Raw genomic sequence first — 288,358 nt, 5'->3', positions numbered from 1 at the left:
TTTATTTGATCTGCACCATGCTCTTTTTCTTGCTGTACCTGTTAAAGATTGGCGTTGGCTTTTTCAGTTTGCTGTGCTCTGTAGTGATTAGTGATGTTTTGCCTGGGAGATTCGTTTTTAAAACACTGACCTTGAGCTTAATCTGGTATTTGGTCTCTGTACTGAAGCCATTACTGTACTTTGGGTACCATCTCATGGACAATTAACAATTATACTGCTTACTCTGAGCGAATTAGCCATGTTGGAGGTGATCTATAATGACCAGGCATCCAAAGACCCAGATGAAATCCGGTGCACACGGTCCATGTGGCGAAAGTTTGTACGAAACGCAGCTACGTCATTCACCCACACCCTGGCGATAATGAGCTGGACAGATGCTGAGGCACCAACTATAGATGAACTGGCCAGACAGCTCCAACAATACAAAGATAATCTTGCTCCCTCCATGTGTGCCTGTGTCTCGGCCGTGGACAGACACAGACTGACCCAAAACATGTTCGAGCAAGCTGAGGAGGGTAGGTTTTCCTCATGCACTCCAACCGAGGCCTCAGCTATTAAGAGTCAGCCTTTTCCTGTTCAAGAGAAAGGGTACCAGTGGCGCACATCACATGCAACCCTGTGGTTCTTTCTGCGTGACCAGGGGGAGGACATGAGGAAGTGGGATGGTCAACCTACCTGGAGACTAGAAGCTTGGGTGCAGGAACTGCAAGGAAAAAAAACAGCCAAAAGGCGTCCATCCAGGAAAATTACTGCTCCAGTGTCTGTTGGGCAGAGTAGAAGGGCTGACCATACTTTTGACCCTGATGAAGGGACTTCTGTTTTGCAGTTACAAAAATCAAGTAATGAAGACTCAGACCAGAAATAGAGGGGCCCTGCCTTCGGCCAGGCAGAGGAAAGGGACAATCGGGTTTACTGGACTGTGTGGCTTCGATGGCCTGGCACATCAGCCCCACAGGAGTACAAAGCTCTAGTGGACACCGGTGCACAGTGTACTCTAATACCATCAGATTACAAGAGGGCAGAATCCATCCATATTTCTGGAGTGATGGGGGGATCCCAAGAACTGTCTGTGTTGGAGGCTGAAGTAAGCCTAACTGGGAATGAGTGGCAAAAGCACCTTATTGTGACAGGTCCAGAGGCTCCATGTATCCTTGGCATAGACTGTCTCAGGAGAGGGTACTTCAGAGACCCAAAAGGGTACCGGTGGGCTTTTGGTATAGCTGCCTTGAGTACGGAGAAGATTAAACAGCTGTCTAGCTTGCCTGGTCTCTCAGAGGATCTGCCTGAGGGGGAGTCGCTGCAGGTTAAAGAACAGCAGGTGCCAATTGCTACCATGACAGTGCACCGGCAACAATATCGCACCAATCGAGACTCCCTGGTTCCCATCCATAAGTTGATCCGTCAACTGGAAAGTCAAGGAGTGATCAGTAAGACTCATTCACCCTTTCATGGTCCCATATGGCCCATGCAAAAATCTAACGGAGAGTGGAGGCTAACAGTGGATTATTGAGGCCTGAACAAAGTCACACCGCCGCTCAGTGCTGCTGTACCAGACATGCTAGAACTTCAATATGAACTGGAGTCAAAGGCTGCCAAATGGTATGCAACAATAGATACTGCCAACGCATTTTTCTTGATCCCTCTGGCAGCAGAGTGCAGACCACAATTTGCTTTCACATGGAGGGGTATCCAGTACACCTGGAATCGACTGCCTCAGGGGTGGAAACATAGTCCTACCATTTGTCATGGCTTGATACAGACTGCACTGGAACAAGGTGAAGCTCCTGAACACCTGCAGTATATTGATGACATCATTGTGTGGGGCAACACAGCGGAGGAAGTGTTTGAGAAGGGGAGAAGAATAATCCAAATTCTCCTGAAAGCTGGTTTTGCTATAAAACAAAGTAAGGTCAAAGAACCTGCACAGGAGATTCAGTTTTTAGAAATAAAATGGCAAGATGGGCGTCATCCTATCCCGATGGATGTGATCAATAAAATAACAGCTATATCTCCACCAACTAACAGAAAGGAAACACAAGCTTTCACAGGTGTCATGGGTTTCTGGAGAATGCATATTCCAGGTTATAGTCTGATCGTAAGCCCTCTCTATTGAGTGACCTGGAAAAAGAATGACTTTGAATGGGGCCCTGAGCAGCAGCAAACCTTTGAACAAATTAAATGGGAGATAGTTTGTGCAGTAGTGCTTGCGCCAGTCCGGACAGGACAAGATGTAAAAAATGTGCTTTACACCTCAGCCAGGGATAACGGCCCCACCTGGAGCCTCTGGCAGGAAGCACCTGGAGAGACTCGAGGTCAACCTCTAGGGTTTTGGAGCCAGGGATATGGGGGATCTGAAGCCGGTTACACTCCAACTGAAAAAGAAATATTAGCAGCATATGAAGGAATTTGAGCTGCTTCAGAAGTAGTTGGTAGTGAAGCACAGCTCCCTTTGGCCCCTCGATTGCCTGTGCTGGGCTGGATGTTCAAAGGGAAGGTCCCCTCTAAACATCATATAGCTCATCCTACATGGAGTAGGTGGGTCACACTGATAATGCAACAGGCTTGGATGGGAAACCCCGACTGCCCAGGAATCCTGGAAGTGATCATGGACTGGCCAGAGGGCCGAAACTTTGGAGTGTCGCCAGAGGAGGTGACTTGTGCTGAAGAGGCCCCTCTGTATAATAAATTACCAGAGAATGAGAAGCAATATGCCCTGTTTGCAGATGGATCCTGTCGTATTGTGGGGAAACATCGAAGGTGGAAAGCTGCTGTGTGGAGTCCTACGCAAGAAGTCACAAAATCTGCTGAAGGACAAGGTGAATTGAGTCAGTCTGCAGAGGTGAAAGCCATTCAGCTGGCTTTAGATATTGCTAAATGAGAAAAATGGCCAGTACTTTATCTCTATACTGACTCACTGATGGTGGCAAATGCTCTGTGGGGGTGGCTACAGCAATGGAAGCAAAGCAACTGGCAGCGCAGAGGTAAGCCCATCTGGGCTGCTGAATTATGGCAAGATATTGCTGCTCGGGTAGAGAACCTGGTTGTAAAAGTACGTCACGTAGATGCTCACGTACCCAAGAGTCGCGCCACTGAAGAACATTGAAACAATGAGCAGGTGGACCAGGCTGCTAGAATTGAAGTGGCTCAGGTGGATCTGGATTGGGAACATAAGGGTGAGCTATTTATAGCTCAATGGGCCCATGACACATCAGGACATTTAGGAAGGGATGCAACATACAGATGGGCTTGTGATCGAGGCGGGGACTTGACCATTGATGCCATTGCACAGGTTATCCATGAATGTCAAACATGCGCCATAATCAAACAAGCTAAGCGGCTAAAGCCTTTTTGGTATAGAGGACGATGGCTGAAATATCAATATGGGGAAGCCTGGCAGGTTGATTATATCACACCACCACGAACCCGCCACGGGAAGCAGCATGTGCTTACAATGGTGGAAGCAACTACTGGATGGTTGGAAACATACCCCGTGACCCATGACACTGCCCGGAATACTATCTTGGGCCTTGACAAGCAAGTTTTATGGCGACACGGCACCCCTGAAAGAATTGAATCAGACAACGGGACTCATTTCCGAAACAATCTCATTAACACCTGGGCCAAGGAGCATGGCATTGACTGGGTGTATCACATCCCCTATCAGGCACCAGCCTCCAGGAAAACTGAACGATACAACGCACTGTTAAAAACTACACCGAAAGCAATGGGTGCTGGGACATTCAAGCATTGGGATACACATTTAGCAGAAGCCACTTGGCTAGTTAACACCAGAGGATCTGCCAGTCAGCCTGGCCCTGCCCAGTCAAAACGCCTGTGCACTGTGGAAGGAGATAAGATCCCCGTAGTACATATAAGGAACTTGCTGGGGAAACCAGTCTGGGTTATTCCTTCGTCAGGAAAAGGTAAACCTATTCGCAGGGTGGTTTTTGCTCAAGAACCTGGGTGCACTTGGTGGGTAATGCAGAAGGATGGGGGAGTCCAGTGCGTACCTCAAGGTGATTTAATTCTGGGTGAAACTAATCCCTGATTTGAGTTATATGTTATGAGCATTACTATAGAAGGAACCACCTGAATCAATGGAGGACAAACCCTACAAGAAGCAATGCAAGCGCAGCAGTGACCTGACCTGAGCTGGCTTTGGTGCCCAATAACTCCATGCAATACAACACCTCTCCTGTCCTGACTGACCACCGTAACAGATGGAGCCCGAAGTCATGGACTAAATGAACTCAATGGACATTTTGTGGACATTTATGGACAATTTACAGACATTTCACAGGGGTGATCCATAGACCAAGGGAATGATATCTGTGTACTATATCAAAGGATGGGGAGGGTGATGGTAGGTGATGAGAACGTATTGGATAGTGTGCTACCTGAGTATGACATAAATGGTATGGAATAACGGAAGGAGCATGTTCTGGTTTTGGCTGGGATAGAGTTAATTTTCTTCACAGTAGCTAGTATGGGGCTGTGTTTTGTATTTGTGCTGAAAACAGTGTTGATAGCACAGGGATGTTTTAGTTACTGCTGAGCAGTGCTTACACAGAGTCAAGGCCTTTTCTGCTTCTCACCCCACCCCACCAGTGAGTAGGCTGGGGGTGCACAAGAAGTTGGGAGGGGACACAGCCGGGACAGCTGACCCCAACTGACCAAAGGGATATTCCATACCATATGATGTCATGCTCAACATATAAACTAGGGGGAAAGCTGGCTGGGGGACCGCTGCTTGGGCTGGGCATCAGTCGGAGGGTGGTGAGCAATTGTTTTCATTCGCACCACTTGCCTATCTTGTTTGTTGTTGTTATTTTCCTTTTCATTACAATTTTTATTATTACTATCATTATTACTATTATTTTATTGTATTTCATTTCACTTATTAAACTGTTCTTATCTCAACCCACGAGCTTTCTCACTTTTACTTTTCCGATTCTCTCCCCCATCCCGCTGAGGCAAGGGGGGAGTGAGCGAGCAGCTGTGTGGTGCTTAGTTGCCAGCTGGGCTTAAACCACGACAGACAGAACGTATTTTCACAGAAAACTGCCCATAATTCCTTCCTATGAGGATAAGAATAAAAAAGTCTGTGAAAAACTAGAAGAATAATATAGATGAAAAACAGGTTTAAAAGTCTGTTTTCACAATTTTATTAAAAATTTGTTCTAGTCACAGGCATATTGGCTGAGAGAGACTCATGGACGTCATTTAGTCCAGCCTTTCACTAAAAGCAAAGCAAGTGATGTTGGTGATAGAGTTTCTTCCTCTTTGCCAGGAGCATGATGTTGATGCTTTCTTCCTCTTCCACTTGGAACTGTGTCTCAACTTTTTCCAACATGCTTTCATATTGTGCTCTTTCTCCATTGATCTTCAACTCCTTCAACTCCTACATGCAAACTTGTGATATCCAGAGTGCCAGAGATATGCTGGGTATTTTTCTTTGTTCTCTTTTTATCCCTAAATCTGTTTTTTCCCTGCTCCCAAGGATACATTCTATTAAATGACCATTGGTTTATAGAGCTGCGATCTTCGGTATCATCTCCTGCCACATCAGGCAGTGTCTGTATTACTCTCTTCTGCATCCTGTGTTTCTCCTAGCTGATATTTATCTTCAGATCCTAGACTCTTGCTATTTCACAATAACTGCTGCTTTTATTTTTATTATTATTAAGAAAAAATTATTTTCCTCAGAGTTGAAAACAATACCTTCATGTTACTACCTAGGTTTCCTCCACAACTTAAAAGGCTAGATGAGTGTATTTATTTTCCTAGGAAACAAATGAAAAATTTCAGTATTAGCTCAGTATCCTGATCTGAGAGAAAAGGGAGGCTGACTCATGATTTCTGAATGCTGAGCTCCTTAGATTGGCCATACTGATGATTAGGAGATATGTTCCTCAGAGGCAATAGCAAAAAAGAAAATAAATTATTGTATGTGGTTAATTTACAAGTATAAGAATGAAACAAAGATGCAGATGGTGAAGAAATATAAGGGCAGGAGAAACTGGATGAACATCAATGTTTAGGGGAATGGTGATGAGGGAGAAAGAAACAAGGACGATAATGGTAAGTGAGGAACATTGTCTGTGGCAGTCAATACTCAATGCAAGCAGTGTTCAATCAATATGCAAAGAAGCAGCTAAAGTGGCTACAGCACAACACTCAGTGAGGAAGTTAAAATGGCTGCAGCACAGACAGTGCACATTTGTTAATCACCAAACAGTTGAAGTTGTGCCATCTACAGTGACAAGAAGCAGCATGAGGCAGGGAACAGGCAAACAAAGGTTAAGTGAATAAAATGTGATTGATTATTAGCAAGGCCAGCAAGCAGGTGAGAAGCAAAGGCAGTTAAGACTGAAGGATGAAAAGCACTGTTCTTTGTAATGACAACAGAAAACACCGAACACACACCGAACACGCAGCCCTGCTCTGCCCAGGGCACTTCCAGCCTCGCACGCACCCGACGAGCTGCAGAGCTGCTCAGGCAGGCTGCAAATCTCCCACAGCAATACTCCATCCTTCCGTCCATGTCTCTCTAACCGCTAAGGACATTTCCCTCATCCAACTTCTGTCTTCCTTCAGGCATATCCTCACTACTCATACAATCCCCCCGTTTTTAATTCTATATTAGAGTAGTAAATAGGAGCTATGGTTACCTGCCACCACCATATACATTCTGTACTGCTAGCAATAATGCCCACTCTGCTATTTCAGATCCTTTTGCTATACAGTACTTTGCTATTTCTTTGGCCTGTTCCCTGTCCAGATCTTTATTTCCTTTGTTGCTTCCACTCGTGGAGCTTATTTTTGTTGTAACACATGAGCAAACAAATGCAACTTGCCAATGAAATGGAGAAGGGCACCGTACAGACAGCACATTGCAGTCAACCTAGAAATGCAGAGAAGAGTGAAAATATTTAGTCAGAATTTTTAGAGAAAAAAAGGACATCCACCTTTAGACTTCCTCCAGTGATACCCTATCTGTTTTCTCTTCTGGTTTGTATTTGTTTGTTTGGGTTTTTTGGAGAGGGGGTAAGGTTGGGTTTTTTTCAGGTTATGAGTAAATTGAAATTATTCCCTAAAGGAGATATATTATGAAAGGAAGGTGAACAGGTACAATCAATTATATCAGCATTCTACAACAGGATCTATCAAGAGGTTTGTGACCATGAGTCGTATACCTTGTTTGTTTAACAAGATTGGCCAGAATGGCTGATCAGTGGTGGTTTCTCAGCACCATCAGGAATCTGAATATTACCCTTTGAATAGCTTAACAGGCCATGAAATGATCCACTCTGAGAAAAAGGATAGTTATATTTAGTCTGTGATGGACATAACACTTATGAAATTACAGTACAATTTTCTGTCTGAATGCTGAAATTCTACAACACATTACACAAAAGTACAATGCATTCAAAACCAAAATAAGGCCCTGAGCTTCTCAGCAAACCTGAATTAGTTTGTCCATAGTAATTTGAAGTGCAAGACATTAAGCATAAAAAAATACTGTACATGTGGTTAAGAAGGAATCGTGCAAAACTTGCTGTCTCTGGCTTGAAATACTTTATACTATGATATTATAGAGTTACATATTCTAGATTACATATCACTCCTATTACACTTCTGCGATAGTCAAACAGTAGCGCACACAATGCAGAAACACATATTTTTCATAGGTATGCTATCCTTGCAAACATGCTTTAGGTAGAAATAATACCAGAAAATTAATTCTCAAGTTTCTTTTTTGATTATAAAACAACTTAATTATCTTTGTTAAAAAAGAAAAAGTAGACCACACTTGTACAGCCCCCCAAAATTCATTGTTTTCTTAAAATCTTGAAAAAATCTTTTTGTTAAATCTACATGCAACCATGTTGTTCTCTAGCAACATTTATGAATTTGGCATTTTCCTAGGGAAATCTCCATGAAAGTACATATACTATGTATTACTCTGAAAAAAATCTTTCTTGTAGAGAAAGGAAAAATGAACTATTTCTGTATGCTATTTTCATACAGATATCATTATCAACTAAAATGGCTATTCCACATGATAGGTAGATTTATCTATAGACATACAGAGTTCTGCATACAACTCCATTACTACAAAAAGATATAGACATCTATATTCAGATAGATAGATACTACTCTGTCCTCTATCACCTGTAAGTGAAGAAAAAAAAAACAGAATGTATAGTTTAGAAGAATAAATATTAGTAATTATTTTCAGAATATCACAAGCTTACTATTGAATTTTATCTTTTCTATAACATAAACAGTAAGAGTAGAAACGTTTAAATAAATGAAGGGCAAAACAGCCCTTTATAACAATAAGTGCACGTCATGTAATTTTAAGGGGAAAAAAGCCTAAACAAATTTAGAATAGCTGATTTTGAAACAAAGGTGTTAACATTCATCTATATCTAAACAAGGAAATTCATACATCTTAAGGAGCTATTTAGCAGAGCTCCATACAGGTGTGTTTACATCTACAGATGTTTGGGAGCCCTCAGTAATGATTTTCAAATCTGTTTGCTAATCTCACCCATATTGGACAGAAGGTACGAGTCTCCAAGATATCTGTCAGAAGACAAAGACAGCATCGGTGCATAGCAACGGAAGAATAAGGGCTGTTTTGTTGTTCAGCTATTGCTGGTCACTAGGATTTTGTTGAGCTGAGAGCCTTTACAAGCTTCACAGCTGTAGGAAAGCTGCAGTTGCCATTTTCACCTTATTAAACAGAATCCAACTGCAAACCCCAAACCCAAAGTAAATCCAATTTGATTATTCATGCTTACAGAGCAAGTTTTCAGAGGTGATCACTGTTCTTCATTTATTAACATGATTATGGATTTTTGCAACCTAAGCAGAAGTAACTTCTTGACTATTACGGTACTAGCAGTAGTGATTTCACAATGCTGTGTGGACATGAAGAGCTTGTGGTGGTGCATCCTTCCCCCTCTTTTTTTTTCCTGGGCTGCTCTCAGGAATTCCAGCTAGGCCTGGGCCTTTGCACAATGAGTTGGGCAGTTAAGCATCCCTTGACCGTACCAGGAACTCTTGCATGGCTAAGGTGGGGAACAGCACTGACCGTACCAAGCACTCATGTTACCTAACTCAAGGTGGGTAACGAGAGCGGGAATAATCAGTCATCCCCTGACAGCCTTGGAACATCCCTGACTTGGACCGTAGCCCAAGTGCAATGGTACCAGTCTTACCAGAATTCCAGTAACTTTCTGGTAACTTGCTGATGACTAAAGCCAATCATCTTATGAACCTATAAACAGCGGTCCCAAGTGAGACCCTTTGAGCTCTCCTGGACCACAGCTGGCTGTGACCAGCATCTCCCTCTGAGCAGGACGCCTGTCAGAGTTTCACGAACTCTCCAGTTTGTGAACTTTGGAGGACAGCTGCCAAAAGCTGGCAACGGAACCTGGAATGAAACCCTCTCCTTCACGAGGCTCAACCCTCGCCTGCTGAGAAATGCTGAGACATTTGAAGTGAATATGTCATAGAACTTGAGGGGAATTTTTAGCAGGTATACCTTTATATCTTTTTCTATATCTATATCTATAACTATATCTTCATGTCCGTGTGTGTGTGTGAATCAATTTATGTACTCTATAAAAGTATAATACTATCATTCCAAATCTGTAATCAAACCACTGTAGTAAATTCTATCAACTCACTTTGCAAATGTTAAACTAATCCATGATTAAGGGTTGCTAAGATTTTATGACTTACCTTAAACTGTGAATAAACTTTAGATTGCTGCTAAAATACATATAATCCTTTAGATATAAATTGTTAACCAAGTTTGAGACTAGGATTAGACCTAGCCATACCTAGACTCCTCTCTGAGAAGGAGTTTAGAAAGCAGGGGGGTCTATTCTGAACCTTGTGACTCAACGGAAGGATTTCTTTGTCCCTTGTACCTTTCCTTTCCTTTAGACATAAACTGTTGACCAAGTCTGAGACTAAGTCTGGATTCAGCCACACCTAAACTCCTCTCCAAAAAGTTTAGAAAGCAAGGGGGTCCTTTCTGAACCTTGTGACTCAACAGGAGGGTCCACTTCACCCTTTTCTTTCTCTGGTATCTCTGTACAAACCATTCTGATTAAATCCTAATTTGATTTTCCCTTTGTATGTTTTAGTAAGTAATAGAGTGAACCTTGCCATTGAATTCTGTTAAGTTGCATTTTTATAAACTTCTATTAAAATTGGTTTTGACAATATCCCTGACTGTGATTCTTTAAGCGGCCTAAACCACTCATTCGCAGCAGAGCTCTAGATAGAGGCCAGGGTTTTTCAGGACACTGTGCTGCAAAGGGAAGCCTTCCCTAAGGGAAATGCTGGTGGAAAAGGACTTGGAGAAGGACAGATTAGCTAGTCATTGTAACTCCTATTAGGTGTCACACAAGTGAAGGAGGAATATAACATAGCCAGCCTCAGTGAGAGGCTATACTCTATACTATGAAATGTGCTGATTACTGGAGGAGCATTTACTTCTGCTTCTGAATGCCCACAAATTAATAATTGTAAACTTTAGTTTACAGTTCTATTACCCAAGAGCTATGGCATGGATTAAGATACTGGACTGTAAGGGTCTAGACTTTATTCAGTGTTAGTCCATTGTGTTTCAACAGGACAGAAGCTGCACTTTGAAAAGGGAGAGGGAAAAGGCAGTTTCATGTCAGCTGATAGGATACAGAAAGGGATGAGAGGGAGTTTCCCATGCTCATCTCCATGGGTCTGAACTCTTTATACAATGTGAGAGGGTGAGAGATTAAAAAGACATTTGTGTGAGCTGGCAAGGAAGAAAATAATGAAACCAGACAGAGGTCTTGAGATATAATGCATTGATAGATAAGCAATAAGCAGCTATGGCAATCTCGGTTCATTACAGAAGACGTAAATTAGAAAGACCTCATTCAGTCAGGACATGTGGAGATGCCATGTAGCACAGGAAAAATGCTAATATTATGACCTGTCATAATATCAGAATTATTGTAAGGTAGAAAACATGGGGCTGACCATGAAGAGTACTTGGATGCTATGCAGGCAGGTTTGGCAAATTCTCTCAAGTAGTGGGGTGTACAGAAGGAAGTCCTACCAAAGCACTCCCAGGGAGAATGCACTAATTATTGAGCCTAGGTGAACGCTACCTCTGCATCTCTGTATCGGTTTCAGAAATCTAACTTTGTCTCCCCTTCCCCACTTTCATCTTTCCCAAGATGAAAATGCTCCATAATTTCAATTCCAATTCAAAAACAGTTTTTGAACAGCTAAAATCCCAATTTTCATTTCCTGAATGATTTTTCCAACTTTGTTGTCTTGCAAGCAACTAGTATATACATGTCGACAAATGCTATAATGATGGGACAATATAATTTCCTCGAACTCTAAAGGGAATTATCGATTATCCCCATATTGGGCTTGGGAAGGTAAGTTTCCTTGCCATTTTTAATTCCCTTGGGCAGGACGCCTACATATTCCAGGTAGGATTTTCTATGAGGGACGTATTTATATGGGGTATATGGGCACCTAAGGAAGAGTAAGATTCATAGTGACATTTATAAAAGCATCCAATTTAATCATGGATTAAAATAATAAAACCTAAGCTGAAAAGCATAAAATGTGAAAATAAAACTTTCAAGGTATTGAAACACTCTAAAAAGTCAGAAATAAAAATAATTTGGAAGCACACACCACATGGAAAAATCAGTGGGCCTTCTGTTCCTATGTTATTTATGAACTTAAGAAAATTCCACCTTTAGCAACTGTCACTTTTGATTTTGACAGAAAATATAGATGGCCCAGTTCTAGAAATAATTGCAACCTCATCTGATGTTTTAAACAGTCTTAAGAGAAAAAGATCACACAGGCATTTTTGCTTGTTTCCACTTATTTTGTTGTATTAAAAAAGAAAATAATTAGACATATAACACCATTCTTCTGGTCAGCCTCGAGCAGTGGCTGTCAAACAACGTTTGATAAAGCCAGTGAGTGAACTGGACTGTTTCAGTGTTCTTTGATGGCTGCTACCCATATCACTGCCTATAGCTGCTGCAATGAATTATTAGTCCAACTAAAACAAAAATAATGTTAATGTCCCAGAGTTCTGTTGCAAAGTAAAATGAGTGAAGAGCCATCCTTATGTTTGGATCCTATTTGAAATGTAATTCATGACATTTTCCAACAAAAATTGCAATTAGTGTCGTGTAGGTTGCTGTCATTGCATTGCAAACGTTTCGTTTCTTGTCTGTCAAAATCAGAGCAGCTGTCACAATTCAACTAAATTGAAAAGAATTGTAATTAGAAATCCCTACTTTATAAAATTTCCAGTTTACTTTAGCTAAGGTCAAAGTTGTAATTATACAGATTTCAATCAGAAATGCAGGCTTCAAACTTTTTAAAGAGAAAATATTGCCTTTTACACTTTTCTGAATTCTGGGTGTGATTATGAAAAATGGAAGTTAGCTGAGATTAAAATATTACTGTATATCCCCACTATTAGAAAGTAATATTGTGTATTTTTTTTTTAAATCATGTATTTATTACATATAATTCTCTATCCCTTAAGTCTTTTCTATGTATAAAGTTGAAGCATTTACCATAGAACCAATAAAATGTAGTGGGCATGTTAAAGAGGCATTCAGAATGAGAAACTGAGTTTGCATCACAGATTTCAGGTCCTCAGAGAGACAGATTCCACCAGCAAGTTCTTGTTAGTAAAAAAACAGTGAATGATCCAGAAAACTACCTGATGCAGCTACAGCCCCCACAAAGCTACTGGGTTTGGGCAGAATAAGGAGGGAGAATTAGTTTTAAACCTTTCATCCAACCCACAGATCTCTACATGGGCTGTTGTTATAGCAATATTACACAATTTCTGAAAAGGGTTGCAGCTGCGACTGGCTTCATTCATTTGTTAAGAGGTATTTTTAATTAGTCTAAATGTCATGTAACCTGGACAACCATGAGACTTAATCCTTCAAAAGAATAGCTTTTTCAAGAAATTCCTAGACATTTTTTTGCAGAAACTTTGCAAATATTTCTGCTTCTCAAAACCTAAACTTTATTCCTTAGCAGAGACATTGCAATTTGCTTATCTCTAATCACAAGAAACTCACCAACACATTTCTTACAGAGTAACAAAGAGATACAGCAAAATGTTAACAGTTGGACCGCTGTCCCAAATTTCTGCGGAAAGGTAACAAAGCAGTTGAATAACAAGGGAGTTAGTTAAACTTATTCATGAGCAGACATAAATGTTTAAGTTTGTTGAATGAATTATTCACTGTTAATCATTCTTTTATTTCCAGGTATGTTTGATTTGCTTCCCATTTGAATGTCCATTTCATCTTTTCTAATAAATTTACTGTCTCCTTTCATACAAAAGCCCGTATTTTCAGAGCTAGACACCTGAAGTAAAAGCACACTGAGGCATCCAAATAAGTGACCTGATTTTTAGAAATGTTGAGACTCACCTCCCAGTGTGATCAATATGTATTGATTCCACATACTACATCCTCTTTATGCGGTTGAAAGCATACCAATATTGCCATCCAGTATTTCATCAGGAAGCTATTAAAAATTTCTTAGATATCTGTGTTATTGTCAAACTAAAAGTAAGCGTCAAACTACAATTCCAGTAGTGTATAGTGTTAGTAATACTCAACATTGTAGAGTTTGAATTAGAGAACTTATTTATATACTCTCTGAAATGCAACAATTGTTTTCAAACTGAATGCTATAGATAAGGGCTTAAAAACTGTCTTTGACCTCTCAGATAGTTCACTTGAAATCTTCTTTCTTAGACATGTAGTTATTAACAGTACATATTTATATCCTACATTTTGTGTAAGAAGAGTTTCCCTGTGAAGCCAAGACACTGATCCTGAAAGGTTTGTTATGTTTTGTTCATATCATTCTTATTATCCTGAAAATGCCGAAACTTCCATCACCTTAAGGCTCTTACTGGATTATAAAGTGGAAAAATCGACATCCTATCTCTGTTAACCTTTGGCAAAGCTTGAGGAACTATTCCTTGCTCATGAAAAAGCCATCTAATTGCTAATCTATAATCCTTTTAATATGTTCTACGTTTTGGATTGATCTATTGCCAGCTGACCCAGCATTGCCCATGGCTATACTAATCCTATTATTCACATGTTCCAATGGAACTCTTTAATGAAGTCTGAAAGGCTTGCATACTACTGATATTAAGGATGGTTACACTTGTATTGCACCTAATTATGGAACATTCTATTGTATCACCTAATTGTGCAAATTATGTTTTTTCCCCAGGCATAATTTATTTTGATTACAAGCTTTATCATATTGTTTTCATCTGTGTTCTTTTTTTTGGGGGGATGACTTATTTACAGTTTCAATGCTATGGTTTTAATAAACCAATAAGCATTACGTTGCTTGACCAGACTGAAAATAAAATTAGCAAGGTAAATAATGATGTTTTGAAAAATACGAGTAATAAATAATAATAGTATCTTGTGTATTTAGAATTTAACCTGAGGATTTAAAAACACTCTAAAAACAATAACAAATTGCTAGGCCTTAAAATACTCTTTCAGGAAAGCATATTTAACAACATTATAATTTTGTAGAGAAAAAAATTAATGAAGCATGTTAATAGTAAAGACATTTTACTATCATCAGTTCTTCAATCTTGACTCTTTGTCATTCTTTCTTGCAGAAAATACAGGAACAGTAAGATTTGCATTTACTTCTTCTTAAGGAGTTTGAAGCAATTCACAACTGTTGAGACTGATGTAATCACTTTTAGTGTCCCACACTAAAAAACCAAATCTATCTTTTAACTCCATGCATTGCACAGCAAGTAAAACACATCATCTGTTAAGTACTGGCACGGAAAAATGTTTCTAATCCAGCCATCTGTAATCCAGTGTACTTGGAAAACAAAGGCCACTATTCCCTATGCTGATACCCTTCACTGAGTCATATTACAGTTTGGGTCATGTATCTCCACAAAAACTGCCCTGCAGTTACAAGAGAAATCATTTATCCCTCATGATGCCATAAGAAAAATAATAGCCTGCCCTCTCAGAAAATCACTCAAACCGATTGTCACATGTGTTATTCTGTCAACCGTCCCAAGAAATAAGAGCATCAAGAACACAGTCTGTGTTTTTTAAACTGTATGTCTGCTATGTTAACATCTTATCCCAACTTGGCAGTAGCCTCCATCTGCTTTGTATTGGAAATTAACGTTATCTGGGGAACTACAGGCCTGTCAGCCTGACCTTGGTGCTGGGGAAGATTATGGAGAGGTTCATCCTGAGGGCGCTCACAGGGCATGTGCAGGACAACCAAGGGATCAGGCCCAGCCAGCACGGGGTCATGAAGGGCAGGTCCTGCTTGACCAACCTGATCTCCTTCTATGACCAGGTGACCCATCTAGTGGATGAGGGAAAGGCTATGGATGTTGTCGGCCTGGACTTTAGTAAAGCCTTCGACAGTGTCTCCCACAGGATCCTCCTGGAGAAGCTGGCGACTCATGGCTTAGACAGGTGCACTCTTCGCTGGGTGAAAAACTGGCTGGATGGCCGAGCCCAGAGAGTTGTGGTGAATGGGGTGAAATCCAGGTGGCGGCCGGTCACAAGTGGTGTCTCCCAGGGCTCAGTTTTGGGACCGGTCTTGTTTAATACATTTATCGATGATCTGGATGAGGAGATTGAGTGCTCCCTCAGCAAGTTTGCAGATGACACCAAGTTGGGGGGGAGTGTTGATCTGCTTGAGGGTAGGAAGGTTCTGCAGAGGGATCTGGACAGGCTGGATCCATGGGCCCAGGCCAATTGGATGAGGTTCAACAAGGCCAAGTGCCGGTTTCTACACTTTGGTCACAACAACCCCATGCAACGCTACAGGCTTGGGGAAGAGTGGCTGGAAAGCTGCCCTGCAGAAAAGGACCTGGGGGTGTTTGTCGACAGCCGGCTGAATATGAGCCAGCAGTGTGCCCAGGTGGCCAAGAAGGCCAACAGCATCCTGGCCTGTATCAGAAACAGTGTGGCCAGCAGGAGCAGGGAGGTGATCGTGCCCCTGTACTCAGCGCTGGTGAGGCCGCACCTCGAATCCTGTGTTCAGTTTTGGACCCCTCACTACAAGAAGGACATTGAGGTGCTGGAGCGCGTCCAGAGAAGGGCAACGAAGCTGGTGAGGGGTCTGGAGCACAAGTCTTATGAGGAGTGGCTGAGGGAACTGGGGTTGTTCAGTCTGGAGAAGAGGAGGCTGAGGGGAGACCTCATCGCTCTCTACAATTCCCTGAAAGGGGGTTGCAGAGAGGTGGGTGTTGGTCTCTTCTCCCAAGTGACTAGCGACAGGACAAGAGGAAATGGCCTCAAGTTGTGCCAGGGGAGGTTTAGACTGGATATTAGGAAAAATTTCTTTACTGAGAGAGTGGTAAAACACTGGAACAGGCTGCCCAGGGAAGTGGTGGAGTCACCCTCACTAGAGATGTTCAAGGAACATGTGGACGTGGCATTGTGGGACATAGTTCAGTAGGCATGGTGGTTTCTGGTTGATGGTTGGACTTCATAATCTTACAGGTCTTTTCCAACCTTAGTGATTCTGTGATTTTATTTATTTTATTAACCCTTAAAAATTAAAGAATGTTAAGGTCGATGTAATGTCTCAGCTGCTGAGTGATCAGCAGAATACATATGCTACTCATTGGCAGAAAAATATCAAAGCCTCAGCTGAATAGTAACCTTCAGGTACCTGAGCTTTCTCTCTTAGATCTGTTTCAAAATACTAAATCTACCCCATAAAGCATAACCTTAGATGAGTAATGTTTCAATGGAGTATTGATTGCTTTCTTAGCCTTACTAAGTCTTATGTATTTATATACAAATATAGATTCAAAACAACATATACTGACAATAGCCAGCTTGTATTACACAACATTTTGCAACTGGCTGTTTGCTTTTTCTTCCTAAACACCAGAGAAAATGAGGATGTGTGCATGTTGTCTCTGAAATACTTCATTAAAGTTGTCTAATTGGAATGCTACTTAATTATCCAATATAATGGCTACAGGTACTCTAGTCATAAGCAAGAGTCACATGTCTACTTCAGGATAACATTTTAAAATCTACTACACTGATGGCTTTGGGGGTCATAATCGTAGATAAACCAATGCAGCATCAGTTGTACATTACTCAACATGTATGTGCTTTCTTGACAAAATACTGGTCTCACAAAAATATCTAGGAAGCATAATCCCCTCTGGCAAGCAGTGGTGCTCGCTTTGATTTTGGCTTTTTTTACAAGGAAATTGCTTTCCCTGGACACTCTGCTTAATATCTCCATGGGGCTTTCCATAGAGCATCCTTCTTTCCTCTCTGCACACGCATCTGACTTTCCTTACAAAGCAAATCAGAGAGACTGAGGAATTCAGTCTCTCTCTTCAAGGCATCAGGAATTCAGGACCTACCTCAGAGGACCTGTGTCCTGCAGCATAGACACAGGCAGCATATCCGACAACTATGAGGCCAGGAGCAACTGTAAGGCAATTTCTCATGCTCTTTTGCTTCCCTTCCCTATGCTGTAGGAGATAACAATGCAACCCCCCTGAAATAGTTCCCACACTACAGGAATCATGTAGAAATGAGACGTACAGTGCTTGAAGAGACCTGATAAGCCAGAATTGGAGACTGAAAATTCACCTGGGATTGCACTGCAACCCAACTACCCATTCTGAGTAATCCTTCACCTTATCAGTAACCTTATCAGACATTCCAAAGAACAACTCTCTGAATTAGGTGCGTTTCAACATGGACAACAGCGTAACAAACTAGGACACAGAGTTGGTAAGAGATATAAGTGGGAAAATAAGTAGTTCAACTAAGGGAAATCAATAGATTATTCAACCCTTGGCAATACATGCTATTAACATAAATGTGCTCATTAGTCTGCTAATAGACTTACCAGACAAAAGCATTTTTCCCTTTAGGAGCATGAACAACACCACAGAATGTAAGAGAGTCTCATTCATTTTATCATCTTAAAAGAAGAGAACTGTGTCAATGTTGGATATATTTCCTTTGACCAGTACTAGCAAACACTCACCAAATTGAAAAAAAAACAAAAACAAAACAAAAAAAAACCAAAACAAAACAAAACAAAAAAACCCAACTAGCTATGCAGGACATCAGCATTGCTCAGTTGATACCTTAGTTGAAATTTGCTTGACTAATTGCAAACAGGAAACCACAAGGAGGATTGAGAACCAAGTTGAGACAATGTTATAAACCATGTAGGCTGAGGGGCAGGATATGAAAGACCCGTAAGATTCAAGGATTGAATGCGAAAATAAAAACCATCTGGGGAAATATATGTAGAGGTTGGTTTGTTTTTTACTGTTCCAGATTCCTGAGATCCTGACCAAATCCTTTATGTTTTCCACTATTAACATTTCAATTTTTTATCAGCTCATTTGGTTAATGTATTATCTTTGAAAGAAACAGAAAAAAGGTGGCTAAGATTTTAGTTTTGGAGAGAAGGAGGAGAATAGGGAAGAAATGATTCATGTCATGTTTGATTTTGACTTAATGATACCAATTATCACTGTCAGTCTATTTCCATATTATTTCTAAGATATTTGTGATAGTTTATAGTTAGCAGCTCTATTTGTGTATAACAGATCTCCTATTTTCTCTGGGACTTGCTGAAGTAAATTGGCACAGATTTACTTGTGTCTTAATGTCTTTTTTTTGTGTCAAATATTTTTAAAGCATTTTTAATTGCTCTTAAGAAATCATTATTTACTTCCATAAGGAGTAGTAATAGTTCCCTCATTTTTTAAAGTTAAAAATGAAATTATCTTTTCTTTCTGGGAATTAATGAATTTTTAACTGCAGGTTGCCAATTTGTTGTTTGGATGTTGCTGAACTAGGCTTTAAACATCTCAGCAAGAAGGCTTTATAACGTTTCTGTTGTTTATGGTACAGTTAGAGACTCTGAAAAGAGCGAAAGCAATTCAGTTACTTCTGTGAATATACTGATGAGCGCTCTTAAAATTATCAGATTCAGAAGTATGTTAGACATATTGTGTTACTAGGCTGACTTTAGTCCGGGAGTTGGCTAGTAGAGCTCACTGCAGCCATTAGCTCCTGACCTCCTGCCTGCAAGTCATTTTGAAATTTTGAACAAAATTTCCATTATGTGTAAGATCAGTAAATCATTTCTGTTGTTTGCTGGATTACATCTGTTATTTACTTTCCCCAGAAATATATATTAGAATTCACATGTCACTAGTTCATCACAAAGATTAATTATTAATTCATAATCATAATTTGCAAGTGTAATATCTGGTACTTCTCCATAGAAAGTATAGCACAAACTATAATTAAGTTTCCCAAAATTAAACTGACTGTCCACTGTATCATTTTCCTGGTACCATACTGTATTCCTAATTTCTACCAAAATAACATGAGGAAGTCAATATTTTGAAAATAAGTGACAGTAAATTCACAGATTAAGCACCCGTTGTAAAGAACACATCAACTATATTTAAAAGTAAAAAATAAAAGTTATTTGTAAATTGTCATAACTATCTGATTTGGGAGTTGATCGATCAAACAAACTTAAGCAGCAGTATATTTCATAAAATAGTGAGAACCTTGCGGCAAAGCTATCAAACAGAAATAGCAACATTAATGAAAAATGGCTCACTGCAATAAGTGAAGGTTTAGTTAAGTATAAACGTACTGAAGCAAAACATTTATTTAACCCCACACGCTCTGCCGAATCAGCACGCTATACCATAGGTTGTTCTAGTAAAGCGTATCTATATCATAAAGTATTTGAAGAAATCAGCTCCTGTGGTGCCAACAATTTGTTTATTTCCATTGTAAAAAAATTTTAGTACTGAAGAAGAGAGAGAAAGAGGGAGATTTATAGTTCATTTGCAGCAGATAAAAATACATATTTTGTTTTTGTTAAGTCCAAAAGAAGATAATATTACCTGAGGGATATATCCAGATTTTTTCAGGAAATTGTTATATTTTTTCTTAAAATCTGACTGAAAAGAAGGTTCTAGGTAAATGTTGCCAAAAAGGGTGAAAAACACTTCACTTTTTTTTTTTTTTTTTTTTTGCCATATTTTCATGTATTTGTTTTATATTGATGCAGACTTATAATCACTTTTTTCCCAGGAGAATTCTAGAGAACACTTCTAAACAGTCTAGTTATTTTGAAACACAGTTGATGCTCTCAGTGGGCTGTGTCTGAGTTCCACTGTGCAAAGTGTAACCAGGAGGACAAAAAGTTCACACAGGGAAGAAAAAAAATCAACCACTATAAAATAAGTCAGTTTGGAATGTATTTTACTTCAAGACATACTTCATTAATTGAGAGGGCTTTTTTTTCCCCTCCCTTTTGGTTACATTTAAACTCAATCTCAGTATAAATTATCACGAAAAAATATGGTATGATGGAAAAAAAATGTTGATATTTCCCCTCCCCCTTGTGATAGAAATGGATAATATGAATTGAACCTTAAGAATAACTCCTTCCATACATTAAGATAAACTTAAGATAAAGTCTGTATGCAGTCCAGTATGTATGCACTATGAACCAGTCAGGAGCCATTGCATACAGCAAATCCAGGCCCTGAAATCTGTGAAAGTTTTCTCAAAAAAACTATGGTTGAATAAATATAAGGGTTAAGATTATTAAAGTATCTGGAAGGACACAGAAATATGGGTAGTAAATAAAACAACCTACTGAGGCTGGACATTGGGTATGGAGGGTTGCTATTCTGTCCAAGGAAAATTGGGGAACCAAGATGTTGTGCAGAGACTGTGTGCTGAGGAGGAAAGGGACATAGTTTCTCCACCTTCTAGACTTCTGAACTAGCAACTAGATGAACTTTTAAGCATCCCAAAACAATGTATTGTGGTAAAGTGAGAATAGCTAATTCTCAGCTGAATCCTCAGTCACCTCCCACTTGCAACTATCCATCCATCCCACCAGTTGCAGGGTATCATTGTGGAGACTGCTGCTGCTGTGAGATGAAACTTCTGGCACAGGGAATAGTCACATCTCATATCTACCCATGCACTTTGAACTACTGCAATTGTATGGGGAAAAAGATATGTTGACTCAGGCAGTAATAGCACGAACAAAGAATTTGTTTCTTTCTCTTCTCCCTTCCTTTTCCACACTAGACTTATATTAAAATCTTCAATACGTTTCAAAGACAAATTATGTAAATAAAGTCAAAAGTTTACTTATTGAAAGAAACATTTGAACGCTGGGAGACCTAAGTTCAAGCCATTTCTGGATTCAGACCAGGAACTTGGATATCTTTTTTCATGTTACAAAACAGTACTCTGACAAGTTGCCTACTGATCAGTCTCTAACAGATGTTTCTTGAGATCTCTTTTTCAGTTTTGAATTGTTAGTGGTACAAAATAACTTCCAGTACTGTAAAAACTCTACATAATAAGTACATGGCAGGTAAAGATTTTTAGAAGAAAGTAGTACCATCTAGTACATCAGATGAAGTAGCTGGAAATAGCAGATAGACTTTAAAACTTAATTATTTCCCAATATTTAACAAAATAGCAGCAAACTCAAAATAAATCACAGTTTGAAAACAACAGATTTAAGTTAAACCATTATATTGAATGACCTGCAAGGACAAGCTAGTTAACAGGGAAAAAATAATGAAGTATGAACCAGAAAAGACAAGAGAAGAGACTGGAATGTGTTTGAAAACCAGTATCGCAATTAAGTCCACAAATTGCAGTATATTTCACAGTTATAATTTTAATTTACAGACTTATCATTGCAGTTTTTTGTAGTTCTCTGTTGAGCATTTGAACTAATAGGTCAGGAAATAGACATTTTGTTAAAAATTTTCTCCCACTGACTGTTAGTTGATGAAGCAAATCCATTTTGACACAAGGTGATTGCTTTGCTTCACCTGCATAGTTTCAATGTGGCATTGGGCACAGAAGTACCACTGGAAGGAAGCATATGTTGTATTCATTAATTTTTATGTTCCCTTTGGGAGAGTGGGGAAGGGGATTGAGTGTGCTGGCTTCAATGGACAGGTTTGCCAATTGTTGCTCTGATAAGGTCTGGTTCCATACGATATTAGCTTGTGATGAGTTTGGCAAGCTCAAGGTGGTGTGAAAATTAACAGAATCTTCTTTTTGAGAGGGTGGAATGGAAGAAAGTATTTTAAGATACTGCGTTCCAGTATCAGTTGCTATCACTCAATGATTTTCATACAGATAAGTTTATGTTCTACCATGTGGAAACTAGAACTATAGAGTTTGTGGTGTTTGGAACTTGTTTGGCTTCTATTTTCTGCTTTAGATTTGTATGTTATATTAAGGCATTGAGAAATTGGAAAATACATTAAAGTTGCTAGTTAGTGTGATGCTTTGTGTTTTATGATGAAGTCCTTAATTGCTTGACCTCATATTACTTTGAAAATATATGGCAATTTGGGATCTTTTTTCACCACATACCCACAAACACATGTATTCACAGAAATCTGTCTGGAGAGAGATACCAAACTGAAAACTTTTGGTTTGAATAATAGCTAGAATGAGAATTCAGTGAAAGTTTTAGTTGGGAGATGCTAGACTGGCCTATAAACAATCACTGTCTCAATGCCAGAACAAGGATTGTCTGTATAGACATGAATTATAACACTAATTTAGCTTATAGAAGACCTGGAACCAAGTTCCCAAGTATTATTCTTCCATTTTTCTATGCTATTTGTTATTGTGGCTTGAATGTCTTTAATTTTGACTGAATATCGTAATTTGATCCAAAAAATCTTTCTGCACATTTTTGAAAATATCTCCCATACTGTTACAGTCCCACAAAGCAGTTCATTTCTAAGGGAAATTTTTCTTATCATCTCTGGTCAGGGATATACTAAACAGTCATCACGGGGAAGAGTTGTCTCATCTGCTGAGGTTGGGTGGGTTTCTTAAAGTGGAGATTTTTGAAGATTCTAATGAAAAAATGTATCTTCTAGTGATATTTGCCTTCTTCAGTAGACCCAGAGAGAGGAAGATGAAAGTTCAGGGAACAGTCAATAATATTAACAGTTCTTAAAAGAACTGTTGCTTGATTTTTACTGAGTAAGGCTGCAATGATCAAGACAGAAAGTTGTATGTGTTTCTAACTGAATATTAATTTATCACTATTTGTAAACACTGTTTCATACTTTGAAGACAGTCACTTGATTTATCATGAACTTAGTCATGCATGGAAAATAAAGCCTTATGTTTCTTCCAGTTACTAGGCTAATCCTTTGCAGACTACTCAAAAAAAAAAATTAAAAAAAATATTAAAAAATCAAGACTTGCAATTTCCTGTCTTTAATTTGGTCTGTATTACAATAGGATTTTTTTCCAAAGCTGGTACAATAAAAATAAACTTAAAAAGAACCCCAAAAAACCACACACAAAACCTCAGAATACTTGAAACATAAACATTTCAAAATATCATAAATACTTTCTCCTCTGCATTTTCCTACCTCTAAAATGGCACCAACTTTATGACAGCACTTGCTAAGCCACAGTTATATGTGTAAACTTTGACAGAGAAAAATGCTTAATGGCAAGATACAAAAATTGGCTTGGAATGGAAAGCAACATTAAATATAGACAGAATATTGATTCCTCATAATGTAACATACTTTGGCAACTGAAACCAGTGTAAGACCTAGTCCACTGAAGTGAGCAAAAAAATCATTGATTTCCCTGTGCTTTTTATATTTAAAATAAATGAATAAACACATTCTTTTGTAATTGTACCACATGCTTTTAAAGAAAGCTTCTGGATTAAATTTGGAACCTCTGTTTAGAAAAAGCCAATTATTCACCTGGATATTTTCCAACATAAAAACTATTGAGAATAATGAAAACAAGCAGAAAGTATCATTTGAGCATGAAAACAATCTTAAATAGAAAAAAATAAACCTTTTCTATTTTGGAATATTTCTAATTTTCCTATTAAACATTATCCACCTTCTCGAACGCAGAATTCAATTTCCAGTAGAAAAGAGCTAAAACACTGGTAATGGTAATGGATATTAATCTGAAATGGAATGAAGAAAAAATAGAAGCATGCATTAAAATATGTTAATGTTAGTGTTTGCATAATATCCATAATATCATAATATGTTTTTAATGTATTTAGGCAAACTGGAAACAACGGACATTGACAGAAGATAATAAATCCCTTTATTTTCTACGTCTAGATATAATTTACACGCTGAGATCATTGTGTTCCTTGTCACACATTTGCAATGAAAATAACAATGAAATAAATTAGTCTGGCACTGCTGAAGTGGGCACTGCAGTACAATCTCTCAGTGGTTTTGAGTCTAAAAAATAACCAAAACATCCAGAAAACAACAAACAGGACACACAGTATCATTCTAGTGAAACACTGGAATAAGCTGCCCAGGGAAGTGATGGAGTCACCATCACTGGAGGAGTTCAAGGAATGTGTGGATGAGACATTGTGGGACATGGTTTAATGGGCATGGTGGTGTTAGTTCATGGTTGGACTTGATGATCTTACAGGTCTTTTCAACCTTAATGATGCTGTGATTCTGTGATATATACTAGCTTACACCAGAGACTTCTCTTAACACATGGAGAAATTGCCAATATGCCCTTGGAAAATATATTACATTAAACATGTCGATAACAAACATTATCAGCTTAATGAAACAGATGTTCAGGATTCCAAGTGGATTGAATGACACTGATAACTTCATTCACAAGTAATAGTCAATATAAAATATGATTTTCTTAATAGGGTAGAGCACAGTATTGATAATTAAATAAACTTTTAATAATGAATCTGTCACAGAGCAAGAAGTGCTATGAATCATTCATAGTTACATGCTTGAGGCAAAAAGTGAAAAATGGCTGATTTTTTTTCACTTTTTTCCGCCAGATTTACTCTTCCAAATCAGCTAGTCAAACCAGCTGAATAATGAGGTCAAATTTTTGACAGGGTTAAAACATCATGGGTTAGGGGTAATAAATAAATTATTTAAATAAGAAGGCAGCATGGCCTTAATGCTCAGTAAATTAGTTAAGATTCTTTAAAATAAGGAACTATGATAGAGTCTATGGAAGCTTTTCATTGCAAAGCTGGAGTAAATAATATCTGTTCTTAATATTTCACTGTATCTAGTTCCTCAGAATACACATTCTTTCCGTGGTCCAGTTTCACAGTGTCTAGTGTCACTGCTTGGGCCAAGAACTGAAACACAGCACAACTCTCCCATAATCTGTCCACAGAGTTTTCAGTCAGGGATTTAAGCATACAAGTGTGTGATGGGTGCTCCAACAAATACAGGCATTTTTGATATAACAGGAAAGCCCTGAGGTTTCTGAGAAGATGGCCCTCCAAGATCCCTCAGCGAGGCACCTCACACAACGCCATGCAAGAGACAGCCCTTTTCTGCATGAATTTACTCAAAAGAAAGAAGATTGGAGGAAGAGAAAAAACTATGCCAAGTTTGCAGATGACACTAAATTGGAGGAGACAGTCAACACTCTCGAGGGCAGGGCTGCCATCCAAAGCAACCTGTACAGGCTGGAGGAATGGGCCACAGCGGCCTAATGAAATTCAGCAAGTACAAATGCTGAGTCTCACACATGGGAAAGGAGACCACCTTGTAATGATACGGGTTGGGGAACAACTCTGCTGAAGGGCCTGGAGGGGTTGGCAGAATGTGAGCTGAGCATGAGCCCACAGTGAGCCCTTGCAGCAAAGCATGTCAGTGGAGTCCTGCACTGTATGGACAGAAGCACAGCTGGTAGCTCAAGGGGAATGATTGTTCCCCTCTACTCAGCATTCGTTACACCACATTTGGATGCTCTGTCCAGCTTTGTTCCCCCAGTACAAGACATTGATAAACTGGAGCAAGTTTACAGGACACCAAGATGGTCAAGGGCTGGAGCACTTGCCCTGTGAGGAGAAACTGAGGAAGATGCACATGTTCATCCTGGAGAAGAGACAGCTTTAGGGGGACCTAACAGTAGCCTGTCAGGGCCTACAAAGCAATAATCAAGAAGGCAGAGACATGCTTTTCACAGCAGTGCATGGTGTCTGAAAGATAATTTGAAACAGGTAAAGTTCAACCAGGATGCACTGATAAACTTTCTCACCATAAGGTCAGTCCAGGAGTGGAGCAGGTTTTTCAGAGGCTGTGCAGTCACCATCCCTGGAGGTTTTCAAGACCTGACCTGACCCTGAGCAACAGGGTCTGACCTCATAGGTGACTCCACTTTGAGCTGGAGGTTGGACTAGAGATGTCCTGAGGTCCCTTCCAAACTGAATTTTCCTATGAGGGATCAGTTAAAAAATTAAATTGAGAAGTTAATCCATCTCTTGAGTCCACTACTAGATCTTCACTCCCTCTTGAGTCCTGTTCACTGAATTCACTGTCTCTATCCTGCCTGGACTGATTACCTCCATAGATCAGTAACAGATGAGAACCGTCTGTGCTATTGGTGGGAGCATCCAGTTACACTGGATGAATGAAGAGACTACCAAACTACTTCTTGATGCTTTGAATAGCTGGGCTGTCATCCTCCACAACTACATTACACAGGCTAGTTTACATCTTAATTTGGAGAATTTTTCACTCCAACAAAGGTCATGGTTATTACGTTAGTTATTGGTACTGCAAGGTTATAAACGGACCCTAGTAATTCATTGTACTGTCTGACTCTACTGAGTTTTGTGTAGATGAAAACAGACAGGGTATGATAGAGACTACCCAGTCAAATAGCCAATGAAGGCTGGAAACAGCGCTAGAGACCTTCTCGGAGAAGGCAGTACTCCAAAGGTTCTTTAGTGCTCCAGAATCTACTTTTCCACATTATTCTGTTCCCACCTTCACCTCCTGAGGGTCAAGAAACAGCAGAAAACATTTCTATGTTGCAGTCTGTGTAGTACAGATTTATGTATCTTATCTTATTTTAAAACCAGTTAGCTTAAATTACAAAACCACATAAATTAGCTTGCATCATGCTCCATTCTGTTGTGACTAGTCTTCTTCCACTTAACTCACTGCCAGCTAACTTTACCATAGCAACACAATGCTGCAAACTGCAGGAGAGAAACAACTCAGAAGATAATTGGTGACCCCTGGTATTGGTTCATCAGTGATATTTCAAACATCATTGCTGTGCAGCACAACTTTCTGCATGTTCCTAGAGCTTGTACGCTTTGTTTTCCCTAGGACTGCAAGGCAGAGTTAATAGTTTGGCACAGATGTATTCTAGTCTGTCTCATATTCTTTCTCTGCTGTGCCATATTTCTTCAGTTTCTTTATTCAACAGGATTTACTTTCTTACAATCAGATACATATGGTGAGTAATGCAAGTATCTCTGTATTATACTCACGTTCTCAATTAGTTCCTCCCTATTGAAGAAGTAGATCCAGGACAGTTTCTCCTCTGGATTGATTTTCTACTTTCTGGATCATAAAGCTGTCTTCTCTGTATTCTAGGAACTACTTTCATGTTTTACTGTCTTCATTACCTAATGGGTTTCAGAATGGTTATTGTTAAGTCCCTCATGAATATAGCAGCTTCTGGGTTTTAACACTTCAAGAGTTGATGTAGGAATTTTCCATTCCTAGTCAGATGACCTGTAACAAATATACACAATCATTTCTTCATTGTACCCGTTTATTTTTCCAAGGCATACAGTACCACTAGCTGGTACTGTTTTGTTTTCTTATTTTTCTATATAATTATTCAAATATTTTATTTCAGGCTTTATTATAACTTTTTTCATTCCATTTTTCTACACTTTCTCACCTAGTAATATGTTGGGTTCTGTTTTCTCCTCTTTTGCTGTTTTAGTACTTTTCTTGCCCTTTCCGTTCTTTTCTTGACACACATTACATCTTACTTTTCTGCTGTTTCATCCAAATACTCTAGAGCAACTAAAAGACTTAATTCTCTTTCAACTGAAAATTGACCATTTTACTTTGTTGGCTTTTCCAGAAAAGATGAAGATCTTTGTCATCCATTTGTATTCATTCTTTTAAGAAAGCATATTCTGTATATTAACTAACAGTAAGGCAAGGTAGTTGCTAGGAGAGTTTTTCACTACAATAAGAGAACAAATAATGATTTGTCTGGATATAATTTAGAGCTACCCTGATGCTGCAGTAAATTATGCAACTTCTTTTATTCACAGAATGTTTTACAAATGTCTGCTGAAGATACCTCTTTTTCCACCTGTGTTTTTTCCTGTAATGCTTCATATATTTGATGCACAGTAGTAATGTGTTCATAAGAAAAAATAACATACTTCACTTTTTTTCTATAAGCTAACATCCACAATATGTATGATTTCCTTATAAGCACACACTGTAAAGTAGCCAGCTTCTAATCACATATAACGATTGCTATGTCTAATCATTGCCTATAGACATGGTAGAAGTGGTAGGATGTCCATACCTTCTTCCTTCTCACAAAGGTCATTAAGGACATTTTGTAGGCAACTAAAGTATTTAGAAGAATGAGTGCTAACTTTTCAGAATTTGTAGTTCTAATTTCCTTGGGTATTTCTAAAATCTGCACTGTAAGATGTTGAAAATCAAACTGGAGTAAATTTTCATTTTTTTAATTGGATTCCTTTCACAATTAATAATTCTAGTAAATTCCCTGGAAAGAGAACTTTAACTAATTTTATGTTGTTCATCTTGATCATAGAGTGGAGCATCAGAGATTGTCACTTGCTCAATCACTCTCACTTGTAGTTGTCAGAACTGAATGACTGATATCATAGACCTCTACTAAAATTTCTGGGACACTTCACATCCTTCAGGTTACAGAATGCAAAATTATTTACAGAATCGTGTTATCATGTATACATGGAATCAATTTAAGCAGGTTCCAAAGGAACTGTAAATTATCAGAATTTAAAATAAAACTCTTGCATAAATCACAGATATGGCTTCCAGTAAGTCTGGTGTTCTCAAACTAAGAAAGCATTGGAAAAACAAACTCACAAATAAAGAAATGAAAGTTTGACGTCTCTAGAGTGTCATTTGTGCAGTACCCAGGAGTAAAGAATAGTCAAGTTCTTTAGCAGGATTAATTTCAATATTTGTAATTATATTTTACTTTCATGGTATTAATTGTAGAGATTCAGGTACTTGCATCCAATGAAAATGTAATTGCATTATATACACTGAGACAATGAGGAGACTGAAGACAGTGGTATTTTTGATGGATGTAGACTGTGATGTCTAAGGCGAAGAGTGTCCAGACTGATACTCTAAAAACTGTGATAAAAGCTTATAGTAAGAAAATGCCTTACTTAAATGATCAAAGAATTTATCATTTATGGGAAAATGCACTTTTGACCTCATACTCACAAGCCTATATTGTCCTCAAACCCATGGCAAGGCATAAAAGGCTGGACAAATACAAAAGTTTATCTGAACCAAATGATTCATTTCAGTCATAGAGCAAGTCCAGTAAATTATACTAAATGGAGAACAAGACAGCAGAAGACAAAGGAGATAGCTTAGAAAACTGACTCCTATTTCAGAAGGCAAAATGGTCTTAAACTTGTTCAGCAGATCTTGGACAAAATCCATAACCATACTGTGTAGGTTGGCTAGATGATTCCAGTGTAGGATTGTGGTGGGTTGACCCTCGCTGGCCAGGTGCCCACCAAAGCCACTCTATAACTCCCTTTCCTCAGCTGGACAGGGGAGAGAAAATATAACAAAAGGCTCATGCATCAAAATAATGACAGGGAGATCACTCACCATTTACCATCACGGGTAAAACAGACTTGACTTGGGGAAATTAGTTAATTTATGACCAATCAAAATCAGAGTAGGACAATGAGAAAATAAAAACTAAATATTAAAAACACCTTCCCCCCACCCCTCCCTTCTATCCGGGCTCAACTTCACTTCCAAATTCTCTACCTCCTCCTCCCCCAGCAACGCAGGGCGACAGGGAATGGGGGTTGCGGTCAGTTCATCACACGTCGTTTCTGCTGCTCCTTCCTCCTCACACTCTTCCCCTGCTCCAGCGTGGGGTCCCTCCCACGGGAGACAGTTCTCCATGAACTTCTCCAATGTGGGTCTTTCCCACAGGCTACAGTTTTTCACAAACTGCTCCAGCGCCGGTCCTTTCCATGGGGTGCAGTCCTTCAGGAACAGACTGCTCCAGTGTGTGTCCCCCACGGGGTCACAAGTCCTGCCAGCAAACCTGCTCCAGCGTGGGCTCCTCTCTCCATGGGTCCACAAGTCCTGCCAGGAATTTGCTTCAGCATGGGCTTCCAACGGGGTCACAGCCTTCTTCGGGCATCCACCTGCTCTGGTGTGGGGTCCTCCATGTGCTGCAGGGGCACAGCCTGCCATGGTCTTCACCACGGGCTGCAGGGGAATCTCTGCTCTGGCACCTCCTCCCCCTCCTTCTTCACTGACCTTGGTGTCATAGGCACAGTTGTTTCTCTCACATTTTTTCACTCCTCTCTCATATGGCTGCTGTTGCTCTTGCACAGCAACTTTTTTTCCCCCTTCTTAAATATGTTATCCCAGAGGCGCTACCACTGTCGCTGATTAGCTCGGCCTTGGCCAGTGGTGGGTCCATCTTGGAGACGGCTGGCATTGGCTCTGTGGGACATAGGAGAAGCTTCTAGCAGCTTCTCACAGAAGCCACCCCTGTAGCCCCCCTGCTACCAAAACCTTGCCACGCAAACCCAATACAAGGATTTCCTCTTCAATCTTTTTATTTAAAGAAAGGACAGAAAACAATTCAAATTTTTCCGCTGCTGGTTTGATTTTCTTAACTGACCTTTTTTAGATTCTTCAGCAGGATCGTATGAGCATCAGTCCCAACAAGGCAGATGAGAACATGGCTACAGTAGCCATGAGCAAAGAGGGTAGAAATATGGAGCATTGTGACAGAATGGCTTAAACTTTCCTAGAGAAAACCACTTCACCTGTCTGTGTATGGAAAAACAAATCCTCATCTATGTTTTCAGGACTTGCTTAACCTCTTAGGCCTGTGGTATTGGGTCGTAAATCCAAAAATACTCCAATTGACTCTGGGAGTTTAGACTTGCTGTGAAAGTTTGTCAATATTAATTAATTTTTAAGGAAAAGTTCTGGTAAATATCACTCAAAGGCATGAGCACTGAAGAACTGGGTAGGAAATTATCATCTTAACCTGTGGTGACTCCACATCAAGCCAAGGAAGGGTTTTTATGGAAAAATAGAGAGCCTCTCCTCAGAAGAGGCAGTAGCTAAGTGCCTCTCCCCTGGCATATAAGAGTTGCAAGTTCAAGTCCTTCTTTGCAAATGAATCAGAGCAAAGAACTGAGGTCTGCTTTTTCATACTGCCAGTATATGGTTATCTGTTGGCAATGACAGGATTGCTTTTTTCTAGTTTTGACAGAAATTAAATGCTGAATAAGAGAAATCTTTCCTGATTTAAAAAAAAAAAACAACAGGTACATTCATGTGGAAAGTTCCCTTCCAGTGCCTCAGCATTTTCTACCAAAAACCTCTCATTTTCCAGTACGATTTTTATAAGCTCTGTTACTTAGTTCCTGAGGTTTTCTGATGAATAAAATTTGTAATAGTACATTATAAATGCCTTCCTTAATAAGAATATCCTTAACACAAAAAAAGCCTAGAGTTAGTGATAAAAGATACTTCAACTATAGCTTATTACATAAAAGTATAACCAGTCATGACTCCAGTTTTTTTACATCTGCAAATTAAACCATTACATGGGCTCCATGTTACCATTAACTTTAAGCTTTTACTAGGCAAACCTGGCTGGTCTCCAGTTCTTTCTGCATTTCTAGGTTATAGCCAGTCTTTCTTCATTCCTGAGTTTTGTGACAATCACAGAATCACAGAATCACTAAGGTTGGAAAAGACCTGTAAGATCATCAAGTCCAACCATCAACCAAAAAAACCCACCATCATGCCCATTAAGTCCCACAATGCCACATCCACATGTTCCTTGAATACCTCCAGGGAGGGTGACTCCACCACTTCCCTGGGCAGCTTATTCCCATGTCTCACCACTCTCTCAGTAAAGAAATTTTTCCTAATATCCAGCCTAAACCTCCCCTGGTGCAACTTGAGGCCATTTCCTCTTGTCCTGTCACTAGTCACTTGGGAGAAGAGACCAGCACCCACCTCTCTGCAACCCCCTTTCAGGTAATTGTAGAGAGCGATAAGGTCTCCCCACAGCCTCCTCTTCTCCAGACTGAACAACCCCAGTTCCCTCAGCCGCTCCTCATAAGACTTGTGCTCCAGACCCCTCACCAGCTTCGTTGCCCTTCTCTGGACACGCTCCAGCACCTCAATATCTTTCTTGTAGTGAGGGGCCCGAAACTGAACACAGCATTCGAGGTACAATGTTATACTGTGTATTGTTTGTCCTCTATTTTATCTAGAAATTAATTTTCTGCAATGTAAATTATCTCATGTTTCACACACCCAAGAAACTTAGCAGGCTTAGAGGAGCTTATAGTGGCAACTGGTTTAGAATACGTTTCTCTTGCGTTTTTTGCCGATTTGAAATATCGGACCTTATGGTACAAGGTCCAAAGTGATTCAAGGGAAAAATTTTCAGGGAGTCTCAAGTGTTTTCCAAGCTAGTGGCCAACCTGCCCCAGTATATGGGAAAGTTTTAAACATAGGCTGAGACACCCTTCATCTTGATCTCTGACACAAGAAGAAAACAGGAAACGGTTTGTCTGTCAGCTGCTGAGTAATGTAAATGAAGTTTGCTGTTTTATTATTAACTTGATTGATATATCCTAGGTAAAAGCACTCTGGAGCACTTCTGTTAGGTAGTGATATTGGGTGAAATAGCTTTTTTGCATCTCCCCAGTTATCATTATGTTAATTAAGTTAATAAAGTTACAGCTTCTAGCTATAATCATATTCCTATGTGTGTATCTTATTTGCCTGAGGTGTTTGAATCAACACACTGGTCTTATCAAGACTGACAAAATACATATTTTGTTACATAATTACCAGTTTAAGAGGAAGTTTTTGGGGTTTGGGATGTATTCTGTTACTGGTACATTGAAACTTATTCATTTTTAGGAAATACACCAAAGGGATATGTGTGTAACTTTCAAAATACAACTGCAGTCCCCACATACAAACTCACGTTACATCAATGAGGACTTTTTACTGAGCCCAGGATAGTGTAGACAATCATATTTCTTTTAAAACAGTATTTTATAGGTCATTACATCAAATGGATTCACCTCTACCTATTTAAGTTAGATTTTCTTTTTCTCTAAATTGGTGAGAGTTTGCCAAATATCCTAAAATTTCTCATCTCCACACAGTTTTTGGAACAATTTTTGACTCTATAAATAAGAGGTGGTTTTTTTCTGACCTTGCTCTGAATAATGATAGTGCAATTGGATTTGAAATTAAAATGCAAGTGAGAGGAGAAAATTCACTTAAAACTGAGCCAAAGAAACACTTCTTATAATTTCTATCATTTAACAGTTCTGAATTAGCCTATGGAATCCAAAAGGCATTATTGAAACTTAAGAATAAACCAGTTTCATCACAGTTTGAGCTGTTACAGTCTGAAAAATCGATATTGACGTAGGAACATATGTATAAAAGAAACAGAAACCTTTTTGTTTAGACATAAAACAATTTTTGAGGACATCTGAAAGAAAAGACTTGATGAGCAGGTTAATCCCAATTGTTCCTACAGTATTCCTCACCCATCCCTCTGAGGCATCCAATTCCAGACACAATCTGAGACAGGCTGTAAAGTAAATGTCCCCTTGCTTCTACCAGGGAATATCATATAGGACCAACAGGATTAAAAGCATCTTAAGCCTTCTAAGGATTACTTCCTTATTTGTTTCTTTACCTCACTGCAGACATTCAGTCTATATGCGAATTAGAAGATGGCAACTAGCAGACTAGTAAAATACACTCAATGCAGCATTAATCTATAGGCTTGCACTCCTTTGTGGAAGGCCACACAGGCCTTTTGGTGTGGAAGAGACAATGGAAAAATCAAAGTGAAGGTTTGAGGTAGAATAAGGGACTGGATGCTGGTTTGAGGGTATAGGCAGATATGGGGGTTGTATTCAGACTTACTGTGGGCTCTTTGGGTCCAGAACTGATTTGGCAGTTTTAGGAAAGAATGTGGAAAGGGGATCATTGGTGAAAGGGGAATCAAAGGGAAGTAAGTTGTGCAGAGTAAACAATGTTAAGTATTTCATACCAGGAATGGGAAGTTAAAATTCAGAAACCAAAAGGCAAACACACAAAAAAATGCATTAATTAAAAACAAATACACTCAGTATTTTGGAACTAAACTCAAAAGATAACGGACTCATGAATCTCTGGTTTGGAAATGTAGTCTGGTTTGGGAGTTTTTTTCCAAAATATCCAGTAGAATTTCCATGGTGATATTCAGTGAAGCTCTTCCATGTTCATATATGAGCTATGAACATAACAGAACAACCAGTTGATAGACTCAGTTGCAATGAGACCATGACTGTGTTATCCACACTGTTATGAATAAAAGCCTTTCTTACTATGGAAACCAGTGAAGTAAGCAGAAAGCTTACTTTCTCTGTTTAAAATACTTTGAGTTCTAACAATAAATTTCAGACCTGATCTGAGATCTGCTAAGGTCAATGGAAAAGCTCCCAACAGTTAGAGTGGACTTTTGATCAGGTTTATATGCATTTTTTTTCTGAAAGAGAAATTACTTCATCTTTTCCTCTGAAATTAGTTCACTGAAGATAATAGTTGCACTAGACTTGATGATGTACTGAAATCTTTGGCAATGGTTTTTCCCAGCTAGTGCCATTTTTATCCATTCTGCAGCTGCAGACAGTTGTGGTTTAACTATATTCTAAATTTTAAAGATTTAGCTAAACTCCTATATCATCCAAATTTTTCCCTGTAATTTCATTCTCAAAACAAATCTATCATACTCTAATGTATGATTATTTGATCAAAATGGGTCTGTTTAATTTCAATCAGCAATGCTAATGTGTCAGGAAAGATTAACCCAGTCCCTGTCACTGACTTGTAAGTTCTTTGTTGGGTTGACAGAAAGTGCATGAAGTCAGTGGGCATTTTCCCTTGAATGGCAGCTGGGCCAGACATTGCACGCATAGTGATGGTTATCAGCAGTTCCACAGTGTGCAGTCTCTTCCATTTTTACTGTAGATGCCTCTTCCTGCATCTGATTCACCTAGAAGCCTCAGATATCAGTAAACAACACAAATGTTTATGATAGCCTATTTGTGTTAATCATAATTTTAACAAACTCATCAAGGATACCAATTTACAGATGTTCTCATCCTCCTTAGATTTAGAAAACATAATTATGGTACGACTGTGATGTTTGCGTTTAGTTTTCACTTTGCTTTTTCTTTGGGTTTGAGAATTTTGATGGGAGTTCTTTTTCCAGTTCCCTCTAGTTCAGCCAAATTAGCAATGCTAGTTCTAGTACAAATCACAAAGTTTTGGTATTGATTTCACAGACACCTCAAACAAGATTTTGAAAAGGAAAACCTATTAGGAAACTTAATCATTTGTAGTAAAATTATGTTAGCTACTACTTGGCAAGATTGCTTTAGAACTAAGGCTTTGAAGCCTGTCACAGCTCTTAAAAATAAAATTGCTTGAGTAGTTGAGGAGAACTGTATTAAAATGCAAATTTCCAGCTGTTAATATTTCTCCAAAAACCAATAATCCCTCAAGGCCACCAATATGTCAAATACTTAATGGAAAAATATCCCTTAGGCAGAATGGCCTTTCTAAGTTGACTTTTGATTAAACTTAAAATACTATATAGCAAAAAAACTTAAAATCAAAAAGAGGATATAAATATAGTACTACACTAAAATGTCATAGAGAATGCAATTGGAGGGGCAAATTTAAGGTCACTAATTTTTAAGTAATTTTCTACCCTTTTTGAGGATTAGCCAAAGAAATAATTGCTAATATAAGGTATACCCTATAGTACACACGTATAAATGGGCCTTGGGGGAACAGAAACTAATACTTTTTCAAAGTAATACAGATGTAAACATAAAGTTGGGATATAGTTGGTATATGTAGCACAGAAGTCAATGTCTCCACTGCCGAACACTTCTGCTTCTATTCTGTGGAACAAAATCTGGAACTTGAGGCTCAAAATTATCATGTGAGAATAAAACAGATCTTAATTTCACTAGCTACCAAATTCCAGGACTCTTATGTGTTTCTGAGAAACACAGGAGTCAGAAAGCAGTGAAAAAACATTAATGCAAGGAGGACTGAGATCTTGGTTTGCTTAAACTGCAATACACTGTGATTGAGTACATCAAAATTTTGAGGAAATTAAATTGTCATTTAAACATCAAATCAATCCCAGAACCAATAGCTGCTAGCATCTTGAATTACATAATTCCTAAGTGTTGTCCTATAAAACAGATTTATGGAAAAGAAATCACAAAATGGCTCTTTACTTATTAGCATACTCTGTGACATCTGTGCTGCAGCAATATCACCTTTTACAATGAAAACTTTGTGGCAGCAAGGTAAAAATGCGTGATACTGTTTGTAGTGTCAATGAGTAAAGAGAATTTTTAGTAGCAAGAAAAGGCAACTCCAGGTCCTGAAGTATAATCTAGTCTCAGTTCATCTCTAATGTACTGCACATTTGGTTTTGAATAGGAAGTAGACAAGTGTTTTGGTCAGATAAGAAAATCTTATGTGATCATGAGGAAACAGCAGCTGGATTCTCAGCTGGTGCAAAGCAGAATAGTACTACTGATATATCTTGAAGATATGAAGATCTACATCAGTTAAGGACATGACATTGCATTTGATCTTCAGAAGATGTGGGATGATATTCTTAATCTGTAATATAATTCCAAAGAACATGTTTTCAGTACTAAGGCTATCTTATAGTCGTTCAAAATATAATAATCTGTATAGCTTCATTTTAACTTTTGAGGCTTCAGTCACCAACACATTACTCTAGTGAATGTGAACCATCTAACAGCAATTAAATTACCCTGGGGAAAAAAGTATGAGGCAGGAACAATATCGGCCCCTGGTTTTAAATAGGAGTGGTAAAATATGTGCAGATACAGAAAAATGTCAAACAGACATTTCTTCTGCAAAGAAATCTGAAGAGAAAATTAAAGTTACTGATGATGTTTTACCTGAACTTTTAAAAAGAATGGGTTTGTTCCAGCTCTGAAACATTCTCGATTCTATCAGTGTACGCCAGAACCACAGGACTCAGGCACCAATACACCTGGGGGAAATCTGAGTTTCACAGAAATATAGGAAGAGTTTCTCTGACATCTTTAGTTTCTGGATCTCAACTGTTGCTTATTAAGGAACTTTGGTAGATTCCAGGTTCAAAAGGAGATGTTCACACCTAAGCAGGACATATGGCGATTTACATATCCAACTCCAGCCCTATGTGCATTTGCATATTCAAAACTAGAGCTCCCTAAAATGGTTGAGGGAGAGAAGGAGAAAGGGGATGAAGGAGTTACAACAGGAATTATGAAAAGAAGGGTAAGATATAAGCACCTATCTTTAGGAGAGGGCTCCAGGGTATGTATATCAAATCAGTAAGGGCTCTAGTCCTTAGCAGCCCTGATCCATAACCTCCCTGAAGAGTTTCAGAGCTACCCTGAATTCTGTATTCCTCCCAACTAGTTCTTGGCAGCTAAGAAAGCTGATTGTCCTAGATCTCATCTGAAGGTGTCTGACCATCTTCCCATATAACCTAAGTTCCTGATACAGGATTCTGGATTTTAAACTCTGAGTTTAAAGAATACAATGAATTTTTCCCTCAGTAGCTAAAATTCTAATCCAGTTACCTTGAAAGACACTTCAAAAAAATCACACAACCTTTTGAAACCCCAAGGATTTAGTTTCTGGTGAGCACCTAGAGCAGATAAAGTATAATCAGACAAGGACACTCCATGTGATCAGCAAGTTCCCAGTTTGCTGAGTGCCAAGTTCTTTTCTATAAAAAGAAATTGAAGTGTAAAAAAACAAGAAATTATATTTTGATTTTCTGATGTCCTTTTAAAAACTACTGTTTTTTCAGTCACAAAGTGGTCACTTACTGGGTGTTGAGGACACCACATTAAAGACAACGACCAGTCTTGATTATGACCAATGATCACATTCAAATCTTGGCTATGACCAGTGGTCAAAATGTACTTGCTGACATAGTGTGCCACAGCAGCATTTCTCAGAGCATTAAAATAGCTATACAGTTTCATTTACACCAGCTGGTCGATGAATGGTAGCACTTCTACATTTTCAGTTTGACAAGTGTATGCTTAAGAAAGGGTAGAAAATGAAAACAAAAAATAGTTAGAATGATGATAAACAAAGATTACTTCACTTAGCATATTTAGTGTGAACAACTTTAAATGAAAAATATTTCAAGTGCATTTCAACCTAATTCCCTGCACTTGTCTTTCAAATTAATTTTACCAATTCATACTGAAGTCTTAGCTGTATTTCCAGCCAAAGTACACGTCATCAAAATCATATAAGTACAGCCATATTGTTATCCCAGCTTTTCATGGTATTTAACAATGCTTTGTTATAAACTCATTTTTGGTTGTTTGTGAATCAGACTTAGCAGCAATAGGTAGTTGTGATGAGCATTGTGAAGACAAAGATGGAACTAGACTGTGTTCTGTATACAATTCAGGGAACTTTATATACCTTTCTCTTCATAACTTCAGGGAAGAAGGAAAGAGAGTCTCTTTCAGTCTTCCCCAGATTCAGACTTAAATGCTGTCATACTTTCATGCATTTAACACTTTCTTAGGTTGCGTTGTTAGCAATTTCAGCTCATGAACTGGTGATCTGTGTAGTAGGGTTATAGTTTTGTTTCACCATCACAGTCATTTTGCCTTTTCTTATCTGGCAGGAAGTTCTGACAATTTTTTTAAAGTTAGAGGTCTGGCCCTTTTATTTAGTCTATTTTCTGATATGTCCCTTTATTTTATCCAGGGCCCCTTAGGAGTTGAATTTCTGTTTCAGAAAAATCCAAACACCCTTATTTCTCTGTTCTCCAAATAGTTGGGTTTTTTTAATTTAATTATTCCTAAGAGGTTTTTTTATAGTTAAATGGACAATTGAGAAGTCATTCTTTTTTCTCGTTTACGTTTCATCTTTGAAAGATGGATTTTGTCTTTTGTTTAGTTTGCTAAGGAAGTTGCTTGAACATTGCCAGATTCCTAACTAATTCCCCAAATGATAGTGTTGTTTGGGGTTCATCTTTTCATTGTTTTGGGTTTTTTACATTTAAATGGCTTTTTACTTTGTTATCCAGGTATAGCATCAGATGGCCTTGTTATATTGTAGGTGACTTTTTTAGCATTCACACAGCAATGGAATCAGAAAGGTATTATGCAGCGGTTTACATTTAAACATATAGTATTTTTAACTACAAATTTCAAAAGAGTCTTATCTTAAATAGTTGAGAAACAATTAAAGTTTCCATCAGAGGAAGAACATGAATAAGTTAGAAGCAATGAGTTTCTGTAAAACATATCCCAACAAAGAGTGTTGTCTAAAATTTAAATGCTTTGGCAGTCTTATAAAAATTGCTTAAAGAATTTTATTATGTTGTAAAATGAGCTTTTATAATCAAAGACACAAAAGTAAGAAAGAAAAAGCCTGATAACTGACTTGGATTTAGTACCCAGTAATAATACTTATTCTAAATGTCCTCCATGAATTATTGCAAGTAATGGAATTTTTCTTGTTTGGTCTGTTGAGTCACTTTCATTTTGTTGGATGGGTAATTTTATACTTATCTGTGAGATCAACTGGTATCTTAAAAGATGAATTATTTTCTTTGGTATGAGCTTATGACTTGCTTGTCTTTTGACCAAAGTGGTAAACAGATTTATAACCTGTCATTTCCAACTATGGTGGTTTGACCTTGGCCAGATGCCAGACACCTACCCACCTGCTTTCTTATTCCCCCTCCTCTCACATGCCCTCTTCTGGCGAGAAAAAAAGATGGAAAAATCTTAAGCTTGCAGGTTGAGATAAAGACAGTGACACTTACCAATTTCCTTCATGGGCAAAACAGACTTGACTTTGGGGAAATTAATTTATTGGCAATTGAAACAGATTTGGATTTGGGGAAATAAAGACAAAATTAAAACAACACCTTCCTTCCATGCCTCCTTTTTCCGAGGCTCAACTTCACTCCTTCAATTACCAGCTTCTCTACTTCCTCCCTACCCCAAGCAGCTCAGGATGGTAAGTAATGGGGGGTGTTACAGTAAGTCCATAACAGTTCCTTTCTGCTGCTCCTTCCTTTTCCCCTGCTCCAGCGTGGGGCCTCTCCGTGGGTTGCAGTCCTTTCGGTGCAAACCTGCTCCAGTATGGACCACAATTCCTTCAGGAAATATCCACATGCTCCAGTGTGAAGTCCTCCATGCAGTGTGGATATCTGCTTCAGCATGGTCCCCTCACTGGCTGCAGGAAAATACCTGCTCTTACCATGGTCTCTTCCACAGGCTGCAGAGGATTCTCTGCTCTGGCCCTGGAGCATCTCCTCCCCCTCCTTCTCTGACCCTCGTGTTCATACTTCTCATTGTTTTTCCTCACTTCTGTTTGTCTAGCATTGTTGCCCTTCCTTTAAATATGTTTTCACAGAGGCTCCACCAGCTTTGCTGGTGGGGTTGATTGTGTCCTGTGGTAGAACCATGGAGGAGTTGCCTGGAACTGGCTGTGTCCAGCATGGGGCAATTGCTGGCCTCCTCCCACAAAGGCCACCCCTGCAACTACACCACCCACCATCAGATACTTCTGATAACCATTTTATACCAAGTAAAAATCATAATAATCAAAGTTCATATGCATTTTCCTAAAACAGAGCTAAGTAATTTAGAAAAGTAAATCAGGAAAGGATTTCTAACACACGGGTTTAAAATCTGTATAAATATATGCACGTTTAGTAAAAACTTTCTCGAATAACAAAGTACTATCTTTCCTAGCATTTTCTTTTTTTCATGGATGACAGGAAGTATGAGTCTTTTAGCATTCCCTTATTTAGGCTGAAGATCTCAATAAATTGGCACTCAAAGACTGCCCAATCATACTTATAAACCATGATATTCATGTTCTTTAAGTATCGTATGTAAAACACAGTGTCCCTTCAAGTCAGTAAGCACACAAGCAAGAGTTTAATAACACAAATTCTCAAAAAATAAACTTGAATTATTTTATTGAGAAGTGTTTTTGCATCTCTTTTAAGATTTACTTCCTATAATGCTTTTGCACAAACATGCAATAGCAAGCAGCACCTTCTTGCTGTTAATGAAAATTGAGGCAATGATATTGGATGGATGAGGTGACAAAGTGTTCTATCAACCATAAACAGAAGTGTCAGAAGAAATCTGATTCATTTTCAACTTTTTGGTAAATTAATAAGGCCCCTTCATTGAATTTGCAGCCAAAACAGTGGCTGTAAAGCTGCAATGTCATAGGCAGACACTCTGTACGTGCATTTTACATAAGGATGTGGGCAATGTGACACCAAAGAGATAAAGATGTATGTGGTTGAATGTAGGAGGGGTCCAGGCAACAAGAAATTGTAAGTAAAGAACAAAATAAGCACAAGGGGCTGTAAATAAGCAGGATATAATGCCAAATATATAAGAAGGAGAGTCACGGCTAATTTATGAAACAATTGTTAAAGACTAGCAGTTGCGTAGATGCAGTGATAATAACCAATAATTTGTAAGAAATAGCCATTGTCATAAAATGTGGGGGTTTTAATGAATGAATTTGGTAATGTTTTGTTTTAAAGCCTAGAACTGTTCCATTTTGTCAGTTGCCTAAGCACTCCCATCATATCAATCTCTGATTCCCTAAATTATATCTATATTTACATGTAGGAATCTTTGCTTGTAATAAACTTCATGGAATTTCTCCATCAGCATTTTTTAACATGAAAATTTTAAAATTTTACCATCCAACCATTTCCAAAATGCCAAATAATCACCTAGGCACCACTGTACAAACTCATAACAATTCTGCTGAAATATGGGGAAAAAGGAAAACCAACATTACTTTAAAAATGTCTCCTTAACCCCCTTGCTGATAGCATCCTTCAGGCTAAGCTAATCTACCAAGTCAGCAAAGCCAGAAAAAGGAACTTAAACAGGGATGGTTTTTTGTTCTCTTTAACCTAACATGGTGCTATCACCTGCACTACCAAATCCTGGTCCCCCAGTGGGAGAGAAACTAGAGATACCCAGTCCCCTCAGTGTTCCTGCTATACTGGGAGAAGCAATGTAGCTTGGAGAGGAGAAAAGAAAATTCAGACATACAGAATTGCACATAAACCCGCCAAGTATGAAAAGTCTGAGGCATGAGGCAGGCAATAGGAAATCTTTTTTAGGAAGGATGGTGTGATAAAGGCATGGTCATCAGCATTAGTCCATTCAGATCTCTCTGCTGCTAACTGAAGGACTCATTTTCAGAGGGCTCCCTGACAAATGTCTTCAAGAGCTGGTTATGACAGAAAATTCCTCAGTTCCACCAATCCATGTTGAATTTCCATTATGACATTGGCAGTTTCTGATAATGATCAAGATTTTCTGCATCCCGTGTTCACAGCCTGGGCCAGAGAGTCAGGGTGTAGTCTCTGGTGATCAAAAAGTCTCTGCATTTGGACTTGGTAGAAAACATTTCATAGAAAATGCATACAATGCACTCCCAATGTCTTCTTGGTATAGTCAGCCCTCTCTGGGAAAAAAAAAAAAACAAACAACAGAATGAGCATTTAACTAATAGAACGAGTTTTGGTGTATGGGCAGAACAGGAATCCTGATACATCCTGGATCTTGGAATTTATCTGTAGGAGGTGTATCAGCTGTACATCACTTCATAAAGCAACCAGAATAGGAAGAGGCTGTCTCTCTTTACTACTATTCCAAAATCTGATGCGTAGGCAGTTTTGTTAATCTTATGTGTTGTGTAGCATTTGGGAAGAAATAATTCAGCAGTGTAAGAATATATTTCTACAGTATGTAACATGTTATGTAGAGAAAATTTTATGCAAGAAAATTCTGTGACCTTAATTTTCCTTTTAAATTACCTTACATTTTGATTTGTTGTTCGTTCAAGTGACTGAAAGTTTCTTCTGAGAGCAGTTTTTAATAGAAAAAGAAAAAAAAAGTGTGAAAAAAAAGAAAAAGAAAGCTAATGAATATGATGTTTAGTATGCTGTCAGCCATTTATGGCTTATGCTGCCACAACTCCAGTTAGCTGAGCACAGCAGTAGTTATAAGGAGTAATGAGTTTGACAGACATTTTGAAATTCTCTCCTGCTGTGTGCTGTCAGTTGAAAAAGAGGGAGACAGTTATGGCCAACAATTTAAACACAATGGATTGACCATAACTGGCACCTAAAGAACAATAAAACAAAGACCAAATGGCAAGATCTGGCCAACTAGATAGTAAGTTCCCTGAATATGACAAGGATCGTTGCATTTTAAGTTTTGCTTGAAAAGCAAAGTGCAGCTATAGATTCAGTAGCCAGTAAACATTTAATTAGAAATAACCATATTCTATTGGAAGAGCAAGACAATTTATGACACAATGATGGATATTAAAGATGGTTACATATTTTTTCATTCTTTTTTGCTGCCTAATTTAAAGTAGAGAGGTATTTCTTGATAATTTTGAGTAGCAGTAATAGATAAGAAAAAGACACATGCCAAATATATTTCTGCAGTTTCAGTGACACTCCTGTGAGAGACCAGAAATTACTCTCCTTCTGCATCTATTCCCTCAGAAAAATTGAAATCTGGAGTTTTAAAAAACATAGTAGATCTTCATAGCTACTACCATGCTGCCCAGTTAGGGTATTCATTATTTTCTAGTAAAAGAGGTATTGGACATCAGATTTTCCACTCCAAAAGAATAAGGCCCCACCATGTGAAGTTAATTAGATCAGCTTTATATGAAAAATTTATCCTGCTATGACTTTATTTTCAAAGTAATATTTTAGTGTTAAAAAAACAAGAAAAAAACCCCAAACTCACAACAAATGGGTTTTTTTCTTCCACCCCAATGAGTAAGATGATTAAATATAATGCTTCAGCAATATGGAATTGAACCAAATCAACTTCACTTGAGCTCAGTTTTATTATTTAGCAGGAGCAAGTGAGCCTGGAGAGGGCTATGAAGCTGTTCCTTATTCAGGGTATCAGCTAGAGGACTTATCAATGGGGGGATTTATCTCCCCCTACTAAGAAAACCAAACCTTAGAGGCTGAGCTAGTCACCCCAAGATCCTGCTGTAGCCAGTGGAGATAAAAAAGACACCTCTAGACAATCATTTATCTCCCTCAAATGGGTGTAGATGGATCAGATTAATTGTGAGTACCTTTTTTTTTTATATATTTGCTATAAAGAGAGTCTCAAGTGTTTAATTCTGACTTAAACATCCAGTTTTTAGACATCTAAACTTTGTGCAAATATTTTTTTTGCCATCAATGTAGCTCATTTGAGTATTTTTCTATAAATATTCTATTTCACTTCCTTTGAGATAAAAAGGCGAGGAGTTTTTCTCTAAAATCCAATTCTTCATGATTTCAACAGCTCCCATTTTCAAACAGCAGAACCAGGACTAAATACATACAATTTGTATCACATGTTATATCAGTTAAGTTGTGCAATACAAATAAAAGTAATATTGATCATGCTTGACAATGCACCTCTGTTTATCTGTGATATGAGAAATAACAACTTTCTAGTTTCTTTGAAGACTACAGCAATGAGTTGTTGCAAGGCATATTTGGAGAACTGGACATCTGCAGTATTATGAGTTGATCCTCTGGTAGCCCCCTGGGAGCCACTGGAATTCATCAAAACTATAATGTTAGGAGAGTTTTTAGTTCACAGATCACTAGCTTGATCAAATCGTCTCTTAAATGCCTATTTTCTTTTTATTTTTAAATATTAAAAAATAATGGGGCAGATTTATTTCAAACTAAGAGAAGAAGAATTAGGCGTGCCAAGCTCAGAGCTTCATCTGCTCTGTCTTCATCAGGCTTCCTGTCTGTAGAAAATCTGTGCAAAGAAGCCTCTGGACTACATGGATAATGTACAAAGCTGTGCCAGATTTGCTTAAGGAAGGTAGTGCTGGATCACAGGGTTCAAATATCTACGTCCAACAGAAGCACAGAGACAGTCAATGTAAGGGCTAAAACCTTCCTTTCCACATCCGTTGGATGTAACTGTATTCCCACTTTGGTCATACAAAGGGAAAACACGGTTTTGTCGCATCACTTGGCAGACATACAACTTAGTGTCACATCACATAACAGGGTGAGCTTGTAACACACAACCAGCAGTGCATGTTGTGCTTGTGTGTACAGGAAGAAGGGAACTGTAGTTGTGTATTGGCCGCATGTAAGCTCCCAGTGTTACAGCACTGAAGCAAATGCTGGCATCTGACTTTCCCAAATAATTCCCTGCCTGCTTAACACACTGTCTAAGCACCACAGAAGGACTGCAGCATTTACTGCTGGAGTCTAAGGACTAAGGAGGGCAGCTTACAGCAAGAATGGCAATAGGCTTAGGTAACATAATCCACAGCCATGGCTATAGCCTAGACAGAGTTTTGTGAACTGCATATAAACCTATCCTGGTCTCACAGAGTGTTCTTGCTATTCAAAAGCATTTCAAAAAATGCTTTTACATGTAGCACTGTCACCCACTGTAATGTCTGAACTATATAATCTTTTCTGCTACATGATTATTTTTCATCCAGGATTCCTGGTATAGTTCCTGCTCCTTGAATGGACAACAGAGGAGTTTAAGCAAGGGACTTACAAGTGAAAATCAGAAAAGACAATTGCTCCTTAGATACAAAAGGGAATATTCCTGTTGAAATATGTCTAATACATAACAAACACAATAAGGGGAAAGAGACTTACCACAATCATTCACAAAAATATTCCAAACCATTTTTTCACACAAAGGGAATGCTCTATTTCACAGCTTTCTTTTATCACTCAGAGAATAGTATCTCTTATTAAACAAGGAATCCAGGGTATTTCCAGCAGATGTATACTTTGTACTTATCACAACTGAGTCCTTGAAGAAATAATTTTCTCTTTTTGGAACAATATGAAAGAAACACTGGGTGTTGGAAGGAGGCATGACCTTAATGCTCCAGTTTTTGAAAGCAAACATTTAAGAGGTTAATCGAATTTGCAACTAGTTAAGAATTCTGTAGTTAAATAAATTTAATGTCCACATATATGTCAGTGCTAAGATAAACTCATACTAGGTGACTAAAGCTGCCAGGATCTGGTTTATTCTAGGCTGGGGACTCAGCCACTGTTCTGACATTGATTTTAATCATATTTTGAACATGGTAAAGCTTTGGGTAGCTATTGTGTTCTACAACTACCAGTGTAGGACAGATGTTTTACTCTTAGGACTGAATAGGAAAGCAGCATGATCTATGTGCTTAGGGTCTTCAAAGGGGCCTGACTTTTACCCTGGTCTTGCCCTTATTCTGTGTGATACAACTCACTCGTTGTCTGTGTTGCCATGGTCTGTCCGGATTCTAACATCTTCAGGGAAATTCGTCTAACTACATATAAATGCATAAATTAATTCTAAATTGCTACACTTTTGGTGAGTGGCTAAATCTTACAGCATATTGACTGCGTACTCAGAGGTCTAATTACATACATCTAATCAATCCTTATTCAGTTTCATCCATGAGAATTTTTTGCTATGGTACTGAAATGTCTCCACACAATAAAAAGTATTTATTAAAAATCTGTTCAAAATTCAATAGCAATAATTTTATTGTCTGGACCATGTTATCATCTTCCAGTCTAAAGCGACATAAATGCAGATTTCTGAAAGATGTACATCACTGTCACAAGATACAAGACAGAAAATCCACAAAAAGAGAATGAATGATCCATGTCTGGAGAAGCAAGCAGGAGACTTAGGAATCAATTCCTTGCTCTGCCACTGACTGTCTTTATGTCCTTGGACATACCAATTAGCTTGTCTTTTTCAGTGTTGGCCTTCCCTGCAGGGTTAATAAAGTTATTTCCCTACTTCACAATATTTGGCAGATAATCCACATGAGACTCTGAAGCATTTGGATACAAGGCTATCAGTAGTAGTTTATGAAAGAGCATTCGATACAGGCTCAACACCGTACTCCTCTTACGGGCTCCTCTCTTCAATGCCTTTATATGTAGCTTTTCATTTGCATCAGCCCAATCTCCACACCTCACAGCTGTACAAAGTACAGTCACGCAATGATCAAGATGTTTAGAAACAGCTTCCACACTTCAGTTCATACAACGAACTAGACCAGTGTTGAAAGCTTTTTAGATTTTTCTGGTCTCAAATTCTTCTCATATATTTTTGCATCTTTTCTTTCTTGTTCCTCCTCCCACCTTTATTTCCTATTTCTGATCCTGAACCATACTGAGTCACCTCTTGTAACACAGGCTTCTCAGTCCTCTCCTAATTGGCAAAACCCTCCTGGGAGGATCGCTTTTTAGCATTTCAACATCTTGTATTATGGCTGTGATCTTTTCTGCATAAGAGCTGCCAGACACAAATGATTCATGTTCAGTTTGCCAAAAGAGATGACTAATGGGAGTGGACAATGGATCTGCAGCAGGAGCTTTTTGCCTCATTCTACCACATGCATGTGCAGATATATCACCATTTAGTTGACTGTCATTTTGTGAGGGTGGCAGGAGTTATTTACAGCATTTTTACACATTCAAATTAGAAAATAATCCTCCTATTTTCAAAATTGTTATCTCTCAGAGATTACATATCCTCAAAGTCATATTAAATCCTATTGTAGGGTATAAAGGCTTTTTCTAATTAATTCAATTTGGTTATGCAGATTTGGCTCTGTCTACATAATTTTTTCACATAGCATTTTTAATATTACCTCATTTACAAAGAGATTAGACTTCAGAAATTAAAATAAAAATCTATGTGAAAAATAGGATGAAGTTGGTCTGGCTTTAACCCTAGCATCTACTTCTGTAAGCTAATGGCTGCTGAGCAAACTAAAGTTCTTAAATTGAAATGTGACTGCATAAATCATGTAAAACAATTCAAAGTTTCTAGACATCAAGAGGCTTGCAGACTTGAGGTGTGATTGAAGAGTAATAATGTACTTTTGTCAGTGACTTAGCCTGGGTCTGAAAAATAGACTAGCTGATTGAAGGACTTGACCTAATGATCTCATTCTTTTATCTCTATTCTCTCCTTGTTTCCAGTCCACTCTAGAACTTTGTTCTCCATTTCTTAGTAGATAAAAATTTTCCCTCAATTCCACTTATGTAAATGAATTTCACTGAGCCTGTCAGTTTTGGTGAGATCACTTTTTATGGTACCCTTACTATTTTCAGCTGATGTGACAGACCTAGGTATAGGTAATACAAATGCCTTTGGCATAGAAATGACAGGAAGCTTTTTTCCAGAAAATTCCAAATTACTTAGATACAAATCTGTTTGGCTAGAATAATAGCACTTTAGGCAAGTATAGGCAAGATTCCAGAAAAAAAAAAAAAAAAAAAAATTGTACAAACAAAAAAAAGTAGTCTCAAATACCAAGAAGCATGAAAAAATATACCTACTTAAAGATTACTATTTGGATTTATCTTGATTACATAGTGATAGAAAGTTTAGCTTGCTTTACATGTCTTAAAAAATTCCCCATCTAGAAATTACTGTTACATGTTTACCAGGATTTTTCCAGACCCTAACAATTATTTTACAAATAATCACTGCTATTATCTAAAATCCGTGCTAGAGGAGTACCTGAGATTTCTGTTCATGACCTAGACCATGTTGTACTCATCTTGTTCCAGCGTGAAGAAAAAAACTCAGCCTGAGACTTGAAATAAACCATATTTTCTTCATTTCACCCAACATTCTGTATATTTCCAATGCAGGTAAAGAACACCTAACATCCTAATAAATACTGTAAATAAAAAGTAATTTTAAGGAGCCAAAAATGCAATATAGATTTCTTACACCTTTTGTAAGTTAGCTTATCCGTAGTTGTCATCTTTGTCATTAGAGCAGAAGACTATTCCGATTTTAATAAAATCTATGTGAATGACATTATAATAATTCACAGGTAATTCCAGATTTCGGTGTTCTTGCAGAAAATGCAGGTTTAATTTTGAATGGTTAACAGGGAAATTAGAGAAGACATATGATTTAATTTTGATATAACTGAAAACGGCTCCTAACTGTTAGACACCTCCCTAAAGTGCATTTCCTCTGAGCTGCTCTATCACAGAAAATGAAGAGATGACTTTACAATATCTTTCCATTATCTGCATTATCAATCATTTATCATGTGCTTTGGTGTTTAAAAATAACAACAAAATCATTGAACTACTATTGCTAAAGATAATGCTGCTTGAAATTAAAGGAATAGTTTTTCTTTTTGTTGTCATTTCCAGAGTGCAACAAACAACTGATTTATTTTAATATGTATTCATAAGGTACTGCTGTAATTTTGTAAATGTTGTTTCTCTGTCTTATGCCAATATTAAATCTGTGTTACTTCCCACACAGGATGGCATCCATAAGGAAAAAAAAACACCTATCTTATTTTGATTATTTTTATAGCTCGTTTGTTGTTTCTAGGGATTTAATCAAAGTTTCCCCTCGGAAGCCTAATTTTGGAAACTAATTTACACCTTACTTGCTATTCTAAAATACAATTAATCAGCAGAAGACCCATTTTTATGTTTAATTTTTTAGCTAAGAAGGGGATTTTTTGAGGGGAAATTCATCCAATACCAAAAGGTTTGCAGAAGTTCTGCACTCATTATTTAAGCCCTCTGTTCAGGGTATACGTGAAACTCTCAGTGGTGCTGGCTCAGGATACTTTAACCCAATTAAAAAACCCTTGACAAAATAGGCTGCTGCATTTCAGGCTCAGTTAGCCTCAGGAGAAAACATCAGGGGTAGGGACATGACAACATGGTCAATTAATGTGACTTCAGATGTGTTAGCTTGGCTCTGCTATGACATTAACTAAAATCAAGTGAACTAAAGCAATTAAACAGAAGACACTCTTTATCCATCCAAATGTATCCCAAAGACTAAGAAGAATGACCCAATGCCCAGCAGATCTTTTCAGAGAAGACACAGTAAAAGCTCCATCTGGAGTACCATTGCATCCTTAGGTATAGCCATGTATTCAAGCCAAACATGAAATCAGTCCTAAACATTGCACTAATCTTTTGTGTCTGCTGTTTCTCTTGCATAGCTGATTACCATTCAAATGCCTTACAGGTGCAATGAAATATAATCCCTGTCCTAATCTCTTCTGTGATTTATCTACACTGTATACTCAAGGGGCTAACACTGGTATAGAAACCATACAGCTCTGTTAGTGTTGCCTGCCACCTGTTATAATGACCCCTTCCAAGAAGGGTTTATTGGGTTGGGGGTTTTTTTGCCTAAGTTTTCTTTTCGTTTAAACCATTCTAATCCTTCTCTGCTTTTTAGTCCACCAAAATAAATATAGAAGATATTTATGGGCCTCTCAGCCTTCATCTTCTATACCAAACAAGCCAGCCTCTGATAATCTGGAGGAAGGTAGACTTCTGATTCATTTGCTCATCCTAATAGCCTTCTCTGTACCTCTTCCAGTACAATTTTACCTTTCATGAAAACGATTAACTTAAATGGTATTCTTTGATTTAGAGATTCTGATTGTTTCATGAGGTTTTCTGTCTTCAGTGACTTCACTAACTAGTGTTCTCAACTGCTCAAATTTCAACTTACAGAAGTTAAGACTTCTCAAGTTTATCCAGTCTTCCTCTGCATTCACAAACGTAGTCATCATCAAAGTTCATTTCAATATATTACCCCTTTTTCTGCTTTCCTTCATGTCTTCAATTTTTTATTTCTTTATTCCCAAAATCTTTTTTGCAACATACTACTGAGATTGTATCAGCAAGTCAGTTGTTTGTTTCACAACTATGGTTCTGCGTGTAGTAAAATATTTGTAATTCTCCAGCTGATTTTTATGGATTTATTTTATGCTTGCAACTGAAATTTTTCTGTTGTACAATATGCGTTTACTCCACTTCTGGAGATGATATTCAGTCATACACACCCGAATTCATCCTTTTTCTATAGTCTTTTTTTTACTTAAGCTACCGATACAAGAAGGTTTTTTGCATCTTTGACCCACAGACACTAAGGTTCCTTTGAGATTTTTCTGTCCAGATTGCTTCCAGACTTCAACGTTATAATTCATAAACCTGGTTTTGTTTATCTTATTATTATTACTGAATCATCTTCTTTGACTAACTTTCCTAAAAGATCTTTATTACTTATCAAAAGGAAATAGCATGCCCTTTTGTTGTTTTTATGATTGCTACGTTAAGAAATCTGTTAATATCACATGAAAAAATATACAGGTCGTACTACCTTTAGCAGCACTTATTCCCCAATCTATAACTGGGAAGTTAAAGTTTCCTATGTTCCCATTGAAGGCTCTACCTGCAGCCTAATTTGACACCAGACATTTGAATGTTATTGTCTCTCTCCCTTTCAGTATTCTTTGTCCCCTGAGATTTTGGCAAGCATGTTTTAATAGGACTTTTTTGAGTTGAACTGTGGACATAGCAACTGCCATTAGGAGTTTGGAGCGTCCATTGTAAGTTCTTTCATCTTCTTTAATCAAACGTACACTTTCAGCTTTCTGATAAAGGATGAGATTAACATGCAAAACAAAAATGTCATCACTTGCTTTGAAAATTTCTTTTGACAAGTGGTCATTCTACAACAGTTCGTCGAAATTCTAGATTTTCAAGTGGAAGTGGAATATTCTTTCTGATTGTATTGACAAACTGAAGATACAAAACTAATTTAATACACTTTGAATGGAAAAGACTCACTCATTGTACAGGTCTTAAAGAATAAACCATAGCAAATTTTAAATACGAGAACAGAGGCAAACACAAGAACTGCATTGAGCTATGGGTTTGTACAGTGTGATACTAACAACATTAAAAAAAAGTTGTCCAATGTAACAGATGACTAGAATAACACAGCTGGAAAGAAAGAAAAAAGCAAGTACTTTTACAGCATTAAGTAAATTCTATAATTTGTGCCAGATGCTAACACACAGAACCGCAGGGCTGCATTTAGTCAGATGCTTTATCAACCTAGCAAACGGAAAAACAACCGTAGCTGCCCAGTGCATGTGAGGAAACACCTTTCTCACAGCTAAATTACAGAACTTCTGGATTGGTATGCAGCATTTTTACCTGCATCAGCTTGTTTACATACTGACATGATATGAACCTTCTCACCAGGCACATAAAACAAGGCAAAACTTCTACATGATTTGTAATTACCAAGCTCTCTGTGTGTGTGTGTGTGGCAAGCCATGAAACTATTAAACTTTTTCACCCCTATCCTTCCAATTTTTTCTCCTCCTTGCAAAGGAGAACAGCAAGGCTGTTTATTGCATTCATTGTGACCCATCTTAGATCTGATTCTGACCTCTTCAAGGCAGAGATTGTTTACTCTCTGTATTTTGTATAGAGTGAAAATTGTTTTGGACATAAAGTAATTTGTTTCAAATAATATTTGAAAGAACTAGGAATTGATTCAGATAATCACTGTTAGCTTGTCTGTTAGTGAATCAGAAAGGAATAACTACATTTGCTGAATAATCATTTTAGATTAGAATCTGAAAAGATTTGTAAAGGAATCTGATTAGCTCAGGTAGTTTGCAATTTGTCCCAAAATTCTCCTGGAGGACTCTCATAGAGGAACTGCGGCAAATGCTGTTTCTTGCTTCTAAGAAGAACTTTTCCATCATGGAATCTGTAGGACTTTACAGACCTGTAATGGTTGTCAGCCATTCAGGTATGGATTTCACCTCTTTCCTATGACTCAGAATAATATTATAATGCTCCGGTTTTTGTTTCTGTATGGTAATCATAGCTGTCAGCTATGCTGATCTCAGTAATTTCATGGTTTTCATAACGATAAGAAGCAATAAAAAAAAAGAACTCTCCATTCTCACCATTCTAAACGTCTCCTTCAAGTCTCTTTTTACTGCAAAAAAAAATTAGGACAAATAGTTATTTTAGCAGTATCTGACCTTTCAGCACAGTGCATCCAATGTGAGTATGAACCTCATAGCAACCAGGCATACACAGGCTCAACAAAAACTGACTTTTTGGTCAAATAATATAAAAAATATATTTTTTACAGATTTCTGTACAAGAATGTCATGGCTATTCATGAAAATTCAGCTTACTGTCACAGAAGGAACTGGGCTTGTTCAGCCTGGAGAAGAGATGGCTTCCGGGGGAACCTGAATGCCAGAACATACAAAGAGGACATCACCGTCTCTTCACAGAGGTGTGTGGTGGAAGGGTGACATAGACATAAGTTGAAATAACAGATGTTCAGCCTAGATGTAAGGAAAAAAATTGCACCATGAGGGCAGCTAAGCAATGGAACAGTTGGGCCAGAGAGTTTGGGTAGTCTCTGTCCTTAGAGATTTTCAAGAACTGATTGGATAAAGCCCTGAGTATCCTGGGCTGAGTTCATATTTAACCATGAGCAGAAGGCTCCTTCCATCCTGAATTTTCTAAGGATCCTTTAATCCTATATCTAACAGAAATATGGAATATGATACTGAGCTATTCGTGGGGTTGTGTTGCATGTGTAATTGTACGTAGATACATTGAACATATATTCCTCTTTTTATCCATGGAGAAACATCATTGACACTATATGGGCAAAAGAAGAAAGTTCTTATTCAGCTGATTTAATGGTTTGCACAAATCCTAATACAGTAGGGGATCAGGGCTGGGGGAGTTTAAGTGCTCAAGTAACACAGATCATGAATGATGATATTAAGCATACCGCACCAAGTATTTAAGCATTTTGACTTATTTGCGATAAGTCAGGATTTTTAATCATTATAAATGTACTACAAATCAAAGAGAATTTCACTGTGTATTTACACATATTTCCTTATGCTCTTATATACCTACATGTACACCAACACACAGCATATGACAAACACATAAAATAATGGAAGCAACCATTTCATAACCTACACAATAGTGACTTACCAAGATGCAGTCACAGGAATATCAACATAAACATACAGCTAGAAATACTTATAAATATATATTTCAACCTGTCAGTGTCTTCATTGGAGAGATTTAGCATAAACAGCATCTGCAGAAAGTGTCAGTACTGTTGAAAGTTATTTCATAAACCTGGTTATCACTTCTTGGCAAGCTACAGAGGAAAAGTTCTTCACCATCTTCCTTATATGTACTTGTCCAAGTAGCCAAGTTTTAGTGAAGAAAAAAGTATCACCCCTTCTTTGTGAGTGTGTGTGAATAATTTCTACAGGTATCTATGAGTATAGATGAACAAATAATAACTGGAAAACACCAGGCTGAAGAGATTGGTAGGGCATGCTGAGACATAGCATATGACCGTCTCCCAAGAACAGGTATGCTCCAGTGACTAGAGGTCCTGTTGAATCCATAAGAAATGGTGAACTGAGAACACCAAGAGTTGGCCAAATCTGTGCAAGGCCACCAGCACACACTGGGGTCAACAACGGACTGAGTATCTTGAACCACATCCAGAAAGGTGATGACTGAAAAGACTACAGGACTGAGAACATACCTCATAAAAGAAGGGACCCTGAGGGACTTTCCAAAAAACCTACCTATAAACCACTGGTCTAACAGATTTCAAACTTTTAAAATAGGTGGAGCCTGGTGCTCTAGCCTACTGCCTTGCAGAAAATGCAGCAGGAGGCTAAAATTAGAGTACTGGAATGATCTCAAATAAAGGTGGCAATGAAACTTCAATATCTTGAATCCACTCTGATTGGTAATGCCTAAGAAAACATTTATGGAAATGTTACTTTTGTTCCAGATTTTCTTCATAGGTTTATTAAGCCTAACCACACCCACAAAGAAGGAAAAAAATTTTCAACATCTTGACACTGAATATGCCATTTTGTCTTGTCCTAGATGTCTCACTTTACTTACTGTTTCCATAAAGAGGAGACGACCTCTCCTGTCAGTTAGACACAAGTTACAACTTTTAAGGTCCAAGATAGGCACAAATTGCCATTTTGTTTTACTCTCTGATTTTATATTATTGCTTTGATTTGTAATGTACTGCAATTTCATTTGCAGTTTGTACTATCTTTCTAGGGAGATCAATTAAAGATAACTGGACAAATTCTTGATTATATTCAGACAGTCAATTTTAATATTACTTACAAGAGGGGATTGTAATCTTATCAAAGATGTAATCTCTCCAGTTTTGCTTTCACTTACTGGGAGGTTTGAGCATTGTAATTCAAACCAATGTGATATGGAATATGAGCAAAGTCCAATTTATCAGTGTTCCATCATAGAAACTAAATAAAAAACAGTGTAATGAAGAAAAATCAAAGCTACAAAAAATATTTCCATTAAGCTGCCCAGAAATCCAATGATATTTCTGATAACGTATTCTAAGAGGCAGTGAATCTCAAAGACAATGCAGAGAGTGAGAGAAGAATCAAAGTAATACCAATTTCAGAGGAAAATACAATATCTTACCGGATTCAGAATGACTTTACATTGTCTTTATATTCAAAAGCTAGCATAGTAGCCTTGAAAGAGAACAAAGAGATAGCTTAACTCCACTAAATGCTGCCTTCACTGAAAACGGAAATGTCAGGTACTTTTTTTTTGTACAGCATTTCATGAATGGTTAATATCAGTAACCTCCAACACTGGTTACAAGGTCAGTGTGAGACCCTTGCCTTACTGAAAATCAGACCTCATATCAGAATGTATAATTTTAGATATCTAACTTGAGACTTTTGTAAATAAACTGTTGAGATACATAGATTATATTTCTATCGAGCTTTCATTTTGCATACCATGTCTTGGGGCACTGAAAATCCAAAGTGTTTGCTATTGAACAGATGTAGACATTTTAGGTCTGCTGAAATGAGTTAAATTCTGCTGCAAATACTAACATATTGGGGTTTAAATAGGATTCAGATAATCATTTAGTAACTTTTGAAATGCATTACTAGTCCTTATTTGCACATAGGTCTAGATAAAGAGGGCTGAGAGAGGATGGAGTCATTTCTTGTATTCTGCAGGCCTTATCCATACAAGGCTGGTCCCACTGAAGTAAATGGAACCACCTTGACATGTAAAGGTGCACCAGAGTGTAGTACTGTCTGAGGTTCAACACAACTTTTGATTTCTGCTTGTTCTTCACTGAGTGCAAGACCTAGTTCAGCTAGTTTGAAAGTAAAAAATAAAATTATGCACAAAAATATTTAATTATTTGGGTTTGGAAGATTAGGCAAGGAGTGAAAAAAAATAGCATTTTGTGTACCTTTACTTACATTTTTTATGAATGTAAGTAACTTCAACTTTGCTGCAAAGAAGGCTAAGTGTCCTGGGCTTCATAAGAGGAGTGTTGCCAGCAGGTCAAGGGTTGTGATCCTTCCCCTATGTTCAGCACTGGTGAGGCCACACCTGGAGTACTGGGTCCAGTGCTGGGTTTCCCAGTACAAGAGACATGGACATGCTGGAGACAATCCACTGAAGGGCCACAGAGATGATTAAGGGACTGGACCATCCCTCATACGACTAGAGCTGGGACTATTGAGTCTGAAGAAGGCTCAGGAGGAATTTCATCAAAGTGCATAAACATCTGAGTGGTGACTGTAGAGAAGACAGAGCCAGGTTCTTTTCAGTGGTGTACAATGACAGAACAAGAGGCCATGAGCACAAACTGAAACACAGAAGGTTCCATCTGAACATCAGGAAACACTTTTACTGTGAGGGTGGTGGAGCACTGTCACAGGTTGCCCAGAGAGGTTATGTACTCTACATCCTTGGAGATATACAAAAGCCATCTGGACCTGGTCCTGGACAACCTAGGTTACCCTGCTTGAGCAGGGTTGGACAAGATGACTTCCAGAGGTCCCTTCAACCTCAGCCATGCAGTGATTCTGATTCTGTGACTCAGGTATCTCACATTCATTTTGGAAAGTATCTGAAGTATAGAAGGGCTTTCAAGAGCAGTTTTGGCAAATATGGGCTCATGAAACCAGGGCAGTGGGAGGAATGACAAAACAGGAGTCACAAGGAACTAGGCTCACAGTTCTGCAGTACCATCCTTTGGTGGGCCTGCAATGCCTGAGTTCTGCTACATCCCACCTCACAGGTGTAACTTGGCCTCTTGGGACTTCGTGATGCTACATCTGCATCCGCTGAGCACCACTTCCGTGAGCTGCGCTGACCTGAAAGCCTAGTATGCTCTGCAGGCCACTGGCAGCCTCACACTTGTGCTAAAAGACATCCACAGGGCCACCTAAGGGCATGTTCATCTGTGGCAGCACGATCTTTTATACAAGTCTTTGGGCCCCATTTTCAGAAGGATTTAGGGGTCTTTTGGCTCATCAAACACACTCCCAATCATTCTAGGTAGATTTGGCTAAGCTGCTATGTTGGCATCCAGGATCCACCACATAGAGGTTGTGGAAAGAGTGGGAGCAGGGAGTGGAAGGACTAAGGTGCTGAATTTGATAGCACAAAGACAGATAACTTGTCCCACCATGGATCTCACATGAAATTAGGCTTCTCAATCTCTCTTCCCATTTACGATACCTCTTTCAGACACAGCTGGTGCCACTTGGCTGTTGTTTATGCAGATGTTCCAGCTGTTAGGGACTTTAATCTGGCCCTTCTGCTACAGAGTTTACAGGATAAAAAGCATTAGGCACTTAATGTGAATTATATATAATTCACAAGCTAGATGTTCCTAGCTTCTGTAATAGTCCATCTTCAAGGCCTCAAGGCTGGAGCTAGTGCTCTGAGCAGCTAATCAGTAGGGAAAGTTGCAGCAGTGCTTTGGTTGGTTTGAAGCTGCCAGTTGCAAGAGACTATACACATAACTGAATTGGACACCTGGGAGGTTAGGCTGTAGTTATAGCTGTGAAAAGAGCAACAGTGCCAATACGATGAATCTAAACACCAATCTGTTGTTTTGGGAGTCTGAATTAGTTTGAAAGCCCTAGTAAATGACTGTCAAGGAGACAGGGCTACAGCTAAAGCTTGTGATGGGGTGTTTCACAGAGGTACTGTCTCAGGTCCTGAGGTGGAGGAGTCACATTATTCAGGCCTACTCCGATAAGTGTATTTACCCTCTCAGAATGGGATGGTTGCTTGGACTAAGAACCCTGCTGAGACTGGCATAGCTGCTGAATGGGAGGAACTTCAATTAGGAAAGAGAGCTGTCTTTTCTGCTCACAGCTGTGCAGAGTAGATATCCCAAAACATCTATGTCTCTCAGTGACGTATGAAAACTGGACTTCAGGTTCCCAAGTCATTTTAGAGTGGCATTTCACTTCTTTTTCTCAATTGCTAGAAGAAAAATAATGACTATTCCACCAGTAAAGAGTAGATGGCAATGGCGGAGTTAAATATGGTACATTCAGGGCTTATGTTCCCACGAGACATCTGTCTCACAGCAAGACTGTAAGTCTCTCAATTCCCCAAGCAACAAATCCAGAAACATCTTATTTAAAGCAACACTGTTTAAAAAACACTGTTTTCTCATTAGATACATTGTCAAACATTACCTTCTGATATTTGTATGTGTTCCTCCTGTTTGTAGTAAAGCTCTGAGATGCTGACCCCGAGTATCAAATTTTAAAGTTGTAGCAGTATTTAATGAAAAAATAGTCCAAATTTTTTCTAACCTACAATAAAACCAGTGTTGCCTATCTGCTTTCCATGTAGAAAGTCTGACATATTTTAAACTAGCCTTGAGGTAACATTAAATGCCCCATATTTATTTAGTAATGTTAAATAAAATTTGCCACTCAGCAGGGCTAGCAACAAAACATAAGGCCCACTGACACTTTTTTTCTTCCTAAAATGAGTCTTGTAATTCAATTATGTACTCATAGGGGGAGAAAATAGTGTATGTTCCAGCCAGCAGCCCCCATTGTCCACATGTGCATTCTCAGATCAAACAGATCTAATAATTCCTTGTTAAAGTCATCATTTCCCATTAGATGAGCAACTGTAGCTGGTAAAAGGTAATGGTTACAGTGTGTTACACAATTAACACAGTGTGAAATGAACTGAAATATGTTTTCTAAAGATGATTTTCAATGGAAGTGGAGCATTTAGACTCTGTAGATCAAAAATACAGATCCAAATGTGGGCTGTGCTGAATGTTTTTACAAAACTGACAGTATGCTCACTCACAACAGCTCTTCTACTATGCATTAAAATTGGTGCGTTGTCAAAAGCATATCAAACATTCTTTAGGTCTATGAAAGAGAAAACTTGCATTAGAAGAAAATCACTTGAAGTTTTCTGGCTATACATAGATGATGGAAATGTTTTCAGGCTTTGTAATGGTGGTCTGCCACAAAATGTACTAAAAATTCAGATAATCACAAGGACTGCAATGGATAATAGACAGCAAGTTTAGTGTAAGTAGAATGAGTTCAGAAAAGAAAATTACATTGCTCTGAAAAAAAATCCACCCTAGCAAAACCATGAGTGAGCAGCTTACTGTGTTTTCTACATGATATTTGCCAAATTATCCAAGTATAACTCAAGTAGTCAGTGAAACACAATATCCAGCAGTTCATAGATATCGAAGTTGCATATCAATTCATGCAGCTTCTGTCTGTCAATAAAGAGACCAGATCTCGCAGTAGATATCTGATTTGAAAAAAAAAAAAATCCGTAAGTCCTTTCATGTAGCAGAGCATTTTTTAGTACCTATAGGCTAAATGCAACTTCATGGAATTTAAGGCAATGAAACCATTTAATATCTCACCTGGGCAATGACACATTGCTGGAAGTTGAGAGAAGGTGCTCCAGAAGATAATGTTGCAAGTTCTGTTCTTCAACTACATAAATACTTAGGGCCAACTTTTTAAGATTTATGGCCAGTCTCCATGGGCAGGTGGTGACTGCTTTTCACCAGCTCCACACATGCTCCAAGCCAGAACTGTCAAAGCTACCTGAGACTTTACAGCCATTTAGACAGGTCTGCATGTGACTGTGCCCCTGCTAACAATCCTTGCTTCTCAAATGGATTTATTGGTATGAGCCAATCTGACCAGTTCAGAGCACTGGGAAGGGTCATGTACAAGTGGCAGCCTCTGACCATTTAGACAATTCCTGAGGTATTGTGCTCAATAGAGTGAATATCTAACCCTGAGGTGACCTTTAGGGGTCTTTGGTGGCACGAAGCCCCATGTTAGCTAGGTGCAAAGATATGGTTAAGCATCTCAGAAAAGGATTTCAGAAGACTGCCATATACTGTGGTAGAGAAAATCAGGCTGAATCTGGAATATGGGCAGTAGTGTTCTGCAAGGTCCCTTACTGCAACAAAACTAAGTTCAGCTTCCATTGAGGATGAGATCAGACCATTTAGTAATTAAGTTACACACACACAAAAGAAAGTGACACACTCAGACATGTCTTTCTCTTGGGACAGAAAGACCCATCAAGTGAAGGAGTACAGAAAATAGATGTGGAAACCAAAAGAGGCTTAAAACCAAGGGTCTGTCTACACTATGTAATGCAGAACAGTACAGAAATCCCCCCCTGTGGCTACTGCAATAGGATGGTAGGTTTTATTATCTATTTTTCTATCTTGCTTTCATGCTGGATTTCTTTTTCACAATTATTCTATTGCTCTTCTCTTGAGTGTTGCTCTACTGTATACCCCTATGCTTGTCCTTGAGGCTTTCACTTTACAGGACTACAAGGTATCAAACACCTGATAAGACCAGTTCAGAGCATACTTATGAGATACATATTTTGTCCTAGCAATAGGGTACAGCAGCATTTAGATAGGTATGAGATAATAGGCAATATCTCCATATCTCCTTTTCCTCCTTTTTCTCTCTAACCTTCCTTTTTATCATCTATAATACACAATTTCAAGCTCCCATCTCAGTTTAGCTAGTTTTTGGGACAGGGACTGTCTGCGTCTGTGGCTGCATAATGGCTGAGGTCACAGTTCTCATTGTATAAATAGCAAGTAATAAATAGGAAGCAATAAATGAATAACTGTACAACAAATGTCAAAAAGCAATAGTTCCATTCCTCTTTTTGCAATGGTCTGAAGGGAGACAGAACCTTTTGTAGGACTGTTTCTGTTGCAGTATCAAGACCACACTCTTTATGTTCCCTGGGCGTGGGATGAAGAGGTGTTTAGTTTTGAAGATGAAGACATTCCACAAAGTAATATATCCACTGACTAGATCTTGCCTCTCAAAAACAGAGAAAGACTGATTCGGCTATCTTGTCAGCCTCATTGAGAAGATTCAGTAATGTTAGTCAATGATACAGTTACACCTTTATGTAGCCTGTGGCATCTTTGGGTTGTGGTAGTATTCACTGAAATCCTGACAGAAAATCCAGTGACTCCAATATGAATCTTGTACAGATTTCAGTGGGCTTGAAGTTAGGTATCACATGAGCAGTCAGATATGCATTTGAGACTGCTTCAAAACTGAGTACTTCAAATCATGTCAGTGTTTTCATTTAAGCAAAGAATGACAGGAAATACAGAACAAAAACTGACCCAGTGCGAGTACTTAGAAGACTTGAATCCCTCAGAGTGTAAATTTGAGCTTGTAACTATGACCTCTGTGAAAATGATGCAATGTGACTTGCCTGAACAGTGACATGCTAGACCATGATATCTCATTCCATAGTTGAAAATACACACAAAAGAAAATATCAACTCTTAAGTCAAACACACCGTACCCATTTTCAGATGATGTCCAGCTAGGTTACTTCAAATGATTGGCAGACAGACAGAGTTTACAGTCAAATCTCTTATAACGAGTAATTTATTTTCAGTCCACAGACCTTCCAAACTAGTCTTCGTGATTCAGATTGTCCATACATGACTTTTTCAATACACTAAAGGCATTTGATAGTTCAAACTTACAAAGGAAAGTTTTGCAATAATGATGCTTTTCAATAGCTCTTTTTAGAAACTTCAAAACAATGACCTGTAATTGTAGATGAAGAAATGTTCTCATCTTTCAGCAGAATGGCCTTTCTTCCTGTGGAATATGTGCAATAAAGGCCCTTAAATAATTGTCTAGAGTAGCGGTGAAGCGGACAGAGGGAAGTGTGAGGATCTTCACACAGGGCATGCAAAAACAGCCATGGGTAGGAAAAGGAGGCAGATCTTTCCTTCTTCCTTGAACAGCAGGAAGCAACATGAGTGAGAAGAGACTATATGGATGCAAGAGCTGATGCAGTGCCACATGGAAGAGCAGTTGTTGTCTCCTCCTAGCAGCATAGTCCTTGGAAAGGCAAGGTTCCACACTGTCCCGTACTTAGGCTGATGGTTAACAGGACTAATAACAACAGAAATAGAAATAATTGAAGAGTGGAAGGACCCACCTCTGACAGAATGTCTGCAGGAAATGAGCCAATTTATGCTGGTCAGGCTGTGAGGCATACAGAATAACTGATATTTTAGTTGTAATAGTGGACACCACTGCAAATAAACTCTGAGTATATTGACTAATCAGTGAACAAATAAATAGAGAGAGAGAGATTGCTGCCCTCCATTGCAGTGTAAATAGTCTTTCCTTTGTTTAATTAAGCTGTGGATGTTAGGTTCACAGAAGGACAAATGCACCTTGAAGCCCATGAAGCTTGTTCTTATGACAGTGACCCCAAAATTTCACAAAATTTTTGCTTAGCTGATGACTGGCCATACAGTCACCTTGAACAGCCAGACTCCCTTCCCCAAAAGACTTCAGGTCAAAATTGCCCTTGTTCAGCTGTTGTCTACCAGGAGAGGAGGTAAAATCTACGTTTCTCACAATTTTTAGTAATAAAACTCCAGGACACCTGAGAGCTCCTACTCTGCTTATGACCACAATGAACATTTGAATACCTAACATATGCCTAAGCCTGAGACATTTCTCTCCTTGAACCCTTGGAGGCATTTGATCGGGTAGGCTTTTTCAGAGCACATACATAGAACAGAAAATAGGAATTGTAGCCTTAGAAAATGCAGCTACAGTGGGGAAGCTGACAGAGTAGAGAACTGAATTCACATCTTCCACTTTGTAGGCAAGTGTTCTAACTAGATGGTTCTCATAGGAATGGTGAGGGGGAACTCTGTATATTTTAAAACAGAAACCTTTGTTCAGTTCTTTGAAGGAAAGAAAGGACTGAGGGCTGATTCAACTTATACTGCAGCTGTCATGAGATCTGATTCAGAGAAAAAGATAAGACTGAGTGGTTGGAGACAACAGGCCAGGAGAAGAAGAAACAGGAAACTTCTTTTACAAAGAATCTGCAGAAAGGAGATCACTGTTAAATGAAGTCACTTCCTCGGTTCCAGTCCAGACTCCACAAATTTGTTCATTTGTTCATTTTTTACAGCCAGGCTTGAACTGACTTTGCTTACTCTGTGAACTTCCCTCCCTCCAGCCCAAAAGCTGTGCAACTGTATCACCTCAGTGATGTTCTCACATTTAAACCCATCACAGAGGTTTATTAGCACAAGAGTGTGTTAATGCAGTTATATGGCTTCTTCCTCATATCCATTCAGATCAGACCACTGGCAAAGTCTGTCTCTGCCTGCAGGTAACCAAACAGAGCTGCACCTTTGTTTTCACAAGAAGCTACTCCATGTGTTATGATAACCACATGAGAACCAGAGGTAAACAAAGAGCTGACAGCTAATAGTAAAACAGTAAAAAGAGTAGCCATAGGTGAGCTTTGTCTTCCAAATATATGTGGCTAAAATTTTATAAAGAAGGATCAAATTCAGTTTAAAACTAAATGACCAAAATTTAATGATGATCAAAATGAAATAATATTTATAAAGGTCAAAATTCTTGTTTTGGTGAGAAGGTAGTATTAACATATAATGCAACCTTACATAGCTTCTCTTAAGCACGTGGTACCCATTAAAACATAGGAGCTTGCCTTAAAGTTATACAAAAGCCATTGCCCCAAACTGGAACTTCTGATCTAGGCAAAGATTGTAACAGATACATATTAACAGGCCAGAGGTAAGGGCTACTTCTAATCCATTATGAACTGTCAGCATAAATCCCAAAGAGATTACAGATAACCTCCTCTGGAGAATTATTTCACTCATTAATATAGGAAGGAATTAGGCCTTTAATTGTCACTAGTTCCAAGAGAAACATTTTTTTGCCTTGACTTTACACACAAAAATCTACCTGAGGTTTAAAGTTTATGACCTTCCTTCCTCCCAAAAGCAGATAAATGATAAAAGTATATCATTCCCTCAACACATGAAAGTTGTCTCTTCTGGTGAATAATCTGGTGAGTTTTCTGTTTAGTCACCAAATAATCATTTCTTCAAATGTGCGTGATTGCAGTCTAAAAACTGTAACCGTAAAAATGCCATCTTGGTTATTCTGGTGATGTTAAGACCCGACCTGTGCCATCTTGCAGTGATTTACAGTATCATTAAAGACTATGAAGACCTGATGCTGTAACTTGGAAAGGGAAAAGGGGAGGAGAGCGATATATTATTGAATACCAAAATCATCTTGATAATGGCAGGAATGGGCTGAAATCAATCACAGGAAATTCAACAGAGACAAGTTCAGAGTACTACACTTGGGGCTTGTCTACACAAGCAGGTTAGTACAGCAAACTACAGCATGAATTTACAGTACACTTGCTGCTGCATACTAACTTTCCGTGCTGACACTCTGGCTAAGCAGTAAGTATAGCTCTGTCTGATGTCATCTACTCCACAAGTCGCATAGAGCTGGCATTAGTGCAGGCTACAAGTATCCACAGGGAAAGCTGGCATAGAGAAGCTGGCATGCTGTAAACTTGTACGCTATCTTACTGAAATTTACCAGTGTAAATGCTCCCTTAGGCAGGAAAAATCAAATGCACAAATAGAAAGTGTGGAATTACAGGTTACACAGCATAACTGCATAAGCAAGTTGTAGTCAGCATAACCAGCATAGTCAGCAATAAATGATGAAAAATAACTATGATATTGGTATTACATACAATACTGTTACCATGATATTGGTATTACATACAACACTATTACTAGTATTAAGAAAGAAACAGAAGAGAAATATTCATATTCTGCTTTGCTCACTGTTGGTAAGATATCAGCCAGAATAGTCTGTTTTCTTTGGGGTTCCACACTTGAAAGGGTAGGCAAGTTTTAGAGCAGTCACAGGAATGCAGTCAAACACGTTATAAGAACTGAGACTGCTTAGTCCAGAAAAACTATGGCTGATGGCTGAGTCTGGTAATAGCCTTCAAAGATGTAAAAGAATGTTATAAAAGACCTCCTGTTTATTCTTTCAGTCCAAGGGGATTTGGAAGGAAATAATTGCTTCATTTGCAATGGTGATTTTCAATACTAGCATTTTGGAAATGCTGAGTATACCATCCTGAGGAGTACAAGAGCAGGTCAACAATGGGAGCAAGACATGCCAGTTCTAGGAGCAAGAGCGAGACAGAGAAAGAGAAAGAGGAGAAAAAGAGAGAAAGAGAAAGAGAATGAGAACAAGAATGAGAAAGAGAATGAGAAAGAGGAGAAAAAGAGAGAGAGAGAGAGAGAAAGAGAAAGAGAGAAAGAGAAAGAGAAAGAGAAAGAGAAAGAGAAAGAGAAAGAGAAAGAAAGAGAAAGAGAAAGAGAAAGAGAAAGAGAAAGAGAAAGAGAAAGAGAAAGAGAAAGAGAAAGAGAAAGAGAAAGAGAAAGAGAAAGAGAAAGAGAAAGAGAAAGAGAAAGAGAGAGATTTCAACAGCAGCTTCCCTTGGAGAAAGGGCACAAGAATACATGGCTTGAGAAATACTGGCTGAGTTTTGGGCCAGATTACCTTGAAAGAACAAGGAATCAATCACGCTAGAGAGTCCTAAAAACAATTCATAGTTTAAACAAACATCTTTAAGTGTGATCTAAACATTCTTGAACCTTTTTCTGCACAGGAGCTCAAAATTAGACAGCTTTGCAACTCCCTTTCATTTATCTCTTTAAATCTATAGCAAAGTAGATCTTCTAGTGGCCTGTACTTGACTCAAATGTATTCTTTGCAATTAGCTGCAGGGCAGCAACATCTATTGATTGAAGCCTGAGAGCAAGTTACTGGGACTCTAACTTTATGTCTGATCATTTACCACCCAGTTTTCAGTGTCTCACCTAACTTAACTTCCTTGTCTTTTCTATATGTAAAAAGAGATTATAATTTTATACTTATCATTGAAAAGAATAATAAATAAATGTGATGTTTACAATTATATTTAAAATTATGCTTACAATCATATGTGTTGCTTTATTATTCATTTGCATTTGATTATTTAATTGGTGTTCTATGTGCCTCCTGGTTAGCCATATATGATTTGCATCATTGAACAGGTTCTACACTGAATTTACGGCTTGCATGTTATAATGGGTTCAACATATCTTATATTAGGACCCAGCTAACCTAAAAAAAGAAGTCTTTGAGTTGACTGCATTTCTTTTCCACAAAGACAGCAGACGGAAAAGTTCTAAAACTGGGAGATGAAAAATCAGTACCCGCTAGCAAAAGTGTGGAGAGTAAGTTAAAGTATGCCAACTGGATAAACTAAAAGTTCTGGAAATTTGCAAATTCAAAATGTAAAGGGGCAATTATGATAACAGAAAGTTAATTGTCTTCCGTTGGCAACTAGACTAGTGCACTTAATGTCACATGTCTATATAGCAGTCCCTTTCATACAGTTTATGAGCAAACTTCACACTTGGAGGGTTAAAATGAATGATTGCTAGGTAAATGCCTTTCCTATACCTCTAGGATTTAGATTTAGACAAAAACAAAAACCAAAAAACCCCAACCAAATAAAACTGTCATGAATGCAAGATCACCATGGTTCCTGTCAGTCAAGCTCTATTATTTCTGTTTCATTCACCATCTGCAATAACAGTTCCGGGTTCTAAATGTAGCTGGTAGAATGGAGTCCAGCGTATTTGCTACTGGAGGGAGTATGTTGCAATTGTTGAAATTTCCTTGCAAAAAATGCCAACTTTATTCTCAAGACCTCCCTGCTCTATGACTAATCAAAATACTCTACTTCCACCCAAGAAATTCAAAGACGCTTTGTAAATATGGCATAATAAATTTCACCACAACTATAGCTGTGAGGATTAATATTGTAAGAATTAATATGACTTTTTATTCACAGTCCGTAAGTGACCTCATTTTTCCTCAGGTTACCTGTTTCTAAGTAGGCTTTTGCATCTCATTTTAGATTCACTGTGACCTAGATGAGGAATCAAAGGTCCTACGTTATTTATGCCTCTGCCAACTCTGGTTTTACTTCTTTTCCATGATGAACAGATCTGTAAGCACTGAGATTTTCCCAGGAGCTCAGTAGCCCTTCCATAAAATACTGGACTGATTGAACTTTTTGAAATTGCTAATCTCCACATCTTCACTGATGTGTATGAACTCTTTCAACTTTATAAAATTTTTTTGTCCCTCTATTTTCCTGTTAACAACAGGCAGAAGTTCATTTCACAGACCACTAAAGCCTTCCCTCATAGCAATATCTCTACTTGTTACATGGCTGAGGTACACTTCCTAGGTGAACTGAGGTACACATTCTTAGGTGAACTAGGAATAAATCTCATACATATTCCATCTTCTCAAATACTATCTTTGACAATAGGACTAAAGCTCTCTTAGAATTAAAGTTCAAGTGAGTCATTGGTTTCCTCCCGATCCAAAACGCCTACAAAAAACTACATTTGTTTCTTTATCCCAAAGGCAAACTAAGATAAGGGATTTAAAATTATGTATACCATGCACAAGATGTCAGTCCAATCTGAAGCAGACATCCAACAGCTATGCCCTTCAAACAGAACAAAAAAACTGTATAGACATATTCCAATAAGAAAATAAACCCCCGTACAAAACAAAGCCATCTCCTTGTTAGTCTGGGTAATGATAGCACTTTAACTAATTAACAGGGAATATATAAAACAATGAAAAGACTTTATTTTTAGCCATAGGATGGATCAGCCCTTTTGGAGGGATCATGCTACATATATTAGATCATATTGTCAGGTGTGTACTACCCAAGGAAACAATATTCCCACAGTCCTGTAATTTACTGTATCTTTACAAATGACACTTTAATTTTAATGAGTTCTCCTTTCACAAACAGTAAAAAGTGTTAACCTTATCCATAGATATGACCTTCTCAAATTTATCTAGAAAATTAATTAATCTGTGGATTTTAGCATAATTTCAGTAAGATATTGCCCATTCTTTAAAAAAAAAAAAAAAAGTACTTTTTATTAGGCAATCATTTGTGCTTCCACTGTCAAAATGTTTTTGGAAATAGTATTCATACTCATACATTAAAGCAGTAACAGGGTAACTCACCAAAGGACTTTAGTATAAATGATCATCAAGGTTTCCATTTTTTAATACATGAGCAAAATGAATCAGTTGCTTCACTTCTCATTAATTCCAGACTGATACAGTGGAATCAGAAGTTTTGCAAAGTGTCAGGAATGCTTGCATTTCATTGATGTATATTTAAGTATTGAAAAATAGTACTTTTTTTGAGAACTGTGCATATTTAAAGAAAAACCTAATTTCATAAACGATATACCTCAAATTTATACACAGATGATTTACAAGAACTCTGCAGTACACTGTTTTGAAAATTGGGAGTCCTTAGCATCAAAACTGTTTCTGACTAGGTATTGTATACACGCCTCTGTATTATGCAGCTCCTAGCACAACAGGTCCTTGATACAGCCATTTGAGGTCTCTGGCAATGTTAGACACACAGTTAAGTACAGATCACTAGAGATAAGATTCTCTTCCATTTCTAGGTGCAGTGAGATATAATTTAACCACCTCTGTCACAGAAAGACATGGAGGACTCATATGATGTTAAGACTGCAGTTCAGTGTCTTCTGGTGAAGAATAGTCCTTCAGATCAGATGCCTAAGCTTTAGGTTGGTTTTGCTGTAAAAGTAGCAGACACTTTGTAATCCCTGTTTTCCTCCACAATTCTCTAACACATCTTTTTCAGAGTAGTTTATGATATTGCTACAGGATTCCAAGTTACAGCATAGGACTCAGAAGCATGAGGATGTAATGATTTAATCACAGTAAAACTGCCCTCCAACTAAACCTCTTGAGTAGTATTACTAGGCTAACCTGCACTAGAACACTACAAGACTTCCATTCTGCTCTCCTATATACGGAGTTCGAATATTTCTTAGTTCATCGTAAATAACTACAGTAAATTTCAACAGTTTCTGACATCATACTTTTTAAGTAAGAGAAACTTTGAAAGACAAGGGCTTTGTAAAGATGAACTTACTAGTTTGCTTACCATCCATGCAAATTTCAGAAAAGGGCAGAAAGGGATAAAATTTTACAAGTAACTTCATAAGGAGAGAAGAATGTACATTTTCTGTCCCATGCTGAAGTATTTTGATAAAACTAACAAGTGAAGGTCTTCCAGTTTTTCATCACTGTTTAGAACTTTGATCAGCGATTTTTGCAATGTAAAACCACCTGTTTCCTATATGTTTGATTCCTTTTCTCAAAAGCACAGAAGCTGACATAAGTTTTATCACTGACCCATCCAAGGCAAGTTTCATATATTGATCTTTGCTCAAGTGCATGATCCATGTATTTTTGCAACAGGAATAATTGGTTTCATTAAAGTATCCTTATTTGTGACATCTCTATGTAGTGAAAATAAGACACAAAGCATGCTTTAAATGTTTAAAAAAAAATGAACAAAACCAGTCTCTTCATTTCTTAACAATAAATAACTCAACCTTCTTTAATCCTAAAAATATACCTTTAGAGATATACACATTTATTACGTCTAGAATTAGTGAGTTATAGTGAGGCGACATTTGCCTGGCCTAGCACTCCATTAAGGCATTGCTCATGTGCAAGACCCAGATACCCATACATGCATTGTTTAACTGAATAAATATATTCATGTTCATTAAATTCCTTTTTTAAATGGCAAAAAAAAATCAAAGTTAGCAAACACAAAATATTTTCCAAAGAGTTTGAATGAAAGGCAATGAACTCGCGCCTAAGTAACACATTTTATATTATGAGAATAGATTGGTATTTGAGAAGACCACCAAAAGAACTCTTCCAAGTTCAAACTCAAGAATGTTTATGAAGAATAGCAAGTTCTTCAAAAGCTTAAGACTAAAAAATAATATGACTGACTGTGACAGAGGCAGATGAAGTACCAACTACCATAATTAAAAGGATCAAAACCATTGCATGATGAATACTTCCTTTTTGTATTGTTATAACTTGAAAAGTTGATAAATATATATATATGAACAGAATGTATAGACTTCATTTATTTATGGTAAGTTTTAAAAAAGAAGAAAAATCATGAAACTGTACCAGTAATAGTATTTAACATCCATTTTTCAGAAATATAAATGAGAACACAAAGCATGTAATGCTCAATTGTAATATACATTGCTAAGATTGCTAATCATATTTAACACTGGAATTCTACAAACTATTAAATGGAAATTTGTATTGAACTCAATAGCAAAATTCCGATTGACTTTAACAGAGCCAAGATTTTACTCTTGGTCATAGCACAGATTACTTTATGATTTATATTCAGAACAGTTACTTTCCATAGAGCACAAATGAGGAAACACTACCAGCATAATCACATTCCTGTCAAAGAAAAAAAAAAAACAAAACATTATCTCAGCATATTCCTGAATGAGAACAGAATCTAGACTGTATGGCTTGGACAATTTCTTTCTCCAAATCTATACAGGGTCCAGGGTCACAATGTTGTCCTGGGAAATGTCATATATAATGAAGAAATTCCCACAAGCCTATCTGTTTGAAGGACCCAAAACAATAATAATAGGGAAGTCTCTTCTACTCATACATCAGTGGGAAAATATTTACTTGTCAATAATGTTATCCATTTGCTTTGTTTCATTCCTGTTTATGTTCTGCACATTTCAGCAACAAATGTCCACAACTGGAAGTTGTTTCAAACTTCTCGCTTCTTGAAACATTAGTGGAGTGTTTATTGGGACTTTGAAGAAGCTGTTCATGATGTTGTGCACATTTGGAAGCTGACCCATATCTGTATTCACAGCATTGACACAAGAGCACAGAACCTGGGGGTGAGGGTGGAAGGGGGAGGGAAGCACTGCCAGGAATGATAATTCTGAAACATATGAGATGAAATACTGAGTTCTTCTTTGGGCAACCTTCTTTTAGGTATGGACTTATTATAGTTGCTGGTTACCTGGATGCTGGGGGTACAGTATGCCACTATACACACACACAAAAAAAGAGAGATATATATAAAAAAAAGCTATGAGCTTTTCGTTTATAGGAAGAAAATTCCTTCATACCATAAAAAGGGATCTCTTCATTCCATAAAGAGAGATCAGTGCCTCGGAGGAGGCTAGAATTAAGGCAAAGGCAGGCCTGTGTACACAGAAAGTGGCTCCATGTTTCCTCACTTCTAAACAATAATGAATCATTTTAAATAAAGCCCTGCTCCTGCAGTTTTTTATGCGAGTAGTGGCTTCCACCCAAGTTAGCAAGACTCTTCAGTAATGCGATCTGCTTGCTAGGAATAGGGCCCAAGAAATGTTTATATATTCTACGTATATGTCTATATGTATTTGCACACACATGCACACACATGTACATATACTCGTACAAACATGCACACACAGAGTTTTATAAATATATGTATATATATGTACATATGCAAAGAGACGAGATTGAAAACCATGTCAGACTTGGAATGTTATCCACTTGTCAGAACCATTTAAACTACTATCTACACAGTACATATTGAAACTCAATTTTAAGATTTTTTATTTTTATGTACAGTTCAATTTTTTTCTCTGGAAATAAAATATCTAAATACAGACAGACTGTAATGTTGTATATGTATAGCTTTCAACAATACTTTATCTGAATAAATGCTTTTTACATAGTTCTGTCTTTCAATGGAGTTTACAGCTACATTGATAAAATGGATTCCTCATTTCCTTGATTGCTTTTAACCAATAACAAGCAGAGAGACAATTACAAGTTAATATTAATAAGCAGCTCAAATAACACCAGTTAAATTATGTACAATACAAACCATTCATACAAATGAAGACTAAGATATTGAATTTGTTACAATATTTTGTAATAAAGATAAGACAGCCACTTACAACTTACATGTTCTCCGCCAGGCATTTTCCTTCTTAGAGATCAGTTGGAGAGTTTCTAAGTAGCTTAGCTTGCCTAAACTCAACCAGGTTTAAAGAATCAGAGCTCAAAGAGTCAGAGAAACAAAAAAATCAGAATGTCTGCCCACATGTAAATTCCAAATGTTTGCCATCTTTACTAGTTACAGGCTCACTCCATGGAAAAAGAGCCACCTAACACCACCTCGAATGTGCCTACTGTATGCTGGAAAAAGTCATGATGCTTTGCTGTGTTCATATAATAAGGAATACTGAACTCTAGACACACATTTTTCCCATTTTAACAAGTATTTACTCCTACAGTATTATTTACCAGTACAGCTACTCCAAGCAGTAGAATGCATGAGTGGGGATTATTGATTGGCGCATACTCAAAGAACTTTCAAAGAGATTTCCATAACAGTCTGCATTAGAAACCATTCTCTGTCTAGTTAATCCATTTTGCTTGATGACAGGTTATCCTGAAACCCTAGATATCAGACAATGAAAGCTCTCTTAACAAGAATCTCAATAGATGTGAGATGAAAAGAGTGTGTGTCTCTGTGTACGTGTATGGTTTTATTTCAAATCCATATTGATTTACAACTAGATTGATACATGGAGCTGACTGGGCAAAAATTACATTAGATTGTTTTCCACTAACATATTTGCAGCCATTTGACATCAGCAGCAGCGTGTAGACACATTCCAGGCAATAGATGTGGCCTTCCTCCTTGAGGTTACAGCCCTGTCATACGACCTTTTTTATTCCTCAGGATTCAGTCTCAGACACATGTTGGTCCTCACCCTGATGGGAAGTAGGGTGTGTCACTGTGGTAGTTGTAATCAGGACACACCTTCTGTACTAGTTTATAATCTGTACTATAAAAGGAAATGTAAATACAGATTACTTTAAAGGGCTTGGAGCAGAGCCATGACACATGGCTCTGGGTCTGCTCCTGATAACAGGTTTTTGAAGGGTCATAGTTGCAGAGTGTGTTCTTGGTAGCCTTGTCAACCTTTTCATACTCGATTCGACAGTTAAAGGACTTGGAATCTTTGGCATCAATCACTGTCTGCTGTGCCAAGTCAAATTCCACTATTTTTGTAGGGGGCACTAGGCTTACAGACACATTCCCTTGACCAGTGGAGTTATGCCTGAAGTAAACACTAAACGTCCCATTGCCATGGTCAACGATTTTCCCTGTTATTAACAGATTTAGCTTCACAGTCTTGATGTTGGAATGAAAATCGCCCCAGCCAAACATTTTCTTAAATTTCCCAGTCTTGACGATGGGCCGTCTCTTTGCTCTGGGCCGAGGCTCTTGCAGGTCTGTGGAGTTCCTCAGCCAGTCCCAGAGATCTTGCTCAGAATAAGTTTCTGGGGCATCGTATCGCAGGTCCAAATCTGTATCGTTTTCCTTTCCACGAAAAGTCTGTGACAGCAGGCGGCTGATGGACAAGTCTTTGCTACTTTCTGTCCATATGTGCTTTAGTGTGGATTTGGAGCTTCCTGATTTTAGAAGTTCTGTTTTTCCTCCATTTGTTAAATTTGCACAGGTTACCTGAAAAAGAAAGAAGGGAAGAAGAAAGACAAGATATGTTGAGATATGTAATACAAAACCCATCATTCCCACCTGAGACAAAAATTATCAGATTTCAAAATCACAGGGAATATTTTTTTTTTGAGACATTAAATTATATCTCTGTACTCAGTAAAACAAAACAGAAACATCTATTTTCCTCTTCTTTCCAAGTAGTAATTAGTTAATTCTCCTTTGCCAGTCTTTTACACTGGCCTTCAGATTTAATCCCAGCCACTCACTTTATGCTTCAGCCTGAAAGCTACTTCTGTTATGATGCCTGAAAGCTACTTCTGTTATGATGCCTGTAAGTGATGAGTATGTAATGAAGTACTGCAAAAACTGAGGTACACAACCATGTCATCCTCCGGTCTGTATGTGGCTTTCACTGGCCATTTCTCTTCTCAGAGTGAGGTATTCTTGCTTGAATGTTCTTTCTGCAAAGTGACTGCGTCTTCCACCATCAGTCACATTCATTTATTTTTGCTGCCCCCAGAGCCCACCGTCAGTGTGCTGTCTTGGTGGTGCCAGCCTGACCATGCTCAGAGTTCGTGTCATTAGAAATCTAATAATAGTAATATAATTTCCCTACTCCTTTTATGAGTACACATTGGTCTGTGTTCTTGACTGGGACCTCCAGTCACAACTACAATATAAATAATAGAAAAAATGAAAATTTTAATGAGTTTTGAGTCGACAGCTGTACATACTGTGTGCTGTACCTCAATTAATGCATGAGGAGTCAAAGTCTTTTCTTATATTCCCTTACAGATTAGCTACTGATTTGCCTTGTCTGTATCTAGTACGACATGCATTTCTCCTTCCTCACTTCACCTCTTTTTTTACACCTTCCTCCCCAAAACAAAAAGTGATCTGTGCAAGACAGAAAGCCATTTGTGTATTTACAAGAAAACTGGGGTCACCAATCTAAAAGTAGTAATAAAAAAATTCTGTGAAATCACATTTTTAAAATAGACAAAATCTTGCACCAAGTTCCTACAGAATCATAAACTTCAGACATAGATTTTCACGAAATTTAGTGTCAGAGCAATTTGTCTTCTTTATATTTTTTCTCTTTGCCTTAATTGTGTGGAAAACAGAGAACAGATGCAGCCTCGCAGCTGTCTAACATGCAGCACTGGTAGAGGGTTCTGGCAGAGCGTAGCAGGGAGGGCTGGAATTGGTGGGGGGGCAGCGGATGGATGGAAGGGACCAACAACACCCTTAGTCCCATTCCCCCTAAAAATTTGCACCAGACACACTGCCACATTTTGTAACATTTGGACTGCTCTGGAGAAGCCATCAAGCTTCTTATTTCCTTTTTCATGGCTATGTAGGAGATTCTGAATATGCCTGTTTTATTCCTCTGTGTTCTGGCACTGATTTACATGCTCCTATCATACTTCTAGTTTTATCATTCTCTTCACTTAAAAATGAATAGAGTGTATTCCCAACCCAGGATACCCACTGGAAACCAGTTAGTATTTAAATCATTGCCCCTCCCCACTGGTACAACTAGAGGTATATGTCATGGAGGATATCTATCACAGCATGGCCTTTTCATTTCCTAACAATCGTGGAATTGAAGCATGCTTTCATTAACTTCGGTACTTTCTCAAGGTCAGTTGAAGGCACATATATAAAATCAGTCTAAATTGTCTTACTACACTGATCACATAGGAGGTATGCCCCCAGCCTTTTACAGTAAACAAATAGGTAAATAAATCTGCCACATCCCACACTATACCTCCCCAGTGCATTTCAGGTTGGTGGGCCAGTAAGGGTAATAGGTAAAATATGGGTTTTATTTAGGATTGTGCCAAAAGGATTACTTCCTCCGCTTTTGAATGGAAGGAAGGATTAAAACACAGACTAGCATTTTGATAGCCAGTTTGTAGCTGCATCTTAGCATCAGCACAGTGAGCCAGGAGAGAAGCTGTAATGAAATGCACTGATGGTGCACTGGTTAATGAAGCAGCAATGAAGATGTCACAGGGAGAGAGAAAGAGACTCAGAATATAATTTTGCTGTGGCATATGGGGAAGGAATGCAAAATAAGAAGAGAAATGTGGTTAAAAGGAAAAATGTGCCTGTCTAGCATGAATCTGTCAACCTGCTATGAATCTAAGCAGTTAGCAGAGCTAGTATACCTGCAATCTGTAGGTAGGATGCAGATTGTATTTTTCTTTGCCCACAGCTAGTTTTTCCTTTGTTTTCCCTTCTGCTTCCAGTGATTTACATTTCATAGGATTACACTACAAGGCCCATGTAACAAGATGTAATGGTATAAAAACCTTTTAAAGGGAAGGTCTCTTTTTTTCAGATGTATAAAACTGAACACCAAGGAAAGGAAGTATGTATTTTCTGAAATAGCTGCTGACTGATCCAATACATGTGTTTTTTTGAAAGCCAGTGTATTTCATGGAAATGGATTCCATGCATGCCATACTGCTTCATACCTGGTCTAACAAATACAATTGATTGTTACTGTCATCGATTTTGTAATAACTGAAAGACTTCTGGTCATGCAGTTAGCCCCGAGTCCTCTGTTTGTGATTTTCAGTGTGGGTAACTGGTTGCATTCATGATTAAAGTCCTGAACCTGCCCTCCCGGTCAAGTGTCTGTGTAAGAACTAGAAAAAACAGCCCACAAGGGTTAATAAAAAAGCTCTAGAATTCATTGTTCTTCACTAACGTTTTCCAGCTAACTGCTTGTTCATATACTGTTAGTATACTATGTGCTATAGAAAGTAGCTGTATGTATCCTCAGAGACTCGCACGCCCAATAATACAGAGCATTGCTGTGGAATAGAATTTCTGCAAATGCAGCAGTTATTTTCATATGAACCAATCCACAATTTTCTTCTGTCTCTCTTCTTTCCAACCACAAGGCTGCAATAATACAGGAAAGATCATGCAACTCCATGAGATTTTGCACTTACTAGTGTGAAAACTAGCTTACTGAAATATAGACCTATTTTAGCAGTGCATTCAAAAAGAGTCAATTTAAAATGGCTAATGGAGAGCTAAAACACTGAGCAGCCCAAATTCTGTGGTGGCTTTTTTGTCCTCTTCCTTGAGTGTATTTGCACATAATTCAGAAACTTGCATACTATTCACTACAACCAGAGTTGCCTTCTTTTCCACAGCCAAGTGCCCTCCTAAATGAAACATTGAAAAGTTTGGCCCACTTGTGCTGGGCCTGGCTAGGATAGAGTTAATTTTCTTCAGAACAGCTCATATGGTGCTGTGGCTTAGATTTTTGACCCAAACCCTGGTAACACACTAATGTTCTAGCTCTTGCTGCACCGTGTTTGCACAGCATCAAGGCCTTCTCTGTTTCTTTCGTGGCCCCTCAAGTGAATAGATTGGGGTGGTCACAAGATGTTGGGAGGGGACACAACTGAGCAGATGACCTGAACTAACCAAAGATATATTCCATACCATATAACATCATGCTTAGCAATTAAAAGGAAAAGAGTGGGGTTTTAGGGGATTAGCCATCTTTTGCTCAGGAACTGGCTGGGCATTGCTCTACCCAGTGGAGGTGGTGAGTGTTGCCTTTGCATCACTTGCGTTCTTTTCTTTTCTCTTTTCTTTTCTTTTCTTTTCTTTTCTTTTCTTTTCTTTTCTTTTCTTTTCTTTTCTTTTCTTTTCTTTTCTTTTCTTTTCTTTTCTTTTCTTTTCTTTTTTTCTTCTCTCTTCTTCCACTTATCCTACACTTATTAAAGTTGTTTTTTTATCTTGACCCCCAAATTCTCTTGCTTTTATTCTTCATTTCATCTTCCCCTGTCCCACTGGGGAAGGGGGGGAAGTAAGCAAGTAGCTGTGTGGTGCTTAGCTGCCCATCAGGGTTAACTCACAGCACCACTACAGTGCAATATATCAATGTTTCAAAAGGGCTTAGGAGGGGGATCTCCTCCGTGACTGCATGGCTAGAAGTGGTTTTGAATGGTTGTGAAGTCAGCAGTGTCCATATAGAACAACAGTAAGGAGCAAAAAGATTTAGAAATGCTTGTCCAATGCTACAAATGTCAGTGGAAAAGCACTCAGTAAGCATGGCAGACTGACCTTTTGTTCCGGTCTTGTACTTTTAATGGAAAGTACGAATTTCCACTACCTAGTAAAGTTTACTGATGTCAAAAAGGTACAAGGAGCTGACTGCCTGGTAACTCTTTTCCGACGAATAATGACAAATTATTATTCCATTTATTCTTCTGCTTCTAGGAAGGAGCAAAGACAGTGGTTTCACTGAGCACAATATCCCAAAACATCATTAAAAAGACACAGGAATAAATCTGTAAATCAGTTTTTACTCCATTAAAATAGAATACTCCATTCATTCTGTATCCTCCTTTTTGAGGCTGAAGAATTTTTTGTGATGATGTTTAACATCATTAAATGTATTTTAATGCATATGTGTAGTTCATTTAGGACTTCCTAAAGGATAGGCAGTTTATTTGTCTCAGAAATTTTGGAGTTCTCTTTCAAGACACTGAGCCCTGAATGCTTTGTCAGGTCAAACCTGAACATTTGGAGCAGAGAAAACAAAGTTGAAAAGGGATCTTGGGAAGCCATGAAGGCCTCAAATAGCGATCTAGGCCCTCTTCTCAGTGTAAAATCAACCATAGGTATATTAATGTTAATTTAAGACTGATCAATTTGAGAATTAAAAAAATAGTCACTCAAAGAGGTACAGAATTCCTCTTGATTTCTCACTCTTTTCCTTTTATTCTAGCTCTATTACAGTTCATTACCTATAATTACAGTATTGGTTTAGAAATTATGTATTTATTCATCTGAATGTATGACTACTTGAGGGCAAATGAAAATGTAAACAAATATCTAATACTCAGGGTAGAAAACCTCTCTGTTCAGGTAAATAACTAATCAAAACCAAGATAATTTTTGCTGGCATAGTACTATAAGAATTTGGCAGCACTGTGTTTGCATATGCTCTATGTAATAGAATTCAGAATTTTCTTTCCTTGGTCAGATATCTTAGGTACAGCATGAGTAGGAGAGTACTGATGGACATAACTATAAGCTGGGCCATTATCAAGGCAGGACAGCATTCAGAAAATTTTAGCTGGATCCATTTTCCTCATATGAATCTTGTTTATGCAATGGGTGAAGGAAAATCAGGACCTAGTTTACTGTTCTACTTTGATTGATTTTTCTTCCTATACCTGTCTACACACTGTACAAAGTTACTAGTAGCATGGAAATATTTTATTCAGTGAATAATTTCCAGACAAGTCAAAGCCAATATTCTACAGAAACTTGACCATAAACAAAGAAACAGAGAATCAAAGTTAATGGGGATATGATTATAACAGGGGGGAGTAAAACACGGTGAAGGACTTGTACTTCTTATAAACTGACACTCGGAAAGGGAGGACAAACATGGAAAACCACACACATTAATATTTCACAGAAACAGACCTCTCTGGTTCTAACTTACAAGCCTTTTTGCTACATGACATGAAAAGAATGAGGATGTAGATTGGTCTATCAAAAACTGCAAACTCAGACGAATCTGACAAATGGAACAGTAAATTCTGATCTACTGTGACAAATGAGAACACAAAAGTGGCTATGCAGGATCAAACCAAAGACTCATTTAGAAAAACATCCTGTCTCTCATAGCGGCTATAAGAGATGCCTGGAGAACATGGCAAGCATGTGATAGTCCCCTAATTTCTTCCCAGCTGTCAAATATTTCTAGTTTCCTCTGCTAGGTATTGTTTCTATATATGTTTTCCAGTTCAGTAACTCTCAGTAGACTGCTCTGCTATGCATTTGTCCACTCTGACCCTTTGTAAACTTGTAACCTCCATAATACCCTTCAGCAATGAGTTCCACAGCTCTATTCCCTCTTACTGTTTGTTTTGAACCTGGCTCCTGCCACCATCTTGGGAGGACCCTTCGTTCTCCAGATGGAAAATTCAGTCTCTATCCAAATTTCCCATGCTCCTCCTTACTTTACCACTACACTTTACATATTTTTTCTACAAATATCAGCGAGTGGAAAATTTGATGATTTCCAGCTACATTAAGAAGCCTACTTCTAGCCCACCAGTACATGCCTCAGCTATAGCTATTCATAGTAGTAAACAAATATTGATCACTTTTCCAGCCTTGAGTAGCAGCCTCCTGGGTCACACAAATAATGCCTTATACAGAAGCCATTCTATACCTATGCATTTGAATTTCCTTTTTGTCCTTCTCTGAAGCCTCCTCAGTTCTACTCCCAGTTCTATCTTTAAGATGAGGAGACCAGAATGGCACATGGTATTCAGGATGTGGCAGAACCATGGTCTTGTATGGTGGCAAATGGCCTTCTATTATTTGTTCACTGCTTTTTCTCTACTAATCCATAATATTTTATTTGGTTTTGATCACTAATGAGCACTGAACTGATGCTTGCGTGGAACTGTCGTAACCCTAAGATCTCAATCCTACTTATATATGAAGTTGGGATTTACTTTTTCCCCATGTGTTTCACATTACATTTACTACCACAGAATTTCATTCCTTAATTTTCTGCCTATTTACTAATTCTGATAAGATCTTTCTGCCATTCCTCATGTTGGCTCTTATCTTTTCTACTCTGAAATATCAAGCTTTCTCACTCACCTTTCCCAGGTCATTTACAAATATATTGAACAGCAGAGGTCATTGCACAGAGCCCTACAGAATTTCTATGGTGACCTCCTTCCATTACTAGCCCTAGAAAAAGAAGCATCTGAGGTTTTCAACAGTATTTTGTAAAGTAATCACTTGGGATAATTCACTTAAGAATAAAAAAATAGAAATTTTTGTCACAAAAAAACAGAGGGAAGGTAAAATAACATACACTGTTACTGTAATTTTTGTGTAGCTCTACCTTGGGATTCATAAAAATCAGCTTGATACTATCGTCTGTTCTCAGCTCAGTTTTAAATTCTGTATTTTTCCTGTTTTAATCTACGAACTATCATGCTTGTTCTGAACGGCCCTTGTTAGAAAGAAAATGTGGCTACCTGAGCTTTTTTCATCACTCACACAACAGAGGTTATGCAAGACCAGAAGCTGATATAAATTCAGCTGACGACAGCTGATATAAATTCAGTGAAATTTAACATCATTGAAATTAGAGTGCCTATATCAGCTGATATCAGTTTGAGATCTGACTAAGAACCAAAGACTAATTAGAAAATGTGTACCCACAGAAAGATGAGGGCACTCATAAAAGCGTAGAGACACTGCTTTGTTTAGAGACATTATAATTCTTAAGAGTTGTTGATCATAAAATGTTAAGATATTGCAGTGGGCTGTTCTGCAAATGAAAAATAACTAGAACAAGTTACAGTTTTACAGTGCTTTTCCACACAAAGTTAGTTGCCTGTTATAAATAAGTCTGAAAACTAGGAAGTCTCAAATAGTTTTCAGGAAATGCAACGGTGATAAAGCACCTTCAGTGGTTAGTTTTCAATGAGAATATTTAAGAACTACCATGTCAAATTTTGCTTTAGAGCCTCATTTCCTCTCCCTTGCATTCATGTTGACTGTGAGCTAAGCTGTGACACTGCCGCAAGTCCTGTAACGGACTGATGAAAGAAAGTGGCAACCTGCCACCACATATTAGGAAAGAGTAAGAACATGTTCTATGTCAGCCCAGTCCATGATCTAGGGTGGGAATCACCTCACTGTTCACCTCATTCACCTGGAATTCAGGTCTTGGGCCTAAACTACTCATCTAGGCTTATTCCATAACCAACAGAGAGAGAGAAACAGAATTAACTACCATCTCTATCGCTATGACGTATTGATGAGCCTTCAAGGATTGAATAAATGCTCTTCATCCAGATCCCTGAGAGTAAGCAAGAAAAATCTGACCTATGGTGCATTGTTTGCCCTGGAGAGAATGCCATGGAAAGAACACAAAGGCTTCATCCTGTAAGCAGGACAATGATTGCTCCATCTAAATGCTTTCTGAAATGCTCAAGTCTGCTGCTCCCTATACATCTGTAAGCACGCTCAAGCTAGTGCTGTGTTACTCATATAGCAAGGTGTGCAGACCTGCTAGTATTGCTCCTCCTTTTAGATATAGGAAATTTCCCATTTGGAGGTTTCCTTTCAGAAACAGTGTAGCTTTGTACTATTCTGTTATCTCTGGGGCTTGATTTAATCATACAAATCATTTTCACAAGTATTTAGAATCTGAAAAACTAAGTCTTCTTAGGCCTGTTTTGTTCACTAGTGGCTATAAAAATGTTTAGTAAGCAGGCTTTTAGAAAGTGTTTAGTCATCTAAAGATAGATAGGCACTTGAAATGAATCAGACTCGGATTGTAATTATGGAGACATTTCTTCTGGTAGCAGTGCCCTAACTGATATTTTTCTCTTTCTCCTTTTTTCCACTGCTTCACTCTGTCAGTGCTGCCCTCTCAGCTGTGGCAGTACGCCACTTTGTAAGAACCCATGACTTTCTTTTTCTTTTCACAAACTTCCAGAGTGGAAACCAGACTCAGAATTAAACATCCAGGCTCCTCTAAGTGCCTGGAGAAGTCCGGGAACTTTGAACGAGGAACCAAAACCACAGATCCACAGCAGGAAGCAATGAAAAGCCAGCCCTAAGAAACGTTCCACCCTTTTTCTGGAAAGCAGGGGTGAAGACAGGCACTACTGTCACTCTTGTCTTTCAAAGAAGGAACATCTGTTTTTCCTTCAAAAATGTAGCTCCTAGAGAAAAAGGAAGTGATTGCCATTGTCTATTTAATTTAAGAGCTTGAGAACATTAGCAAGCCAAACCAAAAGTCCATCTAGTCCTGTACCATGTATCCGACAATGGCTAAAAGTTGGTTTTTGTCAAAGAATCCAAAAACAGGGAAAGAATATACTACTTCTACCAGAAAATCTTTCCCATTTTCAGGCCTTTGCAGATCAAGGACTTCTTAAAATGGATTTGTGGCTATGAATTTCATAATTTGCAACAAATATCACTTAAAAGAACTTGCCTGTTTCTCTCTGAAACTTCCAGCATCTGAAACACCCTGTGACCAGTAGTTCCACCTCTTAACTTCAGACTGTCTGAGGAACCTTCTCCTCCTGTTTGTTTTGAACAACTCACCTCCTAGCTTCATTTATGCCACCTAAATTCTTGTCCAGCAGGCCACAACAAAATCTAGCAAGGCAGCAGCATTTTTCCTGTGAAGTTCAGGCAGAAGCTTGGTGCCTGGATGCTCAGGGCAGGCAAAGCTGTAAAAGTTTATGTCTGGCACTAGAGGAGCTTCCAGGTCAAAAAAAGGAGGTGGTGTCTGAGTTACAGGTACTTCCAGAACTAGGCAGCTCCAAAGGTGGTAGCCAAGGGCCAGCATAAAACTGTGAGTTTAGAATACATAGGAAATGTATGGACTCTCTCAGCTCAATTTACGGGCCAAATCCTGGCCCACCACCAAAGTCAATTGTAAAAATCCTAGAGGAGCAGAAGGATGAATACTGTGGTATTATGTAGCTTGTTTTCATTTCCTTGCCTAGTTAAGGCAGAATGGAAGGTTTGTAAAACACCACTTCTCTTTCAATTTAGAAAACATTATGCTATCCCATATAATAGCCTGTGAACTGAAGGACCAAATGAGTTACAATATGTTGTGAAAATCTTCACATTACATTTTTACAGCTTTCTGCTTTTTGCCTTAGAAGTGCAGGAATTTAACCCAAATATTTCTAATGGTGGAGATGCAAGTGAATTTATAAAGATTTGGAAAAGGATTGAAATATAACTGTATGAAATATCCTATTAACTCTTGCCCTATGTTTTACATTTTTAGAAAGAATTTAAACTAAACTCTTGAAGCCTGCTGCCTATGTTGTCATTAAAGATTTTTTACTTCAGTGGATTATGACTTTTGAAAATTCATCCCATCTCCGTTCAGCAGGGGATTAAACTTCCATGGAATAAATTAAGGTGGGTTAAAAATGTCTAACAGAGTTTTAAGACCCCTGTATTATGCCAGTATCACAGAGTGCTGCTAACTTTGAAATGAAAGTCTAGCTAGGTAAATAAATTTTGTCAAGGATCTATTGTTCTTGTTCCACATTCCTATAAGCCTTCTTTTATTAATATTGGCTTGCCATTTTCTGCATACATGTAGAAAGTAATATTAAATAAAATTAGATTTTATATGAAAGGCCACAGAGCAACATTTTAATCAAAATTTGCACTGTAGTGTGCTTTATATATAACACACTGAAGAAAATGTCCATTTTCATAGGGGTAGACAAATCTTCTGAAGAAGATGAAGAAGACTAAAAAGTGTAAGTGTGATATGCCAGTGCTTATATAATGGACAAAGCCACTGTGCACTATTAACATACTCTATTAGTATTATTATTTTCTACATACAGTTTCCAATCATCATGTAAAAGTTTAATAAAATTAAAATACTCCCACATTTTATCCAAATACGTTGTTGCTCATGTGTCTGATACCATATTTTTCCAAAGAAAAGCATTAGAATGTTGATACAGCTGAGTCACTTTCCACATAGATATTCATGGGTGCATTCTAGAAACCGAAATTTGAACAAAGATGTCTTTTGAAGAGATTTAACTCCCACTGATGTTGGCAGAGTGTATATTTCCATAGAAAGAAATTGTATATCTGTATGAGATGCTCATGAAATACAAAAAAGGGCTTGCACAAGTATAAGAAATTCTATTACAAAAATATAGATTCCTTTCATTAAAAATACCTGTTGTTCACTATGAGTTACTCATTTATTACAAACAGCTGAATACTTCAGGAGACACATTGTAAAAGCACAGAGGAAGCTGTTCCAAGGTTCAGTTGGAGTTTGACATATCCCTGCTGACTTTTATGCCTTTGTCTTCACTTTATGCCCTTGCCAGATATGCGTACTGACTTCCCAGAAGTCTTCTGTGATCACAAAGAAGGTGGTTTTCTTCTCTTTGAATTTCAACCAGAAGCATATTCCCTTTCTAACTGTGTTTGTTTAATAGGCATTGATCATTCATTCGTTTGGCCAATGGATATCAAAATCTATTAAAATCCATCTCTGAGGAAAGAGGTGTACTTCTTTAATGCTGTTCTGGTAAGGAAGGGGAAGATTAAAGAGCTATTCTATTGCAAGGGTACTCAATTAATTTTTATTGAGATTTTCTTGGTGGTTTTGTCAAGGTCTGCTAATTTTTACAGGGGTCTGCTCAGCAGTAAGCAGCACATGGGCATCAGCTCTGCTGGGCAAGCCAAGTGCTGCACATTGTTCTCCTGGCTATGACATACGCAAACATGTTGCAATGCTCCCAAAGTACAGAGATGTCAAAGAAATATGGATTGTCCTATTGGAAATTGGGAGACACCACATGTTACACATTTACAAGATCCAAGCAAAATTTATTCTTGATCCAAATCTGAACAGTACTCTACCGTCAGTGTACATTTGCTCAGTGGGGATGCAGGGAGACCAAGTAGCCTCAGAAAAAGTACTACCCCCATTTGCTTACATAGCTGGTCTTTCCGTGACTCCGGACACAGGTATCACAAGAGACCTATTATGCCATTAAGAGGAATACAGTTACAGAGTACTAGAAGGGGATACCATACACCAATTTCTCTACCTCTTGTAAACTAGTAATAGTCATTCAGTATGGTACTTCTTTGCAGTGATTATCCCCGGACTTGCACAGACCAGTTTTTAGGTCTATGGTACCTTTCTGAGCTGATCCAAACAGACATTGTGAGGGAACCTAGAACAGCCACACAAAACAGAACAGAATATCCAATAGGAAATCAACATTGTCTGTGCCTGATAGTAGTCTTGTATTTTCTTCCTGCGATAGTATCACACCTAATTAAAAGTGAAAATTAATAGCCAGCAGGATTAATCAAATTCCATATGCAAATATCTGGCTCATGAGAGCCATGGTCCAATTGCTAGCACTATCACTAAGGTCATTAATTTAAATTGAGATGAGTTAAGAGTCCTTTGGGCATTGACACATAATTTGAAGGAGGTTATTCATTGCTAAATTTTTCACACTGAAATGAAAAAATTAGGAAGAAAATACATGAACATTGCTTCAGCACACTGATTTCTAGGATAATGAGCAGTGCTGTGAGCTTGTCTGTGGAGGACCATGAGTCCTCACCATAACATACAGTAGTTCTGATACATTGCTTTAAATTCTTATTAAGATGTACTGAAGCAAGTTGAATATAAGATAGTTCGAGTCTAGTAAACTGACATCTTTGGGATTATTTTATGTCTGCTGACTTCTGCTGAGCACCTTCAAATTACAGAAGGACTTTCATTTTTTAAACCAAAACTTGAGTACCGTTTTCATAAACCCTTCAGAGACTTTTCCAGCCTTCAGAAAAGGTCCAGACATTTCCAAATAGCAGTAAGTATTAACTCAACTTATAAACAGAAATACTGCAGCCCTAGAGCACTGGTTATAGTAGTGCAAATACAGTGCATTCTCAGTTTACCATCTCTTCAGCTCACCTCAGAACTAACTCCAGTGTCTTGATCCATAACTGCATTTCTAGGCAGGGTGACTAGAAGAAATGTAGTCTTTAAAGGCAAATTATAATGGAGTGCCCTACATCTTTGAACTTTCTTCAAATGCTGATGGCTGAAATGTTTTAAGTTGCATAGTAACAGAATGACTGCAGAGTAATAAAGCAGTGATGGTATTATATTACTTTTCCTACATAAAGAATAAAAACATAAAATTTATTATTCTGACCTTGTATCACAAGGGCTTCTCAGGTATGTAAAAAAATTCAACTGGCCAATCAAAATGGACTTAGACTAAAGGGAAACCTGCAAAGTGGTTTCCAGAAGTTTTTTGAAATTTAAAAAACCACGGGAGTCCAAAAAATGAGGCTGGAATCCTCACAAGTTTGGGCTTTAGTATTTACTCAACAGTATGTTTTCATATTCTTAAAGTATAACAAATTCAGGGTTCAGGAAGAATCAGGTATTATTTGTCCCAAATCTACATGAGTCAGGAAATGCAGTGGTACTGAAAATGAACAGAGAAAAAGGAACTTTTCAAACCAAGTTCCAGAAAGCCTTCCTCTTTTTTGACTGATACTTGGAGTCCATTCTGCTTTGACCTCAGACTGTTCTAAGCATCACCACCTTGACCGCATTGAATTATTTGGGCCAATTCTATCTGCAATTCCATTCGTACAGCCTCCTGCATGAACAGGATTTCAATGGACTGATTTAGACAGGAATTAAGTTCTTTGCCTTTCAGAGAATAAACATTTCTTCAAAGACAGGTCAAGATCACCATATATTAATATATTCCTATGTCTGCCCAAAAAAGCAAATAACTTTTTCCATTGTCTCATCCTCTATATCTGTGTGGTTGAGCAGCAGCACAAAACAATTTAACCTTAGCAAGCAAATTTCATTTGTTACCTACCAAATGCTGATACAAAAGATAACTATGAAAAAGCAATAAAATCCTCATTCTAAGGCAATAGGTAACATGCCTTTGCTATAATATACTTGCTAAATAACATTCAATGTACTCATAAAAGCATTTAATTTAAATATAAATGCTTAGCAGTTCCATTTTTCAGGGAGTAAATGACACTTTTGCTTGTGTTTCTTTGAAATGCATTTGCAGAACAGACATCCTTTCAAAACCCGCAGTTAGTGTTGTATATTATTACTATTACTGCAACGCTCACGGACCACCCTGTGGTCAGGGTTAGGCTGTACTAGAAACTAAACATATATAGTCACTGCCCTAGAGAGCTTTCTCATTGAAACAGATTTGGCAAAGGCAAAGTTAAAAGAACAAATATTGGTGATGTCCTAACTCAGTTGCAGAGCTAAGAGTTAGCACAAATCTCTGAACTTTTCTTTCCAATGTCTTATCCAGGATGCCCCAAAAAAGGTTGATTCAAATAACTGGTTGAGATACAAAAAGCCACTAGCTGTTTTAAAAAGGATATAGGCTCAAGGAAACAAAGTCAGCTCAGAAGTGAGTTGTGTGAGAACTCACTAAGTCCACATCATCAAGAAGCCTGAAAACCACTTGCAGAGCATTACGAGGTCTCCATTTTCTCCAAGAGCAGGGACACCTGCCCTCAGTAGTGAGAAATGTTTGACTTGTTTCTCTGATAAAAAAGATAGTGAAAGTAATCATACAAATATAATCTGTCTTCCAAAATGTGAATCCCTCAATTCCCCCATTATCCTTCAGCTGTCAGTCAACAGCAGCTCTGGGTAGTCCATCAGCTACCCAGTGAATAACAAGAATATTTTCCATTGTTTTAAATTTACTTAATAAAATTCTAATTATATAATTTTTATAAACTTACTGGAAAGCAGCAACATCTTACTCACCTTATTCAAGCTATTAGCTTTTTAGAGTGTTTTCTTTCTTAGTTTGGTTTACAGATAACTAAGACAAGGGCTTGTAGGCCAGCAAGAAAAGTCCAGTTGGTTCTTGTTACAAGATCCTTTAAGCATTTTATCCACCCACTGAAAATTTTTTGTGCATTCATCTTACAGATTTTGTTGCTAGAATATGGAAGCATTTTAATCTAGTGGAATCCAGTAATATCCTGGATGAATTAATAGAATAAATTTTCTGTTAATTTCAGAACAGTTTTTCCATGTAGAACAGCATATACACAGATTAGGTCTAAAAGACATCATGTTTACAGTAAAGACATTCTATCGCTTACCAGTTGCAGGATAGTATGAGAACATCAAGCTTGGGAATTTACAGTTTTGCTATATAACGGTAGTAACCCTAACCAAATGCCTGAAGCCTAAGCCCTAACCCAAAACTCTAACTTCTCTTTCTAAGCCCCTAACATTCAACCTCTCACCTAACCCTATCTGTAACCTGTTTGGTGCCCAAGAAATAGAAGAAGGTTAGGGGCTGTATGTATAATGCAGATAATTTAGCTATGATATACTTTCTCTAAAACTATTCATGCATTTTCAAGTATGATCATGTACTTTGAGTAATGCAGAATCAGATCCTTTCCCAGCTTCACTGACTACCACATAACTAATTTTTCAGCAGATCCATGTCAGATTAATCCAGCTGAGGACTGACCACATATATTTAAAATTATCAGAAAAACATCAGTTTTAAATCGCAGGTTATTCTGCATTCAGAGCACTTAAAATAATCTTCAGCTATATTTGTGGTCCAAAATATGATTTGCTATCACTCAGGATGAAATATTTCCAAATATATCCACAGAACACAAAAAGCTCAGGCAGAGAGACTGCAATTTTCCAGCTTGTCCTTCAGTCTGAAAATGGCTGTACTTTTTGTTATGGGGAATGGCAGTAAGGGCTGCATGGCAGTCTCTGTGCCTGTTCAATTACTGCCCATTCTAATCATGTTGCCAGCAAGGGATCATTAGGTGTTTGGTGCTTATGATGTAAAATATCTACTAGGAATTGGATTTTGATCATCACTTCATTTTACATCTGTTTCCCACTAACCAATGGAACAAAAGAGTATTAATCACTCTTGACCTTTCCTGGATTTGAACTAGTAACTTAATTGCTACTCCCTACTGGGGGACTCTGAAGTACCCTATAGAGCCCCTGAGGCATTCAGCTTGACCCCCTCCGTTCAACATTGGGTTTAACCAACAACATCATTAAGAATATGCTCAGACTTGACAATGTTAATTACAGCTTTGGCCATAGTTTCCAGATGAAGTATAGGTGCAACTGTCTAACTAGAAACATGAAAAATAATCTGCCGAGCTCTAGGTGATTCTACATGAATCAAAAAGTATCTCCAGCCAAGAAGACTTTGCAGACTCACACTACTGCACGGTCAGTTTGCTCCTAAGAAATGCCCAGATCCTGGCAATTAGAATTCTTACGGGGCTGGGTGAAAATCTGTTAGTTTTGGCTTGTTTCAAAATCTTCCCCCAGATGGTAATATAATTCCAAACCAGCTGAGATTCACTTTGTGTTGAATTTCATTGTAAAAAGGATCATACAGCAAATGATGAACAAAAGGTTTTCCCCTCCTCAAATTTCAAGCTACAGCATGAAAAGCATTTTCTTTGAGGATTTTTTCTGAATATTGTTAGCTTATTCTAAGTTCCTTATCTCCAGATCTAATCTTTTTCCTTGGTTATTTTCAAATTTACATTCAATTATATTTCAGACTAACGTTTACTAACTGAGAGAGAAGAAACATAGAGGCAATATGGTCTACCATGCACTCAGATCTTATTGCAAAGCTTAAAACTGGAAGAACATGGGATTCTACCTGCATGTTGCCTGCCAGATTAAAATGTCATTAAACTGATATTAATTTTCCTGTAAATGCCAGTGCCTAGTACTTTTGCAGTTTGTCACATAGGTTCATGGTTCTAACATGTTTATGTCAATATATATTGCTTTTTTTACAAGATTTAAGATAATTTCTGTGACTAAGCTTAGAACCACATTTCTGCTTTAAACCTGCCTAAGACTTCTCTATATGCATTCATTTACTTTTCTGTAATACTTAGAGCACATCATCATTGCAAACTGGAATGCAGAGCCTACCGCCCTGAGATTGTACTGATTAATATCTAAGACAGAAATACTAGCAAGGTCCCTCAAAGCAGACAAATTGTGTGGACATGATGCTGCACAGAAACTAATTAGACCCACCTATTAGCAGAGCTTATTAACTTAGGCATTGTGTTGAGCTGATACAGCTCTGTGCTTTCTGGTTCAGGAGATAGCTTGTGCAGTTCTAGCTCAGAGGTCTGCACTGTATTTGTTGAACAGTATTGGCAGAGCTCTAATTTTCTTCATTTTTATCCATTGAAACATGTAAATCTTCCAAAGCAAATACAAATCACGGTAGCTGTATGTCTTCACTGGAGTCAGTCATTTCCTGTGTAAACCGAGTTCAGGCTTCATGAATCCAGTCGCACGATGACTTTGGCAGGCGCTAGGTAGTTCACACAGATGGACACATTGAAAGGTACCTCCCAGTTTGATGGGCTGCCAGCCACTCAGGTTGCATCTCAAGGTACAAAAAGAGATCACTGGTTTTGTTTTCCAGTATACAAATAAAAACAATTTATAGTACAACTTGACTGCACTTTACTGGAGCTACTCCAGAAATACACTGGTATGAGAGAAGTTCTAATCTGCTCCACATGGTTACTGCATAGCCCAGTAAATATCAACTTACTGAAATGATAAAATAATGTTTGTCTGGACTGAGAACATTTTCCCTGTCCTGCTGTTTTGGTCATACTGGGGCAGGCCTACATAGGTAAAAAAAAAATATTTTTAAATTAGTATTTTGGGCAATTTAAGCCAAGAAAGGAAAAAACTCTGTTGCAATTCTTGTCCTAGGATCTCAGCAAGAGACACACGCGAATCCCCACAGAAAGCTGACTGAGAACATGTGGTGGGCTGACCTGGGCTGGATGCCAGGTGCCACCAAGCTGGTCTATCACTCCCCTCCTCAGCAGGACAAGGGTGGAGAAAATAAAAAAAAAAAAAACCTCGTAGGTAAAGATAAAGGCAGTTTATTACAGCAAAAGTAAAGGCCCCACATGGAAGCAAAGGAAAACAAAAGACTTATTCTCTACTTCCCATCAGCAGGCAATGTCCAACCACTTCCCAGGAAGCAGGGCTTCAGTATGCATAGCGGTTGCTCCAGAAGACAAACGTCATAAATAACAAATGCCCCCCTTCCTCCTTTACTTAGTTTTTATTGCTGAGCAGATGTCGTATGGTATGGAATATCCCTTTGGTCAGTTTGGGTCAGCTGTCCCAGCTGTGTCCCCTCCCAAGATCTTGCCCACCCCCAGCCTACTGGTGAGGGGGGAATGTTGGAGAGACAGCCTTGGTGCTGTGTGAGCACTGCCCAGCAGTAGCCACAACACTGCAGTGTTATCAACGCCTTTCTAGCTACCAATACAAAGCACAGCCCTATAAGGGCTGCTACGGGGAAAATAAACTCCATCTCAGCCAGATCCAATACAGAGGTGTGTTTTGTGTTGTGTTGGAAATATTTCCTTGACTAGGAATTTTCAAATTTTCATATAACAAATCACACACAGATCTCTCTTAAGCACTTCAAAGAACCACCAAAACACAGCAAGAGCCATGAAAAGACTCAGGACAGTTGAACCATGCCAAGCCCTCCTCCTGTTGCTGCAGCTCCTCCAGGAAGGCAGCTTGCCAGCTTCCACAAACAAATCCCCTGCACGAAGGGACTGAGGTATTGGATGGACTCAGTCAACAGGAACTTGTGGCCCGTATGCCAGGCCACCTGTTCTTGGGGGGGTCAAGCCATGGAGAGGGGTTGAATTCCATTTCCTCAGCAATTCTCATTATATGGCTTCCCAGCATTTATCAAATCTCTGCCACCTGGAGAAACTCTATTTGTGTCTAGCAGAGAGAGGGAACAACGGAACAGAATGCGTGTTTCCCCATCCCCATACCAGACTGACACTGGAAACCCCTAAGTAACTGCTACAAATCTTACAATGGAAATACACATTTTTCCTGGGAAGAAGATGAAGAAACTTCTGGCAGATTAAAAAATAAAATAAAAATTCCTTATTAATTTCTGTGAAAATTAATTAAAACTTCAGGGGACTGAAGTCGTGAAACAGCTACAGTTACTCCAGGGGGAAGTTTCTATCCATTGTTCTCTCATATTATTTACCACACTAAGGCTCAGATGTTTGCAGGAATTAAAACCATTCACCAGCAAACCTTCTTCTTCTTAGTTATTAATATAGTCAAAAGGCAATGATCTCAGCAACATATCAACAGCAAATTATGCCACAGACAAATACATATGAAAACTACTCTTTTCCTTTACTTGGCAACATAAAATACAATAAATATTACCTCCTGTATTTGGGGGAAATGTTTAAATTATTCAATGCTAGTATTGACCATTTATGAAATGTAACATGAGAAATATTTATTGACATGAACTTCATTATACTGTGGGAACACAATATAAAATAATACCCTGTTCAAACACAGCACTTTTCGTTAAAGATGTCAAAGAACTTTACAATAGAATCAAGTCTGTCTACTACATAAGAATTATTATAATCATTAAAAATTATAAATGGCAAAACCAAATTACTGAAAGTTACACAACTTCCTCAAGGGAAACCAAAATTGCTCTGAATGCCACTTTGACTGCAAAATTGTAGTACCACCAAAAATCAATCCAAGAAGAATCAAGGACAGTTACATTGCATTTTTGGTGAGGGTATTAATGCAAATGTGGTCCTAGCAGAAAAGAACAGGCAATAGAATCTGTTTAAATGGAATCAATTTTAAGCTAATAAATATCTGCTTTGATCAGCAATTCAGGAAATAATTGCAAGATTAAAAATAGAAAGTACAAATAATAGCATATTTTTAAAGGAAATATGTACATTGAAATCCAAATGATGCAACTTTTTTCCCCCAGTAAACTCCCTGAATTGGGCATAATGAAAAATGAGACAAGACAGACAAGAATACAAAGATTCTCAGTGCTGGTCCATCATTGGCAAAGTTGCAGAGAGAAATGAAGGTTTACAGTTGGTGTGGACCCATGTGACACTTTCTGGAGAAGCAAGCTTTTTATTCAGAAAAGGAACAGATGTTTTGGCAGATAGCATAGAAAGAATCCTGTCAGAGACTATAAACTAGGCTTGAAGGGAAGAAAAAAAGAGTGTGGAAAAAATTTGAAGTATAAAACAAAAGAACCAAAATGACATGGATAAAATAGAAATGCAGAAAAAAGACAAGGGCTTTGTTAAAATTGAAAAGAGAAAGTAAATGTGCTAAATTCCTTGTAACTTTGGAAGAAGTTTTAAGGCAAAAAAAAAAATGAAACTTATCTCTCTTCCACTGACACAGCTCATTGCAGCATGAGGCTGGCAGATTAATTTTATAACTGCAGACAGAAATCAAATAAAAGGAAGAGTCAATGCCCTTTTTAAGCATCAGTAGAGAAAGATCACGAGTACACAGCCAATATCAAAATGCAGCCAAGATTTATGGCCAACATTTAAGTAGATTTGTACTGGAAAAACAAAAAATAACCAACTGTGTAAATGGAGATGGGTATACTACCATCACCTGCCCCTGCACCCAAAAGTTTTCCTCTTTCATGTGTTTGCGATAAAGAAGCTCCTTCTCAACCAAACAAATGTGTTTAAGATCTTAAACTCAAACTCACCAAGCCAATTTCTGTGGATACCCTCAGTCTTGATAAAGAAGAGCTTTGTCAAGAAATTCTCAGCCTACACCATTCTGAAATCTACTGCTGCCAGACAACAGCATTTAAAAATATCCTCTTTAACCTCCAAGAATAGCCTTTTCTGAAAAATGTGAAGGAAGGTGGTATCAGGGTAGCAAAGCCAGTTAGCCAGGGCTCAATCCTGCCATCTGCTAAGAACGAAGTACCAACTGAAGATACTATGGCACGTCTTGGTACAAATATCTACGTTGCAATGAAATGTGGCCATATGCAAGGCGCATTCCCAGCTGTGTATCTACTGTGTCTTACTGATACTTAAACAAGTAGTCATAAAGGATTCAGATACTGTATGTCAGCTGCTCTGTAGTGAGAGCCCACATGCCTGTCCTTAGCATATAGTAAATTCAAGTAGATCAAGGTCACTTATGCATAAACAAAACCAAAATGTTAACACAGGGAAAAAGCAAGAGCATAGATTTTTTTTACAGAATATCCAAGATCACTCCTTAACTTCCACTACAATAAGCTTCCTACATCCTAAAATAATACTAGCTAGCCAGCAGCGATGCAGCTTAAGGTACAGCTCCTGAAGAGATCTTAAAATCAAAGACTAAATTTAGTTTTTAAATGTTGTCCTGAATAGCTGTTTATATGAGGAGAGACATATACAGTAACACTGACTAGAGAAAGAATTAGAAATATAATACCACAATGAAAGTGTTATACACTTTTGTCTTTTGGATGGTAACCCCTATATTAGTCACTAAAGAGGTGCCATTTCTTGCACAGCAAGACATAGAATATGCCTGTAAAAACAAGAAACCATGAGAAAATTTACAGTCAGAGGAAGGTACAAGGAAGAGCAGCAAGGAAATGAATCCAAAGTCCCAGTAAAGCTGACAGAAAGAAATAAGGTTCACCTGGATAGAAAATTGACCATACAAGTACTTTTTCATATTCCATATGTATTTCCATCAGTGGCTTCCATTTAAAATGTTCTCAGTCTTCAGTAAAAAACAGATTTTCCTGTCTGATGGACGTGAAAGCTCAAATTCACATCTGCAAATTAACTGTGCTCTTTCTGCTTCATACATCAACTATTATGCGCAACGTTATTGCTGGAATTGTATCTTAGCTTACAATTTGATGATTATGGTGCATCAGGGAGAAGAGAATGCACCTTGCTCTGCCACAGCTACTTTTTTATTGACTCCACAGTAGTGAATGGGGAAATTTCTTTTTTTTCAGCAAACTATGCAGGTCAGACTTGGAAGATTTTAAGAGTGCAGATCTGGCATCAGTGATCAGTTGATGTTTGCAATGACAATGGGATGGCAAAAAGTATCTGCTTAGTCTAGGAAGCTACTGCAACTATTTAGTAGCCAAAGCAGAAATGATTATGCCAGAAACATTAAGGGATGGCAAGGTAGCAGACTTTTACCAGCTTTTTCTCTGGAAAGAATTTGCTACTTCATGAATGGAGAGACTTTTGGACTCTCACCACCAACCCACCACAGCATTTCTAGCCTGTTATTCATCACTAAGGAACAACATGAAGCAATCTCTCCAATGGTTCCCACTGACTTTGTAGCTTTCAGGTTTTGTGATATATGATCAGTCTTCCCTGGGAAAGTCTATAGCCTCCCAGTTTAGTCCTTCAGATTCCAGAACCATGAAACAGAAAATGAAGCAAGATCTTTCAGCCTGCACTCTCACAAATTCTCTGAGGCATCTAGCAAGGTCTTTCCTCCTCCTCCCCCAGACTCCTCAAAATCTTCTTTGACCCTGAAAACTGAGTTTGTGTCTTCTGAGAAACAAATTCTTCACTGGTGAAGTCTGATTAAAAGTAAATCTCCTCTTTTCTGTAAAGAGGAAACAGTTGAAATCATTTCTTACTGAATGGAGAAGGCACAAGTCCAAAGTGCCAGAGGACAGATGGATTGATCAAAAAGACAACGAAGCCTTTGCATTAACTTTGACAGACTTTGGTCTTAAGTCATTAATCAGCACTGTTAAGAACTGTGGGTTTTGTAGAGAGGTTTTGTACTAGAAAAACAGAGACAAAAAATGCAATCTTGACATTTCCACTAGACAAGAAAAACTCAGGGGATGTACTCACATCTGTACCACAGTTGCTGGATTATAACAACCAGTTTTATATTTAAATAGAGCAGGTCAACAACAAATTAAGTATGGAACTAACAGCATTTCATTCACCACCAAGTTTGTTGACTGATTGTTGTCCTGAGTGGTGGCAAACAAATATTTTTATTTTCATTTTAGAAATAAATGCTGTGGCTACAGTAAACACAGATCCATATATTTTCTTTTGCAGAATTATTAGCCCATCTATTTTTATATGGACATTCTCTATGCATCAAGATATTAATAGAAGATTTAAAATTACAAAGACAATGAAGATTTTTGCATCACAGATTTCATGATTTTTTATAGCATGCTAAAATAATTTATATTCAACAGCTGTATCTATGTATCCTTGATGTTGCTTGCTTTGTTTGCTGCTATTACATATTACATAGAAAAATTAGTTATATGCCTACCATTCTTTCATCTAGATCATCCTCCTGATTAATATTGATTTGCATATGGCTATGGGGGATTAGTCATTTTCATATTTTTTCTCTTGTTTCTCCTACAATTCTGTTACATTTTTCTACCTGGTATGTACAAACCAGTTCACTGAACCATATTCCTGAGCTATCCCAGGCAAGTGTGAATAATTTTGCTTACTTGTATTATAATGCCAAATTCTTCACAGCTGTAAATCATTACTTCTCAACATTTTACTCACCTATGCTTCTCCTTTGTGTTGCTCTAGTAAATGAAAATTATCATTATGCTGATCCTAGCAAAATGGCTGAAGTCATTTGCCTTCATTTGTGTTTGCCATAACCTGCTAATTCCAGGACTTTTTCATCTCCTGAAGCTAATCATCTTCCCTTATCCCAATAAGCTGAACTTTTCAGTGGATGTTGCAGTTGACTCTGACCAATACTTCACCCAAACTGGCACCAACTGTACTGTGGGTCTTATGGGTACAGAGCCTTCTTGGTGCCACTGAGCCATCAGAATATATTGCAAGGAATCACCAGCTCTGAAAAGGAAGTCCCAGGGATGTATACATGCAAAGAGGTGTTGGCTGGCTAGAAAAGCTTTTAAATGTCTGGTCTGTCTTTCATACTGTGCTATAGATAAATCTTCTTAAAATCATCAGCACTTACACCCCTGTCTCCCTCTCCCTAGTTATCTTTTAACATTGAGGTAGACCACTACTCAAAATAATTAAATGTTTTCCTTTCCTGAGTGAGTTCTGACTGTAACCAAATAATTAATACCTTTCTGAAAGTGAATGTGTAGCTGTCACTATCCCCCAGAGCAGAAGTGATGCTTAAATATCAGTAATTTCCTGTCTCCCAGTTTCTAGTCACCACTTTTAAGTCCACCAGCATCCTCCCTCTATTATAATATGATTTTGCCTATACATGCTCAGGTTCTTGTGTTTCTCATCTCCAGGAGAGACTTCATCTGCTGCTGGAGCTTTGCTAGTCTTTAGACATTCTAATACCCTGATCATCTGTTCAGGTATGGTCTTGATTTCCCTCAGTATTTCTTCTTCCTCTCCTAGGAAATTTACATCCATATCCAACATCTGTCACCCACTCTTTTGTGAATGTTAAGGTAAATAGTTAATTTAATGTCTAGAGGTTCTGTCCAACAATTAGGCTAGTTTCTTACTCCTGCTACCTTTATGGACTTCTCATGCAAAGTACTGTAAAATTACTTCACAAAACAGCTCACTATGTCTTCTCCCGTATTGACTTTTTCTAGAGGCTTAGGCTTCCCACAAAGAACACATATTTGCCTTCTTCCCCTATAAAAGCTAAAAAAGAAATCTATTGTATGCACCCGTTTTTCCCAAATCTCCCATTAACTACCTGGTCTCAACTGTGGCATTTAGTAATTGCCTTAATCATCTGTATTAAACCCCTGATTTTCAGTGTAACTAATCTTTTTTTGCAAGCATTTTGATATAGCCGGTCTTGCAACAGAACTTTTAATAGTGAGGATTATTTAAAATTCAAAGTAACCAGCTAAAGCTTTTGAAAAAATCTAACAGGATGGCATAAATATCTGTCCATCAAAAATGGACAGAAGTGAGTTTCTGTCACTACAACTGCTCACACTGTATATTTGCATGCATGTGTATTATTTTTTAACTCCTTTTATTGCCCTCATTCAGTCAAAAGATTCTTAGTTTTCCACATTAGAAAAAAGGGACAGACTGCACCACTGACACAACTTCCTCTCGACATCAGCCAGTGTTTCCCTTTTACCTATAAAAACATGTCTCACATGTGTCTAGAAATTGAGATCACATAATCTCCTTTGTAAACAAATCAATGTCCTATGTGATACACTTCAATCTAAATTTTGTAGATATTTCTGCATAGCATCTTTAATGAATGCCCATTCATATTCACACACAAAGCCAAAGGTCTTGTCCAGTCTGTCATAATCCATCTCAAATCTCCACCATCATAACATCTGTTCATCTGGTGAACTCTGATCCCCTCACACAGAATCCAATGGAACAAAAGTGTCAGCCTCATTGACCAAGGTCTGTTTATCATTATCTAAAGAATCAGATATAAGCTATTTGCCTTCATCTTCAAATTTCTTCTCAATTTTATCCTACCTATCCTCTCCAGTGAGCTCTGTCTCCAGTTAGACCATAATGTTGGCTTCGATCACCCATTTGTCAGATATTTTTAAACAAGTTCCTCTGTGATTTTTTTTCAAGCATCTGCCACACAACCTCATTATCTTCCTTCAAATCCCTCATTAAAACTCTCTTGCTGTGATGCCTACAAAAAAACATGAGAAAATGTTTAAGCTAATAATGCACTGAGACGCTTTCTCTCATACTGACCAACATTGCCTCATTGTTTCCTCATGCTTCTTTAGCTGTCTGGATCCATGTGTTGTCTTTTATTTGAATCATAGCCTCCCCATGTGGTCCTGGTTTATGACTTAGAGCTCTTCGGTGCTCATAATATAAATAATAATCAGAAGAAAAGACTTTTCCTTCTCATTATACTTTGCTAGCTCCTGAAAACATGTTCACACTTCCCTTTTGTGTTAGTTTCTAGCAAGTAATTGTAGAAAGCACTATAATATAATCTCAAAGTCCTCTCTCACTTTTCAGAAGGGAACACACAAGTGAAGGACCAATTCATCCTCTATTCAGAAAAAATATTTGAAAAAGAGAACTATAAGTAAGAGGGAAAAGCTCATGTTTCAGCATATGTTTTTCCACAGACAACAGAGAAGCTCAACCCCATTTACTCGCTATCCTGTTCCTGCCCCTTAGAACAGAACAAGTAGATTCTCTTCAAGGAAAGGATGAGGTCTTTCCTGTGGATTAGCAGTTTCTTTTCTTCCTTCCCTGACTGCCACTGTTTGCTGGGTACAGTTCAAGTCCAGCTGCTTTTGAACACTGGCACTTCCCATGGAAAGTGTTTTCCTTCAGGAAGGGAAAGAAATTTTTTTTCCACTAATGATGGAGAACAGAATGAAAAGCAAATGTTTTTCTCATCACACATTTCACAGCCTCTCAGCTCAGCATTATTTCCATGCTCAGGTCTTAAAGTTATTTGTAATCCTCCGTAATACACACACCCAAAGTAGCTCTGCACCTGCACTAAAAGGAGCCCTTCTTATGAATGGATCCTCTGCATGGATCTCAGAATGACAGTGAGGGTTGGTGTTCCCAGTTTGGCTTTTAAGCCCTCTACATATATAATATGTCCTTAGCCACTGTATTTTTCCTTTTACACTTTGTCTCTTTTTGTCCTTTTTACTCATGCATTGCTCAAGGAATGACCCCTGTTCACGAGGTGGGTAGTTATTTCTCCAGTCTGACACATTATCACTGTGGATACTACACAGAGATGTAGAAATTACTTTAGACAGAAGTACATTTCATTAAAATGTTCAGCTGATAATTGTCTATCACCTGGAGAAGAACTTCAGCACCTTTCTAACAAGAGATACACCTGTGAGAAAAATGTATAAATTTATACACCTATCAAATTATCCTCAGCTATCAATAAATCACACAGCAATTACTCATTTTTGCATGTAAGCAGTCAGTTTTGACATCTATATGTTCTCTATAGAGAAAAACACATGAAGTCATGGACTTTGTGTTGCTCAAGTGAGATAGGACTTTGGGAAAACTTCATACTAAATTTCTCCTCTGTGTTCCCATTTTGTAAACAAAGAACACTAATAATGCAAGCTGACAAATTCTATCAGTTACGTTCATGAAAGACTAAACTCTGCATCCTACCCTTTTAATCAATCTGAGTTATGGGAAAATGGTTTAATTATGAGAATTTAAGCAGTCATAGAGATTTAGTAGTTCATTAATCCCCTAGCACATCCATGGGAGGTAAGCGTGGAACTGCAGCTCAAGCACGAGGCAGAGCCAAAGGCTATTCTAGCACAGAAGCAGTTTGGAGACAACATGGAGCAGGTGTAATCTTCATCTCTTCAAGAAGCATTTCAGAATTGCAACTGTGAAGTTTCTTTGTGCTCCTAGGGGAGTGAGGCAGCTCCATGCTGTTAGCATAATCTTACTCTACAAAGACAGCAAATGCAAATGTACTGTCCCCCCTTTGATTTCATGTTGACAACATTGTGTCAAGCCTGATCAACCAGTCTCCATTTAATTGTAACTTATTATCTCAAGAGAAATTCAACTCTTTACAACTTTCACATCAGAAACCTATTGGAAAAATAATAATGAATAATGCAGCCTATCAGGAAGCTCTGTTTCCTACAGTCAGCACCTGCTAGTGCCTTACTAGCAGCTATGCAAACCTGATGGATACATGTTATAAAAGAATGACCTTTCACTCCATGCAGTGTATGCAAAAAGGTTTCTGTGTTTTAAACACAGCAGAAGCTCAGCTTCGACAACTCACAGTGTAAGGACTTTCTTTTCACACAAATGTTGCTAGCAAACTTTTTTACTTAGTCCATGTGGTTTCAGAAAGCTACCCAAAGCTTAAAATGAAAGAAGAAACTCAAATGCTCTTGGGAAGAGAAAGAAGAAAAAAAAAAAGATGAAAAATAAACCAACAACAAACCATTATCTTCCAGAATTTCCTCTTTAACTTTTTCTGGTTTTCTTCAGGGGTTTCGATCACTTTCCTAATCTCACTTTCAATGTGTCTTATATCAATATCAATTTCAATCTCTCTCCAAATTCAAGCAGACATCTTCATCTGAAATTGTGTTCTGATGTAGCAAGAAATGACCTTGCAAGACAGCATGAAGGGTAATTTAAATGAGCTGAAGAAATGTAAAATAACAACAGATTAAGATATTAGACCTTCTTTTAGATGATTTGTGTAATAATAAAAATACAGAAAAAAAACCTTCATCAAAAAAGGAAAAGCAATAATGTGATCATGTAACAAACGGAGTTAAGGAAGAGAATCAATTACCTGATCTACAGCCTATGGACCCAATTTAAAGTTATGCACCATTTACGAAGATCTTTGGAATAATTCACTCAGGGGAAAAAAAGTTCAAAAAGTGCTGTCCAATAAAGCACAAAGCTTTACAGTTCATTTAAGCTATGTTTCTTTATGCACAAGTGGCCATGTCTCCATTATTCATCCAAGGGTGCACAATCACAAAACAAGGTGGACTGTGACAGAAAGGGACATGACCTGTTCCAGTACACGAAATATATGCATTACCAGTGCTCATTTAGTTGAGGGAAAGTAAAACAGGTATAAAATGTCAAACTGCCTGGTGTAGGTTTAACTTAAAATAAATGCTCGTTACCTTTGAGGGTTTTATTCTGAGCTTTGCTGCAACAGAAGTAAAGGATGAAAAGGAGAAGAAAGAAATTAGAGAAATTGTCCAAGACAAGATATTTATGCTAAACCTGAGACATGCAATCTGCAGGTTTTGTGGCCCCACATTGTTTACAAACTTCTGTCACTGACCTGCAAGGTAACATAAATCATCACCTATAAAGGCTTTTGATTACTCAGATTTTGAAGGAAGTAATAGATAGCAAACCTATAGATAACTAGACAATACAAATCCACTGGGACATTTTAATAGATCAGGCAAAAGCAACTGAAGAGATATTCTAAAGCCCAAGTAAAAATACAAATTTTATGAACAAAGAATTGTCAGAACCTTACATCACACCATGTACTACGGTGCCTGGAACCACTGGGTAGAGAGGAGACTGAATCAGCTGAAAGATCGCATCGCCATGGCATCTTTAGGAATTTTCAAGGAAAAGGAAATTTCAAGGAAAAGTGTAGTAATTTTATCTTGTATATTTGGCAATGGCCTAAGCACTGCCAGAGCATACTGTCCCAATCTGCTGTCTACATTTCAACAGAAATGTTGATAAACTGTACTCAGTTCACAGAAGACCCTTGAGCTTGCTTAGCAGATCAGAAGATCTGTTCATAGCTAAATACTCCAAGAGCTTGCTACTTTTACAGAAAATTAGGAATGATTTGATCTATGGCTTAAAATAACGCATATGGGAAACAGAAATTTAATAATGGCTTCTTTGATCTACAGCAGAGCACAATTTTAACGAGACATCCCAAAAAACTTCAGAAAAAATGCAGATAATAATATGAATAAAAGCCATCAGCTTTGGAAAAGACTAGGAATTAGAAATGTGGAACATCTGATCTTACACAGGCCAAAAGTTCCCCAAGCTGTTATAGCACAACCAAAGCAGACTTGTGCACACAGCTTTCTTGGAAATAAGATAGGGAGAAATACAGAAGAGTCTACATTCACAAAGGAAGACTACAAGACATGAAATGGGAACATTTAATTATGTCAGCAACAGAAATACCTTTGAAGCCATTAGTGGACAAACATGCAATTAAGATTAAAAGGAGATAGCTCAATAGTGACTTCACCAATATATCTGCTCTCACTGAAGAAAAACAAAGATTATTAGATGATGAATGCTCTGAATATCTTCAACAGCTGTAGGAGGTCTTACAATTTCTATAGTTTTAGCACAGGAAATGAAGAAGTAAAAAAGAAATTGAAAGAATATGTTTCATGATAGTGAAACTATATTAATTTGAACAGACTTTGTAAAGTGCCTTTACAGAGTACTGTGTTTTCTGCTACGACTACTCACAAACATCCATGAATAGCACAGATGGGGTTACTATCAGTTAGACTGATCATGTGTGCTGGTTTTGGCTGGGGTAGAGTTAACTTTCTTCATAGCAGCTAGTACGGGGCTGTGTTTTGGATTTGTGCTGAAACAGTGTTGATAGCACAGGGATGTTTTAGTTACTGCTGAGCAGTGCTTACACAGACTCAAGGCCTTTTCTGCTTCTCACCACCAGCGAGTAGGTTGGGGGTGCACAAGAAGCTGGGAGGGGACACAGCCGGGACAGCTGACCCCAACTGACCAAAGGGATATTCCATACCATATGACATCATGCTCAGCATATAAAGCTGGGGAAAGAAGAAGGAAGGGGGTACATTTGGAGTAATGGCGTTTGTCTTCCCAAGTAACCGTTACGCGTGATGGAGCCCTGCTTTCCTGGAGATGGCTGAACACCTGCCTGCCGATGGGAAGTGGTGAATGAATTCCTTGTTTTGCTTTGCTTGCGTGTGCGGCTTTTGCTTTACCTATTAAACTGTCTTTATCTCAACCCACGAGCTTTCTCACTTTTACTCTTCTGGTTCTCTCCCCCATCCCACCTGGGGGGAGTGAGCGAGCGGCTGTGTGGTGCTTGGTTGCCAGCTGGGCTTAAACCACAACATCATGCACTTACTAAGTCAAGACAGAAGTCTTTGTCTCTTGGCATCAAAAAACTAGAGGGAAGCAACTGTAATTCATATGACTGTCTTGTAAGAGAAATGTAAGAAAAAAATGACATAGAGAAAATACAAAATATATGAGTACATATAGAAAACATTGTCTTTAGGTAATCCAAATTGTGCACACAAATGTGAAGTATTAATTCAGAAAAAAAATCTGGAGTCTGCTATATGAAATTGCGGATGCGTTGATACCAAAAGGAAAGACATCAGAAAAATAAAGGGCAGTACAAAAGCACAGCTTCCAGAAATATATCCACATACTGAAGACTGTAAATGAGTAACTTCAAACTAATATGCAACGTGGACAGTATGCCAGTGTAATCAGTGTGATACTGAGGAATATGAAAAGGCTAAAGGAGAAGCTGCAAGTCTACAAAGACAATACAAATCTTCAGGGAGAGAATGAATCGGAATAAATTTACTAAAAACATGAGTGGCCTTCGTGACTTCAGGACATAGTTAACTGCATGTAGAATACTATGTCCACTCTTGGACCACTTGATACAGGAGAGATGTCAGCAAACTGGAGGGAATCCAGTGGAGTGCCATGGAGATGTCTAAGGTGCTAAAGATTATGACATATGAAGCTGAAGAAACTGGGTTCAGTCTGGAGAAAAGGCTAAGGAAGGACCTAGTTGCCAGATTTCTACTACCTAAAAGGGAGTTATAGAGAGGGTGAAGATAGGCTTTTCTAGGAAATTTTGTGTAAAGACAAGAAGCAACAATCACAGAGAAATTCCTGTTGAACATGAGAAAAAAATTCCTCTCCGTGAGAGTAGTCAAGCACAGGGACAGGTGCTTGAGAGACTGTAACATCTTCATTTACAACACTGGACTGAACAGAGCCCTGGTCAACCTGATTAACTTCAAAAGTTAGCCCTGCTTTGAGCAAGAGGTTGGGGTAAAACGACCTCCAGAAGTCAAAAAAAAAAGACCCAGTTGTGGTTACGAAAGTCATCCTTCAGATAAGAAATGGGAGTAACAAGTTGCAAAGTTAAATAGAGATTGAAAACAATTAGATATATTAAAAAAACAGTTACAAAATCTGAGAAAGTAAAGTTAGTTGATGCTGAGAAATAGGACAATTTTAGTAAGACTTTAGGTGATAAGCTGAGAGGCAGAGGTAAGTATTATCTGACTATTATCTGAGAAATGTGGGGAAGTTAGTGTAAAAAGGGTAATCATTACTGTTCCATGAAACCTGTAGCTATAAGGGCTAGCATTTTAGTATGCAATAGCATTAGAAATTTTGCTTTCCAAAATTTTCATTTGAAGCTTTTTCATACCTTTCCTTTTAGCACCAGGCCTGAAAGGTCAGAGAGGGAAAGATTATTTTGTGAGAAGTATTCCCCCACTAGAAAGTGGGTGTTTATACCCATTATTGATTTTCTATAGGAGTTCATTCAATTGTAGATTTGTTGCTCAATTTTACCAACACACCTTCCCAGTTTCCATAAGGGCATTTGGTGTGCTAGGTGAAATATATTCTATTCTGGGAAATTCAAATACAAGATTCAGGGCTTTCAATGGTTCCTTTGGAGGAGATACTTTCTATGGTGTGATGGAGAGCATTGGCAAATTGTACATTCATTCCTCAGGCAAGACTGGGCCCATTCAGAGGATTGTAGTATGTAGAGAATTTGCTTCTGATGATTGAGTTTAGGGAGGCTGAGACTGTGCAAGAATTTTACAAGGGTATCAATGCATGAAGGAAAGAATATCAATAATGAGAAAGTCTGATAAAAGATAAAAATGGAAATCATTTTATTACAAGGAATGCAACTACAGAAATATGGTAGGAGTACTTAGACAAGCTCCATGAAGAGAATGAAAAGGCTAACAACAAATGGCCTCTTTCCAGGCAGCTGAGCCAAATTTTGAAGAGATTCAAGAGGCAATCAGAACTCTTAGGAATAACAAGCACCAGGTGCCGAAAGTGTTTCTGCTGAAATGTTAAAAACAAGAAGCTATAATCTTAGAGACCTAATCCAATAATTTGTTTGATATGGAGGTCTGCGAGAATGCTAAAGGAACTGAAGAAAGCAGGCATATTTCTAATTTCAAAAAGGAAGACAAAATGTGAAGAGACAGTCTGCTTTCTCTACTTATTATGATTCATAGAATCCTAGCTTTAAGGCTTTTATATAGATTTTTCCCTCACAGGCAACAAACAATAGGAGAGTGCAAGTGTTTCCAGGCATATATAACATTTCATAAATCTCATCTGTATGTATCAGACATTTTCAATGCTTCAGTGACAAAGAAAAATTTTAGTATGATCAGCATACATAGTTTAAATAGGTTTTAAGAACTGTGTGATAGCATTTTCCAACATTGTCTTTGTATTGCAGTGAAAGAGCTGCCTAATAAAATTATTAGGGCGGTACAACTGTGTGTTATATGATTGAAAAGTAGACTATGGCATGGGAAATTCCTATGCAATTTGCCAGCAGTATGGGATTATGAAAGGCAAAACGGTGTATGGAAAAGGTCTGGTAGGAAGCTGTAGGAAGCTTATGAAGAATGTAGAGAAGAAAAAAAAAAAAATTAGGTCTGAAGCAAATTCAGTAGCAAAGCATACAGTCAGAATTCTGGGAAGACATTCCAGTCACAAATCTCTTGGAAAACCATTCTTATACTACTATTGCATAACAACGTAAAATGCTGACCAAGCAGGAGGCAGAAAAATATGGCAAGAGCTGCTAAGAATCTTTAATGTCAAGGTGATGAAAGAGGAGAAATGAGAATCTGAGCTTGATTCATCCCAGTGATATTCCAGTTTTATACCAGTTGGCCTTCATTTAAATTGATAGTTTCATGAGTATAATTTCAATAGTGAGTCAGGCTGAGCATAAACTCAGTAGTGAGTTGTGTTTATTCATTGAGCTAGAGCTTCCTTTGTTATGGTTGTTATTTATGGCCTGCCCTTGTAGTCATACCTTGTTTGAGGTATGTTTCTGAATTATTGTCAGACTTGACTTGATACTGTACTTCATTACATTAAAATTTTGCTAATGGCTGATTTTAATATTCATATGCATGATGCAACTGTAATTTGTCTTTATACTGTTTTGATTTAATTAAAGTTGCCCACCTGAATAATTTCTGCCTTCCCTTTTTCTTTCAATGACCATTTCATGTCCCTCTTATCTAGTAATTATCGCTCTAGGCAGTTGTTAGATCCAGTTAGATTGAGTTCTTTTGTTACTAGTTTTGATTTGACGAGTCATATTATTATTTCAAAATCAGCAGAAAAGGCATCTGATACTCTTAGTGGAATTTAGCATATCTTGCTACAGACAACTTCTTGTTCTTCTTCCTTTTTAATAAACAACTTCTAATAGGAAGAAAGCTGCAAATTGGCATCTTTGAGCCAAAAGAAGGGTAAATAGGTCATTGACCTTGGAAAAGAATCACATGTAGAAATCAGGGCTATCATGTAGCATTTAATTATTAAGAGATTTTCTTTAAGAAGAGGCAAAGTTTGCCCCTGCTCTTCTTTCACAGATCATCAGTAGCTTTTTAATCAAGAAAAATTACATGAAGATAGTGTCATTTATCTAGGGCTATATAACGATCTTTACAAATGTTTCCTGAATACAGTGTCATAACTGAAAGATCTCTGTGCCAGTTCTTTTATTTATTTGTTATTTCTGCCTACCTTAATGTCTGGCTACTGTGTGATGAAAATTACAACTGAATATTACAGCTGAGGAAAGAATTGAGATGTCTTTTGAAATAACAGAATAAAACTCAACTTCTAGTCCTTTCTTAAAACAAATACTGAATGTATAGATCAACTTACAGAATACCATAAAGTTCAATGCATCTAGTCTTTGTTGGGCCAAGAGAAAAAAAAAAAAGATTAGAACCCAATTGTGTACCAGTAAGATTTTTCTGATCATTCAGCATTCAAATTGGGAATTGCTCAATTAAATCTCTTCCTTTAAAATTATAGATTTTCCAAAATACTGTTTTAAATGTACGTCTAAAAGCATAAATTGTATTACACCTGAAAATTAACAGTGCCATTTATGAACAAATATTAAATGTATTTCTTGAGAGAATCAACTCAGTTAAAACAGGAAACTCTGTTTAAATGAGCTATCCCCAAATAAGCCAAAAAAAAGGAGTGACTTACACGGTACTTGTTCAAAGTGCCACAGGATAGTGATGGTGCTAAGAAAGAAGGAATTTGATGCTTTAAACAAAATGCCTATGTCCATCCAAAGGGTGTTTTTTTGTTTTGTTTTGATTGAAAGAGTAAAAGTTTCCCTCTACCCAAAGCCTAGAAATTCAAAGATATAATTCAAATCTATAAACAAACGCAATATTAAATTATGCAGATGTATTGTAAGATCACGTAGACAAATAACACCATCATTGTAATATTAGTCTAATCTGAATTTTAGGAGAGACTACCTAGTTTTCACAGCATCTGGCAGCACTGAGCACTTGAATTAAAAGAAAAACCACACTGATAATACAATACACGTAGAATCCTTACATGCACCTTTATGACACCACCTTCTATTGTTTTGCGCTGGTTTTGGCTGGGATAGAGTTAATTCTCTTCATAGTAGCTAGTATGGGGCTGTGTTTTGGATTTGTGCTGAAACAGTGTTGATTGATAGCACAGGGATGTTTTAGTTATTGCTGAGCAGTGCTTACACAGAGTCAAGGCCTTTTCTGCTTCTCACCCCACCCCACCAGCGAGTAGGCTGGGGGTGCACAAGAAGTTGGGAGGGGACACAGCCGGGACAGCTGACCCCAACTGACCAAAAGGATATTCCATACCATATGATGTCATGCTCAGTATATAAACTAGGCGGAAAGCTGTCCAGGAGACCTCTGCTTGGGGACAGTCTGGGCATCGGTCGGAGGGTGGTGAGCAATTGTGTTCTTTCGCATCACTTGTCTTTCTTTGGTTTGCTTTCTCATTTTTTTGTTCTTATTTTCATTATTATTATTATTTCGTTAATAAACTGTTCTTATCTCAACCCATGATCTTTCTCATTTTTACTCTTCCGATTCTCTCCCCCATCCCACTGGGGCAGGGTGCGGGGGGAGTGAGCGAGCAGCTGTGTGGTGCTTAGTTGCTGGCTGGGGTTAAACCACAACAGTATTTTTTGGTGCCCAAAGTGGGGCTCGAAGGGTTTGAGATAATAACAGATTGAACAGAGCTTATTAGAAGGGATTTATATCTGTTAACAGCTGCAGGTCACAATATTGATTCATCTGTTCTCAACAGTAGTTTATCTGATCTGCACCATGCTCTTTTTTTTGCTGTACCTGGTAAAGATTGGTGTTGGCTTTTGCAGTTTGCTGTGCTCCGTAGTGATTACTTATGTTTTGCCTGGGAGATTCGTTATTAAAACACTGACCTTGAGCTTAATCTGGTATTTGGTCTCTGTACCGAGGCATTACTGTACTTCAGGTACCGTCACATGGAGGCAATTAACAATTGTACTTCTTCCTCTGAGAGGTTTTTTGTAAAGGAAATACAGAACAGCACCCTTGCTACCTTCTTCTGTGATGTTGTCTCCCTCGTTACAATAACTTCTCAGTATCTTGAAAATCCTTGGGTAGTTAAAATACTTCTATTAGTATTTCTTAGGAATATTGCTTTGGTTTTGTCTAAGGTTAACAAGCAATTTAGGAATATGACCCAGGCTCCGTGAGAGTATGGACATGGGTGGCACGGCATGTGGGAGAATATAGGCAGGTATCTAGAGAATTTCTCACCTCCAATGGTCTGGAATTTCACTCCCAAACAACTACAGAATCCTGATGAAGTGATAGAATGTTTGAAAAAAAAAAATGCCATGGCTACTCCAAAGAGGCACAACTTACAGCACTGTGCTGGGCCCTGGCCAGTATCTACCAAATGCTGCTCGATATTATGCGGAGAGGGAAGAGAGGGAAAACAAACCAGGCTAAATCAGGCGCTCTATCAGTCGCCCCTATAACTAAAAAGAAACAATGGAAGTCAACTCATTTAGTAAGGCATGAAGAAGCTTCTCCTAAGAGGGAGCAGGAGAAAGAATCAGAAAAGGCAGCCTGTTCTGCAGCAGAGCAGACACAAGAACAGGAGGAGGAAGAGATTGAAATCATAAATGAGACAGAAAACACTCGATCCCTATCCCTAAGTGAGCTGCGAGATATGCAAAAAGATTTTAGCTGTCAACCAGGTGAGCTAATTCTCAGCTGCTTATTCTGATGCTGGGATATTGGGGCCAGTAGTCAGGAATTAGAGGATAAGGAAGCCCAGCAGCTGGGATCCCTTGCTAAGGTTAAGGCCATTGACAAAGGGATTGCAAAAAAGGCAGGAGTCCTCAGTCTTTGCAGGCGACTCCTGTCAAGTGTAAAGGACAGGCATCTCTTCAAGGAAGAACTTGCAAATTCTCGAAGGAAATGGACCAAAATTGAGGGAGGCATCCAGTATCTGAGCGAATTAGCCATGTTGGAGGTGATCTATAATGACCAGGCATCCAAAGACCCAGATGAAATCCGGTGCACACGGTCCATGTGGCGAAAGTTTGTACGAAACGCAGCGACGTCATACACCCACACCCTGGCGATAATGAGCTGGACAGATGCTGAGGCACCAACTATAGATGAACTGGCCAGACAGCTCCAACAATACAAAGATAATCTTGCTCCCTCCATGTGTGCCTGTGTCTCGGCCGTGGACAGACACAGACTGACCCAAAACATGTTCGAGCAAGCTGAGGAGGGTAGGTTTTCCTCATGCACTCCAACCGAGGCCTCAGCTATTAAGAGTCAGCCTTTTCCTGTTCAAGAGAAAGGGTACCAGTGGCGCACATCACGTGCAACCCTGTGGTTCTTTCTGCGTGACCAGGGGGAGGACATGAGGAAGTGGGATGGTCAACCTACCTGGAGACTAGAAGCTTGGGTGCAGGAACTGCAAGGAAAGAAAACAGCCAAAAGGCGTCCATCCAGGAAAATTACTGCTCCAGTGTCTGTTGGGCAGAGTAGAAGGGCTGACCATACTTTTGACCCTGATGAAGGGACTTCTGTTTTGCAGTTACAAAAATCAAGTAATGAAGACTCAGACCAGAAATAGAGGGGCCCTGCCTTCGGCCAGGCAGAGGAAAGGGACAATCGGGTTTACTGGACTGTGTGGCTTCGATGGCCTGGCACATCAGCCCCACAGGAGTACAAAGCTCTAGTGGACACCGGTGCACAGTGTACTCTAATACCATCAGATTACAAGAGGGCAGAATCCAGCCATATTTCTGGAGTGATGGGGGGATCCCAAGAACTGTCTCTGTTGGAGGCTGAAGTAAGCCTAACTGGGAATGAGTGGCAAAAGCACCTTATTGTGACTGGTCCAGAGGCTCCATGTATCCTTGGCATAGACTATCTCAGGAGAGGGTACTTCAAAGACCCAAAAGGGTACCGGTGGGCTTTTGGTATAGCTGCCTTGAGTACGGAGAAGATTAAACAGCTGTCTAGCTTGCCTGGTCTCTCAGAGGATCTGCCTGTGGGGGAGTCGCTGCAGGTTAAAGAACAGCAGGTGCCAATTGCTACCATGACAGTGCACCGGCGACAATATCGCACCAATCGAGACTCCCTGGTTCCCATCCATAAGTTGATCTGTCAACTGGAAAGTCAAGGAGTGATCAGTAAGACTCATTCACCCTTTCATGGTCCCATATGGCCCATGCAAAAATCTAACGGAGAGTGGAGGCTAACAGTGGATTATTGAGGCCTGAACAAAGTCACACCGCCGCTCAGTGCTGCTGTACCAGACATGCTAGAACTTCAATATGAACTGGAGTCAAAGGCTGCCAAATGGTATGCAACAATAGATACTGCCAACGCATTTTTCTTGATCCCTCTGGCAGCAGAGTGCAGACCACAATTTGCTTTCACATGGAGGGGTATCCAGTACACCTGGAATCGACTGCCTCAGGGGTGGAAACATAGTCCTACCATTTGTCATGGCTTGATACAGACTGCACTGGAACAAGGTGAAGCTCCTGAACACCTGCAGTATATTGATGACATCATTGTGTGGGGCAACACAGCGGAGGAAGTGTTTGAGAAGGGGAGAAGAATAATCCAGATTCTCCTGAAAGCTGGTTTTGCTATAAAACAAAGTAAGGTCAAAGGACCTGCACAGGAGATTCAGTTTTTAGAAATAAAATGGCAAGATGGGCGTCATCCTATCCCGATGGATGTGATCAATAAAATAACAGCTATATCTCCACCAACTAACAAAGGGGAAACACAAGCTTTCACAGGTGTCATGGGTTTCTGGAGAATGCATATTCCAGGTTATAGTCTGATCGTAAGCCCTCTCTATCGAGTGACCTGGAAAAAGAATGACTTTGAATGGGGCCCTGAGCAGCAGCAAGCCTTTGAAAAAATTAAATGGGAGATAGCTCATGCAGCAGCACGCGGGCCAGTCCGGACAGGACAAGATGTGAGAAATGTGCTTTACACCTCAGCCAGGGATAACGGCCCCACCTGGAGCCTCTGGCAGGAAGCACCTGGAGAGACTCGAGGTCAACCTCTAGGGTTTTGGAGCCAGGGATATGGGAGATCTGAAACCCGTTACACTCCAACTGAAAAAGAAATATTAGCAGCATATGAAGGAATTTGAGCTGCTTCAGAAGTAGTTGGTAGTGAAGCACAGCTCCCTTTGGCCCCTCGATTGCCTGTGCTGGGCTGGATGTTCAAAGGGAAGGTCCCCTCTAAACATGATGTAGCTCATCCTACATGGAGTAGGTGGGTCACACTGATAATGCAACAGGCTTGGATGGGAAACCCCGACTGCCCAGGAATCCTGGAAGTGATCATGGACTGGCCAGAGGGCCGAAACTTTGGAGTGTCGCCAGAGGAGGTGACTCGTGCTGAAGAGGCCCCTCTGTATAATAAATTACCAGAGAATGAGAAGCAATATGCCCTGTTTGCAGATGGATCCTGTCGTATTGTGGGGAAACATCGAAGGTGGAAAGCTGCTGTGTGGAGTCCTACGCAAGAAGTCACAAAAACTGCTGAAGGACAAGGTGAATCGAGTCAGTCTGCAGAGGTGAAAGCCATTCAGCTGGCTTTAGATATTGCTAAATGAGAAAAACAGCCAGTACTTTATCTCTATACTGACTCACTGATGGTGGCAAATGCTCTGTGGGGGTGGCTACAGCAGTGGAAAAAGAGCAACTGGCAGCACAGTGGTAAATCCATCTGAGCTGCTGAATTATGGCAAGATAATTGCTGCTCGGGTAGAAAACCCGGTTGTAAAAGTACATCACGTAGATGCTCATCTACCCAAGAGTCGCACCACTGAATCACAGAATCACTAAGGTTGGAAAAGACCTGCAAGATCATCAAGTCCAACCATCAACTAACACCACCATGCCCATTAAGCCATGTCCCACAATGCCTCATCCACACATTCATTGAACACCTCCAGTGAGGGTGACTCCACCACTTCCCTGGGCAGCTTATTCCAGTGTCTCACCACTCTCTCAGTAAAGAAATTTTTCCTAATATCCAGCCTGAACCTCCCCTGGCACAACTTGAGGACATTTCCTCTTGTCCTGTCGCTAGTCACTTGGGAGAAGAGACCAACACCCACCTCTCTGCAACCTCCTTTCAGGTAATTGTAGAGAGCAATAAGGTCTCCCCTCAGCCTCCTCTTCTCCAGACTAAACAACCCCAGTTCCCTCAGCCGCTCCTCATAAGACTTGTGCTCCACACCCCTCACCAGCTTTGTTGCCCTTCTCTGGACACGCTCCAGCACCTCAATGTCCTTCTTGTAGTGAGGGGCCCAAAACTGAACACAGGATTCGAGGTACGGCCTTACCAGCGCCGAGTACAGGGGCATGATCACCTCCCTGCTCCTGCTGGCCACACTGTTTCTGATACAGGCCAGGATGCCGTTGGCCTTCTTGGCCACCTGGGCACACTGCTGGCTCATATTCAGCCGGCTGTCAGTCAACACCCCCAGGTCCTTTTCTGCAGGGCAATTTTCCATCTACTCTTCCCCAAACCTGTAGCATTGCATGGGGTTGTTGCAACCAAAGTGCAGGACCCAGCACTTGGCCTTGTTGAACTTCATCCAATTGGCCTTGGCCTATCAATCCAGCCTGTCCAGATCCCTCTGCAGAGCCTTCCAACCCTCGAGCAGATCAACACTCCCACCCAACTTGGTGTCGTCTGCAAACTTGCTGAGGGAGCACTCAATCCCTTCATCCAGATCATCGATAAATATATTAAACAAGACCCGTCCCAAAACAGAGACCTGGGGGACTCCACTTGTGACCAGCCGCCACCTGAGTTTCGCTCCATTCACCACAACTCTCTGGGCTCGGCCATCCAGACAGTTTTTTACCCAGCGAAGAGTGCACCTGTCTAAGCCACGATTCGCCAGCTTCTCCAGGAGAATCCTGTGGGAGTATTCTGAGAACATCGAAACCATGAGCAGCTATGTGGTCCTTAGTTGCTGGCTGCGGTTAAAGCACGACAGGTTTTTATGCCGTCACTATGTAATTTCATTATATTGTCAAATATTTGTGCTTGGGTGGTAATTCTAGTTGTGCCTAAGGACAACTGTAGCTGAATTATGAAGAGTAACCACTTGTTTGTCAGAGTTAGATTTTTGAGATCCTCCTACATACTTTACATTTAGATTCTGACTGCCTCTTCACAGAATCATTAAGGTTGGAAAAGACCTGTAAGAACACCAAGTCCAAGTTGACTTCGTTATTCTGTCTTTATACCTGTTGTGTGCTCATATCTGCACATCATAAAATCATACCACTTGGAGATATGACTTCCCCAGAGAGACAGAAACAGAAGATGTCTCATTAATATACTTGCATAACAACAGGGTACACACACCTATGCATATGCAAACCAAATCAAGTAAGTATAATGCACAAACAATATTGTCTCTGAAACAATAGTGCACCTGATGGCAACCAAATATACCCAGGAAGAAATAACATCATTGGTTTGGTAACTACACGTAACAGGCTCTGCATTTAGCGAGACTGAGAAACTGAGAAAGGCTCACTTTGGAAAGGCTCCAAACTTTAAGTTTGATTTAGCTTGTCATCAAAGTGTCAGCTGAACTTCAGATGAAACTTTCTTCCTAGTTCCAAACTTTTTGCAAGACTCCTCTGACTGACAAAAGAATGACAGAGCACACTATTCTCTATGAGCTCGGCCAGCTTTGCAGACCACTGCAGTGTTTAGATGTCCTGGACTTCTTGGTCTAGTTAAGCATGTCAAGGCAGCAGTACCTGGACTCCCTTGATAATATTGTGTAATTTATGGCTATGGCTGCCATGGAGGACATTGGAGTTAAAAAAAAAAACAAAACTATCATTTCCATACTCCCCAGTAAGCACTGTTTACAATCTGGTCCTATTAGACTTTCACTAAAATAATAGAAAACTCACGTATGACTGAGTTCCACACCCCCTACAGATTTCAGCTGAATTTTCACTCTGAAGTGGTTTGGGGTTTGGACAGTGAGTTTCAGCTTGGGGTTTCAAAGCTATTACATCAGGGAAATGCTCGCATGAATCCCAAGAAACAGAAACCGCAAAATGCTGAAGCCCCAATTCTTAATCATTTATAATGCCTTTTCAAATCGCAGAATGGAACACATTCAAGCTAACTATATAGAAGTTAGCACTTTGCTATGCAGCAGTCTATCAGAGCACAGCTCTTTTCTACTTCTAAATCTGATATAGAGGTTAAATTTGTTGCATGTCAAATATAACTGTGTGATAAGGTCATATGGATAGTTATATAGTACTGATTGCAACTATACTTCACCATTCTAACATGGATGTCCCTGCTGCACATTGTAAAGAACCCAAATTCTTTAGTGGATTTAATTTCATAACACCTCTGAGACATACAAAGTGTTCTTACCTGTTTTTTACAGCTGGGAATGAAGGGCCAGGTTTATCAAGCTGTTGAGACATCTAAAGAAGTATATTCTAGCTTCCCAGGATTTTTTAAATTTTCAGAAGTATCTGTGCACCAAGGTGTGAAGAAGGTGTGTATTCAGAAAGCAAAAGAAAATGAGCACCTACACATCTGATAATCCCGCTGTACTTAACCATAGCTTTAAGCACATAAAAAAGCCTTTGTCTTTTTCGTTCAAAGTCATTTGTTCAAGACTTCATGGAAGGAAATGCTCACTAAACAAAAGACAGAAGATGGGATATCATGTATGTCTGGTTATTGTCCTTTTCCTAAGATACCTTTCTCTCATTGAATTTGCAAATGCACAGTTCAGATGTACAAAGGCATGCTCACTCAAGAACTCTGTAACCGGGAATATGGGGCTAACCGAAGGTTGCCAAATGTATCTGAAACACTGCAAAAGTGTCAAACAAACCTTATGTGTTTAAACATAGCCATCTAGTGTCATTTTAGATACTCTAAGTTATCCAAGATATCAGATAACCTAAGGCAACAAAAAGGACTCTATGCAACTAAGTTTAGATACATGAATCTGTCTCAGGGTGACTACCTGGACAACAAGCTCCATTTATCCCACACTGCCCTGCTGATGCGCTTCATCTAACTAAAGCTACCTGGGCTGTGAGTTTCAGCTGAAGCCTAAACATTTTGAAAATCATCACAAATAACTATGAGCTTATAAGACTTCCCATCCTGTTCCTTGAGATTCTTCTCTGTTCAAAAGCTGTTTGTCCTAATCTGGGTCTTGATCTTGCAATTAACTATGACAGACTGTATTTCCATTCCTATGGAGAATTGCAGCAGCTCTGCACTGGTCTAGGGATTCAGTCACAGACCTGGTCCTCTCAGGACCAGTTACAAGTTATTTTGGGTCAGAAACAGATGGCACTTAAGGGTCTTTAGTTTTAATACATAACAAATCAACAGTTCTAAAGTTGCTGGGTTTTTTTGCCAAAACAGAAACTATGATTCTTCCTGAGAATTTGATCTCTAGAAAGGAGAAATTTATCTTGGAAATCCATTCAGTGACAGCTTATGTCATTATTTCAGCTGGAGAAATTAATTTTATAATCTCCTGGATGCTGCCTCAATTGTAAATCAATTGTAACTAGATTCCTATCAGTTTGTGGCACCAGACAGCACTGTACACTTCAACTTGCAACTACACAGTTTACCTGGTAGAGACAGTATCACACACTTAAGACCAAAACAAAAAAATATGCTGACCCATTAGCAGAAGTCTGAACGTATATCTGCCAATACATCTATCTTATGAACTCACAAAAGCTTTTCTCTAGATGATATCAAGATCAAACTCGAGTGTGGAACATATTACAGCTAAAGGTGAACCACACTGCTAAGATGAAAATGGAGTAAACCCTAGAAATTTATGCTGAATGCCTTTGCTAGCCAGACTCCCCAACAGGCCAGCTGTAGGTAACATTCGTTACAGAAATAATTTTTAATTATTTCAACCTCTAGGAATATCTGTACTACTATTTGGTTTTGTACAGAGACAGTACACCTCTGTAACATAAACAAAACCCTCAAACCTTGGGGTTAATGCTACCATTACTTAGCTTTTTAAGTCACCCTGAAGTAGCAGCACAGAAAAGGCTAACACGAAGGTAACAGCTGCATAACTCAATCAGTGCATAGCTTTAACCCCCACAGACCTATTCTCAGGGTCAAGATGAAGTGAAAGAATACTCTTTTATGAAACAAGGCAAGAGGGTGTTTCAATTGCTATCTAGATTAGAGAAGATCTTGGTCAATGGGTTCTCCCAGAAAGAATTCCCCACTAGCACAGCCTACCTTGGGTCTCTGGAGACCTTTGCTGAACAAAGGCGATACCTGAAACAAAGGGTCTCAGGATTTAGAATTGCAGCCTACGCAGAAGGGCCAATTGTCATAGCACTCACTGAAGTAGAGATAAATTTCACATAGATGTATAAACTAAGAGGAAATGGTGGAAGAAATGCAGAAGATTCATGTTATGACAAGGCCACTGTCCCAAGAAGCCTTCTCCCTGCACCGTGTTTTACTGCCTCTTAAGTAACATTTACACAAGATGAAGTGAATCCATGCAGAGCACTGCTCTTGCCTGGGTAGGCTCACTTGAGCTTCCCATGCAGCCTTTCTGCACTTGCTTTTGCCCCAAACCACTTCATTAGTTCAGCTGCCTGGAGCAGTAATTTGTGAAATTCCTTTTAAATTTGGGACATACATAAGAAACAGAATGTAAAGGACACTATCCAGGACATGGGTGTCCACATGGATTTGCATCCTTCTTGGGTGTAGGTGGTGGATTGACCTTGGCTGGACACCAGGTGCTCACCAAAGCCACTCTATCACTCCCCTCCTCAGCTGAACAGGGGAGAGAAAACATAACGAAAGGTCTCATGGGTCAAGATAAGGACAGCGAGATCACTCAGCAATTACTGCCACAGGCAAAACAGCCTCAACTTGGGGAAATTAGTTTAACTTATTACCAAACAATTCAGAGTAGGATAATGAGAAGTAAAAACTAAATCTTAAAAACACCTTCCCCTCACCCCTCCCTTCTTCCTGGTCTCAACTTCACTCCCAATTTTGTCTACCTCCTCCACCCCCAGCGGCACAGGGGGACGGGGAGTGGGGGTTGCGGTCAGTTCATCACATGTTGTTTCTGCCGCTCCTTCCTCCTCAGGGGGAGGACTCCTCAGATTCTTCCCCGGCTCCAGTGTGGGCTCCCTCCCACAGGAGACAGTTCTCCATGAAATTCTCCAACGTGGGTCTTTCCCACGGGCTGCAGTCCTCCACAAACTGCTCCAGCATGGGTCCTTTCCACAGGATGCAGTCCTTCAGGAACAGACTGCTCCAGTGTGGGTCCCCCGCAGGGTCACAAGTCCTGCCAGCAAACCTGCTCCAGCGTGGGCTCCTCTCTCCACGGGTCCACAGCTCCTGCCAGCAAACCTGCTGCAGCGTGGGCTCCTTTCTCCACAGGTCCTGCCAGAAGCCTGCTCCAGTGCAGGCTTCCTGTGGGGTCATGGGAAGGGGATATTTGCTCCACCGTTAACCTCCATGGGCTGCAGGGGACAGCCTGCCTCACCATGGTCTTCACCACGGGCTGCAGGGGAATCTCTGCTCTGGCACCTCCTCCCCCTCCTTCTTCACTGACCTTGGTGTCATAGGCACAGTTGTTCCAGTCACGTATTCTCACTCCTCTCTCATATGGCTGCTGTTGCACAGCAACTTTTTTTCCCCCTTTTTAAATGTGTTATCCCAGAGGCGCTACCACTGTCGCTGATGGGCTCAGCATTGGCCAGTGGCAGGTCCGTCCTGGAGCCGGCTGACATTGGCTCTGTGCGACATAGGGGAAGCTTCTAGCAGCTTCTCACAGAAGCCACCCCTGTAGCCCCCTGCCACTACCAAAACCTTGCCACGCAAACCCGATACAGTATATTAACTTGCTGGCCATTCCATGTCCTTTTCTGCTCAGAAAGTGAAGATGGTCGGCAAAAAAATGAACAGACAATATAGTTTACTCTTCTAATGGAAGATCTGCAATGTATTGTCTGGAAAACATCAGCAAAGAACAAACTCACCTGACTCACAATTCACCATGCACTTATACAGGATCAAGAACAGCAAGGCAGATGGGTAATGATAACAGTCTGCAGAAGAATAGGGTGCCAGCAAGATACAGTGGCAAAGTTGGCAGAAGAGGGAAGGTATAAACAGCAATCAAAAGAAGTGAGAAATATCAAAAAGTCTAAAGCAAACTTGCTATCCTAAGTATAATGGATGAGCTGTGAGTGTGGATAGAGGAACCTTCTCAAAGGAAATGAAGATTATCCTCACATCATACTCAGAAAACACAAATGTTCTGTAAGAGGCTTGGCTCAAGGTGTCCGTAAGATGAGGAGCTGAGTAAGGCCTTGATGGCAGGTATCAGAAGCATGTTGTTGCACTGAGGGTTGTATTGGAAGTCAAAGGGGACAGGAAAAGAAGGGGAGGTACCTGCTCCAATAGGTAAAGCTTCAGAGTGGCTTTGAGAGACCTACCTGATCACAGTCCTAGCTCTGCTGCTAACTTTGTGCCCTCAGGCAATTAATTTTGTTTCTCTGCTGTTCTGTTTCCCTTCCTGTCTTCCCTGCCATCTATTTTGGACTGTATGCCATTTAGGATAGCAGCTGTTCTTATACTGTTCCTAGAACAATGGGCCTCTGATCTCACGGGAGTCTTCTAGACACTCCTAGAATACAAATAATAAATAATCTTAATTTAGCAAATATTTATTGAGTTCTCTCAGGTGTTATAACTAATTACTGCCTTTTTCTGTTAAAGAAATAATCCATCACTCTGCTGATGATAAAAGAGCTTTTCAAACAATGGATTTAAAATCTACCTATTCAGAGAAATAATTTGTTCTTATTTCTTTCCTATTGCTTTATGCAAATTGTTTGCTTCCTTGTGGGACAACTCTAAACTCTTTAAATAGTGGGAACTAAACAAGTATTGAACAGGCTAAGATTCTGTACAATATAAAGATGCAGAGAGATATTTTCTATTTCTAAAGACATTATGTACATACAGAGTCTACATTTCACTTGTAAATCATTAATGAAAGAGTTGAACTATGCAGGATATGACTATCTAACCACATAATTTGACAATGATGTATTAACAGTAACATTTTTCTATTTCTTAACTTTGTGGTTACACTCCAGTAATTCTATGCAATCCATTTCTACCTAATCTGTCTTTTAGCAGTGTACCATATAGCTTAACTACACTTTTGGTAGGCAAATGCACGTTTTTAAAAGTAGTCACTTATTTCAAATTGATCAGTTTGAGAGCCTAAATTCAGATATTCAGACATTCAAGGACTTATTTTCCAGATTTAAATGAGTCCTCACAGCCCACTCTCAAGAAAGAGCCAGAAATTTCAGAAGTTTGGCACCCTGCGAGAGAGGTTTGCCCACCTAGAGACTGTTTACTTCAGCTAATTAGGAAGGGCTTGCTCTAGTTATCGCTGGAAAGGTTCCCATGAATTTCAGTAGTACTCCTCACACACAGATGGCTAAAAAGTAGAAATTCCTCCTTCTAGTAGAAATAATAGCCTAAGTGAACAAGGAGAAAAGTTTTATCTTTTCTCTACATATGTCAAACATGGGATGCATCAATACAGAAACACAGAAACTAACCTTAAGTTTCAGCTCTACAAGTACAATGCCATGCAATGTGACTGAAAAAGAAATGTTAAAAATAAATTCTTTCATTATTGATTTATTTTGTGGAGGTTTGAAATCCCATTCTATTTATATGCAGCAATTTGAAATAGATAATATTCTGATATTAAGCTGCTGGTATACCTGCTGTAATTGGAATGAAAATTTTGGCTGATTTTCATAATTAAAAATTCATTTATGGTAAAGGTTTAAGGAAAAGGTCTTAGTGTAACAAAGGCTGATGGCAATTCTAGTTGGAATTTTAAAATGTTATCAATCTTTTGTAGACACCTTTATAAGAGTCCCAGATGGTAAACCAGATCATCCTAAAGAGGATGCTAAAAAGAGAAAGCTATTGATAAAATAATTGAAGTAGTTCTTCATTTACCTTATTCCACAGGTATCATTAGTCTCAGGGACGATAATTGGATACTAATCTAATGACAGAGGACTAAAAAACCCACATTACTTTGCGTATACTGTGGTTAGAGTGAGCACACGGGCAATAAACACAGGTCAGGTGATAAGATATGTGGTTTCACTGATTGTTTCAGTCCCTGGACTATCAAGCAACTGATAGTCCCTAAAACTACATCCATTCATCCTATATAACAGTATTCTTGGTGTGCAAAGCAGTGTGTAGCAGTGGACTGAATTTCAGGGATTAGGAAACTAATTCCAATTTGGCTATTCTAAGGTGTATAACCTTCATCATTTCATTGTACGACTGGCTTTCCCCTTTTGGCCTTATGCTGTCTAGACTTCAAGCTCTGTGTGGCAGGTACTGTCTCTTAGTCTTTATGTACACAGCTCCTAGTACAATGTGGCCCTCAATCTCATTTGAAGCCCCTGGGTACTTCTAAAACTGAAAACATAGAGAATCAGTAGCTCTATCAAAGCAACTCACGATACCTCCAGAGTCAGGTTACGTACAGACAGACCTGGGGACCTCATTCACTTCTCAAGTTCATATGGAGATGAAACCCCATAAATGTGCTGAAAACCCATCCAGCCACTGGAAGAAGCATCTGGTTCAGTCACAACTTCTTGTCACCAATGAAGTCCACGTGAAGAAGATTAAAGGGAGAAAAAAGGAAATAGGAAAAGAAAGAAAATGGACATGGAGACTGAAGAGACAGGTCAGTGGAGGTCTTTCAGTGCCCAGGTCTATGGGCACTGGAAGGGTGGGACAGGATTATTCTTGGTAAACAAGTTCAAGCAACAGCACCACAAAATAGCAGAGACATAGTACTGCTCATGCAACACTTTCTGTGGCTTCATAAGATGTCTGACAGCCCAGACTTCTACACTTTAATAATCTTGCCTTAGGAAGATGATGTTCTTATGCACAGCCTCAGTATTAGTTTGTTTTCAGTTGATCAGTTTTTGAAGTAAGCTCAGAATCAAATTGTATCAAATTAACCAGTTTCACAATAGTGCTCCAATCTCCTGAACTCCTGTTGATTGCAGTGAGTCTGCAAGCATCAAAATAGGACTTGGAGCTTCTAATTGCCTTTGAGAATCTAAGCTGATGCCTCTGGATCAGTTTAGCGTAGTTCCCACACACTCCCTCTACTCATAAATCTGATTTTCGTCCTGTTCAACAATACAAATTAAAAGGATAGAGACAGGTTTGTACTTTCAGCCATGAGTTTCCAGTATCAGCATGACAATTACTTGTGCTTTTAATTTTGAGCCTGCTACAGTAAGTGAATCTGCAATTATGTTGCTCTATTAAAAACTAGGACCAAAAGTTAGCAGGTTTTCCATGACAATAGTATTAAAGTTTTTATAGGTTCAGAGTTCTTATGGATCTTTCGAAGTAGCACAAAAACATTCAGTTTAACAGAGACAATAACCTGTAGCAGTAGATATATTCTTAATGACCTAATGACCATTTTTAATTTGTATTGGACCTGTACAATATAAAACTGTGTTTCTAAAGCTATGCAAAGCTAGCTGACTATGAAACAAACAAACAAACAAACAAAAAAAAACCACAAAAAAACCCAAAAAAAACCCAAAAACCCCCCACCCCACCATTTGAGCATGAAATTTGCATAAAACGTCCTTTTTTCTTATTTGTACAAAAGCTGTCACCAGACGGAATGTTTTCTTGACTGCAGTGCTCAAAGGTACTCATTAAGTCCAGGAAAAAAAAGAGTTCAATGAAATATGTACATAACCTTTGCCCACAACACTTCTGAGGTTCAGACCGATTCAGATAAGTTGGGAGGAAGGCTTGTTTGAACGGTTGGCTGGTGGTTTTGTGATTGTGCTACTCTGTGTCAGGTTGGCTGGCTGTTTATTTAACACAGACCACAGTGCCTTAGTAGCCAAGCAGTTTGCAATCATTTGTTTGTCTTCAGAATATTTTAGAATTAAGGGAGCATCATTTATCCTATTGCACAGCTGGAGGATGGAGACACACATGACTCAACTCTGACTTGTGTTCAGTACAATTTAGTTTCTGTCACTGAGTGCAGAATCACAGAGCATCATCACTGGGACCACCCAGACTGAGTAAAGGTGGCAGAACTGCATCCAGATTTCTTACAACTGAAACTTGGAATGTAAAGATCCACAGTGTTTTAAAGGAAGAAAGAACCTTCTTCATAACCTTGAGTAAACTGCTTCAAATAAGTAGGTAAAGCCCACTCACTAATACCCTTTCAGACCTGGGCTAGCTGGGTCTTTGTACCTCTGTTCTGCAACAGGTATCCTAATTTTTCCATCAGCAAAAAATTTCCCTCTCCACGCCTGGAGCAGGCAGGGTGTTGGACAGGGACTGTGAGAAGCTGGTCTCTGCTTCCAATGCATGGCATCTCAGACCTACTCCTGGATTGATGCAGGTATTTAAAATCATAATCTAGCGCAAAATTACTTATCCCAGTGTACATGGGGCATCACAGAAACAAATTCCAAATTCCTGAATCGTGATCCTATACCTTTGGTTGTTATATCATCTTTCCTGATTGGCTCTGAATCAGTTTGAAAGGCTGGTCTCAGATGATGTCCAGCTTAACTCTGCAGAGGGCTTAAAATTAAAGGAGCCTGATCTAAGATGCACTGAAAACACTGGGGAGTGATCTCCTACAGATATCAGTGGCCTTGATATTGCAGAGCAAGTATGCATGCACAGCCTGCTTGCAAAAGTAAGAAAATCCTTTCCAGATGCATGTGTTCCATATACCTTTCAAGGCTGTAGAGTTTAAAAAAAAAAACAAACAAACAAAAAAACCCCTACCTCTCCCATTTTATTAGGAGATTTGTAAAAGTCTTGTTATAATTTCAATTTCCTATTCAGGTTGATTTATTGATTTCCCCCCTTGTTTATGGCTTTTTTAATGCTCTGCTTTATAGAAGCCATGAATAAATCAGGATTTGCACCAAGGCCTCATGTAAGTAGCTCAACATCAGCTCACAAAACAGCAGTCTGATTTAACAAGGTTTTTTCTGCAGGTTCTCTCAATCTGCTTTGAACCAATTACAGAAGGTAGGGTCAGAACGAAGGCTTAACCTAGATTTTTTTTCAGAGGTTTTAGCAATGCCATGTTCAGAACTGTTTTCTTCATCCCTATTATGTTTTTAGCCCAGCAGAGGGAAGAAACAGTTTAAAACATGTCACAGTAGGAGCTGTCTTAATATTAAGTGTTAGATCACTGATGGCGGATATGAAATATTCCAGCTTTGTTGTAGTGTTTGAGGGCTTTTACAGACTTGTTAAATAAAGCAACGTGATTTTACTTTCTTTTTCTTTTTTTAGAAAAATAAAATAAACATGAAGGGATCACTGCATGCCCTGTTAACACAAACTGAGTCAAAGCCTGTGAATGTTATCATGATGGTAAATGCTGTAATGAATAGCTCAGAAAAAGACCTGTTTTGTTGGACTTTTTTTTTTAATTGAGACATAGTAGGTCACTCCTAAATCTCCAGGCAATCAACAAGAACTATTTTTACACAGATGCAAACTACTGATATGAATATTCAAATACAATCTAATTAATTTTCTAAAAGCCAACGTATTTTTCTGTGAGAGCACAGATTATCACAATTTTATCCTTCAAATCTGAGAAAGAAAAATCATAAAAATGTAAATCATTAAGAAAACCTTCATATTATGAAATGGAAGTCCCCTATAAGGATATTAACAAACAGTTCACAGGCTTCTTAAGCTAGAGAGACAAAAATACCTTTAACCTCGTAAAACTTTGTGGTATAATTGTCTGATACTTTTTTTTCCATAAACTGGTATGATTTTTATCACAACCATTCAGAGAAGCTTATAATTTATTGTTAAAATTCTTTAGGCTTCCACAGAAAACCTTTTCTGGTTTTTAATGTTTTGATCTTCATGTTGGAAAATTTGCAAAATAATGTATGTCACTATATATGTGATAACAGCACACATACATATCAGCAATACAGAATAATTTCCCTACGTACAAAAGATACCAATTTTTATGTTTTGTTCCTGGTTACTACAGAAGGGAAAAATGCCAGCCCTGTGTATGACAGCAAGCAATGTGACTTCTAGTGCTCAGCAGTAAATATACCTGGAATATGGACAGAAGTGGCACTCAGCCTGAACATCCATCATCATTTTGATAGTTTGAAGTGCATCTGGTCCTTTGGAGTATATTTGCTGTGATTACCCAGTTCAAGTCTTTTCCAACTATTGTATGTCATCAAATAATGGTAATGAAAATAACTGCAGCCATTATTATAGGGTTTAGGACTTTGCCATCTGTTGAATATTAGCCTTTGCCTTCCCCCAACTGGCATGCTGTTGTGCCAAAATCGACACATAAGCTGTGTCACTATACAGCACTTGTATAGATTTTGTTTCCACATATCCCAAGGAATTCCACAAAACAGTGTTAATAGAGCTAGTAATCACCAAGAGTCAGACAGAGTAAATATATTTCAAGCACTGACACTCAAACACCATGCGGTCTAGAGCTGCGGACTGCAGTTGATATTCACCATTGCAAGATACGCACGTATGAAAAGCTAATGCAACTGTGTTAAGCATGTTAAGATCTCGTAGTCTCAAACCCAGATCCTAACAGATTTTTTACTTTGCAGTCAACATCTGTAAAGAGTCTTATGTGCAAGGTAATGTAGGGTACTAGCATAATACCCTGCAGGACAATTAAATAGTGTATTCATAGAGCTATCCCTATAAAATATCAATACTTACCCTCATATACAACAAAGCATCAGAAATGTCCTAGCATCTGAACGCCAGAAATGACTGCCCAGACCTCAGACCATAAAAATTTCTCTTGTTTTCTGAAGGCTCAAGTCGCTTTGAAGATAAAAAGGGATAAAAATATTCTGATATCAGAAATTCCCTGAGCTTAGAGAGCTCATCAGTCACAAGACTGATGGAGCAGGCTGTATCATCCATAACAATACGTGCATTCCCACTGCACCTGCCATGCAAGAGATCATTCTAAACAAAATCCTCACTTATGCATTATTACTTGCTACATCACAGATGATGAAGATGATTTTGTAAAATTCAGATGGTACTTGCTGGCAAATGCTAGGTTTTAATAGTGACTACTTCAAAGATAGTATGTGACCATCAGTTTGAAAAAAAAAGTCAAGAAAAAGCACTGTACTGAATAATTTCAACAGGAAATCCAGTCAGCAGAAAACTCTGTCAGATATAACAAACCAACCACTGAACGCCTTGTGAGTATTCATTGTCTGGGTTGGATTGACTAGGAAGGGAAGGCAAGAGATAAAGATTGTTGTATGAGGATGAAAAGATCTTTGGGAACATTCATACTCATCATTTCCTGCACAATTTTATGCCTGGAGTGTATCATCTGCATTACATTTATTTTCAGAGGTTATTATTTTGGAAAAGTTGTGGCACTATGGTTTCATTCTCCAATCCATAAAAACAAGCTGAATGGAGGATAACGTCTCAATCTATCGTCTTCAGCCAAGGAAGCCATCTTAAGTAAGGGTGTCACAGTAGTGAATTTGACTGAAGAGCAAACACAGCCAAGTGTGAAGGAGGTTCTTACAAAATTTTTCATAGCAAAAGCTCTCCTTTCTCATTTCTGAAAAGTCATGTGAGCCATGAACATGTATAGCAAAAAAAGTACCACCTACAACCACAAACAACACTAAGAAAAACAAACACAATTCCACAACCTCCAGGCAGACCACAGGACACAAAATGCAGCCTGATGTTTCCTGACAAACCGCCTCCAGCTCCATACTCAACTAATCAGAATTGTTAGTGTTATATTAAAATAAAACTGTAGTAGCTTAGAATTCATAACCTTATCAAGAACCTATTATTACTTGAACTTCAAAAAAAGCAAAAGAATATGGTACTCCAGCAAACACTCTAACCATTAAACACTTAGTATTGTTCTTTCAGAAACAAACCAAAGCTTACTAGTAGTGCTATAGTTTTCAGCTGTGGAGTGGAGGTACTATGAACTGTAACTGCTGTCCCTGTTTTTGGAGACTGCTGATCTAGCAGCGTATTGACTGCCCAGAGAGAAAAGAGGTTTAGAGCAACAGAAATCAGCTTCTGTAAATCTAATTCAGTTTGCTTAATTCAAGACTAGATGACTCTCATGTCATCTTTATAACCTTGAGTTCTTAAATTACATAAACTGAGCAGCAGAGGAAAGTTGCATTAAAACATGTGTGGAACCATGGCCAGGATTTTCTTTTGATTTTCCTCCCGGTTCCTTCTCAGCTTGCCAATACGTCTCCACATTTCATTGGTATTTTCCCTATAATCATTATCCAAGTTTTTAATTTTAAAAATAGATTAAAAGTGTAGAAGATGAGAGAGAGTAGCTTGCTTCTTTCAGCCCCACCACTTTTGGAACACATGATTTTCCAAAATATGGGAGGTGGTTCCTCTGTTGGGGAGGATATAAAAGAAAACAAGTGAGCGTAGAACATCCAGAAGAGCTGATATCTTGAGGAGTAAAGTGATCAGCCGCAATATGATGAAGACTCATTTTCACTTCCTTTTCATACTCTCCCCACATTAACACACTGTGAGATAGAAGCTCTCTTGGGTTTCAGCTCTCTCTCCACCTATCTCACTGTTTTTAATCAGAAGTTCAATCCTAGAGGAAAGAAATCTTCTCAGTTAGGCTTACTGAAATGTTTACATTACTGTGAAGAATTTTGGCTTCAATAAAGTGATACGTTTTTTAAGACATACCATTTCATCAAAATATGCCTCAGCTGTGTAACTCAGCTGGAATCAGCTGGATCAGAAAAAAATGCAGGATAAACTCAGACCCCATGATGGAAGCAGGGCTACATGCAACTCACACTTCGCCATAGCTCTGTGGGAACTGTAATCAGGCTAAGTGCTGCAAAATGCAGCTGCAATTATTTGCAGATGAAAAATTCCAGCTACAGTTATTTCTTGAATCAAAATCGAGGATGACAAATTAGAGGTCACTCTGTTAAACTAAGAGCATTTTAGTGTAATGTTTGTCAAGGTTGTCTTGATAAGGTTTTTTGTAGTTGCTCTTATAGGATAGGGTAAAATAAATTCTAACATTCTGCACACAACTTCTTCATATTCAAATGCAAAGCCGTGAACCATTCAAAATGCTGCTAAGCAAAATAATGCTACATGCCATCTTCACTGATAGAAGCACAGCTGGATTGAGAACCTTTGCTGAGATCTCCACTAGTGCATGGGAGTACAAAGATTGGAGAAACGACCACATAAATGTGCAATGGGCAATCTGCTGTGATTTCTAAGGATACAAAATTGGACCAAATTAGATAAAATTATAAATCCAGACTATTTAGCCATCTGTGGAGTCAAAACGCAACATACTGGAGTAGACAAAGAGTGTAATAGTTTCATGAGACTTTGAAGCTGATTTATGGTTCACTATTTCCCTCATCCATTTGGGAATAACCTGGAGACAAAAGCCTTTATCTCATGTGGAAGGACACTAGGCTATATCATCCACAGCTCTAAGTACAGACAGCATGTTAGGTGGAAGGGAAATGTGATAGAAGCTACAAAAAAGATAACAGAAGCCAACTAGAGGGAAGTCTGTCTGGGGAATACATGAGAAAAAAAAAAAAAGGGCTATTTATACTGCTACTCTGAAGAGGCGGATACTCTGTGTTTTCAGGAGTACTGCATAAACATATATGCAAAATTCAGCTTAGTGTTTGTTTCAACTCTCTCAGCTGGCTACTAGCCATAAGATCAATCCCCTATTACAGATACAGAGTTTCTGAAGGTCACAAAATAGCTCCTGTTAGCTGAACCTGTTTGACATCCAGACCCTCATTCTGATCTGATACTGAAATATGTTTCTTCATTTCACACCAAAAACAGTTTTGCAAACATAAAAAAGATGAGATACTGGCTTCACTATTATTTCTTGAAACAGAATCAAAGCTTCTGTCAAAAGAATTACTGTGATTCCCATCTGTAAAAATTTGGGCAAAAGCCTATAAAACAAGCTGCATCCAACAAATATGCCATACAGTAGGACTATGGGACACGTAAAACTCTGAAAACCATATTAGCACAAATTCGATGGCCATGAGAGGTGATATGAAACCACACACACCTGCAGCAAGTGGCAAAAGTTATCCTGAATTACTTAGTAAATGCAGTGTTATTTAAAAAAATAGAGAAGCATGTTGCTTTCTTAACTCTGAAAGATCTTGAGGCCCTAACAGACACAGGAAATCAATCAATCCATCCATATAATCAGGAGGTATGATAGTTATTACTCATTCATTATGATGTAGCATTCTCTAAAGTCAAATTAAGAGAACAGGAGTGAGATATAAAGAAAGGGTTGGCTAGTAGATTGACACATGCCATTGTGCTATATTAGATCAATTAAACCATCCAGATAGTCCTTTGAGGATAAATGGGTAGATGCTCAAATATCTGCACAATCTGATGAAGACATTGAAACAGCAATTCATCATTGCCTTCAATATGAATGGCAATGCTGAGCAAATGACAGATGTTCTATGCAGTCAGCCATTGTAGAAGAATGCAAGAGATAAGATACTTTAACTCTTTCCAGTAATGACTGAAAAAACACCAAGCCAAAATTCCACGATTATAGAAATATTATTCCTCTAGAAAAAAAAAGTCCTGCTGTTAGAATGGGTCAGTCTGCTCTGCCAAACTGCCCTGAGCACACAGCCTTGCCACAAATAGACTATAAATGAAGTTACTTTTTATCAGCAACAAACCTTGTAGTAATTACTTATTACAAGTCACTGTTTGGTTAAAGACGAATGTATTCAAGCACAAGAGCCATAGCACCACTGAAAGTGGCTGGAAAGAGTGAGGAACATGCATCATTTATCCACTAGCTTAATTTGAAAGGTTGCTGGAAGTAAGTTTGCAGAAGTTAAAGTAGTCTCGGATTCACACTAATTCTACAAGTGATTCTCAAAGAGACATTAAACCACCCATGCCTGCTGAATCACTCTTGCATAGTTCCTTTTCATCATGTCAGATCTGTTCCTTTCTCTTCCTTGTCTGTGCTCTAAAACTGTGAGTTGTGTGTCCCTTCAGAGCCAAGAAATGATTCAGAGGGGATCACAAGGTCTGAAGGGGTCATTTCATGATGGTTTAAGCCAATCCAAGATTGCCCTGCTGTCAAAAAGAATGATCCCCCTCCCCATGGCCTCAGATTGCCATTTCCTCCTTTTCATCAGCTAAATGGAGCCATGCAATGAGTCACATCAGTTTACTGACCCAAAGGAAAACTTCTGGTTTTTGGAGGGTTAGTTTTCAGTGTAAGCCATCACACAATCACATGCTCACTAGTGCCAGCACAACAGCAGGCAAGGCTGGAGGGAAGGGCAGGACCACCCTTTTCTTCATGTTAGTCATAGACTAGCATAAGCTGAACACAGCACTACTGCCTTCGAAGAAGCACTGTTAGTTAGCAGCAGTTCAGTTCTCCCTGAAGCAGAGAAGTGAAAAGCTACTGTTAATTAGCAGCTGCAAGTGTTTACACTAGCCAGGGGACTACTAAATGCTTGTAATTTCTGGCAGAAGCTCAGATCCTCCAGGACAAAGTGCATATTTACAACATCAGCCAATGATTAGAACTGATTGTCTTTCCCCAAACTTGAGGAACTGAGCTGCTGCCAAACTCCCAGATCACACAGGTGCAGGGGAACCCAAAAGGGTCTCACAACTTCAGAAAGCTTCAAATAAGGGTTCTTCCATCAGACAAGAACAGCTCTTCTTTCCAGGGATGAGCACCCAGGAAGAGGCAGAAGTTGAGTGCTCTTGCAGGCTGTTGAATATCAGCCATTTTCCATCTCTGAATAGTTCTGGCAATAGATGCTAACAGTTTGCATGTAAAGGTTTGTTGATATTTCAGCAGCCAGTGCCACCTCATAGAAAAACTTAGATGGCCTGCAGTAACAACACTCAGAGCAATCAAGTGTATTCTGCAAGCAGAGACTATTGCTCTTTACGGCAGGGGAAGCTGTTAGGTCCCTGTGGGCCATACATCACCTCTGCAAGGGGAGGACAAGCACCCTGGCTCACTGTAAGCCATTCAACCTCTTTGCACAGCTACTGACTCAGGTTTTCCAGGTAAAATTGCAGGGCTTGAAGGAAAATGAGGATCACAGGTGTGGCAAGCAATAAGATCTTTGCATGTTTCATTGAAGGTGGCAAAATCCCAAGTCTTGACTATGGAAAAGATTGCTGGAACTAAGTCAGGGAGGAAGTCAAACAAAATATCCAAAATCAGCGAATGCCCGAACACCCCCACTTGAACACCACCAAGCCAGTGTCAAGAAAGCTTTCAGTGCGTCAGTGTTGGGATTTTCTCATTTATACAAAACATCAGCATCTTCCAAAACAAACTCTCCTCCTTTCAAAAGAATATGAAAATGTTTTCCTTCCTTTAATTATCCTAGCAATTAAAAGGTAGAATATTGAAATTGACTAGATAACATTTTGTGCTTTCTCTATTCCCAAACACTTCCCTGCTTCTCACTTGTTCAGATCCTTTTTCATGGGCATGTAAGCTAATTCTTCAAAGGTACTCATCAGCAAAGACCCTTTTAAGTGCCAAGGTTTTCAAAAGCTCATTTCCCAGAAACTTTATAGGCATGCATTATAACACTTGCCAATATCACCTCAGATGAGAATTTTGGTAAAGATGGACCTTAATTAATATTTAAATGGATTATTACACAGTGAAGCTGTTGATTTTAGTCTACAAAGCAGTCTGCAACAGTTGGGACTTACCAGAGAGGAGGGTTTTTTTCTAACCAAGACAGCAGCTGATATTTCCATATTCCAGATTTCTCCTGTGTGTTGTGTTGGCAGAATGACAGTCTAACTGTAGTGCTATCGTCAACATGGAATACAAAAGGGGAGTCAGCTTGATATGTTAAAGAGACAACTAATGGAAAGAAACAGAAGCAATTATTTGTTGAGTGTTATATTTACTGAATTTACTCATTGGTTAAATATAAAATGTTTGTTCTTTCTTTTTCTTCACAAACTGATCACTTTATTTTTGTAAATATTTTTACGGAAGGTCTGTGTAGACTCTGTTGTTAGTCTATTTATCTTTATCATATATAACAGCAGTGACAATGTGAAACTCAGGATTTTCATTATATTAAATCTCATTGCAGAAATAATTTGCTTTGGAGTCAGAGCCTTTGGTCAATTGGTCATTATTTCCATCATCCATCAGGAAGATTCAGTCACCTCGCTTGTGCTCGCTTTGCCCCTGTATCATACAACTACCATTCTGTATCTTCTGGCAGAGGCAGTCCTTGAGCTCCAAATTGTTGGAGAGTGAAGATGTGTTCTGGGGAGGCATCACTGTATGCTTGTTTTAGATATTTCTAGGCAACAGATCACTGTCTATATGGGCAGATGCTACACAGCCAGATGTACCTTTAGATTTGACACAGTATGACAGAGGCTGGACGATTCACACTAATATCTGCCCTCTGCAGCAACCTGCGCTGCACCATAACTCAAAGATCACACACAGAGCTATTTCAGTAGTAGAAGAAAATTAGCAAGGGTCCTAAGAGCAGCAGACCTGTGGTAGTAACTGTCAGTAGAGATGCACAGGTTTAATGTCCTTAGCCTATCCCAAATACCACATCAACAGTTAATCTTAATTTTTTCACTGAAGTATGACATTACCACAAGCTGAGGAATTCCTAGGCAAAGTTGTTTCTCAGCCTACACCACTTTTGTCTCACCACATTTACAGCATGTTAGCAACTAAAAATGTTTTACTTTCAGAAGTGGAATATATTTAATTATGAAAACTACGTATTAGTTCGTCTTTCTGTTGCAGAGCTATGAGGCAACAGTGCAATTTGCAAAAAGCAGGAACTGGAGAGTTTAGGCTCGAAGATGTGTGTAGACCTCCAGGTAGATTCGCAGGGAGAGACGTTAGGTCAGCTACAGCCACAGTGAGCAGTAAAGACTCTCTGCTCAAAACAACCATGGAGAAGTACTGCAAGAATAGCATCTTCAGAGACAAAATAGCAGCTGTGCAGAAGCTCTGTTAAAATTTACTGGTCTGTAAGGGGAAGGCTCTCCCATGTACCCACTCTGAAGCACGACGGAGAATTTCTCCATAAAGCCTGCTTTCTTATGCTTTACATGGGGATAACTGAAACTTATTTTTATTTCTGTTCACCATTAGTTGACTTCAAAGATATTTTATAAATGAGAAGTTTCTGACAGTCAAAGTATCTCTTTCCTTTATAGTCTGTTTTTATTTGCAGCAAGATTTTCTTATGAGAAGTCTATTGCAAGATTTTCTTACATTCCTAATTTTGTAAATGTGAAAAGCATACACAGAATATTAATCAAACCCTATTTCTGTCTTTCAGGTCAAACAGAATTTTTGAAGTTGATATATCTGACAAAGGACTATGACTACAAGAGTCATATCTGCATCTTAAAAGCAGATTTGAGAAATGTCAAATGATTCCAGTTCTACCCACAAAGCCAAGAGAAGACACCTTTGCACAGAACATTTCAGTTGTTTTTAGTAATTTACTCATTAAATATTCAGTATTAATTTTCCAGGGTACATAGCGAGTATACAATGAGTATAAGTTTCAATCACATTGCCATAAGTGTTGTGTTACCATAAATTAGGTCACCTACCAGTCAGCAACATCTGAGAATGTACAAAAGATTACAAGCAACCAATGAAGACAATTTTCTATCCGTCCCTCAGCACAGCATATGAGAAGACCAACATGCCTCACCTACTTTTGACATTCAACAGCTTTAGCAGGGTATATAACAGTGCATTAATATTTCTTTAGCTCTTTTTGGCTTCATTCTGGGGGAAAAAAACCCTCATGGTTTTGCCCTGTATTCTATTGCTTCAGATATACTGTTTGTTCACTTTGCATGATTGTATGGGATCAAGATGTCCTCCTTCAGGGAAGGAGAAGCCAGCTCATTAAAGCAGAGTATCACTGGATGGCCCATTCACCTTGCACTGTTGAGGTCCCCTGACAAACAAGAGTGTCCAACAACACTAGAGAAGCAATTCCCAAAAATTTGGTGGCCAAATCTCACTTGAGAAATTACACAACACTTTTGCCTTGAAGCATATTAGTGTGGGCTCTGTAGTCCACTTATCTTTCAGTTTCCTCATTGAGACTACTGTCCTGGGGAGCAAAGAATATACTTTCTCTCTGCATCCAACTGATAGCATGGTACCACCATATTGATTAGTGAAGGAAGAAATCATGTTCGGTCCTGCTGTTGGCTTCTTTTAGGGGAAGGATGCATTAGTACTAAAGCACTAATCTCCTTTGGAAAGGAAACAGGAGATAAGAGCCTCCTCCCAAGGAGAAAACATTGAAAAGGTCATATTTTTATAGCAAACTGAAGAGCAAACATAAGCATAGAGGCAATTTTGTGCCAAATCCTATTTTGAGCACTTCTTTTTTGTTTTTCTGAAGCAAAAATATTGTCTGAGCAGATTTTTTTCATTTTTGTGCTCAGTCCACGGTTTACCACCTTTCATGATGAATAAAGTAAAATGTGGCTATTTTTCATGAAAAACTGCATTTTGTACTTTAAAGAAAATGCCCTTGTCATTTTTTGCATACTGTTTAGTCTAAAAAGAGTTATTTGGCAAGCTTCAAATGCTGTATGTATATAGTCAAAGGAGAAGATTTCATACTTGACTGAGTTTGGAAGTAGTAGATAAGAAACAAATACATTAACACATAAAACCAACCTATTCTAGAACGTAAGTCATGGACACATCTACAGACCTGTGTGGAACATGATATAACAATCCTGATTTAATGCTCCAATGCAAAAGGACTAGAAGTATGCTTAAGGTGCTAGAATGTCAAGGTTTCAGGTATTGATCCAGTTCTGTGAAGTCAACAAGAAGTCTCTGGGTATTGCGTTATGTATTAAACACATAGAAAATCATCCTGGCATCCTGGGAAGTGCTGAAACATGTAACATAATCAAAACAATTTCCTTGTCTTTTCAGCACTTCCGATCAAACCTTACCATTATGCAAACACAGATGTCGTTAGATTACTGATTACACAGTCAAGTAGTTATTTAAAAAAATCCAACACCATGCCATTTTCTCTAAAATATCATACTACACATCACAATTTACTATTTTTGCTTTTTACATGTTTACATTTTTAAAGGAAGGAAAGCACTCTCAAAAAAAAAAAAGGCACCCTTTGAAATAATATTTTTGTCACGTTAGGTTAAGAAATTCACACTCACCAAAACGTCAAGCAATTCAAAGTTATGATTCCCATGGCAAATGCAACATCCACACTGCACGTAGGCCTGAAAATAGCTGCCAAAGGAAGTGTTAGAAAATTCTCTGCAAGGTAAAAGGGGACTAAGTTAAAATTCCTGTGAGAATCAACACTCTGAATTCCTTGACTCCTCTGTGCATGTACATTCTTATCAAGACATTGCACAGACATACTTTTTTGCATTTCATACTACTCTTCCACTTCATTTGTAACACCGGAATATTTCACTCTGAATGTTAAGCACTGGGATTCTAATACCTTGTTCTTACGGAAAAGGCTTGCCAGAGCAGAAGCTGAGCTGTATTAATTTATTGTCATGATGAAGGGGATAGTGAGAATCAGAACTGACACTAACTCTTTCTGTTTTCTCCACTACTTTTTGATTGCAATCATTGTGGTCTCCATGGATGTCATATCCATAACATGCACACCAGCATTTGAAGCAGTTTATTGAGGCTGGAAAACAATTCTGATAAAAATGTGCTGCTGCCAGAACTTGACATATTAGAGTGTCTGAAAAGATTGCAGAGGTTGGCATTTTGCCTATGTTGCCCAGGGCCATAGGAGATTGACACAAACTAAAAATAGTTGAAAAGATCAAATGTGTTTGGTTTTATGAGGCACTTTTCTCTTCTTTTAAAACACAACTTGCCTGTCAGACCACAAGCGCCTAATATGACAAAGCACTGATGACTTCAGGAATGGTGCTGGGGATCATATGGGTTTTGCATGGTTTGAAAGCACTCTGCAGAACTGGACCTACAGTACATGTTGATATGTAAAATATTATGTACAAGGTGGAATTTTAAAAAGAGCCAAGGGAGTCAGAAAAGCAAATCTCAGTGAAAATCATATAAATCATCTAGAAGTTGATAGAGAAAACTAAAAACAGATAGGGGATTAGTATTTGATCAAGTTTTTGATCAAGTATTAAGTGCTGTGGTCCTCCTATACCCACAGAAAATTCAAAACTTGAAACACAATCTGAGCAATAGTACATGGTACACAATTCTCCCTGGTTTTGCAAAGACCCTTTTCAGATTTTTTAAAAGTTGAAATTCGGTTTGCCCCATGTCTCGCAGAACAGTTTGGATGGATGCAGACAGACATACATGAAATTACTTGTTTCCTTTCAATTTTTTAAATCATTTTACTTCTAGTTTTTTGTGCTTTCCTTCTGTAAATCATCATCATGAACTAAAGTTGTACAGGCAAAAATGCGTGCAGAATGCCAATTTCCAAATCAGTCCCAGCTGCCTAATCGGTCAGATGTAACAGGCTCATAACCGATATCAAACTCCTACAGAGGATTTTTAAGAATGTAAATATTACATTTTTAATTGATTATTCTAGGAAATGAAGGAAAGATAAGCATGGGACAGCATTCTATTGAACATTTTATAAATAGAAAAAGATGTTCACTCTGAGTTCAAGTGATTACTAATTGTGAACTCTTTACAAACTTCAGAACTTAATGCAGTCTTGGAGAAGAAAGAACATAGACTGTACACAGAAAGCAGTAGGTTGGGCAAGCTTCCAATATTTACCTCCTCTGCCAGTTTCTTGCCCAGATCTTTACTTAAATTCCTTTGAACCAGAAGGACTCTGTAATTTACAAATTCATATTGCATAATTGCAAAAACTCAGGAATTTTAGGTTCCTTCTAGTGGATTTTTATAAAGCTGCCAGAAGCTCCTGTCACATTTTGTACATACAGATGGTGTAATTGGTTTGAACTAAAATCTGAAGATCTCTGGCACCTGAAGGAACTAAAAGGATAGCAAAACTTCCAGTGACTTCAGAGAGGTAGAACCAAGACCAAATTTCCTATCAATTCCAATTAAATTTTACGTGGAATTAATACAAAATGAGGTCTGTAGACTACATAATCTGTCTCTGTGGAAAGATATTGTTTGTTTGAGAACCGAGAAAAGCATTCTCACTAGAAAGCTATTTCCAGCAACCAGTTATAACAGGAGCAGCACTGTGTCTGAGGGACATTATGTTTTTCAAAGCTACTGCCATTCAGCTGTGGAAGATTGGGGGTTCAATTTTTTTTTTTACTTACTACAGACAAAGTACTGAGTTTCTCAAGAGAAGTAAATAAGAAAACTATTTTGGCAAGATGAATTTTTCTGAAAAGCCAATAAAACTTCATTTCACAAACTTCTCTCAAATGCTGATCCACACATTTCCAGTTACTGGTTGCTGAGCAGCTGCCGAGTCATCACAGTGACTGACATCTTTTTCCTTTCCCCATATACTTTTGACTTTAAAAAATGCTTATTTGGTGCATCCGTAGCAGTTTTCAATACACTGGTTACTATGCCCTGCAGACCTCTGAGTGGAATTAGACTGTCCTGGCCCATACAGGCAGATTGTCCAATTACTATTTCTGCAATATCTGCTCTCCCTGTCTCTTCCAGAACAATAGTGGGGCAGATGCTACAATGCACAGACCCCATTGAACTTTCATGCTTACAGCTCTCTTCCCTGCTACTTGCAGATATTGTGACAGCGAGCAATAATAAATAATGCCTCTTAATGCTGTAGTATAAATGGCTCTCCAAAACTCTTCATTCAGTTAGTCTTCTCTCTTTTCCTTTCAGGAAGGAATATGTGTTCTTCTGAGGAGCACATTTATTATGTCCATCAAGTTTTCTTCTTCATTACGCTAGCAGTAGTGGAACTTCTCTCTGTTGGTGGCTGTGATTGCATCTGCATATTATTAGCCTATTACTTACAGAGATTGTTGGCATATGTGGATGACTTTTACTACTAGAAGTTTCATACTGAAAGTTGGCCATATGGGAAATATCTCCGTGATTACAGGGAAAGAGGTTAAAGATAATGCTGCGATTTCGTTGTCTCCATTGAGGGATTCATGGATTGTAAATGACCTTTTTTGTGTCTCAGTATCTATATAGCTAGAAATATATGTTAACAGAACAACTATCACCAGTCTCATGCATTCAGAGACACCCTGATCCAATTAGATTGTCACTGATGGATTCATGTTTGCAATACATCTTGGTCCCCAATTTGTACTCTGGACAAAAAACTAATTCCTACTTTCTCTGCTCCTGCTCCTCATTTCACCAGATCTTCATAAATAAAAACATAAAAGCACAATAAATGCATGCTATTAGTGAAACAAACAATACAGTAGTACTTTTAACTTCTTCTAATTATGGCACAGCTGCCACTAAAATAAGAGGAGAGCTATTTCAAGGGACATTTTCACTTTCCATGTGCTAAAGAGGGAAGTTATTAAAATGTGTCTATTATGAAAATTTGTAGTATATCTGATTTTATGCCCTCTCTTTAAAAGTAATGAAGAGTTTTTCTACTAAACCAGGTGTTTTGATCATAAGGTAATTCAGAACAAAACTTGTCTCATGCAGTGTTCATGAACAGCACTTAACACAAAGGTTTCCAGGGTCTCTACTTTCTGTCAAAATACAAATATTAATACACAGTAGATCTTTTTTAGCAGTAACACATTTAGAAATGCAATCCAGTTTTCAAGCACATTTTCACAAGCAGCAGACTTTACCTACCTACTCTTACACAGGACTCAAGTGTGATATCTACCTTTGAGTCAATTACAAAAAATCATTGAAGCAGAGGGCTCAGACCTAAGACTTAAAAGCTACAAAAGCTTTATAAAATTAACAGCTATCACCTGAATCATCATAACACTCAACGTGCACATTCTAAGACTACCTCAAATCCAACATAATAACACCTAGCTTATACTTCCCTTTGAGTTTTAACGTAAATCCAATTATCTTGCAATTGGGCTAGATTAAGAACATACATGCCAGCTACGCCTGTTGATCAGATGACTTTCATGACTTTTGATCACTGAAGCACGTAGGATCAGGACCAGGTCCCCAGGACTTAGTACAAAGCCTGTAGATAACTGTCGGAGCTTTATTATTAACTTATATAGGACCTAAGTGAATAAGCATAATTAAGTACAAAATTAACATGACATAGTTTTTCAAATGAAAATATTTCTGCTGTCTTGTTCTTTTGTTATATCAAAAGCCCACCAGCTGGGTTTATTAACACAAATGTAATGGTTATTCCCTCCTAACCTTTCAGCCCCTCAAATTCAGCCTGGGACCTTAAAGACTCATCGTGTGCATCTGACTCACAAATTACCCCAGAATCAGATCTTACTTGCTGAGATTCCTGCTACATCTTGCTTTGCTTCACACTCTGTCTTTAACACTCACATTGCACAGGGCCAGGTGCTCTTTCCTCTCCATTATAACATGCCTTCAAGTATGTTCTCCAAGATATCACTCTCATACACTGGAAAAGGGAATTTTCAAAGGCTTTTGAGAAGGTTTGAGACCTTCATAGAAAAGTTCTCCTGATGTTGTTTGCAAATCTGATGTGTTCTCCCATAGCTGCAGGCACTGAAGGTGAAACTTGGTCTAATCAGTGAAGCCATCAGGTATGTCTATTAAAATACACTTTTGCTGAATTCGGCATGAATAAAGCAGTCAGTTGATCTCCTGAGAGCAGTTGTTTGGTCTCTTGAGAAAGGGCCAGTTTACAGAGCTACTTTTCAGTCCAAGCATTGAGCAATGCAACTGTTCCTCCCTATAACTTCTTGTTGCTGTTGTGGCTAGTCCTTAGTTCTTTGCTTTTGTAAAAAATGAATAGAGTCATGCACTAGTGCTCTACTTAACTGGGCTTTTTGTAAGTCTCTATTATCTAATACAAAAAGAAGAAAATATGAGAGCACTTTATCCTGGTTTATTGCATCCCTTTAACAGCATTGGAAATGTTCCGTCAAGAAATTGTAGTCCCATTATTTTCTGTAGGATGGATTCATCAAAAAAAGAAAATTCCTTTAAAAGCATTAACCTCTGCAAAAAATTGCAGATGGCTGTAACAACAATTTGCATGCCTTATGTATTAGACAATGTATAAAGTGCCTGATCCAGCACAAAATATCGATAGCCTTATGGACCTTGCAAGCTCTGGATGCTGGTTCCACAGCAGGTGAGTTGACACCTTCAGATGAAAGGTCAAACTGCAGCAGAAAGCAAATACTAAAAATACCTCAAGTATGAGTTGTGAATGGACTCCCTGCATCCATCTGCCACCAGCCCTGGTCTCTAGAGAGTACCCCCACTGAGAGCCATGTGAATTGCAAGACTCCCATTTCCCTGCTCCCTTCTTCTCCTCTCTCATTCCTTTCTTCTGTTCCTCAGGACTGTGAACAATATGCTGCTGCTTCACAAATTATCTGCACTACTATCTTCTGCTTCCTTGTTCCTTAAATATGCATAGCCAATAATAAACAAATGTGCCTGGAACAGTAACGACCTGGGCTTCAAAGCCAACTCACCAACTCAGGATAATTCATGACGATTCCTGTTTGTCCCTGCTGACAATAACTGCATAGTTTCCCATACCAAATAAGTTTTAAATGTTTGGAATTTTTATTATCATTGTTTGGGTAATCAGAAGAGATCAACTTTGTCTATCTCTTCATTCGCATGCACTTAAACTATTTTGTGAGACAACTGACACACCCTTTATTTTCTGTACAGTACCTACACGAGCACCCCATTCAGATTTAGCAGTAAAGAGCAGGAAAATTTTGAAAAGGTTTGAGAGTAATTCGTATTGGCTCACAGAAATGTCCATTATCCACATGCTCATTTGGTGTGTGTATGAATGATCCAAACCTACTGTGTCTACAAAAGTGGACTAAAAAATGAGGTTTGGGGTACATCATCATTTAAGATGGATTAGAATTATTTTAAAAATTTTGCATTTCATGTGGTGTTTCCCCATTTCTGCTCTGTCCCAGGTGAAAAAAGGAAAAGAAAAGTCAGTAAAAAGTGAACAAAGCACAGTTCATGAGGAATATTAAATATTTGCCTTAGGTTCAGTTGCAATTTTTGGTGGAGGTTGGTTCATATCTAGCTCTGTTTGTCAAAGCTTGATTCTTATAGGGAGAACTTCTAAAAATAAATGCAAGAAAATATTACTTTTCCTTTCTCTAAACGCACACAAATATTTAATTTACATCTTCTAACTAGCAACTGTATCTGTACATGCCTCATTATTACAACCAGTCTTACCTGTACAGGTAATATTAAAAATCTGGTCATGTACATGGGATGCTTTAAATCAGACAATTAATTACTTTTAGGAGTGCGGTCCTTTTTCTAAGATGAAAGGAAATATTTCAGCTAGTCAAGATATCTTATTACTTCTCCATAATATACAGAGCTTTAGGGAAAGATTAGGTTTATTAAGTCAGACTCACAATGCAGGCTTTCAACACTGCCATTTCCAATAAGTACACATTTGTTTAATATTAAAGTTCCCTTTCAAAACAAAGTAGTTAAGCCTACCCTCCCATTTATACATCTGCAGTTTGTTTGATAACTTACAACATAATTACAGGCTGTCCTCCCACTAAATGCTGTATTCAGAGTTATGAAACAAGGTGGTAAAATATGCACTGGAGTCTGAGTACTAAGCCCGTAATTTACCACAAGCACTAGGAAGAAAAGAAAAGGAGGGGAACCCTGCTATTTCAACTGCTCAGTTATCACGTTTCCCTCCCCCACACATACAGTAGCATATAACCCATTCATATTTCAATTTTACATTTCCCAAACTGTCATCTTCTCATGTTTCAAGTTCATTTGAAATGTTTATCAGAGCAGCAGTGAATGCTTTTGCAGATCAAGAGAGAGCTGTCTCTCCCCACTAACAAGTAGGTCTGTAGCAAATGGGTTGGTGAAATAAAGCAGGCGTTGTGGGGTTAAGAAAACTGCCCAGAGAGTTATGGAGGGGAGAGGTGTTCAGCCCCTTTCTTACCTCCTATGTTCAAGCAGTGAGTGTATCCTCCCTCTCTGTTGGAGGTGCAGCTAAAATAACTAAGTAAATTCCCAGGTAGAACTGGAGCATGTGGAAAACGAGAGATTGACCTCATTTCAGCCAAGTTTTTCACAGAGGGTGGCCCAGCCCAGGGGACGAACTAAAAAGGCCAGTCTCCCAGCGTCCTGTCATGCTCACTGGGGGATGCCTATCCCTTCTCCAGGGCTGCTTGTTCTGGTAGAGAGCAGGGCTCGTATGGTACCTGGGCTCTGCCCTGACTTTCCCTCCAACCCAGCTTGCCAGGGCCCTTGGGGTAGGAAGCTCTTGTGCTCCCCTTTCCTCAGCAACTGTAAGCCATTAGCCAGGAATGGTGCTTTCAGGCATTCTCTTTCTTTTTTTTCTTTATTTTCTTGTCCGTTTTACTATCCCATCATACTTAACCAGCAATCACAGGTTCTGGACTGTGATTTTCTGTGTATATGTATATACATATATGTATATGTATATACATATGTATATGTAAAGTTCGCCTTGCAACAGTGTCCTCAGAGCAACTCCATTCTGTAAAAACACTAGTTCACTTGGTGCTGTTCCAGACAGCGTTTGTCTCAGTCACTGCCTACAACTGTAGCAAATTATCCAAGTTTTAGATTTTAAAAGATGAAAGTCACATCTTCACATATACTATTTACTAAACACATCCTGTACTATAAAAAACAATAACTATTAAAGGCATACTTATTTTTCACTGTGTTTTTCTTCCTTCTTTGTTGCCCCCTCTAAGCTACATTTGGCAGGTTGCAAACATGAAAGAAGAGTTCACCTGCTGTGAGAAAATAAGTAACACCAGAATAACACCTTGAATGTAGGTGTGTGGCTTTCGTAAGAATGGCAGATTTATCAGGGAAGGGATGGAGATAGTATACTGAAACCTGGATGCTTTAGTGTCCTTTGTTTGCTGAAGCATGTCCATAAAGCGAGCCTAAGAAACCTAGGTCCATCCCCACTCATTCTGGGGTATTGTGAAATACCAAGAAAATTAGAAAAGCATATTCCAATGCACTAAGCTTCCTCTTAGTTCTCATACTGCTTTACTCAAGGACACATACCTCAGATCTTGTCTGAGCTTTCAAAGACAAAGAAAGGATGTTTTGCTCATGCCAGAATCCAGACTGGTTTCGTCAACATGCTAGACAAGCAGAAAAAACTGGTATATACACAACTACCAAGAAGATATTGAAATCTGTTGAAATTTTGTCTCCACCAATTACATCCAAAGGTGCGGCCTTACTGAGAGTCTACCTTCTATGTGAGCTAAACCAAAGTGGTATCTGACAATGTCTGAAACAGTAAGGGAACCTTTAAAGCACAATTTGAAAAGGTAACTGCTTTCTGCTCTGACCTGTATGGATGAAACATACAAAACATGAGTAGGACGTGAGGCTCCCAATTGGTGTCCCTATTTCACTGCAGTCCTTTTAGTTGAGCCAGGGCTTGTGTACAACATTCAAGTCCTATCACCTCCTCCAGAAACAAGATTAAAAGGTGTTAATGAAAGAGACAGATACAAAAATATAGACAGAGAAAGAAGAAAGCCAGAGGAGTCCATGCTACTCTGTTTCTTCCGGTATTTTTTGCAAGCTCTTTTACAAACTGTGTTGAAGAGCTGAGCAATTCATTGCAAGTGTTGCAATATCAGCAGAAAAATATGGCACTACTGTAAAAGAAAGGATGTGGGGGAGCCTGTCAAAGTGGTTAATTCTTAAAAAATAAATCAGACTTATCTTTGAAATAAAGTTCCAATATAAAATACACTACAATTTACATATGTGTACCTCACTGTTATGTGTCAAAGCTGGCCACTTTCATGTCTGAGTGCTTATTCTGAATCATAGAAGGTATGATTTATACTTCTTTCCCTAAATCTTTCCCCAGAAAAATGTCTCCTTGGACATATTGTCCAATACTGCAGCTGTCCTTCTCTTCTTTCCCCATCTATCAATTACCCAGAAAATATTCTTCAATGCAGTGGTGAAACAAGAGCTGTGATATATTAAGCCCATCTAGAAGAGAGATGTCCTCTATGACACAGGTTTGTATTTGGGCACCTAATTCCTTTAGGTTTTGTATCATTGCCTAATTAACGTCCACTTGTAGTTCAAATAGCATCAATTAAAACAAGAATGTGATTGATGACATCCAGAAAAGGAAAGGAAACAGATTATAAATAACTTCTGAAAAGACATTTCACATCTGTGAACTGACCCACCTGGCATGAAAACAAGAACAAGAAGGCACACACAACACTTTATTTTATGGTCTGCCTAATTATCCAACTGTACCTTTTGTCCCATGTAATTATGTCTGCTTCAAGGGAGGGAATGGTGCTTATGGCTAGATTCACAAGAAGGTCTACTGAATAGTGTGTGTATGATGGGCAGTGCTGGGTTTTTTTCCTGATTCCTGCCAGTAATAGGAATCAGCTGCTGACAGATTCAGAGTTAAATTACTAAGTGGCTGGGCACTATATTGCCTGTTGCTTCGTCAAAGTTCAACAGCAATGATCTTTGGCAGCAGAGCTCTCTCGTTTCCACAGCTAATGCACTGATTTGGGGTTTACTCACACTACTCTGTTTCATAACGGCATCTTAAGTGCTCCTTCATGGTGAGCTCCATGAAAAATAGTGATATGACAACAGAAGTGCAGCTAAATTCCCTTTGCGGTTCTTTCATCTGGGGGCCTGAAGTGAAAGGTCTGCTCCTGCTGTAGCACTCCTCACCGCTCCCACACTGAAGCACCGGTTGCAGCACCCAGCTGCTAGCTGGCCTTTGGTCCCATTCCTTCTCTCCAGACACGGCTCTTTGCCAGAGGGATGGCATAAGAGTTCCTACAAACCAAAGAGATTATTCAATTATTTAAGTCTAATGATAAAGGCAAGGATGGATGCTGCCTCCACAGAACAGTCATGTGTAAGGCAGAAGAAATCAACAAATGCTGCTGCAAAGACTGGTAGCAGGGGGACACGGTCACCTCTTAGCACCTGGGTCCACCCCCTGACCCAGATTAGGTTGGGAAGCCAATGTCCTGTGTGGTCTTTGATGTAAGGAAAGGTTGCTGCAGTACTGGGGAAAGGGATTGAAATCATACACAGCCAAGGTTCAGAAACTTAGTAAGCTGCTAACACTTTGGCAAACCTGATTCGAGCTTAGGGAAACCCCAGCACCAGGGAATTATATATCACTTGTCCTATTTCAAGCCCTCCCTTTTGCCATTAGGAAAGATTTCCTTCTTTTAATGTCATTATTATAAAAAAATCTATAGCTCATGCAGAGTGGGAGCCTGTTTATGAAAGCAATATTTTTGCTTTCAACTGCAGTAGAATAGAGACCCTATAGTTACATATTCACACTAATAAAAAGCAAAATTTTCCATGCCACCTACTGACTTGCCTGCCCCTGCTGTGCAGCTCATAAAGAATTAACTTGGGGTAAGAAACTCATAATATTCCAGAGTGAGTTTTCAATAATTTCAGACTCTATCAATTACAGTAGAAGCCCAAACATGCTGTTAGACGTACAAAAACATATTCACAGGCTACATCCAGTATTACCAATGTTTTCCATTCATCATTAAATAAATTATGAATGTTTTCCATTCATCATTAAAAAAGTTATAAATGAGGATTAAGTATGCTGAAGAGCTGTTGGGGAAGATGACACTACCACCAAGTATTCTTATTCAAAGCAGACTTCAAAATAGGTTGCAACAAGTGTGAGAAATAGTAGAACCTATCAGTCAACAAGCCAAGAATAAAGATAGTAATCTACACCCCAAATGCTCCTTCAAAACAAGGCTAATCAGACCATTGCCAATACTTAACAACCAAACTATTTCAGACTGTGTCAGCTTCCCAGACGGTCACTAATGCTGACTGACATGCAAAGTGATTGTGGAAATACCAAACAATAGTCCAATTCCTGAGGTCCTTACTCATACATTTAACTCAGTTGTTACTAGGGCAATTTTTTTTATTGAAGTCAATCCATTCTGACACCCTGCTCTGAACGCTTGTTGGACTTGGCAATAATAATTCCTTCTGCTTCTTTTCATGTGTTATCCCTTCAGCCTTGATCCTTTCATCTGTGTCCCCTGTAGGAATGATGTGAAATCCCTACTCTATTTCCAATTATTGAGACATCCAGAGATGTCAGTGAAGAGTCATGACAACCAAAATATAACAAAGGACCCTAAATTTAAAATGCAATTTGACTTAATAATTTCAGAGAAAAAAGATTGCTACGATTATAAATATATCATCTGAAAATCTACTGGTTCTCACTGTCTGAAGTATGTTTAATTCAAATGAATGCAATATCTTTTCTTTTGCAGACATTTTGGATTTGAGTAATAAGATTTAAATAGTGATGGAAACTCAGTCCTTTTTTTTTGTTGAAAACACCTCTACCACTTGAGAAACAAGTAAATAAAAATCCCAGGTCTCTATCAAACTGCTTCTGCACAAATTTTACATCAATTTGAAATTTCAGTCAAGATGGGGTGTAAAACATAGATGTACAGACTGTAGAACTCTCTTTTCTGCGAAGAAAGAGTATCGATGATTTTTGATCTCTTATATAAACAGTCCATGCACCATAATTGAAAGAAACAAAGCAGGGAACTACTAGATGACGTTTAAATTCAGGATGATAGAGAAATAATGAAAACAAACATTTTGGTACCTTGCTTCATGGGTCATGGTGAAGGCTACAGTCCCAGCAACTCAGCAGAACATCTGCTGCATGTGTGCAAAAGGGGAGGATTGAGCATATTTTGTCATGCCTCCAAGGCTAACCCTGTGTAAATCAGTGTACGAGCCAGATCGATTTCTACCAGCAGAACAGAACAACCTGAGTGTTTTTGGTTTCTACATAGCCCGCTGTAACTTCCTTTTTTCTACCCCACCATGTCTCATTCTACCACTGTGTGCTGTAACATCAGTGCTCTGCTCCACCACTTGTCAGCTGCGACCTCGTAGGCACGTGAGGTACCCTACCTAAATTCTCAGCAATCATCTCCTTTCAGGGTGAGTGATTTGAAGGTTCCTGGAAGGAGGGAGGAAAGCGTGCTTTATAAGCCCATATCATGCTGTGCAACCAGCTCACAGCTTTGTGTCATGCAAACCTTAATCTCTTCACAATCTGTCTAGTTGCATCATAGTCTGTTCTCAATATCATCTCTCTGCTGAGAGATCTGTATTTCTCATGATCTAATCATATCTCCTGTCATCTCAATACAGGTTATTACCCCTACATGTTTATCATAGATGCATGCTTCAAAATGTCAGCTAAAAACAATGTGACAATATCAGCAAAAGGTTTTGCTTCCCCAAGTGCAAACAAACCAGCCTGTTGGGTATTCTAGCAAAATGGCATGGTCTTCTTTTCTAATCGTTTATCCTAATGTTTGCCTTTCCAATGCGGCTAGTTGCTTCCTCCCTGGTTATCTTCTGAATCAGATAGTGACAGTATGTTTTTATACTGCACTGCATTTTTGTAACTTATGTAAGCTGAGAAGTTATTTCTGTGTCAAGTTTTTTTTATGTCATTGACTAGTATAAATGTAAGTCTTCATCCACTGATATGCACAAAGCATTTCTTGTGAATATCCTTGAATATAGCTCCAAAAGCAATCATTCCCTCTTGCACAGAAATGTAAAGGCCTTTCAAATATATTACAACCAAAAGAGCGCACATCCTTGGGCTGTATGTGTGATTCCTTCTTTCCTTTTCACTGTGTTTTTGTTTGAATGTTTTATTGATTTTTTTTCCCCTCAGATCCAAAACCATAAAAACAGAGGAAAAAACATCTACTTGCAAGCGACAGAAATGGAAAAAGGCAGCAAGAGCCCCTACCAAAGTCTGAAAGTTGGAGGAAGGATCCCAGTGAGACAATATGATGCAGCTCTGTGTACACGGGGCAATAAAGAGGAGAAAGAGCCTTCCTTGTATTTAACCCCACTTGGAGGAGGAGGAGCAAGGGCAGCAAAGCCGGGTCTCCCCAGTAAGCAGAGAGCCAAAGGGAAGGAGCGGAGACCAAACCAAAGCAGGCACTGTCCCCTGAGAAACAGAAAAAAGCTCATCCTTTCCCCAAAATAGGAGGGGAGCAGGTGAGATATTGCCCTAAGGTCTGCGTGAGGAGGGGTGCAGCTATACAGTGTTTACCCGGACATTTCAAAGTATGCAGTGTTGCCTTCAGTAACACGTTACTGTGAACGCATTATAGCACAGCTATCAACCTAACACAACCATCCACCAGCAGTCAGGCTGAGTACTTCATACATCATTCTATCTAGGGCTTTGCCTTTAAATCCTCTTATTTCACTACCTCAAAGGCACCTCAGTGTGTCCTAGTCGAACTGGCTGCACCATTTATCAATAACAGCAGCAGCTGCTGCCACATCTTGCAGTTACTTGGAAGTGTAGCAATCCACCTGTAAGGCAACAGTGAAAAAATCAGCAAGATTGTCTCAGACCTGCACAGCTAACAAAGGCAGGGCACTGGTTTAGCAAGGCCAATAGCATGCCCCAATATGGCAAATTTAAATGAATGTGACACTGATTTCTCCTGTAGCTCTGTTCTGTAATTAAAGCGATAACCAAAGGTTCTTATTAATTTTTCACTCTGGCAAACTCTCATTGCAGTCAGAGGAATCTATCCAATGAAAGACCCGGGAAACCTGAGTAGCAACCCAAAGATTTAACCCCACTTGCTTTATTTCTAATCACTCTCTTTTAGAAGAATAATTAAAGCCACTCGACGTGTGAGGTGCTGTATATGTGCTCTGACCTAATACGAGAAAGAAACAAGGTAACCTTCTCCGTTAGAAAATAAAAATCATGAACCAGAAGCCATGATCTCATCTTGGCTTCTGCAGTGTGCCCCGATTAAAAAGGAAATATTTCTTCTGTCTACAAAACAAGGCAAATGAAGTCTACAACGCAGCATTCAGAGCCCAGAAGTTACAGCGGTGCAGCACGTGAGGCCCCTGCAGCCAGCCCCCATGCCCAGACCTTCCCGTCACCCTCCCCACCCGCACCCCTCGGTGCTCTCCCCGCCTGCCCTCGCCGCCCCTTCCCCTGCCTGCTTACACACGGGCAAACGTTTCCTCCACCGCTGAGAATTGGATTGTTGCCCTTACTTATTTGGTTCCCTTTTTTCTAAGCTCTGGAGATGACCGCATGGGGTTGTCTTTGTCACATCGTTACTGCTGCCTTTTATAATTACAGGACACTGGTCTCCCTGCGTATTTTCAAATGTAGTTTAAGGATTAATGCTATTACATATCCTTTTCTCCTGACAGAGCTAGACTGTTTTCTCCATACTGTTAAACATTTACAATAATCTCTGAAATTTCAACTGTGGAAGCTACAGCACCGTCAGAAGCAATCATCAATTATTAGCGTTTTTATACCGTGATATCAAAGTGTCTTTAAAATGATAAAATCTTAATGTTTAAATCTTTTCTCTTTTTTTGGTAAACATTCAGAGGTCATTTAACACAGTTTAAAAATAATGGAATAGGTCGCTCTAGAGGCAAAACAGTTTGAGCAGCTGTCCGCCTATACAGCAAAATGCTAATGCCATTTGAAATACAAAGGCAAGGAAGTTGTTCTCTTTATTTCCTAATGTTTTGTACATTTTCAGACCCAGGTCCAGAAGTATTTATCTTTCACCTCAAAATCTGATTGCTGTGCTAATGCTATTTAAAGCTAAATGGAAGAAAATTATATTCTCCACAAGAATTCGATTGATTTTTTTTTTTTTTGATAGAAAAAGAAATAATAGTCATTTTTACTCACACAAAGTCCTGTGTAGGAACCTCTGTGTGTAAATCACATTGGGCCTCTATAATTTGTTATTAGCTATTGGTTATAGCTGGGATAAATGCATGGGAACACTATTTATGTAATTGTAAGCAATGTCACATTTGGATTTGGGACTCAGACCTCCTGTAGTTTTCCATAAATCATTACTCTTTCTCCAGTTTGCTCTTTTTCCTGAAAATCTTTTAGTTTAAGACAAACAGGAGTAGTGTTCTCAGTCACAGGAAGAGTCAAATTATTTCTTGGAGTGAGCAAAAAAAGAGAACGCCCCATGCAGATGTATCAATCTTGTGCACAATCTTTAAAGTGGCATTTAAAAGAGCAATTAAATGTGCTAAAATATTCAAGAATTATTCAAGTATACAGTGACCCATAGGATGCCTGGGTCAACATGAACACTCTTAACAGAGAAGTCCAGCATGTTTTTCTGACTTCTGACAAGCAGCAGTCCAAAGGCGATGGTTTAATACCACACATCACACTAATTCTCATTTTTTTCTCATATGCTCTTGTGGTCTTCCCCACCATGTGGATAGTATGTACAACATAACACAGGACAATATAACCAACTTACAGAATCACAACTACAGAGGACTTCAATTGAAAATTTTAATAATTGTGTGTGATGTCCAGATATCACCTTCCCAGATGAGGTAGGAAAGCAGTTGAGTATAAAAATCTCATCCTATTATGCCCTTTCAATCGTTATCGTTAGTGCATCTAGAAACCCACAAAGTAATTTATAAGATTTCTTTTCAGAGAATTGTTCAACTAAATCATGGAGGAATATTTTAAGTTTTAGCACATTATAGAAATCCAAAGCCGTATTCGGTTTGCATGAAATAGGTGTCTAGAACAATAAGCTTTTTTTACATATGCAAGTACTACGAATATATTTTCATATAGCTTATATGTAGATAGCTAGCTGAACATCCACTTATGAGCTAAGTTTACATGCCCCAGTTACAGAAATTCTGCATTGAAATTAGGTACTTAATTGCATACTCAAAGTCTTGACTTTCTGTTTGTAAATCTGATCTTTATTGGATTTTCCCTCGATAACAGATTCCCAAAGCATCTCAGCCACTCTATTGCAAGTATTTTCATCATCTTCCCAATCTTTAACTTTTATCACAGCTTCCTTAGGGCAAATACATTGCTCGCTATCTGAAACCATGTTGCAGCTCACCTGATCTTTCTCTTTGCAAAAGCACAAGAATAATTCTATAGATCTCCCAGTTGTCACAAGCAAGGAACAGCCTCTTCACGTGGAAGAAATTACAGCCTGCACTTACACCCAGGGTCTGTAAAGTGGGACATGTATGTGAAGAAATGTTCCTTGCTCCCTAACCTCCTGGATGCACGTGCAAACACCAGGCATAATGCAAGCTGCAGGCATTCTTTTCAAAGCAACAGAAGTCGTCACTGGCTGAATCTGGACCATGACACAGACTTTCCAGTTTCCTCACCTAGAAGAAGACCATGCCTCTCTGGACTCAATACTTTACATATGCATTCAGATTTGGGCCTCCAGAGCCAAGAATACCAAACTGTCTTACATATTTTTCCAGCTTATGATGTATGCTACAGTCCACTAGGAACAGATCTGAAATAATTATATTTCATTTCATCTCATGTCAGGCAAGTTAGCTTAGCACATTTTAATGGAGTGGTGGCACAGTGTCTCTTTCACTTAATGAGACCACATTTTGATGAGAGACTCTAGTGGGTTAAGGAATCATAACCATAATGAAATCCAAGGTTTGGGGTTTTGGTTCATTAGGCAACAAGGATAGCTCTTCAGAATACTTGCTTCCAAAAAGAAATAGAGATGCCAAGATTTTATAACCCTCTGGAGACTTTTTTTGTGAACTGTCATTACTGAAGAAAACTACTTTGGAGGGAGAGGAAAGGAAAGAGGGATTAAAGAATTCAGCTGTGCCGCAACACATTTATCCATCAAAACAGGATAAAAAATTGTTTTCTCAGTCGTGGTAGAAAAAATATTTCATGAATCTGTTTTGATAATCTTACACCGGATAAAGAGCTGTTTCTATTTCCAGAATACCAGTTATCTTGCATACATTCAAGGTGTGCATGCCAGTTGACAGTTATATGCATCCCTTTCCACCACGTATACAAAAAATAGAAGCACAAGGTTGGGCAGTATGCATATCACCAACCTCTGACAGATGTTTTCCTAGAAGGAATTAGTACTGTGCCTGCACGAGGAGCAGACAGCAAGAAAAAGGGGATAGATCAGGAATTTTGCACTGTATGAACCTACAGAGACTGCATTCCCACCTCACAATGAAAACACAATCAAGAAAAAATTGAAGGGAACTTGTGGGACATTCGATGTATTTTCATATAAATTCTCCTTATTATTATAATTTGCATAAACTAGCAACCGTCCTGATAATAGAGGAGGATGGAAAGGTTATGGATTATCTTGCCCAGAGATGATCCCTCTGGGAAGGTAAGCCAAAAAGCTGTACAATTTTGAGGAAGGTTGAAGCAAACCAGGCAAATGAAAGCAGGAGTTTATCCTCTGGTGCACTTGTATCCCTGCTTTTCCCAGGAGCTAAGCCATACACTTGCAGCACCAAATAACTGCTCATTTTAAAATTATTAAGTAGCACAGGATAAGAAGAAAGGAGAGTTTAAGTACTGCAAAATAAGCAATATGTCTTCCATTAGCAGTAAGGGGATGGTACAAAATCAGAAGGGAGAGCAGGAAGCCCTGAACATTTTTTTACTGCAACAAAATGTAAAAAGTTTGAACCTGGAGTCTGTAAGAGGCTCTCTGGGAGCTCTGCTCCTCCTTACATGTGCATACCATGGACTGCACAAAATCTCACAGGAAAAAATATGATAATGCTTTCAATTTGTGAACTACTGAAAATAAAGTACAATGGATATAGTTGAAGCGTTCATTTTAAAGGTTAACATGCAGACTGTATTAGTCCTCCCAGGCATAATCATTGAGCAGAAATGATGATTAAAAGTCATAATAAATACTTTTATTTCCGAATCCCACACTTGACTTTGATCAGAGTATCAGATTACAGGGCATGCATAATCAACAATATTGTAATTAAATTGCATCAAAAATTGCTGACCTTTTGGTGCAATCTTTCGGGTAAAATTCACAGTACACAAACATGCTTTAATCTATGTGAAACATTTATCATGCACAAAGAAAGGTAACTTTTTTACATCAACATAATTAGCCCTGGCGTATTGACTCTACATGTCAGCCCTTGGCTGTGAGCTAACTTGTGTGAGATCTTGACATAATCATGTTAAGTGCTGCCAGTTTGCGTAGCTGCCATGGATTAAACAAGAAAAATGGTATCAACAATGTAGGCGTATGTTCTCTGCCGCATGTTAATGAAGCCATTTGCACTAAAATTGTTAATATTTAGAATTTGCTTTGGTTTAATTATGAAAACAATCAATATTATAGAATCTTTGTACTTTTTTCAATAGGCCATTAATTAACCTATTGATTATTGTGGAGAGTGAGAGAAATATTCTTCCTGAAAATATGTTCGTTTTTTCAAGGTCTTCTCTATCCCTTCCAGAATGCTGTGATCTACTGACAGAATAATATTGCCTTTTTACTGTATGAATAAGTAGCCATAATAGCTACAGCATAATTTACAGATTATTTCAGTTCTCCTTGAACCAAGGTCTGAAAGCTGCTAAAGCCACCTGATAAAAGAAACTTGCCATCAGATGAAATTTGGATTTATTTCCACAGAAAACACTGGATTTCATTTCTCTCAACTTTATCTGGAAGTTACATACTGACAGCAGGGACCTCTGAAGACTTTTCTACTTGACCTGTCTCCCACCTTTTAATTTGCGTACTTGATATCCTGCAATCACCTTCTGAGATCTTAGAGCAGTGCCATTTCTGCTAGCAATGAGAGATAAGAGGATGTACTTTGCACATTCCTTAAGCTTGGTAGCATTAAAATACTGTATCTTGACATCAATAGAAACTTCATTGCAAATGTAACATTGTGGGGTTTAATACATGCAAAATTATAACTATCCAGTTTTGATTTTATTATTCTAGATAACACAGTATTAATGCTCATTTCAGCACATGTCTTGGAAGTTTGATGATCTGGGGGCAAGGCAGCAAATTTTACCACACGTACAAAATAATCATGAGACCACAGTTTAAGGCACTGAGACACAGTTTCAAACTTCTCCTCTATTTATATCACACACAGAGCAAAGTTTGACTGCTGAATATAATGATGTCATAATCATAAGATACAACCTCAGCATCAGCAATATTAATTTTAAAAATTCAGCATTATCCTTTATTGGTATAAAATACACTTATAAATGCTAATCGGTTATAAAATGACATAGAGTTAGGAATTGGCCAGGTCCAGAATTTTAAATGTGCCCGGATCCCGGTGCATTGTGGGGTGGTTAGTTTTGAATGCCTAGATCTGAACCCACTCTAGGGTCCTAAGCTAAGTGCCAACTTGGAGATGAATTATTTTTCCTTCCATTTAGGACCTCATAAAAGTAAAACCATGTTTTTGCCAAGATTTAAGCACAGGAGAATAGAAAATCCCATAAGAACAGCTGCTTTCTTAGTGCATCCACCATTTAATAAATTCTGATTCTGAATCCCTTGCAGAGGGTGGGTGCTGCTGATCCAAACCTGGCTCTAGCCTTGATACTGACTGAACCTGCACTGTTCTGATTACAGACCTCAACTGGAGATTAATCCTGTTATAGTGATTTTCTTCAGAGTCCTTTTTTATACGGACTTAAACACTGTGTCTTTACAAAGTAGTCTTATTATTATATTAATTTTATTCCTTTAAAAGTAGATTTGAAAGTCAGTTAAATCTTTCAACAAAACTGATCCTTTTAAAAAAGGAGAAGCGGAGCATTGTAACAACCTGGCTCTGTTCCGAAACAGATGAAAGGGAGGAATTGTACAGCTCCCTAACACAGAACATTTTTAGGGTACTTGCTAGCCACTTGTTCTTATCTTCACAGATAAAACAATATTCATTTGCCTAAAAATATGTATTTACTGCCATTGGGACAGCCTCGGATTACCTGCCTTGCATGCCCCTGCCACTCCAAAAGGGCATGGGTATACTGTAGGTCCTGTGCCGTCTCTGCCAAAGCCACACTGATATCACAGATGCCTACAGTGTCTCCAGTGGCACTAGACATCTTGGTGTGGGCAACTGAACTGAGCCCCTAAGCACTGTTCCAGTCACATAGGGTAGGATTCAGCATGCGATTAAAACACGTGTTTTTAGGTGTCTACATACAAATTAGGTGTCCAGGCTCCTTTTGTAGTCATTGGAGAGCTAGAAAAATAGGCGGTGGAGACCAGGCATCTTCTAGTCGACGGGCTCAATGCAACTTTAGGGTCCAGTAACTTACAGCAGGCTCAATTCATTTGCCTAAAATTAGTGCTTTAGAGAACCACCTGTTTGGCTTCTTTTTCTATTACAGTCCAGTAATAGTACAGGTTTTACAATTCCACAAATCATAGGCTTAGTCTTGCCACTCCAAGCATCAAATCAAACCCAATTCTAGATTAAGACTTGAACATCAAAGATGTACTTCCACTACTCCTCCTCCTTCCTGCACATTATCTTGCTCTGCCATTTAGGGCATTATCTGCACAGTCCACATACACCAAACCAAGTACATGCAATGAAATATTTATGTTCTGCTTCTTCCACTTATTCTGCTTCTGCTTATTCCTTAGCAGAAATGAACCTTTCAGAAGGAGATGTTGATGTGCTTTGCTATTTTGCATTACGTTTATAAAAAGCACTTCACGAGCAATCATCACAGTACCAATATTTAGTGAAATGGATTTCTTTTACTTTTTGCATTATTGCACAGGTTATTGGTTTTGGGAACTAAATTTAATTTATTTCCAAGTATCATCTCAGGTATTTCATATATCACTTTAGTATCCCTTTCTCTCATCATGAACACTAGACATATTTATAACGAGAGGGCTCATGATACATCTTGGACATAAAGAACAGGTATTCTTTCTACTGCATAGAGAATCTAATGCTCAAAAAAAATTCACTGTGAAAATGTTTCTTTATCTTCTATGCACAGATGCTAATTTTAAAAACACACACTTAGTTAGATATAAATAAATATTGTCAGTTTTCTTTGGGGATCTGTGTTTGGTGTATTAAGCATAGCGAGAAACAACAGCTTTAGATTCTCTGACAGGACATGTATGTAATCCCTTGCTCTTCCTTCTCCAGGACTTCAAGGAGCATTAGATAACACAAATAGCTGGCACCAAACAACAGGTATAGGTATCAAAAGCAAGGCTAGGCAATTCACTCTTTTTTTCTGCTACTATATTCTGCAGCAACATAAAAGATGTCACTACTGAGCAGAAGCCTATAATTCCAATTGATTGATCAACTCCCCCAAAAAAATAATTTGAGATGTGATACTAAAATGTGCTTTATGGGATTCCTATAACTTTCAGAATTTCTCAAGGAGCAATAGCTGAATCCCTTGAAAAGTAATAGCATGAGAAAATTTTCCAAATAGTGTCTTACCCAATCCTTTTTTTTTCTTTTACCAGTTGCTTTGCTTAACCAGAAAATGCAGAACGTTCAAGATTTCTAGGTCTCCTCTGTGTTAACCCCACTTTTCCTTACCTCTTTGATCTGTACTGAAAAACAGTATCAACATTGAGAACAACATTCCAGATCAGTAAATGGTTCATATCTGGTATTCCAGACTAGTTTTCATTCCCTACCAGATGATTTTCATCTCTGACTTCAAAACATTCTTCATCAATTGCTGATTCCTTCCTCCCTACCACTGCTTAAGGTCCTTGTGTCCTGTTTTTGTAAAGCTTGCTTACATGCCGTGTCCTAATTCTTTTTGACCTGTGTTTTGTTTCCTTAGAGTCATCTTTAATTTCTGCTGCTTCTGTTCAAACAGGGAGAAATCTACAAACCAAAATTTCACTTCCTAGACATCTCATCTGCACTCTGGGCACCAGTTAGCCTTGCTCGTGAGTGATCAGAGAGAGTTTTTGCGTAAATAGTAGTTGCTTAGAACCTTAGAAAAGTTTTAAACATTCTTTCCCAGTCCCAGTTTGCCAGTGCAGGCAGGTGGGTTTGTGACTGAGGCTCACTCTTGGAGCCACTGGTTTCATTAAGATGGCAGTTTTTCCCCACAAGCCAGTATTTGATGCTTAATCAAAGACATCAATTAAACTTGGATGTATGTGCGAAAATGTATTCATGTCAGATTTTTCGTGATCACCATTATATATATACTCCATTAATAACTGGCACCCTGCACATACTGGTTCTATCAAATTGATTATCCAGATATTTAAACATTTTTTTAAATCAGATTTTTCTCAAAGTGTGTTTATATATGTACACTTTATGACCTTTATAATAATGTAGACTCTACCACAACCTGAAGCAGATTTGCCAAAATTTCTTGGCTCTTACACTTTCTCATCCCAACTTCTCCGATGTAAGATGTTTCATTTCAACTCAAGTATGCAAGCTATATGTTGTGATATTACAGATCAGCTTATTTCTGATATGCCACCAAATGCTTATCAGAAATGCAGTTAAAGAGCATGTATGGCTACATCTTTATCTATTGATTCAGTAATTCACTGAAGAAGCCAGGGAAACATGTCAGTTGTTGTTCTTTTTATAATCGTTTCTAACCACCTCTGTTAGACTGTGAATTCTTCCAAAAAATTTCAGCCTGCTTTCCACATGCGTACTACACTCTTTTGGAGGCTTATGATTAAATCCTGCATAGCAACTGCTCCCTATATACTCACTCACTGTCAGGAGGTTAACTGATAGATCTGCATTCACCACATTTTCTCCCGGTCCCTAAAGCCCTCATTCCCTCTGCAACAGTACCAGAGACCTTAAGTACACACGACCCTCACTTCCAACTCTGCATGAGCTTTCTTTTGACTATTCCCTAACCACTACACGCAGCAAAGCCACATACATTTTGCTGTTATTCAGGCACTGTACACCTGCTGAGGGGATGGAAATGCCTGGGTCTTCTTTATAATAGTTATTGTCAGAGCAAAGCCCACTGGACAAAGCTCAAGAATTTCACCTTATAAAGAATAAACACCATTACTCATGTAGAGGAAGGAAATGCAGCTAAGCCCTGAATGTCTTTGGTATTCAAAATTCATAGCAATCCTTGTACCCAAAAATTGTATCAAGTCTGAAATTTCTCATAACTAACCCTGGTTCTATGAGAATTTCAGTCATCCATCACAACCTTCAGAAAAATCAGAGTTTACCTATACTTATTTTTAGACATGAAGGAAAAGAGGATTTCATATTAACAAGCTTTAAAGAAAAACTTGTGAAGCCAAAAATAGTTTCCAGTAATAATATGCTGAAACTTCAAAACACTTTATGCTAAATCTTTAAAATACTATTTTAGCTACACACAGGGTATATATTTGCATGAGAGCACTGTGGTCTTCATAAGCATATCGCTGCAAAAGTCAGTTTCAAGCTTATCATGAAATGTCACAATGGGAAGGCGCTTCATTATTATATATATGAAATTTGTTTACTACTCTATCCATAAACCACTGTTTCTAGAGAGCATATTATAAGACCTCCAGCACTTGAAGATAATTTGCTTCACTATTCTGGTGGACAGTAAAGATAAGTAGATATACATATTCTCATGCACAGAAGGTGTTCTGGTCTCCATTCTCTTTTTCAGTCACTTGTATGTCTGAAAATACTTTCTCATTAATATTTTTTACATTTCAAAAATCTTTTCTTTTACTCAGATCAAATCCGATTTATCCATTACTGGAAAAGAAATTAGTAAGTCTCAATGTGGTATTACAGGTGAAAAACCACACATGTAAAGATATTCAATTTGCCAAGGATCTTTGTGTAATACAGTTTTGTACTAGAGTGCTGGCAAATTTGGTTCCTCAGCAGCAGTCTTCAAAATTGGCTCATTCCTTCCAGTGTATCTAAGAAAGCAGCTTTCCTCTTCCTATACCAAACAGTTAACTTACTCTGTTGAAGAATAAGGGGAAAGTGTGAAAAAACAGTTAGCAATGAAAGTTTTTAAATCAAATATCATTAATTTTGACATGGTCTCTAGACCCATGGGCAGCTTTTGTAACTACCGAGATGACTCTGAAGGTCACTCCAGAATATTTACAATCTCAACAGCATTTTAATATGTGGTGAGTCATTTTAAAATTTGAATTATTATTTTTCTTTGAACATGACTTATTTTGCCATCTCAATAAAATTCAAAGGAATCACAAACTGAAGACCATCTACAACATATCAATAAGTTCTACCACAGTTTATTGAAACATATTACAAGGATTGAAGGTCTTCAGAAGTATATACACAATCTGGTATTTCCTACCGGTCTGAAGGTTGATTTTTCAATCTTAATAAACCTTGATAACCATCATTTCTCCAGAATGCATGAAAAGAAATCCCTTTTATACCAATAGCTAGTATCTTCCATAGAAAGATTTATATGCGTTCTTCTAAAGCTGTATCTTGTTTCACACTCATAAACTAATGTTTGTCTTCTAAATAATATACGATTAGTAGATATTATGCCAAGAATAAATGTACTGCATGATACTATAATAAATCTGTAAACTTCAATCCTCGCACAGTAATCTACCAGAATACCTTGTAGCAATCAATAATACATTTCACACTGTCAATGAATAGCATAACACAATGAAAGATGCACGGAAGTCTTTGCTAAACCCAATAAATTATGCTTCATAGCCAAATATTGTTTGTAGAACAGGCTGCATCACAAACAACTCCTGGGAACTATAAGTTCAGGATCATTTCTATAATATCTGCAGATATATTTATGTCAAATCTGGAACATGAGGTTCCAAACTGATTTGATACATAAACAAATTAGAACAAATGCTATAAGGGCACTTTCTTCGTTATCCATAAACCTGACATACAGCACAGCACGGAGTTATGCTGACAAATATATTTTCAAGGGTGATCCTAACTGCAGGTAATAGAACAGGTCTTGAATGTGTATGTTTTTATGCAATGGCAACAGCAAACTTAAAAGCACACTCTATTACATTTATACTCTCTATCCAAGGTAAATACAACTTTTCCCAAACTTCCCCTGACTACTAGTGGCAAGGTTTCTTTATAGCACAAGTTAACAAAAGGCTTGTAGCTGTGCAGGTGCTTTAGATGAGAAACATCACTTCCCTCAGCTATTCATACCGTATCTAAACTACCATGCCTGCCTCTCTTAAGTAGTAGTAAAACACTCCCTGTTATAAGCTCCTGTTAAATTTTTTCAGCTGTTTCCCACTCTTCCAGAGGGCTATTATATTTACAAGAGAACGATAAGCTAGTGACAACAGTTTAAAAAAAAAAAAAAAACAAACCCAGAAAACAAAGAAAACAAAAGCTACTTCATGGAGAAAAGGAAGTCTCCATGCCCAGGGACTGTAGACCAAGCCACAAGTTGAGAACTTCCGTTTCATGTACTTCTGCTAATATTCTGCTAATATTTCAGGTCTACAAAAGGAAATAGCCACCATGAGTCTAAGCATCTGCCTGCTTCTTTGGCTGTCCTACCACAGTCTAAAGGAACACAGACTCCTGCGCAATGCAAAGGCAAACTGGGCACCTCGGTACACAATGTGAAGGATGCATGTTTGAGGAAGAACAGAAAGCAAGGGTCTGAACCCCGGATTTCCATGGTCTGGGTAAGTTCCACAGATGGCAAATGAACCTATAAGAAAGCCCTGTCTTGAAGGAAAGACGACGTATCTGTGACATTGAGTCTTCACAGCTTATCTAACAGACAGCCTTTCAGGTAAGACAAGTAAATTAATGCCTTTTCCATTGGCCTCAGCTGTAGATACGAGCTTTGTACTTAGTGTTCATTTAGATCAGGGCTCAAACATGCAGGTCCAAAAGCAGCTTTAATTGTCTTAGAGGCTGAGGTGTCATCTCTTGGATTTAGGGAAAAGCTGAGGGAAGGGAAAGAACAAGAGAGGATTTCAACGGCATTAGACAAGAGAACTGTCCAAGTGATCCTGTGAACCCTATCTCTCAATATACACGGGCATCAATTCTCAAAATTACTGTAGGAGATCAAATAAAGAGTGTGATGAAATTCACTGAAATTTCCATTGGAAATGGACAATCTCTATGGTATAAAATTAAGTTGTAAAAACACAAGATTACCAAGGTAATGAACTTCAAGCATCTGTCTTGTTCAACTACCAGTAAGTTCTCACCAGTTATTCTCAATATTATAGTGGTATTGTAAAAAACTGAAGAGGGAAAAAAAATGTAAACAGTATCTGGTAGTTATTACAATAAAGTCAGAGCAGGTGAAACAGAAAAAAAACAACACATACACTGAAGTAAGAAAAAAGTTACTAACTTGGCTATTACTGTTGCTGTTAAATCTTGTTGAATTGGAACAAAAATGGGCAAATGACACCCAAAACTCAGGACATACAAGAGATATAGAAAAGGGATAGTCCCAAGTCACTTGACACTCGCCTGCAGATGAAAACCACAGAAATCCAACAATAAACAGGAGGCAAAACCTATCCTGCTTAGCTAAAAGCATGTCCACTCAAATGCAACCCCTTTAAAGGACAGGAAATAAATTACAAAAAAATCACTGCTGAAGCACAAGCAGTGTAAAAGATGTTTCCTGCTCTTTGTAATACTAGACGATAGAATCAGTTCCAAAATATCAACTCCACTTTCAGTACTTAATGTGATTTATTCTCTATGAGGCATCAATCAAGTTGTTAAGATCAGTCCTAAAGACTGATTTCTTGCTATTTTTTCTTGGTACATCCTTTGACCATGTTTAGATCTCCAATGTTGATCGAGAAAGAAAGTGAAAAATATTTGGTTTATATTTTTCAAACAATTTCTTCCAGCACAGCAACCTGCACACTTTACTAGATTGTGGTTTCATTTCAAAGGGATTAAATACTTAAATTGTCAGACAAAAAATTACTGGTTTTGCTTAATTTTGCACTATAAATTTAGGCAAAGAGTAAGCCATATTTGGCAGCCTTGGAAATACTGCCAGGTTTCAAACCTCCTATTGTCCTGAATTGATACAATACAAATACAGATATCAATGAGACTTTAAATACATTTATTTGATATGTGAAGATAAATTTCTAAGCAAAAGTTATTGTTTCAAAGTGAAAAGTTGAAATCCCGTGTTTCAGATGTGTCAAAACAGGACTTGTGAAATTTTTTATCCCTTTTTTTCCATATAAGATTTTATCAGAATTACAAACACATGGTAAAAGAAAGGCTTTGTTCAAATGCTGCTGTCATAAAGCAAGTGCTTCAGCATTTTTTTCAAACTGGTCCTAATTCCAAGGCATACTTGCAAAGAGTGCATTACCCTCCAAAACAATCACATTTTCATTTTCATCTCAGTAAATGTGTTACTATGTCAAAGGCAGGCTTGTTTTAGGTAAAAGCCAAGTAGGGATTTCTTTAGATGAACAGACTGGCAGGAACAACAGAACCAGTCATTATTTCTCTTATCTACTTTGTCAACAGCAGAGCCCTGGAAACCCAAGCTACGTGCTGCTGCCGCAGAAGGACAAGTGGGAATATATCAGGCAGTACTCTTCGTCAGTGGAAGAGGCTCCACCACCTCAGCAACTGCTTGTGACAGCAACACTGGTAAACTTAGTTCTCTGTAGCTCAACCTCCCTCCTGCTCTGGCCCTTCTCCCCCAATTCACTGCTCCTCTCCTTCCTGCAGAACAGTGGGGCAGAGACAGAGCTCCAGTATTCATGCAAAAAAACTCAGGTTTGCCTAGGCCTCTGACAACTCTCTATTCACACTCACTTGTCACGTTTCTTTGCTGTGATAGCAGGAACATGGGCCTTTGATGGAACATGGGCAGACTTCCTTCAAACCCAAAATACAACATAGATAAATTTCAAGTTACTAAAATCAGGAAAGCAATTGAGGAAAACCCTACCTAACCGACTTAGGGTTCAGGGAAAAGCCTCTCTGGTAACTATAGCTGCATGACTGAGGAAACTCAGAGGCATCTTTCTCTTTACTGAGCTGGCTGCCTAGATAAGCCACCTCTCACTAACAGTTCAGAAAGATGCACTAATGTCTGAGACCTCAGAGGAGCCTAGATTTCTAGCCATACTCTGACCAAATGTAACTCATTCATATTGCTTTGAATTGTGTAAAAAGCCATGGCGGTGGATGGTACTCGCTTCTTACATAGTGGCTGAATGTTTGAAGCTTTTGCCTCAAAAGCAGGAGCTCAGAAAGGGCACAGAGTACTTTCATCCAAAAAGATGGTGTTGAAGGTGCTGCCTAGTATGCAAAATCCGTGAAGATAATGCAAGCGAGAGCTCTCATGACTCCATAATAGCATAGGAATACTACACTATTTATTAGGTACCATCCTGCAAGTGAGAGGTCAACAACTTGCGTCACAGAGATACCTAAGTGCACACAGCAATTCCAGGCTCTGATTCCTGGCTTGATAGAGGAGGGTAGCTTGTGACACCCCTCCTTTTTGGCATAACTTACTGAGTAACTTAACTAGCACATGAGCTTTTCTGACTCCCAGACTAGGTACCAAACCTGCCTCACTCTCTGTAGGGAACTTTGGCATTATGAATTCAACTTGCTCAGCAAAGATTAAGTGCCAAGGAGTGCAGAAGGTAGGGCTCGGATAACAAACTTGGTTTATATGGCTAGAAAGCTTTTATAGTCCCAGAATCGCTTGGGGCATGTAACCTATATATTGGTCTGTTGCTAGACTGTTGAATGGAGAAAGTGCACTCCCTGAGAAAAGGCAATAGCTGATAAAGGAGTTACTCTGCATGTTTGCTTCTCTACTGAAAAGCATTATTTGTCTAAGTGTATTTATTGTACATTTAATTCCATTTTTGTTTGCACTTCACAGATACTGCCTTCCAGCACAGATGTCCTATGTTGAAAAACATGACAATTTTGAAATGCAATTACTCAGCATATATAATGTCAACAGCTGTTTTGGAAATATGTCCCATTTCCACACTCAGCAGGCTTCTACTGCTTTCTCCCACAAAATGTCCAAGGTAACAGAAGCCTCATGAGGCTAATGGTTTTGGAGCACCCATCAGCCATCTTGGAGGATGGTCATCTGTGAATTGCTGTTGTAGTCTCAAACATATTCAGGGGAAATCCCTTTGACAGACAGGCTGTCCATGCCAATATCAAACTAGGCTGTCAATGCCAATATCATGACTGATTTCAGCAACTCCTTAAAACGACTGCCATGATTGCCACAAGAACGTGTGTCAGCTAAAACCTATTTAATTGCTTACCCATGTAGGTTTGACTCATTTACATGAGGCCTCTTTATGCTACCTTAGCAATGTAGAGCAGTAATAAAATTGATGTAAATGCAAAAAAGTCTTCCTCCATGCTGTGTCCATGCCACCTCTGAATAATCTCCTTAGCCTTAGTGCTCTGATCTTCCCCATCCCACTTTTTTGTTGTCCCTCTTAAGAGTACCCTGTGTAAAAGTAAATTATTAGCTTCTTAGAGGAGGGACATGCAATTATTGCTATTGAAAGCATTCAGAGAACGCACTGAAAAAGTGCATTCATAAGAAAAATACTCTGCTAAGAACTAAACTAAGAATTTCCTCTCATTCCCAGTGGATGGGAAAATCTTAGCTGTTATATCTCCACCTAAGAGTCACAGCTCCCTTTCTAATCCCTCCTCTGTCTCAGGGACGACAGCTCTCAGAGGATGCAGATTACTTCCTCCCCTCTCCTCCCTCCTCACACATATCTCCTGTCAGTTATGTTCTGTAAACTGATTCTCTCTGAGGAAGAGCTAAGGCTTCCCCATCTCCAGATTGTTCACACCCAGGTAGCAGCCCCCAGTGCTTGCCACTCCACTATACCTGAGGTGGGCATGGGTTCCTGTACTTCCCTGGTCCTCTGAGTACCCTCACAGAGCCAAATGATGACCTACCATTAAAATCACTGATGTGATTTTAAAGTGCGTTATGTGTGATCTCTGAAATATGCTTGCAGGGTGTGAACCAAATCTGAAAGAATAGTTGTTAAAATATATATTTTTATCTATGAAAATGGCAATCTGGTTTTAGATGTGGAAAATTAACATGGTACTTAAAAAAATTCATTAAAAATACATTCTTAACCATAAATGTCATTAAGAGATATGCAAATAAGCCATACCCAGCAGGTAATCTGAAAATACATTACCAGGGAATTCATCATGGGGCACAAAAGCAGAGTAGTTAGAGCTTCCTGATGTTGTGCTCGAAATGAAGCGACTTCCTTATGGACTTCTGCTGCAATCTCTCCTGCCTTTCCCCCAACACACACTTTCCCAGCCAGTCCATGTGAATGCAGACAAGGTCACAGGATTGGGGAATTCAAAGACAGACAGATAAGATACTAATCACAACACCTTCCTGCCTCTTATTGGTATGCTTCAACCACACCAGCCCAGCAAGCCATCCTTAATAGAACCCGCAACCTCAAAACCTGAAACAATTCTTAGATTCAGTGAAGACGGTTCAGGGCCATCACTTCCTTTTTTTTTCATGTTGGCACATTTCCAGTAGAAATCACAAAACATGTATAGGATTTTCTCTTTTCATTCCATCCCTCATCCACATACGTGAATGATGAAAACAGATACGAACCAGCTAGTTACCTATTGTTACTGTCCCTTACTTCAGGACAGCAAATTATTTTCTATTTTTAAGTAAAGAAAATGCAACATAAGTATATGATATCTCTCCCATATGAGTTTACAAGGACTTTAAAAATATTTGATCTATGAGATTTAGAATCTGAGATTTCAGAGAGCATCTGGCAAGTCAAAGTACTTACTGCAACTTTTATAGGAGGTTTTTTTGCATCTAATTTTTCATCTCTTTTCTAAAACCAGTGACCCACAGATACTCCAGTAACCTAGACAGCACCCAGTGCATGAGAGAAAGTAAAAAAAATAAATTCATAAGTGGTAATTTTTTAAAAAAACTGCCCATAGAGGAGATTTTTTTTCCCAGGTTGGCAAACATGCTGACATCTGAGGGCTTAAGTCTCTGATTATTTTTTTGTTTGTTGTTTCCTATTTAATGTACTATGGATGTTTGTATTGTCTACATAAATGCCACAGGCTAATTAAGTATTAAGTTTAAATGTATTTCCTTTTATAATTTTTAATTGCAGAGGCTTTCAATTTCAAACCAAAGTCCCTTTCTGATGAAATCTTTAGAAAGTAAACAGAAGCTTCAGATTTAGCTTGTTATTAATATTCACTATCTTATATACTCTCATTGTGTCTTTTTTCTTTTCTAAAATTCATTACTTCACCTCTTTCCTCGAATTAAAATTGCTTCATGCTTTTATCCATTTTTGCAGTGTACCCATTGGCCTCTTCTTGTTTATATGTATATGGCTTCAGCTATAGTATAGAGTTAATAAAGTGATGGTATTATATGTTTCTATTTCTTCCATGTTATATTATTTCTCTTTGGTGATTACTGTGGAGATTTATAATGAGCTGTCCAAAGTAGCCTCCAATACTGTGCTTCCAACTCCACGGTCACTTATTAAATTGGGCTTAATTATATCAATGTCACATCTGGCATCTCAGCTATTTCAAATTGGACTAAGTCTCATATGTTACAAAAAGAGTTTGGTTTATTCTTTGGAGTTTAGAGCCAGATACCCAAAGTCACCCCTTTTATGGTCTTTAACCAGTTGATATCTTATCGATCTCCTTTGTTTTTTCATACACAATAGCTTGGTCAGGATGCTGGTAGTGTAATAATTGTAATAATCTGTGAGATAAAGCCAGTATTTCTGTAGGCGTTTCCAAGTATTAAGAAAGTGTACCTGGAGAATATAGAATATAGAATAATTCAGGTGTAGCACTACTCAACCGTTTGCTGACTTAATCTACTCATTATGAATAGTCAAAGCCAGATTTCTAAACATTTTATTTTTATCTTTCATTCCTCCATGTTTCAGGAGTCTCCTTACCACGTGGCCAAGCAATCAAGTTCGCCTACCTAGCCTTCTCAGCTCTGCACAAAGATATATAGGTTTTATTTAATTTTTTTGGCTTTTATTTAACTTTGCGTTCTGACATACCATTAACTTTCCAGGATATTCCTTTGTGAGCAGCACCTGTTCCTCCCCTAGTTCAATTGTAATTTTCCTTATCTCATATGACTGATGTCTGTGGCAGATGTCTTTGTCTGACCTGAATACTCTTTAGCACCTGTCAGCCTTCTCCTGCTCCTGCTTTATATAATCTCCTTAAACATTGTCAGTTCTCTGTGGTAGCACTTTAACTCTGTTAGGCAAAGATGAAGCATTACTTTCTGTAGAGGCTTTTTGTTCTTCAAAACTTTCTACAGTTCTGAGTACATTTAAATCCCTTGTCTTTACCTCAGTTCTTCCACCACAGTTCTGAGATTTTGAATACTTCCCCTGTACTGCATGTGTTGGTAAACTAGGATACATGTCATGAAACTGTTGCTTAGAGGTGCACTTTTTTCCTGGTAATTTAATTTTAATTTAATTTTAATTTCTGAAACACTCATTTACCTTCCCATTTCCAAAGCCATAGGTGTAAGTTCAGACTCTGGCCAGAAGGTCTTGCCAGAACTTTATTGACATCTCAGGAAATAACCTATGTTGCACATATATTCCCAATCATCACCTACCCAGTAAGTGACTGATTCAGACTAATAACTGAATTTCCCACTGCGTTTCCCTGGTGTTACAGGAGTAACAATTTCACCCCTTAACAAAAGGTTCAGTCTAAACTGCTGAGACCATTGAAATCTTCCACAGAAAAAAAAATTACAATGAATGAGCAAACAAAATGTGCAAATTATCTTTCAAAATCCTTTCTTTTAGGAAGTACTAATTTATTATGACTGATATGGATTACAGACTTCAATATTTTTTGCATATTTAAATGATTTTGTATTCTTTGAAAACATTGCAGACAAGGAACTGAATTTTAAGTGGTAGTGGTACAGTTCTCCATTTACATCCATTTTTCATATAATTTTCCCTTGCGGTAGTTTCCCTCAGGCTAGAGCACAGGCAACTAATTGTCCCAGTAACAAAACTTTGGATTAAAAGATTTCCAAGACCATTATAGAAGTCCTAATGAAAGTGTTTAATTTCAAAGTCAGATCTAGCAATCAAACACAGTTCCTACTGAGGCTGTAGTCAGTCTTAGAAGTCAGTCAAGGACTGAATTTAGAATATAAAGCAAATATTCTGCAAAAGTGTTTTGCACATTGAAAGTTCACAGTAGGCTTCAGTTTCTCCAGTTACAAGCCCTAGCTAAACGCTTACTACTCCAGATCAAATCTCACAGCCTCTCACGTGTATTCACAGTGACTGGAAATATCTTTGAACAAGCAGTGAAATGGGCAAGAAAAGTTGTTCTGGACTCAAAGACACCATTAAAAACAGACTACATGGGCTTACTATTCCCACAGGTTAGGCTGACATTTTAAATTGTAATTTGGAAAAATGAGGGAAGAGATACCATTGACAGGAAAAGGGATGAGGGGGACTGAAGAAGAAAGGAGTGAAGTGAAGCTGGGGTAAAAAGGCTGTGAAAGGCAAAATGAACATATTTCCCCTTTACCAGTAGTCTTCTAACATATAAATCACTGGACTGTTTCTCCTGTAGAGATAATCCTGAATTTTTTCTTCCTCTGTAAAGGCCATATAAAAATTCAATAAAAGCACCTCTCAGGCAAACTGTAAGTTCTTTCTCTTTTTAAATTTTCACTTTCTTAGCTGTTACAAATATCGTAGGCTGCAGAGAGCGTCATCAGTACAGCCTAGTTAAAAGAAACTACCCTTGGATATCCCATAGATGCCATTCATCTGTTCTTGCACTGTTTTTTGATACCGCAGCAGAAATAAACTTGCCTTTGTGCATGTTCTGAAAAGCTCAGTCCATCACTTCACAATTAGGTCCTGATGTCGCAAAGAACTGAGGACCCTCTGAAGCCCATGAGAACTGGGGGTTTTCAACACTATGAGGGACTGACATTTTTAATTATTAAAGCTAGAGTCCTTGGGCAGCATCATTCCCTAACTCAGAGCTATTATTTCCAGCAGTTCTTCTGATGAAGTATAAGCAAGCAGTTCTGGAGTCTTCTACACAGTGGGAAACTTAGAAGTAGTTTCATTGCAAATGATTTCCTACAAGTAAAAAGGCACCAATAAACACAAAACTGTGATTTTCGATTTTCAGAAATGACCTAATGAACTGAGACAGTGAAGCTAATGTGCCCCAATTATGTCGGGGAGGAGAGGGGGGAGGAAGAAGAAATGAAAGAACAAAGAGAGAACTTGGATTATAAATGGGTCTGATTTCACCCTTCTGAACACCCCATTTTAATTCACAGTGAACTAGTCAGCAACTGAAAACAGACTGCAATTTTCTAGCCACTGAGCTAGAGAGTTTTAAAGGTGCATGGAAGGAGCATGCTTTAAAGGCAGCACGGAAACACCAGCACAGCAAGTGTTCCTGAAGGCAGTGTCCCTGGAGCAGGAAAAAAATATGATGGTTCCTCTACATTTTTGCATTCCACTTCTCTCATCAGCACCTGACTAAGCCCTTCCCTAGAAAGCGCAAAAAAAATGAACATATCATTTGTGACCTTCCCATTACCTGTTAAGGCTCTTAACTCCATTCCTGGTTTCTTCTGTTTCAGTTTTAAATGTGGCAGGGCTTCTGATTCACATGAATGCAGGACCTAAACCAAGGGTCCTGCTGCTGAGGAATGGGAGTAAATTTTTCTCCCTCTCCTTTTTCAAGACAAGTAGTAACGGAATGAGGAACTTTATGCAAAACATTAGAAAACACTTTTTTACAGTAGGATAAACTTATCTTGCCTTCAGGCTCTACTGTAACAAAAGATGATTATTACTTCTTATCCCAAAGCATGGACTCGTGCCAGAAGAGATGCAGTCACTGTGCCTTGCCACTCCATAGGAATATAAGTGGAGGAAAGTCTGTGATTCTTTCCTGCCTCCTGTGTTACTAAACTATGTACAGACAGGCTCTGAGGTAGAGGACCTCATTTTTCACTATTAAAAATGAACCTGACAATTTGAAGAAGTAGTCTGAAATCAATAGGATGCAATTCAGTAAGGACAAGCGAAAGTGCTACATTAAAGTAGAAGTAATCAACTGTACAAATAGAAGATGGAAAATGAGTCAGTAGGAAACAGTTTGCAGTCTATGGGGGATCACAAGCTGAACAGAAATAAACAATCTCACCTCCCTGAGAAAACTATTGGACAGGTTGTATAGGCAGCATCATGTGTAAGATTTGTCTGTAGATAGTCCAGAATTAGCAAGCAGCTAACGTACTGTATGCACCTTTAGGCACTGTGCTTTAAGAGAGATGTGAACTTCTTGCAGCAGTCCAAGGAGAGCAACAAGGTGGATTAGAGGGCTGGAAAAAGTGATCTGCAAGTAAAGATTGGACAAAATCAGAGTCGTTCAGTCTGGAGAATGAAACACTTCAGAGGAAATGTCATAACAGACTTCAACAGTATCCTGCTGAGGAATTGGAATCAATTGCTCTCCATGTCCACGGGGATTAGAACAAGAAATAATGGAATGTGGAAACTTTAGATTAGGCATTAGAAAAACTTTCTAACGTGAGGACAGCAAAGCATCGGAGCTGATTGCCTGGAAAGACTGTAAAATCCATATCATTGGATTTTTTAAGAATAGGTTCCAGGCATGTTTTATCAGATTTTGTGATAACGGTTGTAATAATGACACCTTATGCTTCTCTTGTGTGTTTTATAACAAAGAACCCCAGGGTGCAACTCCCCCCTAAGTAAAACATGCAGACAGGGAAAATTTACACTCCACTTTTTCAAGCAATGTGAACAACATCTCTAAGTAGTTGAGCACTTACTGAGCTGCAGGCAAGCCCTAAGAAAAGGATTGTGCTAGTAATTTGGGGTCTCAACTCCAGGCTCCCATCAAGCCAGTGTCTGTCATGATTCCACCCTGTGTAGAGGAAATCTGTAAGCAAAGAGGAATTCTTGGGGGGTTTTGCATGCACTTTAGAGCTTGAACATACCTCAATGCACGTTAACCCTATATTTACATGCTAATGTTACATACAGATGAAACACAGAGTCCGTACTGCCTGTTTCACGGATTGAAAGTTCTGCCCTATTTCCCCATGCATGTTTTGGGAGTTAGACTTTGGCTATCAGCTAATGCTAATTCATTTGAAATCTTTGTTGCAGATAGGGCTTAGCTTTGTGACCTAGGAAGAACCTGGCACCTGCTTTGAGCATTTATTTTTCTGATTTCATAGGCTGTATATATGAAGTGGAATTTAGTCCTTTACAAGATTTCTTGGGCTTTCATGATCTTTGCCTACCAAATCCTTATTTATATTAATTTATATCCTCTCAGTTTCCATCTCCCATTTCAAGTGCAGAATCTGGACTTGGAGACTTTTCTAGTGGCTTATGATGATGGAAGGTTGTGATTTTGGTCTGCATTCACATAACAGCAGTTTAGGCTCATATGTTACTTTGATTCATCAAGACTTAGTGTACTCACATAGTCTGTTAGTTGCTGTGTATCTGCTGATGGGTGATAACTTGCCAGAATCTTAGTTTTATTACTTTCAATTGTGTGACTCTATACCAGAAATCTTCTGTGGAAACTGGATCAGAAAACAAGGCAGGTATAAAAACTCTGCCTTGTTTCTGAAGAAAAGGCTCAGCAGCGCAAATACAAATGATTTGTACATCTCCCAACTACACTGTGGCAGACAACAGTTCCCAGGTGTATTTAGAAGAGCGTTAGGCCTGTGCTTGCCTTGAGTACAAGATGCAGCCCATTGGGTTTGTTTGCAAGGGCAGCAGCTACTATGAAGCATGTTTTCTCTTATCAAGGTTGACTCAAAGGAAAACAGCCACCAGAATGAAAAGGGAGTCCAGCAGCAGACTGGCCCTGCACCAGCCTGAGGGCTGTTGTGTGGCTGGGAACAAAGCCGGGGCAGAGGCTAGAGAAAGGGCCTGTCACAGATGCAGATGCCAGTGCTCAAGAAGTATAATGTGGAACTTGGCAGCTGCCAAACTGGCCCTCAGAGTGGCCAAGCTAGTTGGCTTTTTTTCGGAGGAGATGACAGAAAGTGGCTAAAGGGACCAGTAATGGCAATTCTCCAACTACAGGACTAAAACAAAGCCAAGTGAGTATTGTGATTGTGCTGCTGTTTTCGGAAGAAGAGACGCTGTCAGCAGAATCCTAAATCAGACAGTCCCTGTTGTTGCATCTGCACATCCTGGCGGGCCTGAGATTGTAAGAACAAAATGGAAGCTTCCCCCCACTTTTCCTAACTCCATCCCAGTCTGGGACAACGGCAAAATAAAAAATAGACACCCGCCTTCCCCAAATCTCATGATCCATGAAGCAAGATGGTCTTCAAATTAGCAACCCGGTCTCAACTCTTAGACAGCTGGGCACTGGCCAGATGGGTTGCCCCCTTTAATGGAGTGACTTGCTGTTACACAGCATAAGGTAGGAGGTATTTAGAAGCAAACTGTGACAGCTCAGCACCTCCCTGGAGTTCGTATTAAACACCACTAATTCTAACTTCCCTTTGGTCTGCTGCTGTGCCCGGTGCCCACAGCTGACCTGGCGGCCTTCCATCCTGCAGCTGCAGACCGACCTCTCTCACCCGCGCCATGGGAGGTTGGGGGCAGAGGTCTCTCTCCTCAGCCTGAACACCTCTGGTAGCATGCTCAGCTAATAAAGCTCCTGAATTGTTGTGTTGCTGTCCCAAGAGGAAGATTGACTCTGCCACCAAAACAAGCCGACCTTTCTCAGGTTTAGTGGGGTTTCTCTAAAACCCTTTGACACGGTTAAGGGTGAGACCTCATGCTAGGAATGAGGGCAAAAAGAGATAGAGAGAGAGACAGACAGTTTGAAGTTAAAAAGATGATGTTTTGAAAGTAAGAAAAAAAAATCTGGGGAGCAGACAAGGAGAAAGATTTCATATTTGAGAAACAAATCTAGCGTGAAAGGAGATTGACTTCTGGGGAAAAGGCAATATGAAAGCTGTTACTAGAATTGACTTTTATACAATATGCATCTAGTACATCTGAAGAGATTCTTTCTACTTTATACACGCAGGAAGGACCATGTGGTAAACCACAGAATCACATGAGAGCTGATCAGATCATATTCCTATGACCATCTTCATCTATCATACATCCTTTGACAGGCAGTTCATCTTCTTACAATTGAGTCATCATCTTAACATGTTAAAATTAGTGTAGAATGGAAATGTTTCCTGCTTCTCCTCCTAAATATAGAATTTATTCCATAATAACCTCAACCAAGTACTCAGTATGGACAAGATACAACCATACTTTTCTATATGCACAAATGTCAGTTCAGAGTGCTACATTTCAAATCTTGGGCTACAAAGTAAGCAGTCAGAAAGCTGAGATTCCTAGTTGGTGGATCATCCGTTCCCAGCCCAAGAGACAATGAAATATAGCTTACATTTTTATACCTTAGCAAGCCAGGTGATTCGCTGCCTAAACATATCTGCTTCTCTCTATTGACTATAAAGGGAGCCTGCTACGACAAGTTCAGTGGTAGATGTTTACTTTGTAGAAATCTGTAGGTAGATCAGGTGAGTCACACTCAATGGAATCTTTATTCCATTGCTAGCAGAGGCTGCTCCCCTCTCTCCTGTGCCAGTTCCCAGGTCCACCATCCAAATCCTCTGCCAGAATGCAATGTAATAATCAAGAAACAGGGAATGGGAAAGTAGAGGGACAATGACAGACCAAAACAGCCATTCATCTAACCCCTGCCTCTGTGAAGTTTTAATATGTTGTAGGCAAAGCATTACTTCCCATCAGGTTTAATTTCCCAGTGAGAAACTGTAATTATCTGCTCAAGACCCCTTGCTGGCACACACTGGTCAGATAATTTGAAGGTTCATTCTCCCAGTATCATGATCCTGTAGATCAAACACATCAAATCTCAGTGGCAGACAAAGACAGTGTGCCAGTGACCAGGCACAGTCTGATAAGCTGTTCATCAAATTGAGGATAAACACCATTTGGGTTGTCTAATCCCTTCTGGGACACTCAAGCTAGACCAAAATATGCTTTGGTATCATGGTAACATTGGCCTCAGCTGATAACCACAGAAGTCAGATACAAATGAATGAAAACTTACAGAGCCAACTTGTCAGGTAAATAAAGGGTGTTCAGCATTTACTGTGTAATAGAATCCTTTTTTTTTTTTTTTTTACTTGCTAAACTAAAATATACTTGGGCAAGTACAGTTAGTTTGGTCTCATTCCAGAAGCTGAAAAGGTGGCACAGGTAACCAGCTGCCTGACAATTCTTTCATTAACAGGAAATCTCCGAACAGGATAGTGTTGCATAGTCTCCACAATGCCCTCTCCTGCATGTCCTGGGCAGTGTGCATAGTAAGTAAAAAGATTGTTGAAGCAACATGGCTGTATTTTGTCAAGCCCTGGTTCATCTAATGGCCTTTTGAAAGATTTTACCTTCAGGCTATTCTGGCTGAATTTCTGGCATCAGAAAGACCCCAGATAGCTCCCTGACCCTCTCTTAGGCCTTCACCAAGCAAAGTGAGTTCAGATGAATCCACTAGACCTGGCTGTAATTAGATTTTTTTTTTTTAAAAGTCTCTTGCTCTCTCTGCAAAGCATCATTCATATTTTAGATAAAGTGCTGCTATGCTTATATGGCTATGCAGTTGTCCTGGTTTCAGCTGGGATGGAATTAAACCATGACAGCAGTCAAACCGAAGCCAGCAGCACTACATCGATTTAAATGGGTGGATTTAGCTCATATGAGTTAAAAGGCATAATTAAAAAAGAAGGACCCTGATGAGCTATTACAGGCACCACATCCCACCATGTCTTTCAGAAACTGATCAAAATCCACCTTAATACTAATGAAGGTCTTTATTCAGCTCTTCCAACTGGTCAGATGCTCCAGATTCCACTTCTCTGATGGCCAGATGACTTCTAGCCTGAATTTACTCATGGGTAACCACTAGGCATTCATTCTTATGTCAATGTTGGTTTTCAGCTGAAGAGACTGTCTCCTTCTTCCTTTGTATTTACCCCAGGTATATTTATACAGAGCAGACATAACCCCTTTCCACTAGACTTAACAAGTCATCTTTTAGTCCCCTCTCCAAAAATAGCCTGGCCTTTCCCAGAGTCATTTATTTCTTCCTTGAATATGAATGACTAGAATTGCACATAATTTTCCAGATAAAGTACCAGTAATATCATTTCACATCTCAATAGAAGTACCTCACCTGACTTGCCTCAGGATTGTTTGACCTTGTTCATGGCTAAATCGTATTGGCAGATGTTGGTCAATGTGTGATCATTTGATTCAACCAAGCTTCCTTTCCTTCAGCAATTTCCAAAATATGATTTCTCCAACTTATAAAATAAATTCTTGTTGAAAGTTCCCAAATGCAATGACTGAGTTCTAAAAACAGTCACTTCACTACCCTTCCTCTCTGTTTTTCAAATGAGAAATCAAGCTCACTCATAGTGTAAGAGCTTTCCAGAAAGCTGTACATGGATTGGACTTCCACTCAATAGCTTGACTGGACTGCTGCTCCGTGTCAGGAACTTTACTCAGTTCTTTTAGTCACATCATCTCAATATCAAAAAGCCATTTTTCTTACTTAGGCAGACAAAACTTTACAAAATACACTGCAAGAAAAAAAGTATTAAATCAGCAAAGAAATTAGACCAGTTGATATGCTTCCAACTGTAGTGACTCTTTCATCTCTTACTAACTGCACAGTCAAGCTTCAGTTTCAACAGATTTTTTTTTCGAGCAATTTTGTCTTTTGTCTTCAAGCAAAGATATAAAGCCTCTCATGGATAGGGAAACTGAGACAGGAAGCCATGATGAGACTTTGCCCAAGAAGGTAACAGTGCTGGCTGCAGAAATCACAGCTGTAATCCTTGCTCTGAGGAATGCAATAATAGACCAGCATTGACTTCACTGACACTAGGTTTTCATAATAATATGATTAGTAAAACAATAGGCATTTTAAAATCAAGTTCAGTTTCTCGTTTTGTTTTCTCAGGTTTTTTTCTGTATATGTAATGAATCTATTGTGTTTTACTTTGCTTTTTATTCAGTTTCTACTCAAGCATCACTTTCAGATTTCCAGAACTGATGAAACAAGCTTACGCTTGGTTGAAAAACCCCACCAATGAATAGATGGAGAAGAAAGTGTCCCTTATTATGCATATTTCCACTTTGAATTAGTTTAGGCCCCGTTTAGACCTAAATCATATTGCTACTATTCCTTTAACAGGCTCTTTTTCTCATTTTCAATAAATATTATTTTGTCATGCCCCACTATGGCATTCATCAACTACAGTGCAATCACAATAGGCAATTAACTTCTGTCAAATCCCAAAACAGACCATTTATGTCAGAACAAGGTTGAACTATTTACTGTAATCATATAATAGAGAAGCTTACCCTGCTACCCAGGTCTCTTCCAAAGCGAATTAAACTCTCCTGAACTCTCATTCTATGAATACACAATGTTTTTTTCCACACGGTACAGAAAATTGCTAACATTCTTGCAACATCTCAAGGAACATCAACTTTGAAATGGAAACTGTCACATCAGAGACACTACTCAACACTTCTTTATTTGAAGAATTTACCTGAGACAAGGTGCTGAGGCATTGAGAAACAGAGGTTTAGTCTTGCAGAAGGGGTTTGTTCTCGTTGTTTCTCTGTGCAGGTAGTACCCCACCACCAGAATCCTAAAAAGTTTTGCATAAAATCCACCCACTTTCTGTTTTATATCATTCTTGAGGGGTTTTCCTGATGTTTAATATGCTAGATTGCAGCTCTTAATACCATGAACTAAACTAATTGATGGAGTTTTTACCATGTATCTTGGAGAATCCTTGCTGGACTATTTATTCAGAATTCCTTTTTCTTCCTATAAGCAGCAGGAAAATACTTTAAGAACTGGATCCCATCACAGAATGGGTGCAGGCTGTGCTGGGCAACCACCATTTTCAGGGTTAGCAAAATTTGCCAGACATTTGAAAAATCATAACCAAATCTGTCAGCTCATTTCAGCCTTCTCCTACAGCTCCTTTGGTGGGGATCACAGAGACTACGGTGAGCCTGAGGGACAGCAAGGTGGGGTGGGCCTCTGAAGATCAGCAGGGGCAATATTCAAAGATAAAAGATTCAGCCACAAAAACCAGTGCAGTAAGGAGCAGAGTTCAAGAAATAGGTCATTATTAATCAAATTATAGATCAGAACCAATAACCACATATTTCCTTGAGCTTGCATTCAACAGCCCTTTTGTAAGATATTCACAGAGTAGGATCGATACCTCTCTGGAGGTAAGTGGCATAAATTATGTCTCAACATATACACCACAGGAGTTTTACTGTGTGTTGTATACAGTAATTGCATTTTATAGATGACTGTGGAAGGCTTCAGCTTTCATTGATTTTTATCATAAACTAAAAGGTGGCAAGAAGAAAAGAACAGCACTTTATATGAAGAAGCCAGTCAGCTGAAGCAGCAAAAGAAAATGAAAATTTGGCATAGTACGTGTGATCAATTCATGTTTCACGCAGAAATGAATGCAGATATTTGAGCCTTTCCATTCAGAGTAGCAAAAATCTTGAAATGTGCCACAGAAATGCCCGTTCATCTAATAGCAGTCAATTGTGCTATCCATCAGCAGGGTTTAAGACTATAGGAAGTCTTTCTAATTACAGCATTTTTCACACTTCTTATACGATGAATGCCGTTTGAATCTTTTATTAAACAAGGTAACTGGAAGATGTGTTTTCATTATCACACGTAGCATGACCACATTCACATTCAAATTGAGGTATTGGGGTGAGGGATATAATTTAGGATCATCATGTCTAACATTTGTAACTTTCAAAAGTGTATTTTTAAAACATTCCTCTTCTTCTGATTTCTTTCTTTTTTCATGTCCTTCACAGCAACCAATTCAGAAGGGACGTTAATGCAGCATAACAACTCTTTACCCTTTTTCAAGGCCAATTTTGCAATATGGGCAAAATGATTGGAAATGTAGTCCTGAAAAAGCTTAAACCATCTGTCAGGGACTCAGTTAAGAAGATCCACACTGTTTCACAGCCAAAGATGTGGATAAATTATGCCTGGCTAGAAATGTCCAAGGCATGTGGGTTACCATTCAAGCTTATTAGGATGAATTACAAATTTTTTATTGTTCATTACCCTAGTAAGATAATCTTTTCAAATTATAATATGCAATAAGCCATGCAGACTGGAAAGGCAGTAAATGGTAAACAGTGGTAATAATGATTTTTAAAGCTCCGTATCCTGATATATCAAAAAGCTATGTATGCATATGCTCTCAAATGCCTATTTGTTTGCCTATGTTGACAGACCATGGTATATACTTTCATGCTCTATACACTTTATGTACTTCATATTACTGATCATGTTTAATCACATACCATAAACCACTTATCTATTTTATTTCTGAAATGTGTTTTACTTCACAAATTTAAAGAATGAGGGGTTGGGGTAGCTGTGATTAAGTTACATGGCTTAGGCTATAGGCTACCAGACCTAAAAATAGTCTGAATGTTATGTTGCTGTTTTAATACCGTCAGTGTTTTTATGGACAGCTGTTATCCCAACATTTTTAAACAAGGATTTTTCCAAAGTATTCTATAAACACTTCCAGTCTAAAACTCTCTAAAGCCCATAAATATTGCATGAAGCTTTTATCAGAAGTATGAAATTGATTATTAGTTGAGGGAAGGTCTCTGGGCAATACAGAAAAATCAAGATAAACCAAATTTTCCCATCTAAATCACTAGAGTATGAGTTTTAAAATCCCCACAGACACTGTAAACATTGAAAGGTATGTGAAGATCTATGCTTATTATAAATGCAAAAAAGTTATGATAATTATTTGATAAGTAATAGTCATTTTGTGCACAAAAGGCCATAACTAGTGCTTAGCTACCTGAGATTTTCTCAGATATTTCCCTCCATAACTATTCAAAAATTCTTAAAAGTCCTAAAATTCATCCCTTACCTGCTTCAGAAATTAGCACTAATTTCACCTGGGAAAGTAAATGATCTGTTAACCAAGCCTGTCCAACTAAATTTAACAGAACCCTAAATATCTTGGCTTTCACATTTATGAATATTTTTTCTGATTAGTCTCTTATGGGTCAAAATAATAAAATATTTTATTTTTTCACACTATTTTCGCTACCCAGGAATAGAAGGTACTGATACATCTGAGATAGCCCATTGAGAAGGTGAAAGCAAATAAAAAAAAGAAATTCTCTGAAATGCTGATGCAATTAAAAACTCAAACCTCCCTCCTTCTTTCACCTTATCACGAAAAATTTTAGCATGCTTGAAATCAAGCTTTCTTGGGAAAAGGAACAGAGGATAGCGAGAGGCATAGAATGATTCTTTAGGGTGATGATAGCAATTCGGCAGAGCGCCTGCTGTAAACCAATGTGGTGTATAGCGTACAGGCACCCTTAAGAAATCCATAGTGGATCCCTAGTGTCCACTCAAAGCAGTAAACAGGCCACACATTTTGTACAGGTGTAATCAAGTGAAAACACACAAATATCACCTATTCCAAAAATAGATGCTACGCATCCAGATTTTTCCACAAAACCACCTTGGCATCCACATATCCTGAATGGTCTTTATTATATTTTCACTGGGTAATAAAAGTGATGTAAAATCCATTAATACAGCAAGAAACAAACAAACAAACAAAACAAACAAAGCAGCAGCTGGCACATTAGGTGCTGTTCAGGTGCCAACACAGCAGTCTGTACCAAACAAGATTATTTTGTGTTTGTTTGGCTGATTATTTTCAGTGGAAAATAGATTGCAAGCAGGAATAGCAGCTTTATCAGTGGGGCTGACTGGAGACTCCATTAGGTTTTCTGCAAAAAGTCACCTGAGCTGCTTTTTACTCATGTCACTCTATTTTTTTGTCTCTATCTCCATTTTTATACTGGCAGAGCAAAGATGTAATTTTGCGTGTCTACTTATGGTCACTGAGTATCTGACGGTACCCCTAGTCAAGCGCGTCTAATTTACAGAAGATTGGGCCAAGTGACATCTTGGACCGAATTTGAACCAATGACCTAGATAATGGAAAATCAAATGACTTTACAGTAATGCGGTAGTTGGGGCATGGGTTAGTTTCAGACATTGCAAAAAACAAGGAAAAATACGGTGCCCTTTCCTGATTTTATTTATTTGAGCAAATTTGTTCATCCCTGAAAGGTTATCCTGTTATATCTTTAAGCTCCCTCCTCCCCTATAGTCATGAGCCGGCTGAGCTATCATTTATCACAGCAGGCTAAAATTGTCACAGCCTTGGTCGACTGTTCAGGGAAACAGAGGAAAGGGAAGTCCTGACACAGCCATAGGGCCTTGCCTAGCCCTGCTCAGAATATAAATGTCTCTGTTGTGAGAAGAGCAAGAAGGCTTGATTCAACCAATTGAGAAAGGGGAATTAAGAGATGTACAACCCATCTCCAGCCTCACCAGAAGGCTATGAGGAATAATCTGGTCAGTAAAACATTGTAAATCATCTTATCCTCTACAAAGAAATTAAATGGGGAAGGAATAAAAGGGCAAAGATGGAAATCTTACTGGCAACATCCTAACATACATGCCAACATACACTCTACCATCTTAACCCCAGGCTCAGATTGTCCTTTGGTCTGTTCTTGGAGTAGGGCAAGTACAGCTGTCCTGTGTATTTTCCACCATTCTGTGGCAGACTGTAAAGCCACAATCTAGGAAAAAATAAGGTTTTTTTCCTTCAGCCCTCACAGAAGTCTTAATAGACTATTACGTCCGTAAAATCACTAGATAGAAACAGTAGTGTGAAAGGCCTATAAAATTTCTTCTAATGGACAGGAAAACTGAATTTGGGGTCAGTCACTTCAGGTCTGATTTTCTGTGACATAGCACAAGTCTCATTTGCCCAAAGTCAAGCCCTGAACTGCACCAGTGGAAAAATGTTTTTAAAGCAGCTTCTTGAACAACCCAACACTTGCAATTCTGTTCCCTGCCCGATATCTCTTCTATGCTTCTGTTTTCCACTAATTGCTATTTACAGTAGACTTTTGAGGTTATTTCTGCTTGTGGGGGTTTTTTTTAATAAAATAAAGAATAGATGTCAGAACTTCACATTCAAAGACCACCAAACGAAAGATTGAAAACATCCAGTGAGACAATAATTGTTAGAGGATAAAAAAAAAGCCCAGTTTTATTTTGTCTTTCATAAAGCTGGCAGTATTTAAATGTTGACTGGTTTATGATCTCATGTTTTGAAGTTCAAAACAAACCCTGAATGCAATGCAAATGAGCTCATTATCTCACCTCTGATCTTTATGTATCTAATTTCTTGATGACCTGTTTTACTTTTCCTCTGCCTTAAAAGCAAGAAATAATTCAGAGACAGAGGAATATTTTTACATTTGTTTTATCTCTCTTACCCAGATCTGATTACTAATCACAATGAATAAGTGATACTTAAATTAATACTGGGTGGACACAAAAGACTGACTAGTCAGTGCACCTCAAAGCAGCAAGGTATTATTATGTGGCATAGAAAAATAAAATAACCCTCTGGTAAGTTTTGAGATGTTAATAAAGACAAACTTCTGTAGAATTTAAATTATATTTTCTTAGTTCACCTGACAAAATGACAAATGACAAAAGTTAATCAAAATAACCTTTTAATTTAATCTATATAGCATGTTCGTTAGTAAAATTCTTGTTTTAGTCACTGAATGATGAACTTCAAAAGTTGGCATCAATGTGAATAGATCCGTCTACTGCTTCTCATTAAACTCCGGTCACAGTACCCATATTCATCTCCTCATTGTGTTGGGATTTACAAATGCAACTTTACTACTCAAAGCACTTATGTGCCGTTTTTGTCAGTAATTGAAGTATGCTGAAGATGAAAGAAGCTGACCATGAAACATCAAAAATATTGAAGTAGCAACCATGTTGCCAACATCTAAATGTGAGGATCTTGAATTACACACACTTATAAACTGCCACAGGAAAAAAAGCTTTAATTTCCAGAACAGGTTGGAAAAAGCTTGCACTTGTAATTCTACAGTCACTGGCAAGTCTTTTCTGTTCCTTGGGTATAATACACAGGCTGCAAGTTCACCCACTGAGCAGGTAGAGTAAATGAAGATCTACAACAGTTTCCAGGAACTGCAGTTTACATCAGATGTTAGCTGAAATTCACCGAAATCTAAGGAATGTATATGCCACATAGGGCTGTGATTTAGCCCACTCAGATTCATTGCCCACCTCCCTGACACTCAAGTGTTGTGGATATTCTCAGAGCCCAATAAACAGGCATGGCTAGATACTGTTCCAAGAACCTTTCAGAAAAGGGAATTATATGTATATGAAAAAAATATGTAGGATATGCATATTCACAAGCATTGTTCTTGGTCAGTTGGAGCAAGAGGGGTTCCTACACAAAACTGCATTCACTGGTATCCTGGAGCTCCGCTGCTATGTGGTGGAACACAGGCACCCATGGAGAAAAGGGATCTCGCGCATGGCTCACAAAGCCCCTTCAGGATGACCGAGAACTCATCTGCAGGTCCTCGAGCAAGCTCAGATGCTACCCTTGGAATAAGCAGAAAGGGACTTGCAGAATCCAAAATTTACCCAACCTACACCAGCTAGCCATGGTTCACAGGCCATGGGAGCATATTGTACCCTCCTCTGCACGTCCTTACTGAGGTGGGGTGGTGGCAGATTCACAATAGTGTTCAATCAACAGAACTGATGATTACTTTTGAAAGAGTTCCCTCCCCTGCCCACTCCTTTATTCCAGCACTGACTTTTGGTCCATATAACACAAGGGCTGTTTAAGGAGCAAAACGGTTAGAAAACTTTTTTTTTTAAATTTGTTTTCTTGGGAGGGAGGAGGGGGGTGGGAGTGGGAAGGTAGATAGGAAACCAGTCACAGCTCCCTAGTTCTCTGCTTTGGCCCTGATATAATTTAGATTAAACCTATTGTTATAGAACATCCTGAAACACAAGGACAAAAATAAGTGGAAAGAATGTAAAGAACACACTTTGTAACAAAGGCACTCGGTATTTAGGCATATTAAAGATAAAAGCTGTCTCCACTAGCTAACAATGAAGATTAACACAAGGATGAATTCTAGAAAAATAGAATAGAGTGCCAAAATATTATCCTAAGGCTCACGTGCCTTATTATAATGTGAAAACCACACCTCCTAACTAGAAAAATCCCCAACCCAAATAAGCCCCTACTCTCTGGGCATGCACAGTGAATTAAAAGAGAACTGTATCTTTAAGATGAAGTAAGAAAGGTACTAACCAATAGTTAGATAAGGGGTGGGGCCAGTAGGTGTAACTAACTTTGTTAACGGTTTTAAATACTTGTCATGATTTCAACTGGGTGTGCTAGCTTTGTGGAGTTACCACCTAGCACGCACCTTTGCGGAAAGGTGAAATAAAATACCTCTGCTCTGTGTGTGAATTGGTGTCTTGTACACTGGGTAACCAAATCCAAGTTTTGGGACAAAACTATGATTTGCAGTAGTTTTGCACTGCGCTACTTCAGTAGAAGTGTATAATTCTACCTAGTTTGAAGTACCAGCAAATACATTCTATAATCTCCACTTGTGAATAATGAATAACAAAATATAGCATTTAGAGACTTAATCTACTATCTTGATAGATAAATTAACATTCTGTCTTTTTTAAAATAGACTAAAGCAAGAAACTGATGTCAGCAAAGAACATTTTGCTAAAAAGTAGTCTAATACTGGAGATAAATGTAATGCCTTTGGAAATGTATCAGCTGACCTTTTTGATATTCAGTGTTAGATATAATTTGGCTCTCTGCACCTTAATTTACCTATAAGTCTCATCTCTGAAAAGCCAGTTAAAGTGATGTTTTATGACATAAGGGATATATTTCTGGGGTCTCTCTGTGGTTCTTCACATCCCAGAAACAACCACACCATCTGGCACAATAACCTCTGCACATGTAGTCAAAGTACACAACTTTGCAGCAGCTGAGCAGAACAGTATGGGAAAGGTTGCCTGACAATTTCTCCAAGCAGAGCTCAAAATAAGAACATTAGTTTCTCACATTCAGGAGCACATCATTAAAATGCATAATTGGGAATGAAATAGAAGGAAAAAACCCAAGCTACATGACAACACCACTGCTACAATGTATGAAAATACATTTGTTTTTTAATTGGACTTTTACCATCAATTTGAATTGTGGATATGTGATCCAAAATAGTCACAGCATGCCTACGTGAATTGGCTAATGAGATGTCCGTTGACTGCTGAGCCTTTCAATTAATCAAATAGCTGAATACATTGAAGGTAGCTAAATATCAGCCTCTCTGGTAATATGTTAAAACCCAACATTATATCAGACATTTTCACTGGAGACTGAAATTTGAGTTCATGTTGGGATAGCCTTCAAACAAAAAATGACACTCATTTAGTGATTTGAACATCTGCTTAATTATTTTTATTACCCTGCTACATCTTAGGAGTAATATACCGAGAATTTGACTTAGAAAAATAAATTACCTTTAAGACAAAAAATAGCAGACTAGATCTGTGGTTAAGACACCTGGGAGAGAAGTGGGTTTAAATCCCAGCTCCACCATTCTTTTCTGTTTGACCTTGGCCATGATATTTAGCTTTCTAGCCTCATTTTCCATATCTATTAAATAGAAATTATTGGTGTCACAGGACAAAAAACGGCATGCAAATTTCCCGTTTAGGAAATTTAAGTTTCCTAATATGGTGCCTAGTCCCTCCATTCCTACGGCAAGTTAGCAGCCATGGGATCCCTGTAAGCACGATGCTGTAAAATGGTGACCTAAAAGACACGCAACACTTCAGAAATGTATATACGACAAGCTACTATAATGAAGCAATTTCCCAACATTCCTATATAAAAACATTCCTTTACATGTGTAGGAACTGTTCAGGGAACTTTCCAGTCTCTCTGTCCTGAGGAAAAGGAATACTATTGAGTATATTAACTTTTTTTGCCTATTATTTTTTCAGATACTTATGTTTGCCTGTTGAATCCAAGCCTAGCCTCACTCTAAGCTGTCAGCAAAAAGAGAGCATCTCTTCACCTACCTTCTCTTTTCAATCCTATTGAGGTGCCAAAACAGTTTCTAGAAACAACCGCAAATTAGTGGCTGCTACCATTACCATAATAACAGTGATGTCTGTGAATTCTAGTGATGAAAATAGTGAAGGGAAAGGCAGATTTTTATTTTTTTCATAAAAAAGATACCATTAGCTACACTCTATATTCACCCACAGTTTACTGCATACAACTTCAGCATTTCTCCAGCATGCTGCTAGGCTTATGTTGTGGATCATTTCCTGAACCATTCTACAGTGGGACTCTGCTGGACCCCCTCTCTTAGGCAAATGAAAATATTACAGCTGACAGATCTTGTTTTTCCAGTATTTGGGGTTCCTAGTTCTTCTCTTCAGCATTACTTGTGGTTGAGGAAGTGATCTGCTGCAACATACCCAAGCTAAAAAACAGCACTTTAAAAAAAAAAATTAAGATAATAGTGCTCACACCCCATTCAATATTGATCAGCAATCACGACCTGATGAGAAATTGTGGTGGGTTGACCCTGCCCAGTAGCTAAGTCCCCACCCAGCCAGCCACTCACTTTCACAGTATCACTAAGGTTGGAAAAGACCTGTAAGATCATCAAGTCCAACCATCAACCCAACACCACCATGCCCACTAAACCATGTCCCGCAATGCCACGTCCGCACATTCCTTGAACACCTCCAGTGATGGTGACTCCACCACTTCCCTGGGCAGCCTGTTCCAGTGCTTCACCACTCTCCCAGTAAAGAAATTTTTCCTAATATCCAGCCTAAACCTCCCCTGGTGCAACTTGAGGCTGTTTCCTCTTGTCCTGTCACTCGTCACTTGGGAGAAGAGATCAACACCCATCTCTCTGCAACCCCCTTTCGGGTAATTGTAGAGAGCAATAACGTCTCCCCTCAGCCTCCTCTTCTCCAGAAGGATGGAGGACAGAATCAGAAGGGCAAAAGCAAGAAAAACCTCATGGGTCACAGTAAAGACAGTTTGTTAATTGAAGGAAAAAAAGAAGAAAAAAATCAATCAAGTGATGCAAAGGCAATCTCTCACCACCTCCCACCAACAGACCAATGTCCAGCTAGTTTTTGAGCAATGACTACTTTGGAAAAATTACCTTTCAGTTTTATTGCTGAGCATGACTTTATATGGTATGGAGTATCTCTTACATAGTAAGAAATATCCCTTTGGTCAGACAGGGTCCACTGTCCTAGCTGTGTCTCCTCACAAACTTTTTCCCACCTCCAGCCTACTCACTGAGGTACAGAGCGAGAAACATAGATGGCTTTGACACTGTGCAAGCACTGTTCAGCAATAGCTAAAACACTGGTGTGTTATCAACACTGTTTACATCACAAATCTAAAACACAGTACCGTACAGGCTGCTATGAAGAAAATTAACTCGATCCCAACCAGATCCAGTACAGAAATGAAACATTCTTATGGTTTTTTGGGAGTGCAAATCTGTTGTTCTTCTAGTAGACCATATTGTGGCAAATAATAGCAGGATTTTGTTATTTTTTAAACTCCTCCATGACGTTCTCCACAGCCCTACAAAAGCCACATCCTTTTTTCAGTCATATAAAACAAACTCTTCATTATACTCCTCAGCATAATTTCCAAGTATGGAACATGAATATTTCCTAAATATTTGACTAATGCAAGAAGAAGCATCTTGCAGCATCTCCTGAGACACAGTCATGAAAAAGTGCCTTTGTTTCAACGGAGAAACAAATAAATAAACTTCTATTACTCTAGCACCCTTCCAGCGAGGAAATTCAGGATTCCCTAGAGAAAATTTATTCCAGGCTAAGGGCTGAACATCCTTCAGGTCACAGTTCTTAAAAATTTTGGAACCACAATAAGACTTGCTGAAAATCTTGCTATTCTCTGTGTCAGTTCCTCAGCAAGTGTGAAGTGGTATTGCTCAGTTAACTTAATTAAGTCAGTGTACTTCAGCTGGAAAACTAGCCTTATCTGATTTTGCCTGCCACAATAGCAAGGTGAACATGAAATATTGCATCACTTGTTCTGGTGTGACATCACACCCAAGGCAAACCTCCCCAGTTGTTCACCTTGCCTTAAAGCCTAGAGGAAATCACCAACAGGTAACAAAACAAGAAAAGCATTCCTCCTATACCAGCAATGGCCAAATTAAGTGACATAAGAAATGTTCACAAGAATCTTTCAGAATGAGGATGATGTTGAACTAAATGTAGGTGGCTACATCTAGGTCTCTGCATGTGAACCAAGTGTCTAAGATTTCATTGTGGTTGACAGAGATTTAGCCTATAAGATCAGTGGAGCCTCAGGAAATTCTTCGCAAACTGAAATAGACACCTACAATTATCTGGGCTGCGCTAATTGCTTTAGCCAAAACTCTAGAAGACAAAACCCTAATATTTCCTACCCCATGCAGATACATTCTGTTGTTAGACTATTTTAGGTTGCCAAAATGAAAGACGACGCTAGGATTTTCCTAGTGCCTCCTGTCTCTGCCTCCAGATGATACCAAACATGAGGTAGAGCCACTGTACTGCATGGGCCACTCTGCAACAGTTTAGGGAAGACAAGGGCATGGACCCTTGAAGGATGTTTGGGAGAGTGGCTAGCGAAAGGGCAGACAAAATAAGTTTAGGAATACAGCCTGCGGTTCAGCTTAAGTTTATGAGGTAGGCTGTTCTCCTAGTTTGTCTACTTCATCTGTTTCCTAATAGTTAATATCCTTTGACCTGTTAATATTATTATAATATCATTAAAGCCCTATCCCACATTCTGAACTTGCCCATTTTTCCTTTAAAATCCTCATTCTGACAGGAAAGGCTATTGGCTTGATCTTCTTTGAAGACAGATTTGCATGTTGTCACAGATGATTTAGAGATTCCCATGACATTCAGTTCCCCTCTTGTTTCCCATATTGCAGATGAGCAAAGCTTTCCCTTTGGGGACACTGACAGGTAGAGCTAATTTGCAGTTCCCAGTAATTGACCATTTCTTAAAGACTAATGATGTAGTTCACACCTAACCAGCCTTGAAAAAAATGCGCAAGAGTAAAGCAAATCAGAAGAATGTATATTTCAAACCTCATTAAAGGGCTTTCTTTAGCAATTCTTCCTTAAGCTTGAAAAATGTCTCACTCTCCTTTATGTTGATGCAATTTGTAAACCTAAACAAGTGGCTCAAGCTAATCCTATTTATTAGATGCTTCGTACACAATTACTATACTTTCTATGGACTAACAGCTATAAATTATGAAAAATTTATTTTGTTAAACAGAATAAAAATTCCAAACCATATCTATCTTTATTCGTTTTCTCATCACTGCAATGTAAGAAATCTCTTACTTGTACTCTTGAAATATATGGACTTTCATTAAAAAAGTATTTGATTGTATTCAGTAATTGCTATACAGTGCTTTTCTGTGATTTCCCCATACACCTGTAATGAAACCTGGGACAAAAGCCATAGACAATAGAATGGCATAAGACTGAGAAAGTGGGAGTAAAAGAAATAGACTGGAAAGGGTTAAACAGCAGTAGAAAACCAAGACAAATACATAGATGTGAAACAGGAACACCAGGAAAAAGAGCAAAAATAAACCTTGAAGAGAGAAATGGTAGAAAAAAAAAGATGAAATTAGGAGAAGAAGCCTTGGGAAAGAGTTTTAGAGGAAGAAAATGAGATTGGAGACGAAAGAAATAAGATAAATTAGCCTAACAGAATATAAAACACTGGTAAAAGTCCTTGGGAAAAATAGTCAAATTCCAAATGAAAATGGGTGAAACAAAAGGGGGAAAAAAAAAAAAAGATAAATAAAAAGCCATAACAGTAACACATTGTTGTCTTACTGATTTCTAATCTGTAAGAGGCTCATGCTACCCATCACAGTTGGTTTATTTCACAGAAATTCATGAGCATACACCTTTTATATGCTATGCCATTGATTTTGGTAGCATGTGCAGGTAGTTACAGATATTTGCAAGACTAAAGTATCAATTTCCTTCAGTATTTGATGGGCCATATTCATGTGGAAGCATCATTTCTGGTGATGTGATTGTTCTAATTCTTTCTTACCCAGCACAAAAACCTAAAAACTCAACACCTGTGATCCAGCCTACATTGCTGTGACACCCGTCACTCCACCCCAGAGTGTCATCATTTTCTGGAAGCCTTCTTGGTGACAAACCCATCCGAATTACATAGAAAACATTTCATCCAGCTGTATTTATCCAACAAAGCTACGTAGACAGTCACAACACACTACTTCATCTGCATATAGGTTTTGAACTTGCTCCAACTAACTTGCTGGTAGCCATTTCAAAATACAGACACCAAGAGTTTATTTTGTTCAGCAGCCATATATGTGTATTATTTACTCATTACTACCTTCAGACTATACATTTCTCTTTTCCAAGGAGAAAAAAGGCTTTGCATGAGTAGATGGAGAGTTCTCCCATATTTCCAGATTTCACACTAAGAAAGCACACTAACTGGGTATATTTTACTCATAACGTCATCATTTTAATCCAAAATTGCTAGTTACATTGACTTTGGGGCAATCACAGGACATCTGTTAAATGCAGCACCATGTTTTCACCGATAGAAGTATTTTCCTTCTGTATCTGTCACAAGAGAAACTTCTGAAGTGGAAACCTCAGTCATGGGGGGCTTACAGTATAATACCCAAAATTAGATACCATCTATCTTGGTGTCAACAGCACTTCAGGTAGCTAAAGTACAAGTTCTCCCCTTCTGATTTACCGATTAGTTACACCATGACCTAGAAGAAGGTATTAATGAGTAAGCAACCTTCTTTATGGAAATTAATTCTCTAGGAAGGTGTTGTTTCAGGCATCTCCTCAGCAGAAGCAAGCAACCAGCAGAAATGCCACAGCTGTTGAACACCGAACACTTGATATAATACCAGCAGTCATCTAAAATACATTTTAAAACATTCTAAAATTAAAAGGCAAATACTTTCAATAGCAAGTGCATACTGAATCGTTTAATGGTCCATGATTTATTTATGAGGATTTTCACCACAGTAAGGAAAAAACATGGTTCAAAAAAATTTGAAAACCAGCATGATATTAACATGACCAGAGAGAACCTCTTGCTCTTGCCTTTGGGATATGATCAAAGGACTCACTTCTGTGAGTATAGTTCTGAAAAACAATCATGTCTGACAGTTAGCATATGGCCCCGATCCTTAGTTGTACTTGAACAGCATTTGCCACTCCATCAGTGCAAAGCATGCCTAAAGACAACACAGCCTTCTCCTGTGGCAACTGCTCAAAATGGGGAACTTCCAGAAACACAAAGGAAAGCATCTAGCCTATCCTCATAGCCTGAGTAAAGGAAATTAATGGGATAAAGACCAGGATAAAAGGTCATCGCTAAACTAAACAATAGCTTTTGGGCACCTTGTGGAGATGGACAAGGAAGTCAAGGGAACTTGCAAACACAAAAATCACAGGAGATCAGAAGTGCTTTAAAACAACCTCCCTTTCCTCTTGAGTTGTGCTGTTCATCCCAGCGACACAGGTGAAAAGCAAGGGCTTCCACCCAAAGACTATACACAGACTGAAATGAATGCACTCCAGGATGTAGTTTATAGTCTCTGTTCAAAATTAGTCAGCTGGGGACCTACCCAAAGCTGATTAAAGTTCCCCCAAAGCTCATGTGCCCTTTTTCCTAGGAAAGTGAAGGCATAGGAATGGAGAGGAAGAATAAAACTGGTGCAAGACGCATCAGGAAATGGCCAGGTTCACGCACACGAATCCAGAAGCTGAGGAATCATTCTTAGGTTCCACACATTTAATACAACCTATACAAGAAGAAAATGTTGGCATACATTTCCATGAACACTTCAGACCATTTGCCCTTGTTCAGCAAATAATCTTGTCCTTTGCTGCATATATTTTCTACTCCTCCTTGACACATCTTTGTATCAATTCACTCAGCAATCAGGTCAGCACAAAGATATGTTATATGCACCATAATACACTCTTCAAAACAGTCTGTCACATTCACTGTAGATGTCTAGAATGTATGGTTGGATGCTACACATTCAAGAAAAAAATCACTTCCCTTCCAGAGCTCTTCTTCACTATAAACAATCCCATTCACAAACCCACTGATCACCCAAAACTAGACCTCCCTTTCCCTGTCCTTTCCAACTGCTGCAATGAGAACTGGTCTCCTTCTCGTCATGAACAACAAGAAATAGCTAGATTTGGCCCCAAAATTCACAGCTGTGTTTCCAACACCCTGTGAAAAACCAGGACTGTGATTTTTTATCACTGGTGATCAAGATGTAGTTACACTATTGAAGAACAATCTAGTTGATTCTATGTTTTATTACTCAAGATCTGTGATTCATCCTGATGGAGTTAAATTAATGGAGTATAAATATGATTGTCACATCTTCAATAATTTTCATGAAGTGTTTTTACTTTAATTTGTGAAAATATAATTTGTACACACGAAAAAAGAAAATCAATATTTCGCTTCTCATACCTTTTCATTGACAGAGAGAGAGACAAAAAGACACAGAGAGAGAGAGGGAGAGAGGAGAAAAGTCTTTTCCACTTCGGTTTCTTCACCTGGGACAATGAAAGGGGAGCAACATTTATTGAGGCACCCAACATTGAAAATGTATAAATTCTTCAACCTGAAGTTAGTTTGCTGCATCAGTTTCCCACACACATTAGTATAGTTCTGTTTTCACCTCTGTAGTCTTGTGCACATGAATACTGTGATCACTCAACATGTCCTGATATCAAGTCTTAAGAATTTTACAGATACACTGTTCATGATTTTAAAGTTCCCTTTAATAAATGGAAGTGAAGGAAGAAAAAGGGATCAAATAGCTGCAATAGATACTTATATTCATAAATTGTGAACACTGCAAAAACAATCATGTCCTAAGATATTTTTCTGATCACTTTTACAGCGATTGTGTACCTTGTCATTACTATTTTCAACATCTTTCCCAGTACAGATCTTTAAATGCATAAAAATGCAAATATATGCTGCAGTAGAAGTGCCATATCCACACGCAGACAAGATCATTCCCGAAATCTAAAGTTTTTATTGTTTGTGTTCTTGATGTGTTCAAAAACAGTATACAGAAACAACTTGAATTCCATACTATGAAAAGCAAGCTTTTTTTCTCTTTTAAATCAAAAAATAGACTCTAGGGCTATCTTCTATTTGCAAGGAGTACTAAAATACCAAAATAGAGTATAAAGTTAGACATCCTTAGAGAGTCCTAGATTTTAAAAGGTACTTAGATAATTGATTTTCATTTCAAAAGCACTAAACACCCATAAGTATCTCTCGTAGAAAATGGGAGATACTGGATTCTCGCCACCTCTTACAACTTGAACTGTTAAAACGCAGACTGAGGAATCCCATTTTAGGCTCAATCATGGTGACCAGCTGTTCCTTAGTCTTCTATTTGCAAATAAACACTGACCTTGATTTATCATTCTGGGCTTCAGATAGTCATATATGCTCACACAAGTAAGTGTAATACACTGGTGTTTTTCTAATTGTTGTTCTGGTCAAAGGAATAAGTCAGCATTGGTGTTAAACAGTAGAAAATCAGATCCATCTATTCTAACGTAATTAAATTTCAAAGAAATTTATAATGCACTGCATGGAAAAATGAATTTGAATTATTTTTTTAGATAGGTATATTTTTTATTTTGTTGAATTTCCTCTGTGATATGTCATCCTCTGAACATGAGAACAGGGAAAGTGCCATGACTACAGTTACACACTGGAACTTCTTTATATAGGAAGTCAGCTGAAACTTCCATTCAAGCTTTGAAATACAGATACTATGTATTTTTTTTTTTTAAATGGATCTTTGTGTATTTCAGAATTCCCACAGTGTTTTAGAAACCCACAGATGTTGTAAATACCATGCAGATCTGCTAGATGAACAACATATCATATCAGAACTAGAAGCAGTATGAAAATAGAGTACATAATTTTAATTTGTGACTCAGTGAGTATTCAGCAAAACACATGTTTAAAATATTTTTAAGGAAAGGAAGCTGAGTGAACGGCAAAAGAACAAGGTAAATGAAAATTAAGTCCCAATGAGCTTCTTATTTTTCAGGTGGTCAATCTCAAGCTCAAGTTTGTCATAGAAAAATGTTAATTTTTTTAGAGCTTGCCAATGTTATTTTCTATCAGCTGAACCAGAATATTTCATCTCAGGAGTAGAGGCAGATGTCTTTTAGATAAGACACCTGCTCCCTTTAAGTTGGAAAATATAGTCAAATTGCATTAGATTATCCACCTGCATGAGCATATTTTAGCTGCAGAAAAGATAATTGTCTGCAAAGGGTAGATTATACTTAGCTTGCAGCAGCTCAGATATACTTGTTACTGCTTCAAGGGATGGATGCAGACATCAGAAGACTCAGACTCAGTAGCTGTACTCCGTCTCAGAATGTGGCACAGAAAATTATTTTCCTTCCTCCACCAGTCAGAAGAGACTAACATTACAGGAAGCAAATTGACCACCACTCACATAAGCACACAAGAACAAGCAGATAGGCGAGACCAAAGGTCTACTTTCAACACCAGGAAACAAAAGGTGCTTAGGGAAGAGCTTAAGAACAAGGCAAGTCCGTAATGTCATTTCCTCAGAATATCCTTCCAACCTCTAACCATTTGTGGCTCAGAGATCTCCTTGAGCCAGAACATACTGTTTCTGGAAAACACTGCCATTGTCTCACCTCAGGCAATTTAAGGTAGAGAAAACCAAGAGCTACACCTATTTCATAAAAATCATGAACGGGCTCATTTGTGTCCTAAATTCACTAGGCTTGGCAAGAAATGGTGTGAAAATCCTGAACACACATGATCTCAAGAAGGCATAAGGGGCCAAAACCTCCTTTGCTTTCCACTGGTGTAAGTCATGAGTTACCCTATGCATGTTGCATCCTTCTAAAATGACTGTGGAAGGCAAATCAGGCCTAGCTACCAACCCTTCTCAGTGATCACTGCAGGGAACAAGGAAAGTCCAGGGCCCATGCTCTCCTTTTGCCATTATAGAGTAGCCAGCATTTATGGGTAGGCAGTCACAGGGTTCCTACAAACCTCTCCTTTGCAAACCTTGTATTTCACTCCCTGATCCTCCTCCATAGGACTAGGGACAGCTGAGCAATCCTATATGCAGAAAGCCAAGAATGCTGGTTATTTCTGTTCCATGTACCACGTAACAGTAGTATTAAAAAGTATAAAAGACTTTGCGTTCCCTGTGCACAGAGGACAGGCACTCTTTGTGCTGTAACACAATACATGCACTCCAAAAGTCTGCAAAAGAAATAACTTAACATTTTAGTAATAAAGATGCCAAATATTCTCCCCCAACCCTCTCGGCACACAGAGGAAATAGTGACTATTGATAAGAAGTAGGTAATTTCCTCTTGATTCCTACTCATAAACGCCTTATGAATGTTAACAGAGTAGGTCTTGCATATGATTGAAATTAAGATTTCTGCCTGGCAATGCTTGCATCCCTGTACAGCTTGGCCTACAAAGGTTTCCAAATTGTTAAAATTGTTTGCGTAAGAAGAAAAGCTTCATTTTATTGTAAGCCATGGCAGCCCGGTAGGCAGATAACACACCAGTCTAGGGTAAAGCTTTAACTCCTTCATAGTTATGATCTCGCCATTCATTTACTTTTTAAATAACATCAGATAGAAAATGGATGTAACTGCAGATTATGCATCTCCCTTTGACTTTAAAAAGAGTGAGATGGGGCCTTTCAGCCTTTTAAAATGTAGAATACAAGTTCTGCTTAAAGTGTAGGTGTTGTAAAATTATGATTAAAAGAGATTTTTTTTTATTGCTGTTATTTATTATCTAATGAATTTTACTGCCATGAACCAAAGGCCACAAAAACCACAGAAACATTTCACAGATAAGAGTTAGTGTATTGATGTGGATCATGTTAAAAGGAGTATAATGAGATGTGCTTTCCAACAGGCATTAAGCTCCTCCAGCCGATGGGACCACATGCAAATTAATTACCTTTATGTAATTATCTTCATATTCCATAGTGAAACCCTGTGTGTCATGCAGCACAAAATCCATTAAAATCAGTAGCCCACAGCCTTGGAACTGAACGTCACAATGCCACTTGCATCACTTGCTTAGCTTTTTCCCACCAAGGGCAACACATACTACAGCCCTGTAGGCAGGTATCCACATTCCTGTCCACCCTGTATGAGCTCACACTACACATGTCCTGACATCCTCTCAGGCCTTCAGCTGTCTTCCCACAAGTCCCTACCTAGATTTCTCCATGTCTTTGACAACTGCATCACAGAACCAACTACACAACTTAACTGGCCCTGCCTGAGTCTCACCACTTCATTAACTTATAGCCAAAGGAAAAGGAGACCAGCAAGTGGACTTGGCTATCAGCCTTTCATCAGGCATATGTGCACATTGTAGCTGGCAGCTCAAGAGGGCCAGGTAGCAAACAGGCACCTGTTTTCCCAAGGACCCAGGCCAGAGCAGTCCAGCAGGCACTGTGACCCGCTTAAATAGTTTTCCTGGATATAACTCATGCTGGGATGTACCAGAGCAGTCTTCCCCACTGTGAAAATCCCATCATCAAAGATTTTAAAAAATAGCACACAGGAAAAGATTGGATTCAACTTTCTTGGGTCCACACAAACAGATAGGGAGACAGTAGGAGAAGAGATACTACCAAGGCCAAGGTTGTTTTCCCAAGTCATATAGGCAGGAGATAACCCCATGTCAACAAATCACACCATTATGATTCCTCCAAAAACCTTTATTGTTGTCCAAGACAAAAAGACCTTTATTCACCTCCCTCCACATTTTGCTCTCTTCACAAAGAATGAATTCTGACTGTCCTGCCTCAAAGAGCAGCACCCTGACTGCTTTTCTGTGTTCTTAGTTCATCTGGAAGGCAAGTATGGCACTTGTTACAAAGGACCCTGTCCTTAGCCCACTCTGTAATATTTTGAAGCATGGAGTCTCATGGGGAGCTACACCTCAGCTGTCCATGCCTTAACCTGAAGGCTCTGTCAAAGGCAGGCAGCACTAAGAATCCTCTCCTGGTATGGACTTGACAAAACCAGGCCAAGTTAATTGTCACTTATACATATAAATATATGCATTCATATGTGTGCATGTATATGCTCTTTATACTTAATTTTGATCCAAAGAAGCACAGATCTTTACTCACAGAAGGCTACCCTCTGTCCTCCCTGGCATATCTCTGAATCAAAACTGGTTACCATCTGACCAAGAAATCATGCACAGTAATCTGGATAAAAAAATACAAGGCAGCCCACTTTCTGATAGGAAAATCCCCAGTAAAAAACAGCACATGAAAACACATTCTTTAAGCTATACATCCTTCATTACCAGCCTCTGCACTTGCCCACCAAGTCCTCCCAACACTCAACAGCTGAGCCATTTCAAGTCTGGCCCGGTGCTTGAGCCACCTTCACAGGCAGTCCTTTTCTCACATGCCTGTTCCCAGGACAGCAATCACCTGACTTGGTAGGATTCATTTGGATGGCTTCAGTTATGGGCAGGGTTCTTCCTCCCACACACAACAATGAAAGAGAGTATAAATCTAAGGCATCCCAAAGCAAGGACTATGGCCACATAGATTAGCATTAGATGGTTCTCCAAAAAGAGCGAGCAGGGGAGAGGGTCAGAGAACAGAACCTGGAACAAGGGAGGAGCGAGGCCAAACCAAATACGTGCATACCTGATAATATTTCACAGATTACACTCTTGATTTTTTTAGTCCCTTCAGCTGCCGGATGCGTAGCCATAGCCCAGGATGCTGATTCAGAGAACGTGCAAGAGTAACTGAGACCAGGATAATCACAGAAGCAGAGATGTGGCAGCCATCACCACAATGAACTTTCTGTGTAACAAGGGAAATCATTACTAATAGACCGAGTAGGTCATGTATCTTTCCATGTGTCACTCACATTTTGTCTTCTGCAGGAGTATTTATGCTAAAAATAACAGACTAATATGGGAATTTGTACAAATATGCATATGTGGAATGTATTCATTCCCTACACAAGTGTCCTCTACCATACCAAACTAAACCACGCTGTATATGTATTTCTTAAAGTCCTAGGAAGGGAGGAGAGGAGCCATGTGGAGGGAGCTGGGAAGGATTCACTGCAGGGAGGTGCAGCCAAGCTTCTGATTGATTTTTCTTTGGTTAAGTGTGGATGCAGACTGGCAATGGACAATACTGGTATATGCATAAATAAAGCTAGGACTGGTTCCACTGTTTGACATGTGAGGTAAGCAGAGGCAGGACCAAGCAGAAGCAGCCACAGCCTGTATTGTAACTGTGGGAAGGCAAAGTGATGCCACACATACCTACGCATGTTGCGCTGACCACCAAAAGCCACGGTAACTGTCTGATGTCAAGGGTTTGCAACAGAGCTGGTAGGCAAATCTGGGCTACATTTTTCTCAACACTTGGCCAGCATCATCAGCAAAAGCATGTAAGGCAGAAAGACATGTTTCTGTCTAAACCAAGAACCCCAGACACATCTTGTCTAACTGTGGGGATGAGGTAGGCTATAGCTGCAGCAGTCTCTGATGAGAGCCTGGGTGCTGTAACCAAGGAGTCTCCTCATAATCTCCTGCCAAGCAGTGGGCAATCAGCTTTCTCCAGCACTGAGCAGAGTTATTTTGTAATACAAACCAGAATTTACATTAGAAAAACAATAGCCAAACAGAACTATGACCAAAAAGAAAGTGAAATACACCTCTTACTTTCACCAACGTGTAACCCAAGGTCATTCCACCATTTTCTCTGCTATTTCAATAGCTTAAAATTTACAATAGGCTTAGCATTAAAAGTATATTACAGCTGGTTTTACTGGTACCAGACAAGTATTTACTTCCAAGCACCTGAGGGCTGAATTATTTCTCAGTGTCCAGTGTAAGTGAAGACTAGCTAGAAAGCCAACCCCTAACCATTCATTTATCCTACTTAAACCTTGCTTTGGATAGTACCTAAATCTTCTGTGGGCCTTGCTTTTATACCATACGAAATCATCATTATCCCTCATCAATCAAATACACATCAGTAAGCTAGCTAACAAAGACATAAGACACAATATTAATTAATAAACAGTTATCTTTGTTAGTTCTATTTTCTAATTTAAATCCTTGGGCTATTGCCTCAAGAGCTGTACACAGTTCAGGTAGTGGTTTGTCATGTGAACTTTGGCACCACTCAGGTGTTTAACTCTTAATTCACAGTAGAGAAAAATGAGGCAGTGCTATATTAAGAGATGTATTACAATGTAATCTTTCAGATACAAAATTTTAATTTGGATATTAATTCACTCATAGTACAAGAATTTAGCCTTAAGTCCATTTTTACAGTGCTCAGAGATGCTCCTGTAGGACATATGCCTCAATCCAGTAGAGGATGGAAGGAAATGTTTAAACATGTGAAGTGTCTCACTGCAACCTGTGTTGCAAAGATCAAATGTGTTGAGCTATCAGGTGTCCCTGCCTATGGCAGGGAGGTTGGAACTAGGTGATCTTTAAGGTTCCTTCCAACCCAAACCGTTCTGATTCTATAATCATACCATTAATTGTTCTGAGTTGGTGGAATATTCCTAGTTATGTACGAATGTCATTGTTTACGGCAGATAGGACAATTGCCTTACACAGAGATGCAGTAGCATGATGTCCCACTCAGTATCCAGCATTGTTTATGTTGAGCGGCTGTGGTTAGAGTGTGACTTGCAGAGAACTGCTTTCCACCTCCAACTTTACCACCGGTGCCCTTGTGGTTAGTCAGTCAGACAAGTGGTGTAGGTGTTTGGAGTTGAACATCTAAAACTAGAGGTGACCAAAATGGGTAGCATCTTTTACTCCCCTGCACTTTGATTTGTTTGTTTGTTGGGTGTTTTTTTTTTTGTTGGAGGGAGGGGGGGGGAAGAGAGGGGAGTGGTTTTTTACTTTTTACAAAGCTCCAAAATCTTTGGGTGGAAGACTTTGTTAAGCTTGTCTGGAGGCAATGGGAAAAATGCCCAGTTATTTCATTGATGGGCTTTAGATCAGACTATGTCTAGCACAGGCAACTACTATACTTCTCTTCCCACGTTTACTACTTTTTACAATATGTTGAGAGTACAATTTATAACCCTTAGGGCTCTCTTCTGCTTGTACTTTTCCTCAAAGGGCTGACATAAAAAGGAAAAAAAAAAATCAAAACAAGCTTTACTTCTCCAAGCCATGTAGTAATCTTAGTTATAGTCAGCACATATTCTTAGATCTCATTGAGCTTAACAGGAGACTCCTTTTAAACACAACCATTCTGAAAAATATTCCCTCTTGGTTAATAAACACAAGAACCATTTCCTTTAGACTCATGGGCTTGCTTTCACATATTTTCTTTCAAGCTGAGACTTACTGTGAATACCACAAACACTGCCCTCATATCCCTTATTGAACCTAGAAATGCCTTTGTGAGCAAAGATCAAGAGAAGTAGTTGACAAGAGGAAGGATGAGACAATTTCAGGAAGATGGATATTCTACTCCTGTGTCTCAGATACAATATTAATCTTCATTTTTGCTGAGGTTCAGGACAAAATTCACCAAGAATGTATCTGTGTGGTCAAATACAGTGCATTTCTTTGCCTGTACATGAGCAATTTCCAAGATAAAACCATTTACATTTGTGTACAGCTACACCCATACTAGTAGTCCATCTAAGAGGCAGACTTCTTTGCTCAAATACTGACATTCTTAAGTCAACTACATATGTTCAGGATTAGGGGTGCTTCCTGATCCCCTAGCTCAAAGGATAGGCTAACCAAGCACATAGCTGTCTGCACCTGGCTATGCACTTGTGTTTTAAGAGCCACAAGCATGTTCTCTGCAGTAACTCTTTACAGATATCTCTTCTACTTTATGAAAGGTGACAAGTTCCCCACTACCAGCCATAATGACAACTCCTTCTCTTCCTAATATAAGAAGCTATATGAAATCCCACCACAGAAGACTAAGGAATATTTTTGTAACAATTCAGTCCCCAATGTCTACAAGTCCCCCAATACTACAAGTGAGATCTTGTTAGAGACCCACAGCTATCCAGGGCGGGGGTTGGGAAGTGGTTTCCATTACAATTCTGTTGCCAGAATGCATTTGTAGAGTCTAACAGTGGTTAGCTTTCACCAGTTACTCTCAAATAGGTGGAGATAAACTCATGGCAACAGGTATTCAGTGTGTTTCACTTGATACAGAAACAAAGTAATGGCCAAATCAGTTCACCTAATCTAGTGTCCTGATTCTACCTATGGCCAAATTCAGGTGTTTCTAAGGAAGCTCTAAATAACACAGCACAGAAATATTTAAGATACCGTTCACATTCCAGTGAAAAGAATATCTATACTTTATACTGAGCAAATGCAGAATCAGTTGCATGTAGGAAAGTCTAGCTAGCAAAAAGCTAGCATTTTGTATTTAAGGGTTTGTTTCTGTCTCAAAGCATGACAGCTTACACACTTTCAGAACAATTGGTCTGCTAGCCAAGAGAGGAAACAACAGCAGAAGGTATGTATAGTCACATATGGCCAGATCAAGGGAACCATCCAGACTTAATACTAGCTGAAGCTCTGGCCAACAAATGTTCCAGATAGCCAGAGAGAAATCTGCAGGCACCTGGGTAGCCTGCATTGTGGCAAACAAACCTCACGCTTATTCCCAGGGCTTGCATTGCCAAACTAGAAAAATCCCAGTTTACCATATCATATAAATTCAAACTGTTTTTATCTATCCCCACCTCTAAACGGCAGGCACAGTGCCTTTTGCTTGTTTTCAATTTTAGAAGAATACAACTTATGCCAAAGCTGCCACAAAGATGATCTGTGAGAGAATTACATGAGATAAGCACACAGAAGTTAAACTAACAGAGCGCCCTTGAACTCTTTTATTAGTCATTCCTACTATCTTTTATAGTACTCAGTCTTGCCATTTTTCCAAGTAAGACTGTAATACAAGATGTCCTGGCATTCTCAAAAACTTCTTTATTTGACACACTGTTATTTTGTAAATAAATCTGGAATGAAGTGCTTAAAAGTTTATTTCTTACTTTTTAGTAACTAGGCATAAAATATTGGGCTATAAAATGCTTACAAATTAGGTTACTGGAAGTGAATAGAATGCATTGTTATCTACTGAACCAATGATGGGTCAAATGGCAGTTTGAATTCTCGTGCTGAATAGGACTATGACCTTCACATATACCATTGACAGAAAGCAATTTTATTTACATTTTTAAAACCACATAAAGGTGAAAGATAGTACCACTACAAAATGAAACATTAAATTTTTTTGTCCCAAGGCATAACCGAGTTCTCCCAAGGTCACATGTAGCCTGAAATGAAGCAAGACTTTCTTAATTGTGCTACCACTACACTTTACCCAGATCTGGTGGCACTTGTGATCTATTTTCATTTACCAGTTGAAAAATCTCCTTATTTTAAGACAGAGAAATAAGAAATACGAAGAGGCTGTTTCTTTTGTCCTTTAGCTGTTTCTGCACAAACTGATCACTAATTATGTTTGAGCTGCTGTAACAAGCTACATGTTTCAGCTGTACAGATTAAAAAGGTCTAACCATAAAGAGATAGCAGCATGAAAAAGCCTTATTCAAAAAGAAATATATCACACTCCTCTGAACCTACAGCACTATAATGTCTATACTTCTGGAACAGTATATTTAGAAAATAATTAAAGCTATGTATAATTTGATCCAATCTGCTCATTTAAGTATTTAAAGAACAGCGTTTCTCATTCAATGCATATCAAATGTGGCTATATGCCACTCTTAATTTAAAAAAATAAATTAAAGAAAATCTATCCATTACATCCCAGCATTTCCTCTGCCCTTTCTAAAGGCCTCATGATGAAAAAGTTATTACTGGATGTCTGGTCTGTAACTGCTATAGACTTGGCAGTGTTATAAAGAAATTATAAATAATAACAATAACTGCATTCTTCTAACCATTCTGTTTAACACTTTGAGCTTCTCCAAAGTACAACATTAAAAAAAAAGAAAAAGGTATTTATAGGATAACACCATTTTGGAAAGTACTGTCACACAGAGCACCTAGGAGGGTACATGCATCTATAAATTATAGGTGGTTCTGGTAGCAATGGCTATGATTAAGGTTGTCTGAAACTTCCCATAATAAGACCTTTTTTCAGTTGCTTATAAGTTTGCTGAACTCTAGCCACTTGGAATAAGATTTTCCCTGCAAGGTATCTGCCTCAATATTTGTTTAGTATTTGTGGAAAGTTTAACACAAAATGGTTTAGAGAACAAGATTACAGGAAAATATACCTTGCTTTGAAAAAAAAAATAGTTCTTCTTTGAGAAGCCCTAATGTTGTCTTTTTGGAGAAAGAAAAACCTTTGAAATGTGGTAGGGCATGGCCTTTCTGTCAGGTATATAATTTTTACAATTCCTGAAATGCCCATTCAAAAAGCCAGTCTAGTTTGTTGAGTGTTTTTAATCTCGAGTCTTAATATGTCTTCCCAGAAGCACCACGGCTTTTACAGCCAAAAATCACTAATATTCTTTACATGCTTCAGCCCTCAGAGCTATTTGTGTGAAATAACCCATACATGTTTCAGCTCTGCAAAACAGAGTTCACTTTCTTTAGCCCTTAGAGCTAGATGCACCAAGGTAGAACATCCCTGCAATCCTTGCTCCTGATGTCCTAGACCAATAAAATAAGATGCTGGAGCCAAGTTCTCCTGTCTTTTTACTGATAGTTCCTGCTGGTGCACTGAGGATTAAGAGGCAGCTAGACATAAAGAGAGCATGCAGTATTTTGTTGATAGATTTTTATGGGGAGTGATAGATACAAATCATTAAACAAAGCCAATTATAAGCTTAAAAGTAATGGATGGGGAGTGAGGGTAGTGGCCTGCAAATTGGCAACTTGTTTCAAGTTAACAATATACACACACGGCTAACCATGAGTATTGCTCTTAGGGAAAAATAAAAGTCTTTGGGATCTTGGGCACAAAAACAGCTTTCTAGAAGTAATTAATTAACTGTGCTATGACAGACTGACAGTGGCTTTTTTAAAATGTAAGGAAAAGAATTGGTCTTGGATGTAGCCGTGAAGATAAAGGAGGTCCAGCCAGCAGATTAAAAACAGGAAAACACAAGACTGCTTATCCTTAGCATTAGCAATTTTGGAAGCTCCTCCAGGCTAGGTCCAGAAGGTGCCTATAATCACTGCAGCGAAGTGCTCACTCTCTCGGTCCCAGGACCTATTAGAGTTCATAAGCTAGAATTAGATAGCCACAAGTCCCTGCTGGGAGAATTTTTCTGAAAGCGTAACTCACAGAAGCTACTAAACAGTCCAAACTAAGCAACCAAAGGAGGAAAAGGAATTAACTTAAACACTTTCTGACATTTCCACGGCATAAACTGCTCCTAGAATTAGGCACCTTATTCTACTGTTGCTAATATTGCCAATGGATAGAGTTGGCAAGGCAACATAATTTCAGCTTCCTGATTCAAGTATTTCTTTCACATCAGAATAAAGCTGTTTTCTTATATAGGGTTCTCAAAATCTGAAGTTCTTCCACTATGATTGAACTTATACACATAGGGCCAAAGAGCAAAAGAGAAAGACTTAATACCACAAATATCTCAGAACTTACCTGCAAGGAGATCCTGTTTCCTGAGTGAAGGAGTACCTGATATATTAAATCAAGCAGAATAAAATGAACAAGCAAAATCAAGAAAAACCCCCAGATTATTCACTAGGCAGTGGTTAAAGAAATTACCTCCGAATTGTGAGTTTGGGGTTCACACTTCCTGAAGGAGAGGAAGAAATTGAATTACTTAAATCCATAGCAAGGGCTTCAGCTACTGGTCTAATGAGAAAAACATGGATAAGGGATAAAGGATGGAGAGTGGAAAAGGCCTGTGACCCTACCGTATTTTTTGTAAGTCTAGGGTGTCACAGACCCAGCTGGAGCTACTTCCCAATAGCCAGCACTGACCTATTTTTTGCTTTCATATGCCTCTGTGAGTCAAGACTATGATTACTAGAGAAGTTATGGTATTCTAGGCTGCAGTGGTAGCATTTAAGCTCAAAAATAACCCAGAAGTCTAACTATCACAGGTGATAGTAATTCTGCTGTAAGTGACAGCTGAATGTGAGGTGCAGCCATTTATCTGGGAGCAGAGCTTAGCTGCATGTTGTTAGCTTCTTACAACTGACTAATAGGGTGTTTGAATGTGTGACTGAAGCTGACAGCTGAGCCCAGGATTGCTATGGTCTGACTTATATCAGCCATGGAAAAGGTACTGTACAGTGAGGACACACACACTGAAAAATGTCCAGCGATGATATTCAGGGTGTCATGAACTGAAATCACCACACTAAGGGAAGCCAGAGCTTGGGTGCATGGCTGCTGTGAAGTAATTATGAAGTAATTGAATATGAAGTAGTTTACCAATTAAAGCTAGAAGCTGTGATAGAAGACAACAAGATGAAGAATAAAGAATATTGCATGGAAGAGAAACTTTCTGCACAGTCATTTCGTTGGACATTTGCAATGTTTCTTTACTGTGCTCAATGGCAGTAATACTGTATGAGCAAAAAAAACCCCTAAGTGAAGAGTTCAGCCTTGAAGCAAGCCTGTGACTGAAGTCAGAGTCTTAGGTTTGTGGGTAACACTGACTCAGTCACTAATAATGCCAGATGCTTTGTAAATGACTCTTAAGTAGCCAAGAATGAAATAGAGGTCCAGGCTTAGAGGAGACAGACTCTCATAGAAACAGACATCAAAGGTGAAAAGACTGTGAAAGCTAAGCGATTGGGGCAGGATGAATCTTTATTCAGATTCTGCTGTTTTCTTTGAGATTTTGTTTTGATTTCTAAGAAGGAATTTGCACTGGGATTGCCTTTTGATTACTGTACTTATTTGTATGCAACTTCAGTGACTCATTCATATTTTAGAACCAACAGGATTTCATTAAAGATGAACCTCCTGTTGTCTTCAGGCATGAGAGCTAATAACATGTATTCCCTACCATTCCCAACAAGTCCTCTAGGAAAAGTAGAGGTGACCATAGCAAACATTCCTTAGGTACTAAACAGGTCAAACCATGTGATTTTTAAAAAAGGTAGCTCCTGCATCATGTTTACCTATCATGAAAACAAACAAAAGAGCATAACCTCAAGTTTATTTTTATAACCATTGGAGGTCACTTTTATGCAGACGTTTCTGCTAAGAATTCTCTACCTAAGCAGTGATACATTTAATATCCTTAAGTAACCTGAAAATTACTTCCATTGTCAAAGAGAACTATCTCATTTAAGAAAAATAGTTGAGTCCATTTTCTGTCAGTCCATTATCTTTGTGACAGCTTTTGTTTCCTAAATACATACTCAGAAGGTATTGGAAACTAGGATAAATTTATCAATGTGATTTCAGTTGGGTAGATTTTCTATCCCTACTGAGCATATTTATTGGAATCTGACTGTAGCTGGTCACATTATTAATAGCAAACAATTTATTTGATTAATTTACCCTACATTTCTCTTCATGAAATAGCCTCTCCCATTTTGATTTCTTCTTTTTTTATTCATAAGCATTCAGTGAATGTTTTCAGTATATTTTAGTCTGGAGTTTGTTTGGGAGCTCTTTGCTTCATCTAGTCACAATGATTATTTCTTTACTGGAGATGGTGTGACTTGAAATCTTCAGTTAGTATTGTCTTTGTTCCCCTAATAGACTTTGCCACTGTAAGTGTAGTATCAAGCACACTTCTGATGTGATTAGTGAACATCTAGTATTATGTCTGAATCACTGACTTACCAAGGGATGCACAAATCCATATGGAAACAATCCTTCTCTAAACATTCATCAGACAAAACAGGTTTACACAGGTGTATGTTGAATAATGAACATAAAAGGATGAAAATACAGGAGAATTGAAAGCTTCTGAGGAGCGAGAACTTTTATAGGTGGATCCTCATGCTATTATCCTGACTCATTTCAAGCCTTCATCTGTTACTCCAACCACCACATGATCAGCTGCAGCTAAAACAAGGAAAAAAAGGCAACATGGACCATGGCCCATAGGAGATGCAAGTAGTCTATGAAAAGAGAATTATGGGATATACAAGCAATCAGTTTGTTGTTTTTACATAAGTTATTAACATAAATCCACTCTAACTAGTCTTTTCTAAACATGCTGAAGAGAGAATTATTCCAAACATTTCTACAGTCTTTGAGGTCCTAACAAAATTCCTAGAATTCAGGGATTAATCTTAAATCAATTATGCAAGGTGGGCCATACTCAAAGAGGGCTAAGTGGAAATACTGTCTTAGACTTAATCTAATTTCTCCATTAATATGTAAAGCTGGAGTAGAAAAAAAATTCCATAGCAGCCCCCTAGAACCATCACATTCCCACCAATGAACAACTTTTCCTGATGAATACGTGAGCACATACGCCTCTCATTACCTGAAGTGTTTCACAGGTCAGGAGGTTAAAAACTTTCCATGAACAATGGAAGTGTAGGTGCAAATTCAGGGAATGTAAAATACGTGAGCAAAATTGAGTCAGGGACCTGTCCAGTTAGCTGCATTTTAGCCTGAATCAACAGGCTAGCGAAGTCACAGCTCCACCTGTTGAGCTAAAGCAAATCATCCACCTATAACAGCTGGCAGCACAGATTCATTTTTTTGCCAGACATAGATGACTAACACTGTGCCACCTGGATAAAACAAAACATTAAAGTTTAGGGACACATCATGTAGTCATTACTCTAGGTGAAGGAGTACTGTAACCATTGAGCCATTCTGCCAGAGAACAAAAGGACTTGGATCTAAAGGAAGGGTCTCATGGCAGACCAAAGACAGGATGACATTCTTCTGGGTAAATTTACTAAAGCATACCACAATGACAGAAAATGCTAGAAATGAAAGCGTATAGAGTCGACTCAGCTCTCTTTAACTTGACAGGAAACCAAGTTGCTCAGACCAAAGGCAATGAATACCACATACCCATACACAGATATTCTTTCCCATTTATTAGAAATGCTTACTTCTTCCTTCCTGTGCTAGCTATGAATAGCCAATTCACACAAAGCCACTCAAGATAAAATGTAATGAAATATGATTCCCAACCACCTTATAAAAACTGAAATATTTATCAAGCTAAGAACACCATTTTATGACCAGAAAAATCCGTGGCAAAGTTCTCATGAGTCTGAATGGTCTTGAATCAACATGCAAGTTTCTTGTGGAATAATAAATAAGGGTATGGTTTTTGCCTTACATGGTCATCATTCAAGTACATTTTTCTTCTGAAAGGAAAAAAAATCTGCAGTGGTCTGCAAAAAATGTACATCAGTAGCAGTTACACTTCAAATCTAGAGTTATAATACTGCATACAGGCCACACATGGCTTTCTCCGATATGCCACCATTTGCATCTCTTTGTAATTCTAGAAAACAGTAAGTGGTCATGCCTGAATCTTCAAAAACACGTTTACCAAAAAAAAAAAAAAAAAACAAAGACAAATGAATGATCTATTTCAAAAGCTTAGCTTTGGTTTCATTTCAAAGATAAAGATATTTTACAGATTATTTCTTCAGAAGCTGAATCACTAGTCAGAATAAATCACAAATCATGATTCCAAATATTCAGAATTAAGCAAAAAAAAAAAAAAATTGTTATCCAATAATTAATGGATAATTTTTATTATCCAATAAGTATTGTGAAAATAATAAAGAAAACATGTTTAAGATAAGGGATGAAAGGTAGTGTAATGCTTGCTTATAAGCATAGTGTAATAGATCCTAAGTAGCCCAGAGGTAAATTCAGTAAGTTCTTGGCAAAAATATTACTTTGTAACATTCATAAAGACATAGATGCATGAACTTTTCTGACATGGAAGGAGAAAATTTTATATCCTAAAAATAGAAATGCAAAAACCACACTGCATTCACTTTCTTATGGTCCTAGTTCAGTAAAGCACTGAAGCATGTGTGAGCAAGTCTCCTGACTTCAGTTAAGCTTGTGGTTTGCTTCTAAGAAGTAGTTACAAAGCATTGGCATCTACTCTGAAGTGTCTGCTACAACCCCAGCATTTCAGAATATTCCATAAATTGTGAAAAATAAAAGCAGCACTCACACCTCCTCTAAGGTACTTAGTCACACATTTCCATATTCATTTGGATTGCATTACACTGAAAGACCAAACCATATCATTACAATCTGCTAATCCACCCAGTAACTTTCCCAAGACTCACACTGCGCTCTAGCTAGCAAATACTCTGTGCATCTAAGATGCAAACACAAACTACATTCTGATACATTTATAATTCTGTGGGATAGTATCATATTGCAATGACTAGTGCTAGTAGAGCCAGCAGAGCTGCACACAGAGGAAGGAGGTACACAGCAAAAGATACCACCATTTGATTCAGTAGAAAGAAGCTGAAGATACAGCAGATGATTCACACAAAGCAGTGTCTTATCAAGGGCCAGATGATGTCATTCCCTACTCACTCGAAGTGACCACTCACAGAAGCGGCTCCACTGAAGTTAAGAATATCCTTCGTGCAAGTAACTACCCAAAATCCCATTTTATAATTCAAGTATTAGCAAGTAGAGTTATGAAAGGGTCATGCTCTTGCATCTCTGTTTGCAACATGTACTACACTACCATCTACTACAAGCAAGCCAGTTAAGCAAATGGGATTGTTTGTGGAAGCAGGGAAAAGAAATAAGTAGGAATATAAAATTGTGGGCCTTGTTAAGGTAATAAACATTACAGATGAAGGCAGCAGGATAGACCCCATCTTTTTTAATGGTGAAGATTTTGATGTACTATTTATTATGCACATCTTTTATGTCACATCTCTGTATTTGTACTCCTTCTTATTTCCCTGCTCTTTAAAGATCTGTTCACTCAGCAATTGTCCTCCATAAAGCTACAGTATTATTGCTATGTTTTACCTAGCAATATTGCTTACAAAATCTTCTCAAGGTGCAAAGTATTCCCCATGTAAACAATAAGAAAAAACTCTGTATGCAATACAGAGTAGCTGCAGAAAGTGACAATAGAAATTAGTCTAAATTAGTCAAATTATGGACTAACATTCTAATTTTAAACAGACCAATATTTTACAATATTGCTATTGACTGTGCAACAACCATGAGGAGACAGCTTTAATGTTATTCCTATTTTAAGTCCATGCCTTCTTTTGTAAGACCTCAAATGCTATAGATGAGATTGTAAATATAAAAAGTAGTCTATTAATTTTATATAAGCAGTTTTATATACCCAAAGTCCTATGACAACATTTCTTGACAAAATTGCCTAGCAGAAGAATTGTTTTTCTAAAGTTCAATCAAGACTGGCTTGTAAAAATGACTGTGCAGGTAAATATTATGGTACAGGTAGTCTGAACCATCTATAACAGAAATTCCATTAGTTAAAATTTTTTAAGAGCTGCCAATTACACTTTCAATTTGAAGTGGCATCTGAATAATGACAAGCAATTCTCAGTGATAGAAATAGTCTACTTAATCTTTGACAGGAGACAGAATCTGTCCTCCTCACACAAGTAAACCATTGATTTACATAGGAATCCTATCTTGTATAACACTGCAGGATCAGGCCATAGGATCTGCTGTATAGGACCCTTTGTTTTTCAATAGTGCTCTCAATATATGGCTAGAGTGTGTCTTCTTTTTTCTTTTTCCTTTTACCTCTAAGACAAATGCAGGAAATACTGTGCCAGCTGAAAAATAACTCCGACATAATGCAGGGCTGACATGACTGGGGCTGGGGGGGCGGGGGGGGGGGGGGGGGGGGTGCAGGAGGGGCAGGGGCATAATGCATACTAGTCACTAATCATTTGTAATGTTACTTACGTTATTTCTGACATAGGTGTGCAGTATCAGGCAGAAGCACTATACTCATGGGGTCAGATCCAAAACTACTGGAATTGTCAGAAATCACCACTGAGTTCAAAGATTTCTGGATCAAAGCATCATCTGTTCTAACTAGGAAGGTAAGTAGCATCTTTTGGTTTTCAACCAAGGATGCTGTATTGGTTAGATTTTAAGTGACTCTTTACTTTTCTTCCTAAATAATTTAGAAAAATTGAATGTATCTAATCTGTATATACATCATATTTTAATTACAGATGCTTCCAAGAACAGAGGCTACTAGATCACTTCTTTCCTGGTATTATTTTGGCTGTCAGCTCTGCTAGAAGGAATCTCCTGAGCCTAGGGATCCTGTACAGCAATCACCAAAGTTTAAGGAAATATACAAAGAAATAACATAGGTGTATTTTACTTATTAGTTTTTCAGAAGTTCTGCAAAAAAACCAGAACAATCACAAGCACAAACAATAAGAAACAACCAAGCTACACACACAGAGAAACAATCAGACTCTTTGTTCTTTAGTTTTTGTATAAATCTGGATTAGAAAATGAAATTTGAGGAAAATAGGGCACTAGTATCATTATCATTTGGTAGGCTCCCAGAAAGCAAAAATGCCTAATTTCTCCCCCTTCAACAACCTGCAGATGTGGAAAGAGCAGATTATCTTTCCACGCACTGGTCAACCTGTCATCAAAGTGATGACAGAAATTAACAGAAGACATGATACCCAGAGGGCACTGGCAAAACTAACATGTAAATGGACAGGACAGAGACCAGCTAGTGGAGAAATCATTTCACAGCAGACACAGAGGGCAAGGAAGAAAAGATTACTAAACTACCCCTTGCAGAGGAAAAGACAGGGCACCTGAAAAGATGGATGCAGTGTGCAAGGCAGATGAACGTCCCTGAGACATTTGTCACTAGTTGGACTGCGAGACATTGACATTAATGAGGGTGGCATTTGGAAGATAAAAGCAATATCTCTGAAGCAGACAATACAGTTTCCAGGCACCATGCATGGGGACATGGTATAATCAAAAGGGACTGGAAAATGTTCACGTCCAGCAAAAGCATCACAACCGCTACTGATATTCATGGGAGAATATGGATAAGGAATAAATGGCTTATGGTTTTGTCTGGAGGGTTGGTGGGGATTGTGGGTTGTTTTTCCTCTCAGCCAAGTCAATTCCCATCACATTCCTTTGTTGAAGGACTCTCCATCAGTCATCCGCTTACACCTGCTTTCTCAAAAGTCAGTGTTTCATTGACAAGGGCTTTTCAGGCAGCAGACCTCTAGAGGACAGCTCTGTCGATAGTGAGTGGGGATTTACAGAGGTGGAGGCACTTGCCTGCCATTATCTCCTCTTGAAAGCAAGGAGGGAGGAGGGACCTGGGAGATACCTGAGCCCTGGCTGTCGGGACACAAGCAAGTGAAGGAAGCGAGATCTGGCTGCCCCTCACAGGTATCTCAGAGTGCCACTACTCCAAAAATGACATCAACTGTGTATGAGAGCCACTCCTGCCATGACCCAGGGCATGGGAATTGTCATTATTAATTAATCACTCCCTGCTCTCACGCCTCAGTGTCAGCCGTGTCCCACAGCCCATTTTGACTCCAATGCTCTTGGATGTCTCTGGTCTCTCTCCAAAAGGAGAGGACGCTGTGGTCCTGGCATGGAATGAGACAAACCCGAGCATCCCAGAACAGCTTTCCTGATCCCCAAACTCATCCTGCCGGGATCTTAGATGATTAAATGCAAGATCCCATCCCTGTTGCCTTCCACACTCACGTATTGCCCCTCTGGTCAGCTTTTCCCCAGAAAATAAAGCGGCTGCTTCGCCATTAAAAGAAAGCCAGTCAGCAGCAACACTAAATACATCGATCTGCTTGTCCACCCGTCTAGTTCTTCCTTCAGGTAAACTAACGCAGGCAGCCAAATCCCAAGTCCACAGCGGGTTTCGGGTGAGGTCTGAGCAGCAGTGGCCCGAAACGTTGACTAGCCCGGGACAGGGCGCCTGTGAAAGAGGCGTTCCCAACGGCCGGGGTGGACCCCGGCAGCGCATAGCGAACAGCGCCGGCGGAGCTTCCGGCCGGGGCGGGGAGCGGGGCGGTGCGGGGCCGGGCGCTGTCCGCGGTACTGGCGCCGCTGCCCGCCCGTCCCGGGAGCTCTCCAAGGTGCTGCACGGCGCTGGCGCGGGGCAGGCGCTGCCGGGGGCGGCCGAAGGGGGAGCGCCGGCCCTGGGCCGGGGCGGCTGGGCGTGGCGTGGCATCCGCGGAGCAGGGCACCTCAAAGTCAGCCTTGTCCCAGTCCGTCTGCAAGCCCTTGTCCTCTCTCTCCCGCGGCGCTTGCACTAGCCTTCCGCAGCTCGAAACACTCAGCATCTCCGATAGAGGGGGAAAAAACACACTTTAAAAAAAATTTAAAAATCACGTGGACTAATCATGCACTGAAGAAAGTTTTAGACGTGGATCCAGTAGCGAAGAGGAAAATGGGAACGCAAACTAACCCGACATGTGATAAGGACAAGCTCTTTCTGCTTCCTCTTTAATGCTGCATGCAGGGAGCGCAGCTCCACGTGTGAAGGTGCCCATGTCCCCGTCCTGCTGCAGAGTACCAAGCACCTCCCAGTTGTCCTTCAATACTGTCTCTTTCTCCTCTTCGGTTTAAAAATTGAAAGAGAAGGGGGAAGTGGTATAAAAAAAGCTGACTGAATCCTTCTTTTCATCACAAACAAGCCCAGCAAGATGGATTCTGGGAAAAGAAGCTGTATTCCTGAGCAGCGACCGGTGTCATAGTAGTTAAAAATAGAACAGAAAAGCCTCTCACAAACTCAATTATTATGCAGATGAGGCGAAATAAGAGATTTTCTCTCTCTTCGCGGGCTTAGTGAATTTCTAATTTGCCCAAAGAAGCCCCAGAGGAATGAGGAAGAAAGGGCGGGAATATTAGGATTGCTAGTCATAACAAATACTACCGTGCTCTGGATTGTCGCCTAGAAATAAACTGAAAATGAGGGGATCCAATGCCATTGTCGCAGCCGAGTTATTCCTCTTGACCTTCGGCTTTGTCCATCCAGGCTGAAAAACTTCCTGCAATGAGCATCGTCCCTGCTCTCTGCCAGACACACAGCTTTGGTCTCTCTAGGTCACGGAAAGGGAAAGAGGATGAGAGGCGGTTTCCCCTCCAAAAGAAGGGCACTCGCAGAAGTTTAAACAACAGCCACACAAACCTAGGGTTAAGCAATAAACTAGGAAATATGCTGTCCTGTTGAACAGAGAGCAGTTTCCACAGCATTGAGAACCCGCCAATATATATCATATCAATAAAAAGGAGCTCTTCGAAAGCTTGCATAGTAATTGAGATTGGAGATCTTTTTTGATATGGGTTGGCATTTCCTCATATCAATCTGACAGAGCCAACTCAGGAAATTGCTGGTAATATTCATCTGGGGAGCACTTTCATTAAACGTAATTCATTCGACTTTCACAATAAATTGAGTGACATCCTTACAGCAGAACCTTTTTATCCTTGATGAAGTGCTTGCCAGCCTTTGGTTTTCCACTTTATTGTCACATTCCTTAAAGCAGAATCGTCAACATGTCAATCTGCTGCATGAAAAAAATGCTAAAGCTGTATTTACAAAGCACCCAGGAGGTGGTTTAATGCTGACTTACAAGAAGAGCGAGTTGGGAGTTAAACTATCTGATAAATCACAGCATAACTTCACCCAAGCCCAATCAGGAGAACAGAAGCCAACCCTAGGGAGGGAAGGATGGCTCACACATTCTTTTTCTCCAAGTGCTGGCTATTCCGAGCAATTGGTTCCTTAACCTGCTTCACCGCACTTTCCAAGACGACTGGGAAATTGGCTTTTTGTTAATTAAAATGGCGGTTTAGAGATGCAGGGAAATATTAAACAGCTTAAAATGGATACCTCTAGGTACCGACTTGGAAGATTTGGCTAGTCAAAGAGAGGCGGGGGATATTGGATTATATTAGGGTGCCTTCCTAAAAGGTGAATCTATTCCAAACTGCTTTCTCCGGCAATTTAAGAAATGAAAATAGTGTGTACTAAGCACCAGGAAAAAGAAATTTCAGTGCGGGGAAGCCCCTTCTTAAACTCCTAGCACAAGTCCCTGGTGGTTAGGAAGGAAGGAAGCCCAGAAAAGAATGCGCCATCCTCCACGTAACAAAACAAAACAAAACAAAAAAAAAAAAAAAAACAAAAAAAAAAACCCACGCAAAAAAACCCCACAAACCAGAACGCAGAGAAGTTTGTTTCGCCTACACGAGATCTGAGTCCGGTTACTATTCCCGTGCCTTACCTTCCGAAAGGGTAATTATTCCCTCTACACCACCGCGAAAGCGTCTCTCAAACTCCTTTAGAAACAGGGAGCGGGATCGTCTCAAAGCTACGTAAACTCTCTCGCACAAAAAGCCACTTCTCTCTCTCCGCACCAAGCGCTCTCCCCCCCCCCCCCCCCGCCTTCTACGTCAAATTGAAAATTGCAAGAAATCGCTTATTTGGGGGGAAAAAGGCAATACCCGAATGCTTTCAGCACCAAATGCCTCTGAGAAAACACTGTGGGTGGTGATTATGATAGGACAATGCCTTCTCTCTCTTTTGTTTTTTGTTTTCTTTCACCTTCGCTGCCTATAGAGGGTTGTTTTTTTTTCCTCCCACGACAAAGTAGGACACAATCAGCAACTGTCTTTAAAAACAGATAGAAGAAAGAAAAAATCAGCTTATCATCGCCGGCACGTGATATCTCTTCACGTTCTCCATAGCTTTCATTAACCAGGGTCAAATGACCGCAAACAGTGCGACACAGAGAGAAATTAAATGTACACAAACTCTGGAGCCACTAACCCCCTTTTTACCCCCTCAGCAAATACCGTGCCAAGTGTGCCACCGCTGAGGACAATTATAAACCTGTACTCTCCACAACATTTTTGCAGGAAAGCTCCGCTCGGCTGTCGGAAGGCCTCCAAACTACAGTGACGGTGTGGAACAGACCTTAAGATCCCAGCCGGGCACGGGGAGGAGGTTAGCAGGCTGTTTCCAAGACCCGCTGCCAATGCCATCGCCCTGTAAAACAAGGTGCCCCGGGAGCCCCGCAGTTCTACTTCCCTGACAAAGCGCCGCGCTGAGAAGCTCCCCCGGGGAAACAGCCTGCTCGCAGCCCTCGTTGGGGGGTGAAAAATCACCCCTCCACTTGCTCTTGCTCTGCTTAAATTCCGCACGAAGTTAAAACGCTCTGCCAGTCAGCTCTGGTGTATATCCTAATTTACAAACCCACCGGTGAAAGAAACGCTTTGCTGGGAAAAGACGACGAGTCGGGGGGGCTGAGGGGGGAGGGATCCCTACCCTAGCAGCATGCAACGCAAAACTCCGACTGGTTTTAGTTCCGTACCCGCTACTCCGGGTAAGGAGTACCTAAGTAGTGAGCTGAAGTCTCTTCAAGCCAGGGTGATCCCAGCAAAACAGGTGCATGTTACCATTCCTTGCTTGTACCGTGCGGGCAGTTCCCTCTAGAGCATGTGGAGGCAGAGCCTGTGAACATGTTGGGGGGTACAATCCTGCAACCTGCGAGGTATTTTGCCGCCCGGCGCCCTGGATTTGCCGGAGGGGTGCGCAGGATCTGGCTGGCGGCCGGGGAGCGGCAGGACGGGGCGAGCGCCCGCCGCCGCCGGCCGCTGCCGGCCAGCAGCCCGCCGGTCCCCACCCGCACGAAGGGACTCCTTAGCAGCCGGTACGGAAACGGTTTGCCTCCTCCTTTTGGGACATTCTTGACCTGTCCCACTGAGAAATAATAGTTAGGTTCTTTGCGGTCTTTGCCAGCAGCTCGCGCATTTTGTAGTCGCTTCTACAGCATGTTGCTTCCACCCAGGAAAAAAGAAAGAAGTGAAAAGAAACAGCCTGGCGTTTTATTGTCCTGTGGTGTCGGACTGGATATTCACCGTCAACTAAGGAGCAATTAAACGAGGAGGTTTCCATCAAGGGAGTGGTGTAAAACCCCGATGTCCTTATAAACAGACAGACCTCAAACCTAAAAGACTTTACGATCCCCGGGTGGTTTTTTCTTTCTTAATATTTACGTGCCTCCTTAATGACGATTTTGAGCTCGGCACAGCACTGTTAGTTAAGAAAACATTATCCATTAGAATAGGACTAAGATGCTTTCAAAAGAACAGCGGTGAAGTGGAGTCTCGTGGTAAATAAGACCGAGTGTAGCTGTTTGAACACTTTCTGCAGCTCTCTAAATCTGAAGAAACAAAACAACTGCAAGCCGTTAAAGGTTAACTCCTAATTCTACCAAATAAGTACTAAGTTATCCGTTTAGGCCAAAGGAAATGCACTTCCACTGCAAATCAAATATAACATTTTCAATACACTGCACATCTCGAAACAAGGAGAAAATGCATGTCTCTTAGACGCTAACCAATGTTCTTATCAATAAACATAATACGGCGAACCATCTCTACCCCAGCAAAATTCCTACTCCTTCTGGTCGGCCGTGACCTCTATAAATTTCAGGCAATAAGGCTGGATGGCATATAGCTCTGTTAAAAGTGAGGAGAAAAGCAGAAGCACTTTTTTTTTCCCAAGATTTCATTAGGAAGAGGTTTAACGGTAAAAAAAAAAAAAAAAAAGAGCGCTGTGGTTTGCTGGGTGAAGAGACGTTACAAGCCAGCGAGTGTCTGTAAATGAGTAACTTCGAGGCAGCCCAGCCTCGCTGCTGCTGTTCACTATCACTGAATACCGCCTAGTTCAGGCGGAGGGGAAACAGGCTATTTTCCCTCTCCCCTATATTATTAACCCCTCTCAGAAAGGACTTTTTAAAAAACTCAATAGGAAGCTGGTTGTGCTGCCATTTCATTTACACTTCCTAACAGGTTGGGTACTGAAAATTTAATTCCTAATTGAAACTGCTCTAGTCCTCACAGCGCGACGTGCACACACGGATGGGCACAACAAAGTGCTGCACCTTGCTTGTTTGTGGCACCGCATTAAAGCTTTAATCAAAACTTCATGCTTCGGTGCTAATAAACAGTTTATTATCACGCGATGGCCTAATGCAAACTTTCAGAGTCACTCCCTAAATACAGAGAATAGGGAGAGATTGGCATAAACCTGGGAGTACTGACTCAGAAAGAAGAATCGGGTTAGACAGGGAAATCCTTTGGATCACCCCGAGTGTTTTGGCAGAAGACACAGGCCAGCCGAAGGGCGCGTCTCCCCCAGCCTGTCTTTTATTCCCGTTTTTATTTTTTTATGAGATTTCGCATTGTTTCGAGGGAAACTGGAAAATCATCTCCTTTATCCTGAAATGCCAAGCCCTCGGAAAAAAAAAAAAAAAAAAAAAAAAAAAGGCATTCAGGTAATGAAGTCTGTAACTAAACGGTAATTGAATCAGCATAATTTGCACACTGAATGGTTTTCAAATGCTCCCAGTTTACAATTAAAGGAGAATTAATGCGCTTGTTGTTCAGACTGCAGCGCATTAGAATAAATCCAGCACTGTTGTTGTAATGAGTCGAGAGCAGTTTAACTGCCAGCAAACACATTTAAAATTTAACACGACGTATCGATCTCACTCCGGCTTTTTGACAGATTATTTGCCACGCACTTTTCTCCCCGCGTCCCCCCCATCCCCCCACCCCCGGCCATAAAATTCGCGGGGAGGAGAGACGCCCGCGGCAGACGTGGTACGGCCCGGCGAGGGCAGGGGCCCCCAGGCGGGACCCACGTCGGGGGGGCGCGGGACGGGACGGGCGCGACCCCCGGCGCTGCGCGGCCGCGCTGGGCGCTGCGCGGCCGCGGGAGGAGCGCGCCGCCCGGCCTGCTGGGGGTCGGCCGCCCCGCGCTCGGTCGCGCTCGGTCGCGCTCAGCCGCGCCGCGCTGCCCCGCAGCGCCCCCAGGCGGCGCGTCCGCGCCAGCGCAGGGAGCGGCGGCGGCGGCAGCGCCCGGCGGCCGCGGGGCCGGAGCCTCCCCCGTCACGGACGCCGGGGTGCTTCTCCCGGTCGCCCTCCTGGAAAAGGGGCTTTTCCTTCCTCCGCCGCCACGGGGACGAGCTCCCGCCAAGCGTTTGCCTGCTTAAGGCAGCGCAGACGAGCGAAGGTGCGGGCTACAAAGGAGCAGCCTGCCTTGTTTTTGTTCCTTGCGATCGTAGAGGGAATAAAGTGAGTGTTAAAGGAGGTAACGCCGCTGTTTACTCGTGCTCTCCCGGTAATCCTGAAGGAGATTTGCTACGAAAGTCAATGACACTTCACGCGGAAAATACTAGCTGCGGTCGTCACTGAGTGCCTGCACGCCTGTGCCGCGCCGCCCGTAGTGGCACGCTGGGGGGGGGGTCCCCTTCAGGAGGGGCTCCCACCCTCAGGAGGGAGCAGAGGGCAAGAAGTTGCCTCCAGCCCACAGCCTGGGCGGCCGCACCCGCAACGGCGCTCCGGTGCCCCCGCAGGCACCGGGGGACCGGCCCGGGCGGTGGCAGCGGGGGACCCGGCCCGGGAGGCGGCACCGGGGAGCCCCCGACCCTGCTCTGGCCCGGCGGCGCGCCCCTTCCCCGCGGAGGAGAAGTTACAGGTCTGCCCCCCCGGCGCCCCGCCGAGAGCTCCCGGCCGAGCCCCGCGCCTCCCCGCCCCGGCCTCGGCCAGACCCCGGGAGGACGAGGCAGGGCTGGCTGCGGGCCGCCGGTAGTGGCCGTGAGTTTGTTCGTTCTCCGCCAGGCTGGTGCCCCCCTCCCCGCCGAGCTCCCTCCTCCCCGGCCCGTGCGAGGGGCCGGGGGCACTCACCAGGTAGAGGGTGGGCTGCAGCAGAAGGACCGCGTACCAGTACACAGCCTGCATCCTCGCCGCTCAAACTTCCCCCGCGCTGCCTTCGCTGCCTCTTTGTTCCTTCCAGAACATAGATCCACCTGACATCCACTTTACAGAACAAGCAGAGCTCTCACCAGCCTAGACAAAAATGAAATTATAGACCCCATGACCACAAGACAAGGTTAGGCTTGAGACAAGGGGAGAAGAGGGGTGTGTAGGGAAGGGGGGGCGGGAGAGAAGGAGGAGATGGGGTGTGTGGATGGGGGTGGGGGAAACAAAAAACGATTAAAATGGAGTTAATCCAGCGTCGGAGCAAAGTGATCGCACGGTCCGGGCTGGCTGCAGAGCGCCTGTAGGCAGCGCTCCCCGGCGCTCAGTCCTTTCACTGGGCGGGAGAGCCCCGTGGTGTGGGCTGGGACGGCCCGGGGGTGCCACCGCCAGCCCTGCCCTGCCTGCCTGCCTGCCTGGGCGCCCTCGGCGGGCACCGGCCGGCAGCCGCCCGCCACTTGGCCGCGGGCCCCCAGCAGCGCGCTGGAGAGCGGAGCGGCGCTGGAGCGGGGAGAAGGGGCAGGAGACGCTGGGATCGGGGCTCCGGATGCTCCTGGGCGCTTAAAGCCGAGGCGAAGAGCTTCGCCTCTGGGACCCCCGAGCAGGCTCTGCCTACCCCCACAAGCGCCCACCTCCCTCTGCCGCTCCTAAGGCGCGCCGTGCCTTGCCCCGGGCCAGGGCCGCGCCCCGGAGCGCCCCGACGGGCGCGGATCCCCAGCCCCAGCCCCAGCCCTCCTCCGCCCCCGCGCCCCGCGGACAGCCCCGCCGCCGCGGGGGGGGCCGCGGCGGGGATACGTACGGCGTGGGGGGTCCGACGGCGGCCGGGGCTCCGCGGGGCGCTCCATGGGCGAGCCTAGAGGGGCTGAGCGCCGCGGCGCAGCCCGCCGCCCCTGCGCATCTCCTCGCCGCGCTCCGCACCGAGGTGTCCCGCGGCCGCTGTGCATCCGGCGCAGGCACTGTCAGGGCGGCGGGGCGCTGGCAGGCTCTCCCCCCCTCGCCTCCCCTTCTCCGCACACGGCCGCGCTCCGGCTCCGCCGAGCAGGACACTTACGGGAGGAGGGAGCTGCCCGGGCTGCCCGCTCGCCTTTCGGTGGGGGGCGCGGGCAGGAGCGGCGGCACCGGCGCTCCGGGGCGTCCAGGGCGATTTGTCTCTATTAAAAATGACTTATTGGCGAGGGAGCGGCGAGCGCCTGCTATTTAACTTCAGATAAAATCTATCTGCAAAGACCTTGGCCGATCATCTTAAAATAAAGCGCTGGAGCCGAGCACTGTCCGAGCCTCACTGCTTGGGGAGAGAGAAAGAGCAGCGGAGGGGGGAGGAGAGGGGGGGCTTGCTTGGCGAGGAGGGAAGGGAGGAGGGAGAAAGGGGAGTTCAGCGGCGTCCCATCCTCTCCTCTGAACGGGGTGATGAATCAGAGCCCTCCCCGGGCGGCGCGAGCTGCTTTGCGCTGCCCGCCCTGCCTGCCTTGCCCTCCCTGCCTGCCCTGCCCGCGCTGCCTGCCTTGTTGCCTGCCCTGTCTGTGCTGCCTTCCCTGCCCGGGCTGCCTGCCCTGCCTGTCCTGCCCGCCCTGCCCGGGCTGCTCGTCCTGCCCTCCCTGCCCGCGCTGCTCGTCCTGCCCGCCCTGCCCGCGCTGCTGCCTGCCTCTGCCGGGGTGCCGGCGCTGCCCGCGCTGCCTGCCCTGCTGCCCGCGCTGCCGCCTGGGGCACAGCCCCTTTCCCTCTCCGCCAGCCCGCGGGAGCCGGCTGTCTGCCCAGCGCCTGGAAGGAGCCTGGGAGAGCATCTCTTTCCTCTTTCCTTCCTTTCATTTTAGTTTTTCCACCTCCCTCAGGGGTGTCCCGTGCAACGACAGTGCTGCTGAGCCTGTGAAGGCAGCGGGCGCCCGCAAACCAGGCACTGATGTGGCGGGATCTTGGAGCAGAGCTGGGTGACGGCTGCGGGAGCCAAGCCCTGGGATTGAAGGATTGCTTTTCCCCCGCAAGCAGGGACCTGTAGCTGGACAGCTCCTCGGAGCGAAGCTGGAAAGCTCATCCCTGCCCGGTGCTGTGGCTAATCCCACCAGCTCTCATGCAAAGGGAAAGGTCTCATCGACCTTGTTTTCCTTCTTCTTTACAAGCAGTCCTATGGGTTTTTTTCCTGCCCTCTTCCATCCCCCAAACCATATCATTACCGACGTGACATTGGGACAGGGTGAAGGGGAGGATACCAACAGCACAGGGTAGTCGTACCAGATGCCCAGCCTCGGTAGCAAAGCTCAGATTTATCACCTCCCAAAGGAGAACCAAGAAGCAAGCCAGCATGCTGTACAGAGTGGGAAATGAGAGAGAAAAAGAGGACTTCAGTTGTCCTGCCAAATCCTTGCTTCCCTCAGAGCACATCCTCGTAATTAATACCTGCAATCTGAGGCTTCAGTACCAAGCTATAAAATACTGTTTTAATTTGGGGGTCTGAGTTTGGAACACTGTAATAAAAGGGGAGTGGGGAAAGGAGGGGGAAGGTAATGAGTACTCTTTGAAAGAGCTGCACCAGAGCCTCCCCCATGGCCATTTCTGCTCCATACACCTCCATATGTCTCCAGCACCATCACTCTGCTAGACATGTGGGATGCTCACATCACAGCTTTGAACAGAAGCATGCAGCCTGCGAGGAATCATACTGTCATCCTGCCCCTCCAGACAGCCTCTGCATTACAGAGCAGGCTAAAGCTGCCTAGGGACTTCTTGCTTCAGAAGGGAATGAGGGGCTTTGTCTACAGTTAGTAATAAATCTAGGGACAGACAGACAGACAGACAGACAGATAGATAGATAGATAGATAGATAGATAGATAGATAGATGTTGCTCTCTTCGTATAGAACAAATTTGCCATAAGCTGCATGGAGCATACTGCTGATCTTTGCAATAAGCTGCTGTTACATATTTAGACCCAGCATGGTTACTCTTACCTTAGATATGAGATTGCCAGGTTAATATGGAGCAGGAAAAGCAAACACAAAGTCTGCCAGATTTCAGTACGTCATGTTCCTGAGGAAGACATCATTTCATCAAAAAGGAACAATCCCCTCTTCAAGAAGGAATGATTCAACTCTATGGTCTGTGTAACTTGATTCAGTTTCTCCAAGGTCTGATCATTCATGTCTTTAGATTGAAAGTGACAAGGAAGTAGTCCTTGGAGAAGAATTATTCCTTCAGCTGGTCAAATAGAAGAAGGTCCTCCCAGTCTTTCTAATTCAGATCCTTATATCTCATTTAGGGGAACACTGTGGAGAAACTCCTCACTCTGTTGGAATCACAAGCATGGCTCCTCTTTACTTCAGCCCACTAAAATTTCCTCCCTCTGTGAATTTTCACAGAAGGCCTCAAGGTCTTCTATGAACAGCCCAGTCTGTATGGTATCTACTTGAGTTGTCAGGAAGCTCTTGAAGCAAAGTTCTTAACAACAGATGAACCTGTTTTCTGTCAGGTTGGGACTGATCCAAGGTCCCATTGGCTTCACTGAGGGTTTCTTCACTCTTCAGCTGACATCCTCAGCCGAAGGCCACTGGGACAAACTCTTTAACTACAGTGGAACTGAGCTTTCCCTTCAGAAAGGCTGTTTGGACAGCTCCTTCCCTCCATTGTCACTCCAGAAGAAAGGAGCATAGAGCATGTGGGTGTCCTGATTGATCTTTTTCATTTTTAAAAAAATAAAAAAGCAGGCTCCAAAGTATTCCAGCTGTGAACATGTGATACCTTTTCAAAGGGAATGCAATGCTTATGAAAATCTGACATTTAGGATTTTTGGACACAGTCTTCTGACTTTTATCTGATTCTGTAATATTAGTACAGCAGCTTAAGTGGAATACTCAATTTTTTTAAGTGAATTTTAATGTCAACCATTTGGATGCTGTTTGTAATCTTAGCAATAAGGTCTCTGGCAAGATAGTGTCAGCTAGTGAGGTTTTAAAGAATCACAAATTCCAGGTTTACTAACGGACTTTAAAAAAGTCCAATTAGACTTTAAAATGCAATTGGACTATTTTTACAGCTTTGAAATATATTCTAACCTTTAGACATCTTCCCTGTTACTGCAAAAATAGCTTCCTGGCTTGCAGAACTGAAAGGGTCACAAGCAGAAAATCCAAAGACAATGGCAAGTGATTAATAATTGCTACAGGTTCCAACGGAAGATGGGCACATGGTTTAATTGCTTGAGGCACTAGAAGAAAATACAATGCTGTAATGATAAATATCAAATGACTGTGCTAAACTTACTGCGCAATGTACCTAACCTGCCTAAACAGTTACATATGAAATAAAAATAGTAAATAGATACTATTTATACTATTCATATAGGCTACGTGTCTTATTTTGGAAATACTGCTTGGAAAAAAGCAAGTAAAGCAAGGAAGGTAAAGGTGGGTCAGAGTACTAAGGGCTGAAGTAAATACAAGATGAAAAAACGATGCAGCTTAACCACCATTTTTCGGTCTGCTCTTAACTAGATTTTTTCTTAGTGTTTCAGTGTTTCAGGGTTACAGCCAATGCCTCGGTTGGGAATTTTGGCTCTGTTAAAGTCAATGGAAGTTTTGTCCCATCTCTTTAAAGGATGTATTAAAATGTTAACAATGACTGCCTTGAAATAAAAAAAAAAAAATCAGCCTGTGCTATAAGCAAATATCTCATCTATATGCATGTTAAAGTACTATCGAATTCAACGGGAGTTGCATATGCACTACAATGACAGATTATGGCCTCCACAGCTTTTCTATATTTGTACTATACAGTGTACAGGCCAGATGCCTCATATCACTCATGTAAACAATCTTTCTGAAATGTTCTTCATATTGCCAGCCATTAATTCATCAGACCTTCTCTTCTCATCCCTTCCCCTCTTCACATTTTAAATAGATTTCTTTTGTTTCAAGGAAATCATGTTTGTATTTTTATGGTTAGTATAAATACTACAGAGTCCCATGTCATATTATATTTCCATTCTTTCAAGGTCAGAAGATGACTGTATGTACCATTCATATTTCTAAATATAAAAATATCTCTGAGAGACTTTTATTTTTATTACATTGATTTCTGCCTACTTACAGTCAAAGATGTACCACAAAGTGGTGTTACTCTGTATTCCATATGGAAAAATACAGGAATACTCCAACCACTTCAAGAGAAATGCCTTGAATTCATGATGTTCTTAATTATTTCACCTGTCACTACATCATGAGAATTCACACAATGTTGGAGTGAGATGTGATGTTCAGCATCAAAGAAGACTAAAACGTAATGTACAAAGAGCAGTGTTTGGATCACTCAGTGCTTCTGTGATACAAATATAAGCAAGCCTACAGGCTTCACTACACTTACTCCAGGTGACACTTAGTGTGCACATATATACTTGGGAGTTTTCTCAAAATACTTGAGATGAGGTGAGACTTAAATTATTGTCTATATGAATAAAATTTACAGCCAAGTTTATCTACAGAATTTGCTCATTAATAATGCCTTTAAACCCAAGAGAGGAAAAAAAATCTCAAGATCATTAATATAATGAGTATAAAAAAGCTTTCTAACGTTCTTTGCATAGGGACCTTCTTTTCTAACATAATGTGTATAATAGAGATTTGTATTTGCATTGCACATTTATTTCATCCATTAGATCTTGACAATTTTCTACAGTGGCAATACAGGAAATAGATGAGTTTTAATAATACCCATAAGAAAAGAAAAGAAGAGAAAAGAAGAGAAGAGAAAAGAAGGGAAGAGAAGAGAAGAGAAAAGAAAAGAAGAGAAAAGAAAAGAAGAGAAAAGAAGAGAAAAGAAGAGAAAAGAAGAGAAAAGAAAAGAAGAGGAAAAAAGATAAAAGAGAAAAGAAAAGAAAAGAAAAGAAAAGAAAAGAAAAGAAAAGAAAAGAAAAGAAAAGAAAAGAAAAGAAAAGAAAAGAAAAGAAAAGAAAAGAAAAGAAAAGAAAAGAAAAGAAAAGAAAAGAAAAGAAAAGAAAAGAAAAAAACCTTAAAGTAATGGAAGAAGTCTGTACTGAGTCTGTACATTGCCCAGAAAATACCACAACTTGAGTGAGTTTCCTGAAGACATAATTAGATTTCAAAAATAGTGTAAGAGTAAGTGAATTTCTTAATTAAAATCCAATTATTGGAATACTTCATGATGGCTACCCTAGGGATTATTAGCTGACAGCAACACTTGTTGAAATAATAAAACTTGATAACAAAAGTTTTATTAAAATCTCTGTGTGTGTGTGTATGTGTATGGTTTTCAATTGCAAAATAACACAATGTATATAATGTCAACTGGGAAGGCTTCATACAAGAGAGCTAAAATATGAGAGCTAAGTTGACTTGAAGTAGGAATTGGTGTGGGAGAGAGTCTGCAAGGCCAGTTGTCTTCATTTTCTTTGTGATGGTGAGGAAGGAAGCAGGAAAGTCCCCAAAGACTCCTTGGATTGCCTGTAGGGCCAGAGGAAGGAGGGGTACTGGCAGCCCAGGGCACCGTGGAAGCAGCTGCTCTTGGGCTCTTGGGAGCACATCGCTCTTTAAGGCTTTGGCCAGAAAGCTGCACAAACCCTGAGTTCAGGGCAGAAGGCCACTCTACAGAGAATGAGGAAGAATGGCAAAACTTCTCCCCAATAGCCTGACAGGGTAGGTCATCCTGGCTCTACATCACATGTGCCAAAATGACACCGTGTAGCTACACCTTCTGAAGCAGCATAGTCAAGTGTTCCATATTGTAAGCAGGAATAAACTCCCTGACACAGCGTTACTGTTGCTGAAGGGAGCTCTCCTAGTGTCTTTCCCTCTGTCAAGCATGTTAGAGCAAGGCCAACAGGCAGTGGTGCGGGGTCTCCTGCTACACACTCACCCGTCCACAGGGAGCTGGGCTGGGGCTACAGCTTTTACACACTGCACTAAAGAGCCTCAGAGCTCTGCTGACATCAAGAAGGGAAGGACAGGTGGTGAATGATTAGAATTGCTGGTGTCCAAAAGGAAGCTTATTCTCTTTTAAGGAACCAGCTGATAAAGGGATAAATGGTCTGTGTTAGAACAGCCTAAGAGCTGAGCTCAGACTCTGAACTCTTCATGCCAAAGGCTGTTGCCACTGAGTGTAACTTAGAAGAAATGGGCTCCTGGGCGACTCTTCAGTGCAATATGTGGAGCTCTGCACCCTTTCAGATCACTGTTACTTTGTGGTGAGCTTGTAAGCTACCTACCCCACTGATTTTGCTAGGAGCTCAACAAGTACCAGAACTTGAGTGAGTGGGATATTTTACCTTTCATAATGATGTAACTTAGTATCATTTTTCCTACAAGGCAAAATGAGCTATCAGGAAACAACTCAGAAACAACTCTGCCTTTCTTTTTTTAGACCCTTAAATTTGGGCGGCTGGCCTGTTCCTCTTCAGATAAATGAAAGTTTTGAGACTTCCTTCAAATGAGGTGGAGTTGAGCCTTTGTGAGAAGTCTTGTTTGGATATCTCTTGCAATGACAAGAATTTTTAAAGACAGGTTTTGTCTAAGCCCCTCATCTAGTAAATTATTTTGTGTGGCCAGGTGTTAAGGTCAGCAAGGAATATCTTAAAAACCATTCAAGGCTGTTTGTACTTCAGGATCAGGATTTTACATTGCAGCTACAGTAATTAGGACTTTTTTGTTGTATGCAAAAGTAAAAGCAGAATTCCCTCAGACTTCTTTGTTACTGTTTCATGTGTTTCAGACATTCATACGTGTAAAGGACAATCTTCAGTCAGAAATCAGCCTACTCAAGTGGATGGCATCTTGTTATTTTACTCAACTATGAACCAGCTCCAATATTTTCAGTATTTAGAGGATAAAAAAGAAATGTGAGAATATGGGAAGGAGCTATGTACTTTGTAAAACTATGTGAAAAATGTGTCAAATTTCACCTGTAATAGCAATACAATAGTTAACTGCTTTTTCTTACCCAAGCCTGCATTTGGTATTAAAACAAAGTGAGATATTTTGGACCAGAATATTTTGAAATCTTTGTTAGAAATGGTCAAATCTTGGAAGAACTTTCACCTTTGATGAAAACCTGAAATAGGTTTCATCTTTACTTTACAAGGGAAGAGAAAGCTTCAGGCAACATATCAAAGAAATTACAGAGGAAATGAAATTCCTACTTTTGCATGCAGTTGCTGCTGAGGTATGAATACTTGGCTACAAAAAGAGAGACAGCTGTCAGGAGCACCAGTATTAATGAATACATGTTTAAAAACAAAGGGATGTTGATTCGTCAAGTTACTTTGTTGTGCTGTTGCAATAACTATACTGCACACAGATGCATTTCCATTTTACTCTTGAGAAAACGTTACTAAAAATTGCTGGGAAGTGAAGCCAAAAATCAGAAGAAAGAGAAATAACCAATTCCCAAGGTTTATATCATTTAATGTAAAAATTCGTGCTTTTTCTGTCAAAGAATTACAAGGGGGGGGGGGGGGGGGGAGGGCCTTAATTACACTGGAGTATTACAATCTTCCAGTGCCACCTTGTGGCTTAGCATAATACTGCAAAATACATCCAACATTAAACTTCACATTCGCCAAGCATACGCAGCCAATTATGCATGCAGCAGTCCATAAAGTTAAGATAACAAACTGAGAGCAGGAAAAGAGTTTTTCATCTTATATATTGAACAACCTTCTTCCCCTGCCACAACAAAATGCCAGCTTTTGCTAGTACAGAGTTGCACCCATCGCACCTGATGCTAATGTTTGGGTGTTAATCAAAAGATGTGCCCCAAAGCAGTATGCAGAAAGACTCCCAGGGAGGCTTTGCAAGAGGCCATGTCAAATTCCATTAGCATTGGTCTATGTCTACACCATGTAATTTAGCACCAAGGATATACTTTGTTGTTCAAACCACTGTTCTTATTTCATAATGTAACTGAGTGCGTCACCATATGCAGGGATCACCACATGCGGGCACCTGTTCCAGTGCTTGACGACTCTCACTGTGAAGATTGTCTTCCTAAGCCTACCAGGATTTCCCTTGCTGCAATCTGAGGCTATGTTATCATATCACACTCACAGCAACAGGATCATGGATCCTGAGCAGAGCCCTTCCACGTTGCTACAAGAACAACACCTCGCACACATACACATAGTACCATGGTGGTAAGCGCTTTCCACCAACAGATAAGTGGACTTCTTAAAGCTGGAAGTGAAGAGATATACATTATCCAGCAATAAAATTGATCCATTTCATTGACACATATCCCAGAGGACATAACCTTTTTGAACAGGAAAGGCATATCTTTGAGAAGGAAAAGTGTACAAGGCAAAGGGATGTCAGCAGCAATGGCAGTGACACCGCCAATAGCTGCAGACCAGCTCACACACAGACTGGTACTGTGAACTGTCATCCATGGATGGGATAGTCCAGTTCCCCAGGCTGGCTCACCCCACATCCTACGGTGAAACTGCCAGTCTCAGCTATACAGAACTTGCTGTGATGGTAAAGACATTTGGAGGACATCAAAAATTAAACCAAAGGGAATCAAGTGGCTTGATTTCCATGAGTCTGAAAATCCATGAAACTCACAAAAGACAAGTGTATGAAAATAATCTCCAGATCAAAATCAATCCTGAATAATTACTTCTCAGATGATCGTGCAGTGCCAGTCAAGCATTATACAGCAGGCCTTAAATTGGGACTCCTTTTTTGAAGAATCAACTGTTTACCCTACTGACAGATCCATCTTTTACTTTTCATCCTATACTCCTTACAGACCTGTGCTGACAAATCTGTTGTTCCATGTCATCTGTCAATAGTATATATTATGCCGTTTTCAAAGGTGCTGAGCTTGTGTAGTGTACCACTCATAAGGTAATAGGATCATAAAACATAATTGTAAGAAGCACATTTTCAGAAGATTCATCTTCCTCTTGAGGACCTAAGATGTGTCCATGGTTTTATATCCACACATAGATTTAAGGATACTATCAGATGCTGACAGAGGCCTGATTTAAACAGCAATGGTGTTTAAATCTAACAAGGTGGCCGTGATCACTCCAACTCCCCAGGAAAATTGAGGCTTGCAGATCTCATTTTGTCTTTACAGATCTGGAGGACAGTCTCAAGATGAATGACGATACTCTTCTTAGCCAAGCACATGCTAACTAAATAGGCATCTATGTACACATCAGAACTTGGATGCACTATTTTTTTCAAGTTTGGATATTTCCAGATTCAGATATATAGTGTATATAGCATATATTCTGCAATATCTGTATATAGCATATATTCTGCAATAACAACAGACTGTTTAGCATAAAATCTGCTTTTCTGAGCTGACTAGTTTCAAACACTGCAGTAACATACATTGAGTAAATCTGGATTCTAGAGATCAGCTAGTCTTAAGGGGGCATAACATTTAAATTTAAGGCGGGGTGGGGATTGCATAGTTCAATTAGGTTTTAAGTTCAGCTAAATTTAAAACATTGCCAGCATGGTAGAGTGTACTTAGGCAGAACAGACTTACAGTTTCAGTTCAGTTTCAGCCCTCGCTGACTAAAATTTAGTAAATCCTTGAGCATGGTAGTTTAAAATCCTAGTTTGAATTAAATCCACAGATTTAACAATGTTTAACTGGATCCAGTATAAAGCTGGTGTGAGAGAATGATAAATAGGTAGCTGTTTGTTTTCCATTTAAGTGCTGGGCACTGCAACAGTAGATTAATTGCCCTTAATTAACTATCTATCTCCTTTGTAGAAGCTTTGAGCAAACTATCTAATGAGACCAGAAGGAGAGTGGAAGCTACTTGACTCATTTAATGCACAGGTATCATCTGTACCATTATCTGCCCTCTGAACAGATGGGGTGCCTTCACAGCAACCAAGCTCCTGACCCTGGTGAATGTGACAAATGGAAGGAACTTGAGGAGACAGAATAGCACTACCAGTACTCACGGAGGCATCACAGTGCGGTCTCAGCCGTGGGCTAGCAGCACCTGTGCTCATAAATAGTCTTACGGCAGGGCAGCATCCATCTGAAGAGGAGTGAACATCTCTGGTAAATGGGTTCCCTGAATCTTAGGGTGCTTACATATTCTTTTGCATCAAGGTTATGAGTCAGAGGGCAAGGAATCTAGCTTATGTTGTAAAGAAGATACACGACAGAAAGATTCAATTGTCAGGCACACAGATAATCCAGTTTCCAGTGCCATGGAAAACTGGCCAGTGATTTGTATGCCACGTGTCACAGTGTTGGACCTCTGAAGGCTTCTAGAGAGTTTCTTACACAACATCAAAGAGGATATGGTAGTTGTGGACAACGATAGTATCAATGTCAAAGGGAGAAGCAAAAGAGACAAAAAGTTGTCTTTTAGTCATGGGGCTAAAGTATACTCTGAAACATCCCCAGTACCATGCTCAGAATCAGAGGAATTATACACTTAAAAGCATGGTTGAGAAAACAAGCAAAGGCAAAAAGGTTAATTTTTTTAAATCTTTGGAATAGCTGAAATCTATATAAGAAGAAAAGCAAAACCAAACTAGATCCAAGTCATTGATCCACCTAAACAGTTGCGGGGAACTTTTAACATAAAACTCAAGGAAAGTCAACACTTGTGAAACAGCACATACACTTTCCAACCCTCTGTATTGTTATACTTCTCTTTCTATCCAAACAAACGGCATTCCTCTTCACCAAGTCCACAGCTCTGGCAAGGCACCTGAGTGTCTCGCTGTGCAGGGTATCTGACTGCCATGCTATGTGAAGGGATGCTCTCTCCCCTCTATCCCTCAGAGGATTCATAAATTCTCATTAAGAAAGACCTACATGCATGACAACCACTGGAGGCAGAGTTGCCTCACCTCCATGATGACATGCCAAGGTGATTCAAATACCCAGAGTACCTGTGATTTCCCAGTCCTTTCACAGGCAGCACATACCACTGTCCTTGACATGAGGCCCAGCTCCAGAACTGTCAGCACAGAGCAAACTGCTACGTGCCCAGTTTCAAAGTATCCTGAGATGGGCTGGGACCTGGAGCATCCAAGGCTTTGGGACGTTCTTGATAAAGACAAAGCCTGAAAGCACAGTGCTCTTGAGGAATAACTGGGAGGGTCTCTTCTTTGCTCATGGCCCATAGCTAGGGAAATAAAAAACAAGGATTCCTTGTTACTAAGGATTCATAAGGAATAAATGTGTGGCATCCGATGACAACTCTCTTCTCATTGGACTAAATAACCTGAGGAAAGACTTCTGCTCTTGAATTTCCATTCACTTCAGACATTCCCTCTTTCTGCTACAAGATACTGTGGATAAATCAAGCAGGTTCCTTGCAATACAGTGGCAGGATGGGATCATATAGTGTGCGTGATAAGTCAGGTCAGGGAGTTGATAAGTGTCAGAAGAGCCCTCCTAGAGAGGTGCTCAAAGGTCCTGGGGGACTGTTGTTGTACAGCAGGGTGTCAGAGGTGCCTGCTGTGTCCTATCATCAGGACTGCCTTAGAAAACAGTGTAGATATTGCCCACTTATGATTCCATAGCATAACGGCTTGGAGACCCTACACAAGAAAAAGCCATTATTGACTCAGCTCCAAGCAGTGGCCTGCTTCAAAGCAGCTTGCAAAAGGGATGTAATATATCCTTATATTACTTGCACAGTGACTATGCCCACAGGAGCAAAAGAGTTTAAAGAATTAACATGAACCCTGTTTGACTTCAAAAAGGGAACTGCCTAAAAAAGAGAAAGCTAGGTAAGAGGAATGTAAATGTAACAGCCAAAAGGGTAAAAAAATTTGTATGGTGAGGAAATTGTTTTAAGATGTCATGTTAGAGGCTCTTAGTAAGCCAGTAATAACTAACAAAAAACTTTAAAAGGAACAAAATCACAAGTCAGTTATAGTAAACAACAGGTGAAGAAAGACTTTAAAATTGAAAACAACAAAAAAAGAAGTTTCATCCAAGTGAGGAAAAGAGAAGACGACCATAAAAACTGGCAAGTTTAAAGAAGGAAACCCAAAATATTTTTAGGAGCAATTTGTTGAAGGCATAGAAATGTTTCATAAAAACTCTTTCTAAACACCTCAGAAGTAGGAAGCCTGCCAGCTAGTTAGTAAGGCAGATATATGATCAAGATGTAAAAGGAGTGCTCATGGAAGATAAGGCTGAAAACGTTTAATGAATTTTTCCACTACTGTTCATGGTGGAGGATCTGAGGGAGGCTCAGGCACCAGAGTGCTTTATATGGGGGGAAGAATATGATGATAGGTCTCAACCTGAAACATTACAAGAAAAGCTTTCAGAAAAATTTATAAAACAAGTTGTAACAAATCAGGTTCCAGGACTAAGTAACATTCATTCAGGAGTCCTAAAGGAATTCATGTATGAAACTGCTGAAGAGCCAACTCCATTTCGTGACTTAAAACATACACTGGCCTCAGTGCCAGAGATGTTAAGCATGATGCCAATTTTTCTAAATACTTGTCGACATGAACCTGGGAAATCTGTTTTCCATCGTGGACAAATTGGTAGAAACTATATTGAAGAACAGAATCTATAGACTCAGAAATAAACATGATACGTTGGAAAAGGGCCAGTATGACTTTTGTGGAGGGGAGACATGCTTCATAAATCTACTACCTTTCTTTGAACAGTCAATTAATATGTAAACAAGGATACTGCAGTGTAGTAGGAGTATGTGGATTTCTTAAAAAGTTTTGTCAAAGTCTCTCTGTAAGGGCTTTAAAAACACTAAGCTTGCCTGGAGGAAGGTGAAGGTCCTGCTATGAATTCCAAATTTTCATAATGGAGGGATTTAGCCACGGGTCTCATAGGGATCTGTTCAGGCATTTTAGGTGCTCAACAGATTTGCAAATGGTCTAGAAGGCTCATCATAGTGATGTGCCAAGATTTGCACACCATGATGATACAGAATTATTCAAGGTAGGAAAAAATGAAGATGGCAGTGAAGAGTTGCAAAGGGATCTCATTTACAAAGTGGTTTCTATGTAAAATAGTAATAAAATGTAAAGTGATGTTCAAAGTCAGTAAACTAAAAGGCAGATCCTTATTTAAAAATGTGCTCTAAACTAGCTATTTCCTCTCAGGAAAGAGGTGTGTGGAAAGTTGTGTGAAACTATCAGCTTAACAGTCAGTGGAAATTATATAGACAAATAGATCCTAAGCCTTTTTTTAAAAACAAAGAGCAAACAAGTCAGAAAACATGAGTACATCACTCACAAATGGTCCCCATTGCTGACTGTGCACAGGTCTGCTCACTGTATCTGCAAATGAGATCTATCTACTTCAGAGAAGTAGAAAGTTGCAAAGAAAAATAAAAGCAATCACCCCTGTGTTACAGCTTCCACTTAAGGAAAGCCTCTACAAACCAGACTCCTCTTCTAGTAAAACCAATGGCAAAGAAACAAAATGATGTGGAGAAGGTAAGCAGGCAATGATTTTGCTCACCCGGTGAACTGAGAAGGTAGTATTTTTAAAGGCAAGTGAAGGTCAAGATGTAAGTGAATTCTGGAGCTCACGACCAAAGGACATGCAGGTTGCACATCTTAAAGGACTGAAAAAGAGACAACTTTATGGAAGATAGAGCCATCAGGTGCTATTAAATAGTGAGAATAGTCCAGCTGCACCCTCTAGGTCAATCAGTGTTTAAATTGCTGGTTACATGAAGCTAGGAAACTTTGTTCTTATGCAACTTCCTTCAGTATTTACTGTCAGAGGCAGACTTTTGTGCTAAACAGATCTTTTATCTGTCAAGCCATCCTTATATTATAGTAGCACAGGTGCACAAAACATGACTAGAAGAAACCATTTGAATCACTGAGTCCAGTCCTCGGGACAGGCCTCCAACAGCAGCTGCCTGGCTCAGAAAGGATCTGTTGAACCAGCAGTCTCCAGGAGCCGTAAAAAGCTTCTCCATGCTTAAAACCTAAAGTAAAAGGCAAAAAGACACAACTGCAGTGAATTACCAGAAGCGAACAGGAGAGATGAAGGGCACCACCGCTCTTCTTCATCCCTCCCCTAGTAAAATAGCACTGCAAAAAGCAGATGATACCAACCCCACAGAGGAGGGCAAAAAAACCCCAGTGATTTTTGCTGAACTACTATGGCTGAAAAAAATCACCCTTTGAATGCAAATGCATCAACTTGTTTGTTCTTATATTCCTAAAAATACAGATGCCTAAAAGCCACTGTTAAAAAGTCTGATGCCACTTTTTCCTTTCTCTGTTGCAATTTTTGTTTAGGTACATCTGGGTGACTAAGGCTCTCCAAAGGCAACAGAGATGCCAATTTTTGTAAAAGGAAATGGAGGTGCTGTTATTCAACTCTGCTATACGATTGCTAAATCTTAAAGCTTGTCTCATAGTGGAGGAGCAGTGAAGCAGGAAATTGCTAATGCAAAGTGTATGAGAGGAGATCCACTACAGCAGGATTCAGGCCTCATCCCAAAAGCCACTGTTGCAAAGAAAAAAAGAAGAAATACATGGGCAGAGGAGAGAACTATGAAAATGAAACAGCTTTCCAAAAAAGAAAAAAAACAAACCCAAACCCAACCTAATCATTTTACTACTGTGTTCAAAGTTTAATTGTGTGTTATAATTTTGTGTGCAGTGATTAGTCTTCAGTAATGCACACAGCTGACACACAGTACCAAAACCATATCAGTCCATTTACAGAGAGCGAGGAAAGTAATATAATTTATTTTAAAATTAGTGGTAATCTATCTGAGGAGACAGGCTGATAGAAGCACTTTGGTTTTGAAGATTTCTAGCTAGAAGTTGCTCACTGTTGTGATCCTGTGGGCAATGCTGGTGGGCAGTTCTGGGATATTTCTGCAGACTCACTCAGAACATGCAATTCTTTAGTAAAACTATGTGTGAAGAGATAAATTTTGTAGATGTCTGTTTAACCTAGGGCCTTTAAGCACCTGCTTTAATTCTGTTCACTTAAGCAGTGCCATACACTAATGGTACTATTAGCACTCTTTAAATTAGGCACACATTTAAAATGTTTTCAGGGTCACAGCTTGTATTCCTGCAGGTATGTGACCAGCTGTGTCTTGCAGGTATAGTCGTGTACAGCTACGTAAGATGACTGATAACAGAAACCATGTGTCTGCAGAAGTCTTTACTACAAAACAGTCCATGTGTGGAAAAATTGCATCATCGTTTCCTGAGGTGCTGTAAAACATAAGATTCCCAACCAAAATTGATTTCATACTATTTGCTCTACCCAGTTGCCGTAGTTTCTGTAGAGAATACTTTCATCTCTTCATGACACTGCATGGACCACTCTGTAAGCCCCAAAGCAAATCTTGCATATCCCAGATTGTCTCTGGTGTCTTCTCACCAAAGGAAGGCTGGGCATCCTTCTAAAACCCTGCTGACTGGGCAAATGTGCTACGCACAAAATTGTATCTACACTTCCGATTAACTATAGTATCATGTAGGTTTTATTTATTTACCTATTTATGGAAAACATGGAATCCTCTGCAGAAGTAATTTGCTGAAAAATATAGCCTTCAGGATGTAGCTGCAGCCATGACTGACAAGAGTTTTCAGTGTATTTATGTCTGTCATATGACAGTACTTTAACAGACCTTAAATACAGAGTTATATAATGCACAGTGCTTCACTCTCAACTGTGTTGATACGGTGTTCATATGTTTTAATATTCAGCATGTACAGGGATTCACAAATATTAAACAACTCATTCTTACAATGATAACTGAAGCAGAGAAGTTTGGTTATGCAAGGGAATTGCAAGTTGGAAAATGTAAGGGCTTGAATATACTCTAACCTCAATAGAAAAACAAACTCTAGTTTATTCAACATAAATCTATGACTAGCTCCAGACTCAGGGTTAAACTGTGGTTTGTACTTGTTGAAAGCAACTAACCTGGTGCATCATTATGCCAACAGATGCTGCTGTGGATCAAATTTCCAAAGGTTTTGCTGAGCTTGTGATACAAAGCAAAATGCTTCATATTCTTCACATCCCCTTGTGCACTTTGGGCATGAACCAGGAACATTTACTTTCATAGGGACTGTTCAGCTGATCCCTCACTCTTAAATAGTGTTATCAGTACGAAGAGCCAAATATACAAAACGGATCTAGTTTGGGCAGTATTTTCATAGCTGTCATTTCTGATAGGGATTCATCACACTTAAGTGTAACCATCAAAAATTAGCTAGCTGTCTAGGTTTCACAGTCAAAGGACCAGGGCAGGAAACTCCAGAGAGCAATTCATCTTGCCTAGCTCAGACATGAAGCTTTAGAGCACTTTGACATTTGATTTAGCTTCTTGGCACCAATTAGGCACCTACTTTAGTCCGAGCATGTTGCTTTTTGAAGAGGCCATCTTTCTCCATTGGCTGAAGAGGGAGGACCAACATAGATTAGATCCTATTTTTCAGACAATGAGAGAGAATGAAACCCATTTCTAGTGTCCTTTAACTTGCTGGAATAATTAATTGTGGATTTAAAATTATGATATCTAGGCAACCCCTTGCCTTACTTTGTTTCCACGTACACCATCCAGACACTAAAATCCTAACCTTAAAGTCCAAATTACTTAATGGTCAAAATCAGAAGCTGTTTTGTAAAAAATAAAAAACGGCCTGAGATACCAATCTGAAATCACCTTGAAGGTCAAATTTCAAAGCAAACTTTTTCTCCAATATGAACGTTAAGCAGTCACCAGCTAAGGAGTAATGTAAAGCTCTTGCTCAGATACAGGCATCTACATAATATCACCACATGTATATAAGGAATCAACCAGGAACATTTACTGCGAGGAAGAAGCAGTTGTTTTCAAGCACAGTTGAGGTGCTTTCAGAAGTGGAATTTTCACATGCTGCTTGATGTAAATAAGCAGCTTTTTTGTAAGGTCCCTGGGATAGTGATCTATTCTGCTGAGAAGCCCACCTCAGCCACGCAGTTAAAAATAAATTGATAATACAATGCACAGAGGCTTCAGGGATACCTTTGCCATTCTAATTCCAGGCAAAACAATTTCCCATTCAGTGTTTAACACAAAGATTTAAGTGGATGAGCGGTGTAGTCACACACCTACTCTAGAGGCCACCTTTGACTGTGCAGCAAACCTGTACCTGGAAGTCCCCAACTTCTGGATTTCTGTCTTGGGTCCTTCATTGCTCTCTTAGACTGAGATGCACTAGTAGGCACCAAAATAAATGGATGCCATGACAAACAGTCTGAATATGGCAAAAATCAGTGTGGTGGAGCAGCATCTCAAATTTATGTAGCATTTGGCCTCTCCTAGAAGGGGAATAATAGATCAATAGATTAATAGATTAATATTCAGTGTAGCTCTGCTGGCAATGTTCCCTCCAAGTTTTACTGCTGCCAATAAGCAAACTTATAAATATAAGACCTGTGTACCATTTGGCTGAGTTATACACTGCCCGCATCACTCATCCATTGTCCTCATTAGCAAAGGCCTGAAGAAAAATTACTCCATTTGTACCTATTTCTTCTCCAAAATACCCACTGGCTACCCAGCTGTCAGAACATCCCTGTTTTTGAAGGCATTTGAGCATTTCTGAACCAAGATTTGAGTTTTCTTCTGTATTAATTACAGGAACAACATGCTGAGCTGCTTTTCAATCAGAAATCTCCTTTTTGCCGCACAAGAATGTGTGACATACAGCTTATGACTGAAAGGAGAAGTAAGAAGTCACAGCTGTATTTAGCACTTACATAAAATTGAACTTGCATGTTCAAGATGGCATTGCAAAAGAATTTGAAAGAATCGTACTGGATCAAATACTGTAATAATAATCTGCAGTGGTAGCACGATGCTGGCTGAGCTTCACTTTTCCTAAATTTGTGCTTTATTCCACTGGGAGGAGAAGTGCCCAAATTCTGAATTTCCCAGTGATCCTACTGTAGGGACCACTGCAGAGGGGTGAAAGGAAAAGGAAAAAGAGATACAAGACCAGTTCCAAATAAAGAGGTAACAACTCAGTGATGAGATGTGATGTAACACTGTCTTTGCAAGGGAAAAGATTGGAAATGGATGCGGCAAGTGAGATGAAAGCAGGAAATGGTTTATGATTGTAAACAGACTCACTAAAGGAAAGTGAAAAGGTCACTGGACTGGAATCAGTGACTGACGAAGATGAAAGAGAATGCTGTGTGATGAAAGGATTCCTATTATGTACAGCAACAAGTTCTTGAAAATGGAAACACTGTACTACTGTGTATAAGATGATGCTAGACAAGCTGCTAGTGAAAGACTGTATGAAAGTGACATTACTCAAGGGGAAACAGAAGAAAAAGTGAATGAAAAGACTAGACCATGTATGGAATTGCTGCCAAACTGTTTAAAGAACTAATGAGTGGTAGGAAAGTGTCTGCCACTATATGCCCTTATAAAAATGTTACCTATAGATCAGAGCACACTTCAAAAGCAGCCATCAAGAAAGAGCTGCAAGAAATCAAGGGGCAAGAGTTTGTTCAATGTTCCCAAGAAAACAAGTTATTCAATCCACCACTACTGTTAGGCCAACCTGTGAGACAGTGTTTGTGGCTTAGCAAAGGATGTGGGTGGGTTTGCAGCATGTCTCCAATGATGCTGGTAGAGAGGAGTGACATTGGCTTGGAGTTGGTCATTCTGCGAAACGATAGAAAGAAGGTATGCCAGGCTACTGAAGAAAGGTTCAGGGATTTGGCAGGTGACTGCATGGGTTCAGATGTAGTGCAAAATCTTGTTACAGGGGCTACTACTGAGGTGTCTGCCTGAACTTCACTTCAATCCTAATCAAGGAGAAGAGCAAGAGTAGTAAACAGTGAGAGAGCAAAAGCAAGAAAGTAAGAGAGTAAAAAAGAGTAAAATGTTGTAAGAGAAAAACTGCAATTGTCTTTGGAATAAGCAAAGTTGTGCAAATGGCATTACTGCCTCCTAGATAGCTCAGTGGTAAAAATGTAAGGCATTGGCAAGTAAGGTCAATCAAGCAGCTGTGTGAGCAAATGAGTGGGGAAGGGACACAGGAGAGGAACTGTCAGCAGGCAAAATGTTGACTGGGGGAGGGGATATACAGACCATCTAGGGGACCCTGCTGATTGCCCTCTTCTCTTGCCTCCCTCTACTCATACCACAGAGCTGCTAAGTCTGACGAAAACCACCCCCTCTCCTTTTTCATCCCACAGGAGGGGCTGCCAGAACAGCAGGTCCTTCATTGTGTGCAAATCCTGTCACTTAGTCATGTAGCTCTTCATGAGTCTAAGTTTGCCTGCATGTTCCTGCCCACATAAAACAGAGGAGCCAGAGTCTGAAGACAGTCTTTTGTCTTAGCTAAGCTAAAAGAATGAGAGATGCTAGCTAAAATGATGCCTGAAGGTACAGTGAGATTAGTTCATAGTGCTGAGCCTCAGCTGGACTCTCTGGAAGCTGCAGCTGCTGGGTAGTGTGGCTCTGAATAATAATAGGAAGAAAACACAGAAATGTCACTAGTATTTGCACCTTATAGAAAATGCATTAATTGTGTCAGCTAGCTACTTCTGTGCTGTACGGAAAGGGTGGTGAGACCCTCTCTGTTCTTCATAGGATTGAAACCTCTGTGCTTTTCTTTTCATCCCTTACCTAGCTTCCCATGGTGTTTCCAATTCAGAAATTATCTGAAACCCCTTGGTTATCTTTGCATAGATGTAAGATGTTCTGTCCTGAGCACACTGAGTGTGCCCCTGCTTAGTCTTTTCCCTTTGGGTCCCGGCTACCACATCACAGCATCCTTCCATATTACACCTTCTGATGACAGCACCTGTTTGTCTTCCCTGAGTAGGTGTGTGATTACCTGGGAACAATGAAGTAGCAACAAGTGACCTACAAAACTCCTAAATAAGCTAATATTTGGTCAATATGCTTCAAAAGACCTGTTTTAGAAGGGAGTCCTAGTTATCTCAAGTAAGTGACACTTGTATGAAATGACAGGTTATCCACAGTCCTATTTTAACTTTCTAAATTTTTTATTGATCTTAATCAAAAATTTCTTTTGCCTTTGCAGCACTTCTTTCTGCATTCTTCATTGAGCATAGAATAAAATATGCATTGCTATAAACTCTTCTTTTGTTAAGTACCATAATGATTTCAGGATGATTGGTTCTGACAAATGCAAGATGCTCTGTGCTACAACTATCTTGAGAGGGCTGTGAGCATTAGCTGGCATTCCCTGAGTGTATTTCTCATTACATCCCATCATTTTACTGTCTTTCAACAATGATGTCCCTCGTCTTCATTCCAGTGTTGCCTTGGGTATAAAGTAATGAGTCCTCAGACCATTTTCCTCTCTCTCTCTCTCTCTCTCTAAAGAGAAGGCAAACAAAGTACCAGACAGAGTAGAAGATAAAGCAGCTCACATAGTAGGAAAGCAGAGGAGGAGATGGGACTATACATCAAAGAAATTGTGAGAAGATTTGATTCACGCTGGGTCCAGGCATCACTTGACTAATCTGTAAGAGACACCAGCTTGGTCTATTCTGCAAAACGCCATTGAAATCATTTTAGGTTTCTCATGCAAACTGACTCCTTTCTCACTGTCTCAGCTGCTGGATCTCAAGTATCCCCTCTGAGCATTAGATCATGGACTCATAAGAAGTATTCTATCTATTAGAGAATGGTATGATAGACCTTGGCATTTATGAAATAAAAGGAAAGACAGCTAAGTTAATTTTTTTACACTGCCGATTGCTGGGGACCTTTCCATGGCTATTATATCATCACAATTTCCACTATAGAATACTGAAATTGAATTATGGATAACATACGTCATTTTCCACATCTTTAGCTTTCATCTTTTGGCAGTCCTGTGAAAACTGTACATCTTGGACTCTCCACCATTTTAAACACGGTATCCTCTGTGCTTCAGGGCCATATCTCTGTTCCTTCCTGTTCAGACATTAGCAGAACCATACCCTTTCTTCCCCTTCTCTTGGCACATCTCCATCCGCTTACTTCGTAGGCAAGGTGTAGGCCTTCACTGCTGACCAGTGGAAGGCAAGTTGGCCATTGCTTCTCCCAGCTCTGCTTGCTTTGCTGAAGCAGGGTCAGATCTAGTCCTCCCCATTTTCTGTTGCTGCAGAACTGACCCTGGGTTAGGGAAGCTGACAGCGTTGCAGTGTGCACCACTGCCCTGGCTGCCAGACGAATGTTCCTCCGCAGCGCAGACACTGACTTGGTCAACGTCTTTGTGCCTGCATCCTCAGGGGTCTTCATTTTCATCACCTAATGGGTATTTCAGTTCCCACTTCTTTTGATCAGGAAATAAATAACACTGGCTCTTCTCTACGTAACTCCAAAATCAATATCTATTCGAAATCTCCACAGTTATTAGTGCTGTTATCCTCTTTAAACTGCAGAACATTTTACGGCTTTATGCCCATACAAAGCAAGGCAGACTAAGCTGTTTAAAATAATTTCCTCTTGCTGGCAATGCATAGAAGCTGCACCTGTGATACACCACACACCTTCTCGTCACAATCCCCCGCAGCCTCCTAACCTAAGAAGCTCATGTCCTGGGCAGGCTTGGAAACAGCTGTAACATGACATGGGAGGCACGAAGGCCACCCGTAAACAGCACAGCAGATTTCCTGGGTTTATCCAGGGAAGTCAGAAATAAATGCACAATTTATGGAAGACGTATGCAGAAAAAGATGTAGTTCAAGCTCTGAACATAGCTGTTGTGGTTCCTGACAAATCTTTCACAGAAAAAGACATTTGGTTCCCCTTCAAACTTTCCCATAAAGAAAGGGTACAAAGCAGAGTTTCCATAAATTCGTTTCATCCTTCTTTTTATGTGTCCAAAATACTGCCTTGACCACTTATTAAAGGACTATACCATTCACAGCTAATGAAGGCACACACTTATCCAGTGGAAGAAAAGGATACAAGTATACAAATAAGAATAAAATATCCTGCCTCCTCATTTCCCCTGCACAAAAATACATCTTGAGTACAATGCTGATTTTCTTGAAATTAAACACCTCTGTAATAGGGGCAGGATTTCTTTGGTTGTTTCTGCTGCCCTGCCCCATCCCACCCCATTACCAGCAGTCAGGCCCTCCTTGTCAGGCAGGCTCTGCTCGCAGCTGCAGCTATTTCTTTAGCTGCACCAAGTAATTGCTCTGTGGCCGCACCTTCACAGTAACTCTCAAAAAAGACAAGCGCAGACTAAATGCAGCAAGCGTTTACTCTTTGTCCTCATCTTCCTTCCTCCCAGTTTCTTCCATTTCAATCAAACATCACCAAACTATATATTTTTGTCCCTGTTGCTGCTACTTTTACTTTTGCATACACCTTCAGGTCTCTTTGTGGCTGTAAAGTGTAATTTCTCATTTCTCCATTCTCAGCTGGTACCTCAAGTGCAAAAGCCCATTCCCAGATGGGGAGAATTATCCAAATGATCGTAAGACATCTAAACATTTCTAGTCACTACAGAACTGCAGATAAACAGGCAGATATGGGTTGTGAGAATAAACATTTTTGGTAGATAACCTTTCCTCTGGCATTTTTCTGCACTGGTACTTTCAAACATCTGCTGCATCCTGCCACCTTGCACCGTGACACTGTCATAACTCATCAGTGATGCCTGGGCGGTATTTGCACAGTGAACGTCTAAGGAATATCTAGATTCCTCAGGAAGGGAAAATGGTAATTTGGTAGCTTGCATTTTCCCCTCTAACACTAATTCCCATGTTGATATTGCAGGATGATGTGAGAAGCAATGACCTGCAGAGGGTTCTGTCTTCCAGATAAGGTGTAAAACCGAGAGTCTGCTACTTGCAGACACAAAAGATACTATGCCACTTTTCTCCAAGGTGTGTTATTTCCTCTACTCTGGTGAAATCCCAGCTGTGAACCTTACATTCTGCCTATCTATTTTCTCCTTAAAATTAAATAGGATAGGATGGTTTTCATTTCCTGTCCCCTCGCCTCTTGTGTTGTGTGGCTACAGGCAGTTAAACAACCAGTGTTTCACCCTGGAGGTGCCTGTATCTCTCAGTAAAGGGTGAAATAATCCTTTTATGAAAAGATTTACCTGCCTCACAAGAATGCTGTGAAGTTTAAGCCTTTTTTTTTTTTGAAGAGGATTGAGATAAAAAGCACCAAGGGTACACAGATGACCCACATATTTACAAGGAATTGGCAAATTTCAAATGCAATTCATAAAGATCATAATTTTTTGAGATTTCAGTTTCCTCCATCATTTTTTGAGAAGAGGACATTGGTTTTGATTAAACAAAATAAAAGCAGTTGAAAGGTAATCCAGACAGGAACAAAAAACCAACCACAGTGCTTTTCTTTAAAGGAAATAGCTCTCTCTGCCAGGCAGGATCTCTATAGGATGCATAAAAACTATTGTGAAGGATGGCTGTAATATTAACGTATTTTCAGGTCTTTTCCTGCAGCCACTTTGAAGACATGTGACTCAGCTGTATTTCTTTCTATTCAGCAAAACTAGTGCTTGCTTTGAATACCAAAGGCAAAAAAAAGAAGAAACACAGAGAGATCTCTGTCAGCAGTCACACAGCCAGTGCAACTCCCGATGAAAACGATGGCAGATGCCTGGTTTTCACTGGTACCTTGCACTTTCTTTCCTATTTCGTTGAGTTTTGCAGATCTGGAGACTTGCCATCTGAGAAAAATTAACCCCTTGAGGTGAAACAAGGGAATGTGCTTAAAATTGGGTGTTAACATTGATTTCAACAAACTTAGCAGACAGGGCACGGTTAGATGTTATGCCATGAAGTCCTGGCAGAGGGAGACATCAGAAACATCCCTACTTATTACACTGGAGAATCATCTGCCTTGGAAGGATAATGGCTATTATTAATCTTTGTTTCTGGCAACATCCAACATGACTGAGAGACTTTCAAGTAGCAACAAAGAGCAGTCCCTAACCTTATAGTCCTAAATTAAATACAGTGTTAGAGGTAAGGGAAAGGAGTACGATGTACAGAGTGCTCCTTGGGATGGTCTGAACTAGATGCTGTAAATCAGCTAGGCAGTCTTATAAGTAAGGTTAGGGATTACCTTGAGAATCCTCCAGTCTATTTTAGTCATACAGTGTTTGTAGAAACTGACTGCTTTACTCTTGACAGGTTTTGTCAAATACCTCCTGTGAAAGTAGGTATACACACTGTAGGGAGAAAAGTAAGTGAAGTCTATTCTCATTTATTTTCAGGAGAATTTTCCAAATTGCAGTTTAATGAGACTTCACAGAACAAACCCAACTTCTTCCTGTTTAAACTATCTTTTTAAAGCCTTAACTTTTTTTTCCCCCAAAAGTAAATATACTAACTATGGGCTGGCCTCAAACCCTAATTGACAAATGTTTTATATTAGCCAGGTGTTTATTTTGTTTGCATTATCTCATGCCCTTCTTCCCTGGATATTTGAGGATTAGCATATGTTGTGGACAAGATCAAAGAGATCAATTTACAGTTTGTGAGCTTTCTAAGGGAATTATTTGATTTTTGCAAACACAGCACAGCTGTTGTGCATGCAGAAATCTACTTACTTAATGGTATGTAAAGAAAAGACTTCTATGAACCCTTTTGTTCGACAGAATTCACGCCTCCATCTCATACAAAATTCAATTAAGATGAAAATGCAACTGGACTGCGTATGTGTATTTTTTTTTTTAATCAATAGAGCCCCATGTCTCCAGATTCTATTGAATTCGGTTTTCAAAGCTCTTTTGTTCTCACCTGTCTACGAAGAATCATTCACGGCATCCTGGATCTCAGCTCACAGTGACTGCCTGAATCCAAAAGGTAAAGCACTCCATCCCCAGGGAGGGCGCCAGCTGTCTCATTGATTCAGCATGGCTCCTGGCTGATGCTGAAGTAGCACTGGCATAATTTCCAGAGAGAGGTGTATAATGAGGTAGCGCCATGTTAACCATTACCAGGGAGAAGTAGAACATCTGGTCTGGAAGAAAAGAGGAGTCCAGAGCTGAACTATCAGCATCAAAGCATGTATTTGTGGGACAGCATATGCCAGGATTCACTGCCTAGAAGCAACAGATTTAGGGATGAAATGGGATGTAAAAATCAGATGAAAAATAATAGGGAGAAAACTCCTTTTCCACTGTATTTCTTTTCTAGGAGTTATGTTCTTGCTGCCTTAAAAACAGCGCTGTTACGATTCTTGTATTCCGATGAAAGAAAGGATATTCAGAATAAGCCTCACTTTGTACAAATGCATAGTTATTTCCTCAACATTTTATTTTTTATCTAATTGTCTCTGTTCCTTTCACAGACCAAGCTGCCACTTTGATGTAATCCCACTAAAATCCCAGCTCGGTGCAACATTTTCTATCCTTTGCAGGTTACAATTCTACAGCACGAGTTTGCAAATGGCAGGGAGCACCCAGTCTGTGGGCTGGCAGCAATCTCTTCATGCACCTCTCCCACAGTCTGGAGTGATGAGGATGTAAACAGTGAAAATTCTTCATCAACAGTTGGTGGAGATGGTGGGGAATGTTTTAAAAACAGAGACAGAGGGAGAGAAAAGGAAGGAAGTCATCCTAGGCAGCCCTTGCTAGCAGGTGCGTTCACACCAGGTGCTGGCTCTGTTCTCCACTGACTCGATGAAATCCCTGTCTATAGCAGCAGGATGCTGGCAGTTTTTTGCAGTGGTATACAAATGCCTGGGTATATTTCAGCTTTATTTTTGTTGGGTTGATACTTTTAAGAAATCTTGGGTTTATATTAGCTAAACAAAAGGAGGGGAGAAGTGTCTTCCTATGTTTTGCAAGAGATATAATGGTCTCTGCATCAGCTTTCGGAGTACAGCTTCCTCGCTGGCTGCACTGTCAGCTACCTGAGTGAGTGTATGGTACCTTCACAGCTTTCTCATCATCACTCTGGACATCTTCCTTGGTGGGGTGAGTTGTCTCCTAGAGGACTGATACTAAAGAATCTGGTCAAGTACGTGTGGTGCCAAGTCCTTGTGGCAGGCATTTCACAATTAAATTCATTGTTCTCTCTTACACTCATGGTGGGGATGGCTCTCTGTCCACTGTTTTTCTGGTTTAGGATTCCCAGCACTGCTCTGTCTCATGACTACTTTAGGATTTACTGTCTGACTAACACAAAGACTTTTGTCCTTTAGCCTGTTCATCCCTGAGCTGGGATCTTTGCAAAGCATTGAGGTTGATTGCAACTTTCTTACAATGCTAAATACGGGATAGTTAAGTCTGCCAGGGACTTTTTAATCAGTATCTCTACCAATTTTCCTGCTGTTCCATCAGGCTGCTCATAGTATGGATTTGACGTGATGTGCTTTAACTGATACAGCAAAGAAAAGCATTATTGGAACATAAGACTCCTGTGACCCCTCTCAACCCCAATCAGGACTCCCCAAACTCTCTCATTTCACATTGCAAGGAGTCAGATGCACAACAGTAAGTTATCAGCTCCTAAAACAGAATACTAATCCTTCATTCTTACCCATTTTCTCCTCTTCTATTCACAAATTGCTCCAGGTAGTTTTCTACTCTGAACTGCTCATTGTTCTTTCTTTACTCCCCCATCTGCCTCCTCAGAGCAATACATCATCTCCTTTCCTAATCATCTTTTCTTATCCTACTTTTGAACTCCAAAATATTCTGTGCCTTTTTGGATTTGTCAGTCCCTCTTTTTCTATTAGTCCACCCTGCTCACTGACTCTTTCAGCTCCTCCCCTCTTTATAAATACCAGGAATGCTACGGGTTTTAGCATATATGCTGTATTTCCCAATTTAGTGTTATGAGCCTATATCTGTATTACGGAGGACCTGAACTCTGCAAGACATCTTATCTCCTCATCCCCTGATTGTTCGGACTGGCAGACCTCTTGGTGTAAACTGTGTTCCCCTTTCCAGCCAATGCATGTGAATATTTTTTTTTGCATAGACACTGAAGCACAAAGCAAGGGAGGTATTTCTCCTACGTTTTAGCTCAACAAGGAGCTAGGACATTGCTGGTGTGCGCCTCCACAGGCAGGAGCTGCAAAATACTCCCAAATCCTAAGGTACAGATATAGCCATGAAAAAAAAAAAAAAAAAAAAAAAGCCACTGCATTAGAACAAACCATATAAGAAGAAGTTCTTGACAGACCCATTTTTATGAATGTAAGTAAGTGGCTGATCCATTTCTCTGTAACAATTCTGATATCAGTCACCTGACAAGTTACTGAGGGGAAGAAATAACATGTCTTCAAAATGAACTCCTTGAGTATTTCCATTTTGGTGCAAAGAACATTTGATAAAAAGCGGCACTTGTCATCTCTTCCTTAAACATAGTCTTCTGCCTCTTTTGTTCAAACCACTAAAAGCTATATAGCATAGGCAGAAGGAGTAAATTCTTCACAGGTGGGCATCTGGATCAGTATATTGAAATTCAGTCTATTTTTAGGAGACTGATGCTAGCTTCACCATGAAACTGCATATTCGTGGTTTTCAGGCTTTCTGAAGTGGATTCTTGCCATAAATTGATTGTAAATCATTTTGAGTGCATGGGAGGAAGGGCCTGCTCCAAAGTCATTTCAAAATACATTAGAGTCTTTCTATTGATTTGAAAAGCTGAAGATCAAGCCAGCAAGGATTCATTCTGTCCGTGTAAAATACGAGCAATTTGCATTAGAAATGCAACATGAATGTACTTCTTATGCAAAACTCAGTTGAACAACACATTTCACTGCCTATCTAGCAAATTCCACAGCTGGAAATATTGTTCTCTCTTCTATATCCTTATTATTCTTATCCAAGTAGTTAACCAGATATTTGGGTTTTCTCAATTGTTTTGTTAGGGGTATAAATTGATGAGAGAATCTGTGATTGCTCTGGTACAACCCATTTTCTTTACCAGGAACAAGCATAAATCCCTGATACAGCAGGAACAACCAATAGAATGTAATTTTTTTTTTTTCTTTCAGCACCCTAAATCTGTCTTTTTAACAATCATTCTGCCCCAAAAGCTGCTTTTTTTCCCTTTGGCTTTCCTTCAGTCATGCCACACATATTTCTCTGTCTCCTTTTTTTGGTCCTTTCTGCTTTTTTTTCTCATGGGTCCTGATTCTCTGCTCTGTTCATTAGATCCTTAAGCTCTGAGACTGCTTTCCAGAAATTTGGGGCTGCTGCGATTCGCTGTCAGTGTTCATAGTAGCAATTCCATTATGTCAGTTGCCGCTGAATACCTACTATCACTTAACTGTTCTCATTTACTTTAAGAAACAGTGATTGTCACGCTCAGTAATTTCAGTGAGGTCTATGATTGTTTCCAAATGAAAAAGCTCAGGTCTACAAACAAGTTACAAAATGTAAGTAGTTACCTTGCACTAGATGATCCAGAATAAGTGTCCAAATATCATTCCACTTAGGCCATGTCAAATGCACACGAAATTCATTTAGCTAAATCCCCACAGAGTGTCATCCAAATCAAAATAAATTTCATATTGACCCAGTTGATGTTCTCAGGCCACTGTGGCTCAAAGAAGGCTATATATAGATCAATAGGTTCACACAGGGTCAAATGAGAGGAGCATATGGCTTTAAACCTCTTTGGGAAAAATTTGAGCTACCAATCAAGCCATTCCTCATTTTGTGAACTAGTATTACCTTGAATGATCACACCTTGTGAAGAAACTGATATATATTAAATTATTACCTTTTGGGAGCAGTGTAACTTGTCTAAGCCACACACTGTTAGGACAAAAGAATCTCAGTGTCCAACGTAATTCTCTTATATTATTTTTTCCTCTCAAGCTCAAATACTTTTATTTCTTAAAGTTTTGAAACACATGCAAAGTCAAGATGTATTCATAGAACTTATTTTAGCAAATAGGTGTGGTATTTGGTCTTGAAGGGATCCAGTAATAGAGATTCCTGGGGTTTATTCTAGGGTCAATCACCAATTTACAGAGAGTTTTGAAAACTCTTCATATTCTAATTTTTGGTCTTGTGTGATGGCCTGGAGAATATTTTTCAGTAGACTTATGAATTCTCATTAATTTATGAACTCTGTTTATGACTGTTATTTTCAACATGGAATAAATTTATGCAAAAAGAGACCCTGCCTGAGAGACAGAAATGAGTCCTCGGAGCCTTGTATGGCTTCTCCCCCAGCCAGATTTCCAAGATAATGGAAATCACTGCCTGAGCCATTAACTCTTAATAATTTCAAGCAGCAACTTAAAGAAGGGATGGAGAATGGAAACAACACAGAGGAAGGACAGGAGGAGGAGATATTTAAAACTGGGTTTTACAAGCAACACTCTTAGAAAAGGAGAAAAAAAAAAACCCTAAAACAGGAAAGAGAGTCTCACAGAGAAAGACCCAGAAGTCCTGAGAAACCTTAACCACGATAGTAATCACCCTTTAAAAAAAATCCTAAAGGCTGGAATTTGTGTCATTTGTTCAGAATATTTTTTTTAGGTCTACAAATCTTCTTTGTTTTCCATTTCTTTCATTATTGGTATGCTTAAGCTCTTTTGCAAAGGTTGAATGTGTTTAGCTTCAGCTGTCACAGAGCTCTGCAGAGTTAAATAGCCTGTCAGAGCTACCTCAGGAGAGCTGCTCTTCTGTGCCTTGATGAAACCAAAACTATTTCAGCAGAGTGCATGTGAGCACAGCAACATTCAAATGTTTCTGGAATTATATTAGTATAAAAAGTAATGCTTTTGTATGTAAGTTTTATATCCCCCGTTCCCTTTATTGCTGAAAAAAAAAGCCTATTTACACCAGAAGTAATAAATTGTGACGTTGTGCTCATGGGAAAAACTATTGAAATTAATTACAAGAAACACACGACGTGTTCAGCCTTCTATACGAATTTTACTTTCCCACTTAATTCAGGTCTTTGCTATGCTTTATCAAGACAAAAAGTTATAAACACCTAGAAAATCTATTTACCTAGGTCTTCTACTCCCTGACGGAAGGCTTTCACCTCTCAACCACTATATGTAAGATGGGCACTATTGCACTCCCTATCATTTCTCTGTACCTTCAACGAAGAAAAGGATTTAATTATTTATTCTAATGAGTTGACATGGAGGCATAAACAAAAGGAATCACTGCCTGAGAGGCTTAAATTTCCCCATACATTAGACACCTAACTCAAATTTGTCAACTCCACTCCCAGAGCCAGTCCAGTTTCAGATCTGAGCCTGACTATATGTGAAAAGCTAGGTATAAAAGATTTGACCAAGGTCATGTAGAAGTCTGGGGTGGAGTGAGGGACTGAAATTCTTTCCCTCAAATGGCTTGTTCCCTTCTAGTGCACCTGGAATGGCCCTGAGGATGGAAGCACTAGCTATTCATATAATGAATAACCCTTCCACTAAAAATTGTTCCAGGGACACTCGGCAGCAGGAACAAGGACAAGTGGGAGGACTAAGCTAGCTGATAACACTTGGTAAACTATTAACCAGCCCACACATGGGCTTGAAAGGTTTGTATGTGTATATATTAATCTTTTCTGTAAACATACAGAGGACAATTATGGACACGGTGGCTTAAACTGCCAGTGTTAATAGATTGCTGACCCAACACAATTACTACTGCACAACTCCCACAGATATCTGTCCTTTCTGCTGAGAAGGACATCCTAGTTGGGTCCTCACATCCTGCAGAAACTGGATGGGCAAGACAGAAATCAGTTATGCATGGGAGAAAGAAAACACAAAGAAACACAAAATAAGGGAGTGTTTCTGTATATATGTATGTATATAATTGGTATTTGGTTCACATTGGCAAATATCAAAAATATCACAGAAAAGCTCTTCATGACACCTAATACAGAAGAACATCTTGAAGAGCATGGGACTTGTCCTTTCTTGAATCCAGTAACTCCAGTACGCAGAATGCACGGAGGCTGCAGTTTGTTGGCAATGGTTGCAATAGGAGCTTCATGGTCCTGCTCAGTGGCCCTAGGTTAAAAAGCATATTTGTCCTCTGCAGACCATCCGTATTCCATCCACCTAAAGCCCAAATACTCAGGCTATAAAAGCAGAGCAGCTTTCAGCATGGGTGTATAAGTATCAACACTCCTGAATATACATGAGTATTCATGTATCTGTATTTGTGTACATGTCCTGTGTGTCCTGGAGCCCCAAGATTCCAGCAAAACTATTACATCCCGATCCAGTTTCTCTGGACATTCTGTTTTAATGGTTGTATGATGATGCTGGTAGCTGTGAAAAAAAGTCTCTGTTCCACCCTAGAAGTACATACCTATCAACTCAGAGAAATGTCATTCCTCTTTACATCAAAGTGTCTGTCTTCCTTTTGCAATAAAAGGTGCTATATAAGGCAAGATATCACAATCTAAGCAATAAAATAAGAAATCCTAATCTCTCCATGCTGGGCACAGAGACAAGTTCACTGAGGCATTGGTTTACTGTAGTATGTTATCCAATTGTGATAATGAAGATAAAAAAGGAATGGAAATGGCAAAGTTATTAAACTAATTTTATCTGCAAGGATATTAATTTCATTTATCTCACTTGATTATTATTGCCATCAAGCTCAAATGCAAATCCTGAAGTGTGAGTTAAATAGATGACTGAATTTAGTTGGGGAGGAGGAAATAAAGGATTAAAAATTATAAATGCTCCTTCATTACATAAATTTGGAAAAGAAAATCTTTCTTCTAAGTGATTCTTTGATATCCTTCTTGTTTTCTAGTCTTCTTGTTGGGAATTTTTAAAGCTTCCACTTTAAAGGAACCCATAAAGAGGACTAGTGTGCACAATTTTGCTTTACTGGACATGAATATGCTTGCCTGATAATAAAACTTAATTCTCTGGTGTTTCAGTAGATGCTCAGAAGCATATTGAATTCAGAAGACATAGTGGCCTCAAAGAGAAATGTGAATGGTTTTTCTTCTACCTACAAATAAACAGAAATGCTCTAATTAGTTTTAAAAGTTTTATTACGTTATTGTGGTGCTAGCATATCCCAAAAAGAATTAAAATGTGAAATATATGGTTGTTGTTTTATGTCTCCATTTCAGTGTATGGAATTCTTTCTTTACATATCACCTTTCTCTAAAGAAAGTTAGGGTTGTGTTAGGTTTCTTATACTGTACATATTTAAAAGCCTATATCCAGGGGCTAGCACAATAAAACAGTGTGTTCTAATAGATTAAAAGTGAAACTTGGTCTTCTTTTAAAGAAATGGCAAAATTCCAGTGTGTCACCTAAGGTATAAACACTGGAATCAGAGATTGTTATCCTCATCCTGCCTGAGGCTGTATCTATAGCATATACCACAGTTTCAAGTCACTTGCTGAGGGTAATTTAATCTTAGAAAGACCATTTTATTAGAATGACTGTGGTGCTTCTGGTACCCAAGTAGGTTTGTTCAGAGCACTGTGCTCTGGAGATATAACCAGAGACCTGCAGCAGAGCCTTCAGTCATCTGCTTAATCTCTCGATACTTTAGTTTTCTTATTGACTGACTGGAAGACAGGATGGAAGTCAGAATTGGGGCATAAGATATGAGGTATAATTGACCTTCAGAAGTATTATGAAATTCTTAAATGAAAAGAACTAAGTAACAAACCCACTCACCAAGAAACAAAATTCAAACTTCATTCTGTGAATTCACTCTCCTAGCCAAATTTTACCTTTGCTTCTTTTTATTCCTTGTCCCTGCCACTTCTCATCCCTGGCAAAGCATTTATTTCAAGAAATTAGAATATCATAGGCACAGTCCACGGATATATTTCTTCATGCTGGACTGAAACAATTTCAAACAAACAGTCTCGTTTTTATTAGGAGACTCCAAGTGGAAAACACCTGCCATCACCACCTCAACACCTTCCAAAAGAAACTCCCTGGATCCCAATTAAGCAACACAAAAAAGCAACAGTATAGATGATTTCCTACGGATTTGGGTCCTACAATTGGATTCTCTGGTATCTCTTCGGGTATCAGGACTATGCTCATACTGCAGTCCTTCCTCGGGCCAAGAGGAAGACATTTCTTTCTGTCTCCACCCAGCTATGTATTTCATAAAGTATTTGGAAATTTATCTTTGAGATTACTGTTTTTCTCTCAGAGTGGTTGGAATAGGCCAAGAAATTCAGTGGTAATAAGGAGATGAGAGAAGGAAACAGTAAAACACACATGTATCCACACACATATTAATCCAGCAATTATTTCATTAGTGTCCATTCTTTAGGAAGCTGAGCTGAACCTGTTTGAAATAATTTCAAATAGTATAAGAAAAAGAAGAATAAACATTCAGAATTGTAGGGAGGTTGATTCACTTCTGATAGAAATCAGACTACAGTGTATTAGACCAAGTCTTAAAACCTCAGTCCTGCAAAACATTTAACATTCATTCTCAAGGTAACGTGTTTAAGATGGACTACATGCTTAAAAGACTTGTTAAATTGCAGTCCTAGTTTGTGCTGAAAGGTAGGATTCAGATCTTATAAATTTAAAATAACAGCTAAGCCAAGGGTAGTCAAGGTTTATTATTATAGCTGTGTGCGGCATGGTAATCAAACCCGTGGAAATGTCTGCAGCTGTACCCACAACACCCCTTCCGAAATGCTTCCTTCACTAAGCTGAGATGTTGAACTAAGTGGGTTGTTACCTACCATGCAACATACACAGAAAAAAACAGAGAATGGAAAGCAAAATATCATTTTGACTGCCATATCCCTAAGTTAATAATCATTGTAGGAGCACATGTCGAGATTTAGTATTAAAACGAAGGGTTTCATATTACAGATTATAGGGAAACTCATGTGAACAATGTGGCTGATACAGACAATCAAAGTGTCTATTGAGGCATGGAGCCGCAATACAAAAGCAATCAGTGCAGAAAGCAAGGCAGTGACAATACAATTTTAAATCCATTTGATAGGCAAACTATATCTGTTGAAACTTCTCAGGGTGAATGAGTATAAAACTCATTATCAGTATTGCAGCATGTGCCATGACACTACTTTATTTATTCAGATGAAGAATGGAGAATGTGAGTAAATACAGCATCCCTGCACTCTAAAAATTCTTTGCCGATAAATTCTTTGCCTATATTTGTTCTTTGTGCACTTTCCATGAGTGTCTCATGCAATCTCCCTGCCCACTGTAGGCAAACAAGCTTTATAGAAAGTACAGGGCATATGCCTGTGAAGTGTATTTACCATTTAGAATGGTCAGTGAGCACATTCAGGGTCTTAATGATACTGGAAAATACTGAATCCTTAATCTCAGATTTTATCATTTAATGTTCTTGGTTGAGTATCTCAGATGTCTGTGAAGCATCACAGACTACTCAGTCATGCCTTTAAATGGTGAGAGTTATTTGGCTGGCAGAGTCCATTCAATCAGACTGTGTGGCAACATACTTTGCATCTTGACACAAATGTTTGGTTTTCACTAAGTACTTTTCACATACTGATTTTCCCCCAGGGACTATGAACCCCAAGCAGTCTGCAGCCCATTTCAATCCATATCACTGGCCAGCACCTTGAATCCTAATGTAGAGGGATCTGTTCTTCTCCTCTCATTTGAATACAAAGAAGTCTCATAAATTATGAGAAATATTTCAAAGGCACACAACCAATCACATTTCTATATTTTTCAAGCCGGAAAAACTTTTAGAGATCACTGTGTCAGTGATTATCAGTGTTTTGGACCGTGATTTTTGACCTCAAATCCAGCACCACCCAATATGATATTGCCTGAAGCCTGAGCAATCTCTTAGCACTGGCATGTGGGGATCTGTGATTTCCAGTAAGCTTTGCATCAGACTCACATACAATAAAAACTATTGTTTTCTTTGCTTTGTAGTAGAAAGCTAGTGAAGATTCAAACTGTGCTTTTCTTTCTTTTTTTTTCTCATCCTTGCTATAATCTCTGTAATTGTGATAATAGCAATCTGAACTGCCTTGCTCTTTTCCTTGTTGAGTAATTTGATTTGAAAGCAACTCCTATTCTCAAGTTCAGTAACCTTAGGGAAGAGGTGAAACAGAGAGGTCATTCAAAACACAGAGACTATCAAAAAGGTTTAAATAACTGAATCATTAAGATTCTATAACCTCCTCTCCACGACAAAGATGGTAATGAAAAGAGGAAATAGCATACTATGCAATGTATTCATTGGGAAAATTACTGTAATGAAACTTAAGCACAGGAAATAATACAAATGTAGCCTGTTCTTATTATATTCTAAAGATTGACATTTCTGTATCCCTTTCTTCCCATCATTGTTACTCTTATATGAAAATCAAACCATGCTTTTATCTCAAAAGACACGTTTTGCTCAACATACAATTCGTATTTCAGAAAATTGTAAGACCAGACATGCGGTCAAGTGGTCAGTCTTTATTTACTGTTCATACAAAATGGGAAACAAATCCTATGCTCAAATCTAAATGCAGTATTTATCATTAATTACAACTACATTAAGATTTATAAGGTATAGAACAGCCTTTGGAAATATCCAAAATAAGACTCTATGGGCAACTTCTTCTTGGACCACTAAGAAAATTGTCTTCTATGGCAGTAGATACTGTTTCTCAAAGTCTACAAAACCCAATACATTCTGCTAGAAAAATACTTTACAGGTTAATTTATTAATTCAGTAGAGAAGGACTGACAAAGGAACTTAGAACAATCTGCCCAGGGAATAAGGCTATAATTATCACAGATCTGCCTGTTTCAACGGCTATCACTTAAAATGTACTGTGCACAACATTAAAATTCTTTTTGTACAATAAATTAATTGTTCTTAGTTATTCCACTATACCTTAATCTAAAAATAGAGAAGGCATTTTTCTCCTTAGATATTCCAAAGACAATTCAATGTCAATGAAAGCCTAGTCCTGAAATCTTTACCTCCAAAGCTGAACATCTTAAAAAATTATGACCAGCTTCCAAAAAACCCCAACTACTATTAATGGAAACACATCAACTCAAAGGCAGCTGTCACTAGAAATCAAGTAGTGATAATTAATTTCATCCTGTATGACTCCAAATCATATTCCAAATCACTTCAAATACTATATGTAGTGTTCCCCTAAAAAAATGAAATGCAGTCAATGGGGGCAAGAGTAGAAAATTCAGCAAGTGTTTTCATGCTACATAAACAAATACTTCACAATACCTAAGATGCCCAAAGGAATAAGAAAAATTTTTTGGAAGCATAGAATTGTGATTGCTTCATAACTGCAGAAAAGAGCAAAGATTTTTATTGCAGTTAGCAGTAACTTTTTCCAATTTATTTTTATGAATTTCTGTAAAATTCTGTTAAACTGGATTTTGAAGCCAGAGAATTCAAAAGGGGTTTTGTCCAGTCAACCTCCTTCTTCATCAGTCTCATTCTGAACCAGCAACACATATCACCTCAGGTAAATTGAACAGCTTGAGCTTTTCTGATGATAATCCAGATTGGTCTTTCTGTACTGACTAGAATATAAAGATCATTATTATAAAAAGCTACAGTCCTGAATTCCTCTCTGATCTAAACCAAGGCAGCTATACCACACCATGAACCAGTTGTATTCTGTTGAGGCACTAAATGAAATCAGGAGTTTTCCTTAGGAGACTTCCATGTAGGTGATTACTCCAGTCATCCACAATATTCACAGACTTGCCATCTGCAATGCAAAATGAGTAAGATGTTACCAGTACTTCCATAGCTCACTCTCCTTGTTGGCCTTGATCTAAACTCTTTAAATCTCCTATGGTCATGAGCACAGAAGGGAGACCAGCGTAGTGGGACCCGATACTCCTTACCTCATAAAATCTGATATAAACTCAATGCAGGGAGGCACACTGTATGTAACTTTTTCATAATCTTTGTCTAAAAATCGATTAAATGAACCACAGGCACGTGTCATCAAAGGATTCCTTGTGCAGAGGCACTAATGGACTGGAAGAAGATGCTACTTCTTATTCTTTAGACTCACCTATAATGATGTGACACTTGACAGCTGGGGATTTCTTTTCTCTTCCCATCTGGCTTGCTACCTTGAAGCAGAATTCCAGCACTCGGTGCCTGGTGGCCCATGCATCAATAAACATCCCTATGTTTCTAGTGTCTTCACTTGACATAACAACAAATGAAAGTGTTCTTCTGTATATCCAGTTCTGTTTCACATAGCTTTGGCAACTGCCAGCTGGAATAGGAAAAGAGACTCTGATTTCAACAGCTGACAGAACTGATATGCAGAGAAAGCCAACCAGTACCAACCGAAAAGAAACAGGACATTACAGAGAACCTGTATGTTAACACCAGAGTCCAAGGCCAAACAGATCACTAAATAAGGTTCAAACCTCACCATTTCCTGGCCCCAGCTGTCACCAGGCATCAGACCTAAACAATTGTTATGTTCATGTTTTTCTTCACTGACTCGTAGTGCACCTGTATGTGGACAGGGCAGTGGCTGTCAAGCACAGATCACACATTCTAGAAAGAGAGAGGGCAAAATCAGTGTAACTCAGCACCTGCCTACTTTCTGGAAACCAAACTATATGCAAACTTGGGAACCACTCCACAGGCAATCTGGGGTACCTAACATACCAATCACACACCTGAGACTTGGGATCCTTCACAGAGCCAGGGCTCCCACTCACCTCTACACATCAGCTCTCTCAACCATTACAGCCCTCCCAGAAAGGACCTGGTAGCAGAAGGCAGGAGTGGGAATCAAGTGAAAAGACCTGGATGCTCTCCATGGCTTCAATTGTTCTTCTCTTCTTCTACCCCAGTGATGGAGTCTGCTCCCAGTGAAGAAGGGGGAGAAAAGGGAAAGATGCGTATAAGGAAAACTTTGAGAAATGCTAGTAGAGTATACAGAGGGCACACAGTATAACATTTTCCTAGTGTAAAGTCTTGTCTTACATTGGAATACTGGTTTTTCCCCATTTGAATTCATGGCCCTCACTGCATACATGCATCTGTCCTTAGAAGGTGCAGGTGTTGCCTTGTAGGTACATCTAAGGATTTGGGGAGTTGGGGCAAGGGCAGAGGACTTGTCACGGAAATTTCTCCTACCAAAGTCACACATTTTGATCTGAGTGACATAAAAAGGCTTTGTGACTCTGGTAAAACATCGAGAGTCTGCTGCAGATCTCACTTATATTAATTTCTCATTTCCTAAAACTTCAGTATAGCAAATTCCAGGGCAAGCTTGTCTAGAGAATTTTAGTGTGTACAGAAACTTCTTTCCAACACTTCACATGGTATTACCAGGCACGTGACAATCCCTGGATGGAGCATTTATGACACCTGACATCTAGAGCATTCACATGCCTTTTCAATGACAGCTGCCGAGAAGAAATAGCATCCTCCAGCTGCACAACTTTATCCTTCCCTCACTTGTGAATTGAGATATTTGGCTTTAAAGTGGCACTCTGTACTGTACTCTTAAAACTGCAATTGTCACTTGATGAAAGGAAGCCAAATGCTCCATCAGTGACATCTGACAGCAAATAAAAATCTCCTTCCTAAGGGCATAATGGGCAGGATGCAGCCATATCATTCTTTCCTCTTATTAAATCACACTATCAGTAGGATTAACTATCAGGCAGTAGACACATGGACTCCACAAAAATATACAAAACAGAAATAGGGTACAAAAGGCAAGCACGTGCTTCTCCTCAGAACTGAGCACTGTGACATTCCTTGAATAAATTAATGTGATTAATCCTCCAAAGAAAGCCCAAGGAAAACAGTTGGCACTAATGCTAAGGCCAGGTACCCTATCACCTCAAGCCTGTCCTTCACAGTGGGGCGAAACCACGGGGGAGGAAAGAAACAGCAGTTCCTCACTATCTGCTTTCACTTGCAGGCTAAATTTTAAAGAACAACACAAGCATATGCACCATAATTGCCAGATAGTTAAACAAGGATGAAAAGCATGACCAGATGAACAGAAAGTCTGAGTTTGTTCATTCTTCCCTCCCACAGCTGCTGTCTGGCCACAATCTCCTCTCAAGTCTAATTAGCAGGCCAAATTAAGCCCTCGTTACTCTGTTCAGTGGAGTTTGCATGTGGCATACATTTGCACTAATGTGCTATGGTAGAGATTTTCTTAAGCGAATCTCTGCTAGTATTTAGATGTTGAGGAATCTGACTTCAGAAAGGGCTGAGTGTCCTGACACCCAGACAGTTTCTCTATATAAGGACTAAGATGTCAAAGACAATCCAAAGTGAATCGACTAGTTGCAGCTCTGGATCCACTGTGGGCCCCGTATCAGAGCTACGAGGCACACATACCCTACAGCATCTTCAATGACACTAGAAAGCAGTGTTTAGGAATGTTAAATGTGACCCATACGTCAAATGAAGAGATTTTTGGCTTTTATGTATGCTGTATCCAGACACAGTAACCCTGAGTTATTTATCACATTTCTTCAGCCTAATACACAAAAAATAACGCTGCTTAAAAAATCAGATTAAATATTGATAATAGCTTTTTGTTACTTTTTAATCTTTCCTTTATTTACTCTTATGATACTATTTTCAAATTATAGCTCAATTCCAAAGGACCCACATGCGACTAGCAAAAAGATCCCTTCTTGAATACAAACAACTGCAAGGCCAAGGACAGAACTCCCTTCTCCTACCCCACTGGGTGAAAGAGGAGCAGCTTAGTTGGGAGATCCCCACTATAAAAAGAATCTGATTCAAAGACTATCCATGTCCCTGCCCTAGAGAAAGGCTGACCATATCTTCTCTTCAGCATAAGCAAGAAAACATGGGAATCAGCAGAATCCTTCTACTTTTATCTATCCTCACTTAGGAGGATAGGAGGAAGGGGTTCTCACTGTGAAAAGCACCCTTTCCTTTATTTACTGATACAGCTTAGACCTCTAAGACACAATGTTTCTGTTTCTCTCTTGCACAAGGAAGGCCAAATTCTGTGTTGCATGGGATAAGTGATGAGTGGATTTGGGCCTTCCCAGGCAGATGTCTAATGCAGACCTGAAACTAGAAGCGTCTCGCATAAGAAGCACTTAGATGCAGGGTGAGGAAGGAGAAGACACACATCCACACATCAGTGCACTTACCTCTGACTGCACAGCAAGCCCGGACCCCGGTGCTCCAGTCAAAAGCACCAAGCAAATTACCTTAACTGACCCCAGTTTATTCACAGATCATTTTATTCTAGAACATGCATCCTGTGAATCCCCTTGGCAACTAGCTAACAGCCGGCAAAATATTCTCTGGCAAATACCCATTAAACTTCACATAACGTTCCTACACCAAAGAGGCTTTATCTCTAGTTTGTAGTCTCATTTTTTTTAAGCATCCTGCAGTACCAGATAAGCTTTTAAAAAAGCTGTTCATTATTTGATGTTTCCTTTGTTCACAAAAAACGACAACAAATAAATTTTGCGGAAAAAAACCCAGACACCACTTTGCTATTTTCAGTGGTGCTATTCACAAGACAAAGAAAAGATACATTTTTAACATTCTTGCCCAGAATATTAAAAACCTGGCTTTTGCCAGAGAGACGATTTGGGTATAGAGAGCTTCATTATTAAAGGTCTCAGCAGTTGTTCTTGTCTGTATCCTCCCCAACAGCATCCTGGATGTCACAATCACTTTCTGGGAAAGCAATTTTGATCTTCCACAGAAAGCTATTAAAAGTGAGCTGGATCTTACAGATATAGCACTTTAACCTGAGAATTTTAAAAAACCAGTAGCCCTTCTTAATTATTTAATGAAGATTAAGCACTGGGTATTAGCTCCTGGGCAGAGCTGTACGTCAAGTATATGTCTCATAATTTGTTACTGAAGGATGAACATTAAGGTCTGTTGCCACCTTAGGAGACAGGCTCGACCCGGGCAATACTTTGCTAATAGTTTGCAGGGTGGGAGGATTTTGAGTTTCCATCATTTTTAATGATTCATTTGTGTTTTAATGGGGATCCAGGTTCACTTCACATCCTTGGGCCATTGCAGACATTTTACCCCCCTGACTTAATCCTATGTTCATTCCCCAAAATGAATATTCATACCATTCAAATGTAGTTTTTAATTAACTGCATCAGCAGCATTATCATTATTGCACCTGAAAGATCCAAAGCCAGATCAGAGAAATGTTGCCACAATAGAACTCACTAAATTCTGCTCACATTCCCTTCTAAGGCTGATCACCTTTAAAGTAATGAGAATAAACTGTCGGATAATATAAGACAGATCTAATTAAGATAATGAACTGGAGATTATGAACATTGCTACTCTGTGTCTGAAGAATCTTAATATATTAGTCTAACAGAAGGTTAAGGATTTACAAAAGGAAAGATATAGAAACATACAATGTGGGTTTTTTGGACAAAGCTTGAGATTCGGCACCTAAAATGTATAAATAAGAGGGATAAAAGGAAATAAAAGAGCATGTTTCAGGAAACACACATCACAATTTCTTTTAATTAATTTACTTAATACTTGCATAGAACACAGGATGAGAGAATTCTCCCTACAAAGTGAGGAATAAAAAGAAAGCAGGCAGGGAAACATTATGACAAGCTGAGAGGCACTTACAAGGCTATACTGTGGAGAGTTTTATCCTAGCTTCCATCTGACATGGCTATTATGGCCGTGGATGAATTTTTCTTGAGGGAGCAGCCTAATTATCTTGCCAGCAGCAGCAAGGAAAGGAAAGAGAGGGAGTCAGGCAGAGAGGAAGGGAGTAAATGAGCTCTTAGGTAAAATAGAGTTGATATCAATAAGACCTACTGTTCGGTTTCTGTGAAGCTTCATCTTCCAAAACAAGGCAGCAGAGAGACAAATGTTTGAGGGTGAAACTAGAACTCAACAGTTTTCTGTAATCAATAGCGGATTGTCAGAAATTGTCCTTCTCACATTTGCAGAGGTACATTCTTCAAAGCAAGTGCTTGGGAACTGCTGCCTTGGAAAAGTACCCCCAGCTAATTCACTGTAATTATTCTGCTACAGATAAAGTTTCACTCCAGAAAGAATCGTTATTACCCTTCTAGAATAGAAACATCAGTGTACTAGCATATTCTTTAAGGAGTAAGTAAAATTAGGCCAGGCTGCGTTGGCTCAGCGCTGCACACTGAGTGCACACCAGCCTCCCCTGGCAATAGGGGACATTGGGAAAACTGAAGTCTTGAGGGGTAAGTCAACACAGAGGCATGCCTACAGCTCAGGTAGGCATAACCTGCCTATCCCTGGCAATGACACCAGCATGTCTGCAGCGGCGCAGCTTCTCTCAGACTACACCGTCTTGCCTAGAACTGTAGGTAAGTGCTGAGCTGTGAAGCCGCAGCTGCCGTAGAGGGACCATTCCTCACCCCCAAGCTAGCTAGTGTAACACCCTGGCCCCCGTGAGCCAGGAGCCTTCGTGGTGTGAGGAGTGAGACAGCTGCTGGAGATCATTTGCTCTGTGTTGCATGCTGTTACTGTAGACTAACGGGTCCCTTGATGTGCCTCAGTACCTGTGGAAGTATAAACATGTCAGAATGTCCATGGTATTATTCTGACTCATCACAGACTCCTTCGCAGAGCTAAGCTAGCATTGCGAGAGGCAACAGGAGGCACCGGACCCTGCACTCGGGGGAGTGCAGAGTCCGTAACGGAGGCTGGTCACTGGACGTGAAGAGGGAAGCAGTTTGCAATAGCCAGCCCAAAACGCCATTTCATGTTGTGTTGCCATAGCAATATAGTATAAGGACAATGGAATCAAATTTTGCCTGATTAAAGACAAGGTTTAGCTTAGAAAATATCCTTTGACAGAAAGAAATATCTGAGAATAAAATGACAGTAATCTCATTCTGGTTCATTTCTACTGCTCCAAACAGGATGCCAGGGACAATACGTAATGGCTCCAAAGTTCATTTCCAAAAGAACAATCCTCACTGCTGCTTCCTGTCCAATTTTCATCTTGTTCCAGACACAGAGATTGTACTATAGATAAGCCTAATTGTCATTGGCTTCACTGAAACAGCAGCGCTATTTCTCCGTATTTAGGATCATCCACTTTCCTTGGAAAAATAGCCATCTATGGATCTGGAGACAGAGAAATTCAATTTTTTTGAGCTTTCCTTCAGATTATTCTACTAAAAAAACCCCAAACAAACAACAGCTTTTTCTCCCTAGAGCAGCAAAGAGATAATATCCATAGTGTATTCTCTACAAAGAGTAAAGCCTGTCTGTGAAGTAGACAGGTATTTCCTGGAGGCTTGTTCAATGCTTGGGGTAAGCAAGAAAATAAGGACATAACCAGTCTCCCTGCTCATACTCTGAACGCCAAGCACATTGCTTTTACCCTCGCTTCTCTCTTATTAGCACAGTATTAAAAATAATTCCAAAGGAAAACATTTGGCTGCGCACGCTCGTCCCCCCGAGGAGAGGGTGAGAGAACAAACATACACCAGCTGTTCCTCGTGCTGCTCCGTGCTCTGCTGCATGTCACTCTGGTGCTTTAGTCATGAGCTCAATACAAAACCCCAAAAGAATAAACTGGAAACCAAGACTGTCCTAATAACGCTGAGAAAAGCCTAAAAAAATGAGAACGAGAGCACTGAAGCAATTGCTCATAGGTCTGCCAGCTGTGTACTACACACCAGCTCACCGGGAGAGGACAAATTAAATGAGGAGTCATCTTCACTCCTTGAATGTTAAAACAGATTCATAGGGCATGTTTTGAAAAAAATCAGTAGACTTCAGCGGTGGATAAGCCTGATCTTTTAGAAAAATCTGGTTTACTTGAATGATTTGTATTGACCAAATTGACAATGCAATGCAACAAACTGTTAATAGTGCCCTGATCTGTACGCATTTAATAAGCCCATTAAACATAAGACACTTCCACTGTGATTATGCAGGGTTGAAACAATCTCGTCTTTGGGCAACAAGTAAGGTGGACAGTCAGTGAGAAGACAAGGCACCTCTTGGTAAACACTTGGGTGACAGGAGGTTCACTAGCCCTAGGAGGACTGTCTCAGCCTGCTAGTGGGCCCACAAATTGTCCTCCGTGAATGCAAGAAATAAAGCAATTCTGCATGCATAAAAAGTTAATATCTCTTTGCCAGGAAAAGGCAGCTAGAAATAAGTAGGTATGTTTAAGCAGATATTGGCTGGTGGGGGTTGAAGAAGGTAGGTTCCTTTAGGAAAAGGAAACATTATTTCAGGGAGACTAAGCGATTTGTTTTAAAACCTTTTTCTCTAACTGTTGTATTCTTACTGCTACCTTGGATCAGAAGTGATCTAGTCACTGTCCACTGGAGATGAGGACTTAGTCAAAGTGCAGGAGGGTGACTTGATTTCATCCCAAGAGTTACAGGTACAAAAGCTAAAACATGAAATCTGAGAAAGGAGAGAGAACATGGGTAAAGTTGGCCTTCCAAATTTTTACAGGCTAGTGAAAAATCTTAGCGAGGAAAGATGCAAAATAATATTATTTTCCTGTATGATAATTCTGACAATTTTTCAGACAGGTAATATAATTACAGTTTGATCATTTTTAGTGTAGCTCATAATCATCATGGAGAGATAAGACAGCATTTGTCATCTCTGATTTGCAGAGCTGAAATATTTTTACCCATACTTAGAGATTCTCCCATTCTGTCCAGGATTTGTTAGGCTTAAAAAAAAATAAAATCCAAAGTGGTCTTAGTTCACATGGATACTAACTTACCCCTTGAATTTTTCCTCCATCTTCAGGGAAGACAGAGAATACCTTCATAGATGGAGAACCAAGACCTATCTGCAGTGTCACTTAAGAAAACTATTTCCTCTGATTAAACTGGAAATGAATGAAATTATTTGTTGCAAGATCACAATCTCAACTCCAAAATTGTTGTATTATAAATTATTTCTCTTTTGCTGTCATTGTTTATTGTTTTTTTGACACCATTGGATTTCAAGGATACCTACATTTATAAATATTTTTCTTCCGCAATATTTAAATCAATAGTTCCAAATACTCTTTTACTCTCCATTATCTTTCCAACTTTTGTTGCCCTCAAGACCATATTTCTATTCCATGCATATGCATAGAGATGAAAAGATCACGAGATACAAGCTCATTCAAATCTCATCATCTGTCTTATATCCAATGTACCATACATTAATGGAGCATTAAAGTTTTTGAGTTAAATCAAGGTAAAAAATTCAGTTATGATGATAAAGGCTGCTATAATCCAGCAATTGCAATTTTAACTGCTGCATGAATACATGAGTAGGACATATGATTTGAATAACAACGGGAATATTGACAAATGTTGAGTAACTGTGTGAAAGTGTAATATTTAATATGGTAGCTGTATTATTGTTAAAAAGTGAAGGGGAACAGACATGTCACCAGGTCAAGGACAAATCCTCATTTTCCCACTACCTATATACTGATCTTCAATTAGTTCTCATACAAGCAAACTCTACGTGCTGAAGTGTACCACTTTACAAAAGTTTTGAAGGTCTTTGGTATTGTGCTGTTCTGTTTAAAGTAAACCAACTTAAGTAATAGTCATTTGGCAAAAAGACCAAAAAGTATCCCAACAAGAAGAAGCTAAAAGACTATGTAACTCTTTTATCACTCCCTTAACTCAGCAGCTGCCAAGATGACCTGCATCAAAATTACCAGGACAATGAGATGTAACTCCAACTTGGCATGAGGAGTTTGGAGAGGAAAGTGTTACCAGCCTGTCACGGCAGCCTCTGAGCAGAGAGCTCTTAAGGGAAAGTTTCCAGAAGTCTGGACTTATGCTGCCACTGCGGTGACATTTCTGGAAGTTATCCTTGCAACCAAAAGTCATCCTAGAGAAAATGAGTCATTTGCTGGCCCCCTGCCCTTTCCACTCCCAAAAAGTAAAATGACCTAATACAAAGTCAGGTGTTGTGGTTTTGGATTATTTTTCCTCATTAGTTACTCTCCAGCACTGGTAGGAATCCCCAGAAAAAAATGGGCTCCTCTCTGCTAGGCCCAATGCATGGAATAGAGTCCAAACCCAACCCAAAAATCTTACAATTTAGGGATAAGTCTCAGGCATCTTATACCTGAGACTTAGAGGGATTAAACTGAAAAGTCTCATTTTCACTCTTATGCATGCAAAAGCCATGTGGAAGCCTAAAGGGGCCCTAAAAATCCCTCACACTGAGTAAGGTTTCTTTAGGAGAGGCACGATGAAAGGACACAATAGTTCCTAACATCCTTTCTCAAGGTCTTATGTAAGGATCATGCTACATTTTGGAGTGGGGACAAGAGAAACAGCATTACGGCTATTTCAGCCATGACATTTCTATTTCATGCAATCCTATTTCACATCTCCATAGGACACTGCAGAGGAACCACAGTTTGAGCTGAACAGATTATGCTAGAGCTTTCACTAGACCCCAGGGCAATCCAAGGTTAAAGGAGCACAAAAGTATCTCGAAGTTACTTTAGCCTATCTTCCTTCTGCGTCATAACTTCTATGCTTCTACTCTAGAGACAGGACACAAAATTTCACTCTGATGTGCTCAAAGTCGCCAGTTCCAGAACTGATTTCAGATGTTCTGAGTTCCCAGTCTGCCTGCTTTACACTGTAAGAGCTGGGGCTGCTCAGCCTGGAGAAGAGATGGCTCATTGGGACCCTATTAATGTGCATAAATACCTGATGGGGATGAGCAAAGAAGACAGTCAGACTCTTCTCACTGGTGCCCAGTGGCAGGACAAGAGACAATGGGGCACAAACCAAAATACAAGAAATTGCATTTTTAACACAAGGAGAAGCTTTTTTTATGGTGAAGGTTGTCAAACACTGGAACAGGTCGTGAAGTCTCCATCCTTGGACATACTCAAAACCTGACTGGACACGGCCCGAACAACCTGCTCCAGCTGACCCTGCTTTGAGCAGTGGCTTGGACGAGACAGTCTCCATAGCTGCCTCCCAACCTCAGCCACTCTGATGCTGTGAGTTCAGGAACCCTTCCAGACAATAACTTGATGGCTTCTTTACTGTGAGTAACTGAAAGGTATCAGCATCTGAAATGCTTGCTTCAAAATATATGCTTCTCTGAAGGAACACAGGATGTGCTGACATGGAGTTGCAAACAGAAAAACACAAATATGAGCTGCTCTGGGACACAGAAGTAACTCAAAACTATTAATTATGAACTGCTAATGACAAACACAGTGCTGGATGAATTTCTTCAAAGTTAGTATTTCTGCTTGCTCTAGCCCGATTCTCAAGGGCAGCACATACTGTGTATGATTCCTTGCAATGAGATCTACAATTTCAGTGGTGTAAGATCATGCCTCACATGCTCACACTACTGCAACAATAATAATCTACTGCGGTTCTTGTCACCCCAGATGCTTCTGTCCAGTAGCTCTCCACTTCAGGAGTCACAGACATCCAGGCTAGCAGCATGTATCAGGTAAGGAACAGAAACTCTGCCAGAAAATAATAACCAATATGGTGAGGTTGTCAGGTATCCTAAAACAGTACAGTTCTGCAATGGCAGATGATGAAATTACGGGGACAGTGCCAACGAGACTGACTTTCTTCTTACCTTCTTTTTTCACCGTGTCTATAGCATCAGCCTGTAACACTACTGTTCCCTCACCTGGCAAGCTGTCACAGGAAAGTACACAAATTAGGAACTCAATGGAGGGCCACATATTTTGTACCTAGAAATACGTTCAAATCTTCACAGTGGCTTGCCTCCATTCTAACAAAAAAATCCTGCCTTTCACTTTCATCTCAGAGTCCCTGCCAGCAAAATATGAATTACATTTACTACTCACATCCTGGACTCCTGAGCCCTAGAAGAGCAGGACCCGTGAGACCACTTACTTAGTCCTACTTTATCCTGACACTGGGATCTACGAACCTGAAATGGAAGATGAGACAGGAATAAAAAGAGCAAAAACAATGCTGTCTGTCAGGTCTGCCTGTCACAGATAGCAGCTTCTTTGACACCACTGCAGAGGTAACAAACAGAAGGGACATTCATGGCATGCACACACTTCTCAGCCCCTCACCCCAGCCCCGACTCTCCTCTCTTTGAAAAGCCGGAGCTCTGCATCTCTATTGCGCACACAGCTTCAGTGAAGCTCAGTTTCTTTGCTTCCACACTGACATTTTACAGATTCATAATAACCCCTTATTCAACTAAAAAGTGCAGTTTCATACATGCTGATGAGAAAAGCATAATGTTAGCTCAAGGAGTGGGAGGTACAGCCCTGCAACAAAGCACTTCGCCAAAAACCTTGGTATTCACATAGGCAGGTGAAATACATACTTGAGGACAGAGTGATAACAAAGCCATATTCACATGCAAGGACATCTGAGCATACATGGCAAATAATTTATTTGTGTTTAAGCATCTGAACAGAGTGCCTCTGCATAAAATGCTATGAAGGGATTAAGCCAAAAGAGTCATGTGGCAGTGACTCAATAAGAAAGATAAAGCACAGTCATTTAGGCCCCAGTTTCCCCCAAACCTTAGCTTCAGCTGCTCAGGCTTCATTTACATTACCACATCTTGTGCTTCAGCTATTAACAGCATACTACATTGTGACTGGCCTTTTGTGGGCACACAAAAAGAACGAGTGGTCACAAGGAAACCTTTGTGCCTCTTCCACAGTTGCATAGGAGAGCCAGTCCTTGCAGTCCACAGCTGTATAGGGAGTTTCAGAGTTAATAATGCCAGCAGCAGAACACTTTTCAAAGGAAAGTGGAGCAGAAGGGAGGGCAGTTAAAGCTCTGCTCTCTTTCTCTCACATTAGCTACCAAACTAAACAGAGGGAGTTTATGCTATACCCCCACAAAGGAGATGTACAAACTACTTGTCATTGGAGAAATCCTTTCCATGACACTGAGACTTTCTGTCTGCCCTTGAGAGCTGACAGGCACAACGCTTTCAGGAATTGCCAGCGCTGCAGTGCACCTGCAGTTCCCCCATGATTTTGCTGTGCCCTTGCTAGTGTCGGGAGAATAGGCATCATACAGGATTTATGCATGTCCTATTGCTGGATTTATTTACGGTATTTTTAAGCATATGCATGATGCTTAATAAGGCACAAGCTTTGCCTGGAAGAGATTATTTTTTACATATTCATTCATTCTCTGCCTCAAAAAATCACAAAGGGTATTTTAAAAGGAATATAAAAAGCCTTATTCACCCTCAAATCAGAGAGCCCATCAGCATGCCTAACTAGCCAATTTGCGCTACTGAATTTGTCCTAACCGTCAAACTTTATGAATGAGCAATCTGGGAAGTTAGAATTGGAAGCCCCAATTCTGAGCATGTTTTTACTAAGGATATGCTTATACTTTGTAATATGAGCTATAAGCCCTATAGAAGAATTGTTCACAACCTGCAGAAAAAAGGATAAAATTAGAAATAGGGGACGATGCTAGAAAACCAAAACTCTCCTGATGCAGGGAGAATTAAAAAGACTATTTGAAATAAAGCTGGACGTGTCCCGCATGCAGAAAATACATCTGTGTCCGAGAAAAAGAGCCGGCAGGTGTCAGCCTTGCTTTGTACAACCAGCCTCTCCCTGGCTCGCAAGAAAATCCTTGCAAATTTGTTTGATCTGATTATTAATATTGACAGTAATTTTCTTCTGAGGAGTAACAGTTACACAAGTTAACTGTGTTATCAAAGAAGTCTATATCCAGCAATATTTTTATAGGTTAAAATGTTGAAACAACTGTTACCATAGCAACTGCTGCATCAGATGGATTGTAACTAGGTGAATGAGGAGGCTGGAACAACTTCCTGATGAGAAATTCAATTAATATGTCAGCATTTGTAGGCAGAAGCTAAATAGCAATTCCTCTGAGTGGGCAGTCACATTTTACATGTGATGTTTTTCTCCAAAATGGAAACAGTGTCCATAATACCTTTATGCTTCCTTCACGTTTATACGTATGCCTTTTTTCAAGGCATTCACTTGAGAAACACGCTTATCTTCCTCACACTAAATTCTAATGGTGAAATGATGTGTAGGCTTTCATTCAGCATATCCACATCACAGAGGTAGTGTTTTGTAATGCCAGTGATCACTCTGCTGTGTCACAACATGCAGTCCTCATGCCATTTAGTTTCTGAAAGGCTCCTTATCTCCTGCTATACTGCAATTTCCACAGCACTCTGAATTCCCAGGGATGCTGTCAGTCACACTGATGGGTGCAGCACCCAAGCCTGTTTACTTCTGATGTTGTTTTCTGATGATCTTTTAAACCCACTCCCCACCCCTCCAGTACAGTCTAACCCCCAGGAAGCACCTGTAATGAACAGAGCAAAAATGTGTCTATGGAAGACTCCTGACTCTTCATTTTCTTATCTGCTCTAAGTCATGCCACAATTTGACACAGGGACTGGTAGTCATTTCTTCTAAGATCCCCAAATCATTTTTTGGCCTATCCTCATATGAAAGTGTCCTTTGGTTCCCATACTTTAAAACCCTTTAATCTGCTTCAACCACAAAAACCTTCAAATGTCAGTCAATACCCAAGCCATCTTGTTTCCATTTGAGAAAGAAATGTAATCTGTGACTCAGATTATTTCCATGGTCTCATACTTTTTAATAACAAATGCATGCAAAGAACATACACAGATTTCTTAGAAGCCAGTATGAATATATATTGGAAGGACTTCCCACTTACAAATTTTCAAGTCTGGATTCCCACCTAATCGTCTGCTCAAAACAAGCTTCCCTCTCTCTCAAAGGACTTCCACCCAGGACTACATTCAGAGTTTCCGTTGTTCTCTACTTGTTTTTATTTTCCATTCCTATTTATCTTTAGGCAGACAACTGCACCAAATTGATGCATCGGTCCCTGAATTTGTGGTCAATTTTGAGGCAAGTCCCTTTGGCTGCCCAGCTAAAGATCTACTTGTGCTGTGTCCAGCCTAACACTAGTTTCTACTACTTTATTTATCATTAAGAAGAGGGAAATTCAATGGCTTCCCCATTTCAAATAAAGCAGAAGTAATTGTAGTAATACACACCCAACGATATTTTTGAGGTCAGCCAACAAGCACCACCATCAAGCAGAGCAATACCCTACGTCACACAGGATATGGTCAAAATAGATGTTCATAGCAAGCATATACTCAACATGAAGCTTGATACTGTCATGAGTAAATCAGTGTCACCATATATCTATATGATCTCTGAAAAATGTGTTCTTCTTTAGGCCTGTGTATTAGCGCCTCCTTATTACCGCAGCTCTGCGAATATGGAAGGATTTCTGTGCAACCATAAGTACTAAAAACAGCCTTTAAAATTGATCTGTCAAATTTTGATCAGTGGATATTGCAGTTAGGTGGGATCAAGAAGTATGTGAGAGACAGATTAGACTAACAAACAAGCCACTGGACTGAGAGTCAGCCGGCTGAGGCTAGAGAGACTTGCCTTCTATTTTCAGCCTTCTCACTTATGTATGATGGGACCACAGATAAGTCACCTCCTCTCACTATAATTCTGTTTATTTTCTGCCATCCTTTTTCTCTCTTGCCTGTTAAGATTATTTAGAGACAGAGATTGCCTTCCATTTTATTTATACCGTGTTTACACAGAAGAGACCATATATTGTCAGGATGTCTGAGTGCTCAAGCAATGCAGTTATTCTGCTAACAATTACAACAACATTATTAATAAATCATAGATACCATGGCAAATGTCAACTCACTGAAAATAGCTTTACAATTTTGGTTGTATAAGCAAGGCCATCCATCTTGTGCTTTATTGATCTTTTAACTATTTTTTTTACAATGTTACATTAAACTTTTCCTGAAATCAGACAATTTTTGTCCAAGTTTCTTTTTCAGTTCCCTTTATTGTAATGAAAGAACCAAGTAAAAATATGTTTAATTTTAAATAAATAATTTCAAAATCTAGTCATATTGAGATTTCATGCAGGGAACTGCTGTTTGTATGTCAGAATGCAATAAAGAAGTTAATTAATTGTCATCTTTTAACGTCAATGCAATTTCACCACATCTAAATTTATGGACATCAGAAGTGAAAGGTGTTGATTTCAATGACACTAAAACATACGTGGGTTTCTTATTATGCAAGTTATTACAAACACATGTAATTTTATTTGGATTGTACATGATATAAGACCAGAATAGAAGAAAGTTGAATCAAACCAAAAAGGCGATTCTAGTGAAGATAAAATATTTTTCTATCATGTTGGCAACCATACTAATGAATTAGAGGATAAATGTATAAATTCTAACTACTCTTTGGGCATATTTACACCACGCAATCCAAAGACTGTGAACACAGAGGCAGCAGTACAGCTAAGTAGCAAGGGAACCAGAGCATTATCAAGATGCTGTCAAAATGCTGCCTCTGTGTTAACTAGTCTTCTTTTATTAGCTTGGAAGCAAGGCCATGCCTACAGGGCGACAGCACAGTCAGGCATCACCAAATATCTCTCAACTTGGTGCACTATACAGAGTTTGCACACAAGCACAGGGCAGTATGAGACGGCATTTCTAGGAAGTTCCACTGTGCTTTCTAGACATATCCAAAGAAACCGGTTTTACTGGGCTGATGCTATGGAGTACCAGCTTAACAAATACAAACTGACAATTATTAGCACTTCTGTATTGGGTCTGGCTGAGATGGAGTTTATTTTCCCCACAGCAGCCCTCATAGGGCTGTGCTTTGTATTGGTAGCTAGAAGGGTGTTGATAACACTCCAGTGTTGTGGCTACTGCTGAGCAGTGCTCACACAGCACCAAGGCTGTCTCTCCAACATTCCCCCCTCACCAGTAGGCTGGGGGTGGGCAAGACCTTGGGAGGGGACACAGCTGGGACAGCTGACCCAAACTGACCAAAGGGATATTCCATGCCATACAACATCTGCTCAGCAATAAAAGCTAAGAAAGGAAAGAAGGGGGGAGGGGCATTAATTATTTACAATGTTTGTCTTCTGGAGCAACCGCTATGCGTACTGAAGCCCTGCTTCCTGGGAAGTGGTTGGACATTGCCTGCTGATGGGAAGTAGAGAATAAATTTTTTGTTTTCCTTTGCTTCCATGTGGGGCCTTTACTTTTGCTGTATTAAACTGCCTTTATCTTGACCCACAAGTTGTTTTCTTATTTTCTCATCCCGTGTCCTGCAGAGGAAAGGAGTGATAGAGCGGCTTGGTGGCACCTGGCATCCAGCCAAGGTCAACCCACCACAACTTCCTACTGTTTATCGAAAGAAAAATCAAAGTTGCCGTCTCACAGTCACTTGTTCTCATCAGCTGAAAATGCTCAACATAAGATAACACAGAAGGTCGGGAGAAATTCAGGCACTTGCTAATAGGCCTCTTTAACTAGCTGCTTAGAGATTTTTGCTACGTCATTTCAGGCCAAAGATCTTTCAGAATCTGCTGTCATTTCCTGTGCTGTATTTATGAATCTTACATCTTGACACAATCTACTGCTCCAGCTCTCTCTCTTCACTCTTTTTTCTTTTAATTAGATACTTTTCAAGATTCAGTTTGCAGAAATACGCTGGTATCTATGGACTAGATTTTTCAGCTTGTGTAAAGTTATGTAGGTATGGGGCTTTTTCAGCGGCACAAATTGCAGCGAGCCTTAGATTTGTCCTGGGAGCTGGTTACCTAACTGTCCTTTGTGCCTTTGAAAATATCCTGTGGGGCCCCATATTTATTTTTCTAATTATTTAAAACAGTTTGGACCTGAGCCAACAAGGTTCATTAAGAGGCACTCAACCAGTTCTTCATGTAAATTTCAAATGTCTTTATAAACACAAAGCTGGAAAGAGCAAAGAATATTAAGAAACCAGGTTTCCCTTTGGATCAGTCACAATCTCCTCTGAATTAAAAAATTCCAACAAGAAATAGAACACAGCTAATTATTTTTATAACATTATAATTTTCCGTTTTCTCTGTCTGGTACCTTGCATATGAGAATCCAAAGCACTGTACTAAAACTCAGTATTCCTCTATGACTCTGCAGTCAATCTAAAAATTATACGGGTTTTACATTTTGGAAACACAGTTACAATTAATGAAGTCCAGAGGAGGTGATGGGGAAGTTTAAGGAATTCTGACCAAAGTAGACGAATGGGTACTCTTACAGCAAGATGTTAATAAAGGTAATAAAGGCAAAAGTAACTTTTATGGTAAGAGGAAAAAAGGTAAGCTTCTGTTTAATGTGCATCTCTTCTCACAGAAACAGGCAAACAGGTAGGTTGTGTGAGGAAAGAGCTAGAGAAAATCACTAAACATATCAGAAGGCTGTAAGATAGATAGAACAAGAAGATATGGCTTCAAGTTGCGCCAGGGGAGGTTTAGACTGAATATTAGGAAAAATTTCTTTACTGAGAGAGTGGTCAAACATTGGAACAGGCTGCCCAGTGAGGTGGTGGAGTCACCATCATTGGAGGTGTTCAAAAAACATGTAGACATGGCATTTCGGGACATGGTTTAGTGGGCATGGTGGTATTGGGTTGATGTGGACTTAGTGATCTTAAAGGTCTTTTCCAACCTTAATGATTCTGTGATTCTGTTCTGTGTTTCCGTGATAAGCCACAGAAATAATCCCCTCTCTGTGTTGGGTGTGCAAATGATCATACACAATGTCTCAAGAAGACCACTGCAGAATTACAGGGGATTCAGAGAAGAAATAAAAGAGTGGAGTTTTACAAAGGGAGACTAAAAAAACTGATACAGTTTTTCTTAGAAAGGAAATGAACAAGAGAGTACAGTAAAGGCACTTCAATTCTTCCTCACTGTAATCCTAACCATGTCCACATACTAGTGATATCAGGGTTATAATTGTCAATATCAGTAACAAACAGGTAGAAGTATGAAAACCTTATGGTTATGGTCTTAAATTGAGGGATCGGGAATCAGGCTGAGATCTATATGTGACCTGCAGCTAGCTCCTGTACAGCTTTTTGCATCTTTCCCTAGTGCTGGTCATGGTTACACACAGGACAGCATACAGGTCTCATCCAGTAGTGCAATCTCTTTGCTCCTTTAGCCAATAGACACAGTCTATGAAAATGTGAAAATGGGCATATTCCCAAGGCTATAAACTGGACTCATTAAAATGAGGAAATTGCAGTTACAACACTACTCAAGTCTGACTAACTTTCATTCCTGAACAACAGAACTTAAAAGTCATTCATAATGCATCCTGCTTCCCCGTTCAGTGCAGTTATTCCTTCTAGATCTTTATTTTCAAAATGCCTTGGATAAAACCTGCAGGAACTAAAAATAACAGCATTAGCTCATCATCACACTCTGGTCAATGAGTTGAGTAATGCAGACCTTATGAAAATGTATGTTTAGAGCCCTTTCAGATGAGCTGCGTAACACAAGCCATTAAACACAACTCTATTGATCTAATTTCATTATTTTCAGCAGACTGGAATTTAGAAATTATGAGCTCCACTAATGAATACCAACCACAGGAAAAAATGGCTATAATTGATTAAATCTTAGTTGAAAACACCTAAGATGAGATGTTTGTCATTATAGATAAAGGTTTACTATAATGTAAGTCTATGTTAATGCAAAATACTCATAGCCTACTTTTGTTCGAAGAGCCGATAGGCAGAAAATTGAGCAATTCTTTCACATTGATATGCTATTGCTTTCTAGTGATAGCGTTAGAGAATGATATCTTTCTGGAAAAGTATATAAGATAATAAGTTTAAACAAGGCCAGAATAGTAAGTTCATATTTGTATGCTGAAATAGAAAGGAGCAGTTTTATATGTTGCAATTAAATAAGCCATTTTTTTCAGAAGAGGTGGAAAGAACTAGCCATACAAAGCAATCATTTCCTCACCACAAAGCAATATTATTTCTTCCTGGCAACGATAGCTTTATGGAGTTTCCTTCCTCAGTCACAGAAGTTAATTTGAAATGAATGAAACTTCATGTTACAAGGATATGCTGGTTGTAACACCACAACACAGCACCTAATCTTGCCTCCCATCCATGCCAAATATCAGGACTTCTTTCAATCAATTCCTACCGAACTTGAGTATAAGTTTTATAAAAGAAAGACCTACTGCCCTCTTTGTGATTCTCCACATAACAGCCACACTTGCTCAACACAATAAGGATCACTGAATGTCTTTTGACTGTTTTGTTGTTTGATTATTCTAGCTTCATGGGTCAAATTCTGGCTTCAGTTAGAAACATATATCTGAAACAATTAACTCCATTAATTTCACATTTATAGCAACGTAATAGAAGAATTTGGCTTTGATGTGATGAAAGAGGAAGCAAGTAGCAGTGTTTACACATTTCTACAACACTGAAATATATGTATTTTTTGTGATGAAGTTTGTTCTGTGCTTTTGAGCAACATGCTATAAGGCAAATTGGTGCTATTTTCTCCAAAGGCTGTACCCAGTTGACATGATTGTACCATTAGAAGTAAAATCCTGGCATGACTGAAGTTGGAGGAAAGGCATTTACACTACTGCTCTTTGGAAACCTGTCTATCAAATCTGAATATACTTGGGTGCAGCACTGCATTTTAGGATGCATTATGTGGTAGCTGTTCTGCTTCGTATCTTGAGTGCCAGGCAGGGCATAGCGGTGTTCAGAGATTTGAACCATGTCACTGATTAATAGTTCTGTTAAACAGGAATAATGTTGCTACACTTAAAGCACTTCATCATAATTAAGTCATACTGCAGAACAGATAATAGACATTTCCTGTATAATACCTGTCCTGAAGTAAGTCTATGTATATGCATCTACTAGTTAAGACACATGCATGTTAAGCAGCTCATCAGCCCCTTTCTCCAGTCTTTCAAGATGCCCCTATATGGCAGCTTTGCCCTCAAGTGTATCAGCTGTTTCCTCCAATTTGGTGGCAGCCCTGGACTTGCTGAGGGTGTTCCACCCCATCACCCAGGCTATTAATGAAGACATTAAACAATGTTAGCTCAGGATCAACCTCAGAAAAGCTACACTAGTGGCCACCTGAACTTTAAACCACTTTAAACCACTGACTCTTTGAGCCTAGTGATGAAGCCAGTTTTCCAGCCACCTTATAAGCCATCCATCTCTCCAATTTGGCTGTAAGGATGCTATGGCAGATTTTGACACAAGCTTACTAAAGTAAATGCATACAACATCCCTTGTTCTCTCCCAGTTACTAACAGGGTCAGTCATTTCATCACAGAAAGCTATGAAATTGCTCAGGGATGATTTATCCCTGGCAAATCCATGCTGGTTGTTCCTAATTAGTCTTTTCCTTTAAGCACCTGGAAATGGCCTCCAGAAGGATTTGCTCCACAATCATCCTAGAGACTGAGGCCAGGCTGAGTAGGCTGCACCTCCCTGATCACCTTTATGGCCCTTCTTAAACACAGGTGGGATGTTTGCCTTTTTCTAGCCATCAGAAATCTCCCCCAGTCATCACAGCTTGTCCAGGGTGACAGATAGCACCATCTCCATGACATCAGCCAGGACCCCATCCTTTCCAATTAACTGGTGTATGTTCAGTGTGCCTAAGGGGTCCTTAACCCGGCCTTTCTCTACCATCGGTGGTACTTCCCTCCCTACGATTCTGCCACAAGGCACAGGTACTTGGGAAGCCTGCAAGGAGATCTTGCCAACAAATGCCAATGAAGATACTTACGACTGTACACATTCTTCTATAGCTCTCAAAAAAGCTTCATAAAGGTAGGTATAAAACCAATAGGAAGGGAGGAGGTTTTTAATTTATTTTTTTTTTATTTACCATATTTTGTAGTGCATATTTGGTATGGCTAAATAGCTCAATGTCTTCAACGTTACTCAACTTAAATATTTGGTTCTGCATTGCTTTTCCTGGTTCAAAAAAGAAATGTTAACCTGAGAGATGAGGTTATAGGAATCACGAATGTATCTTGGTTTAGTCTGAGTTACAGTATTAATGTTTGGTTTAGATTGTTTAGATTGCATTCATCTTGGTTTTAAGGAACTCATGAAAAAAACATTGCTAAGGGACTGAACTGAGCTCACTGGGCCTGAGATTCTAAAATTACATAAACAGAAGGACTACAGGAGCTTGAACCAGCAGTCGTTGAAGTCATCGAGACTTTGGATTGGACCTGTAGTTCCTGAAAAAATGTTTAAGGGGCTCAAACTCTAATTTTTTACTTGGCCATAATGAATCCATTCAGTGAAATTTTGCACTGTGTTATTACTTGTTCATCCCTATAACATATACATCAAATACAAAAAATATATAGGTAGCTGAAAAATTGTTAACTGCATTTTCAAAAAGGAAAGATAACATTGGGATTGTGTTCATCTATCAGAGCAGCTAGGTGTGTAAAAGATTTGCCTTTGTACCAATGAGCAGGTTACTTAGATCTTGTATTCTAGTATGCAGAAATAGTAAATATCACATTTTTCACTGCTCATATTCATTGGGAAGAATAGATAGAGCTCTCTCTTCTTTACATTGCACAGGAACCACCTCTTATAAGGGAAGTTAAAACGAGCTGTCCGTGTAGACCAGAGGGAAGCAAGACCGTAACACCCCAGAGGAGACTGTCTCAAAGGCACAATGTCTTTGAGCTGCACAGATTGCACATCATTCATGGATCAAGGCTGTGCTGAAAGGAACAGTCTAGCCCTGAATATTTTATTTTCCAGAATTCAGTCTAATGAATTCTTCTGCTGTAGAGGCAACAGATTAGAAAGAGCTGTGAGAATATGACATATTTTGCATTTCCAAATGCAAACGAATTTAAAACTACCAATAATATGTGTTATAAACCAAGTTTTATCCTGATGGGAATTGAAATGAATGAATTAGGATCCTCTCCAAAAAGGATGGGATAATGGAAAAGCTGACAGATCTTTCACTGCAGCAGCTCAGCACAGTAAACTACTGTGGTACAAATCGCTCAGCTGATCATGAGAAAACAGCAAATTTTAGCAGGCTTTATCTCTAAAAGTATTAAGATGATCCACATTTTTGATAAGTCAAAATGACAAATAATCACAGTGTGCTTTCACAATAAACAAAATAATATGATTTCTCAAAAATTACACGGATATTTTAAGTTTTCTTACTAACACTATCTGTGAAGTTTAAGAGCTTTTTTCAAACCCTGCATTAGGAGAGAAGCTGAATCTTAGGATTTTTTTTATGTATATTTCAAGTAAACATTGATCTCTCTTCAGCAGAAATGAGCTCAGCTACAGCACATCAAACTAGTGAGCAAAATGGTTTAATTGCCCACAACATTTTCACCTTTGTTAAATGTTCTGAGGATATCAAAACACTTCTCATAGAATCAGACTGAAGATAATCTCATGAGCAACATGCAGGAGACCTACTCATCTTTAGTTATGTGGAATATACATATATGTGATAGAAAAAAGTAACAGCACAAACAGAAAATACTGAATCTCTGAGAGAGTACAGCTTGTCTCCTGGGATAAATGATCCATGCTGTTCCCAGAAGAGGAGGGGAAAAAAAATCACTACTGAATGAGAGATGCAGCAGTATTTTGAAGAACAAATACTTTCTCTGTTTAAAAGAACACGTCAATCTTTTTTTCTTGGTTCAGGTCAATAATATTCCTATGGTGAGGTGAAATGCTTTTCAAAAGCATAGCATGAAAAGAGTTGGGAAATAGAATTTTCAGTAACAATTGATGTTTCCTATCACTTTAAAAAAAATCTGCCTTGCACTTCATAAAAATAAGTGGTTTGGTTTTCAAATGCAAAGATGTACTGAAGTTGGACTAAGCAGTATTCTCAGAATAGCAGCCTCCATGACTCCTGTTGGGACAACTGAAAAAAAAAAAGAAAATTATTGGTAAAGATATTTCTCTCAGATAGGAGACCTCAGGATATTAGAAGATGAAACTTCATCAATGTTCTGTTCCTCAATTTCAAGCAATGCCATATTTTTTCTATTAGACTGTAAAAATAACATAAAGTCCTTATGCCGTAAGGAACTGAAAAATGTCTTCTATCTCACAGCGGTTACCTTGGGACAGCCAGATCAGATTGCATGGGAGAGCAAAGAGATCATACAGCGCTGGAGGATCTGATTCAACCTGTCGAAATCTCAGAGATTATTTAAACCATGGTTGGTTTTAGTTCCATTTTATCACTAAGAATTCTTTGGCACATGTGACAAAGGTTTATCAAGCACAATGACTTCATTTTAGTTTCTTTTCAAGCAAAAATCAGAATACTTTACAAAATTGAATATTAACATGTTTTAAAAAACATCAAATATTTTATATTATCTGCAATTTGGATTGTTGAGGGTGCTCAGTAGGACACTGAGATACCAAGTCATAGTATTACTTGGGAAACAATACCTATTAAGGATCATACTTCCAGAAAATTCAGTAAGTATACATTTTAATATGGAAGTGTTTATATGATACATGTGTGGCTGAAAGTAAATCAATCTCTGTAGTTGCTTGCAATAGTTAATGTGCTACAAGATTTATTTTTTGACATAGTAGAATTATTCTCACACTTCTGAGAATAAGCAGTATCTACACTTCACAGCATGACAGTTGTTAGATTTTTTTTTTAATAGACTTTCATCCTCCTAACATATGAAACATCTCCATGAGACCTTTAAAAATGAGGTGACTCACATTCATAATGGGCAAGAATATTTTAATAAAATCATTGTTACAAGATATTCTTGTTTAGATGGAACAACTCTCATGAACACATCAAAGAGAACATGGTAACATCCAGGAGCTTCAGCCTGTATTTACTATATTACTGTCTTCTAAAGAATTGTACTTAATAGAAAATGTGCCATTCGGTTCATATTACGACCACACGAATCTATTCAATGAAGATCTATTTTGTTGATGCAACCTTCTCCCAAGACTTTTTATTTATTAAACATAGTTTCTGTTAGTGTCCTGCTCCCTTCTCATCCCCAACCTTGTGGAAAAGGCAAGCACATCTTATGAATTTCTAGCTTCTGAAAACATTGGAAGGAAGAGCGGATAGTTAAAGGCAGTGGTAAATCAATGTAAAAACCCTTGGCCAGCTCTGCCATAAGCTTTTTTTGACGAATCGTTGTATCTGTTCGTGTCTCAATTTCTCATTTACAAAGCAGAAACAATGATTCTTGTTGTCTCTCTCCCATTTTGCATTTTCTTTCAGACTGTAAGCCTCTTTGGGAAAGAAATTACTATTTGCAACATGGATATATAGTGGCCAAAACTACAGGGTTTGGGTTTATGCTGGGATTATTCAGTAATACTGTTGCACACTATAATAAAATGCATTCATAGCATACTGCAGGGGCTGGATAGCTTACCCAAGTCCACAGTAGATGAAGATAACCCCAATTCAAGTATACCTGCATTTCAGAAATCAACTGATGACTGCAGGTTGTGTGTGTGTTTAAATTAATATTTTCATATCAATAAAAAGGAGATTTATTCTTTTTTAATTATTGTTCTCAGATGGAAATCAGTACAAATTGCCACCATGCCAGTTCTCATCTTCCTACTTATCTTTATTAAGGATAAACCTGGTTCTTAAATGCCTCACTAATTCTCTGGTGAATGTCCACAAACACCAACTCCATCTAAACAACAGATTAGCTAACACAGCTCTTTTGATTCAAAATGTCAGGTATGAAAAATAGATGGTTACTCCACACGCTCCATCCCTGCCGTTCAAATGAAAAGTATTTGACAGGAAAGAGTACTTTGTGTGCTGTTTGCAAGACTATCCAAGGAGTTTGATAATGACAATAAGGAAGAGAAATAGTGTAGGATGGTGGAAGTACATACAATAACAACAATGTTTGGTGTCAGCCAGAAAAGAGGAAAGAGAAGTATTGCACAGCTCACTGATCATGAATTGCCAGAAAGAGTATATTAACCTCCACCCGGACAGCAACATTAAAAGTTAGGACTTTGGACAATATCTAGAGTGAAACCAATCCTGCATGCAGAAAAACCCAGGCAAGCCCTTGTGCTCACAACTGTTTCAAGTCCGCAGAAGTGTAGGAAAGTTATGCTGACTAAACATCATGAAAGCCACTATTACAGGCTGACTCCTACTTGGCAAAGTTTTGGTCCTACCTTAATAGTCAGAGATGCTGGCACCACTGGAACCTGGAGCCATCTAATTCTAAATCTGGCTGTCATTTCAACAGCTTCGCTATCCTAGTATGTATTTTCCAGCTTATGAAAGCAGAAACAAGTAATTAATTAAATCTCTGAAGCTGCCAATAGGCTAAAGGTTTTCAGCAGATCACTAAGCTGGAATCATGTTTATCACAGACACAAGTGGCCAAACAGTCCCTACATTAACAAAATTTCCTCATCTGATAACTAAAATCGGTCTACATTGGCGTCTCACTAATCTGCTTGTAGTACTATAACACTCTCTAGAGTCTCTTCCATTCGGTATGGATTGGTTCCTTCATTTCATAATATTAATGCACAAAAGAATATGCTCTACTTTCCACCGGCTTTTCATCTACAGGTCTGTCATATAAACAATATAAACTAAATGCCTTATAGAGCTAAATTATCTAACTATAGAAATAAATACAAAACAGCAGAACACAAACTGAAGAATTAAACACAATTAAACTAGACAGATAATTTTGCTAATAAATTTGGAAACAGATTAAATGTTGAAAAGCCATTTATAAACTGCAGTGGTGTTCCAGACACTAGCAGGTGGATAAGAGGACACAAAAGACCAAAAATATTCATATAAGGGACTGGAGGAAGTTTAAGGGGAGCATCATTTCCCTCCCCCTGATTTCCAAATCTTGAGCAGAAACTCAAACAGGCAGCATCTGTGTCCATAAAACACAGCATGAAATGTTTGTACTTCCTTATGTGGATAAGAAACAGAGGCAAGTGAAGTGTTATGGGAAGATTAAAAAACACCTTAATGTGTGAAAGTTTAACCATCAATTAATAATAATAATGTTACAGTCCAGGGAAGATGAGAAACCTTCAATGTCATTTCTGGGATATCTGATACTATGCAAATTTCTGAAGTAACTAATTCACAGATACATCTAAATGGGGGATAGAATTACAGCACATGCAAATCTTAAGAAATCTTAAGCAAAGAACATACAAAAGGGAAAACTATAATTTCTATTGCTTCAACTGACAAACAGCTCACTACCACTGGGCTTCCAAAATACTTGCATTTCTAGTTTACTCTCTTCCCCTCCTGATGGTTTTCCATTTTCTTACTTGAACTTCTGTCTTATTACTTAAAGGAATATAATAACCTAGGTTTGGGGAAAAAACCCTCCACACATTTGTTAAGATTATATTATATAGATAGCACCGAATGCAGGAGACTGTACCAAGTTAAGTTACAAGAGGAGCATATCACACAGTATGCTGTAGTAGCAATGTGGTACAGTAAACATGATTGGAAGGTAAGTCTCCCTGAGTCAACATGTGATTCCAATCTTTACTTGTCCTTTCACAAACTAAATGCAGCTGTGGCAAATTGTAACACAAGGCTCAGAGGCAGAAAAGATCTTACAAGAAAAGGGCTAATATTTATTGCTAGCTCACTTCTTCAAAAGCTCTAGGTTTGTGCGATCAAGGACAGGGAAAATCAGTTCTTTGCCCATAAAATATGACATTTCCAACTGTGGTGTCATTAACAGTTACACCTCAGAGGGCGGTTCTTTATCTTTATTTGAATCTTACAGCAATTTTGGTCTATGTCATCCAAAGAATCTCAGTTTGCAAGAGGATGTGGAGTTCCATAAAACAGCAGAAATGGACTTTTTTAAGGCCAGTAGATCAACTGGTTAGTTGATTTAAGCAACTAGAGTACTTTGCCCAAATGGGGAAAAAATGTTAGTAACAGAATGAACATAGCACAATGCTTCAGGGTGTTTCAGGCATCCAGTCAGCTTTGTCAAAGAACTAAGCTTGTGAAAAGTAGTAAGTACACCTTATTTCATGCATCACTTGCAATAACTGTTTTCTGTAGTTACATTTCTGCGGCACTAAAAATATCTCTGTGAGAGAAGAGAGGTGCTAGAACAACCAGATGACACTTGCTTATATTTGTAACATTCATGTCTGGTGATAAACTGTATGAAACATGATAGAAGATTAAGAAATGCCTGCACTATAGTGAGGAATAAAGGTTTAAAACTGATTTTTTTGAGGTTCTATAGTAATCTCAGCTAACGCTTTAAGACATTAAGCTGGACAATGCTAGAAGTTTTCTGTAACTTGCAGAATGTCGGCCTCATGTAAATTAGAAATGAGCTAGCCTAAGTCCCTGATTGTAGGTATATTCACCCACAAACATAACTGTTGGCATAAAAACAGTTCCATGATTACCTAAGTATAAAGCTTTTCAGAATCAAGGTTTATTCAGGACTATTTGCCCTCCTACCTTACCCTGGTGCAACTAAGAAAAACAATACTTTTAAATTTATCAAATAAAATCTCCCTTTTTGTTTTGGTCCTGCTCCTACAACAGTTAAAGCGCTTCCTTCACATGCTGTGAGATTTTTTTTTTCACTCTTTTCTAGGAGATTTGCACATGTAAATGCCATTAAAAGACACAATGAGTTTTTCAGGTTAATTTATGAAGAAAAACTACCAAAAACAAATGCCAGACCTGGCTGAAGGGATCCCAGATCCTCATCCACTGCAGAGAGACCTTTTGTCACTTATTAGCACCACTTCCCTTTCTAGAGGTAAGAAGTAACTCCATGAACATTTTTTCTTTCAAAAACAGTAATACCTGTAATGCAAGTATTTACACCTGAGCCTGTTACTCCAGAAAACATGTCCAGAGAATGATTAATGTCATTGGAAACTAAAATAAATCAGATAAACCACACCCTAAACCACACCTTTTTGTCTCTATTTGCTCTAAAAAGAGCTCTAGGTGACCAACACAGCTTAACAGTGTCTATAGTATAACGTCTAAAGGTAAATGAGATATCTAACATCAGGTTTTCTGTATGCCAAACTTCCAGCTGCTGAAGTGTGTTACACCTTTTTCTGCAAGATTGAGGACCCCATGAAGAGATTTGTCTCCCATGAAAATATTCACTGTTACTTTGTTTAAACACAAAGACTATCCTATTAGGTTTTCTGCAGTTCTGGAAAGCCATCCCATATTTTTTGCCATAAACCCGTTCCAGTTTGTCAGTATACCGCCTGCACTAGGTATGCCACGCTCAGGTATGACCTGCTGTTAGTGGTAACACCAGTGCCAAACAGGGAAATCATACAACCTCCCCAATCTTACCTGAAATTCTACAATTTATACAGCTGTTAATTAAATTATCCCTTTTGACTTCTTTAGCGGCCTAGGAGTGCATGTTTAGCTACCTACCCATTAGGATCCCAAGCTTTTTCGGAGCTATCATCTCACAGTAGAGTCCCTGTTGCTTTAAACATCTTGCATTTTCACTCCCAGATGGGGACTTCCAGCGAAGTGGTTCAGCCACGCCTCACAGAAACACCGAGACACTGACATGAGTGCTTCAGACCTCTGTAAGGTTCAGCAAACGATGCCCCATTACCGTCCTCATTTCCTGTCCTCCTCTTCTCCCTTCCCTCCTAATTTTGTACAGTTCCCTCCAGACAACTCTTCAAGCCCTTCCTCAGGCCGTACCAACTCAACCTCATCTCCTCCACTGCTGCTGTCATTCCGTGTTGTGCTTAACCTGCTGCTCTCTTCATGTACATATGAGGAAGCTAACATTTCCCCATTTAAGTGGGATAATTTTTTCACCCTATCTTGCTGCTCCCCCATTTCTCCTTTTACCTCTCACCTTTTCCAACTGATCGTTTTCAAATGCCACCCGTAAATTTTTCCCTTCACTTCAAGCTCCGAAATCGGCTTAAAATCTGCCTTGAGTACTTTACTCAAAACAGCTCTCACAAAATCACGAATGACCCATTCCTGACCCAAGCTCAAAACCAACCCTCTCCTGATCTTCCTCAACATTGCCACCTGCCCGCCACCTCAAAGGGCCTTTTTCTCTAAGTTTCCACTTCCTTGATGACAACTGCCAATACACGGCAGCCAAAACATTTTAATATTTTCTTGACGCTCCTCGTGGGACACCTGCAGTCCCCAGCAGGCTGAGGCTGAAGAGAAGGGCTAGGGGTTTTGGTCGAGGCACTGAGGTGAGCCCCAGAACCTCCCAAAGCCGGGGAGGCTTTCCCGCCGCTTTCCCCCCAGGCCTCCCTCACAACGTGGCCGGGAAAGGAGGAGGAAACGAGGCCCGGCCGCGACCAACTCCAGGAAGCCGCTGGCCCCGGGCACCGTGGAACCCGGCAGCCACCGCCCTCTCGCTCCGGGGGCTGGGCGGGCGGCGGCGGCGACTCCGCCCCGCTGCGGGGGCCGCCTGCGCTGGCGAAGGCGGCTCCGTTCGCCGCTGTGACGCCGGCGGCGCTGGAACACCTGGAGGGGCGGCGGCTGCGCCTCTGGCTCGGCCCTCCCCTCCCCTGCGCCGCGGGCAAGGTGAGTGCGGGAAGGGGGGACCCGCTGGGCTCCGTGCCGGATCCTGCCGCGGAAAACGGGTTCCGCCAGCAGCTGGTGCGGCCGGTGTCGGGCAGCCCCGGGTGGGCGCCGCCTCCCCCGCGGGCTGCCCGCCCGCCCGCCTCTTGGGGGGAAGGAGGCGGCGCGACGGTCGGGCCTGAGGTGCCGGTGCCCGTCAGGGCTTGGCGGCGGGTGTAGCCGGGGTCGGACCTGTCCGGGGGTGAAATTCCCGAGGCACAAAATGGCATCTGCCCCTCCTTTTTGCCTTGTGTTCCCCCTCCTGCCGTCCCTCCCTCGCGCCCTGCGGTTATCTCGCCATGATTATTGCATTTATCCGTTTCTGCCTCCCTTCCTGCCGTACATCCTCTCTGGCTGGCTGCCCGCTGGAAGCGGGGAGGATGAGGAGGAAAACGGCTGCCTCTCCTCAGCAGTTCCGGCTTGGCTGCCGGGCTCCGCGCTGAGGTGCAGGTTGTTCGGCTGCGGTGTGTGCCGCTCTCCGGGGCGGCGGCGGCGGCGGCCCTTGTTTTCACCTGAGGGCTTCGGGCCGGCTGGGTTATGAGGGGTAGCAGGGCTTCCTGTGGCTAAGATAATGTCAGTTATCAAAGCAGGCACCGAGGCGTTAACAGCTAGTGAAACTGGAATTAAAAAAACGCCAAAACTTCCAATTTAAAGCTTGTATTTTGTGAAAGGTTGATCTTG

General features: G+C 39.5%; 1 protein-coding gene across 1 annotated transcript; it reads right to left on the bottom strand.

Moving 5' to 3' along the window:
• Positions 1-73,250: 73,250 nt before the first annotated feature.
• On the bottom strand, positions 73,251-220,225 carry NXPH1 (neurexophilin 1). Its single transcript, XM_059819003.1, has 2 exons — positions 220,172-220,225; positions 73,251-74,012 (listed from the first exon to the last, which is right to left on the bottom strand). Exons 1-2 carry the CDS (start codon positions 220,223-220,225, stop codon positions 73,251-73,253), a joined length of 816 nt encoding a protein of 271 aa, XP_059674986.1.
• Between the last annotated feature and the right edge of the window lie 68,133 nt (positions 220,226-288,358).

The sequence above is a fragment of the Gavia stellata genome, chromosome 6, assembly GCF_030936135.1.
Source record: "Gavia stellata isolate bGavSte3 chromosome 6, bGavSte3.hap2, whole genome shotgun sequence".
Taxonomy (NCBI): Eukaryota; Metazoa; Chordata; class Aves; order Gaviiformes; family Gaviidae; genus Gavia; species Gavia stellata.
Note: the sequence above shows the minus strand (reverse complement) of the source record. Positions and strands in the feature narration are given on the sequence as shown.

Coding starts and splice junctions, on each gene's coding strand:
- NXPH1 (XM_059819003.1), bottom strand. CDS start 220,225: ATGCAGGCTGTGTACTGGTACGCGGTCCTTCTGCTGCAGCCCACCCTC. Junction 74,013..220,171: donor TGCAGCCCACCCTCTACCTG/GTGAGTGCCCCC, acceptor TTTCTTTTTCAG/GTAACCTGTGCAAATTTAAC.